Here is a 251,952-nt window from a genome sequence, read left to right on the forward strand (position 1 = left end):
ATAAGAAAAGAAGTCCCTACTGTTTTTCTTTGCCAAAGATTTCTCGTAATCTGCCTTTGCTTGCCTAACCTCCTTTGTGATTGGATTACAGACTATCTTATAACTACCATAGGCATCTGTGTATCCTGATAATTATATGCATCCCATGCATTTTTATTCTCTGCCACAAGTCTTTTTAGTCCATCTGACGTCCATTTCGGCCAAAACCTTGAACAGTATTTCTTATTTGGAACAAAAAGTCTAGTAGCTTCTGAGATTACTTCCTTGACTGCTTCTCATTTAGAATTTGCTGTTGGTCCCACAGTTTAGAATTTAAAAACTGTCTGAGTCTACTATAGCACCTTTACGAAAGCAAAAATCGTTTCCTTTACCCTTGATGGTAGTTTGGTAGTTACATCTCTGAGTAAATCCCACATCAGTACATTGTGATCATTGCCATCTAGTGGCTCCTTTATCTACAGATTTTAAATGAATGAATAATCACTGCTGATAATCAGATCAAGAGTATTTCTCCCTCTGGTTGCCTCTCGAACATGCTGCTGTAGAAAACAATGATCTAATTAATCCACAAAAGTCTTGCTAGTGTGAGAATGACCCACAAGTTCCAGTCTATATCCGGGAAATTAAAATCTGCCAATTTAAGACAATTTAATTTACTGGCCCACCCATTTCTTTGTACAGTTGATTGTACTCATCAGATTGAATAGGCTTAAAACACACTCCCACTCTCAACATTGCTTTCCCCGTGCTTATTTCACACCAAATTGACTCAACACTACACTGTCCACCCATGTCAACTCGATGCACTTCCTTAGATTTCGTGTTTTTTCACTAACAGCACAACCTCTTTTCCCTTTCTATCCTGTCTATCCTTTCTGTACACATTGTACTCTCCAAATTCCAATTTTCATTCCTTATATCTTTGTCACGCCACGTTTCTGATATCCCAGCAATATCTACCTTTGATGCCTTGACCAGAACCTCAAATTCATCAAATTTATTTATATTACTTCTAGCACTGGTGTACATGCAAGTATACATACACCTATTCTTAGTCTTAGTTACCATAACACAGCCCATGTATTTATTCTTAGTTACCATAACACAGCCCATGTATTTATTCTTAGTTACCATAACACAGCCCATGTATTTATTCCCAACAATCCAACAATAGAAGTGCAAGAATCACTTTCACCTCTGCCTGAGGCTAACATTAATCTATTAGTCTGTGAATCCCCCCTCCGCTAGTTTTCCAACCCACCTAATGCTGCCTCAATACTGTCAGCAAATATTCTTGCACCCTTTCTATTTAAGTGTATCAAATCCCTGTAGAAACTCTACAGTTAACAAGCACAGACCATACTGAGAAAAATTGTACCCAATGAGCCTTGTACAATATCTCCAGGGCAGATTTGATTGACAAGGCTCTCTTTATACACTTTCAAATTTAACCCTAAATCACAACTTTTTTTCAACATTGACCTTTTTTAAGTAAATCTGCAGATCTCCTACTCTTAATGTCATTAGTGTTAACGTGTACAACAATATCACCCTTTTTGGCCTTAAAAGATGATATCTGCTCTACAGCATCATCATCATCAACTTTTGCCCCCAATATAAAACTATCTTTCATAAAATGTTCTTATTTTATTTTTATATAAAAAAGAATAAAATAAAAATCAACAAATGATAAAAACATGGAATAACAAAATGACTGAAAATATGTGACTTTTGTCTATTGAAACTTCATTCTCTATGTAACTGATGCACATTTAAAAAAATTATTCACACATGAATGAATCATATGAGGGAGTATCAAAAAGTTTGCACCCTTACTTGGAAATAATAGCCCTAGAAAGCTCAAACTTCACAGGAACTTTAATCCTTTTCTATGTACTCTCCATTTATAGTAAACACATTTCTCCCATCTATGGATCAGTTGTTTAATGCCTTGATCATAAAACTGCACTTTTTTTTTTTGCCTGAAACCACGATTCCACTTCATTGATGACTTCCTGAGATGAATCAAAGTGGTGTGCATGCAATGGTTTCTTCATTTCTCGAAACAAGAAGTCTGACAATGCTAGGTCAGGAGAATAGGTGCTGCAGTAGCCGCATTGGGTAACAAAGTTGGTGGTGGCAATGGCCGTGTGACCGGTGCATTATCTGACAGAAGACAGACACCATCTGCGAAGAAGGTAATTACATCACCTTCTTCGCAGATGGAGTAGTCTACAGAAATCCACTGCGAAGAAGGTGATGTAATTACCTTCTTCGCAGTGGAGTGGTCTTTGCCTTTTTGGGAGGTGAGGAGGAGGAGGTGTGCTTCCAATGCTTTGGCATGTCTTTAGTCTCCAGATCATACTGGTACACCCAGCACTCATCATTTATCACCAACAGATCAAAAAAGTTCTCAACATCTGCATCACACAAATTGAACAGTTGGTGAGAACATTGCATTCAATATTGCTTCTGCAAAGGCGTCAGCAACCTTGGAACTCATCGTGCGAAGACTTTAGATATGCGCAGATGGTCAGGTAAAATGCTGCGGGTAGACCCATAACTAATTCCCACTCTATTAGCAATGAAATGAATTGTCACACATCTGTCACCAGCACCACTTTGTACAGCTGCGCAACCTTTGCAACCATCTCACTGTCTGTGGATGTTGATGGCCTTCCTTCTCTTGGCTCGTCAAAAATACTTGTACTACCACACTGGAACTCTTGTTTTCACTTTTTTACAGTGTCATAGGATGGACAATTCTGCCCATACACAGCTTTCATTTCTTCGTGAATTTCCTGAGCTTTCTTGCCCTGCAAATGCAGGAACTTGATCACTACTTGATACTCCACTTTGTCAACCATAGCGTTCTTCCTCAGATTCTGGGTTCCACCTCTACTGTACAATCACCTACGGGAATGAAATTTCACATATTAGTTATTGAATATGTAGACAACTTATATTAAAAACAGCATCTTCCTATTGATGTTTTATCTATTATTATTATTATTAGCCATAATGTGCAAGGAAGCCTGAGGCTTATGCTGCACCAGCCAAAAAAAATTTTCTGAGAGAGAGAGAGAGAGAGAGAGAGCGAGGTAGAAAGGAATCACCAAGAAAGAGAAGAATAATGATATCCAGCTCAGGACCCTGGGTGTACCAAGGCCATACTCATCAGATGTGAGCCCCTATCTAGGTCAGGGTATGAACTTTTTGATACCCCCTTGTACACCATACATGAATAAATATATATACATAACTATATATCACTGTTAACACTTATAATTTGCATTACTTATTATTTTCAGTTTGAGAAACTTGTCCTACATAAACAGCCTCATCTTCTTAAATATCCACTACCAATTCCTTAAAAATGCTGACTTCCAAGTAATTCTCCAGCAGGGCAAAGATAACTTAGTTAATTACAATCCATCTGAAACTCAATCCAGCAAAATTAATTGAATAAGGATGAAATTTGCACAGTTATAAATGACTGGGCCATAATTTCAAGTTATGGGGGAAGATGTTTAGACTGGATTGCAGGAAATTTTATTTTACCAGCAAGTTTTAATTACTGGAATAAGTTACCTACATGAGTGGTAGAGGCTGACAGGTTGGGGAAATTCAAAGGTCAGCTGGATAATTATTATTATTATTATTATTAGCCATATGGTGCAAGGAAGCCTGAGGCTTATGCTGCACCAGCCAAAAAAAAATTCCGGGTTACCCTGAGAGTGAGAAAGAGACAGACAGAAGTAGAAAGGAATCACCAAGAAAGAGAAGAATGATGATATCCAGCTCAAGACCCTCGGTGTGCCAAGCCCATACTCACCAGATGTGAGCCCCTGGGGTTACAGGAGGAGGGAAATGCATAGGTTATCTATTTCCTTTTCTCTTATTATTAATATTATTATTGTATTTTATTTATTTTTTGTTATTTTATTTTATTATTATTTTTTTGGCTGGTACAGCATAAGCCATAGGTTTCCTTGCACCATGTGGTCACTTTTCACATTTCAATTTTCTAGTTTCAATAAGGATTTTTGGATTGCTACACAACCATGAAGTCCTCTTGTTTAATGAAATTTTACAGTGGATGCAGAAACAGAAGTTTATCTGTTTCGACTGAACTCAGCTCAGATTTCAGGTGCAGTAAAATCGATTGTGTTTAGAAATATTTTTTTGTTTTCTTTTTTTTTTTTTTGTGGTCAAATCCCACATAAGTAACGCTTCTTGATTTTTGTAACATGTTACTATGTTTTAGTATTCTCTGCACAAATTGAAACTCTACTACTATTTAATATACATACGCATTCACACAAAACTGAATTTTATGATAATCAATGCAACTAAAAGCATGAATAACACTGTTGTTGTGGGAACTGAACTTTGTACAGCTATAGCTTATATTCTTCTTGGTAAGTTAAAGTTACGTGTGTCAGATGGCTAAAAGTGGTAAAAGATTGCTGGAACAAACTATTGGAGGGAATGAATAGGTAAAATGGGAAGTGGTTTTTTTTTTTTTTTTCTTTTGGCTGATGCCATATAAGCTTGCTTTATTGCATCATTTGTCACTGCTAATGATAAAAGACATATGTCATTCATATATGGCGTCTCCGTAGCCAGGTGGGCAGGAGCAGCAGTGCATAGCACACGCTTCTTGATTACACCGGTATTCGAGCCCGTGACCACCAAATACGGAGGATGCGGAAAGGTCAGGGAATGACCACTGCATATCCCCGGAGCAATATGGCCTTAGTTGCTAATGCTCCTAAAAACCAAAAATAACATAACATTCATATATAAAACTTGGAAATTCAGTTAAAATATGTATAATTAAAATGGCATTGTGGTCCTCATTGTGGTAGGAGGGATCATCCACCCTCAGCAGAAAATAACGCGTAAGGTGATTATCCTATGCAGAGGCAAGCAAGAACAGCTTCCTTAATATGGTTCCTGCGCAGACTAGCTGACATAATCTGATACAACTTGTTTGTGACCTATCATTATTGTTGCCATTGGAATTGTACTATAATTCGTATTACTTGCCTGTTGTTTGTATAGGGGACCAGCAGGCTGTAAGTCCTCGGGGATCGTGCTGATCTAGATCAGTGTTTCTCAACCTTTTTTAAATTATCGCCCCCTAAAGGGCTGTTTTAGACAATTTTTTTTTCCGAATCGTACCCCCCCATGAAATTTTAAACAGAAAACACTTTATAGTTACTCTTTTTTATTCAATGAGATCTCCGAGCCTGATGCTTCTTAGTTCTTCAAATAGGCCTCTGGGGTTGGGTATACTCATACTGTGATTTTTTTTTAGTGTTTTCCACCAACCATGGAATAAAACGAAAGAAGAAACCAAAATTTTTTAAAATATTTAATATTTACAATAAATTATTTACAAACAATATTACTAATAGTAATTTTAAAATAAATTAAAACAACTGTGATATACAGGATAATAATAAAATGCCGAATTTAAAATGCAATAAAATATACTGGTTAAAATCGCTAAAATACTAACTGAAGCTTTCAAAGGCTTCTGCCTTCTTTCTCAACACTGTTGAGAAAGAAGCCTTCTGCCTTCTTTCTCAACACTGTTGAGAAAGAAGGCAGAAGCCTTTGAAAGCTTCAGTTAGTATTTTAGCGATTTTAACCAGTATATTTTATTGCATTTTAAATTCGGCATTTTATTATTATCCTGTATATCACAGTTGTTTTAATTTATTTTAAAATTACTATTAGTAATATTGTTTGTAAATAATTTATTGTAAATATTAAATATTTTAAAAAATTTTGGTTTCTTCTTTCGTTTTATTCCATGGTTGGTGGAAAACACTAAAAAAAAAAAATCACTGATGCTTCTTAGCTAAAAGTTCAATGTTCGGTATGTTTAATTCTAATGTCTCCCTCTTGAACTGATGTCAATTCTGTTCATTTCCTTTGTTAATATTTTATTTACTGAACTAAAACCACTTTCAACCATTTTGGAAAACAAAGAAGCACTTTGGCTATTTCAGACCACATCGTTGGATAAAGAAGTTCAGTTGTTTCTGAATTTATGTTTGCATTCTTCGTTACATTTTAATTCAACAAGTTCTTGAATTTATTCACTAGCAGACCCAGTATTGCATCCAATTGGATCTAACATCCATGGCTTCACTTCAAAAGAAAATAAATCTAAAAATCAATTTTTAATTTTAAATTTAAAGAACACAAATGACCTTGAATAATCCTTAAGACCTCGGTGAGAGATTCACTGATTTCAGCTAACTCTTGCATACCATGAAATTGTTTTCAAATATTTCAGTATTTCAGTGAAGGCTTTTAATATGCATTTGCACTCTATCATCATAATTAATTTCCCTTGAATTTGAAGTCATACCTCATTAAGTTTTCAAAAAATCCAAGCCATAAAGTATAAGTTGTTTTTGTGTTTGCTGATCTCCTTTGCTTTCTAAAAAACTAATTATCGTATCAAAAAAGGTTTTACAAATCTTGTTAAACAGTTTCCTTTAGAAAGCCACCTGACTTCTGTATGTAAAAGAAGCCTCACATACTATTCTTCATTATCAAGACAAAAATTTCTGAAAAGACGATCATATCTGCTATGTGACTTTATTTTATTGATGGTTTTAATAATTATACTGAGAGATTGATAAAGAACTGGACTAATATTTTTTGCAACCAGATAATGTCGGTGCACAATGCAGTGTGTTGCAAGAACTTTGGGACATATTTCCTTTAGGTGGGCTATAAAACCTTTATGCCTTCCAACCATGGAGGTTACACCATCAGTGGCACAGGATACCAAATTTTCCAATGGTACTTGTTTTTCATCAAACCATGTTTTTACAGCAGCAAAAATGGATGTGCCAGTACAGTCAGTTTCTATACATTTTACAAACAACATCTCTTCTTACAATTTACAATTATCATCAAAATAACGGCTTGCCATTAGAAGGGCATTATTGTCAGTAACTGTGGATTCATCAATCTGAATAGAAAATTTTCTTGTTTTTAGTTTGTCAATTAGCTGCTCTTCAATCTCACTGACATCTCATCGATTTGTCTTCGAATTGAATCATTGCTCAATGGCAATGCTTTTAAAATACTGGAAGGCTTTTGATGCATCACTGTTGAAATTACAGTCTCTAATGCAGGTTGTGTAACAGTCTCAGCAATTGTATGAGCTACTAGTTTTAGCAATTATTTCTGCAATTTTATAAGATGCAATCATTTCATCATCATATGTTTCTGTGTTCTTCTTAAATAAGGAAGTAACAATGCTATGTTATTCAAAATGCTGTTTTAAATTTTTAAAATATTCTATGTTTACCCTCTTTATCAGGATGTTTGCTTTTTAAGTGATTTAAAAGTCTTGATGGTTTCATAGCCTCATTTGAAAAAGAACTATTACACATAAAACACATTAGGTTGTCTTGAATTGAATGGGCTTTCAAAATCATAAGCTAGATATTCATCCAGATACTACTGACATTTTTTCTTTTCAGTACTTGACATTATTGATGGGTTGAATAATGACAAAGAATTAAATAATAAAATATAAACTATTTTTATTTAACTCTCATGGCGCATGTCACTCACAAAAGCACTGTGGATCAAAAATAAACAACTTCCACAAGGAAACATTAGCATTAGCATTAGCATTAGTAGAGGCATTTGATGCATTCATGATGCATTTGATGCATTCATTTGATGCAATAAATCAATACTAATTGTCGCTTAGAAAGAGAAACAATAGACTGAAACATTTCCTCATCCCATCCATGCCTCATATATTGACCAATGAAACAAAAGAATGAATAAATAAACCATGAATAAATACCACCAAGCCACTGCTAAAGTTGCAGCTATCGGAAAAGGCAAGGAGTGCGGAGGCATTACCTCTGAAAGCACTGAAAACCCAAAGAGAGAAATTAAATATTAAGGAACCCAGAGTCCTGAGCTAGATATCATCATTCTTTTCTGTCTTGGTGATTCCTCTCTACTTTTGACTCTCTCTCTCTCTCTCTCTCTCTCTCTCTCTCTCTCTCAGGGTAACTCAGAGAATTTTCTTTTTTTTTTTTTTTTTTTTGGCTGGAGCAGCACAAGCCTCAGGCTTCCTTGCACCATGTAGCTAATAATAATAATAACAAAATAAGATGTCATTGGATAGGACTGAACTTTGGAGGGCCACAAACCATTGTAATATCCATGATTTTTGCCCCCTTGGGGACGTTATCACTCCTGATCTAGGTGGGAGAATATAAACTTTGGGGGTAACGGGGGGGGGATAATATAAACTTCAGGGGTACATGTAGTATATGTGTACAGCAATATCCCGCATAGCACTGATAATTGGTACCGAAACTGTTCCATGTTATGTGAAACTGTGCTGATTGAGGTATAATTATAATGGGTTTTAATTGAATGCGTACCAGAGAAACAGTCTATAAACAAATTATAATAAATCTATAAACAATTTGCACTTGATAGCCAATTAAAAGGATTTGAAATAAAAAATATTGCAAAAATTTTATTAATGAAAAGGTAACATAAGAGATGAGAAAACAGCTTTATTGTTTATTTAGGTATTTCATGAAGTCATCTCTTCTTTTTCTCAGAGTACAATTCTTTGTAGCATTGAATTCCATCTTGTAAAATTGCCATTTCTTGATGCTATGTTCAACATCCAGACCTCCATTCATAATTGCCTCACAGGCCATGTCAACCCCCCAAAAAACTTTATTCAATTCTTCTGTTAAATTTTTTGGTACCACGTCAGTGTTATCCACTTCAGAATTGTTTTCCTTTTCCTCATATGCAATTTGCTCATCAATTTCAAGGAGATTTGCATCATCTAAGTCATTTGCATGTGAGTCAATGCAGTCACATACACTGGCAGTGTCCAAAGTTTCGAATCTCAAGTCTTTTCTGATCTTCACAATGTCTTCGGTAATTGTCTGAATTTGGGATTCAAAACCAGTGAAATCATTTGCCAAATGGGGCAAAACATGCTACCAAACAGAACGCGTGTTGTCAGCGATTTCTAGCCAAGATGCAAATATATTTGAAATCATATTTAAAGGAGTAAAAAAATAAATTGTGAAATGAAAAGTCTGAAAAGCTATCATGTCATCTCGCCAGGATGGAATTAAGAATACTGAACACTTGCAGGTTGCTATTGGCACATGTGCATGTGAGACAACAGAGTTGGCACTGCAGCATATATGTATTCATAACTAGGCTATGACAAAGCAGCATATATGTACACATACCTAAGCTACGACAACGTAGCATATATATGTAAAGTACGTGTCTAGGCTATTGAATGAGTTTTAATATACAGTAAATTTATGACTTAAACTTAATTGAAAACTGTGTTATAGTGAAACCCGTGCTGTTTGAAGCCATGCTAGGCGAGGTATTGCTGTATATTTTTTTAATATTATTTAATATTTACAACATCTGTATATGTTACAATCAAAGAAATCTGTATATTTTAAAATTCTCTTATAATAAGAGAATATGAGAAAACAAAATAGGAAATTTTTTTTTTTTTTTTTTTTTTTTTGATTTGGTAGTTGTTGGCACATCGGCTTCTGTGGCCATATTGCACCTCCCAAGGTTTTTGCAGTACTTTGATCCAAGCCCGAGGCGGGAATCGAACCCGCGACCTTTGGGTTGCCGGGCAGGTACTTTACCCACTCGGCTAAAATGGGAAATAAGAGGAAATATTCACTATTTAACATCTAAATAATAATAGTCAGTTCAAAAAAACCACATTACTGACAATAATCATAGTTTAATAATATGAAAATAACCAATTAAAATTCCCCAAAAAACATACAAATTATAATCAAACATGCAAGTATTATAATAATCTTTTTTGCTTTTACTTTTCATATGTATCAATCATTTCATTTATTAATTTTTCAGGTAATAGTAGTAGTAGTGGCATGTGATGCAAGAAAGCAAGTGTATGAGCTTATGCAGCATCAGCCAAAAAAAAAAAAAAAAAACACACCATTCCCTCCAAATGCCTGTCCAGTTCCTCCTTAAATTTATTTTCCCTATCAACTTCACAGCGACAGATGGAAGTTTGTTCCAGCAATCAACCACCCACTGGCTAAAAGCAAATTTCCGCACATCTATTCTACATCTGTCTTTCCTTAATTTGATTTATGCCCCCTTAGGTTCATAATATGAACAAGTGGAAGGATCCCATCAGAATTCAGTATGCTCAACCCATTCAAGGCCTTATACACCTCAATCAGACCACCTCGCAGGTGCCTACTCTCCAGGCACTGCAATTTGCAGAACTTAAGCCTTTCTTCATAAGAACACCCCTTTGTTCCCTCACCAGTCTTGTTGCTCTTCTCTGTACTCGTTCCAGCAACTCTATATCCTTCCTAAAATGAGGCTTCCAGACCTGTACGCAATACTCAAGGTGTGGCCTGAACATTGTTTTATACATGGGGATAATCACCTTATCCCTGCTGGAAAAATTCCTGTATATCATTGACAAAATCCCATGACCTACTCTGGCAGCCTGTCTGCACTGCTCAGAAAACTTCATATCTGACTCTCTCCTATTTTCAAACAGTGGATTTATCTTTCGCTTCCATACTTGAAAAGCTTAGGATTATTAGTTTAATATTTATACAGTAAGCCCCCGCAATTCGTGGGGGTTACGTTCCTGAGAAATGCCGCGAATACCGAAAACACGAATACTGAGTTATGACTCCCATAGTAATAAAGGGGTTCAGTTCCAAAGTATGAAATATATAAGAAAAACTAGTCTAGAATTTTGTCTATGTATGTATTTAACCCCAGGGGCTCACATCTGGTGAGTATGGGTTTGGCACACCCAGGGTCCTCAGCTGGATATCATTATTCTTCTCTTTCTTGGTGATTCCCTTCTCTCTCTCTCTCTCTCTCTCTCTCTCTGGGTAATTCAGAATTTTTTTTTTTTTTTTTTTGCCTGGTGTAGCATAAGCCTCAGGCTTCCTTGCACCATAAGGCTAATAATAATAAAATAATAATAATAATAAAATTTATACGTACCTTCATAATATGACTATGTACATAGACAGTACATAGTGAAATGCAAGCATATGACATTGAAATGAAAATAAGAAACAATTTAATATTAAATGTAATATTTATTAGAAATTTCAAACAAATCTTTCAATCTAGCGCTTTTGCTTTAGCTAAAAAACTTATTCCGCCAGTTCTATCACCAGTTTCGCTAAAGTGTTGATAAAGGAGTTTTGCCTTTTCATGAATGATGAAAAGGGGAATTTTATTTTGAGTTCGGTCTTCTATCCACAGATTTAAAGCCTTTTCCATTTTTTTCTAATTTAACATCACGAGTTACAGAGCAAATTTTTGAAGCAATTAGCGCGTTTTCACAGGCGCTACGGCGGATTTTTTCTTCCGATTTTTTGATTGATCGTACCATTGACTCATTGATTTTATATTGTTTTGCCACTGAGGAGACACTTTCACCATTAGAAATTTTGTCTAATAACTCAATTTTATTCACCAATGTCATCACCTTCTTTGATATTTTCACATTTCCCTTGTTATTCGTAGCCATATTTTTGTACGAGTTAAAAAGAACTTGTCCAAATAAAGTCACTTTCTTCCGTTAACACACTCGAAAAAGTCTGTTTTACACTGCAAAATGGTAGATTTATCACTTTTGTAAGCATATCAGTTATTAAATTGATAAATTTATTCAATTTATAAGAATATAAATTAAAAGCAAACGACGAAACCTTCCATGGCAAGCGCATAACACACACTGAACAAGGATTAGCGAGAAACATACAAACTCGCGATTTTGTCACCCCTCTCCCCCACCCACTGAGCACTGTTTTGACCGGGAAAGATAATTTTAGCCACGTCCATGTTTTTTTATGGCGGAAAATGTTCATGGCACTTTAAAATTCGCATTTTTTAGGTTACATTTTATATGAAATCAGCAACCGCGAATACAGATACCGCGAATAGCGGGGTTTACTGTATTTAAATTTGTACTTGCAGTCCTCTCAGTTAGTTACAAATTATAATTATTCAGTTACAAAGTTTTTATTTGACATTTGAATAGAAATCTGGGCTTCATTAAATGGTGGAACATTTGTGGTAACAGGAAATCTAACAGTCTGAACTGAATATAAATCAGTTAGATTTTCTGTTACCACAAATGTTCCACCACAAAATAATAATAAATATGTCTTTCATTATAATAAATATTAAACACAAAATAAATTCACCTGAGGTAGTAAATCCTCCAATTTTAACATAGGTCCGGGTGGACGAGAACTACCAGTTACAACTCTCAATGTTTCTTTTAATTCTTCCTCATGGAAAGGTTCACCTATAATGAAATTTAAAAAACAAACTTTTTTTAAAACTGATAATATGTTTGAATATATTAGTATTAATATTAGCACTAGCCATATCAAGCAATGAAGCCTGAGGCTTTTGCTGTAATATCCAAAAAAATGAAAAAAAAAGAAAAAAAAGAACAATAAAATGAACTACCCATTTGACTCCCTCCTCATGTGGGTGTTTTATCTAGCTGACTGAATTGAATAAGAATGCAAGTATGTATTTGTATCCACTAGCTAACTATAAATAGCATAACTATTGATGATCATGTTCAGATTGCAAAAATTAAATAAATATTTTGCATTGACATTTACCTGTGAAGAAATTTTTAGGATGGGAATGCTAGGAGTAAACCAGATTATAAGTGGGAGTTAAATGATTTTGTGATAACTGAAAAGAAAGTGGAAGAGGAAATTATTAAATTTAAAAGTACAAGGCACATAGGATTTATTCAATTATATTAAAAGAAGCAGCAAAAGAGGTAAGCAGGCTTTCGGCCATAATTACAAGAGTATCCTTGGATTCAGGAGAGGGGGGGTCTCAACAGATTATGTATGTGTGTGCATATTTCTCTCCTATTCACAAAAAGAGAGATATCCTATTCACAAAAGTGAAGTGAATAATTATAGATGTTTAAGCTTGAACTCTTTTCCAGGGAAAATAATGAGATCAGTGTATTGCAGGATCATCTAGAGAGGAATATTTATTAATGATAGCCGTAGCCTAGTGGTCAGGCGCGCGGGTGCATAAGTACAAGTGCCTTGAATGACCGGGGTTCAAGCCCGTGACTGCTGAATACAGTGCTGTTTCTTGTATTCTGTCTATCTTGTGAACTCCTCTGACCGTTTGGTTGTCCCGGAGTATAAACAGAAAATTTATTTATTTATTTATTTATTTATATTGATGAAGGTACAGTATATCAAGTTTAATGTCTAATTTTGCATATGATACAAAGGTTGGCAAGGTTGTTAACGACAGTAAAGACAGTATGCTACTCCAACTGGATCTAGATAAGTTGGGCAAATGAGCTGAAAGGTAGCAACTGAAGTTTAACATTGAAAAATGCAAAGTATTGCATATGGGTAGCAATAACTGAAGAGAAACGTACCAACTGCGTGGTACTACACTAAGAGAAGTGGAAAGTGAAAAAACCTGGGGATAATTGTGCAGTCAAATATGAAATTTGCTGAGCAGTGCAGAGGGGCTGCCAGGGTAGGTCATGGAGTCTTGTCAATGATATATAGGAATTCTGCTAGTAGACACAGGATGGTGATTATCCCATTATACAAGGCAATGGTGAGGCCACACCTAGAGTACTGTGTACAGGTCTGGAGGCCTCATTTTAGGAAGGATGTAGAGTTGCTAGAACGAGTACAAAGAAGGGAAACAAGATTGGTGAGGGGAACAAAGGGGTGGTTTTACCAAGAAAGGTTTAAGTTTTGCGGTGCCTGGAAAGTAGGCAACTGCGAGGTGATCTAATTGCGGTGTATAAGGCCTTGAATGGGTTGAGAAAGCTGAATGCTGATGGAATCCTTCCTCTTGCTCAGATTAAGAACCTGAGGGGGCAGATTCAAATTGAAGAAAGACAGTTGTAGAATAGATGTGTGAAAATTTGCCTTTAGCCAGTGGTAGTTGATTGGTGAAACAGACTTCCATCTTTTGTGGTAGAAGATAGGCTAAATAAATTTAAGGCTGAGCTGGACAGGCATTTGGAATGAATGGAGGGGTGAAATGGGAGCGTTTTTTTTTTTTTTTTTTTTTTTTGGGGATGATGCTGCATAAGCTTGCTTTCTTGCATCATATTTCTCTATTAATGCTAATATACCGTCATCAATATCATTGATGAATACACAAAACAACAATGGGCCCAGCACCAAAGCCTGGGGAACTCCACTAATAACATTTGTCCATGAAGAGCAGTGTCCACTGATTACAACTCTCTGTCGTCTCCCATTCAACCATCCCTTTATCCATCTCTTAATGCCACACCTCCCAATTTGTACAGCAGACTTCCATGTGCAATAGTATCAAAAGCTTTCCTGAAATCCAAGTATATGATATCAAAATTGTTTTTGGCATTCAGTTCCTTTGTGACCACATCATAATATGCAATCAAACTGGTCAGACAAGACCTCCCTTTAACAAACCCATGCTGTGTCTTAACTACTAATGCTAATGCTATTACTGCAGTCTTGTCTAGATGATCCTGCAATGCTTCTCTAACTAGTGACTCCATTATTTTCCCCAAACACAAGTTAAACTAACAGTTATCTAGTTATGTGTGTCACCTTTTGAACCACCTTTGTGAATTGGTGATACATTTGCACACCTCCAGTCCTTGGTGACTTCACCTGAGTCCGAGGAAGCTCTCATAATTATGGCCAAGGGTTTGCTTACTTCCTTTGCTTCCTCTTTTAATATAACTCTATAGATCCCGTCCACCCCATGTGCCTAACTTCAACAATTTCTCCTCCACTTTGCTCTCAGTTATTACAAAATCACTTAGCTCCCTGTTAGAGTTTGATAGATTTCTGGCATTCCCCTCATTGAATAGCTCATTGTGTGCGAATATAGATGCAAAATACTCACTCAGTTTATCAGCTATCTGAGCATGATGATCAATAGTCAATCCATCTATGTTAAGTGGTCCAATCTGATTCATCCCTTTCCTTCTAGAGTTCACATAAGTGAAGAACTCTTTGCTGTTTTTCTTTGATATCCTTTGCCAAAGATTCTCGTAATGTGCCTTTGCCTGCCTAACCTCCTTTGTCACTTAATTACAGACTCGTTTATATCTGCCATAGGCTTCTGTGTCACCTGATACTTTATATGCATCCCATTAATTCATCTGACATCCATTTAGGCCTGAACCTTGAACAGTATTTCTTAGCTGGAATGAAAAGCCTAGTAGCCTCCAAGTTTAAGTCCCTGAAGGTTTCCCATTTAGAATTCAACGTTGGTAACATCATCAGTTGATCCCACTGTACAGAATTTAAAAACTGTTTGAGACCCCCTGTAGTCACCTTTAAGAAAGCAAAAGCCCTTCCCTTTAGCCTTGATGGTAGTTACATCTTTAAGTAATTCCTATATATCAGTACATTTTGATCACTGTCACCCAGTGTTCCCTTTATCTGCAAATTCTTAATGCAGGAATAATCACAGCTGATAATCAGATCAAGAATATTACTCCCTCTGGTTGTCTCTCAAACATGCTGCTGTAGAAAACAGTCATCCAATAAATCCAAAAAAGTCTTGTTAGTGTGAAAGTGACAAATGCACAAGTTCCAGTCAATATCTGGAAAGTTAAAATCCCCCATTATATAAGACATTCTGATTTAATCCCTCAGTATAAGACATTCTGATTAGCATTAGTTGAGGCATATGATGCAAGAAAGCAAGCTTATACAGCATCAGCCAAACAAAAACCCCCTCCTGTTTCACCTATCCGGTCACTCCAAATGTTTGTCTCATTCAGCCTTAAATTTATTTAAGCTATCAACTTCCACAAAGACAGATGAAAGTCTGTTACAGCAATCCACTACACTCTGGCTAAAAGTAAACTTCTGCACATTTATTCTACAACTGTCTTTGTGTGATTCCCTTCTCTTTCTGACTGCTCTCTCTCTCTATCTCTCTCTCTATCTCTCAGGGTAACTCAGAATTTTTTTTTTTTTTTTTTTTGGCTGATGCAGCAAAAGCTTCAAGCTTCTTGCACTATATGGCTAATGATAATAATAATGCAGTACTGTCAAATAATAATAATTATAATAATATACCTTCATCGATATCATTGATAAATACAGAAAATAAGAATGGGCCCAGCACTGAACCCTGGGGGACTCCGCTAGTAACATTAGTCCACGTAAAACAGTGTCCATTTATTACCAATCTCTGCCGTCTCCCACTCAACCATCCCTTTATCCATTGCAGTAACTTACCCTCAATGCCATACCACTCCAATTTGTACAGCAGTTTCCCATGTGCAATGGTATCAAAAGGATATTACACAAAAAGAGAGAAGTGGTAGAATAGCCACTTCCTACAGATTTCTGTTCTCTTCTGATCTGGGATTATACTTGAATCCCAGATTTCTGTTTTTTCTTTTCGCAACAAATGAACTGCAGATGCGTTTGTTGGTCTGTGTGTGTGTGCACGTGCACACACACACACACACACACACACACACACACACACACACACACACACACACACACACACACACACACACACACACACACACACACACACACAAAAAAGAATAAGTGAGGAAATTTAAGCAATAATTGATAAAATTTCTACCTAATTCAAGGAGTGACTTTACTAAGAATTGCCTGTGTATGCTGATTTCTTTCCCTTCATCCTGCTTGATACCAAGGGCTTTGAATGCTGATGTCAACTCTGCGAGACTAGTTCCAAACACAGGTCTGTGATTTATGTACACTGGAAATAAAAAAAGTAAATAATGATAGTATAAATTAAATTGGCACATCTACTGCCGTAATATTTCACAAAAAATTAAACAAAAGAAATAAGTAGATTTATTAGACTTTCAGATAAGAAAAGAAAACACCATAAAAACACACTGCAGTTACAAAATAAATCATGTTCTTTATCACTAAGTTAATACTGTAATTGCTAAGTTAATATTATAGCTAGATGTGGGATTAGCATTAGCATTAGTAGAGGCATTTGATGCAAGAAAGCAAGCTTATGCAGCATCAGCCAAAAAAAAAAAAAAAAAAAACCCACTTCCACTTCACCCCTCTGTTCGTTCAAAATACCTGTCCAGCTGAGCCTTAAACTTATTTAGGCTATCAACCTCCACCACAAGGGATGGAAGTCTGTTCCACCAACCAACCACCCGCTGGCTAAAGGCAAATTTCCACACGTCTATCCTACATCTGTCTTTCCTCAATTTGAATTTATGCCCTCTCAGGTGATTTTTCTGAGCTAGAGGAAGAATCCCATCAGCATTGAGCATGCTTAAACCATTCAAGGCTTTATACACCTCTATCAGATCACCTCGCTGGTGCCTAGTCTCCAGACACTGTAATTTGCAAAACTTAAGCCTTTCTTCGTAAGAGCACCCTTTTGTTCCATTCACTAATCTTGTTGCCCTTCTCTGTACTCGTTCCAGCAGCTCTACATCCTTCTTGAAATGAGGCCTCCAGACCTGTATACAGTACTCTAGGTGTGGCCTGACCATTGCCTTATACAATGGAATAATCACCTCCTTATCCCTGCTGGAAAAATTCCTGTATATCATTGACAATACTCCATGAGCTACTCTTGCAGCCCGTCTGCACTGCTCAGAGAACTTCATTTCTCTGAGCAGTGAAACTTACAAAACTTACACATAAACTAATTCAGAGAATTAGTTTATGTGTAAGTTTTTGAAGCAAAATCCTTTAGCTTATTAGAGAAGAAAGTTCTAACGTGTCTCTTAAGACAGTTTACCATCAAAGAAAGCATACTACTATTGTTAGATTATGAATTCTAAGAAATGTAACTTTCATAAATACATTTAATCCACTAATAATGGCACATGAGTAAAATTTTCACCCCACACACCCTCTAAAAATATTTTGTATAAAAATGCTTTTTGTATTTTTTGTATAAAAATTCATGCTTTGAAATATCTCTTTAAGGATATTCCAAAGCATAGAACAGTAGTAATAAACTCCATTTAAGTTTGGTGACTGTGATCTCAGGAGCATTTTGACCATGGTTGAGAGAGTCAAAGTCAAAATGCCCCAAGTACATCTTCACTCCATTCTTCACTTACATAATTGTTTTTGAATAGGCTTAGTTAGATATTCACTGCTTCCCAGGATGATGGAGGGGGGGCACTTGTGGGCACAAAAAAATATAAAACCATGGCAATTTCAGATAAATATAAAACCATGGGGATATCAGATATTTCTCACAGCAGTGAAATGCTAAACTTTGTTTCCAGAAAGATATGATTTTCCTTTTGATTTCTGCTAGAGAGGGCTGTCTGCCATATGTTAGCATTAGCATTAGTTGAAGCATATGATGCAGAAAGCAAGCTTATATAGCATCAGCCAACACACACACACACACACACACACACACACACACACACACACACACACACACACACACACACACACTCATCATTTCACTCATCCACCCGCTCCAAATGTTTGTCTAGTTCTGCCTTGAATCTGTTTAAGCTATCAACTTCTACGATGACAGATGGAAGTTTGTTCCAGCAATCAACCATCCACTGGCTAAAGGCAAACTTCCGCACATCTATCCTACAATTGTCTTTCCTCAATTTGAATTTATGCCTCCTCAGGTTCTTAATTGGAGCAAGTGGAAGTATCCCATCAGCATTGAGCCTGCTCAAACTATTCAAGGCCTTATACAAATCAATCAGATCACCTTGCAGGTGCCCAGGGCCGCTGGGACCCTATGGGCCACCAGTAAGCGAAATCAAATTTTCCGCCCAAAAATACTTGGATTAAAAAAAAAAAATGAGTAAATAAAATTGTATTCATTTATTGAAAAAGAAAAGAATTACAACTTATCTCACATATAATATAATGAAACAACAAACAAAAATAACAAAATCATTCTGAAATTCTGGAAATAAACTTTAAATTCTAAATCACAGTAATTGTACTCTATCACAATAATGAAATAAAAGGAAATAATGTTAAAAAATAATGTTAAAAAAATTATACAAATTTATGTTTCCTTGCTTTAAGAGATGTTTATTATTTCATTTATGTTTATTTGTTCCAAATGATCATTTTCCATTGAAATTATTGTCAAATTAGAAATTCATTGTTGAGACATCGTCGATTGTAAACAATTTTTGATTAATTTTAATTTTGAAAAACTCCGTTCACCTGAGGTAACTGAAACTGGAAAAGTTAGAAAAATTCTTAGTGCAACTGCTACATTTGAAAAAGTATCTATAAAATCGTTTTTAAAAATATATTATAACACTTCAAATGGAGTAATATCATCTTTAATATAAACCTGAAGTACTATGAGTTCTTCAGATAACACTAAACCATCAATATCAAACTCATTACAATCGATGTCACTTAATTTAATATGCAAATCTTTGTATAAATATAGTGCAAGTGCATTATAAATACATAGCTATATCTGAATAAATCAGAATATTAGTAAAACGGCATCGTTTTAAGTTATATCTCATATTGTGAATACCTTCACGAGTTACCATGATATTGCACTACTTTGAATAAGTAACGCTTTACTTAAGGAGAAGACTAATGTTACTTATTCTCAGATGGGTACCACCACCCAGACAGCACCGTTTCAGGGCTTATGCCCTAAATGCTTTAGAGTATGCAAATCTTTGCAATGATTTAATCAATCATCATCTGACCATTTTTTTTTTTTTTTTTTAAATTCATAAATATTATAAAAGATTTTAAATATTTCTACATGTTCTTTCATATTTGTAAACCTTTCAGTTAACAAGAAAATTACTGTGTCCATAATTTGAAAGAAAAAATTAATTTTGAAATTTTGTTGTGGATCCTGAATAGCTTCATCTCTACTTTCATAATCAAAATGACGTTTTTGCAATCTTTTCCTTACAGTGCTTACTTCTGGAAATGAAGCTTCAATGCCAATGATAGTAGTTATATTATTAGCTGAATAGAGAATTTTCTGGAATGCTTTCTCTGTTCTATTTAATTTAAAATATTCCGTGATATTTTGTAAACATTCAAGAATTCATGTACAGGAACTCCCTGATTTACGTAAGAGTTGCGTTCCGCGGAATGCTACGTAAGTCAGAATTTTCCTCATGCTTGTGCAGCACTCGCAACTGTGCTCACTGAATTGACTGAATCAAAAAAGAAATGTTCGATGAACATGTAAAGAGAATTATTTATTGTATTTATTCAATTTTTTATCTCATGCACAGGAAAAATTATATAAAAGTGTGCAATTTAAAAATATTTCAAATTTATAATATTATAAAAAAAGAGAGGAGACAGGAATAACATCAGTAAGTTTTACTTCTTGAGCATCATGCCAGAATCGACATCTTCAGCTGATAAGTATGGTGCTGCGGAGGTTGAGGGCTGTGGAGATTTAGAAGTGGTCGGCGGCTGAACCTTACGAAATAGCATATTAATGGATGACTGGACGGTGGCTTTTTTCTTTTCATCGTAGATTTTTTTGTAGCAAGCAAGCATATCATTCACACCTCTGTTAACTTTTAAGAATCGTTTGCTGTCAGGATCCACCTTCTCAAACCTCGCCATTGGCGATGCAATTTCACAAAATGCCATTGCCATCTCTCTCTGGTCATGAAGTGTCTCAGCTCCTCATTTAGTCCATCTCGAGCTTTGTCAAATTCGAAATAACACCCTGATCCATAAGTTGGATGAGTGAAGTTGTGTTTAGCGGTAGAAATATGACTCTCACATTCGAATTGAAATCATCTAGATGCATAGGATGTCCAGGAGCATTATCTAATAGAAGCAAAGTCTTGAAAAGAATGTCATTGTCTTTACAATATTTTTCAACCTTGGGAATGAAGCAGCATTTAAACCAATCCTCAAAGAGAGATATTGTTATCCATGATTTCTGGTTTGATCGGAAAAGCACGAGTAGGGTGGCTTTATTGATGACTTTAAATGCACGAGGATTTCCAGAATGGTAAACAAGCAGTGGTTTTAATCTGTAATCTCTCACTGCATTAGCCCCAAGCAAGAGAGTGGATCTATCTTTTGACACCTTGAAACCTGGCATTGTATTTTCCTCTTTGGCAATGTTTGTTAGATCTGGCATTTTTTTTTACCAATACAGAGCAGTCTCGTCAACGTTAAAAATTTGCTGCGTTGAATAGCCGCCTTCATCAATAATTTTTTCCAACACACCACAGAATTTCTCTGCAGCTGCAGAATCGGCACTGGCGACTTCACTGCTTACTTTAACGTAGTGGAAACCAGCGCGATGCTTGAATCTATTAAACCATCTGTTTCTTGCCACTAACTTGGTTTGGGATTCGCCTTACTTATCCTTAATATCTTCATAAATACTTGTTGCTTTTGCTTGAATGGTCATTAGACTCAGGGGCGCTCGCTTCTGAATCTGATTTTCCATCCATATTATTAACAGCTGATATAGCACTGGAACGCTGTTTTGTGATCACTGTAGATTTTAAGTGCGTTGATCCTTTGACATGTTCTTTTAAACGCGCACTGTCCATTAAAATAGTATTCACTGTTAAAGCAGCGAGACCTTATTCCCTTGCAATAGATGACAAACTTTGTCCTGCTTTGTACTTCATTTTCATATCATTTTCATCTTCATTTCTAAATCAATTTTGTTTCGTTTCTTGGCACTGTCAGCACTTGCACTTTCCGTTGGCCCCTTTCCCTTCACCATTGTAATAAATAAATAGGAATGAAGAGACGTTTCCGAAATTTTGATTTTCATATGATTGAAGATTTTGGTGAAGGGGAACATATTTCACCATAATACCGTAACATAAAAACCCACAGAATTCGAGTTATCGGGATTATCGCAAATGCAATAAGATCGAGTTTATTACCCGTTTATAATTAGATGCATTAACAGAAAAACCCAATAAACCGGAAAGTGCAAATTGTTTTTTGGTCGTGACCTCCAGAAACGTGCTTTAGAAAAATATCGGAAAGGCATTCAAAATTGATTCTTATAACGGGAACATATGATAATGATGAAAGGATAGTGCAATTTCCATTATAAATATGACCTTTTAGAGAGTTAAATAGCTTAGTAATATGGTGAAATTTTCAACTTCCAAGGACTTGGAACGAAGTAAAAAAAAAAAAAAAGTGTTATTGAGTTCACATTACCTCCATTTATTCCACGGAATGCAAAATACGTTTCCATGATTTTTTTAAAGTTTGCACCGGCCGGCAAAAACTTATGTAAAGTCGAATGAATTTCCATAAGTCTAATATTACGTAAGCCGGGGAGTTTCTGTATATTGAAATTCATTTTTTGGAGCATTTTACTTACCAGATTAATTGTATTTAAAATATCATGACAAATTATAATTGAACAAAGAAATTTATAAGATTTTATTTTTAAGGCTATTGATTTAGCATGATTCCCTAATGCACTGGTAGTATTACCGCCAAATTTGAATACACTACATCAAATAACAGAGGTTATATCACCAAACCAGCCTTCATGCTAATTATTCAGCCACAGAACTCAGTCAACATTCGCATTCACACATTTATAACACTAAAACAGATTCTGCAATAATATTAACAAAACTGAATTCCAGTTATAAACTATTATTAATACACAAAGCTTTAGCCATTGAATGATTTTCCTACTGAACCTCACAGGATAACATGTAAAATTTCTGGCGCGCATGCTAACCATGCACCACGGGAGCTAGAGTTAATCTTTATAACACTCAGAATTTCTTTCCCAATTAAATGAACCAACTGATGCCAGAACTGCAAAACTCCAATGTTAGGACTCTTGGTTCTTCTCTTTCTTCCCCTCAGGGAATTTTTTTATATTTTTTAATTTCCCATTTTAATTTCTTCATTATATTTTAACTATACAGATTAGGAGGTAAGTTTCATGATATTTATAAGCAATGCTAAAAAATTGAAATCGTATAAAGAATCAAAGCTATAAACATATGCTAACAAATAAGTTGCACGTGGTAACACAAAAAATACCCTGAGAAAAAATTAAAATACAGTATATAGTATGATCAGTCTTCATATAACACGTGTTTACACTACACAAATTTGATAATACACAATTTATAAATAGGGGAACGATGTCGTATATAATACGAACCGAATTCGCTTATGCACGTTTCACCTTCGTGTTTACAAGAAATGGCAGTTGAACTAGGGAATCATTCGAACTGAATGAAGAAAAGTTTCTGAAAATGTATTTATGTTTTTCATATGATTGAAGATTTCAGTGAAGGGGAAACACATTTCACCATAATAACATAAACACCCACAGTTACAGTTATCGGTATTAACACAAATGCAATTAGATAGAGTTTACTACCTGTCTGTAACAGATTCCACTAGCAGGAACACAACTGGAAATTGTTTTTATTGTTTTATGGTAGTGACCTCCAGAAATTGGAAATTATAGACCAATTAGCTTGTTATCCCATATCTACAATTTGTTCACAAGGGTCATTACTAACAGATTAGAAAGAATACTTGATGAGAATCAACCGAAAGAGCAAGCTGGCTTTAGGACAGGATTCTCAACTATGGATCACCTTCACGTAATATCACAGCTAATGGAGAAAGCAAATGAATATAAAACACCATTATGCCTAGCATTTGTGGATTATGAAAAGGCATTTGACTCCATACAGCATAAGGCAATGTTTCGAGCACTGGAAAGACAAGGCATAGATACTCCATATATTATGATTTTGAAGAAAATATATGAGAGTGCTACATCCTTTATTAGACTAGACAAAGACAGTAGCAAATTTAAAATCGAGAAAGGAGTTCGACAAGGAGACACAATATCTCCGAAGCTGTTTACTGCTGCCCTTGAGGAAGCTTTCAGAAGATTAGACTGGTCGCAGAAAGGAGTCAATGTGAACGGAGAGTACCTAAACCATTTACGATTTGCAGATGACATTGTGGTCATAAGCCACGATCCCAAAGAATTAGAGGAAAATCTTAATCAGTTATGCACAGTTAGTAAGGATTTTGGACTAAAGATGAATATGGCTAAAACAAAAGTAATGATGAACAAGTATGCCACAGAAAGGGAAATAATGATTGAAGGAGCAGTAATTGAAAAGGTGGAGTCATATACTTATCTGGGACAAGTTATTAGCTGTAATAATGATAAATGGCTGGAAGTCAAGAGAAGAATAAATTTTGGATGGATAGCATTCAGGAAATATAGTCACATACTGAAGAGCAATATCCCAGTTTGTCTGAAACGTAAAATAATGAATCAATGTATACTCCACACCATGACTTATGGAAGTGAAACTTGGGCACTCACCAAAAGAATGGAAGAGAAGCTAAGAACTACACAGCGAAGAATGGAACGAATTATATTGGGAATCAGACTGTTAGATAAGAAGAGAAACACATGGATTAGGCAGCAAACTCAAGTAAAGGACATTCTTATCAAAACTAAAGAACTAAAATGGTCTTGGGCAGGACACATAGCTCGAAGACATGATGACAGATGGACTAAGAAAATAACAGAATGGTACCCAAGAGGAGCTAGAAGAAAACCTGGAAGACAAAGGCGGAGGTGGATAGATGAAATTCATGAGTTTTTGAGTAGTAAATGGATGGCCAGTGCTCAAAACAGAAGGAACTGGAAAGTTGCGGGAGAGGCCTTCATCCTGCAGTGGATTGAAAATGGCTGATGATGATGATGGTAGTGACCTCCAGAAATGTGTTTTAGTAAAATGTAAACTAGCACGAGGGGATAACAGTGTGTTTCTGTCTTCACTGCTTTGTTTATTCAGACACTACACGCAGCTTTGTTTATGTGTATCAAGCATGCCTCCTGATTTTTGTCCTTTTTATACTGTAATTGTGTTTTATTCCCTAAAAATGAGTAAAATGCTTGAGAAATGTGTAAAAAGGAAGCGTGCTGGTGAAGATACTACAGATTCAGAGAGAAAAAGAAAAGTAATATCCATAGACTGTCAAATTCTTACTGGGGAAAACTTGTAACAGCCTCATACTAGTGTTTATGGCCAAAATCACACAAAATCCGGGGTTTCTCCAGTAAGGCTTATGGCCAGTCTGCCTCTGTCGATATAAGAAAAAATTAAATTGTGAAACGCTTTGAGCTAAATGAAAGAACATGTGATATTGCACTTATCGTATTGAAAGAAGTTTGTTAAGAATGAAATATGCGTTTGCACTAACGCATTTAAAAACTTAACGTTTAAGTTTTTAAATGCATGGCAGACACGTTGAATACTGCATGTTCGTGTCAAACAGCACATGGGATTTCTCCCAACTCCGCTGCTGTACACTGCAACAAGACACTCCTAAGACAGAGGCAATGGCATGTGTGCTGGTAGTAGGATTATTCTGGATGGCATTCAACACACTTTCTTCCATGGCGGGAGTTTGCGTCAAACGTGGTCTGCTCGCACTACTCCTGTTACCTCTAAATGACCCATAATTGCACAAATTTTGATGCACACGTGCAAACAAACGGTGGTCCGGTACATGTCTGTCTGGGAAGCGTTCTCCATAAATTCTTTGAGCAGCTCATCCATTGCCCTCTGCTAATCCATACACTAGGTGCATGTCTACCAGCTCACAGTTCGTATATCGATGCATGCTCTTCGTGCAACAACTACTGCTTGAATGAGTAAACCAGAAATTTTCTCTCTCGCGAACTGATGAACAGCGCTGTCTACTGACTTACGATGACGTTTCCGGTTATGAGTTCCTATGTGATTCACATTCCTTTAGATGTTACGTACCTCCCCTAAACGTTTGTACCAATATTTTTGAGACACCCTGTATATATATATCATCATCATGAACTTGGTCTGCCTTAGGTCTTTTAAGACTTGTTCCGTTGTAGCTCTTGGAGGTGGTCTTGATCTCGGCATCGTTGTCTTGGTTGATCCACATCTCTCTTGCCTGTAGGTTTGTACTTAAAGGCTAATTTTGGGATCTGGTCTGGGTTCATTCTTTCTATGTGGCTGATCCATTTTTTCTGATACCGTTTTATGTCATTAATATGTTATCTACTTTTAATTTCTCACAAATATCAAAATTTGTTTGGTAGTCTAGTCTTGTAAAGTCTAATAATGGTCTTAAAAATCTCATTTATGCTGCTTGTAGTTTGTGTTCATCTTTCTTATTTATGACCCAAGTCTCGGCTGTAGAAGAGGGCTGATTTTGAAGTGATGTTGTGCAGTCGTAATTTTGTTTCAGTTGTCATTTGTTTTCCGAAGTGGCGTTTAATCATTCCATTCATTTTATTATATTTTTGTAGTTTAGTTTGGATGTCTTTCCCTTCATTTGATATTAAATTTCCAAAATAGGTTAAATCAGATATTTGTTCTATTATTTTGTCATCAATAACAATTTTGACCCTTCGTATGTTTTTTCCACATAATCTCTTTGATTTTCATCTCATACTTTTCATCTATTTTATTCAGTTCATTTGCTGCTATCTGTAGTTCACCTTCAGATTTTGCAATTATAACTTGATCATCAGCATATAATATAATGTACTTTTAACTAAATACATATAACGACTTAGATTACAAATATAACATAATTAATTAATACATAACTGATACGGCAGTTATATAAAGGGAACTTGTAGATAATTAATACTTGACACTGAAAAATATATATACCGTTATAATTGTGTTGGGATACAAGTTTAGGGTTATAATTTTGAACTGAAATTGAAATTTTATTGAAATTAATAGAAATCATGACTCAGACCAGAGCAGCAAAGCAAAAGGCTCAAGCTAATGGAAGTGCTGTGGCTCAGAGGAGAACTGAGGGGGGCAGTTGCCTTCTGAATCACAGCTTTTTAAAATGCACTGCTTGCATGATGTTTGTGGAGCATTCAAGTACGGGACATGATATTGCCATGGGGGATGTCTTTGTGTGTGCGAGGAGTGTATCGAAATCAGGCAACAACTCAGCGTTGTTATGGGCCTATATGAGAGCTTGAAGGACAGGGTGGATGCCCTCGAAGGAACTAAATTGAGGGGCCCCCATTAAGCTCTCAGCTGCCCACATCAATGCCAGAGCTTGCACTTGGTCATCACACAACACAGCGGCAACCCCCATGGCAGAATGCGCTGGTCCCACAGGAACTAGTAGTTGTTGGTGACTCTATTGTCAGGGAAACGGGGAACATGCTTTGTAAAAAGGATAGGTGGAACAGGACCAGGGTATGTCTGTCAGGGGCAAAGGTTGATGACATTGTAGAGCGAATATCATCTTTTAAGGGCACAAAACGTGATATAGTTTTACACGTTGGCACTAATGATATCAAGAGTAGGAGACCGGCAGAATTACATAACAAGTACGGGTCACTGTAGGAAAAAAGCTGTGAATTAGGGTTGAATTTGAAAGTGTCACAATTCTGCCAAGACACGATAGGAGGGAGTATATGATGAGAGCCTTGTCGATCAATTCGGCCCTGGAAAGATTGTGCAAGGCTCAAGGGGTAGCATTTTTTTTAGCCTGGACTGTACTTGTTAACAGGAGACACTGCTTCTACAGGGATGGGATACACTTAAATAGAAAGGGTGCAAGAATATTTGCTAATGCTATCGAGGCAGTGTTAGGTGGGTCGGAAAACTGCCAGCTTGGGGGGAGGAAACAAAGACTAATAGATTAACAGTAGCCACTGGCAGAGGTGAAAGAGATTCTTGCACTGCTTCTATTGGAATGAGCAGAAGCATGAAAAACAAGATGCAGGATATTTCAGAGACTGCTGGGAGTCATTGCGACACAAGTAAACACATGGGTTGTGTTAGGGTAGCTAAGAAAAAGAACAAGTGCAAGTATATACTTAAGTGTATACTTGCGTGTGCATGTATACTTGCATGTGATCAAAACTGAGAGTAGGAGTGTGCTACAGGCCTAATGACTCTGATGAGTATAATAAGAAACTGTACAGAGAAATAGAGTGGGCCAGTAAATCAGAGAGTCTTATAATGGGGGATTTCAATTTCCCAGATATTAACTGGAATTTGTGGGTTGGTCACTCACACACAAGCAAGGCTTTTGTGAATTTATTGGATGATTGTTTTCTACATCAGCATGTTCGGGAGGCAACTAGAGGGAGTAATACTCTTGATATGATAATCAGTAGTGATTCTTCATGCATTAAGAATCTGCAGATAAATGAACCACTAGGTTGCAGTGATCACAGTGTGCTGAAGTGGGATTTACTCAAAGAGGTAACTACCATTAGGGGTAAAGGGAAGGGTTATTGCTTCCGTAAAGGCGACTACGATGGACTGAGACAGTTTTTAAATTATATACAGTGGGATCAACTGATTATGTTACCAACAGCAAATTCAAAATAGGAAGCATTCAAAGAACTTATCTTGGAAGCTACTAGGCTTTACATACTAACTAAGGAATATGGTTCAAGGTTTAGGCCTAAATGGATGTCAGATGAAGTAATGAGACATATGGCAGAGAAGAAAAATGCATGGGATACATATAAATTAACACGTGACACAGAAGCCTATGATAGATATAAGTTGATCTGTAACCAAGTTACAAAGGAGGAAGTTGATGGTTCAACTGTTTATGATCCCGCTTGTTGCTCAGGTGGCTAACAAACTAAATGAATATTTTGCATCGACATTCACACATGAGGAGTTATTCAGCGAGCGGAATGCCAGACTCTGGCAGTAAGCTAGATAATCTTGTAATAACTGAGAATAAAGTGGAGGAGAAATTGTTGCAGATAATCACAAGAAAGGCACCTGGGGTGGATGGGATCTATCCAGTTATATTAAAGGAGGCGGCAAAGGAAGTAAGCAAACCCTTAACCATAATTATGAGAGTTTCCTTGGACTCAGGGGAGGTACCCATAGACTGGAGATATGCAAATGTGACCCCAATTCACAAAGGAGGATCAAAGGCTGACATAAGTAATTATAGACCTGTGAGTTTAACTTCTGTTCCAGGAAAATTAATGGAGGCACTCGTTAAAGAAGCACCGCAGGATCATCTAGACAAGACTACAGTTACAGCTCGGACACAGCATGGTTTTGTTAAGGGGAAGACTTGACCAATTTGATTAGATACTATGATGCAGTCACAAAAGAACTGGATGTAGGGAATAACTTTGATGTTATATACTTGGATCTTAGAAAGGCTTTTGATACTGTTGTGCATGGAAGACTGCTGCACAAATCGGAGCAGTGTGGCAATGGAGGCAAATTGCTGCTATGGATAAAGGGGTGGGTGAGGCGAAAAAGACAGAGTGGTAATCAATGGACACTACTCATTGTGGACTAATGTTATTAGTGGATTCCCTCAGGGTTCAGTGTTGGGTCCATTACTGTTTTGTGTAATTATAAATAATATTAATGATGGAATATCAAGCTTAATGTCCAAGTTTGCAGACGATACTAAGGTTGGCAGGGTTGTTAAGGCCACTACTGATGCTATGCTGCTCCAACAGGATCTGGAAAGGTTGAGCAGATGGGCTGAGAGGTGGCAAATGAAGTTTAACATTGACAAATGTAAAGAAATACATATGGGAAACAGCAACCCCAGAGCAATATATCAACTCTGTGGTACTACACTGACAGTGGTAGAGAATGAAAAAGACCTGGGGGTAATTGTGCAGGCAGATATGAAGTTCTCTGAGCAGTGCAGACGAGCTTCAAGAGTAGCTCATGGTGTCTTATCAACGATATACAGGAATTTTTCTAGCAGGGATAAGGAGGTGATTATTCCCTTGTATAAGGCAATTGTATAAGGTTTGCCTTGTATAAGGCAAAGGATGTAGAGCTGCTGGAACGAGTACAGAGAAGGGCAACAAGATTAGTGAATGGAACAAAGAGTTGCTCTTACGAAGAAAGGCTTAAGTTTTGCAAATTACAGTGTCTGGAGACTAGGCACTGGCGAGGTGATCTGATAGAGGTGTATAAAGCCTTGAATGGTTTGAGCATGCTCAATGCTGATGGGATTCTGCCTCTTGCTCAGAATAATCACCTGAGAGGGCATAAATTCAAATTGAGGAAAGACAGATGTAGGATAGATGTGCGGAAATTTGCCTTTAGCCAGCGGGTAGTTGGTTGGTGGAACAGACTTCCATCCCTTGTTGTGGAAGTTGATAGCTAAAATAAATTTAAGGCTCAGCTGGACAGGTATTTTGAACGAACGGAGGGGTGAAGGGAAGGGTTTTTTTTTTTTTTTTTTGGTTTATGTTGCATAAGCTTGATTTCTTGCATCATATGCCTCTACTATAATGCTAATGCTAAAAAGAATGTAAGAGAAGCTGAGAACTACACAGTGAAGAATCGAACAAATTATATTGGGAATCCGACTGTCAGATAAGAAGAGAAACACATGGATTAACCAACAAACTCAAGTAAGGGACATTCTTATCAAAATTAAAGACAGAAAACTGGCAAGACTCTTCACAAAATGCATTAGAAAAGGTGTGATGTCTAAGGAGTGGAATAATGCAATCACAGTTTAGCTGCATAAGAAAGGAGATAAATCAGAAATTGGAAATTATAGACCAATTAGCTTGTTATACCACATCTACAAGTTGTTCACAAGGGTCATGACTAACAAATTAGAAAGAATACTTGATGAGAATCAACTGAAAGAATAAGCTGGCTTTAGGAGAGGATTCTCAACTATGGATCACCTTCATATAATGGAGAAAGCAAATGAACATAAAACACCATTATGTCTGGCATTTGTGGATTATGAAAATTCATTTGACTCTATACAGCATAAGGCAATGTTTCGGGCACTGGAAAGACAAGGCATAGATACCCCATATATTATGATTTTGAAGAAAATATATGAGAATGCTACCTCCTTTATTAGACTACACAAAGACAGTAGTAAATTTAGATTTAAGAAAGGAGTTCGACAAGGAGACACAATATCTCCAAAGTTGTTTACTGCTGCCGTTGAGGAAGCTTTCAGAAGATTAGACTGGTCACAGAAAGGAGTCAAACCATTTACGATTTGCAGATGACATTGTGGCCATAAGCCACGATCCCAAAGAATTAGAGGAAAATCTTAATCAATTATGCAGAGTCAGTAAAGATTTTGGACTAAAGATGAATATGGCTAAAACAAAAAGTAATAATGAACAAGTATGCCACAGGAAGGGATATAATGATTGAAGGAGCACTGATTGAAAAGGTGGAGTCATATACTTATCTGGGACAAGTCATTAGCTGTAATAATGATAAATGACTGGAAACCAAGAGAAGAATAAATTTTGGATGGATAGCATTCAGGAAATATAGTCACATACTAAGGAGCAATATCCCAATTTGTCTGAAATGTAAAATAATGATCCAATGTATACTCCCCACCATGACTTATGGAAGTGAAACTTGGGCACTCACCAAAAGAATGGAAGAGAAGCTGAGAATTACACAATGAAGAATGGAACAAATTATATTGGGAATCAGACTGTTAGATAAGAGAAACACATGGATTAAGAGCAAACTCAAGTAAAGGGCATTCTTATCAAAACTAAAGAACTAAAATGGTATTGGGCAGAACACAACTCAAAGTCATGATGACAGATGGACAGAGAAAATAACAGAATGGTACCTAAGAGGAGCTAGAATAAAATCTGGAAGACCACGACGGAGGTGGACAGATGAAATTCATGAGTTTGTGGGTAGTAAATGGATGGCCATTGCACAAAACAGAAGGAACTGAGAGGCATTCATTCTGCAGTGGATTGAAAATGGCTGATGACACACACACACACACACACACACACACACACACACACACACACACACACACACACACACACACACACACACACACACACACACACACACACACACACACACACAATGACGTATGACTATTATGATTCTTGACTACACAATGTATGTCTTCACTCATTATTAGTTTATTATTATCCCTACTTTCACATTATTTTAAATTTGTGATTCGTACTCTCAGAACTCAGTTCAAGGTCCTTTCTACAGAAACAGAATTTACGACCCTGGACTATCTAAGCCTTGCTTTTTTACTTTTCTGTATCCTTCCTCTTATTTCTTGTGAGCCAGAGGTTTTATGAACGCATATTGAGAAACTATTTTCTTCCTATATTAATTCTTTTTTGCTTTCACAAAGTTTCCAGCACCTTTCCTTGCTGCTTTGTTTGTTAGTTAATTACTTTCTTATCTATGCTGAGTTGTGTCTATCATGAATTCAATTTTTAATTTTTTTTCACTAGAGGTCACTAGCCACACTGTATATATTAAACCATTTCCAGATTTGCTTTCTTTTTTAGCACCTGTTTTGCTGATGTTTATGAGTTCTTCATCTATTTCTGTAGTCCAAAATTACTCCAAATTTTCATTATTTATTTACTTTTCTTTTGACTTTACTTTTTGGCATATATTTTGAATTTAAAACAGAGACACAATATTTTTATCTTTTCCTACAGTCATGATGGTTGCCACTTTGAAGAGGACAACAAGATTGTAAGTTATACAACAATATTCTTTTCTAGTGCAGGACTATCCTTTTTTTATACTATTATATATTTTTATATTGTGATTTAATAATCATTAGAGATTATAATAAAAATAATAATCAACAATATTGTTGTGTGTGCATGAGGCACACAGAGAGAAAGAGACCCGTTTCATATCTTCTGAACAACCTGAGATTCTTTAAAAAACAATTAATATATTGAGAACACATTATGTCACAAAAAGGAAATCACAATTTGAAAAATAGATATTTTTATTCCTTAACATTAACCGTACACAAAAGTGCATACTTACATTTAATAATATCATTAACACCAATCTCATTTTTTCCTTTTCTATCAGCAAGCAAAATGCTGAATTTAGCATCATTGAGAAGAAGTTCAGCCTGAAAAGGAAACACTCCTTAAAATAAAAATTCTGCAGCGAAGTGGAGGCTTTAAGTTTATAAAACTCTAACAGGGAGTTAAATGATTTTGTAATAACTGAGAGCAAAGTGGAGGAGAAATTGCTGAAGTCAAACATAAGGACCTGGGGTGAATGGGATCTATCCAATTATATTAAAGGAGGCAGAAAGGAAGTAAGCAGGCCATTAGCCATGATTATGAGGGCATCCATGGACTCAGTGAAGTTCCCCAAAGCCTGGAGATGTGCAAATGTATCCACAATTCACAAAGGGGACACGAATAATTACAGACCTATTAGTCTAACTTCTGTTCCAGGGACAATAATGGAGTCATTGGTTAAAGAAGCACTACAGGATCATATAGACAAGACTTAAGTTATAGCTCGGACACAGGATGGGTTTGTTAAGGGGAAGTCTTGTCCGACCAATCTGATTGGATACTATGATGTGGTCACAAAGGAATTGGATGCAGGGAATAAGTTTTAATATCATATATTTGGATCTTAGAAAGGCTTTTGATACTGTTGCACAAAAAGCCGTGAAATAGGGTTGAATTTGAAAGTGTCTGCAATTCTGCCCAGACACAATAGGAGGGAGTATATGATGAGAGCCTTGTCGAGCAATTCGGCCCTGGAAAGATTGTGCAAGGCTCAAGGGGTAGAATTTTTTTCAGCCTGGACTGTACTTGTTAACAGGAGAGATTGCTTCTACAGGAATGGGATACAATTAAATAGAAAGGGTGCAAGAATATTTGCTGATGCTATCGAGGCAGTGTTAGGTGGGTCGGAAAACTGCTAGCTTTGGGGGAGACAAAGACGAATAGATTAACAGTAGCCACTAACAGAGGTGAAAGAGATTCTTGCACTGCTTCTGTTGGAATGAGCAGAAGTCTGAAAACCAAGATGCAGGATATTTCAGAGACTGCTGGGAGTCATTGCGGTACAAGTAAACACATGGGTTGTGTTAGCGTAGCTAAGAATAGAAATAGGTGCATGTATAGTTGCGTGTACACCAATGCTAGGAGTTTAGTAAATAAATTTGATGAATTTGAGGTATTGCTCAAAACATCAAAGGCAGATATTGTTGGGATATCAGAGACGTGGTGTCACACAGATATAAGGAATGCAGAACTGGAATTTGGGGAGTACAATGTCTACAGAAAGGATAGACTGGATAGGAAGGGAGGAGGGGTTATGCTATTAGTTAAGAAATACATAAAGTCCAAGGAAGTGAAGCCAGTGGACATCGCTGGACAGTGCAGTGTTGAGTCAGTTTGGTGTGACATAAGCATTGGGAGATCAAAATTGAGAGTAGGAGTGTGCTATAGGTCTAATGACTCTGATGAGTATAATAAGAAACTGTACAGGGAAATAGAGTGGGCCAGTAAATCAGAGTCTTATAATAGGAGATTTTAATTTCCCAGATATTGACTGGAATTTGTGGGTTGGTCACTCACACACTAGCAAGGCTTTTGTGGAATTATTGGATGATTGTTTTCTACATCAGCATGTTCGGGAGGCAACTAGAGGGAGGAATACTCTTGATTTGATTATCAACAGTGATTCTTCATGCATTAAGAATCTGCAGATAAATGAACCACTAGGTGGCAGTGATCACAGTGTGCTGAAGTGGGATTTACTCAAAGAGGTAACTACCATTAGGGGTAAAGGGAAGGGTTATTGCTTTCGTAAAGGTGACTACGATGGACTGAGACAGTATTTAAATTCTATACAGTGGGACCAACTGATGATGTTACCAACAGCAAATGCAAAATGGGAAGCATTTAAAGAACTTATCTTGGAAGCTACTAGGCTTTACATACCAACTAAGAAATATTGTTCAAGGTTTAGGCCTAAATGGATGTCAGATGAACTAATGAGGCATATGGCAGAGAAGAAAAATGCATGGGATACATACAAATTAACACGTGACACAGAAGCCTATGATAGATACAAGTTGATCTGTAACCAAGTTACCAAGGAGGTTAGGCAGGCAAAAGCAGATTACGAGAAATCTTTGGCAAGGGATGCAAAGAAAAACAGCAAAGTGTTCTTTACTTATGTAAACTCGAGAAGGAAGGGGATGAATCAGATTGGTCCACTTGATATCGATGGGTCAACTGTTGATGATCCAGCTCAGGTAGCTAACAAACTAAATGAATATTTTGCATCGACATTCACACATGAGGAGTTATTTAGGGAGGGGAAAGCCAGAGGTGTATTCAACTCTAGCAGTAAGCTAGAGAATCTTGTAATAACTGAGAGTAAAGTGGAGGAGAAATTGTTGAAGATAAACACAAGAAAGGCACCTGGGGTGGATGGAATCTATCCAGTTATATTAAAGGAGGCAGCAAAGGAAGTAAACAAACCCTTAGCCATAATTATGAGAGCTTCCTTGGACTCAGGGGAGGTACCCACAGACTGGAAATGTGCAAATGTGACCCCAATTCACAAAGGAGGATCAAAGGCTGACACATGTAATTATAGACCTGTGAGTTTAACTTCTGTTCCTGGAAAATTAATGGAGGCACTGGTTAAAGAAGCACTGCAGGATCATCTAGACAAGACTTCAGTTATAGCTCAGACACAGCATGGTTTTGTTAAGGGGAAATCTTGCCTGACCAATTTGATTGGATACTATGATGCAGTCACAAAGGAACTGGATGCAGGGAATAACTTTGATATTATACACTTGGATCTTAGAAAGGCTTTTGATACTGTTGCACATGGAAGACTGCTGCACAAGTTGGAGCAGTGTGGCACTGGAGGCAAATTGCTGCTGTGGATAAAGGGGTGGCTGAGGGGGAGAAGACAGAGAGTGGTAATCAATGGACACTGCTCGTCGTAGACTAATGTTATTAGTGGAGTCCCTCAGGGCTCAGTATTGGGTCCATTATTGTTTTCTGTATTTATAAATGATATTGATGATGGTATATCAAGCTTAATGTCGAAGTCTGCAGACGATACAAAGGTAGGCAGGGTTGTCAAGGACACTACTGACACTATGCTGCTGCAACAGGATCTGGAAAGGTTGAGCAGATGGGCTGAGAGGTGGCAAATGAAGTTTAACATTGACAAATGTAAAGTACTACATATGGAAAACAGCAACCCCAGAGCAACGTATCAACTCTGTGGTACTACACTGACAGTGGTAGAGAATGAAAAGGACCTGGGAGTAATTGTGCAGGCAGATATGAAGTTCTCTGAGCAGTGCAGATGGGCTGCAAGAGTAGCTCATGGTGTATTGTCAATGATATATAGGAATTTTTCTAGCAGGGATAAGGAGGTGATTATTCCCTTGTATAAGGCAATGGTCAGGCCACACCTAGATTACTGTATACAGGTCTGGAGGCCTCATTTCAAGAAGGATGTAGAGCTGCTGGAACGAGTACAGAGAAGGGCAACAAGATTAGTGAATGGAACAAAGGGGTGCTCTTACGAAGAAAGGCTTAAGTTTTGCAAATTACAGTGTCTGGAGACTAGGCACCAGCGAGGTGATCTGATAGAGGTGTATAAAGCCTTGAATGGTTTGAGCATGCTCAATGCTGATGGGATTCTTCCTCTTGCTCAGAATAATCACCTGAGAGGACATAAATTCAATTTGAGGAAAGACAGATGTAGGATAGACGTGCGGAAATTTGCCTTTAGCCAGCAGGTGGTTGGTTGGTGGAACAGACTTCCATCCCTTGTCGTGGAAGTTGATAGCCTAAATAAGTTTAAGGCTCAGCTGGACAGGTATTTTGAACGAACAGAGGGGTGACGTGGAAGTGGTTATTTTTATTTATTTATGTTACTTTTTTTTTTTTTTTTTTTTTGGCTGATGCTGCATAAGCTTGCTTTCTTGCATCAAATGCCTCTACTAATGCTAATGCTAATGGAAGGCTACTCTACAAATGGGAGCAGTATGGCATTAAGGGCAATTTACTGCAATGGATAAAAGGATGGTTGAGTGGAGGAAGACAGAGAGTGGTAACCAATGGACACTGCTCTTCATGGAATTATGTTATTAGTGTAATTCCCCAGTTTCGTGTTAAGCTCACTGTTGTTTTCTGCATTTATGAATGATATTGTTGAAGTCAAACAATATCGTATAACTGGCTTAATGTCCAAGTTTGCTGACAATATGAAGGTTGTAGACTTATTAATGGCAGTAAGGATGGTATACTACTGCAAAGGATCTAGAAAAGTTGAGCAGTTGGGCTGAGACGTGGAAACTGAAGTTTAACATTGACAAATGCAAAGTACTGTATACAGGTAGTGGTTGTTGTTGTTATTTGGTGTTTAGGAGCATTAGCAACTAAGGGCATATTTCTCCGGGGATATGTGGTGGTCATTCCCTGACCTTTCCGCATTCTCTGTATTTAGTGGTCATGGGCTCGAACCCTGGTCTAATCAAGAAGTGTGTGCTATGCACACACTTCTTGATTAGACCACCTGGCTACGGTGGTGCCATAGGTAGAGGTAACCCCAGAGTAATGTACCAACTGTATGGTACTATATTCAGGGTAGTGGAGAATGAAAAAGACTTGGGGATAATTGTGCAGTCAGATATGAAGTTTCCTGAGTAGTACAAACAGTTTGCAAGAGTAGCTCATGAGATCTTGTCACTGATATATAGGAATTTTCCAAGCAGGCATAAAGAGGTGATTGTCCCCTTGTAAAAGGTAATGGTCAGGCCACACCTTGATTACTGCATACAGGTCTGGAGGCCTCATTTTAGGAAAGATGTTGAGCAACTAGAATGAGTACAGAGAAGGGCAACAAGATTAGTGAGTGGAACAAAGGGTTGCTGTTACCAAGAAAGGCTTAAATTCTGCAAAATGCAGCATCTGGAGACTAGGTACCTGCAGGGTGATCTGATTGAGATGTATAAAGCCTTGAATGATTTGAGCAAGCTCAATGCTAATGGGATTCTTCCTCTTGCTCAGATTCCATTTTTATTCCTTAACATTAACCCTACACAACTGGCTGATGCTTTTCAGCTGATGCTATATAAACTTGCTTTCTTGCATCATATGCCTCTACTAATGTAATGCTAATGCTAAATGAAATCAAAACTTATCATTACATTCTCAATGAAGCAAATAAATAAATCAAAAAATAAATTATTATATCATAGAATTTCTCTATATAAAGTGAAATTGAATTGAAGTGAACTAAACTGAAGTTTGACTTCTTTGGTTACCACAGCACTTCTGTGATGACCAGATTATGGTGAGATGCATGTTGCAATTTCTTTTATAATACAGCCTGATATAATATTTAAATATTCTTTCTTTAAATCAATTCTTATGGCTATTAACTTTTTTTGTTGTTGTTTCAGACCATTTTTTTCATCAATTTTAAATTTTTTTACATTCCCTGCAGTCTTTAACAGATGGGACTTTATTTTTATAGAGACACTGTAGAAGGGGTACAAGAATATTTGCTGATACTACCGAGGCATATCAGGTTATTTGAGAAATTGTTAGTTTGTTAGTTTGTAATTGTTAGTTTTGAGAAACTGTTATCTGTAACCGGGGAAGCGGAATGGGGAAGGCCAGATTGGAAACCATTTTTAAAATGGGACTACGAATTAAATGAGCAGATCACTGGAACGGGTGCAGAGAAGGGCAATGATATTGGTTAAGGGAATGAAACAGTGGTTTTACCAAGAAAGACTTCAGTTCTGCAAATTGCAGCATCTTCTAGAGACTAGGTGCCTGTGAGGTGATAAGATGAGGTGTTTAAGGCTTTGAATGGATTGAGAAAACTCAATGCTGATGGCATTCTTCCTCTTGTTCAGTCCACACACGAGGGGATATAAATTCAAATTAAGGAAGTATGGTTGTAGGATAGATGTGTGAAGGTTTGCCTACCCACTTCCACAACAAACTTTCATTTGTTGTGGAAGTGGGTAGTTTGAATAAATTCAAAGAAGAACCAGGCAAATTAATTCAGGGGATGGACAGGTGATGTGGGAGGATTTTTTTCCCTGATGTTTTACAAGTTTGCCTTTTTGCATCAAATGCCACTACTATTGATACTACTAATATGAACTGATGGGTTTTAGGGGATAGGCTTGCTAGGGAGATTGTGATAACTGTTTGGCTAAGAGTGCAAAGAGAATTAGCATGGAATTCTTTGTTTATGCTACCACTAGAAGAAAAGGGATGAATCATATTGGTTCACTTGATAGAAATGGCATAATTAATTACATCGAACAGACTGCTGACAAGCTGAATATATATTTGCATCTACATTCATAAAGAATGTTTTTTGGCATACTTCTGCAGCTACAATTGTATTAAAAGTAGCAGCAACAAAAGAGATAGTTAAGCCATTAGCTAAAGTACTGAGAGCATCCTTGGATTCAGAGTAATACTGGAGATGTGAAAATGTCTCTTCTATTCACAAGGGCAATTCAAAGAGTGGAGTGGGTAACTACAAGAAGTTTGACTTCGGTGTCAAGGAAATTAATGGAGTCAGTAGTTATAAAAGCAATACCAGATCATTTTGTTAGGTATGGAGCTATAAGGCAATCACAGCATGGATCTGATTAGCTACAATGAGATCACCACAAAAGAATGAGAGAGGTAAAGGATAATTTTGACATGATATGCTTAGCTTTCATAAAAGCTATAGCTACTGTTCTACATGAATGATTATTGCATAAAATAAAGCAATGTGGCATTAAAAACAAGTTTCTACTATGGATAAAGGGCAGGTTAAGTAGTAGTGGATAAAGAGTGGTTATAAATGGCTACTGCACTTCGTAGACTAATATTTTGAATGGGATACCATTGGGTTTGGTTTGGGACTCTACTGTTTTAAATTCACTCACTGGCCAAAAAATTAGAAACCTTTTGCAATTGGCATCAAAAGATAATTACACATATGGTATACAAACATAAATTGTCACATAGTATGATTAAGTTCCTTCATATCAGGTGCCTCCGTAGCCACGTGGGCAGGAACAACAGTGCGTAGCACACGCTTCTTGATTAGACCGGGGTTCGGGCCCGTGAACACCAAATACGGAGGATGCAGAAAGGTCAGGGAATGACCACTGCATATCCCTGGAGCAATATGGCCTTAGTTGCTAATGCTCCAAATAACAACATCTGACCTTTCCTTCATATCAGATAAATACTGTATACTTTTCTGCAGCATCTTAATCGAACCAGTCATGGTGATGACTGATAATCTTTCCGATTTGCTGAAATGATTGTTGGAGCATGTTTAGTAGGGGCCAAAATTGAGAAAACAAAGAAACTATTGGTGTCAAAGCAATCTTCTCAAAAGTATGCAACAGGTGGAAGACAAAAGGAAAATTCAGTTCTAAAAGGAAGAGATATGGCAGAAATCTGGTTATCCAAGAACAAGACTGCAGGAATTTAAAGAAAATTATGTCCCAGAATAGGTCTAGTGAGAAACAAATGACTAATAAAGTTAAATTCGTGAAAAAAAAGATGCATTTTCAACTGAACTACATGGTGGGAGGTAAAGAGACTGGGATCCGATAGCTTCATGCTTATTAGCATCAGAATTTTAGAATTAGTATAGGCATATGATGCATGCAAGAAAGCAAGCTTATGCAGCATCAGCCAAAAAAAAAAAAAAAAAACCTGCTCCCATTTCACCCCTCCGTTTGTTCAAAATACCTGTCCAGCTCAGCCTTAAATTTATTTAAGTTATCAACTTCCACAACAAAAGATGGGTCTGTTCCACCAATCAACTACCTGCTGGCTAAAGGCAAACTTCCACACATCTATCCTACAACTGTCTTTCCTCAATTTGAATTTATGCTCTCTCAGGTGATTATTCTGGGCAAGAGGAAGAATCCCATCAGCATTGAGCATGCTCAAACCATTCAAGGCTTTATACACCTCAATCAGATCACCTCGCAGGTGCCTAATCTCCAGACACTATAATCTGCAAAACTTAAGCCTTTCTTTGTAAGAGCAACCCTCCATTCCATTCACTAATCTTGTTGCCCTTCTCTATACTTGTTCAAATGAGGCCTACAGACCTGTACACAGTACTCAAGGTGCAGCCTGACCATTGGCTTATAAAATTTTATACAAAAACCACTTATGGCGAATGTTGTAGTAGTGGCATGTGATGCAAGAAAGCAAGTGTATGAACTTATGCAGCATCAGCCAAAAAAAAAAAAAAAAAAAAAAAAACACACCATTTGGAGGGAATGGTGTGATTTTTTTTTTTTTTTTTAATGTAAAGAATGGCAACACAGGAACCACAGAAAACTATGGGAAACCCACCGCACAAACTGGTTTGCAGCTACTGCAGTTTCTCCCGACATTCTTGGAAAACAAATGGTGCATGTCATCAGTATCAGTGGTAGAAAAATTAAGGACGATGTATCAATTGACACATAGGCATGACAGACTATAATGTCATAGTGTTAAGTGATTTATTGATGTTATGTTCTTATATATATATATATATATATATATATATATATAAGAATCTTTCTTTCTTTTCCTATTATTTCCTAATCTAAATTTTAAGGTTAGGTTAATGAAAAATAAACCTTTTTCTTTTTTCCTTTAAGGTTAGGTTAGGAAACCAAACTTTAAAAACACTGGTTTTTTAAACAGTGAAAACACTCATGAACTCCAATAATCTCTTTTAATGATGAGAAAAACTAATCAATACATTGTCTGCCATGCATACATGTCAATCAATATAGTTCTCAACTTCTACTGTCGCTACTGATAACACGCATAGTCAGTTTACTGAGAATGTAGGGAGAATCTGCAGTAGCAGATTCTCCCTACATTCTCAGTAGCAGCAAACCAGTTTGTCTAGTAAGTTTCTTGAAGTTTGCTGTGGTTCTCGTGTTGGCTTTCTTTAACTTAGTCCCACTTATTTCTGTAAAAAATCAAAAGATTTAACTGGAGTGATACCACCAACACCAAGATTGGACTGTGGAACAGTGGCAAAAGCTATGTATATTGCCCAATCAGCTGGATGTATGACCTGTTATTAGTAAGAACTTGGTGTGGTCATACTGTTAGAAGGCCATGTTGCTTCCCATTAATATCCTTCTGTCGTACTAGGCCAACTTCACCTTGCAAAGCTTCCTTTTTACCCAGATTGTGATGGATTCTTTAAAGATGGCAACTCAACTCTCCATCATGCAAAAATGGTATCTGAGTAGTTCTAGGAACATTCCCAACATCTATCTTATCAACATCTACCTACTAATTTTCCAATAGCTGAATCCAATTGAGAATGTCTGGGATATGTTGGAAAAGGGCAGTTTGGCTTTGCAGTTGTCTACTGACCACAGCAGAGCAACTGAAAAATATCCCAAATGGTCAAATCTTGAGTCTTGAGCTAGACTCCTCAGACACCTAGTGGAATTCATGTCACAGCATGTAAGCGATGTAATTTGGACAAAAGTTGACTCTACTTGATACTGAATATTGAGGTTTCCAATTTTTTGGCTACTGAGTGTATTTATTAATGATATTTCAAGTTTGATGTTTGCTGATAATACAAAGGTGGGCAGGCAGTGATGAGCTGCCAAAATCTTAACAACTGGTTCCCTATAAAAAGTCCTGATTTAAGGAATATTTTTTGCACCTTTCTCCATAAGTGGCAATGCATTCAGCCATTCAGAATCATACTTAAAGATATAAATGTAAAAAAAACATTTTTACATGTTAATAGAAAATAAGTATTGATTAATGAAACAAATTTAAACAAAAAAGAAAGAAAGAAAGAAAGATGTATGAGTAAGGAAACCATAACAATGTTTAAGAAAGAAATGCCTATCATTCTTGTATTATAAAATATTGCAAATGAGCTATATAGATTACTAAAAATAAAAAAAATGTAATTTAATTGTGTTGAAGTATACAATGCAATGAACAATATTTTAAAGAATACTAGCAGCTCATATTAGTGAAATAATAAAGTTGACGTTTGTCTAGTGTCAGGATGAACTTGAATGTGCATTGTAGCCTGTGACAAATAAGAAGCGCACATGCATAGTAACATAATTCTTGACCTACTTATAGAAATAGTAAGAAATAATAGAAATGGCACTTTAACTACTAGAAATTCGCAAATTTGTGTTACTTTGAATTTTAAGTTTATTTTCTACACTGTTTTATAAGATTAAGATTATTCGGTTTTTAGATCATGTTATAACATTTGTTGGCATAAAAAATTTTTTAACAAATCGGTTTGCACGAACCAGCACAAAACTAGCTCCAGCTCATCACTGTGGGCAGGGTGGTTAATGACATTAATTAGAGTATGTTACTCCAAGCAGATCTGGATAAACTAGGCAGATGGGCTGCAAAATGGCAGGTTTAGTATTGATTACTGCATTTAGGTTGCAGTAATCCTAGAAGACTATACCATTCATGTAGTATGGGAGCCTCCGTAGCCAGGTGGGCAGGAGTGGCAGTGCGCAGCATACGCTTCTTGATTAGACCGGGGTTCGAGCTCGTGACCACCAAATGCAGAGGATGCGGAAAGGTCAGGGAATGACCACCGCATATCCCTGGAGAAATATGGCCTTAGTTGCTAATGCTCCTAACAAAAAATAAAATAAAAAAAACCCAAAAAATAACAAAATCATGTAGTATCAAACTCAAGGTAGTTGGATAAGGAAAAAGACTTAGGGATAATCGTGTGATTGAACACAAAATTCTCTAAACTGTGCAGACAGGCTGCTAGAACAGCTCATGGGGTTTCTGTCAATGATATGCAGGAACTTTGCCAGCAGGAACAGAGTATTGGTTATCATATTGTATAAAGCAATGTTTAAGCCACATCTGGAAATCAATACTGCAAACAAGCTTAAAAATTTAATTTTGGAAGGATGTAGACCTGTTGGAAAGGGAGCATTAAGTTTAGTTGGAGATACAAAAAGATATTTTTACTAAGTATTTCTTAGGTTCTGTAACTGCAGTATCAGGAAACTAAGCACCTGAATGATGATGATCTATGTGAAGTATTTAAAGCTTTACAAGAGTTGAATAAACTAAATGCTGATGGTATCTTCACATTTCCTCTGGCAATGTATGTAGGATCATAAATGTAAATTGAGAAAGGATGGCTGCAGAACAGATGTGCAGAAATTTGTTTTCAGCCAGAGTATAAATGATTGTTGGAATAAACTTCCACCTAGTGTTTTTGAGGTAGGAAGTCTGGATAAATTTAAGGAAGGATTGTATAAATTATTAGAAGGGATGAGTAACAATTGGAATTTCTTTTTTTTCTTTTGGCTAATGCTATAAGCTTGCTTCCTTGCATCATTTTGCCAACTGAAAATCACAGAAGCTGTCAGAAAGTTCATAAAAAGAAGTGTAGATGTAATAATAATAAAAAGATATTAAAGAATTTACTGAAATACACTTCTCTCATGAAAATTATTTAGTTGTAACTGATGGCAGGTATGTAAGAAATTCTTACCTCATAACGTGAAGGATAAAACCCAAGTGCTGGCATTAGATTAAGTAGCTCGTCTACAGGAATTTTATCAGACATATGTAATGTATCCATGTAGTTATCCCCATATCTGAAAAATTTTAAACCATAATTTTTTCTAATTTTTCTATTAAATAAAAAAACAGATATTTGTATTAAAATGAATGCCTCAATTTCATCTGCTGTACATGTATGTTTTCAACATATTTTTGTACAATTGCCATATATGAAGTCTGCATATTTGTGTGTGTGTGTGTGTGTGTGTGTGTGTGTGTGTGTGTGTGTGTGTGTGTGTGTGTGTGTGTGTGTGTTAGATAGTTTAGTACCAGAGCTGATCCATATAATTTACTTTAGTATTAGAGCTCTACTTTCACCTTGTGATCAGCCATACAAGGTAGAGCAATAAAGTTCCTGTACTGGTGCTGCTGTGGTCATGTACAACGATTTCAAAATAAATAGAAGTGGTATGTTGTAGTTCACATTTCCCCCAACAGACGGTGGGACAAAGATTGTCCAGTAGGCTAACAGGTTCCAAGTAACAACTGGTTTGTTAGTAGCATTACAATTTTGTTTCATAATTTTGCAATGATGCAAGAATATTTGCTAATGCCATCGAGGCAGTATTGGGTCGGAAAACTGCTAGTTTGAGGGAATTTGCAGACTAAAAGATTAAAAGTAGCCGCAGACAGAGGTGAAAGTGATTCTCGCATTGCTTCTATTGGAATGAGCAGCAGCCTGCAAAGCAAGGTCCTGGGGATTTCAAAGTTCATTGGGAGTCATCATGGAACAAGTAAATACATGGGCTGTGTTAGGTTAACTAAGAGTAAGAATAGGTGCATGTATACTTGCATGTACACCAATGCTAGTCAAGACATCAAAGGTGGCTATTGTTCTGATATCAGAATTGTGGTATCACACAGATATAAAGAATGCAGAATTGGAATTTGGGGGAGTACAATGTGTACAGAAAGGATAGACAGGGCAGGAAGGGAGGAAGGGGGTTATCCTGTTACTTAAGAAACATGAAATCTAAGGCAGTTCATCAAAATGACATGGGTGGGCAGTGCAATGTTGAGTCAATTTGTTGTGGCATAAGCACTGGGAAAGCAAAAATGAGAGTAGGAGTGTGCTATAGGCTTAATGACTCTGATGAGTAAAATGAACAACAGTACAGAGAAATGGTGTGGGCCAGTAAAGTAGAATGTCTTATAATAGGGGATTTTAACTTCCGAAATATTGACTGAAACTCTTGTGGGTTGGTCACTCGCACACTAACAAGATTTTTTTGTGGACTTAATAGATGATTGTTTTCTATAGCAGGATGTTTGAGAGGCAACCAGAGGGAGTGATACCCTTGATCGGATTATCAGCAGTGATTATTCATACATTAAGAATCTGCAGATAAAGTAACCACTAGGTGGCAGTAATCACAGTGTACTGATGTGGGATTTACTCAAAGATGTAACTACAATCTAGGATAGAGAGAAGGGTTTTTGCTTTTGTAAAGGTGATGATGTTACCAACAGCAAATTCTAAATGGGAAGCATTCAAGGAATTAATCTTGGAAGCTACTGGGATTTTTATACCTACTAAGAAATACTGTTCAAGGTTTAAGCCTAAATGGATGTCAGATGAAATAATGAGACTTGTGGATGAGAAGAAAAATGCATGGGATGCATATAAATTATCAGACAACACAGAAGATTATGGTAGATATAAGCTATTCTGTAATCAAGTAACAAAGGCGGTTTGGCAAGCAAAGACAAATTATGAAAAATCTTTGGCAAAAGATGCAAAAAGAAAATCAGCAAATACCTCTTTATTTATACATATTCTATACGAAAGGGGATGAATTATACTGGTCCACTTAATATCAATGGTTCAACTGTTAATAATCCTGCTCAGGTAACTGACAAACTGAATGAGTATTCTGCATCTACATTCACACATGAAGAAATCTGTAGGGAAATGGATTCCAGAACCTATCAAACTCTAACAGGGAGCTAAATGATTTTGTAATAACTGAGAGGAAAGTGGAGGGAACAGTTTTCCGAAGTTGAACATAAGAAAGGCACCTGGGGTGGATGGGATCTATCCAGTTATATTAAAGGAGGCAGCAAAGGAAGTAAGCAATCCCTTAGCCATAATTATGAGAGAGAGCATCCCTGCACTCAGAGGAGATCCCACTGGACTGGAGATGTGAATGTATCCCCAATTCACAAAGGGGGATCAAAGGGTGACTCCTGTCACCCTTTGAAATAGTAAGGTGGTTTTTTTTCTGGATGATGTTGCATACGTTTTCTTTCTTGCATCATTTGCCACTATTAATACTAATACTAAATAGCATTTTGAAGGACACACAACATGGTTTTGTTAAGGGAAAAATGTTTAAACAACATGGCAAGCTCTTTTAACATAATTACTCATGAACTGGATGTAGGGAGCAATTTCATTTCCCATATCTGGTTAGATTATTTAAATTTTAGCAAGACATTTGATGCAGTCTCTCATAAGAAGTTACTGTATGAGCTGGAACATGTTGGGATTACTGGAAAGATTCTAAGTTGGATTGTAGGCTAAGTGTCAGGCAGAAAGTAGAGGGTTGTGCTTAATGGACATTCTTTAAACTTGTGTAAAGTCGAGAATTGGGATCTCCCAAGGACCAGTTCTTGGACCGTTGTTGTTATTTCTGATATTCATAATTTACATCAACGAAGGGATAGGGGTGTGCTGTGAAAATTTGTAGATGACTTGAAGATTGGGAGAGTCAGTGATCAGTATCAAGCAGCACTCCTTCAGCATGAGCTGAACAAGCTTCAAGAATGTTCAGAAAAGTGGCAGCTATGTTTTAATGCAGCAAAATGTAAGACCTTGCATTTGTAAAATGTAAATTAAAAACAGTAGAGGAAGAAAGGGATCTGGGAGTTATGATATAGGCATATATGAAGTTGTCTGAGAATATGATATAGGTGCAGTTGTCTGAGAATATGATATAGGTGCAGTTGTCTGAGAATATGATATAGGTGCTGAGCAATGTAAATAGATGGCAAAAAAGGCCCATGATGTCCTATTGATGATTTATCGAAAAATATCCTGTAGAGATAGGGAGGTCATAATCCTACTCTATAAGGTAATTACATGTCGGCATTTGGAATACTGTGTCCAATACTATGTTTAAAAAAAATGCAAGATCGACAAAAGGGAAACTGTGCTTCAATTTTGTGGGCAACAGAGCTTGGCAACCAGGCACCTTAGATGGGATCTGATTAAGGTTTACCAGAGGGATTAAAATGAATGAAGGCAGAAATTTCAGTTATAAAGAATTTCAGAACTAGGGCATAAATTATAGGGTTTAGACAAGATGCTGGCAAGTTTTCTTTCAGCTAGTGATTTGTTGATTATTGGAACAAGTTGCCTCCGCAGGTAGGCGAGGCTGACAATTTGAAGAAATTCAAAGGTCAACTGGTTACCTACATAATTTACATTTTCTTGTCTACCTTTTACTTTTTTTTTTTTTTTTTTTTTTGTTTCAGTAAAACAAAAGTCTGTGCCTTCCTTGCACTATTTAGCTAATACTAATATTAATAACTTAGTTATTAGATGTCAAAACAGTCTGAAAAGAGCATATTAGCAAAATAGTAACCTTTTAATCTGTATATAATAGATGTAATCCTTCAATGAATTCATTATTTTTCCATCTTCCTGTGACTGTAGGATTCTGTTAAATGGCAACATATCATCCCCTCCATTTTTTGCTGCAATATGAACTGCTCTATAAAACATTAAAATCAAAAGTACATAAAAAATTAAAATTAAAAATCAAATATGGCAATGAGGTTTTAATGGGATTTTTTGAAGATAAAATAATTTGGAATCATTTGGATTTTGATAAGAGCAAATAGCTCATTTACCTAAATTAAGTAAAGTGCATTATTATTTACTTCTAAGATTGAGTAAATATGTCAATTGCTTATTTGCTTAATAATTCTTTAAAATTATATTACTTTGTACTGGGATTATTTACTATTGGTCTTTCTATATATACACAAGGTGAGTTTTTAATTGATTGTACTATTTCTTTTCTTTGCAGTTTTGCAAGCTTGAAACTTTTCATACCAACAACATCATTACTTGATAGAGAAAGGTTTGGAGATTTGGTTGACAATATTGAATACTCTCCAGCTGACGTGAAGAAAATGGCAGCATTACTGACATTTCTGCATGGTTGATGGACCAATCAACCAAATGGTGACGAGATTAGTAGATCGATTCAAGAGAACTCGCAGGAAATGTCATGCAAGCCAACTGTCGTTAAGACTGCCAGACAGGGTTAAAAGATCAGTAAATCTTGTTGCAAAACCCACAAAAGAGTTTCGGTAAATTTTCAGAATAGATGAAGATGTTTAACAGCACAATAAGGAAGATTTACAGAATTGACTGATCTGCATATCCTTACAAAATTCAGCTCAGCCAGCCACTAACACCAAATGCAAAAAAAAAAAAAAAACAGCACATTCAGTTTGCTATGGAATTCAGTGTACTATTAGATTGAAAACCTGATATTAAAAACAAAGTTTAGTTTTCTGATGAAATTATTTTCATTTAGATGGGTATGTGAATAAGCAAAATGCAAGATTTAGGCTCTGCTAAATCCACATATTATTAATAATAAAACAGGCCTACGTGCTCTGGATTCATAATGCGAAAATTTATTTTTATTTTGTTACACAGAGCATTAATAAAACTACAATAAATAAATTAGCTTTCGGCTGGGTGGCAGCCTTCATCGGATTAAAATACTTGAATGGCAGTTGGAATAGAGATGCACTGCCAGGATGGTGCGTGAGGCACGTGGTTAATTGTTTGTTGATGTTTGTGGCTGTGACGTATGGTGGTGACGTGGCCAGCGTTTGTCTATGGATAGAATTACTGACTCTGTGATGGGGTTAACTTGACAACCACTGTTCCTGTTCAAAGTGGTGTCCGAGCATTTTATATTTAGCGATTCCAACCAGGTACGCCTCAGGTAATGGTGGGACCTGTCCACAACCACGACATCGCGGTGTGGGTCGATGTCGTGGTGGGTTGTCCAGACATGCTCGGCGATAGCTGAGTGTTCTACATCTGCCAAACGGATCGCCCTTTTATGTTCTGAGAGACGTTTCTCGAGTCGACGTCCAGTCTCTCCAAAGTAGCAGCTCGTGCAGTCACGGCAAGAGATGCGATAGACCAAACCACTCTGTAGAAGGGTGGGGACAGGTGTTTTTATGTTGGAAAGGAGAGAACGCAGTTTCTTGCCTGGGAGTTGGAAGCACTTTATCCCATGCGATTTTAGGATTCTACCGATCTGCTGTGACAGGTTGGGATAGTATGGGATGAATGCCCTCGTGGATGACTCGTCACTGTTGGCGTTGCTGTTGGTCGTCACGTTGTCGCGTGCTTGTAGATCACACCTGTCAAGGACATCGATGGGGTAGCCACACCTCGTAAGGTCTACTTTGACTCTGGTGATCTCTTTGCGTCTTTCATCTGCGGAGCTGGAGTGTGTCCAGGCGCGAGTTAGCAAGGTTCGGGCAGTTGAGAGGAGGTGGCCCCGTGCGTGTGCTGACTGGAAGTTGGTAAATTGGCCAGCACACATAGGCTTACGATAAACTGTCGTCTTCAAGCATGTGTCTTCGCGCCGGACAAGTGTATCTAGGTATGGTATAGAGTTGTTCGACTCCAGCTCAATCGTGAATTTTATGAAGGGCGATAGTGAGTTGAGGTGGGTTAGGAGTCACTGACCTGAGTCTCTAGGGATGACTACGAACACATAGCGACACCAAAAGGCGCTGTGATCTGGTGCGTGTGTAAATGCACGTCCCTCTAACTCCTCCATCACGATGTTTGCTGTGACCGAGCTGACAGGGGAACCCATGGCTGTGCCATGTATCTGCTGGTAGATCGAGTCATTAAACATGATTGCACCCCCTGTTAAGCACAGTCTGAGGGCGGCGGAAATGTCATCGGGCGTCAGTCTAGTTCTGTCGCTAAGGGTTCCATCATTATCCAAGAGTTGTTTTGCACAAGAGATGGCAAGTTCCACTGGGATGGAGGTAAAGAGTGATATGACATCGAACGATGCCATGACTTGATCTTGCGAGATGGATATAGTGCGGATCCTTTCTATGAACTCAACACTGTTGGAGATGGTGTAGGTGGTCTTGCCAACTAGAGGAGAAAGAAGTCTCGAGACAAATTTAGACAGCTCGTAAGTTGGTGATCCACAGCAGGATACAATAGGTCTTAGTGGTGTGCCTTCTTTGTGCACCTTCGGCAGGCCGTAAAACCACATATTATTGTTGACACTTGATTACATGCATAATGGGTCACTGTGTGGCATGCACTCTCTGCATTTGGCATTTTTGAGCCAGTGTTTGTAGATGGAAACATTTGATGTCTCTTTCAGTGTCATTAGGGATAAATTGCCTTTTTTTTTATGACTATGGTACCGTTGATAATGATGACTGGTTTCAATAGGATGGTGTGAGGGCCCCATACGACAGGAGTTATCTTGGAGTTCCTGGATAAAATTTTTGACAACAAGGTGGTTTCTAATCGCTATCCTGAGGTATGGCAAAGGACTGCTGTGGTCTCCATTGTAGCCTGATTTAAATCCATATGATTTTCATCTCTTGACATTTTCTCAAGTGGTGTTTTCAGAAGAATCCATGAACCATTCTTATGCTGAAGATGAAACTAATTTTGTGTCATAGGAAAGTTTGAAGCATGTTCCTCACAACGGCAGTCCAACTGCGACACATTATTCATAAACAATGAGACATATGGCAGAGAAGAAAAATGCATGGGATACATACAAATTAACACGTGACACAGAAGCCTATGATAGATACAAGTTGATCTGTAACCAAGTTACAAAGGAGGTTAGGCAGGCGAAGGCAGATTACGAGAAATCTTTGGCAAGGGATGCAAAGAAAAACAGCAAAGAGATCTTTACTTATGTAAACTCTAGCAGGAAGGGGATGAATCAGATTGGCCCACTTGATATCGATGGGTCAACTGTTGATGATCCTGCTGAGGTAGCTAACAAACTGAATGAATATTTTGCATCAACATTCACACATTAGGAGTTATTCAGCGAGGGGAATGCCAGTGGTGTATTCAACTCGGGCAGTAAGCTAGAGAATCTTGTAATAACTGAGAGTAAAGTGGAGAAGAAATTGTTGAAGATAAATACAAGAAAGGCACCTGAGGTGGATGGGATCTATCCAGTTATATTAAAGGAGGCAGCAAAGGAAGTAAGCAAACCCTTAGCCATAATTATGAGAGCTTTCTTGGACTCAGGGGAAGTACCCATGGACTGGAGATGTGCAAATGTGACCCCAATTCACAAAGGAGGATCAAAGGGCGACACAAGTAATTATAGACCTGTTAGTTCAACTTCTGTTCCTGGGAAATAAATGGAGGCACTGGTTAAAGAAGCACTGCAGGATCATCTAGACAAGACTTCAGTTATAGCTCAGACACAGCATGGTTTTGTTAAGGGGAAGTCTTGCCTGACCAATTTGATTGGATACTATGATGCAGTCACAAAGGAACTGGATGCAGGAAATAACTTTGATGTTGTATACTTGGATCTTAGAAAGGTTTTTGATACTGTTGCACATGGAAGACTGCTGCACAAATTGGAGCAGTGTGGCATTGGAGGCAAATTGCTGTTATGGATAAAGGGGTGGTTGAGGGGCAGAAGACAGAGAGTAGTAATCAATGGACACTGCTCATCGGGGACTAATATTATTAGTGGAGTCCCTCAGGGTTCAGTATTGGGTCCATTACTGTTTTCTGTATTTATAAATGATATTGATGATGGTATATCAAGCTTAATGTCCAAGTTTGCAGACGATACGAAGGTTGGCAGGGTTGTCAAGGACAATACTGACACTATGCTACTGCAACAGGATCTGGAAAGGTTGAGCAGATGGGCTGAGAGGTGGCAAATGAAGTTTAACATCGACAAATGTAAAGTACTACATATGGGAAGCAGCAACCCCAGAGCAACATATCAACTCTATGGTACTACACTGACAGTGGTAGAGAATGAAAGGGACCTGGGGGTGGTTGTGCAGGCAGATATGAAGTTCTCTGAGCAGTGCAGACGGGCTGCAAGAGTAGCTCATGGTGTATTGTCGATGATATATAGGAATTTTTCTAGCAGGGATAAGGAGGTGATTATTCCATTGTATAAGGCAATGGTCAGACCAAACCTAGAGTACTGTATACAGGTCTGGAGGCCTCATTTCAAGAAGGATGTAGAGATGCTGGAACGAGTACAGAGAAGGGCAACAAGATTAGTGAATGGAACAAAGGGGTGCTCTTACGAAAAAAGGCTTAAGTTTTGCAAATTACAGTGTCTGGAGACTAGGCACTGGCGAGGTGATCTGATAGAGGTGTATAAAGCCTTGAATGGTTTGAGCATGCTCAATGCCGATGGGATTCTTCATCTTTCTCAGAATAATCACCTGAGAGGGCATAAATTCAAATTGAGGAAGGACGGATGTCGGATAGATGTGCGGAAATTTGCCTTTGGCCAGCGGGTGGTTGGTTGGTGGAACCGACTTCCATCACTTGTTGTTGAAGTTGATAGCCTAAACAAATTTAAAGCTCAACTGGACAGGTATTTCGAACGAACGGAGGGGTGAAATGGGAGTGGTTTTTTTTTTTTTTTTTTTTGGCTGATGCTGAATAAGCTTGCTTTCTTGCATCATATGCCTCTGCTAATGCTAATTCTAATAGACGGGAGGAAATTTGCTTTTAGCCAGCGGGTGGTTGGTTGCTGGAATAGACTTCCATCCCTTGTCGTGGAAGTTGATAGCCTAAATAAGTTTAAGGCTCAGCTGGACAGGTATTTTGAACGAACAGAGTGGTGAAGTGAAAGTGGTTATTTTTTATTTATTTATATATTTGTTATTTTTTTTTTTGGCTGATGCTGCATAAGCTTGCTTTCTTGCATCAAATGCCTCTACTAATGCTAATGCTAAAAACAAGGACACCCTGTTTGTGAAAAAATTTGTGACACAAATTTTCCAACAGTGTTAAATATAGTTAATCTGTTAATTTTTTTTTCTAAACAATATTCTGTGTTTTTCAGATGAATGAAAAATTATCCTGTATATAGCTACATGATATTTGAATAGTTTCTGGACTACTGCACATTTCATTATTAGAAAATAAATATTTTCTAAAAATAAAAATGTAATACTAAGTGACAAATATATGTATCTAACCTAATTTTTAGAGTAATATCATAAAATAATTTTTTTTTTTTTTTAATCGTATCCAACAAAACCAATAATTTCACAAAAGAAGATGGCCATGAAGTAATGAAATAACTTTTTTTTAAGGACTTTCAGGGGAAGCAAATCCACAAAGATATGAAGACATTACATGATAACTGTCCACCACAGAATACTATCAAAAACTGGGTTGTTGAATTCAAAAGGATTGAATTGTCACCAAAGTTAAACCAAGTTCTGAATGACTCATGACTGTGTAAACCACTGTAAACATTAATGCTGTTCTTTACCTGGTCTTAAAAGTTATTGGATTGGATTACAATAAATAGAAAATACACTAAAATATCCTGTGGACAAGTCCACCATACTGCTCACAAAACTAAGCATAAAATTTTTTTGGAGAAAAAGATAGGAACATAGACCAGAAAAGTGAGCAGTGAATTGTGCAAAGACAGTTCATAAAATTATTTAGCAGGACTCAACTTTTGCAAGCCACTTTATAGCTATAGAGGATATGATTCAGATCCCAAAAAAGCAATTTATGGAGTATCGTGAAGCAGCTCCTTGCCACAACAAATTTCAAAGTGTGCTATCAGCTAACAAGGTGTTGGCATCAGCTTTTTGAGACAAAGGTAATATTCACTGATTATATTCAAATGGATAAATCCATTATGGGTGACATTTTGCTACTGAAAATTAGCAATTAGTATTAGTAGAGCCATATGATGCAATACAGAAAGCCTATATATCAGCCAAAAAAACCCCTTCCCTTTTAGTCTATCCATTCCCTTCAAAAGTCTATCTAGTCCATTCTTGAATTTATCTAGCTATTAACTTCCACAATGACAGATGGAGGTTTGTTCCAGCAATCAACCACTTGCTGGCTAAAGGCATACTTCTGCACATCTATTCTACAACTGGCTTTCCTCAGTTTGAATCTATGCTCCCCCCCCTCAGGTTCTTAATCTGAGCAAGCGGAAGTATCCCATTAGCATTGGGCCTGCTCAAACCATTTAAGACCCTACACACCTCGATCAGATCACCTCGCAGGTGCCTAGTCTCTAGATGCAGCAATTTGCAGGACTTAAGCCTCTCTTGGTAAGAGCACCCCTTCGTTCCCCTCACCAATCTCGTTGTCCTCTGTATTCATTCCAGCAGCCTTCCTAAAATGATGCCCCCAGACTTGTATGCAGTACCCAAGGTATGGCTTGACTACTGCTTTATACAAAGGGATAATCACTTCCTTATCCTTGCTAGCAAAATTCCTGTATAACAATGTCAAGACATGAGCTGCTATGGCACCTTATTGCACAGCCCAGAAAACTTCATATCTGACTGCACAATTACCCCAGTTTATTTGCACTCTCCACTGACCTGAATGTAGTACTACACAATTGTAACGTTACTCTGGGGTTAATGATCCCCATATACAATACTTTGCATTTGTCAATGTTAAACTTGAGTTGCCACCTCTCAGCCCATCTGCCCAATTTTTCTAGATCTTGTTGCAGTAGTGTACTGTCATTACTGTCATTAACAACCCTGCTAACCTTCATATTATCTGCAGACTTTGACATTAATTCTGATATACATTCATCAATGTCATTGATAAATATAGAAAACAACAATGGGCCCAACACTGAACCCTGAGAAACTGAACTAATAACATTAGTCCATGAAGAATAGTGTCCATTGATTACCACTACAGCAGCAAATTGCCCCTAATGCCATACTAATCCAATTTGTACAGCAGTCCATGTGCAAAAGTATCAAAAGCTTTCCTGAAATCCAAGTATATCACATCAAAATAATTTTTTTCCATCCAGTTCCTTTGTGACCACATCATAGTATGCAATCAAATCGGTCAAGTAATTAGACAAGGCTTCCCTTTAACAAACCCATGATGTGTCTGAACTATAACTGCAGTCTTGTCCAGGTGATCCTGCAATGCTTCTTTAACCAATGACTTCATTATTCTCCCCAGAACAGAAGTTAAACTAACAGGTCTGTAATTACTTGTGTCACCTTTTGATTCCCCTTTGTGAACTGGGGATACATTTGCACATCTCCAGTCCATGGGGACCACCTCTGAGTGCAAGGATGCTCTAATAATTATAGCTAAGGGTTTCTTACTTCCTTTGTTGTCTACCTTAATATAACTGGATAGATTTCATCTACCCCAGGTGCCTTCTGATGTTTAACTTCAACAGTTTCGCCTCCATTTTCCTCTATTTTATTACCAAGTCATTTAGTTTCCTATTAGAGTTTGAAAATTTCTGGCCTCCACTTCTCTACAGATTTCCTCATGTGAATGCAGATGCAAAATATTCATTCAGATTGTCAGTTACCCAAGCAGGATCATCAACAGTAGAACCTTCAATATTAAGTGGACCAATCTGATTCATCCCCTTCCTTCTAGAGTTTACATAAGTAAAGATGTTTTTGCTGTTTTTATTTCCATCCTTTGCCAAAGATTTCTTGTAATCTGCCTTTGCCTATCTAACCTACTTTTTGACTTGATTACAGACTAGTTTATATCTACCATAGGCTTCTGTGTCACCTGATAATTTACATGCATCCCATGCATTTTTGTTCTTTACCATGAATCTCATTAGTTCATCTGACATCCATTTAGACCTAAACCTTGAACAGCATTTCTTATTTGGTATGAAAAGTCTAGTAGCTTCCAAATTTAATTCAATGAATTTAGCATTAGCATTAGCATTAGTAGAGGCATTTGATGCAAGAAAGCAAGCTTATGCAGCATCAGCCAAAAAAAAAAAAAAAAACCACTTCCACTTCACCCCTCTGTTCGTTCAAAATACCTGTCCAGCTGAGCCTTAAACTTATTTAGGCTATCAACCTCCACCACAAGGGATGGAAGTCTGTTCCACCATCCAACCACCCGCTGGCTAAAGGCAAATTTCCGCACGTCTATCCTACATCTGTCTTTCCTCAATTTGAATTTATGCCCTCTCAGGTGATTATTCTGAGCTAGAGGAAGAATCCCATCAGCATTGAGCATGCTTAAACCATTCAAGGCTTTATACACCTCTATCAGATCACCTCGCTGGTGCCTAGTCTCCAGACACTGTAATTTGCAAAACTTAAGCCTTTCTTCGTAAGAGCACCCCTTTGTTCCATTCACTAATCTTGTTGCCCTTCTCTGTACTCGTTCCAGCAGCTCTACATCCTTCTTGAAATGAGGCTTCCAGACCTGTATACAGTACTCTAGGTGTGGCCTGACCATCGCCTTATACAATGGAATAATCACCTCCTTATCCCTGCTGGAAAAATTCCTGTATATCATTGACAATACTCCATGAGCTACTCTTGCAGCCTGTCTGCACTGCTCAGAGAACTTCATATCTGCCTGCACAACCACCCCCAAGTCCCTTTCATTCTCTACCACTGTCAGTGTTGTACCATAGAGTTGATACGTTGCTCTGGGGTTGCTGTTTCCCATGTTTGGAAGCTTCCCAATTCAGAATTTGCTTGGTAATGTCATCAGTTGGTCCTATTGTATGGAATTTACAAATTGTCTGAGAGTTACATCTCTAAGTAAATCCCACATCAGTATATACTCTGATCACTGCAGGTGCCTCCGTAGCCAGGTGGGAAAGAGCAGCAGTGTGTAGCACACACTTCTTGATTAGACCGGGGTTTGAGCCCATTACCACCAAATACAGAGGATGCGGAAAGGTCAGGGAATGACCACCGCATGAGACCCATATGCAGTACATCGGTGTGATGGCTGCCTAATCTTGAGCTCCTCAAGTTTTCAGTGTTTAATGTATTTTTTTTAGCGAGTCTGAGTAATATGTTCGTATAGTGACTTCCTAAGTTATCCTGCATCCTTGGTGAAGATGAATACCATGAATCTTTAGGTAATTATTGTTTTTTTACGTGATTTTTTCTTGCCTGTACTGTATTCATATTTGCCGCCTTTGCTTGTCTCAATGCCCGGATGTTAACACCTTGGTTACTAGCCTTCACTGCTCACTAACTCTTGCCCACTACTGTATCACAAGGTCAAGCAGTTGCATTGTGTTGGGAGTTATTCGCCAGTCGACCCCCTGTATTGCAGGACTTTACAACTCCGACCTATTTACGCTCCCACTCTACTTATGAGACTGCCTTCGGCAACAAGCTGGAAGAAACTTGGCAATCAAGCATTTGGTTATTTGTCTGCTTTTTGCCTGGCTACGAAGTTTTGGAAATTGTCAGCTTTTGCCTGGACAACGCTCTCAACAGACCACTTTTACTTTGACCACTAAACACAATTGTAAACTCTTTTCCAACCCACTCGTAATCCTTTATCTGCGCCTAAAATCTGAAAATGCCTTTAATGCAAGATCACCCAAATAATGAAAGCTGCGTAATTTGTGGCATTGTTCCGGATGTAGCTATAGAATGTATTTCCTGTCTCAAGACATACGGAAGTGAATGTCTCGTGTTGGACCTAAAGAGGCTCGGGAAGCAGCGATGGAAAGTATGGCAGTGTCCCCCCTGTAAAGGAGAAAATTATATACAGTCACTAGGAACAACTGGTGAAACTTTTAACAATGACGTTAACCAAATTTCGGATTCACTTGAGCACAGGACCCAACCCGCACCTGAAGTACACACGGAAAAACTGAGATCGTCAGATTCACATGTGGAATTGACCCCTAACTCATTACTGGCAGAACAAAATCTCATCATGCAAAAATCAAGTAGTTCCCAACACGATAACATCCTATCAACAGAGATCTCCAAAATAGTTAATCAAGCATCACTCGAACACAGTCCACTCTTTGTCTCGCTCCTCACAAATATCGAGACAACTCTATGTAAGAAGCTATCCCCAATTAATAATATCCTCGCAGACCTACTGCTTGAAAACAAGCGACTACAAGAACAAAATGAATGCATGCACAAAACATTGGAGGTGTTGGGAAAAAACTTTGATGATCTGAAGCATTCTGTTTGTGATCTTGCTGTTCAAACTAACCATCATGAGCAGCATCCTCCGGACGGACACGTTCATGCGAAACCAAGAGCTCCTACCCAAGCCACCCCATCTTTATTATCACATGACTCCTCTCCATCCCCCATTCTTACAAGATGTGAGTCTGAAGTTGTGTGCCCTGAAATCACAGCAGATGCCAACGGATACTCTGGAAATACTGCCTCCCAGAAGATCCAAAGAAGTCATCAGGAGCAAAACCTGCCAAATTGCACCTTTTCGCAATCACAAAACTCACATATGGGGTCCTCGCGCTCGAGACCGGATAATGCTCTGGCTGCGGAAGTACATCGCAATTGTGGCTCCACTTCAAACAACGTGAGAGGTAACCATTATACAGGGACTACGATTGTATCTAATGTAAAGACCCATAGAGACACTACAACGTATGCAATGATTGCAAGCCAATGAACAAAAAAACAAACACTGACCCGTAATCCAACTCTTAAGGAACTGAGCCCCAATCTTAAAGTTATTGGAACCAATTTGCACTTCAGCAAGATGCAAATTGCGAACACTCGAATGATGGACAAGCGGATGCGTAATGTCTTAATTAGTAGGCTCTCCCCTGCTACCACAGCTGATGATGTGGAAAACCTTCTTGCTGCATTCAAAATGAATGGTAGAGTCACTAAGCTGTCCACGAAATATCCCACCTATGCCTCCTTTAAGATTGATGTAGCTGATGCAGATTTTGAAGCACTCTTCAATCCTGAAATCTGGCCTGCTGGAGCTCTTGTTATGCCATATCTCGGGCAGCGATATAGAAGTAATGGAAAGGACTCCCACCAATGGTACCCTGATTCATAGCAATCCCAGATCTTGTTACTGCAACCAGAACCACAGACACAGAACACCAATATGCCGATCCCTGTGCTCGTCAATCCAAGACACACCCCGCTGAATCGAGTAGTGCCATGTCAGAGACCACCCGTCCGTATCAAAGTACCCAGAGTACCTGCCTGCACCATCTTTTATCAGAATGTGCGTAGTCTTAGGAACAAGCTTGACACTATGGAGCAAATTCTGCTCCCCGGACATTTTGACCTGCTCGCCATCACCGAAACCTGGCTGAATGATGACGAAGAATTCCTAGTGGCAGCTGCCCCAGCTAATTATGGGGTCGTATTCACATCTCGGATTGCACGCAAGGGTGGAGGCGTTGCAATATTCTACAAGAAATCCGCTTTCAAGCTATTGGATAATAAATCCAGTAACTCTCCTAACTAAGAAGCAATCCTTGTTACGTTAGGATACAACTTCGTGACGTTTGACGTCTGTGTGCTGTATATACCCCCAAAGCCATCTCAGCAAATCATCCTTGAAGTTTCCAACTGGTTAATCAATCAGCTGCATCCCACAGCTTCTCACTTAGTTTGTGGTGATTTCAATTTACCTCCTCAACTATCTAATCTGAAAAAGGATCTTCTGGCACACTTGAAATGTGCTGACCTACAACTTATTAATGAAACTCCAACCAGGAGGAATAACCTCTTAGATCTAGTTCTAGCCTCTTTCCCCTTGCACCCTTGATTACATTGCAGAAACGTCATTTGATTCCGATCATGTCCCGATACATGTGACCGCATATCTGCCAGCCCCCAAATTAGAAGCCAGAAGGACAACAACAAAGGTTGACATCACTAGCCCCAACTTACTTGACGTAGATAAGTGCATCAGAGCCGCCTCTCTCATTCCCTGGGTGGCCTTAGAGACTTGTGACCCAGAACTAGCTGTGAACATTCTCACAAATTGGATCAACACGGTTGCCAAATATGCTGCCTCTAAAAAGATCACAATCAGTCCATATACAAGACTTTGGTGGAATTCTGAACTCAAAATGAGTTTCCAGCTGAAGCAACAGCTCCATCGCACATGGAAACAGTCGCAAAATGTCAATGATTGTATCGTTTATTCAAGGGCACGGGCTCAATTTAATCACCTGAAATCTGAGGCAATCAAATTATACATTAACCGTGAGCTGGCTAAAGGAAAAATTCCATACAAGAAAGTGAACCCTCATTTTCCTTTGCAGCTTGATCCTGAATTGTGGCTCGATTTCGTCACAAGATTTAACCGTAATCCTATGCCAAACTCAGATCTAGCTCTACTAATAGAGCCCATCCAGCAAGAAGTGTTGAACAACATTCAGATTACAAAACAACAGCTGATCATAGCTATCAATTCTCTACCTGCCTCGTCAACCACCAGTGATGATGGAGTTCCCCAATTCATGCTCAAATGCCTAAGTCCGTACATTATTTGGCCACTTTTAATAATCTTCAACCAGTTACTCTCGAACAAAATTTTCCCACAGCAGTGGGAAAACTATCTCATCAAACCTTTAGCCAAAGCTCAGTCACCATCGAAACCTAAACACTTCCGACCCATCTCCAACTCCTCCAGCCTGCTGAAGCTCCTGGAGAAGACCTTACTCCCCTTCCTCACTAAGCAGATCTTGCCCAGTAATCCAGCCCAAATTCAGTACTCCCTTCCAAACAGATCAACGATCACCAATCTGCTAGCCACCACGAATACTATCTTGTCAGCATTGGAGAATAGGCAGGAACTAGCTGTGACTTACTTTGACATTGAGGCTGCATTTGATGCCGTCCAAGTAAACCAACTTCTCACTCTCCTGGAATGCCACTTCCAGATCACAGGGAACATATTATGCTTTCTCTCCTCTCTTCTGAATAACAGAGTTATAAAGCTTCATACAGGAGATCGCACCCTTACTAGATCTGTCACTGCAGGAGTCCCACAAGGAGGGGTCCTTTCGGGCCTTCTGTTTTCATCCATTATCTTCCCACTGGTTGCACATTCTCGATGTCTACTGAGCTATGCGGATGATATCAAGATACTCACTCCCATCATCCCCGGTCAAGACCTAGATCTGGTAAAAGTGGAAATTAACAACACTCTCACCACAGTCACATCTTACCTCTGCCAGTTTAGGCTCAAGATCAATCCTGGTAAGTCCGAATTCATGGTGTATTCATTGAAGCAAACTCCTTCTTCTCTCCAGCCTTCGGTCAGCAACACCCTCATCCCAATTGTATCCAGCCATCGTGATCTGGGCGTTGTATTCGACCCAAAACTTCGATTCAACGCCCACATGGATATGCTCCTCACACGTGCTTCAAGACTCCGGTGGATAGCAAAACAAAATCTCCTTCATATCACAGATAAAAAGATAACTGTGAGGTACATAAGAACAGTTATCTTTCCACCTTTACTCTATGCTGCTGAAATTTTGGCGTCAGCGGCACCATCAATAAAGAAAGCACTCTTTGCCACAGAATTCTGGCTCCTAAAGTGGGCCAACAGGAAGCACAACCTTCCAGCTCTGATTCGTACCAAACAGCTTGCCAACTCTCTCGGAATTCCATGGCTTCCCACCTTAGTTGACGACCAACGCCTCCTAGCAACAGTCAAGATGATAACAGGCATAATGGCAACACCTTCATTCTGGGATACCTGTGGCTGGAGGATCCCCCCTGCTGCCCTTAGGGCCAATCCTGAGCTCTACTCGCATTCAGCACGACGACTCCATCTCTCGGACAGGTTCCTTCCTCAGCAGATGCTCAAGCAAACCCAGGTACTGGACACCGACCTGAACAAATTCGCTGCTGACTGGACTTACAGGAAAAAAATTATGACGAGTAAGACTAATCAGCAATGAGTAATGTGTACCTTGCATCTGTTCCTGTCTGATTGAGCTGGTGATCTTATCTCAATGTTAAGCCAGCTCAATCAGACTTAACACTCGTAAGGAGTTCTCTCCTTTGTATTATGATATGTTTTCTTTGTAAAATTACCTCTTTGTAAATAATTGTTCAATTTTCCCGGAAGTTTGGGAAACTGTAAACCCCTGGCTTTATGGCCGTGAAGGGTAATAAAGATTATCTCTCTCTCTCTCTCTCTCTCTCTCTCTCACATATCCCGGAGCAATATGGCCTTAGTTGCTAATGCTCCTAAAAACCAAATAAACAAACAAACAACTGATCACTGCCACCTAGGGTTACTATATACCGCAGATGCTTAACACATGAATTAAAAGACAAAGATTGTGGGTATCTGTTTCTTATACCAACAAAACATTTGAAGAATTTGAGACAGATAATTATGTAATCGATGCAGTCAAGGAGTTGGTTAGAGGATCAGGAGAGCAAGTGGGGGTTGAGGTCCAAGCAATTTAGTTTACTGTGAGTTATATAAGATCTTTATTGCAAAAATCTAATTGCAATATTAATAGTCATAATAAGAGTATAGTGCAAGGAAGCCAGAGGCTTCTGCTGCACTGCCAAAAAAACAAACAAAAAACAAGTAGATAAGAAAATACAAATTATATGCTTCCTTCCTCATACAGGTAACTATCCAGTTGACCTTTGAATTTATTCAAACTGTCAGCTTCAACTATCTGCAAGGGCAACTTGTTCCAGGATTCAACTGTTTCAGTAATCAGTAACTCATCAAATCCACAAGACAGCTTTAGCAATGTATTAGATCTAAATATAGACAGAGCAAGGCCTGATTTTGGGGGGGAAAGTTCAGCTCTGTCATAGATCATTTTAAGTCAATGGTTGCTGGCTATAAGCAACTCTCTCTCTCTCCTATAGACTTTATCCCTAGGAAATCTATAAAAGTTGCAGTCGAGAGCTTGGACTGCAGGTAGCATTTGTGGAGAAATCTTCTGAAGAACTGAAAGTATTGCTTGCTTACTTGCTTGGAGGGCAGGTTTCAACCAAAGAGCTGGTTAGGGTATCTCCACTCAGTGGTTTCCCAAGCATCACCAATGATCATTTTAATGGTTTTGACCACCTCTAATAGTCTCTTGCTAAGAGACTATCAGAGGTGGTCATTAAGAGCTCTTGCTATTAATATTAATCATAATATTATATGACAGCACGACGAAACAAATGGCCCTCAGTCCCCAGCAGCTTTCACTCCCCCTCTTACGGCAGCGAGAGGATCAGAGTGGAAGCAGAGGGTGCTAAGAATCTCTGGGTACGACCAGAACCCATGCACGGAAACTGAATTTGGCCTGTTACAACGTACAATCGCTCATCGGTGAAGAGAGGATATTAGAGTTGGAAAAGGAATTAGAAAATGAATTGGAATATCATCGGTTTGGCTGAAACAAGAAGAAGAAATGAATCACTTATAAGTTTATCAAGTGAAAATCTACTATACACAAATGGAAACAGTGAAAGGAGTGAAAGTGGAGTTGGGTTTCTGGTCCATAAAGATTTAAAAAACAACATTTTGGAATTCAAAAGTACATCGCCAAGGGCGTCAAGACTAATACTCAAGATTTCTAAGAGGTACAAGCCAAAGGTTATAATGATTTAGGTTATAATTATAATGATTGAGCCATGACGATGAAGAGGTTGAAGAAATGTACACCGAAATTGAGAGTCTTCTAAATGAGCAGAAAACCCACTATACTATTATTATGGGGGACTTCAATGCTAAGGTTGGAAAAAGACAAAACAGCACAGAAAGGGGAACTATAGGAAATTTTGGAATTGGTGAAAGAAATGAAAGTGAAAGACTTGTGGAATTTGCAGAATCTCAAGGATTGTCAGTAATGAACACTTTTTTCAAGAAAAGGGTGAACAGAAAGTGGACATGGAAGAGTCCAAATGGATTAACAACTAATGAAATTGACTTCATCTAAACTAACAGAAGATATATCATGAATGATGTTACCGTCCTGAATAAGGTAAATGTTGGAAGTGGTCACAGAATGGAAAGATGTACACTTGATATAGATGTAGGAAAGGAAAGGAAAAACTGCAATCGAGTAAATAATACAAAGGTCTTTGAAATAACAGAAGAGGAGAAAAAGCAGTATGTATTGGAACTTAAGAACAAGTTTGAGCTTCTGCAGACTGCTCAGGACCAAGATATCTACGAGGAATATTACAACTTTCTGAAAGTGATAAAGCCCAAGAAACCTATAGGGAAAACGAAATCCAAAGAAGAAAAAATTAGTCAAGAAACACTTATGATGAACCGAAAGCGACAAATGAAGAGCAAGGTAAACACTGACAAGGAGAAAATTGAGTATACTGAGTTAGTAAAGCCATTAGAAAGAGACTCAGAGAGGACATAAGAAGATTTAACACAAGAAAAGTAGCATAAGCATTAAGGGAATACAAAGGACCTAAATCAGCAGCCATGAGCAGTAATACAGAAAGACAAATGATACTGAAACTGAAGAATAGCGATGTTGTATTTATTAACAGCAGAGAAGGCATAATTCAAATAGCAGAACACTACTATAGAGAATTATACAAGGAGAGAGGGCATGACGGATCCATTTTCCCCAGCAGTGGGGAAGATGGATCACAAGCAACACAAATTAGCAACACATATGACATACCCGATATTCTTCCTGATGAGGTAGAACATGCATTGAAGAAGAATCAGAAAGCCTCGGGGGAAGATGAAATTACTGTAGAGTTGTTAAAATTGGGAAGAAGAGACATAATACAAAAACTGGCAAGGCTCTTCACAAAGTGCATTAGAAAAGGTGTGACACCTAAGCAGTGGAATAATGCAATCATAGTTTTGCTGCATAAGAAAGGAGATAAATCAGAAATTGAAAATTATAGACCAATTAGCTTGTTATCCCACATCTACAAGTTGTTTACAAGGGTCATTACTAACAGATTAGAAAGAATACTTGATTAGAATCAACCGAAAGAGCAAGCTGGCTTTAGAACAGGATTTTCAACTATGGATCACCTTCACATAATGTCACAGCTAATGGAGAAAGAAAATGAATATAAAACACCATTATGCCTGGCATTTGTGGATTATGAAAAGGCATATGACTCCATACAGCATAAGGCAATGTTTCAGGCACTGGAAAGACAAGGCATAGATACCCCATATATTATGATTTTGAAGAAAATATATGAGAACACTACTTCCTTTATTAGACTAGACAGAGACAGTAGGAAATTTAAAATTGAGAAAGGAGTTCGAGAAGGAAACACAACATCTCCGAAGCTGTTTACTGCTGCCCTTGAGAAAGCTTTCAGAAGATTAGACTGGTCGCAGAAAGGAGTCAATGTGAATGGAGAGTACCTAAACCATTTATGATTTGCAGATGATATTGTGGTCATAAGCCACGATTCCAAAGAATTAGAGGAAAATCTTAATCTGTTATGCACAGTTAGTACGGATTTTGGACTAAAGACAAATATGGCTAAAACAAAAGTAATGATGAACAAGTATGCCACAGAAAGGGAAATAATGATTGAAGGAGCAGTAATTGAAAAGGTGGAGTCATATACTTATCTTGGACAAGTTATTAGCTGTAATAATGATAAATGGCTGGAAGTCAAGAGAAGAATAAATTTTGGATGGATAGCATTCAGGAAATATAGTCACATACTGAAGAGTCACATATCCCAGTTTGTCTGAAACATAAAATAATGAACCAATGTATACTCCCCACCATGACTTATGGAAGTGAAACTTGGGCACTCACCAAAAGAATGGAAGAGAAGCTGAGAACTACACAGCAAAGAGTGGAACGAATTATATTGGGAATCAGACTGTTAGATAAGAAGAGAAACACATGGATTAGGCAGCAAACTCAAGTAAAGGACATTCTTATCAAAACTAAAGAACTAAAATGGTCTTGGGCACGACACGTAGCTCGAAGACATGATGACAGATGAACTAAGAAAATAACAGAATGGTATCCAAGAGGAGCTAGAAGAAGACCTGGAAGACAAAGGCAGAGATGGATAGATGAAATTGATGAGTTTGTGGGTAGTAAATGGATGGCCATTGCACAAAATAGAAGGAACTGGAAAGTTGCTGGAGAGGCCTTCACCCTGCAGTGGATTGAAAATGGCTTATGAAGATGAATATTATGAAATTATTATTATGTCTTTACAAGCATGTTCATGTTCTTTACATTCATGGGCCAATCTTTATATTGTATGAGCTGAAAACTCATGGGGAGAACCGTACTTCCTTTGTCTGATAGCAGCTCTACAGCTGCCTAATTGAAATAAAGCATACAGTCTAAAATGGAACTGAAATACAGACCAAATCAAATGAGTCAAAACCATCATACTGATGGACAGCAAACAGAAGACAAAAAAAGATGAGGGAACACTTTATCAAATAGAGCTGAATTTGTTAAATAAAAGTTGATTCATTTTGAGATTATTTCATCCCTTCTATGGTAGGAAAGAAATTTTTCAAACACCCATATATTAACAAATATCTCATACATACATAGGATTTATCTTCCAGAAGTGAACACAGCTGTCACTGGTACCAACTGTAACCACATAATTCCCATCAAAACTAGCATGTAAATCATGTACCTATATAGAAAAATTTGAGGTTTAAGATTAATATTATTGCAATTTTCTTGGCAGTTATTTGTTTACATTATAAATCTACTGTGAACAAATAAGCTAAATAATTAAAAAGGAAAAAAATTATTAAAATGGAGAAGCTTACATTACCAACAACCAACTTGAATATATTGTCTGAATTTGTATGTCAAAGTTTAATATTTGTATTTAAATGTAGCAAATCAAATGTATGTTATAGAGTGTAATTTCTAAGTAGTAAACTGAGAATGATTGAACACCATTGCAAATACACTTTGATCAAGCTAAAGGATTAGAATCATGGCTCTCTTTATTTCAGTTGAATGTGGCAACCAGAATTGTTTTGCTGTCTTAGTGGAAGCAAAAATACTTGTATATTCATGTTTGAAGAATGAACCTTTATATCACATCAAACAGAATGTATATAAAAGTTTAAATGTAACACATGCATGAAAATAGGAGTATCATAGCAATATGATGCTCCATGATGATGGAGGGGCTTCTCCATTTATCACTTCTTTGAAAACATTTCGGTTTAAATCCTTTAGAAAATGGAAAAGTTTCTTAAATACTTTTTTATATGGGGACTGTAGTTAGTCTATACTGGAAGTTTAGAGTTTATTTCCCCTCCACTCCCACAAAATACTGATCTACATGGTCTCAGCTGCCTTGATATTTATTATAAATAGTTAAAACTAATCACAGCCTTGCTAGCAAGTAAGAAGCATTATTAGTAGAGATAAATGAATATGAGGAAGCAAGTTTATACAGAATCAACGACCTCATCTGCTATTCATTCCAATAATTTTTCTAGTCTTTCTTTAAACTTATTCAAACTACCCTTACATACACTAAATGTTTTTGTCAACAATCAATTATTCTCTGGCTGAAAGCAAATTTTCACACATCTATCTATTCCCGCATCCATCCTTTTTCAATTTAACCCCAAACACGAGAGGTATTAGAACCTATAGTACTTAGTACCGTGCTTGGGTTGGAGGTTGAGAAGACGAAAGAAGATATTTGTTGACATAAGACTTGAACTTCTGTAGACTAATTTTCAAGAAATACTATGAAGTAAAATTGTTCCAGAAAACGGCAGTTGAATGAATAAACGAGGAAGATGAAAAGTGGTTCTGTGAGTTTGAAGTTGGACAGTAAATGGATGTTGGCTGGTGTCAGCACGTGTTCCGATGGTTTTGAAAGATAGAGTGGGAATTATATAAACCGATTCAGAAGATTGTTGTTATTTGGTTTTTAGGAGCATTAGCAACTAAGGCCATATTGCTCCAGGATATGCGGTGGTCATTCCCTGACCTTTCCGCATCCTCCATATTTGGTGGTGATGGGCTCGAACCCCGGTCTAATCAAGAAGCATACTGCTGTTTCTTCCCATCTGGCTAAGGAGGCACCCGATTCAGAAGAACACTACCCATGGAAGTATCTGTAGAAAAGGCATGCATCAGAAACAGTATGTCTATGAGACAGCGAGTGGAGAGACACTGTTAGAGATGAGTCATTAATTAACCTCACTGTCCTCTTTGGAATGGAATCTAGAAGCCTGAGAGAGGTTTTGAGGGCACCACCCCAGATGTGAAAACAATCGCAAATCCCCCCACTTACCATACAGGTAATAGGGGATTTGCGATTTGTACAGAGTGAACTGTTGTTTGGAAGAAAAGTACCGTTGAGAGCGAAAGAGAAAACCAAATTTTTTAGATGCAGAGGAAGCAATATTTGTAATGTGCTTGTGCCAAGAGAACTTAGAAGTCAGGATAATCCCCAAAAGAGATATATCATCTTTCTAGGTAAGATGATATATCATCTTACCTAGAAATCAGAGTTTCACCAAAGATAAGCATAGGAGCAGAAGAATCCTTTTTGTGAGATATAAGACAAGACTGAGTTTTAGAAGGATTGAAATCAACTAAGTTATCTTTGCCCCACTGGAGAATTACCTGGAGATTGGCATTTAAGGAATTGGTAGCGGATATTTGAGAAGTTGAAGCTGATTGAGCAGGGCAAGATTTCTCAAACTGGAAAGTGGAATACAAATGTGCTGTCATTGGGAAAACTATGGATAGGATTTCCAGTCAATGGAAGAGGGTCATTAATATACAAGAGGAAAAGAGTGGGGGAAAGAATTGAACCTTGGGAGATACCAGCATTATTGGAGAAGTCAGAAGACAGAGAGGCATCTACCATCACCCTCAGCGAGCGATCAGAGAGAAAACTGGATAACTAATTACAAAAAAGAACTGGCAAACCATAAATGGAAGCTTGTTTAGAAGATCTTTATGCCAAACACGATGAAAACCCTTTGAGATGTCATGATTTGTTGTTGTTGTTGTTATTCGGTTTCTAGGAGCATTAGCAACTAAGGCCATATTGCTCCGGGGATATGCGGTGGTCATCACCTGACCTCTCCGCATCCTCCGTATTTGGTGGTCACGGGCTCGAACCCCAGTCTAATCAAGAAGCACACGCTTCTTGATTAGACTGGGTGCTTCTTGATTAGACTTGATTAGACACTGCTGCTCCTGCCCACCTGGCTACAGTGGCGCCACAGATGTCAAGAGCAACTGCTTGAGTTACAGCGAACTTTTCCATTGAATTTGTCCATAAGTGGGAAAATAAGACAGAATATTACCAGTGGATCGACACTGGCGATTGTTGGTCAGAAGAAAGGTTTCTAGGTAGTTTAAGAGTTGGCAGTTAATTGATTTCTCCATTACTTAATTATTTCTCCATTAATTGCAATGGGACGATAATTAGATGGGTGGGATTTTCACCCTTTTTAGGAACTGGCTGAATATGAGCAAATTTCCAAACAGAAGGAAAAATAACTTTGGAATAAGAAAGTGAAAGAAGGTAGCAAAGAACAGGAGTAAGTTCTGGTGCATAGGTTTTGAGAACAAGTGGAGAAATACCATCAGGACCTCGAGCTTTCTTAGCATCAAGATTCCTCAAAATCCTTCTGATATTCTTTTCGTGGAAGACCACAGGAGACATTAAATGGAGCATGTTGAGAATGGTGGAAGGTTTTTACCAAGATCAATAATACATGAGTTGGAAGGAAAATAGGATGCTAGCAGGTCAGCTTTATCCTTGGCTGAAGTGACAACAGTATCATCTGGTTTGGACAGAGGTGGGAGCAGAGATGGGCAAAAGTTGTGGCCAATAGCTTTGTCAAGAGACCAGAATGCTCGGCTACCATTAGGGCAAGAAGCAAGTTTTCTACTCTTAGCCTGTTCAAAATCTAGTTTGGACTGATTAATAACTGCTTTACAATTGTTACAAGCTTTGGTGTAGGCAGAAAATGAAACTGAAGAATTGGAAACAAGCCAATTACAATATGCAACATTCTTCTCTTGAACAGCCTTAGCACATATTTTTGGAAAACCAAGGTTTAGATAAAGGATGAGATTTTAAAGTGGAGTATGGAATAAAGGATTCCATTCCTACAAGAATAATTTCACTGACACGATTTGAGCAAATGTTGACATCAGAAGTTTTGAAACAGTAATCTGACCAAGGAAAAGAAGAAAAGAAATCTTGCAGGTCATCCCATTTTGCATTCTTGTAATGCCAAACAACATGAGGTTTGGAATAGCCACGAGATAAAGGCTCCATTGGAGAAGAGACAAACACCAAGTTGTGATCTGAGCTGCCTAAAGGACCACTCACTTTGACCGTGTACTTAGAAGGAGTGTTTGTGAGAAAAAGATCAAGCGTGGTGGCTGTATGGTTAGGATTGTCCAGTATTCTGGTAGGTAAATGAACAGTCTGTGGAAGATCATTAGTAATTACAAAAGCTTCAGCATTTTGACCAGCTGGGTTGGTGTGACTAGAAAACGGAAGCCAGCTGGAGTTGTGAACATTAAAATCACCAAGGAAAATTACCTCACTGTTAGGAAAGTTGGACTGGAGAAAGTCAAGTTGCAGAGAGAGGAAGGCAAAGAGCTACAAGTGATTAGTGGAGTTGGGAAAGCGGTGGAGACAACAGATGAATTTGACACAATGAGATAGAGAGATTTTAAGCCAGAGAAGATGAAAAAGAGGAGATTCCAAATTACCAAGTCTCTAACAGGGAATATTGGAACAGACATGTGCACAAGTACCACCTTTGAGGAGAAAGGAATCATACAGTGAATAATTTGGGCAACTGAGATGAGCAGTAGTTGAATTAACAGATAACTGAGATTCTGTCAGAAAAAGTACATGGTGTTTGGCAGACTGCAAGTGGAAATGGACATCGTTGAGATTAGAAATGAGACCAAGTATATTTGTGAAATGAACTAGGAAGTGTTTGGGAGGTTTAGATCTTTTCGCAGATAAGCTTACTCTATTAGTTTGACAATTGATTGTGTATTTAATAGTAAGAAAAAGTGGGAGGGTTAGTTTGGTTCTTGGTTTTTTTTTTAGGAGCATTAGCAACTAAGGCCATATTGCTCTGGGCATATGTGGTGGTCATTTCCCAACCTTTCCGCATCCTCCGTATTTGGTGGTCATGGGCTTAACTCCAGTTTAATCAAGAAGCATGTGCTATGCACTGCTGCTCCTGTCCACCTCGCTATGGAGGCGCCCCCAAGTGGGAGGGACATGCAGTATGAAGTAATGAAATTTTTCGATATGGTGTACACATTGTAAGAATATACCCAGATCCTTGACATAATGTGGCCTCGACAATGCCCCCCCCCCCCGCATACACACTACTTGGGCTCCCTCCAGTCACTATCTGGCAGAGTAAAGGTAGCAAGATTATACACTAGCTGATCTGAAATCCTCCTAGAACGTTACCAATAGGTTCGGTCAGGTGCACTCACTAGTGGCTGGCCTGCAAACACCGTTTTAGAGCTGTACCCTCTAAATGTAAGGAAGATTGGATCTCACCATGATGTCTATCATAATCTCAAAAGTCATCAGTCATACTGCATGATAGAAGTGTGACTTCCATCTGTAAATATCCCATCAATGTTTACATAAGATGGGGAAGGGCTAACCGGAACTTAGCTCTGGAGACTAAACATGGGTTTCACCACTTCAAGCCTCCAATAAGCAAAGTGGTGCTATTCATAAGAGTCATCTACCACCTAGTATTGCCTGGTAACACAGAGGGGTGGCATTCCTCCATGTGGTGTGCGAGCCACACCTTGACCCCTGCTTACGTTGGTTCACACCTGGGTGTCGCACAGGGGTTATACCCAGGATTACTAACAGTCCCACCATTGTGAAAGTGCAAGCAGAGGATTTGGCTGTCACAGACCATCCAGACTTTGCTGAAATTGGGTTCACTTGACTTGAGTGTCACCTGAATATCAGTTCCATCAGCATTTTAGACTCCCAGGTAACATGTACAGCTTGTCTAGCATATCTGAGAGAATGTCTGTGACAACCTCAAGGACCAGAAAGAGTAAGAATACCATAAGAAGTTAGTTTACTTAAAGCCTTAAAGATTGGTAACTTTAATTACCAATCTTTGATTGGTAATTGATGTTAGGTGTTTCCCTTTTGTATCCATGATTGATCTTGTTGCACTTCATTGCACCCATTCCAACAGATCCAAATCCTTCTTAAAATGCTTCCAGACCTGAACACAGTATTAAAGATGAGCTCTAACTGTTGCCTTATACAATGGAAATGGGATAATCACCTCATTGTCCCTGCTGGAAAAATTCCTGTATATCAATGTTTCCCAATTTAATCTGGCCATGGAACCTATTCGTAATCTTTAAAAAATTACAGGACCCTGTGACCAATGTTCCTCCCACCGTTCTGGTAACAGCATTGCCAAAAGTTTATATCTTCTCTTATTTAAACAATTCCAAGTTAGATGAATAATAAAGTTGCCAAATTACTTGAGAAGAAAAAGACGGCATGGAAAAGTTACAGAGCAATAAAAAGTATTGAAGCCTATATGAACTGATCTGTAATAATGCCACTGAAAAGGTTAGGCTGGCAAAGGCAGATTATGAGAAATCGCTGACAAAGAGAGCAAAGAGGGGGGGGGAATAAGGAATTCTTCACATATATAAATGCAAAGAAGAGAAGAAGGCCAAACCAGATCGGACCCTTATGTAATGGATGTGGGATAGTATTAGACACGACAGGCCTCCGTAGCCGAGTGGTCAGGAGCGGGAGTGCAGTAGCACACGCTCTTTGAGTAGACCGGGGTTCAAGCCCCTGACTGCTGAATACGGTCGATCTGCCAACCCGCACTGGACCAGCATGGCAGATTATGGTCCATTTCCCTCAGCATGAATTGTTGAGGAGGCTTCCATCCTGCAGTGGCTTGATAATGGCTGCACTTTACCTTTACCCCAGCTGAAGTTGCAGATGAACTCAACAGTTACTTTTCATTGATATTTACAGAAGAAAAACCCGTCACGTCAATGAGAAATTCTGGGAGTGAAGTTGAAAAAAATGTAATAAAAATGTAATTAAAAATGTAAATGTAAATGAAATTTCACATGTTTATTTAATGAAAAAACATTTGGGCCTACAGGGCAGTAAGGCTCCTGGGGTTGATAGCATTTACCCTATATTCTTAAGGGAGGCAGCAAGTGAGTGAATTGAACCATTGAGGCTAATTATGAGAGCATCACTGGACTTGGGAGTGATTCCATTGGATTGGAAAAGTGCCACTGCATCTCCAATACATAAGGGCGGTTCTAAGAGGGAAGTGGGAAATTACCGGCTGGTTAGCCTGACTTCAGTAGTAGGGAAAATCATGGAATCTACGATCACGGGTGGAATTCAGGATCACTTAGACAGAAATGGAATTCTGAAGGATACTCACCATGGTTTTGTAAAGGGAAAATCATGTTTACCTAATCTGGGTAGCTATTTTTACAGGGTCACTGAAAAGCTGGATTTGAGGAATAATTTCGACATTCATTTGGATTTCAGCAAAGCATTTGACTCAGTCCCACATGAGTGGCTACTTTATAAGCTGGAACAGGTTGGAATCACAGGGAAAATCCTTAGATGGACAGCAGGGTGGCTTCAGGGCAGGAGGCAGAGGACTGTGATAAATGGTTATTCCTCAGAGTGGGTTGATGTAAGAAGTGGGGTTCCCCAAGGATCAGTATTAGCATTAGCATTAGTAGAGGCATTTGATGCAAGAAAGCAAGCTTATGCAGCATCAGCCAAAAAAAAAAAGAAAAAAAGAAAAACCCACTTCCACTTCACCCCTCTGTTCGTTCAAAATACCTGTCCAACTGAGCCCTAAACTTATTTAGGCTATCAACCTCCACCACAAGGGATGGAAGTCTGTTCCACCAACCAACCACCTGCTGGCTAAAGGCAAATTTCCGCACGTCTATCCTACATCTGTCTTTCCTCAATTTGAATTTATGCCCTCTCAGGTGATTTTTCTGAGCTAGAGGAAGAATCCCATCAGCATTGAGCATGCTTAAACCATTCAAGGCTTTATACACCTCTATCAGATCACCTCGCTGGTGCCTAGTCTCCAGACACTGTAATTTGCAAAACTTAAGCCTTTCTTCGTAAGAGCACCCCTTTGTTCCATTCACTAATCTTGTTGCCCTTCTCTGTACTCGTTCCAGCAGCTCTACATCCTTCTTGAAATGAGGCCTCCAGACCTGTATACAGTACTATAGGTGTGGCCTGACCATTGCCTTATACAATGGAATAATCACCTCCTTATCCCTGCTGGAAAAATTCCTGTAATCATTGACAATACTCCATGAGCTACTCTTGCAGCCCGTCTGCACTGCTCTGAGAACTTCATATCTGCCTGCACAACCACCCCCAAGTCCCTTTCATTCTCTACCACTGTCAGTGTAGTACCACAGAGTTGATACGTTGCTCTGGGGTTGCTGTTTCCCATGAGTAGTACTTTACATTTGTCAATGTTAAACTTCATTTGCCACCTCTCAGCCCATCTGCTCAACCTTTCCAGATCCTGTTGCAGCAGCATAGTGTCAGTAGTCTCCTTGACAACCCTGCCGATCTTTGTATCGTCTGCAAACTTGGACATTAAGCTTGATATACCATCATCAATATCATTTATAAATACAGAAAACAATAATGGACCCAACACTGAGCCCTGAGGGACTCCACTAATAACATTAGTCGACGATGAGCAGTGTCCATCGATTACCACTCTCTGTCTTCTCCCCCTCAACCACCCCTTTATCCATAGCAGCAATTTGCCTCCAATGTCACACTGCTCCAATTTGTGTAGCAGCCTTCCATGTGCAACAGTATCAAAAGCCTTTCTAAGATCCAAGTATATAATATCAAAATTATTCCCTGGATCCAGTTCTTTTGTGACTGCATCATAGTATCCAATCAAGTTGGTCAGGCAAGACTTCCCCTTAACAAAACCATGCTGTGTCTGAGCTATAACTGAAGTCTTGTCTAAATGATCCTGCAGTGCTTCTTTAACCAGTGCCTCCATTAATTTTCCTGGAACAGAAGTTAAGCTCACAGGTCTATAATTACTTGTGTCAGCCTTTGATCCTCCTTTGTGAATTGGGATCACATTTGCACATTTCCAGTCTATGGGTACCTCCCCTGAGTCCAAGGAAGCTCTCATAATTATGGCTAAGGGTTTGCTTACTTCCTTTGCTCCCTCCTTTAATATAACTGGATAGATCCCATCCACCCCGAGTGCCTTTCTTGTGTTTATCTTCAACAGTTTCTCCTCCACTTTACTCCCAGTTATTTCAAGATTCTGTAGCTTACTGCTAGAGTTGAATACACCTCTGGCATTCCTCTTGCTGAATAACTCCTCATGTGTGAATGTCGATGCAAAATATTCATTTAGTTTGTTAGCTACCTGAGCAGGATCATCAACAGTTGACCCATCAATATCAAGTGGACCAATCTGATTCATCCCCTTCCTTCTAGAGTTTACATAAGTAAAGAACTCTTTGCTGTTTTTATTTCCATCCCTTGCCAAGGATTTCTCGTAATCTGCCTTCGCCTGCCTAACCTCCTTTGTAACTTGGTTGCATATTAACTTGTATCTATCATAGGCTTCTGTGTCATGTGTTAATTTGTAAGTATCCCATGCATTTTTCTTCTCTGCCATATGCCTCATTAGTTCATCTGACATCCATTTTGGCCTAAACCTTGAACAATATTTCTTAGTTGGTATGTAAAGCCTAGTAGCTTCCAAGATAAGTTCTTTGAATGCTTCCCATTTTGAATTTGCTGTTGGTAACATCATCAGTTGGTCCCACTGTATAGAATTTAAATACTGTCTCAGTCCATCGTAGTCGCCTTTACGGAAGCAATAACCCTTCCCTTTACCCCTAATGGTAGTTACCTCTTTGAGTAAATCCCACTTTAGCACACTGTGATCACTGCCACCTAGTGGTTCATTTATCTGCAGATTCCTAATGCATGAAGAATCTCTGCTGATAATCAAATCAAGAGTATTACTCCCTCTAATTGCCTCCTGAACATGCTGATGTAGAAAACAATCATCCAATAAATCCACAAAAGCCCTGCTAGTGCGTGAGTAACCAGCCCCCAAATTCCAGTCAATATCTGGGAAATTAAAATCTCCCATTATAAGACACTCTGATTTACTGGCCCACTCTATTTCCCTGTACAGTTCCTTATTATACTCATCAGAGTCATTAGGCCTATAGCACACTCCTACTCTCAATTTTGATCTCCCAATGTTTATGTCACACCAAACTGACTCCACACTGCACTGTCCAGCGATGTCGACTGGCTTCACTTCCTTGGTTTTTATGTGTTTCTTAACTAATAGCATAACCCCTTCCCCCTTCCTATCCTGTATATCCTTTCTGTAGACGTTGTACTCCCCAAATTGCAGTTCTGCATCCCTTATATCTGTGTGACACAACGTCTCTGATATCCCAACAATATCTGCCTTCGATGTTTTGAGCAATACCTCAAATTCATCAAATTTATTTACTAAACTCCTAGCTTGGTGTACACGCAAGTATACCTGCACCTGTTTCTATTCTTAGCTACCCTAACACAACCCATGTGTTTACTTGTACCGCAATGGCTCCCAGCAGTCTCTGAAATACCATGCATCTTGTTTTTCAGGCTTCTGCTCATTCTAATAGAAGCAGTGCAAGAATCTCTTTCACCTCTGCCAGTGGCTACTGTCAATCTATTGGTCTTTGTCTCCCCCCAAGCTAGCAGTTTTCCGACCCACCTAACACTGCCTCGATAGCATCAGCAAATATTCTTGCACCCTTTCTATTTAAGTGTATCCCATCCCTGTAGAAGCAATCTCTCCTGTTAACAAGTACAGTCCAGGCTGAAAAAAATTCTACCCCTTGAGCCTTGCACAATCTTTCCAGGGCCGAATTGATCGACAAGGCTCTCATCATATACTCCCTCCTATCGTGTCTGGGCAGAATTGCAGACACTTTCAAATTCAACCCTAATTCTCGGCTTTTGTTCAACAGTGACCTGTACTTGTTAAGTAATTCTGCCGGTCTCCTACTCTTAATATTATTAGTGCCAACGTGTACAACTATATCACCTTTTGTGCCCTTAAAAGATGATATTCGCTCTACAACGTCATCAACCTTTGCCCCTGGCAGACATACCCTGGCCCTGTTCCACCTATCTTTTTTTACAAAGCATGTTCCCCGTTTCCCTGACAATAGAGTCACCAACAACTACTAGTTCCTTCGGGACCAGCGTATTCTGCCTTAGGGGTTGTCTCTGTGTCACGCGATGCCCAAGTGCAAGCTCTGGCGTTGATGTGGGCAGCTGAGAGCTTGATGGGCCCCTCAATTTAGTTTCTTCGAGGGCATCCACCCTGTCCTTCAAGCTCTCATATAGGCCCACAAGAACGCCGAGTTGTTGCTTGATATCGATACACATCCTTGCATCGCGCACACACAAAGACATCCCCCTTGGCAGTATCATGTCCCGTACCCGATTGCTCTGCAAACATCAAGCAAACAGTGCATTTTATAAGGCTGTCAGTCAGAGGACAACTGCCCCCCCCCCCTCAGTTCTGCTCTGAGCCACAGCACTTACATTAGCTTGAGCCTTTTGCTTTGCTGCTCTGGTCTGAGTCATGATTCTATTAATTTATTAATTAATTATGTTATGTTATTAATTATATTACGTTTGTAATCTAAGTCGTTATATGTATTTATTTAAATGTACAATTTAACTGCTAACGAAGTTCAACTAACGCTATCTAGTACGGTATATAACCTACGATATATCTAGTACGGTATCACAATGGCGGATAAGTTACTAACGGTAGCGGTAGTTACGAACGTTAGTTACGAACACGTGGAAACCCTTACCGATACTTTTACAAGGCCAAGTAAAGAATAAATACACCAAATTAATCAAAAAATCACAAAATAATGTTATACTACTAAATTTAAATCAAAAGTTTTAGAAAAACAATAATTTCAAATCAATAAATAAGAAAAATCCACTTAGCGGCTTTGAACACGACCGTCACCGTCACTTTTCTCTTATTAACTTTTATTATTATTATTATTTAAATTTTCTTATTATTATTAATTTGTTTTTATTCTTATTATTTTATGTATTTTATTATTATTTTATTTATTTATTTTTTTTTTTGGCTGTGTAGCATAAGCCATAGGCTTCCTTCACCATGTGCCATTACTAATACTAATACAGTGAGGCCCCAACATCCAATGGTAATTCTTTCCACAAAACCCATTGTATGTTGAAAATATTGTAAGTTGAAACCAATAATACACTGATTTCCTGTAATTCGTTCCCCAACAACACATAAAATAGGTATTTCTTACATGTTAAAAATTAGTGATAAAAACAGTCATAAAACATCTTAAAATAAAAGAGAAACAATAAATTATTTACCTTCGACTCGAAGGGCAGAGCTGATGATATCAATGGTGGCGTAGTAGTGGTGGAACTCTGTATCAAGCGTCAGGTGTCTTTTCAGTCTTTTGTTGCTACTGGTAAAGAAACTGTCCAAAGTGGACTGTTTTTTATGACTTTTTTGTAGCTTTCTGAAGTAATAAATGACTTCGTTCTGAAGGAGCAGCAGTGCGTAGCACACGCTTTCTTGATTAGACTGGGGTTCGAGCCCGTCACCACCAACTATGGAGGATGAGGAAAGGTAAGGGAATGAGCACCGCATATTCCCGGAGCAATATGACCTTAGTTGCTAATGCTCCTAAAAACCAAATAACAACAACAACAACGACTTCATCCTCCATTTTGCACATCATGAGTTCAGTGTTTTCAATGTCGGGGTGTTTTTATCATTGCTCTTAAATGCTCACAACAAGAAATGAAAGTCTTCAGAAAAAGACATTTTTTGGATGTCTTTTCTTCCTCTTCCTCTCCAGTGTCACTCTCCATAATTTTCTCCAACTCTTGTAGCTCCTCTGTTGTTAGCTCATGCCCACGAGTATCAATCACATCCTCCACATCCTCTTCGCCAACTCCCAGACCCATTGATTTTTCAAGAGTGGCAATATCATTTGTCAAAGCACCATTGTCTTCAAATCCATCAACATTATTATTATTATTATTATTATTATCCATATGGTGCAAGGAAGCCTGAGGCTAATGCTGCACTTCCCAAGTTACTGAGAGAGAGAGAGAGAGAGAGAGAGAGAGAGAGAGAGAGAGAGAGAGAGAGAGAGAGAGAGAGAGAGAGAGAGAGAGAAGAGAAAGGAATCACCAAGATAGAGAAGTATGATGATATCCAAATCAGGACCCCGGGTGTGCCAAGCCCATACTCACCACATGTTTTTCAAGGCTGAATTTAAGCACCTGGTGGAAACATCATTGCAAGAACTTACAATCACCCTCACAAAATCCACATGTTGAACTTCAACCTCCAAAATTTTTGAGGGTGACAGCATTTTCACCAGAGGTCGGTGCAAGGCAACTTGCAAACATTTTCATGGTGTAGGTTTTCGTGAAGTTTGCAACTTGCTGGTCCATTGGTTGAAGAAGAAGAGTGGTGTTGGGTGGCAAAAATTTGACTTGAACAAAGTCAAATTGTGCCTCAAGAGATTGAATGAGGTTGGGATCATAGCCTGGCACATTATCCAGCAGGAGCAGTGCCTTCATAGGAAGCTTATTTTTCTCAAGATAACTCTTCACTGAAGGACAGAAAACTTCAAGCTCCCATTCATTGAAGACATATCATGTAACCCAGGCCTTCTTGTTACTGCACCAAAATGCTCCCAACATGCCTTTGTCAACTTTTTGTTGTTTAAATACTCTGGGGGTATTAGAGTGATACACAAGCAAAGACTTCCGCATAAAATCCAAGAGGCATTGGCACCCAACAGGAGAGTGAGCCTATCTTTCATAGGCTTATTCCCAAGTAAACTAGCCTCATCCTCAGTGATGTACATTCTCCTGGGCATTCACTTCCAAAAGAGCCGGTTTCATCAATGTTAAAAACTTGGTGGGTAAGATAACCCCTCTGATTAACAAACTCTTGTAATTCAATTTTAAAGGTCTCAGCTGTTTTTTTATCACTACTGGATGCCTTTCAACATTTTTGACATTCGCCCTTTTTTGAAGCTCTCAAACCAGCCTCTGCTAGCTTTAAAGTCTTCAAAGCACTGCCACTGGTTGATGGAGCTTTAAGTTTCAGATTGTCATAGATCTGAAATAATCGTACAAGTGATGTTCCGCATGCCACATGTCGAACAATAATGTTGTTGAACAATAAAAAAGATGCTAATTGGTTGAGAACAATTGTAAGAGTGATGTTCCATGTGCCAGGTGTCTAAAAATTTCCACCCATGTATCATTCCAGCTATATCAGAAAGCTATCAGTACCTGCAAATATCATCAGTCCTTAAAATAAACAATCATATGGAAGGTACATTGGTTCCTGAGAATATTGGATGTTGATGTCATTGCAAGTCGAGCCCTCACCGTACTAATATCATGTTTATCATTTCAAATCACATGCATATAATTCATTTTATTAACATATGAACATGCAGTGATTTCTTAAATTAAAATTATTATAAAAAAAATATTTAATTCTTTTTGAGAAACATTATTAGAATTTTTTAAAGTCTGGTGGCTTTATTATTTTTTTTCTTATTTTCTGGTGCAACCCACACTTTCACTTCTTGGGAAACAAGAAGTGAAAGTGTGGTGAAAGTGAATATGCACCAGTGTTTCCCCATTTGGGAAACACTGGTGCATATTGTTCAAATAGCCCCCATGAGCTGTCCTAGCAGAATCTTTGCATTGCTCAGAGAACTCTGTCAGACTTTACAATTATCCTTAAGTCTCTTTCATTTTCCACCATCTCAGCATGGTACTACCCAACTGGTATGTTATTCTAGAATTACTAGCAGAACCTTGCATTTATTAAATCCTAATTGCCACCTCTCAGTCCATCTACCTAATTTTTCTAGGTCTTTGCCTTGATTCATAATATTAACCACTCTGCCAACCTTCATATCATCTGCAAACTTAGACATTAGGCCTCACATGCATTCTTCACTATCACTAATAAATATTGTAGACAGTAAGGAGCCAGCACCGAATGCTGAGGAAATCTGCTAATAAGATTAGTCTAAGAGCAATGCCCATTTATAATCCCTCTCTACTTTTTGCAACTCAACAATCACTTTATCCATAACAGTAACTTGTCCCTAATGGCACACTGCTCCAATTTGTAGTATTGGTATTAGCAGTTACAGATGATGCAAGAAAGGAAGTTTATAAAGCATCAGACATAAAAAAAAAAAAAAAAAAAAACTTCCCACATCACCTGTGCATCCTCTCCAACAATTTGAGGAGTTCTTCCTTGAATTTATTCAAAATGCCCACCTCCACTCAACAACAGACGGAAGTTCGTTCCAGCAATCAACCATTCGCTGGCTAAAGGCAAACTTCCACACGACTATGCTGCACCCATCCTTTCTTAATTTGAATTTACGCCTCTCCTTACTGTGTAGTTTGAGCAAGAGGAAGAATGTCATAAGCATTGAGCTTACTCAATCCATTCAAAGCCTTAAACATCTCAATCAGATCACCTTGCAGGTATCTAGTCTCCAGATGCTGCAATTTGCAGAACCAAAGCTTTTCTTCGTAGGGCCACCCTTTTGTCCCCTTCACTAACCTCATTGCCAGCAGATCTAGAGCCTTCCTAAAATGAGGTGTCCAGACCTTTATGTAGTACTCAAGATGCAGCCTAACTGTTGCCTTGTACAACAATAGGATAATCACCTCCTTACCTATGCTAGAAAAGTTCATGTATATCATTGACAAAACCCCATGAGCTGTCCTGGCAGCCTATCTGCAGTGCTTAGTAACTGTGTAGTCATATCTGACTACATAATTACACTCCAGGTCTTTTTCACTTTCCACCACCTTGAGTGTAGTATCACACAGTTGGTACAGTAATCTGGGAATACTGCTACTATCCATACCAGTAACTTGCATATGTCAAAATTAAACTTCAACTTCATTTCCCAGACCACCTTCCTAGTTATTTTTTTAGATCTTGTTGCAGTAGCTTACCCTGATTACTGTCATTAGCTACAATGCCACACTTTGTGGAGAATCTTTCATGTAAAACACTAAAATTCTTTACTTAAATCTAAATATATGAAGACAAAATGCTTTTACATCAAGCTCTTTTTTACTGCATTAAGTGGTTGTGATACACTTAGCCTTGGTTGCTTTTACAGCAGTAAAACAGAAATCCCCCCCCACTGCATTACAATACCTAATGACATTGTTGAGATAAGATTTCACAGTTAAATCCATACTGTAATTGCTGTATAATGGCATTATTGACAAAATGATCCTGCTTTACTTGTTTAACTAATTCTATTTCTTCACGTGGACAGAAATCAACAGGGTCTGCAATTACTCACACCACCCTTTAATCCCCACCATTGTAAAGAGCGGGGGGGGGGGGAGACATTTGCACATCTCCAATCTGTAGGGATTGCCCCTGAATTTGGATATCCTGTAATTATGGACAGTCTCCTTGCCTCTTTTTCTGATCCTTTTAATATAATTGTAAAGGTTCTATACAGGGTGTCAAAATATTGGTACAAAAATATTGGTAGGAACGTGGTACAAACGTTTAGGGAAGGTAGGTAACATCTAAAGGAACGTGAATCGCATACCAGCTGGAAACGTCACGGGAAAGTAGTAGCAGAGGCACAAGAAGCAGAAATGACACAAGACAGTAATTAGTGGCAAACATTTATTTGACATAATATTAACAATGGAGTACGAGATGGATGCATTTCATGATGTTATGACAGATGCTCAAAGGTTCCACCATGATACGCGATGCATGCGTGACACCGACGCAGCATGGATTGGCGGACACGGTCGAACACACCTGGTGTTTCTTTGACAGTAGCAGCAGCGCAGACGAGTCTCGCCACGAGATCCATTTCCGTCTCCACAGGCGATTCATACACGAAAGATTTGAGGGCCCCCCCCCAGAAAGAAATCAAGGCTCGATAAATCAGGTGAGCATGAGGGGCCAGGCAATGGGTCCACCACGGCCAATCCATCGACACCCGAAACGCCTGTTCAAATGGTCGCGAACACACTTTCCATAATGGGCAGGTGCCCCATCATGTTGAAACCAAATTTTGTGTGTCACATTTGCTGGAACATTGTCAAGTAACTCTGGTAGAACTTGTTCAAGAAAGATCCGATATTTAGCGGAGTTCATGCGGGATGGTAACAGGTATGGGCCAACTAAGCAGTCACCGACCATACCTGCCCACACATTTATTGCGAAGCGATGTTGTGCCGCATGGGGGTGCACACTGTGTGGGTTGTCGTGAGCCAACACATGAGCATTGTGCCGATTGAATAAGCCTTTCCGAGCGAAATAAGCCTCATCCATGACCAAAACATAGGCTGGAAAATTCAAGTCTTGAACACTTTCTTGGAGAAACCACTGCGCAAAAGCCACATGTACAGGATGATCTTGGGGGAGCAGTAATTGAACCCTTTGGAGATGAAAGGGGTGTAAGGAATCGTCGTGCCAGACACGCTGTACACTGCAATGAGACACTCCTAAGGCAGAGGCAATGGCACGTGTGCTGGTAGTAGGATTATTCTGGACGGCATTCAACACACTTTCTTCCATGGCAGGAGTTCCCGTCGAACGTGGTCTGCCCACACTACTCTTGTTACCTCTAAATGACCCATAATCGCACAAATTTTGATGCACACGTGCAAACAAACGGTGGTCCGGTACATGTCTGTCTGGGAAGCGTTCTCCATAAATTCGTTGAGCGGCTCGTCCATTGCTCTCTGCTAATCCATACACTAGGTGCATGTCTGTCAGTTCACAGTTTGTATGTCGATGCATGCTCTTCATGCGGAGACTACTGCTTGAATGAGTAAACCAGAAATTTTCCCTCTCGCGAACTGATGAACAGCGCTGTGTACCGACTTACGGTGACGTTTCCGGTTATGGTTTCCTATGTGATTCATATTCCTTTAGATGTCACCTACCTCCCCTAAACATTTGTATCAATATTTTTGAGACACCCTGTATATCAAAATTATTTAGCTCCTAGTTATTATTTGGTATAATTCTGGTATTCCTAGCTCTAAAAATTTCTTCATGTGCAAATGTAGATGCAAAATATTTATTTATTTCGTGAGCATCCTGAAAGGGAACATCAATAGTAATGTCATTATATCTGGTGAATTAACATGGTTCATTATTTTGCTTCTAATTTTAACATAAGCAAAGAATTCTTTCTAGTTTTCTTTGAAATTTTAGCTCAAGGCTTCTCATAATCAGCCTTAGCTTGCTTACACAGACTAACAGATTAACAATAGCCACAGGCAGAGGTGAAAGTGATTCTTGCACTGCTTCCAAAGGAATGAGCAGTAGCCTGGAAAGCAAGGTGCTGGAGATTTCTAGAACTACTTGGAGTCATAATGAAACAAGTTAATACTGTGCTGTGGTCAGTGGTGTATTCGGGCCGGAACGCAACGGAACGACATTCCGGTACTTTTTTCTAAATATCATAATAGAAAATCATTAAATTTATTATTATTAGCCATATGGTGCAAGGAAGCCTGATGCTGCACCAGTTAAAAAAAAATTCCCGAGTTACCCTGAGGGAGAGAGAGTCAAAAGTAGAAAGGAATCACCAAGAAAGAGAAGAATGATGATATCCAGCTTAGGACCCTGGGTGTGCCAAGCCCATACTCACCAGATATGAGCCCCCGGTGTTAAACCTAATATTATGAAACAATGCCATAATAAAAGGGGAGGGAGAAATAATATCTATTTTACCCATTGCTACTAAAAATATATATTAATAGTAATCTTTAAAATTAATAGATTCCTTTAAAAATTTATTTAAAAACAAAATTATAAATTTTGCAATAAAACTTGAACGTACAATGTGTTAGATAAAGAGATCCAATGAATGAGATATACTGTGATGCGTGCGAATGCTCCATTTTGATTTTCCATGAGCTGAATGCTAGAACTGGTTGTTCTATGAACCATGAGTCTGAAGTCTGATTCAGTTACTGTACAGTCGATGTGGCGTGATCATTATTATAGTCTTCTGGAGAACGACGTACAGGATTTTTTTTTGTAATTCATATATGTATTATATATATAATACGAGTATGTACATGTGAGTTTATGACCAATCTCTACTATTCAGATTAATTAATTTATTTATTACTGTTTCTTCTAAGGTATAAATTAATTTTTACGGGATTAAATATATAAATTTAAATTTATGTAATTTCAGTATTTAAAAATTAAAAGAAGAAATTTTCATCAAATACAAAATCAGTGAAAAATGCAAGCAAACAAAATTAAATAGATCCATTAAAGGAAAAAGAAATTTTTATTTTTTTTGAGTACATTTAACATTTTAACAAAACTTACTCCACTTGGATGTCCAATAATGGCTAATGATTTATATGGATTTCCATCAGCTGGAAGGATACTGAGACCAACAAGTTCATGTGTAGAATAGACAAGATAAGGAGTGTATATCTCTTCTCCTTCTAGTACTTCAATAATTTTTATCCTAGATATGGAATAAATGAAATAAAAGCATATAAAAACAAAAATATGACGTTCAGATTATGAAGTATTCTGCTGGTGTGTTTATCACTGTGAGCAAAGAAAGATTGTAATTTAATTACGTTAGAAATATACAACCTCATAAAATTTATGATAAGCTTGAAATGAATGTGTTTTGTGTGAATGTTCACAACAGAAAGGTAACACTTTCCTCGTACTTGATTAATATAGATACAGTTATTCAATAAGTTGAGAACTGATTAATTGACTGTCTATTGATGATGTACACTCATTTAATTTAATTTTGAGTTGAATTTTATTTCTAAAGTCACTAAAGGAGGTTGTTGTTGTGATTTGGTTTTTAGGAGCATTAGCAACTAAGGCCATATTGCTCCAGGGATATGCGGTGGTCATTCCCTGACCTTTCCGCATCCTCCATATTTGGTGGGCACGGGCTCAAACCCCGGTCTTATCAAGAAGCATGTGTTACGCCCTGGTGCTCCTGCCCACCTGGCTACGGAGGCACCCACTAAAGGAGGAAAACAACATGACACAGTTAGAGGATTTTAAGATCAGTGATTATTTTCTTGTTATGATCTTACATTAGACTGTGCCATATAATTATATCAAGGAATTAAATATTATTTTTACTCCACGTTATATCACAATGCACAATCCATGAGCAATTACAATCACAAGGAAGAGACTAGAATAGAACTTGTTTATAAATTCCACTTCCCAGGGTTTATTTCTACAAAAATAGGATGTGCAACTTTAACAGAACATAATGGATACAGGCTAAATGAACACTCAAAAAAAAAAAAAAAAAAGTGCAACTATCAGGTACTTTACCATGTTAAATCTAAATTAACATTACAGTATACAGAATCAATTGGGATCAAAATTTGAAAATTACTACAGGACATTAAACACAAGTGAATACTATAAGACTGCAATGGGTTTTACTATGTCCAAGTATAAGAGACTGTACTTAAAAAAAAAAAAAAAAAAAAAAAAAAAAAAAGACATCAGCTTCTTAAATGAGTCCAAAGATGGGTAACCTGCTCCCTTATGATTTTTTTTTTTTTTTTTTTTGATTTGGTAGTTGTCGGCGCATCGGCTTCTGTGGCCATATTGCACCTCCCAAGGTTTTTGCAGTACTTTGATCCAAGCCCGAGGCGGGAATCGAACCCGCGACTTTTGGGTTGCCGGGCAGGTACTTTACCCACTCGGCTAGCCCGGTCGGCCTGCTCCCTTATGAGAAGGAATTTGTTCAAATACATGGGCTACAGAAAATATAAGGTACATTTCAAATATATAGGAAATACAGGAAATAATTCGACAGTAGAAACACCGTACATCTGTAATTGTTGCTTTCTGTTTCCATAACTGAAGAAGAATGGCAGTTTTACTAAGAGGTTATAAATAAAGTAGCAATCTTCCACTGACCATATTGATAAAATGTAATGATAATAAAATGTAAAGTGATGATAAAATATAATAGAAGACTTAAAAGGCATATAGGATCTATTGAAATGGTTCCCATTTATTTAAATAACTCAGTAAATATAAGCACTGCGAAAGCAAAAATTAGAGTAGGAGTGTGTTATACGCTTAATGACTCGAATGAGTACAATGAACAATTGTAGAGAGAAATAGAGTGGGCTAGTAAATCGGAATGTCTTATAATGGGGGATTTTAACTACCCAGATATTGACTGGAACTTGTGGGTTGGGCACTCACACACTAGTCAGACTTTTGTGGATTTATTGGATGATTGTTTTCTGCAGCAGCATGTTCGAGAGGCAACCAGAGAAAGTAATACTCTTGATCTGGTTATCAGCAGTGATCATTCTTGTATTAGGAATTTGCAGATAAAAGAACCACTAGGTGGCAGTGATCACAGTGTACTGACGTGGGATTTACTTAAAGATTTAATTACCATCAGGGGTAAAGGAAAGGGTTTTTGCTTCCGTAAAGGCGAGTATAGTGGTCTCCGACAGTTTTTAAATTCTGTACAGTGGGATCAACTGACGATGTTACCAACACTAAATTCTAAGTGGGAAGCATTCAAGGAATTAATCGTGGAAGCTACTAAAAGTTTCATACCTATTAAGAAATATTGTTCAAGGTTTAGGCCTAAATGGTTGTCAAATTAACTAATGAGACTCGTAACAGAGAAGAAAAATGCATGGGATGCATATAAATTATCAAGCGACTCAGAAGCCTATGGCAGATATAAGTTAATCTGTAATCAGGTCACAAAGGAGGTTCGGCAGGCGAAGGCAGGTTACGAGAAATCCTTGGCAAAAGAAAAACAGCAAGGATTTCTTTACTTATATAAACTCTAACAGGAAGGGGATGAATCTGATTGGTCCACTTGATATCGATGGGTCAACTGTTGATGATCCTGCTCAGGTAGCAAACAAACTGAATGAGTATTTTGCATCTACATTCACACATGAGGAGCTATTAAGGTTTGAAAATGGCAGAAGGTTATCAAATTGTAGCAGGGTGCTTAATGATCTTGTAATAACTGAGAGCAAAGTGGAAGAGAAATTGTTGAAGTTAAACGTAAGAAAAGCACCTGGGGTGGATGGGATCTATCAGGTTATATTAAAGGAGGCGGCAAAGCAACTAAGCAAACCCTTAGCCATAATTATGAGAGCATCCTTGGACTCAGGGGAGGTTCCCACGGACTGGAGATGTGAAAATGTATCCCCAATTCACAAAGGGGGATCGAAGGGTGACACGAGTAATTACAGACCAGTTAGTTTAACTTCTGTTCCGGGTAAAATAATGGAGTCGCTGGTTAAAGATGCATTGCAGGATCATCTAGACAAGACTGCAGCAATAATTCAGACACAGCATGGGTTTGTTAAGGGAAAGTCTTGTCTGACAAATTTGATAAGATATTATGATGTGGTTACAAAGGAACTGGATGCAAAAAATAATTTTGATATCATATATTTGGATTTCAGGAAAACTTTTGACACTGTTGCGCATGGAAGACTATTGTACAAATTGGAGCAGAATGGTATTAAGGGTAAGTTGCTATAATGGATAAAAGGATGGTTAAGTGCGAGGAGACAGAGGGTGGTAATCAATGGGTGCTGCTCTTCTTGGACTAATGTTATTAGTGGAGTCCCACAGGGTTCAGTGTTAGGTCCACTGTTGTTTTGTATATTTATCAATGATATTGATGAAGGTATATCAGGCTTAGTGTCGAAGTTTGCAGATGATACAAAGGTTGGCAGGGTTGTTAATGACCGTAATGGCAGTCTGCTACTGCAAAAGGATCTAGATAATTTGGGCAGATGGGCTAAGACGTGGCAACTGAAGTTTAACCTTGACAAATGCAAAGTACTGCATATGGGTAGAAGTAACCCCAGAGAAACGTACCAACTGTGTGGTACTACACTTAAGGTGGTAGAAAATGAAAAAGACCTGGGAGTAATTGTGCAGTCAGATATGAAGTTCTCTGAGCAATGCAGACAGGCTGCCAGGGCAGGTCATGGGGTTTTGTCAATGATATATAGGAATTTTGCTAGCAGGGAAAAGGAGGTGATTATCCCTCTGTATAAGGCAATGGTCAGGCCACGCCTTGAGTACTGCGTACAGGTCTGGAGGCCTCATTTTAGGAAGGATGTAGATTTACTTGAGCATGTACAGAGAAGGGCAACAAGATTGGTGAGGGGAATGAAGGGATTCTCTTACCAAGAGAGGCTTAAGTTCTGCAAATTGCAGTGGCTGGAGACTAGGCATCTGCGCGGTGATCTGATTGAGGTATATAAGGCCTTGAATGGGTTGAGCACGCTGAATTCTGATGGGATCCTTCCACTTGTTCAGATTACGAACCTAAGGGGGCATAAATTCAAATTAAGAAAAGACAGATGTAGAATAGATGTGCGGAAATTTGCCTTTAGCCAGCGGGTGGTTAATTGCTGGAACAAACTTCCATCTGTCGTTGTGGAAGTTGATAGGTTGAATAAATTTAAGGAGGAACTGGACAGGCATTTGGAGGGAATGGTGTGATTTTTTTTTTTTTTTTTTTGGCTGATGCTGCATAAGCTCATACACTTGCTTTCTTGCATCACATGCCACTACTACTACTACTACTACCTGGCAACTGAAAATATCATCATGTCAGTAACTTCTGATATACCAACAACAGTGTAGATAATGTTATGATCTCTTGATGTAAACAAAGGGCTACATTCATCAGTTTAACATCAGGATATATATATATATCTGACTCTCTCTCAAGAGTGATAGAGTGATAGAAAGGGGATAGAAGACAATTAAATATGCATTATAAAAAATAAATAAATGACTGCACAAGACTACTTCCCCATTTTCTACCTTCTTATTCCCACAATCTTGTTATTCTATTCAATATATATATATATACACAGTGGTGTTCAAAGAAAGTGTATCACCTAGAAATTTCACATTTTTAACCCTTTTTTGAGATAGTTTGCTACATTAATGACTGGCATGACAAATAGAAATATAAACAAAAGATATTACTATGATGTATTAAGGGCGTATGCCTCAGGCTGCAAGAGAATTAGACTATGTACAAGTTAGTGGAAATGCATCATATTAGTACACAGCTAAACTCTGAATTAACAAATTTTTCCAAAAGTGGCATCGTTAAAGTTATATTATATCTCATAATTCTCTTGCAGCCTGAGGCATAAGCCCTTAATGCATCCTAGTCTTAATTCATCTTATACACCATCAGGCATCTCTCATATTGTGGAGTTATACTTAAACGTTTTCCATCATTACATCACTAGGGTACCTGACCACCCACCGAAGAAAGGTCAAATAGCCCTGAAACGGTGCCATATGGGTGGTGGTATCTGCTGAGAATAAGTAACAACAGTCTTCTCCTTTGGTGAAGCGTTACTTATTCGAAGTAGTGCAAAATCATGGCAACTCATTGTGAAGGTATTCACAATATGAGATATAACTTAAACAATGCCGTTTTTGCAAAATTTGCTAATTCAGTGTTTAGCTTATACTAATATGATGCATTTGCACTAACTTGTATGTAAATAAAAGATATTTATTAATAGTTAAGGCAAAGCTAAGTAATATTTAACAGGTGCTCTCAAAATATTCCAAAATCAGAATTTGCAACCTTTATACAACAGTTTTGGTAAGCACGACAATTATGGTTGAAATGATATCAGAAGCCCTCGATTTGCTTCAGTTTATCATTTTAAATGGAAAACAAAATGAAGAGTTCACCAGGTGCAAACTAATATTTAGTTCAACTGCCTCCAGTCCTGATGACAGCAGCACACCGTCGAGGCATTCTCAAGAACAATTTCTGAAGATAATCAACTGATAATTCATGGTTCCAAATATGAATTATGAAGTTCATGAAGGGTCTGGCAACTGCAGATTCCACACGATGCCAACAGTTCTCTATAGGATTCAGGTCCAGCTGTTTCCTGGCCAGATAACAATTGTAATTGACCATTTTTTCACCTGTAACAAATGTAAACACATTACTATCAAACACTAATGCAGAAATGAAGCTAAAGCAACTAAGAAGTGCCTACTTAATGACAAGAAGCAGAGTCCTCCTGAAAGATGCAGTTACTTGGCAGGTTGAAATGGTCCCTAATGGTTGGCAGTAATTTGCCTTCCAGTATAGCCAGGTATCAATTGGCATTTACGGAACCTTTTTATAAAATGCAGGTGACCTACTCCGTGATAAGAAATGCACCCCCATATCATTTGGCTGGTAGGGGAATTTCACTATAGACACCATACAGCCTGGATGGTATTCTTCACCACATCTACAGCAAATTATTTGTCTCCCATCAAAGCCATGCAGGTTGAATTTCTTCTCATCTGAGAAAATAACTGACTTCCACTGCTCAGGGATCCATTTGACATGCTCCTTACACCAAAGTAATCAGGCCTTTTTCATTTTTTGTGTGAGGAGGGACTTCTTCTTAGGACAACGGGCTACAAGTCCATTTTTGAAGAGGCATCTTCTGACTGTTACTTCACTTGCTACCACCCCTGTATGTTCATCCCATTCTCTTTTCAGCTCATACAAAGAAGCTTTACGGTTTTTAAGGCATAAGAACTTAAAAATACGGTTCTGTTTTGCTGTAGAGACATGTTTGCATGCAGTTCTTTTTTTCCTATCAGCAGAATCACTATCCTTGAGTTTGCAAAGAAATCTACTCACTGTCGACTGATTACAAGACACTCTATACTAGTCATTCCAACTAAGAAATACTGTTGAAGGTTTAGGCCTAAATGGATGTCAGATGAATTAATGAAGCTTGTGGCAGGGAAGAAGAATGTATGGGATGCATATAAAGTATCAGGTGACACAGAAGCCTATGGCAGATATAAACTAGTCTGTAATCAAGTCACAAAGGAGGTTTTTTTTTTTTTTTTTTTATGACAACCCCAAACACGAGAGGTATTAGAACCTATAGTACTTGGTACCATGCTTGGGTTGGAGGTTGAGAAGACGAAAGAAGATATTTGTTGATATTGGACTTGAACTTCTGTAGATTGTAATTTTCAGGAAATACGTATGAAGGAAGGTTGTTCCAGAAAACGGCAGTTGAATGAATAAATGAGGAAGATGAAAAGTTGGTTCTGTGCGTTTGAAGTTGGACAGTAAATGGATGTTGGCTGGTGGCGGCACGTGTTCGGACTGTTTTGAAAGAGAGAGCGGGAATTATAGAAGCCAATTCAGAAGAACAGTGCCCATGGAAGTATCTGTAGAAGAGGCATGCAGCAGAAAGGTTAGGCAGGCGAAGGCAGATTATGAGAAATCTTTGGCAAAGGATGCAAAGAAAAACAGCAAAAAGTTCTTTACTTATGTAAACTCTAGAAGAAAAGGGATGAATCAGATTAGACCACTTAACATAGATGGGTTGACTATTGTTGATCATGCTCAGATAACAGATAAACTGAATGAGCATTTTGCATCTACATTCACACATGAGGAGTTATTCAATGAGGGGAGTGCCAGACGTTTATCAAACATTAACAGGGAACTAAGTGATTTTGTAATAACTGAGAGCAAAGTGGAGGAGAAATTGTTGAAGTTAAACATAAGGAAGGCATCTAGGGTGGATGGGATCTATCCAGTTATATTAAAGGAGGCAGCAAAGGAAGTAAGAAAACCCTTAGCCATAATTATGAGAGCTTCCTTGGACTCAGGGGAAGTTCCCATGGACTGGAGGTGTGCAAATGTATCACCAATTCACAAAGCGGGTTCCAAAAGTGATACAAGTAACTATCATTTAACTTGTTAGTTTAACTTGTGTTCCAGGGAAAATAATGGAATCACTGGTTAAAGAAGCATTGCAGGATCATCTAGACAAGACTGCAGTAATAGTTAAGACACAGCATGGGTTTGTTAAAGGGAGGTCTTGTCTGACCAGTTTGATTGGATACTATGATGTGGTCACAAAGAAACTGGATGCCAAAAAAAATTTTGATATCATATACTTGGATTTCAGGAAGGTTTTTGATACTGTTGCACCTGGAAAACTGCTGTACAAATTGGAGAGGTATGGCATTAAGGGTAAGTTGCTATGATGGATAAAGGAATGTTGAGTGGGAGATGACAAAGAGTGGTAATCAGTGGACACTGTTCTTCGTGGACAAATGTTATTAGTAGAGTTCCCCAGGGTTCGGTATTGGGCCCATTGTTGTTTTGTATATTTATCAATGATATTAACTAAGGTATATCAGGTTTAATGTTGATGTTTGAGATGATGCAAAGATTGGCAGGGTTGTTAATGACAGTAAAGACAGTATGCTACTGTCTTTACTGTCTTTACTGTCAAGACAGTATGCTACTCCAACTGGATGTAAATAAGGTGGAAAAATAGGCTGAGAAGTGGCAACAGAAGTTTAACATTGACAAATGAATGAGGGGAGTGCCAGAAGTTTATCAAACATTAACAGGGAGCTAAGTGATTTTGTAATAACTGAGAGCAAAGTGCAGGAGAAATTATTGAAGTTAAACATAAGGAAGGCATCTAGGGTGGATGGGATCGAATCCAGTTATATTAAAGGAGGCAGCAAAGGAAGAAAGAAAACCCTTAGCCATAATTATGAGAGCTTCCTTGGACTCAGGGGAAGTTCCCATACTGTATACAGGTCTGGAGGTTCATTTCAAGAAGGATGTAGAGATGCTGGAACAAGTACAGAGAAGGGCAACAAGATTAGTGAATGGAACAAAGGGGTGCTCTTACGAAGAAAGGCTTAAGTTTTGCAAATTACAGTGTCTGGAGACTAGGCACCAGCGAGGTGATCTGATAGAGGTGTATAGGGCCTTGAATGGTTTGAGCATGCTCAATGCTGATGGGATTCTTCCTCTTGCTCAGAATAATCACCTGAGAGGGCATAAATTCAAATTGAGGAAAGAGAGATGTAGGATAGACATGAGGAAATTTGCCTTTAGCCAGCGGATGGTTGGTTGATGGAACAGACTTCCATCCCTTGTCGTGGAAGTTGAGAGCATAAATAAGTTTAAGGCTCAGCTGGACAGGTATTTCGAATGAACAGAGGGGTGAAGTGGAAGTGGTTATTTTTATTTATTTATTTATTATTTTATTTTATTTATTTTTTTTTTTTGGCTGATGTGGCATAAGCTTGCTTTCTTGCATCAAATGCCTCTACTAATGCTAAATGTAAAGTACTGCATATGGGTAGCAATAACCAAAGAGAAACGTACCAACTGTGTGGTACTACACTCAGGGAAGTGGAAAATGAAAAAGATCTGGAGGTAATTGGGCAGTTAAATATGAAGTTCGCTGAGCAGTGCAGATGGACTGCTGGGGAAGATCATGGAGTCTTGTCAATGATATACAGGAATTTTGCTAGCAGGGACTGGGAGGTGATTATCCTGTTATACAAGGCAATGGTCAGGTCAAACCTAGAGTATTGTGTACAGGTCTGGAGGCCTCATTTTAAGAAGGATGTAAAGGTGCTAGAACAAGTATAAAGAAGGGCAACAAGATTGGTAAGGGGAATAAAGGGGTGCTCTTACCAAGAAAGGTTTAAGTTCTGCAAATTGCAGTGCCTGGAGAGTAGGCACCTGCGACATGATCTGATTGAGGTGCATAAGGCCTTGAATGGGTTGAGCAAGCTGAATGCTGATGGGATTCTTCCTCTTGCTCAGACTAAGAACCTGAGGGGGCACAGTTTCAAATTGAGAAAAGATAGTTGTAGAATAGATGTGTGGAAATTTGCCTTTAGCTAGCAGGTAATTGATTGGTGGAACAGCCTTCCATCTGTTTGAAATTAATAGTAATCTTCAAAATTAGAGAACTGAGCATTAGCATTAGTAGAGGCATTTGATGCAAGGAAGCAAGCTTATGCAGCATCAACCAAAAAAAAAAAAAAAAACAAATAAATAAAAAATAACCACTTCCACTTCACCCCTCTGTTCGTTCGAAATACCTGTCCAGCTGAGCCTTAAACTTATTTAGGCTATCAACTTCCACGACAAGGGATGGAAGTCTATTCCAGCAACCAACCACCCGCTGGCTAAAGGCAAATTTCCTCACGTCTATCCTACATCTGTCTTTCCTCAATTTGAATTTATGCCCTCTCAGGTGATTATTCTGAGCAAGGGGAAGAATCCCATCAGCATTGAGCATGCTCAAACCATTCAAGGCTTTATACACCTCTATCAGATCACCTCGCCGGTGCCTAGTCTCCAGACACTGTAATTTGCAAAACGTAAGCCTTTCTTCGTAAGAGCACCCCTTTGTTCCATTCACTAATCTTGTTGCCCTTCTCTGTACTCGTTCCAGCATCTCCACATCCTTCTTGAAATGAGGCCTCCAGACCTGTATACAGTACTCTATGTGCGGTCTGACCATTGCCTTATACAAGGGAATAATCACCTCCTTATCCCTGCTAGAAAAATTCCTATATATCATCAACAATACACCATGAGCTGCTCTTGCAGCCTGTCTACACTGCTCAGAAAACTTCATTTCTGCCTGCACAACCACCCCCAGGTCCCTTTCATTCTCTAACACTGCCAGTGTAGTACCACAGAGTTGATATGTTGCTCTGGGGTTGCTGTTTCGCATATGTAGTACTTTACATTTGTCAATGTTAAACTTCATTTGCCACCTCTCAGCCCATCTGCTCAACCTTTCCAGATCCTGTTGCAGCAGCATAGTGTCAGTAGTGTCCTTGACAACCCTGCCTACCTTTGTATCGTCTGCAGACTTCGACATTAAGCTTGATATACCATCATCAATATCATTTATAAATACAGAAAACAATAATGGACCCAATACTGAGCCCTGAGGGACTCCACTAATAACATTAGTCTACGACGAGCAGTGTCCATTGATTACCACTCTCTGTCTTCTCCCCCTCAACCACCCCTTTATCCATAGAAGCAATTTGCCTCCAATGCCACACTGCTCCAATTTGTGCAGCAGTCTTCCATGTGCAACAGTATCAAAAGCCTTTCTAAGATCCAAGTATATAATATCAAAGTTATTCCCTGCATCCAGTTCTTTTGTGACTGCATCATAGTATCCAATCAAACTGGTCAGGCAAGACTTCCCCTTAACAAAATCATGCTGTGTCTGAGCTATAACTGAAGTCTTGTCTAGATGATCCTGCAGTGCTTCTTTAACCAGTGCCTCCATTAATTTTCCAGGAACAGAAGTTAAACTAACAGGTCTATAATTACTTGTGTTGTCCTTTGATCCTCCTTTGTGAATTGGGATCACATTTGTACATCTCCAGCCCATGGGTACTTCCCCTGAGTCCAAGGAAGCTCTCATAATTATGGCTAAGGGTTTGCTTACTTCCTTTGCTGCTTCCTTTAATATAACTGGATAGATCCCATCCATCCCAGGTGCCTTTCTTGTATTTATCTTCAACAATTTCTCCTCCACTTTACTCTCAGTTATTACAAGATTCTCTAGCTTACTGCCAGAGTTGAATACACCTCTGGCATTCTCCTTGCTGAATAACTCCTCATGTGTGAATGTCGATGCAAAATATTCATTCAGTTTGTTAGCTATCTGAGCAGGATCATCAACAGTTGACCAATCTGATTCATCCCCTTCCTTCTAGAGTTTACATAAGTAAAGAACTCTTTGCTGTTTTTCTTTGCATCCCTTGCCACAGATTTCTTGTAATCTGCCTTCGCCTGCCTAACCTCCTTTGTAACTTGGTTACAGATCAACTTGTATCTATCATAGGCTTCTGTGTCACGTGTTAATTTGTATGTATCTCATGCATGTTTCTTCTCTGCCATATGTCTCCTTAGTTCATCTGACATCCACTTAGGCCTAAACCTTGAACAATATTTCTTAGTTGGTATGTAAAGCCTAGTAGCTTCCAAGATAGGTTCTTTGAATGCTTCCCATTTTGAATTTGCTGTTGGTAACATCATCAGTTGGTCCCACTGTATAGAATTTAAATACTGTCTCAGACCATCGTGGTCGCCTTTACGAAAGCAATAACCCTTCCCTTTACCCCTAATTGTAGTTACCTCTTTGAGTAAATCCCACTTCAGCACACTGTGATCACTGCCACCTAGTGGTTCATTTACCTGCAGATTCTTAATGCATGAAGAACCACTACTGATAATCAAATCAAGAGTATTACTCCCTCTAGTTGCCTCCTGAACATGCTGATGTAGAAAACAATCATCCAATAAATCCACAAAAGCCCTGCTAGTGTGTGTGACCAGCCCCCAAATTCCAGTCAATATCTGGGAAATTAAAATCCCCCATTATAAGACTCTCTGATTTACTGGCCCACTCTATTTCCCCATACAGTTTCGTATTATACTGATCAGAGTCATTAAGCCTATAGCACACTTCTACTCTCAATTTTGATCTCCCAATGCTTATGTCACACCAAACTGACTTGACTTGACAGTGCACGGTCCAGCAATGTCGACTGGCTTCGCTTCCTTGGATTTTATGTATTTCTTAACTAATAGCATAACCCCTCCTCCCTTCTTTCCTGTCTATCCTTTCTGTAGACATTGTACTCCCCAAATTCCAGTTCTGCATTCCTTATATCTGTGTGACACCACGTCTCTGAAATCCCCACAATATCTGCCTTTGATGTTTTGAGCAATACCTCAAATTCATCAAATTTATTTACTAAACTCCTAGCATTGGTGTACACACAAGTATACATGCACCTGTTCTTTTTCTTAGCTACCCTAACACAACTTATGTGTTTATTTGTACCCCAATGATTCCCAGCAGTCTCAGAGATATCCTGCATGTTATTTTCCAGGCTGCCGCTCATTCCAATAGAAGCTAGTTAGTTTAACTAACAGGTCTGTAATTACAGTCAGTCCTCGTATAACACGTGTTTGCATTACACGAATTCGATCATACACGATTTATAAATAGGGGAACGTTATCTTATATAACACGAACCGAATTCGCTTATGCACGATTCGCCTTTGTGTTTACAAGAAATGGCAGTCGAATGCGGAATGACCCCAACTGAACGCAACACAATAGGAACGAAGAAGATTCTGAAAATGTATTTATGTGTTTTATATCAGTGAAAGGGAAACACATTTCACCATAATAACGTAAAAACCAACACAATTCCAGCTATCGATATAATCGCAAATGCAATTAGATGGAGTTTACTACCAGTTTATAACAGATTCCACTAGCAGAAACGTAACTGGAAATTGTTTTTATTGTTTTATGGTAGTAACCCCCAGAAATGTGCTTTAATAAATGTGAGGTGTTAATAGTGTATCTCGGCCTTTACGGTGTTGTTTATTCATTTGCTACACGCGCGCAGCTTTGTTTCTGTGTATCAAGCGTGCCACCTCGTTTGTAATTGTGCTTTATTCCCTAAAAATTAGTAAAATATTTAAAAGGTGTGAAAAGGAAGCGTCCTGGCTAAGACACTGCAGATTCAGAGAGAAAAAAAAAAGAAGCAATATCGATAAACAGAGGCGGACTGGGTCAAAAATTCTTACCCGGGAAAATTTGTAGTGGCCTCATACTACGGTTTATGACCAAAATGACACCAGCCTCCCGCCCACCGTGGTTTCCCCCGTAAGGCTTATGGCCAGTCCGCTTCTGTCGATAGAGAAAAAATATGAAATTGTGAAACGCTTTGAGCGAAATGAAAGACCATGTGATATTGCACGTGCTACAGACCTAAATGAGGCAACGCGGAGAATTACAAAGAATGCAGAGAAAATAAAAACAACTTTCATAGCGGGAACAACTCAAAGTGTAATTAATTAAAATCCATTAGATTAAGACACAAAGAATTGGAAGAGATGGAACGGCTGTGATCTGTTTGGATAGAAAATCAAACAAAAAGCAAGTTTGCTTACGATAGAAGCAAAAGCATTAGCAATATTTTATTACGACTTACGTATTATAATTTATACTTACGTATTATAAAATACGTAAGTATTTTATTACGACTATTTTATTTAATATAATAATTTTTTACGAATAAAATACGTATTTTATCCGTAAAAAATACTTTTTTAGTATTAAAAAATACTAAAAATACTTTATTATAATATAATATTATTTTTATTACGTATTTTAATCGTCATAAAATACGTAAGTATTTTATAACGATTAAAATTACCCGATTATTTATTGTGTTTGGTAATGTTTTGGTTCCAAATGTTCAATCTTGGGTGGTCGGCACCTAACCCTACTTTTCCCATAGGGCCTGTTGTTTATATTGCACGATTTTGCATTGCACGAGAGTTTCTAGGAACGCAACTATCGTGCTATACGAGGACAGACTGTACTTGTGTCACTGGGTAATTTAATGGAGTCCCTAGTTACAGAAGTAATGCAGGATCAGCTAGACAACACTGCAGTTGCAGTTCAATCATACCCTAGGTTTTTTTTTTAAGGAAAAGCCTTGTCTGACCAATTTGATTGGATACTATGATGCAGTCACAAAGGAACTGGATGCAAAAAATAATTTTGATATCATATACTTGGATTTTAGGAAAGCTTTTGATATTGTTACCCATGGAAGACTACTGTACAAATTGGAGCAGTATGGCATTAAGGGCAAATTTCTGCTAGGGATAAATGGATGGTTGAGTGGGAAAAGACAGAGAGTGGTAATCAATGGACACTGCTCTTTGTGGACTAATGTTATTAGTGGAGTCCCCCCCCCATGGTTCGGTGTTGGGCCCATTGTTTTCTGTATTTATTAATGATATTGATGAAGGTATATCAGGTTTAAAAATTGAGTATATAGGCTGAGAGGTGGCAATTAAATTTTAACTATCAGTGTGAATTTTATATATACATTGGACAAATTGGACAAATGCATATGGATAGCTGCATATGTAACCCCAGAGTGACATTTCAACTGTGTGGTACTACACTCAGGGTAGTGGAGAATCAAAAAGACCTGGGGTAATTGTGCAGTCAGATATGAAGTTTTCTGAGAGTGCAGACAATCTAAAAGAATAACTCATGGTGTCTTGTCAATGATACAGGAATTTTTCTTGCAGGGATAAGGAGGTGATTATCCTGTTGTATAAGGCAATGGTCAGGTCACACCACTGAGTACTGTATACAGGTCTGGAGGCCTGATTTTAGGAAGGATGTAGAGATGCTGGAATGAGTACAGAGATGGGCAACGAGATTGGTGCCAGACTTAAACAAGAGACTCTAAAAGGGGAAAGTTAAATAAATGAAGGAAAAATTTTCACTGTCATAAATGATTCTAGAAAGACACCATAAATTTGAATTTATGGCCCTCTTTTTTTTCTCGCCTAAAAATTTATTAATTACTGTTTTTTTTTTTTTTTTCAAAGGACATTTGGATAGGGAAACACACATGAGTTATTTTATTTTCATTTTCATTATTACTTTATTATTTATTATATATATATTTTTTTTTTGTTTTATTTGGCTATTTTTTTCATTTTTATAATAATTTTTTTTGGCCAGTGGAGTAAAAGCCCATGGCTTCTGTTGTACTATATGGCTAACACTAACATTAAAGAGCATAAAGTTACTTTTTAATCATATCAAAGGGTTACATCTTATTCATAATCAACATAAGTTTATTTAATATAATATTACTATTAATTTTTATCTGTGTGTGTGTGTGTGTGTGTGTGTGTGTGTGTGTGTGTGTGTGTGTGTGTGTGTGTGTGTGTGTGTGTGTGTGTGTGTGACTGTGACTGTGTGACTGTGAGAGTATGACTGTGAGTGTGTGACTGTGAGTGTGTGTGTGACTGTGAAGTGTGTGTGTGTTAAAAGTAGCATTTATAAAGTAACATTCAATAATAAAGCAAATGAGATTATCATACATAAAGTGAAGGTAAAATTAAGAAAAAATACCTACTTTTTAAATGGAGATCCTCCATGAATTGGTTGGAGAACAGTTTTGATACAACTTGAAGTTTTCAGATCATGGATTTTTAATTTAAACTTAAAAAAAATAAATAATAAATAATTTGTATACAAATTTCAATATTATCTTCATGTTATTATTTTATTATTATATATTTTTTTATCTATTTGGGGTGTAGTGGACTTACTGGATAAGTTACTATGCATGTATTAGAATGTACCCATTGAATTCAAATAGGCAAACGGATTCTAACATTTTTTAATGTAATACTATTCAGTAGATAAACAGTGTGAATGGGTAATGTGTGAAAAATATTTGTGTTATATAATTTGAAGTAAAGGAATTGTTTAATTTAAATTTATTTTTATGAAAGAATATGCTGTAATACTTCTCTCCCCCCCCCCCCAACCACCGACTGCTATATTTTTACTCCCTGAACTTGAAACTAGTACTGAACCTGAATTTGTGAAGTTAGCTTATTTATGGTGGACATAGTGGGTTAATTTTGATGTATTGTACCTGCTGTAAAATATAAGAAAACTAATATAGATATATACAGGTGCATACTGTACAAAATAAGAAAAATAAATAAATTTCTGTTTATACTCCAGGATGACCACACAGTTGGGAGTATTTTTGATTTGATTTTGACATTAAAATGTCAAAATCAAATCAAAAATACTATATGCATATAAAACTGTTTTTGATACACAAATATAAAATTTAATATTATAAATGGTAAGATACCTGAAACGTTACCTTAATGTACAGGCGAATAGATTAATAAACTATATTATTAATTTCACGTGGTATAAGAGTGATATTATATTTAGTAATAATCTTAAGGGATTACATCCTTCCCTAGCTATATTACATAAACAAAGAATTATGTTGTTTTGGCTATGGCGATTCAAGATTCAACCATTAGTGTGTTTAATTTTGATTTTTAGCTATTAAAATTCTGATAATAGCAAAAAATAAAATATATTATGTAAAGTGAGTGGTTCTGATAATAAGAGAGTTTAGAAAAGTTCAGAATTACTATACACTAAACCATGCTACAAAAAAAGTTACAAATACAGCAAATTCCTGATGTTTTTTGGTATGGTGCAATTCTACATATATGTACTTACCAAGCCAACCTTAGTAAGTAAATAAAGTAAAGTAAACTGAAATAAACTAAGAAGACAAAAAAAAAAAGCAAAGAAAAACAAGCACAAATGCATAACCAGTGGCTCAAGGAGACAGACACACACCCACACCCTTCAAAGAATCAGCACTCTCTTTGTAAATGAATAATAAAATAAAAATTTAAAAAAAACCTAGCACACAAGTACGACCTCTTCACAGGGTTATATCAGTGTTTCCAAAAAAGGAAACACTGATATCCCTGAACTTCAAAAAAGGATCATATTTCAGTCATTCACTACTATCTAGCAGTACCAATGGATGGTTCTATACAAACTGGATTGATAATGAATAGAACACAAACTTAAGAAATAAAACATGCCATGGTCACTGCATTCTGTAGGTTAAATAAGCAAACATAACAAACCAAAATGCAAATTTAAATGTCAACTACAAGATAAACCAAATGCAAATATGCAAATTAACATTGAATTAAATCATAGTAAGCAGAATGAACATAAATAACCAAATAAAAATCAAATCATTAATTAATCAATTAACATAAAGCAAATGACAGAATACATTAAAACACAGTGAAGAATGTGATTCAAAAGTAGTGGTCATCAACATTCAAAATAATTGAATAGAAGATGGAAGAGAAGAAAAGGTAAATCAAAGAAGGGGGTGGGGGAATAACATAATGGACCACGTTATGTTCAACAATGTCTTCACCCATATTGCACTTGTTGTGAAGACATTTCGGAACACATAGCATTGTACAGACCAGCCATCCACCCTACTCTACTGATCTAGAACCAGCAGACTTCTTTCTATTTCCCAAAAAAGGTGAAAACTGCCCTCACACAAAGAGACTTTAGGATTCGAGTACATAACAGGCCTGACGTAGCCTAGTGGTCAGGAGTGCAAGTGCAGTAGCACATGCTCTTTGAGTGGCCCGGGGTTCAAGCCCATGACTGCTAAATACGATTAACATTTTTATTGATTGATTTATCTAAACTCCACTGACCTGGTGGTTGTGCTAAGTATAAACAAGAACATTATAAAGAAAAACATCATTGCCGAACTGATCATCATCTCTATGGATGCCTTCGCTGAGTCTTTTCAGAAACTTTTAGAATGGTATAAGTGCATTTAATCAGGCAGTGATTACTTTTAATCATGGTTTTGAAAAATGGTTTTATTAAAAATAAAACCATTTTTGAGCTCCTTCACTTTTTCTTTTTATTGTACCAGTCTTGAAACTTTATTTCCACACCTTGTATAAGAAATTCCTGCTGTCTCCTTCGGGTGGGAGAGGGGGGGGGTCATGTGCTCATACTGCCAAGAGTGTATGTTGCTCTGTTTTGATTTTTTTTTTTAAATAGAAGTTTAGATGGAAAAAAATTACATTTTTTCAGAGACTGCAGCACTGGAGATTACTCAACCATTCTCTTCGACTGTACCACGTGGTTCGGTCAGATTTCTGGAGGTCACAACCATAAAACAATAAAAACAATTAGCAGTCACCTGTTCATTGGGCTTTTCTGTTAGTGCAATCTATCATAAACGGATAGTAAACTCAACCTTATTGAATTTGCGATAATACCGACAGCTGGAATTGTGTGGGTTATTATGGTGAAATGTATTTACACTTCCATGGAATCTTCAATCATATAAAAAAATTAATTTTCAGAATCTTCTCTTCATTCCTATTTTTAAAGCTTCGTAACTTGTTACTTTGTTCTCACTTGCACGTATCATGTTACTTGCAATTTGTGTTTGCCGTGTTCTTTGTTATTGATTGCTTATCTTTTTACTGGTTTAAATTTTAGCCCCCACCCACAAATGTCAGTGAACAGAAATGTCAACTAGTTAGTATGTACATATTACAGTACTTGAAAATTAAATGCACTAGGCATAATCCTTATGGGTTTTGATAATTAACTATATAATATCGGTGTAAATACACCATAGTTAACCCATATATTTGAGCTACGATTGTAGCGTAGAAGGCATCGTTTAAATTGTATCTCATAATGTGGTTGCCTTCACAACAAGATAGCTATTATTGAATTACTTCAAATAAATAACGCTTCTCTAGTAGAGAAGACTACTGTTATTTATTTTCAGCGTACCACCACCCAGACGATCGTTTCGAAGCTTTTTGGCTTCGTCATCAGTGGGCGGGTAGGTAATACAATATACCATCTCAGTTGCGAAGTTATATCCACATTATGAGAGATGCCAGATGGGTGTGGTGGTAATGTATTTGAAAATTAAATGCACTAGGCATAATCCTTATGGGTTTTGATAATTAACTATATAATATCGGTGTAAATACACCATAGTTAACCCATATATTTGAGCTACGATTGTAGCGTAGAGGCATCGTTTAAATTGTATCTCATAATGTGGTTGCCTTCACAACAAGATAGCTCAAATATATGGGTTAACTATGGTGTATTTACACCGATATTATATAGTTAATTATCAAAACCCATAAGGATTATGCCTAGTGCATTTAATTTTCAAATACATTACCACCACACCCATCTGGCATCTCTCATAATGTGGATATAACTTCGCAACTGAGATGGTATATTGTATTACCTACCCGCCCACTGATGACGAAGCCAAAAAGCTTCGAAACGATCGTCTGGGTGGTGGTACGCTGAAAATAAATAACAGTAGTCTTCTCTACTAGAGAAGCGTTATTTATTTGAAGTAATTCAATAATAGCTATCTTGTTGTGAAGGCAACCACATTATGAGATACAATTTAAACGATGCCTTCTACGCTACAATCGTAGCTCAAATATATGGGTTAACTATGGTGTATTTACACCGATATTATATAGTTAATTATCAAAACCTATAAGGATTATGCCTAGTGCATTTAATTTTCAAATACATTACCACCACACCCATCTGGCATCTCTCATAATGTGGATATAACTTCGCAACTGAGATGGTATATTGTATTACCTACCCGCCCACTGATGACGAAGCCAAAAAGCTTCGAAACGATCGTCTGGGTGGTGGTATGCTGAAAATAAATAACAGTAGTCTTCTCTACTAGAGAAGCGTTATTTATTTGAAGTAATTCAATAATAGCTATCTTGTTGTGAAGGCAACCACATTATGAGATACAATTTAAACGATGCCTTCTACGCTACAATCGTAGCTCAAATATATGGGTTAACTATGGTGTATTTACACCGATATTATATAGTTAATTATCAAAACCCATAAGGATTATGCCTAGTGCATTTAATTTTCAAATACATTACCACCACACCCATCTGGCATCTCTCATAATGTGGATATAACTTCGCAACTGAGATGGTATATTGTATTACCTACCCGCCCACTGATGACGAAGCCAAAAAGCTTCGAAACGATCGTCTGGGTGGTGGTACGCTGAAAATAAATAACAGTAGTCTTCTCTACTAGAGAAGCGTTATTTATTTGAAGTAATTCAATAATAGCTATCTTGTTGTGAAGGCAACCACATTATGAGATACAATTTAAACGATGCCTTCTACGCTACAATCGTAGCTCAAATATATGGGTTAACTATGGTGTATTTACACCGATATTATATAGTTAATTATCAAAACCCATAAGGATTATGCCTAGTGCATTTAATTTTCAAATACATTACCACCACACCCATCTGGCATCTCTCATAATGTGGATATAACTTCGCAACTGAGATGGTATATTGTATTACCTACCCGCCCACTGATGACGAAGCCAAAAAGCTTCGAAACGATCGTCTGGGTGGTGGTACGCTGAAAATAAATAACAGTAGTCTTCTCTACTAGAGAAGCGTTATTTATTTGAAGTAATTCAATAATAGCTATCTTGTTGTGAAGGCAACCACATTATGAGATACAATTTAAACGATGCCTTCTACGCTACAATCGTAGCTTAAATATATGGGTTAACTATGGTGTATTTACACCGATATTATATAGTTAATTATCAAAACCCATAAGGATTATGCCTAGTGCATTTAATTTTCAAATACATTACCACCACACCCATCTGGCATCTCTCATAATGTGGATATAACTTCGCAACTGAGATGGTATATTGTATTACCTACCCGCCCACTGATGACGAAGCCAAAAAGCTTCGAAACGATCGTCTGGGTGGTGGTACGCTGAAAATAAATAACAGTAGTCTTCTCTACTAGAGAAGCGTTATTTATTTGAAGTAATTCAATAATAGCTATCTTGTTGTGAAGGCAACCACATTATGAGATACAATTTAAACGATGCCTTCTACGCTACAATCGTAGCTCAAATATATGGGTTAACTATGGTGTATTTACACCGATATTATATATTACAGTACGTATTAATTATTCCGATTATCACGTATCATTTAATTTTTTAATTGGTAAGGAAATAAAGGGTAAATTTGTGCTTAATATATCTTTACTTTTATAGCCTGTGGATAATATTCCTCGTATTTTCGCTAATTAGAATTGCTGTTTAATAGAATTAAAATTCAATTCACAAACATGATCACAATGACTGGCACTTATTACACATCGTATAGTGAATGATAATTTACTATGGTAAGTCCATCATAACATGATTTGATTGTACAGTGAACCAACTGTAAAGCGGGGATCCATTGTATTTTTAACTATTTATGTGAAACTTCGGTTAATTGGGGCAGCCACTTAATCGGGCCAAAATGCATTAGTCCCGATGTTTCCCAAATAACCGGAATTGACTGTATTTTCATTTTGTAGCACACAGTGGAATGGAAAGTAAAATAACGAGTTTTAGTTAAACTAGGTTTAATGTTAAATACATACGATAAACAGTAAAAACAGAATATGTAGATACATATAGTAACCAGTAATACAAAAGCTTTCAGGCTTTATGTTACCCTTCATCAATTAACTGTTGGATTGAAAGTTTTGAGAATATAGAACTTAAGAGGATGCGATGGCAGTCATGCACAGTGAACTGCTTGATGCAACAACTAACTGTTGGAAGTTGAAGTCTGTGGTTGTGATGTATGGTAACATTGCCACCGTTTGTCAGTCATGAGAATGGTTGCTTCAATAATAGGATTAACACGACATCCTCTGTTTCTGTTGACGGAAGTATTAGAGTGTAGTGACTCCAACCAGGCGGGACCAATCGACAACCATGACATCGCGGCATGGGTCAATGTCGTGTCAGGTTGACCAGAAGAGCTCAGCAATGGCCAAGTGGTCTATGTCCACTAAGCGAATGGCTCTTTCTTGTTCTGAAATACATTTTCCGAGTCTTCTGCCAGTTTCCCCGACATAGCAGCTAGCACAATCACAGCAAGAAATGCAGTAGATTAGTCCACTCTATAATAGGGTAGGAACTGGTGTTTTCACTCTGGAGATGAGGAATCGTAGTTTCCTGCCTGGGAGTTGTACGCACTTTATCCCATGAGATTTCAGGACCCTAAAAACCTGATTTGAAAGGTTTGGGTAGTATGGGATAAAGGCACTCATAGCGGAGTCATTATCTTGAACGGTCCTGTCAGTCACTACGTGGTCATGAGCCTGTAGGTCGCACCTATCTAGGGTACTGGTGGGATAGCGACATCTCATAAGATCTGTCTTGACCCTAGCAATCTCGGTGCATCTCTCATCTGCAGAACTAGAGTGGGTCCAGGCATGAGTCAACAAGGTCGTTGCAGTACCAAGATGGCTGTGTGTGTGCATGCTAACTGATAGTTAGCATTAGCATTAGTAGAGGCATTTGATGCAAGAAAGCAAGCTTATGCAGCATCAGCCAAAAAAAAAAAAAAAAACTACTTCCACTTCACCCCTCTATTCGTTCAAAATACCTGTCCAGCTGAGCCTTAAACTTATTTAGGCTATCAACTTCCACGACAAGGGATGGAAGTCTGTTTCACCAACCAACCACCCGCTGGCTAAAGGCAAATTTCCGCACGTCTATCCTACATCTGTCTTTCCTCAATTTGAATTTATGCCCTCTCAGGTGATTATTCTGAGCAAGAGGAAGAATTCCATCAGCATTGAGCATGCTCAAACCATTCAAGGCTTTATACACCTCTATCAGATCACCTCGCTGGTGCCTGGTCTCCAGACACTGTAATTTGCAAAACTTAAGCCTTTCTTCGTAAGAGCACCCCTTTGTTCAATTCACTAATCTTGTTGCCCTTCTCTGTACTCGTTCCAGCAGCTCTACATCCTTCTTGAAATGAGGCCTCCAGACCTGTATACAGTACTTTAGGTGTGGTCTGACCATTGCCTTATACAATGGAATAATCTCCTCCTTATCCCTGCTAGAAAAATTCCTATATATCATTGACAATACACCATGAGCTACTCTTGCAGCCCGTCTGCACTGCTCAGAGAACTTCATATCTGCCTGCACAACCACCCCCAGGTCCCTTTCATTCTCTACCACTGTCAGTGTAGTACCACAGAGTTGATACGTTGCTCTGGGGTTGCTGTTTCCCATGTGTAGTACTTTACATTTGTCAATGTTAAACTTCATTTGCCACCTCTCAGCCCATCTGCTCAACCTTTCCAGATCCTGTTGCAGCAGCATAGTGTCAGTAGTGTCCTTGACAACCCCTGCCTACCTTTGTATCATCTGCAAACTTCGACATTAAGCTTGATATACCATCATCAATATCATTTAAGAATACAGAAAACAATAATGGACCCAACACTGAGCCTGAGGGACTCCACTAATAGCATTAGTCCACGATGAGCAGTGTCCATTGATTAGCACTCTCTGTCTTCTCCCCCTCAGCCACCTCTTTATCCACAGCAGCAATTTGCCTCCAATGCCACACTGCTCCAATTTGCGCAGCAGTCTTCCATGTGCAACAGTATCAAAAGCCTTTCTAAAATCCAAGTATATAATATCAAAGTTATTCCCTGCATTCAGTTCCTTTGTGACTGCATCATAGTATCCAATCAAACTAGTCAGGCAAGACTTCCCCTTAACAAAATCATGCTGTGTCCGAGCTATAGCTGAAGTCTTGTCTAAATGATCCTGCAGTGCTTCTTTAACTAGTGCCTCCATTAATTTTCCTGGAACAGAAGTTAAACTCACAGGTCTATAATTACTTGTGTCAGCCTTTGATCCTCCTTTGTGAATTGGGGTGACATATGCACATCTCCAGTCTGTGGGTACCTCCCTTGAGTCCAAGGAAGCTCTCATAATTATGGCTAAGGGTTTGCTTACTTCCTTTGCTGCCTCCTTTAATATAACTGGATAGATCCCATCCACCCCGGCTGCCTTTCTTGTGTTTATCTTCAACAATTTCTCCTCCACTTTACTCTCATTTATTACAAGATTCTCTAGCTTACTGCTAGAGTTGAATACACCTCTGGCTTTCCCCTCGCTAAATAACTCCTCATGTGTGAATGTCGATGCAAAATATTCATTTAGTTTGTTAGCTACCTGAGTAGGATCATCAACAGTTGACCCATCGATATCAAGTGGACCAATCTGATTCATCCCCTTCCTTCGAGAGTGTACATAAGTAAAGAACTCTTTGCTGTTTTTCTTTGCATCCTTTGCCAAGGATTTCTCGTAATCTGCCTTCGCCTGCCTAACCTCCTTTGTAACTTGGTTACAGATCAACTTGTATCTATCATAGGCTTCTGTGTCATGTGTTAATTTGTATGTATCCCATGCATGTTTCTTCTCTGCCATATGCCTCATCAGTTCATCTGACATCCATTTAGGCCTAAACCTTGAACAATATTTCTTAGTTGGTATGTAAAGCCTAGTAGCTTCCAAGATAAGTTCTTTGAATGCTTCCCATTTTGCATTTGCTGTTGGTAACATCATCTGTTGGTCCCACAATGCTGTAGATTAGTCCACTCTATAATAGGGTGGGAATTGGTGTTTTCACTCTGGAGATAAGGGGTTTCCTGCCTGGGAATTGTACACACTTTATCCCCTGAGATTTCAGGAACCTAGAAACCTGATGTGAAAGGTTAGATACCCTAGACCTACAGGCTCGTGACCACATAGCGACTGACAGGACAGTTTAAGATAATGACTCCGCTACGAGTGCCTTTATCCCATACTACCCAAACCTTTCACATCAGGTTTCTAGGGTCCTGAAATCTCATGGGATAAAGTGCGTACAACTCCCAGGCAGGAAACTACGATTCCTCATCTCCAGAGTGAAAACACCAGTTCCCACCATATTATAGAGCGGACTAATCTACTGTATTTCTTGCTGTGACTGCACTAGCTGCTATGTCGGGGAAACTGGCAGAAGACTCGGAAAATGTATTTCAGAACAAGAAAGAGCCATTCGCTTAGTTTACATAGAACACTTGGCCATTGCTGAGCTCTTCTGGTCAACCTGACACAACACTGACCCATGCCGCGATGTCATGGTTGTCAATTGGTTCCGCCTTTACCAGCAGTGCGCCTGGTTGGAGTCACTATACATCACATGCTCTAATGTTGTTGTTAGGTTTTTAGGAGCATTAGCAACTAAGGCCATATTGTTCCGGGGATATGAGGTGGTCATTCCCATGACCACAAAATACGCATCCTCCGTATTTGGTGGTCATGGGCTCAACATGCTCTAATACTTCCGTCAACAGAAACAGAGGATGTCGTGTTCATCCTATTATTGAAGCAACCATTCTTGTGACTGGCAAACAGTGGCAACATTACCATAAGTCACAACCACAGACTTTGACTTCCAACAGTTAGTTGTTGCATCACACAGTTCACAGTGCATGACTGCCATCACAGCTTTTAAGTTCTACGTTCCCAAAACTTTCAATCCAATGGTTAACTGATTAAGGGCAACATGAATCCCAAAAGCTTTTGTATTACTGGTTACTGTATGTATCTAGAACCATATTCTGTTTTTACTGTTTATCGTATATATTTAACATTAAACCTAGTTTAACTAAAACTTCTTATTTTACTTTTTGTTCCCATCTGTGCTACATAATGAAAATAGTATAGAGATATACTTAAATAGAAAGGTTGCAAGAATATTTGCTGATGCTACTATCAAGGCATTTTAGGTGGGTAGGAAAACTGCTAATTTGGGGAAATTTGCAGATTAATAGAGTGACAGTAGCTGCAGGCAGAGGTGAAAGTGACTCTTGCATTGCTTCAATTGTAACGAGCAGCAGCACTGAATCCTGGAGTTGCCCAGAATTCAGTGTTGGGCACATTGTTGTTTTCAATATTTATTATTGATAAAGGCATATCAATATCAGGCTTAATGTCCAAGTTTGCAGATGATACAGAGGTTCGCAGGGTGGTTAATAACAGAAATGACAGTATGCAACTGCAACAGGATCTAGAAAATTTAGGCAGATGGGCTGAGAAATGCAATTGAAGTTTAACATTAACAAATGCAAAGTACTGCTCTAAGGCTCAGCTGGACAGGTATTTTAAACGAACAGAGGGGTGAAGTGGAAGTGGGTTTTTTTTTTGGCTGATGCTGCATAAGCTTGCTTTCTTGCATCAAATGCCTCTACTAATGCTAATGCATATGGGTAAAAGTAATCCCAGAGTAATTTACTACACTCAGGGTAGTGGAAAATGAAAAAGACCTGGGGGTAATTGTGCAGTCAGTTATGATGTTCTCTAATGCAAACAGGCTGCATGACAGCTCATGGAGTTTTGTCAATGATATACAGGAATTTTGCTAGTAAAGATAAGGAGGTAATTATCCCATTATATAAGGCAATGGTCAGGCCACACCTTGAGTACTGTATTCAGGCCCAATTTAGGAGGAATAGAGCTGCTGGAACAAGTGTAGAGAAGGGCAACAAGTTTGGTGAGGGGAACAAAGCAGTGCTCTTACCAAGAAAGGCTTCAGTTCTGCAAACTGCAGTGCTTGATGACTACACACATGCAAAGTGATCTGATTGAAGTGTTAAAGACTTGGAATAGATTGAGCAAGCTCAATGTTGATGGGATTATTCCTCTTGCTCAGACTACACATGAGGGGGCACAAATTTGAATTGAGGAAGGACAGTTGCAGAATAGATGTTGGGAAGTTTGCCTTAGCCAATGGGTGGTTGATTGCTGGAACAAACTTCCATCTGTTGTTGTGAAAGTTGATAGCTTAAATAAATTCAAGGAAGAACTAGACAAACTAAGTGGAGGGAATGAATAGGTGAAATGAGAAGTGTCTTTTCCCCCCCTTTTGGCTGATGCCGTATAAGCTACTTTCTTGCATCATTTGCCCCTACTGATTCTAATGCCAATTTGATTCTCAATGGATGGATTTTCATGAAATTTTATATTTAGGTCTTTTAGAAAGATTTGTCACACTATTACACATTTCACTAAAACCAGACAAATAGAAATCCAGCAATTATTATTTTTGTATTTCTGTTTTTTTCATACATCTCACATAAGTTATCTATATACAGTACAGGCCCTCTTAACTGACCTCTGTTCAACCAATTCACCAGTTTAACCAACACTCTCCCTTTCCTCTTTAAAACAAACTGTCTGAAGGCCACCACACTAAAGTGTGCTGTGGGCACTGGTCCAGTATGCCTGCAGCTCGTAAAACTCCCAGGCCTATCTGTTGGGGTGTGTGTGTGTTCCAAACTATGCTTACATGTAAAATTATTTGTTATTGTAATCAGTAAGAAATGTAATTAAATACTGTATTATGTAAATTAGCAAAATATGGTGAGATAAGAAAGCAAATTCTTGTTTCTATAAAAACAAAGTTGAATACTCTGGAAAGGCTCAACAAAAGTGAGTCTTTAAAAAAATGCTGTTTATTAGGCACAGGTAAGACAAATGTAAAAGATCTGAAAAAAATCTATAAGGCTTTTGCACTCATTTTATTTCACAAGGATTGTAAATTTCTTGCTCCACTTTAATGAAACCAAAATTAGAGATAGTAGCCCAATGCATTATGGCTGTGATTTATGCAATAATGACAATCAGCAGACCCATAAACGTATTAAAGAAAAGGCCTTGATCTTAAATCAAAAGATTGCTGGTGCAAAAAAAGTTTTATAGCAAGTAACAGAATTTGGTGTTAGAAAAATGTCATGATATTCACATATTAAATATTTGAAGGGAGAGATTATCTACTGATCAGCTGCTTTTAGTTGTTGGCAAATGAACTAATCCTAGAAATTTTAAAAATATAAATTGTTTATCTTTACCAGTTTACTACCATTCACAAAAATCAGCATAAATGGACTCTGAATTATTCAAAGAACAGGTTTTTTCATGAATTTTAATTCTGTAAAGAAACACTAATAGAAAATAAAACTGAAAAGGCTATTTGTTTTCTGGATAATGCTCCTTTATATATCAATTCTGAGGAACTGAAAGAAGTGGATATAAAACCATGTTTTTACCACCAAATGTAACATCTTTGATCCAGTTTATGCATCAAGGGGTTCTAGAATGTCTATAGAGACAACATGGGCAAAAGTTTTGGGTTAAAATTTAGAAAAAAGAGGAGCCATAAATATAGGTCTTACTGAATTGTGAAAAGTTATCGACATCAAAGATGCATTTACAATGTTGCATTAGTAAGGAACAAAATTCCAAACTCAACATTTACTAAACCTTGGAGGGAAAACTCTAGTCCAAAGTTAACAATGCCTGTAAGTCTTGAACCACAAAAGATAATATTCCATAATTCTAATGAATTCGTTCTCCTTATGCAATCCTCCCAATTAATAGATGTTATGTAGCACCTTAAACTGCCATAGTCCCCTTTTTTGAAATTAAAACTTTGCTTTTACCTATATTAATGAAGAACATAGTTTATTAAGCAAGAAGCCATACAGCAATGGGTTCAGTGTTTTCCATAAAACTGGTGATCAGTGGCATAGCCATGGTAGGGTCAGCAAGTATATTATACCCCCCTGACACTGAAATCTGGTATCGTGGCACTTTTTAGCATTAGGAAATTGGCACCTTTTTTTGTGAATGTATCTGCTTACAAAAAATCCTGGCCATGCCACTGGTGGTGATTGTTGAAGACAAATTTAAATATGAAGAAGAAACTGAATCAAATTCAGAGCCAAAAATTTCTCATAGGACTAAAAATGTCCAAGATAGAACTTTAAATTATACTGAACAGCAGACAGAAAAACCTGAGTAAACAACCAATGGTGTGATTGTTATAAAAAAGAAATGAAGGGACTATGCTGCAAACATCACATTTCACACCTAAACAGCTGAAAATTACTGATTTTATATAAATGAATGTACATGTGAATGTTTGAATGTTTTAAGTGCGAATAAAATTCTCAAGGTACATATGTATACTTTATTTTATGATTTTCTGTTTTAACCATTTTTTTGATTCTGTACATTGTGTACTTTGTGTACATTGTGTACATTGTGTACATTGTTTACTTCTGTACATTGTAGCAAAAACACTAGATATGGTTGTTGCCATGTGCTGAGAGGAATGAATAAGCAAAATGCCAGTTGATAGCCTAAATAAATTTAAGGCTGAGCTGGACAGGTACTTGGAACAAATGAAGGGGTGAAATGGGAGTATGTTTTTTTTTTTTTTTTTTTGGCAGATGCTGCATAAGCTTGCTTTCTTGTATCATATGCCTCTACTAATGATAATGCTAAGGGATGATTAACCCTTAACCAAGCCATGTTCTGTGTCCTTTCAGAATGCCATATCTGTCTAAATGTCCCTGGATTGCACTCTTAATCACTGCCTCTAAGATTTTTCCTACTGCTGAAGTTAGATTAACCGGTCTGCAGTTACCAACTTCACTCCTAGAACTGCTTTTATGTATTGTCGATGCACTGACACTTCTCCAATCCAAAAGAATATTGTATAAATACAAAATTTATTGTAAAAAAGAAAACTAGAATTTCAATTGAATATATTAAAAATCAAAAAATGTAAAATTCTGAATATAAATTTTAAATGCTCTCACTAACCTCATCATTAGCAACAGCCAAAAGCATATCCTGATCATAAAATGGATACCATGACATGCATTGTGGTGTAGCTGTAAGGTCCATTTTTATACAGGTATATACCTTCATATCATCTTTATTACTATTAATAACATCATATGCTACCTAATAAAACAATATTTTAGTCACACTTATAAAAACAAATGTGCTGTTGTTTAGTTATGTATACATCAAACAAAACAGTTTATTTTCATCACACAAGAATACTGAAAACAAATGCTAATGCTAACAAATGCTGAGTGGCCAGTTTATTAGGAATGTCCCATCATCCACAGAATTGACTTCTCAATCCAAGAAAATATAACATGTCCATACCAGGCTACATCAAGGAGTCAGCAGTAGTCAGACTGGCCCACTCTATTTCCCCGTACAGTTTCTTATTATACTCATCAGAGTCATTAGGCCTATAGCACACTTCTACTCTCAATTTTGATCTCCCAATGCTTATGTCACACCAAACTGACTCGACACTGCACTGTCCCGCGATGTCGACTGGCTTCACTTCCTTGGATTTTATGTATTTCTTAACTAATAGCATAACCCCTCCTCCCTTCCTACCCTGTCTATCCTTTCTGTAGACATTGTACTCCCCAAATTCCATTTCTGCATTCCTTATATCTGTGTGACACCACATCTCTGAAATCCCCACAATATCTGCCTTTGATGTTTTGAGCAATACCTCAAATTCATCAAATTTATTTACTAAACTCCTAGCATTGGTGTACACGCAAGTATGCATTCTTCAACCTCTTCATCATCATGGCTCGATGTTGGTGCATAAATCATTATAACCTTTAGCTTGTACCTCTTAGAAACCTTGAGTATTAGTCTTGACACCCTTGGTGATGTACTTTTGAATTCCAAAATGTTTTTTAAATCTTTATGGACCAGAAACCCAACTCTACCTTCATTCCTTTCACTGTTTCCATTGGTGTACAGCAGATTTCCACTTGATAAAGTAATAAGTGATTCATTTCTTCTTCTTGTTTCAGCCAAACCGATGATATTCCAATTCACATTTTCTAATTCCTTTTCCAGCTCTAATATCCTATCTTCACCGATGAGTGATCTTACGTTATAACAGGCCAAGTTCAGTTTCTATGCATGGCAGCCTGGTCGTACCCAGAGATTCTTAGCACCCTCTGCTTCCACTCTCATCCTCTCGCTGACGTAAGAGGGGGAGTGAAAGCTTCTGGGGACTGTGGGCCATTTGTTTTGTTGTGCTGCCATATGCTGGAGGGTTTGGTCTTTTCCTCTTCATGCTGACCAGGCATCTTGAAGAGAACCACTCTACACGTTCGTTGCCACCTAAGTGACGTAACCGGGCTTACCATCGAGAAGGTGTGCATGAGTGGATTGTAGGGAGGCAGGTCAACCGGACGCTTCTCCTAAATCTTTGGTAATAGAGAGATATTGGATCCGTCAGTGTTTTAGGCTGAGTGTCTTATAACACACAGGATACCTGTTCCCCTCTAAGCCCCCTTGCATATTTTCAAGTATATCTGGTGCCAACTACGATACTGTGTTCCTGAATTGCACTACTTTTTCATTCTCTTACTAAATTGCCACACGTTATTCGATAACTACCATTAGGGGTAAAGTGAAGGGTTATTGCTTTCGTAAAGGCGACTATGATGGACTGAGACAGTATTTAAATTCTATACAGTGGGACCAACTGATGATGTTACCAACAGCAAATTCAAAATGGGAAGCATTCAAAGAATTTATCTAGGAAGCTACTAGGCTTTCATACCAACTAAGAGATATTGTTCAAGGTTTAGGCCTAAGTGGATGTCAGATGAACTAATGAGACATATGGCAGAGAAGAAAAATGCATGGGATACATACAACTTAACACATGACACAGAAGCCTATGATAGATACAAGTTGATCTGTAACCAAGTTACAAAGGAGGTTAGGCAGGCGAAGGCAGATTACGAGAAATCTTTGGCAAGGGATGCAAAGAAAAACAGCAAAGAGTTCTTTACTTATGTAAATTCTAGAAGGAAGGGGATGAATCAGATTGGTTCACTTGATATCGATGGGTCAACTGTTGATAATCCTGCTCAGGTAGCTAACAAACTGAATGAATATTTTGCATCGACATTCCCACATGAGGAGTTATTCAGCGAGGGGAATGCCAGAGGTGTATTCAACTCTGGCAGTAAGCTAGAGAATCTTGTAATAACTGAGAGTAAAGTGGAGGAGAAACTGTTGAAGATAAATACAAGAAACGCACCTGGGGTGGATGGGATCTATCCAGTTATATTAAAGGAGGCAGCAAAGGAATTAAGAAAACCCTTAGCCATAATTACGAGAGCTTCCTTGGACTCAGGGGAAGTACCCATGGACTGGAGATGTGCAAATGTGGCCCCAATTCACAAAGGAGGATCAAAGGGTGACACAAGTAATTATAGACCTGTTAGTTTAACTTCTGTTCCTGGAAAATTAATGGAGGCACTGGTTAAAGAAGCACTGCAGGATCATTTAGACAAGACTTCAGTTATAGCTCAGACACAGCATGGTTTTGTTAAGGGGAAGTCTTGCCTGACCGATTTGATTGGATACTATGATGCAGTCACAAAAGAACTGGATGCAGGGAATAACTTCGATATTATATACTTGGATCTTAGAAAGGCTTTTGATACTTTTGCTCATGGAAGACTGCTGCACAAATTGGAGCAGTGTGGCATTGGAGGCAAATTGCTGCTATGGATAAAGGGGTGGTTGAGGGGGAGAAGACAGAGAGTGGTAATCAATGGACACTGCTCATCGTGGACTAATTTTATTAGTGGAGTCCCTCAGTGTTCAGTATTGGGTCCATTATTGTTTTCTGTATTTATAAATGATATTGATGATGGTATATCAAGCTTAATGTCGAAGTCTGCAGACGATACGAAGGTTGGCAGGGTTGTCAAGGACACTACTGACACTATGCTACTGCAACAGGATCTGGAAAGGTTGAGCAGATGGGCTGAGAGGTGGCAAATGAAGTTTAACATTGACAAATGTAAAGTCCTACATATGGGAAACAGCAACCCCAGAGCAACGTATCAACTCTGTGGTACTATACTAACAGTGGTAGAGAATGAAAGGGATCTGGGGGTGGTTGTGCAGGCAGATATGAAGTTTTCTGAGCAGTGCAGACGGGCTGCAAGAGTAGCTAATGGTGTATTGTCGATGATATATAGGAATTTTTGTAGCAGGGATAAGGAGGTGATTATTCCCTTGTATAAGGCAATGGTCAGACCACACCTAGAGTACTGTATACAGGTCTGGAGGCCTGATTTCAAGAAGGATGTAGAGATGCTGGAACGAGTACAGAGAAGGGCAACAAGATTAGTGAATGGAACAAAGGGGTGCTCTTACGAAGAAAGGCTTAAGTTTTGCAAATTACAGTGTCTGGAGACTAGGCACCGGCGAGGTGATCTGATAGAGGTGTATAAAGCCTTGAATGGTTTGAGCATGCTGAATGCTGATGGGATTCTTCCTCTTGCTCAGAATAATGACCTGAGAGGGCATAAATTCAAATTGAGAAAAGACAGATATAGGATAGACGTGAGGAAATTTGCCTTGAATGGTTTGAGCATGCTGAATGCTGATGGGATTCTTCCTCTTGCTCAGAATAATGACCTGAGAGGGCATAAATTCAAATTGAGAAAAGACAGATATAGGATAGACGTGAGGAAATTTGCCTTGAATGGTTTGAGCATGCTGAATGCTGATGGGATTCTTCCTCTTGCTCAGAATAATGACCTGAGAGGGCATAAATTCAAATTGAGAAAAGACAGATATAGGATAGACGTGAGGAAATTTGCCTTTAGCCAGCGGGTGGTTGGTTGGTGGAATAGACTTCCATCCCTTGTCGTGGAAGTTGATAGCCTAAATAAGTTTAAGGCTCAGCTGGACAGGTAATTCGAATGAACAGAGGGGTGAAGTGGAAGTGGTTATTTTTTATTTATTTATTTATTTGGGTTTTTTTTTTTTTTTTGGCTGATGGTGCATAAGCTTGCTTTCTTGCATCAAATGCCTCTACTAATGCTAAGAAATGTACACCGAAATTGAGAGTCTTCTAGATGAGCAGAAAACCCACTACACTATTATTATGGGGGACTTCAATGCTAAGGTTGGAAAAAGACAAAACAGTGCAGAAAGGGGAACTATAGGAAATTTTGGAATTGGTGAAAGAAATGAAAGAGGTGAAATTTGCAGAAACTTGTGGAATTTGAAGAATCTCAAGTATTGTCAGTAATGAACACTTTTTTCAAGAAAAGGGTGAACAGAAAGTGGACATGGAAGAGTCCAAATGGATTAACAACTAATGAAATTGACTTCATCCTCACTAACAGAAGATATATTGTGAATGATGTTACTATCCTGAATTAAGGTAAATGTTGGAAGTGATCACAGAATGGTAAGATGTACACTAGATATAGATGTAGGAAAGGAAAGGAAAAAACAGACTCGAGTAAATAATAACAAAGGTCTTTGAGATAACAGAAGAGGAGAAAAAGCAGTATGTACTAGAACTTAAGAACAAGTTTGAATTTCTGCAGACTGCTCAGGACCAAGATATCGACGAGGAATATTACAACTTTCTGAAAGTGGTAAAGCCCAAGAAACCTATAGGGAAAAAGAAATCCAAAGAAGAAAAAATTAGTCAAGAAACACTTATTATGATGAACCGAAGGTGAAAAATGAAGAGCAAGATAAACACTGACAAGGAAAAAATTGAGTATACTGAGTTATGCAAAGCCATTAGAAAATGACTCAGAGAGGACATAAGAAGATTTAACACAAGAAAAGTAGAACAGGCATTAAGGGAAAACAAAGGATTTAAATCAGCAGCCACGAGCAGTAATACAGAAAGACAAATGATACTGAAACTGAAGAATAGCGATGTTGTGCTTATATATAGCAAAGAAAACATAATTCAAATAGCAGAAGACTACTATAGAGAAGGAGTGAGGGAACGATGCCAGCAGTGGGGAAGATGGTTTGCAAATTAGCAACACATACGACATGCCTGATATTCTTCCTGATGAGGTAGAACATGCATTGAAGAAAATGAAGAATCAGAAAGCCCGGGGGGAAGATGAAGTTACTGGAGAGTTGTTAAAATTGGGAGGAAGAGACATAACACAAAAACTGGCAAGGCTCTTCACAAAGCGCATTAGAAAAGGTGTGACGCCTAAGCAGTGAAATAATGCAATCATAGTTTTGCTGCATAAGAAAGGAGATAAATCAGAAATTGGAAATTATAGACCAATTAGCTTGTTATCCCACATCTACAAGTTGTTCACAATGGTCATTACTAACAGATTAGAAAGAATACTTGATGAGAATCAACTGAAAGAGCAAGCTGGCTTTAGGACAGGATCCTCAACTATGGATCACCTTCTCCTTCACGTAAGGTGAAGGTGAAGGTGATCCATAGTTGAAAATGAATATAAAAATATAAAACACCGTTATGCCTGGCATTTGTGGATTATGAAAAGGCATATGACTCCATACAGCATAAGGCAATGTTTTGGGCACTGGAAAGACAAGGCATAGATACCCCACATATTATGATTTTGAAGAAAAATAAGAGAGTGTTACCTCCTTTATTAGACTAGACAAAGACAGTAACAAATTTAAAATCGAGAAAGGAGTTCAACAAGGAAACACAATATCTCCGAAGCTGTCTACTGCTGCCCTTGAGGAAGCTTTCAGAAGATTAGACTGGTCGCAGAAAGGAGTCAATGTGAACGGAGAGTACCTAAACCATTTATGATTTGCAGATGACATTGTGGTCATAAGTTTCGATTCCAAAGAATTAGAGGAAAATCTTAATCAGTTATGCACAGTTAGTAAGGATTTGGACTAAAGATGAATATGGCTAAAACAAAAGTAATGATGAACAAGTATGCCACAGAAAGGGAAATAATGATTGGAGGAGCAGTAATTGAAAAGGTGGAGTCATATACTTATCTGGGACAAGTTATTAGCTGTAATAATGATAAATGGCTGGAAGTCAAGAGAAGAATAAAATTTGGATGGATAGCATTCAGGAAATATAGTCACATACTGAAGAGCAATATCCCAGTTTGTCTGAAACGTAAAATAATGAACCAATGTATACTCCCCCACCATGACTTATGGAAGTGAAACTTGGGCACTCACCAAAAGAATGGAAGAGAAGGTGAGAACTACACAGCGAAGAATGGAACGAATTATATTTGGAATCAGACTGTTAGATAAGAAGAGATACACATGGATTAAGCAGCAAACTCAACTAAAGGACATTCTTATCAAAACTAAAGAACTAAAATGGTCTTGGGCAGGACACATAGCTCGAAGACATGATGACAGATGGACTAAGAAAATAACAGAATGGTACCCAAGAGAAGCTAGAAGAAAATCTGGAAGACAAAGGCGGAGATGGATAGATGAAATTCATGAGTTAGTGGGTAATAAATGGATGGCTAGTGCTCAAAATAGAAGGAACTGGAAAGTTGCTGGAGAGGCCTTCATGCTGCAGTGGATTGAAAATGGCTGATGATGATGATGCTAGTGCAAGCTTGTTTGTTTGTTATTTTGTTTTTAGGAGCATTAGGAACTAAGGCCATATTGCTCCAGGGATATGCAGTGGTCATTCCCTAACCTTTCCGCATCCTCCGTATGTGGTGGTCACAGGCTCGAACCCCGGTTTAATCAAGAAGCGTCTGCTATGCCCTGCTGCTCCTGCCTACCTGGCTACGGAGGCGCCTACACTAGTGCAAGCATCACAGACACTGACATTCTTCTTGAATATTCACATAAAACATTGTTTAGGGTGTACCAAGAATGATAAATAAAGTTACCATTGGCTAGAAAACATCTAGCCAATGACAGTCTTGTGGGCAGAAACAGCCTGTTGATGTGTGTATGAGAGAGAGAGAGAGAGAGAGAGAGAGAGAGAGAGAGAGAAATCAGGAGACAGATAAATCACAATCAGCTAGATTGTGACTTATCAGTTAGTTATTATACCAGTGGTGTGCAAAGGGGTATATCATAATGCACTGGGCTCTATCACAGATGACCTTACCAGGTTCCAAACTTGTCAGCTAAAAACAAGCACCTACAGGTCCTATAGCATACATCAGTTCTTCTGATGGTATTGAACAACTCTGGCATTTCCATTTTTTTTTTCCATTTATTAATACACACAGTTTACATACATTCATGTATATACAAAACTTACATAGATTTCTATACATTTTCATCATCCAGGGCTTGTGTGCTTGTGTACATGCATCATAGTAACTCCAAGGCAGTAGCCCATCTCCACCTTTGTTCTCTGTGTTGGTGTAGAAACTCTAGGCCACTTCACTACCAGGGAGCAGCGAACACCTGGGCAGCTGCCACCTGGCGCCCATCTCCAGGCACGATGAAACCGACCTGGGTCTACTGTCCTATATGTACACAAAATCCCACACTGGCAGAAGGACTTTTCTTTTATTTTTTATATATTATTTTTATTTTTAGTTATTTTTTTTTATTTTAATTTTTGGCTAGTGTAGCAAAAGCCTGTGGCTTCACTGCACTATATGGTTAATATTAATACTGATACTTATGATAACTCTAACGAGGATCCGTCAGACCAGATGCCAATGGATCTATTGTGCTAGGTATCAACACTGCAGGCCAATGATAGAAGTTTGATAGGTTCTTGATATTGGTAAATCAATGTCTGATTGCCACAGTCTATTTGATAGATGCCAACCAGATGCATCCCCTTCATGTTCATAACATATTAATCTGGTAATGGTTTCTCTAGCAGGATAACACAAAATATCAAGGAATGAATCTTTATGATGGTTCCAGAAGAATAACAGTGACTTTACTATTCTTCACCGGCCTGCTCAGCTACTGGCTCTCAACCTGACTGAGCATCTGTGGGATGAGGTGGAATGTTCACAGCACAGCTCCACTGCTGTCAAACCTAAGACAACTGCTGAATATGATTAAGTTTGCATGCACTAATCATCACTGCAATGCTTTCAACACCTCAGAGAGTCTATGCTCCTATGACTTTGGCTGTTACAAGGGCTAAAGCAGGTGCTACTTATTCTTAGATCAATGTGTCGAATAAACTGACCACTCAGTGTACAAAAGAATAAAATGCAAATAAAATACTTTATGTAACGATATTACATTATATGTTATATAATACAGCATAAATTAAGAATGGATACAATGCCAAATATTAATTAATTTATTTCTTAAGTATTTTTGATAGTAAAAAACTAGATCCAAACTAGCATGCACAATCCATATTCTAAAAATTCCAAGAAATCTCTGATCTCTGCAGGATAACACAAATGCAAGATTTGTGTTATTCTCTGCAAGATTTATTATGGGTGCTTTAATCACTTTTCTGGAAGTAGTATACAATTCTGATATATTCAGAAGTTGGTGGTAGGTGGCTTGCAATCATAGTGCATGTTCATGTATGCATCATTTTCACATGTGGCACAAGTAACATGCCAGCAATTAAGTAGAGGTGATCCAATGTCAAACTCACTGTGCTATTAAAACTTCCTTCTCATTTACATTGAAACTTCCTTCTCATTTACATTGTTATACTCATTTACAAGGATATACTAAAACATTAAATAACAAAATGTATGAACTAATGATTTGTAATGGTCTCCAGAAGACTAGAGGAATGTTGGCACTCGTGAGGAAAAGCATCAACTGGAGACTTCGTCAAATCTCAAGTAATTATTGTAAGCCTCAAAAAGAGAATCAAAAATCATAATTATAGAAAGCAGTAAACATGTTACTACTATATAAAGATTTAAAGTGTGATGTGAAAGCATTAGCTGGAATAATGGAATTGGGGATAGGTTTTCAATTTAAGTTTAAGAAAATAATTTTACAATCAGTAGAAAATCTAGGTTGACAAATTTCCAAAAAAAAAAAAACCTCCTATTATTACAATATTTAGTTGATGAACCTTAGCAGAGTTAATAGACCTGTCATAAAGTTTGTTAATAATATGTCTAATTTTCTTTCTGGGTGAACAATAAAGAGAAATAACAAAAATAAAAATTGTTTTTTCTGAATTTAAAATATTCATATCATTCATTTTATTTCATTTGGCCTGCAGCTCACTTCTTTATAGATTAAATAAAGAGGATAATATCAATATATTCCTTTGTGTAATTAAATTACATACCATAAAGAAAATACCAATTGAGAGCTTATATATAAATATCTAGTGATATGAACATATTTCTCCTATTTGTATTGCTCAAGATGAGATTATTTATTTATGGTCACTATATCAGGAATGATATTCCTGATATAGTGACTAAAAAAAAATCATATAAATGTTGCAATGCCAACAAGAATCAGAGCAAAATCCATATAGTTTGTCAATTAATACTAACAGTTCAGTTAGTCAAAATCCATTCACAACTGAACTGCAAATTTAGCAAATTAACACTTCTGCCTCATTTATCCCTTCAATTTATGTTCTTGAAACAAAATTTTCACATATTTTTAAAACTACAATTTACAGAAATTCAAGTACAATGCTAACAAGTCTTTTCAATCTTCGAAGCATACATTTGTGTAAAATATAGGGATTTTACATAAACATTTTACATTCACGTGTAAAATATAGGGATTTACTGGATAACTGTTTACTACAGCAAGTTAGACAGACAAAAAGAGGAAAATCTGATTATCAGCAGCAATTCTTCATGCATTAAGAATCTGCAGGTAAAAGACCCACTTGGTGGCAGTGATCACAGTGTACTGAGGTGGGATATACTTAAAGACAACTATTATCAAGGGTAAAGGGAAGGGCTATCACTTTAGAAAGGGTTACTACAGTGGTCTCAGACAGTTTCTAAATTCTATACAGTGGGACCAACTGATGATGTTACCAACAGCAAATTCTAAATGGGAATCATTCAGGGAAGTAAAGCAGAAGCTACTAGGCTTTTCATACCAATTAAAAAATACCATTCAAAGCTTACACCTAAAGGAATGTTAAATGAATTGATAAGACAGAGAAGTAAAATGAATGGTTGCTTATAAAACTGAATAGGTATTTTGCACCTGAATTGACAAGTGGAATATTTTGGGGAAGGGGATACTAGTAGTTTATCAAATTCGAACAGGGAGTAAAAGGATTTTGTGATAACTAAAACAAAAGTTGAAGTGAAATTGATTAAGATAAACAAAAAAGACACCTGTAGTGGATGGGTTCTATCCAATTATATTAAAGGAGGCAGCATAGATGTAAACAAAACCTTAGCCATAATTATGAGAACATCCTTGGATTCAGGGGAGGTTTCCATGGACTGCAGATATGTGAGAGAATCCCCAATTCACAAAGAGGGATAAAAATGTGACACGAATAATTAGAGATCTATTAGCTTAAGGTCTGTTTCAGGAAAAATAATGGTGTCACTGGTAAAAAAAAAAGTAACAGGAATCCAAATATACTGCAGTCACAGCAAGTAACTGTTAAGGAGAGTCTTGTCTGATCAATTTGATTGGATATTAAGATGACATAACAAAAGAATGGGAGGCAGAAAACAATTTATATCACATACATAATGGATTTCAGGAAGGCTTTTGATACTGTTTCACATAAAAGACTGATGTAAAAACTGGAGAAATTCAACATTATGGGCAAGTTACTGTTATGAATGAAGGGATGAGTAGAAGAAGGCAGAGCTTCGTTATCAATGGGCACTGCTCTTCGTGGACTAATATTATTAGTGGAATCCCCCACAGTTCAGTGCTGGGCCCCTCACTGTTTTCAATATTAATTAATGATATTGATGAAGGTATATCAGGCTCAATTCTGATGTGATTCTTCCACTTGCTCAGATTACAAACCTGAGGGGACAAACTGAAATTGAGGAAACCCAGTTGTCGAACAGATATGCAGAAATTTGTCTTTAGCCAGCAGGTAGTTGATTGCTGAAACAAACTTCCATCTGTCATTATGGTCAGACACTGCTGGGAGTCATTGCAGTACAAGTAAACACATGGGTTGTGTTAGGGTCAGTCAGTCAGAGACTGCTGGAAGTCATTGCGGTACAAGTAAACAGATAGGTTGTGTTAGGGTAGTTAAGAATACAAACAGGCATGTATACTTGCGTGTACACCAATGCTAGGAGTTTGGTAAATAAATTTGATGAATTTGAGGTATTGCTCAAAACATCAAAGGCAGATACTATTGGGATATCAGAGACATGGTGTCACACAGATATAAGGAATGCAGAACTGGAATTTGAGGAGTACAATGTGTACAGAAAGGATAGACAGGATAGGAAGGGAGGAGGGGTTATGCTATTAGTTAAGAAACACATAAAATCCAAGGAAGTGAAGCCAGTCGAAATTGCTATACAGTACAGTGTCGAGTCAGTTTGGTGTGACATAAGCATTGGGAGATCAAAATTGACAGTAGGAGTGTGCTATAGGCCTGATGAGTATAATAAGAAACTGTACAGTGAAATAGAGTGGGCCAGTAAATCAGAGAGTCTTATAATGGAGGATTTTAATTTCCCAGATATTGACTGGAATTTGTGGGTTGGTCCCTCACACACTAGCACAGCTTTTGTGGAATTATTGGATGACTGTTTTCTACATCAGCATGTTCAGGAGGCAACTAGAGGGAGTAATACCCTTGATCTGATTATCAGTAGTGATTCTTCATGCATTAAGAATCTGCAGATAAATGAACCACTAGGTGGCAGTGATCAGTGTGCTGAAGTGGGATTTACTCAAAGAAGTAACTACCATCAGGGGATAAAGGGAAGGGTTTTTGCTTTTGTAAAGGCGATTACGATGGTCTGAGACAGTATTTAAATTCTATACAGTGAGACCAACTAATGATGTTACGAACAGCAAATTCAAAATGGGAAGCATTCAAAGAACATATCTTGGAAGCTACTAGGCTTTACATACTAACTAAGAAATATTGTTCAAGGTTTAGGCCTAAATGGATGTCAGATGAACTAATGAGACATATGGCAGAGAAGAAAAATGCATGGGATACATATAAATTAACATGTGACACAGAAGCCTATGATAGATACAAGTTGATCTGTAACCAAGTTACAAAGGAGGTTAGGCAGATCACAAGAAATCTTTGAAAAAGGATGCAAAGAAAAAGAGCAAAGAGTTCTTTACTTATGTAAACTCTAGAAGGAAGGGGATGAATCAGATTGGTCCACTTGATATCGATGGTTCAACTGTTGATGATCCTGCTCAGGTAGCTAACAAACTAAATGAATATTTTGAATTGACATTCACACATGAGAAGTTATTCAGCCAGGGGAATGCAAGAGGTGTATTCAACTCTGGCAGTAAGCTAGATAATCTTGTAATAACTGAGTGTAAAGTGAAGGAGAAATTGTTGAAGATAAACACAAGAAAGGCACCTGGGGGGTGGATGGGATCTATCCAGTTATATTAAAGGAGGCAGCAAAGGAAGTAAGCAAACCCTTAGCCATAATTATGATAGCTTCCTTGGACACAGGGGAGGTACCCATAGACTGGAGATGTGCAAATTTGACCCCAATTCACAAAGGAGGATCAAAAGCTGACACAAGTAATTATAGACCTGTGAGTTTAACTTCTGTTCCAGGAAAATTAATGGAGGCACTGGTTAAAGAAGCACTGCAGGATCATCTAGACAAGACTTCAGTTATAGCTCGGGCACAGCATGGTTTTGTTAAGGGGAAGTCTTGCCTGACCAATTTGATTGGATACTATGATGCAGTCACAAAAGAACTGGATGCAGGGAATAACTTTGATATTATATATTTGGATCTGAGAAAGGCTTTTGATACTGTTGCACATGGAAGACTGCTGCACAAATTGGAGCAGTGTGGCATTGGAGGCAAATTGCTGCTATGGATAAAGGGATGGTTTAGGGGGAGAAGACGGAGAGTGGTAATCAATGGACACTGCTTGTCGTGGACTAATGTTATTAGTGGAGTCCCTCAGGGTTCAGTATTAGGTCCATTATTGTTTTCTGTATTTATAAATGATATTGATGATGGTATATCAAGCTTAATGTCCATGTTTGCAGACGATACAAAGGTTGGCAGGTTTGTTAAGGACACTACTGATGCTATGCTGCTTCAACAGGATCTGGAAAGGCTGAGCAGATGGGTTGAGAGGTGGCAAATGAAGTTTAACACTGACAAATATAAAGTACTACATATGGGAAAGAGCAACCTCAGAGCAACGTATCAACTCTGTGGTACTACACTGACAGTGGTAGAGAATGAAAAGGACCTGGGGGTAATTGTGTAGGCAGATATGAAGTTCTCTGAGAAGTGCAGATGGGCTGGAAGAGTAGCTCATGGTGTCTTGTCAATGATATACAGGAATTTTTCTAGCAGGGATAAGGAGGTGTTATTCCCTTGTGTAAGGCAATGGCCAGGCCACACCATAAGTTGTATTCAGGTCTGGAGGCTTCATTTCAAGAAGGTTGTAGAGCTGCTGGAACAAGTATAGAGAAGGGCAACAAGATTAGTGAATGGAAAAAAGGGTTGCTCTTACGAAGAAAGGCTTAAGTTTTGTAAATTACAGTGTCTGGAGACTAGGCACCGGCGAGGTGATCTGATTGAGGTGTATAAAGTCTTGAATGGTTTGAGCATGCTCAATGCCGGTGGGATTCTTCCTCTTGCTCAGAATAAACACCTGAGAGGGCATAAATTCAGATTTAGGATAGATGTGCGGAAATTTGCCTTTAGCCAGCGGGTAGTTGGTTGGTGGAACAGAATTCCATCCCTTGTGGAAGTTGATAGCCTAAATAAATTTAAGGCTCAACTGGACAGGTATTTCGAATGAACGGAGGGGTGAAATGGAAGTGTTTTTTTTTTTTTTTTTTTGAGTGAAATGACCAGATGAGTGAAATGAGTAGGGTTTTTTTGGATGATGCTGTGTAAGCTTGCTTTGTTGAATCATATGCCTCTACTAATGTTAATGCTGATGGGATTGTTCCTCTTGCCCAGATTAATAGCCCAAGGGAACATAAAATCAAATTTAGAAAGACAGATGTAGAATATATGTGTGGAAATTTGCCTTCAGCAAGCAGGTGCTTGATTGCTGGAACAAACTTCCATCTGCTGTAGAAATTCACAGCTTAAATGAATTTAAAGCAGAACTAGACAAACATTTGGTGTGAATAGATGGGTGAAATGGGAAGGTTTTTTTTTTTTTTTTTTGGTTGATGCTGTATGTTTTCTTTTTTGCATCACATATCTCTACTAATTATACTAATGCTAATGCTTGCAGATGATACCAAGCTTGGCAGGGTGGTAATGACAATAATCACGGTAAGCAACTGAAGAAAGTGCTCGAGCAATTAGCCTGATAGGCTGTGAAATGGCAATTGAAGATTAACATTGACAACTGTTGTTTGGTTTTTTTTAGGAGCATTAGCAACTAAGGCCATATTGCTCCAGGATATGCGGTGGTCATTCCCTAACCTTTCTGCATCCTCCGTATTTGGTGGTGACGGACTTGAATCCTGGTCTAATCAAGAAGTGTGTGCTACGCACTGCTGCTCCTTCCCACCTGGCTATGGAGGCACCTATTGACAACTGCAAGGTACTACATAATGGATAGCAGTAATATCAGATTAATGTACCAACTGTGTAGTATTACACTCAGCATAGTAAGAATGAAAAAGACCTGGGAATAATTGTGCTGTCGGATATGAAGTTCTCTGAGCAGCACAGACAGGCTGCAAGGACAGCTCATGGTGGGCTTTATCAATGACATACTGGAATTTTGTTAGGAGGGATAAGGAAGTGATTATCCCTTTGTACAAGGCCATGGTTAAACCACATCTTGAGTACCGTATGGTGGTCTGGAAGCCTCATTTTAGGAAGGATGTGGATTTGCTGGATCTGCAGGGAACAAAGTGGTGTTCTCACCTAGAAAGGCTTCAGTTCTGCAAATTGCAGCATCTAGAGACTAGGCACTGTGAGGAGATCTGATTTTTGGTGTTTAAGGCCTTGAATGAATGGCAGTTTTCCTCTTACTGAGATTACAAATCAAGAGGGGACATAAATTCAAAATCAGTAAGGATGTTTGTGGGATACACAATCAACTGCCCACTGGCTGAAGTCTGCCTTCAGCCAGTGAGCAGTTGATTGCCAGAACAAACTTTGTTCTGTTGTTGTTGTAGAAGTGAGTGGTTTCAATAAATTCAAGGATGAACTAGACATATTCTTGGGGTGGATGAATGGGTGAGGTGGTTAGGTTTTGTTTTTTCTTTGGCGGATGCTCTATAAGCTTACTTTCTTGCATTATTTGCCACTATTAATACTAATAAAAATATAAATGTTAATGGTCAAAAAATTCAAATTGGCAACATCGCCAGGCTTTATATTGTAATGCCTTTTTCCTGCCTAGTTTTGACACTGCAGAGAATAACAATGAATGCATTCAGATTGTTGATGTTTGACAAAATTTTGGGAAAATATATAGTAATATTGGCAACAGAAGTTTAACAATGACAAATGAAAAGTACTCCATATGATTAGCAGTAACCCAAGAGAAACGTACGAACTGTGTTGTACTACACTCAGGAAGGTGGAAAATGAAAAAGACCGGGGGGGAAATTGTGCAGTCAGATATGAAGCTCTCTAAACAGTGCAGACGGGCTGCCAGAACAGGTCATGGAGTTTTGTCAATGATATATAGGAATTTTGCTAGCAGAGACAAGGAGATGATTATCCTTTTGTATAAGGCAATGGTCAGGCCACACCTTGAGTACTGTATACAAGAGGCCTCATTTTAGGAAGGATGTAGAGTTGCTAGAACGAGTACAGAGAAGAGCAACAAGATTGGTGAGAAGAACAAAGGGGGCTGCTACGAAGAAAGGGTTAAGTTCTGCAAGTTGTAGCAGCTGGAGACTGGGCACCTGCGAGGTGATCTGATCGAGGTGTATAAGGTCTTGAATGGTTTGAGCAGGCTCAATGCTGATGGGATACTTCCGCTTGCTCAGATTAAGAACTTGAGGGGGCATAGATTCAAATTGAGGAAAGCCAGTTGTAGAATAGATGTGCAGAAGTTTGCCTTTAGCCAGTGGGTAGTTGATTGCTGGAAGAGACTTCCATCTGTTGGTGTGGAAGTTGATAGCTTAGATAAATTTAAGGCTGAACCAGACAAATGTTTGGAGTGACCGGATGGGTGAAATGGGACGGTTCCCCCCCCCCCTCCTTGGCTGATGCTGTATAAGCTTGCTTTCTTGCATCATATGCCTGAACTAATGCTAATGCTAATTTTGTAGTAATTCCAGGTAGCACTCAAAATTTTTACTTAATAACAAAGAACTAAACAAATGTAACATAATACACGAATGTAAATATTGTACTTGCCAAGTTTTTGTCCTTTCCAAGAGACCACAAAAACATTCTGGTGTTGTCTGTAGGTGAATTAAACATAAGATCTACAATTGGCATATAATGTTGGCGTCGCCGATTGATAAATTCCCAACATGGTTCAACTATTGGAGATTTTCCTCTGGCAGTTTTGACAGGAGCTGGATACAATTTGAATAATGTTACTGCATGACTCTCATCCTAGGAAAAACAAAATACAGCAGTTTTTTTATATATCTTTACATGTATTTGCTTACAAACATAAACAATCTGAAGCAATTGAGGCATTATGTGAGTGGAGGACCTAATAGTTTGGGAGAGGAGAGTACACATACTAGCACTTTAACGACAGCCGAAATCAGAGGTGAAATCGTTTGTGCTCCTTTTACTGGGGCATCAAGCAGCCGCTAAAGCAAGGTGTTTGAAGGGATATTAGTGGTCTTCATGGGACAAATAAATAGAAGCAGGTATACTTTCCTGTAATATTAATGCTAGGAGTATAGTAAATAAATCTTATGAATTTCAGTATTGATTAAGGATCAAATATGGAAATTTTAGGGATATCACAAACATGGTGCTACTCGATATAAGGAATGCAGAATTTGAATATGGTAAGTACATTACATATAAGGCCAGATGGGTCAGGGAGGGTGGAGGAGTTATACTTTTAGCATTAGCATTAGTAGAGGCATTTGATGCAAGAAAGCAAGCTTATGCAGCATCAGCCAAAAAAAAAAAAAAAAAAAAAAAAAACCCACTTCCACTTCACCCCTCTGTTCGTTCAAAATACCTGTCCAGCTGAGCCTTAAACTTATTTAGGCTATCAACCTCCACTACAAGGGATAGAAGTCTGTTCCACCAACCAACCACCCGCTGGCTAAAGGCAAATTTCCGCACATCTATCCTACATCTGTCTTTCCTCAATTTGAATTTATGCCCTCTCAGGTGATTATTCTGAGCTAGAGGAAGAATCCCATCAGCATTGAGCATACTCAAACCATTCAAGGCTTTATACACCTCTATCAGATCACCTCGGTGGTGCCTAGTCTCCAGACACTTTAATTTGCAAAACTTAAGCCTTTCTTCGTAAGAGCACCCCTTTGTTCCATTCACTAATCTTGTTGCCCTTCTCTGTACTTGTTCCAGCAGCTCTACAACCATCTTGAAATGAGGCCTCCAGACCTGTATACAGTACTCTAGGTGTGGCCTGACCATTGCCTTATACAAGGGAATAATCACCTCCTTATCCCTGCTGGAAAAATTCCTGTATATCATTGACAATACTCCATGAGCTACTCTTGCAACCCGTCTGCCCTGCTCAGAGAATTTCATATCTGCCTGCACAACCACCCTCAAGTCCCTTTCATTCTCTACCACTGTCAGTGTAGTACCACAGAGTTGATACGTTGCTCTGGGGTTGCTGTTTCCCATGTGTAGTACTTTACATTTGTCAATGTTAAACTTTATTTGCCACCTCTCAGCCCATCTGCTCAACCTTTCCAGATCCTGTTGCAGCAGCATAGTATCAGTAGTGTCCTTGACAACCCTGCCAACCTTTGTATCGTCTGCAAACTTGGACATTAAGCTTGATATACCATCATCAATATCATTTATAAATACAGAAAACAATAATGGACTCAACACTGAGCCCTGAGGGACTCCACTAATAACATTAGTCCACGATGAGCGGTGTCCATTGATTACCACTCTCTGTCTTCTCCCCCTCAACCACCCCTTTATCCATAGCAGCAATTTGCCTCCAATGTCACACTGCTCCAATTTGTGTAGCAGTCTTCTATGTGCAACAGTATCAAAAGCCTTTCTAAGATCCAAGTATATAATATCAAAGCTATTCCCTGCATCCAGTTCTTTTGTGACTGCATCATAGTATCCAATCAAATTGGTCAGGCAAGACTTCCCCTTAACAAAACCATGCTGTGTCCGAGCTATAACTGAAGTCTTGTCTAAATGATCCTGCAGTGCTTCTTTAACCAGTGCCTCCATTAATTTTCCTGGAACAGAAGTTAAGCTCACAGGTCTATAATTACTTGTGTCAGCCTTTGATCCTCCTTTGTGAATTGGGGTCACATTTGCACATTTCCAGTCTATGGGTACCTCCCCTGAGTCCAAGGAAGCTCTCATAATTATGGCTAAGGGTTTGCTTACTTCATTTGCTGCCTCCTTTAATATAACTGGATAGATCCCATCCACCCCGGGTGCCTTTCTTGTGTTTATCTTCAACAGTTTCTCCTCCACTTTACTCCCAGTTATTTCAAGATTCTGTAGCTTACTGCTAGAGTTGAATACACCTCTGGCATTCCCCTCGCTGAATAACTCCTCATGTGTGAATGTCGATGCAAAATATTCATTTAGTTTGTTAGCTACCTGAGCAGGATCATCAACAGTTGACCCATCAATATCAAGTGGACCAATCTGATTCATCCCCTTCCTTCTAGAGTTTACATAAGTAAAGAACTCTTTGCTGTTTTTCTTTGCATCCCTTGCCAAGGATTTCTCGTAATCTGCCTTCGCCTGCCTAACCTCCTTTGTAACTTGGTTGCATATCAACTTGTATCTATCATAGGCCTCTGTGTCATGTGTTAATTTGTAAGTATCCCATGCATTTTTCTTCTCTGCCATATGCCTCATTAGTTCATCTGACATCCATTTTGGCCTAAACCTTGAACAATATTTCTTAGTTAGTATGTAAAGCCTAGTAGCTTCCAAGATAAGTTCTTTGAATGCTTCCCATTTTGAATTTGCTGTTGGTAACATCATCAGTTGGTCCCACTGTATAGAATTTAAATACTGTCTCAGTCCATCGTAGTTGCCTTTACAGAAGCAATAACCCTTCCCTTTACCCCTAATGGTAGTTACCTCTTTGAGTAAATCCCACTTCAGCACACTGTGATCACTGCAACCTAGTGGTTCATTTATCTGCAGATTCTTAATGCATGAAGAATCACTGCTGATAATCAAATCAAGAGTATTACTCCCTCTAATTGTCTCACGAACATGCTGATGTAGAAAACAATCATCCAATAAATCCACAAAAGCCCTGCTAGTGTGTGAGTGACCAGCCCCCAAATTCCAGTCAATATCTGGGAAATTAAAATCTCCCATTATAAGACTCTCTGATTTACTGGCCCACTCTATTTCCCTGTACAGTTTCTTATTATACTCATCAGAGTCATTAGGCCTATAGCACACTCCTACTCTCAATTTTGATCTCCCAATGCTTATGTCACACCAAACTGACTCAACACTGCACTGTCCAGCGATGTCGACTGGCTTCACTTCCTTGGTTTTTATGTGTTTCTTAACTAACAGCATAACCCCTCCCCCCTTCCTATCCTGTCTATCCTTTCTGTAGACGTTGTACTCCCCAAATTCCAGTTCTGCATCCCTTATATTTGTGTGACACCACGTCTCTGATATCCCAACAATATCTGCCTTTGATGTTTTGAGCAATACCTCAAATTCATCAAATTTATTTACCAAACTCCTAGCATTAGTGTACACGCAAGTATACCTGCACCTGTTTCTATTCTTAGCTACCCTAACACAACCCATGTGTTTACTTGTACCGCAATGGCTCCCAGCAGTCTCTGAAATATCATGCATCTTGTTTTTCAGGCTTCTGCTCATTCTAATAGAAGCAGTGCAAGAATCTCTTTCACCTCTGCCAGTGGCTACTGTCAATCTATTGGTCTTTGTCTCCCCCCAAGCTAGCAGTTTTCCGACCCACCTAACACTGCCTTGATAGCATGAGCAAATATTCTTGCACCCTTTCTATTTAAGTGTATCCCATCCCTGTAGAAGCAATCTCTCCTGTTAACAAGTACAGTCCAGGCTGAAAAAAAATTCTACCCCTTGAACCTTGCACAATCTTTCCAGGGCCGAATTGATCGACAAGGCTCTCATCATATACTCCCTCCTATCGTGTCTGGGCAGAATTGCAGACACTTTCAAATTCAACCCTAATTCACGGCTTTTTTTCATCAGTGACCTGTACTTGTTAAGTAATTCTGCCGGTCTCCTACTCTTGATATCATTAGTGCCAATGTGTACAACTATATCACCTTTTGTGCCCTTAAAAGATGATATCTGCTCTACAACGTCATCAACCTTTGTCCCTGGCAGACATACCCTGGTCCTGTTCCACCTATCCTTTTTACAAAGGATGTTTCCCATTTCCTGGACAATAGAGTCACCAACAACTACTAGTTCCTGAGGGACCAGCGCATTCTGCCTTGGGGGTTGCCGTTGTGTTGCGTGATGACCAAGTGCAAGCTCTGGCCTTGATGTGGGCAGCTGAGAGCCTGATGGGCCCCTCATAGATCTTTCGAGGGCATCCACCCTGTCCTTCAAACTCTCATATAGGCCCATAACAACGCTGAGTTGTTGCCTGATTTCCTTACACTCCTTACATCGCGCACACACAAAGACATCCCCCATGGCAATATCATGTTCCTTTCCAGATAGTTCGGCAAACATTTCACAAGTTGCACATTTTTTTAGGCTGTGATGCGTTGGAGAATCGCTCCCCCCCTCAGTTCTCCCCCGAGTCACAGCACTCCTGCCACTTTGTGCCCGTTGCTTTGCTGCTCTAGTTTGGGGCATGATACTTTAAATTAATAAAATCAATAAATTAAATTAATTAAATGTCAATACTATGCTATCTAATAGAAAGAGTGAAGCATATTACTGTTTGTAACCCCCTAAATAATGTTATCAACTTGAAAAAAAAAGTCTTAAAACTTAATTGATTTTAAGAAATCACAGAAAACTAAGGAAAGTTTTTCAAGGAACCTTAAAAATTCAGTGAATAAAGTAGAGTATATATACTTAGTAGTTAATATAATAACAAAAATATAAAAAAAGAAAATCAATTAATATAATAACAAAAAAGTTAATTGAAGAATTAATATAATAACAAAATGAGAAAATCAATAACAGAAGTGATTTATTGTTTCCATTTTCATGTTTTCATTTTGGCAACTTTATTGAAAACCTCATCAAATAATTTTACTGGCATATTCATTTTCAATAGATAATATAGACAGATTTGATAATCTAGTCCAACCCAGTGATGAGCAAAATTAATTTTTAATTAATTTTAATTTCGAAAAGCTTCTTTCGCAAGAAGCTATAGATACACATACTGTTAAAGACAATCTTAAACATAATAATAAATTTGGTAGAGATTCCGAAAAATCCCCCCTTATTAATAAACTCTACAAACTGCAATGCTGTCCACTGTTTTGCCTGCTCAACAATCATTTTTACGGCTTGTAAGGTACGTCTTAGTCGGCGAATTTCTAATACAATTTCTTCATGACAAAATTGGTCGAAAATTTCGATCAGTTTTGAAATATGCATTTCAAAACTTCATATTATTCTTTCTTCACAACAATCAAATTATACAGTTGAATAATGGCAAACATTGAAAGAATTTCATCCATCACTTTCGAACGAACCTCTAATTGTTGACGAAACCTATCCAGGCATTCATACATCACTCTTTTTAATTCTTCTTGGAGCAACAGCCCAGCATCCTTCGTCATTTCTCCTGGCATTTGTTTTTTTATCCTTATGCTTTCTCTTTTTCCTATTGAAATGCCCATTTCCTCAAAAGTTGTATTTGTGAATTGAAATGCCCTTTCTACAATTTTATTTCTTTCTTCATTAATAAATAATTTTAAGGTCCGTAACTTTACAACACATTTTTCCAGGCTTATTCTGACTGTATATATTTTTGTGTAAGGTTAACTTCTTGTAGAATTTTGTAACAGAAAGAAAGATAACTTAGAAAAGAAAAATCACATGTGGATGGTAATAAAATTTCAGCAGTCCCTCTCGTATCTATATTCTCTTGAGGTTCACACAATGTTTGTAGAGTGAAAGTTAAATTTTAAAAATTCATTTTGACCATAATAACAGATTCATAATGTGCACTCCATCTTGTCTGGGTAAGTCTTTTGACTGTCATTCCTGTATGTCTGCACAAGTAGCACATTGGTATCGTCACCGTCCTCCTCATACCAAGTGGAAAAGGCCCAGGTTTGAATCCTATCAATGATGTGGGGCACTTTTATGGGTTTTTTCCCCCCAGTGGATGAGTTAGTCAGTCCCAGGCATAGATAGTAAGGTTCCCCCACCAGAAACTGGGATTTTCATTCAGTAAAACATGCAAATCGACCAGAGAAACATGCAATTTACAGACACAATACAGATGGGTATATGTAATAACTTATGGGGTGATCCTAATATAATAGTTTGGTTTTGATTTTTGTCATTCCTGTATATTTTTTCATTATTTCCCAATGGTGTGGAGAGACCGCACAATAAAGGTTTCCCAAAGTTCCTAAGAAGGCTACGCATGACGAAACACTTGCAAATGAATGCACTCTGCATAAATTTAACGAGTGGTTTGCATAGGGCATAAACAATGCATTGGGATTAAGTTCCTTGATTTTAGATTGGACTCCACCATGAATTCCTGCCATGGTTGGTGCATTTTGTTGGTGAATAACTCCTCACACATGAGGAGTTATTCAGCGAGGGGAATGCCAGAGGTGTATTCAACTCTAGCAGTAAGCTACAGAATCTTGAAATAACTGGGAGTAAAGTGGAGGAGAAACTGTTGAAGATAAACACAAGAAAGGCAGCCGGGGTGGATGGGATCTATCCAGTTATATTAAAGGAGGCAGCAAAGGAAGCAAGCAAACCCTTAGCCATAATTATGAGAGCTTCCTTGGACTCAGGGGAGGTACCCATAGACTGGAAATGTGCAAATGTGACCCCAATTCACAAAGGAGGATCAAAGGCTGACACAAGTAATTATAGACCTGTGAGCTTAACTTCTGTTCCAGGAAAATTAATGGAGGCACTGGTTAAAGAAGCACTGCAGGATCATTTAGACAAGACTTCAGTTATAGCTCGGACACAGCATGGTTTTGTTAAGGGGAAGTCTTGCCTGACCAATTTGATTGGATATTATGATGCAGTCACAAAAGAACTGGATGCAGGGAATAGCTTTGATATTATATACTTGGATCTTAGAAAGGCTTTTGATACTGTTGCACATGGAAGACTGCTACACAAATTGGAGCAGTGTGACATTGGAGGCAAACTGCTGCAATGGATAAAGGGGTGGTTGAGGGGGAGAAGACGGAGAGTGGTAATCAATGGACACTGCTCATCGTGGACTAATGTTATTAGTGGAGTCCCTCAGGGCTCAGTGTTGGGTCCATTATTTTTTTCTGTATTTATAAATGATATTGATGATGGTATATCAAGCTTAATGTCCAAGTTTGCAGACGATACAAAGGTTGGCAGGGTTGTCAAGGACACTACTGACACTATGCTGCTGCAACAGGATCTGGAAAGGTTGAGCTGATGGGCTGAGAGGTGGCAAATGAAGTTTAACATTGACAAATGTAAAGTACTACACATGGGAAACAGCAACCCCAGAGCAACGTATCAACTCTGTGGTACTACACTGACAGTGGTAGAGAATGAAAGGGACTTGAGGGTGGTTGTGCAGGCAGATATGAAGTTCTCTGAGCAGTGCAGATGGGCTGCAAGAGTAGCTCATGGAGTATTGTCAATGATATACAGGAATTTTTCCAGCAGGGATAAGGAGGTGATTATTCCCTTGTATAAGGCGATGGTCAGGCCACACCTAGAGTACTGTATACAGGTCTGGAGGCCTCATTTCAAGAAGGATGTAGAGCCGCTGGAACGAGTACAGAGAAGGGCAACAAGATTAGTGAATGGAACAAAGGGGTGCTCTTACGAAGAAAGGCTTAAGTTTTGCAAATTACAGTGTCTGGAGACTAGGCACCAGCGAGGTGATCTGATAGAGGTGTATAAAGCCTTGAATGGTTTAAGCATGCTCAATGCTGATGGGATTCTTCCTCTAGCTCAGAATAATCACCTGAGAGGGCATAAATTCAAATTGAGGAAAGACAGATGTAGGATAGACGTGCGGAAATTTGCCTTTAGCCAGCTGGTGGTTGGTTGGTGGAACAGACTTCCATCCCTTGTAGTCGAGGTTGATAGCCTAAATAAGTTTAAGGCTCAGCTGGACAGGTATTTTGAACGAACAGAGGGGTGAAGTGGAAGTGGGTTTTTTTTTTTTTTTTTTTTGGCTGATGCTGTATAAGCTTGCTTTCTTGCATCAAATGCCTCTACTAATGCTAATGCTAATGCATTGTTGTAGCCTTGACCACAGAACAGATTTATATCCAGTCCATCCTTTTCCAAATTATTCAAAATTTCTTTTGTATGTTCGGCAGTGGTCTTTCCAACAATGGGAAAGAAGCCTAAAAATGACTTCTTCACTTCAACCTGATCACCAACAATGTGAACATATCTAATTACTTCACACATTTGGTCAGTGTGGGATATGCTGGGTGTACTGTCAAATACAATTCAAAATATTTAGCTTGTTTTATATTATTGGCTACTATTTTTTCTCTCACATAATTTCCTAAAATGTTAATAAACTCATTTTGAATCTCTGGCAATAAATATGAAGGTTCTTTCCTATCGGATGAACATTCAATTCTTAAAATATGTTATTTAAAAACGGGGTCATACTTTGATAGAAACTGTACTATTTCTATAAAATTTCCTTTTTTTGTAGAAAATATGGATTCATCATGTCCATGAAAAGGAAGATCCTGACAAGCCAGAAATAAGATTACAACTAAAAGCCAAGATTACAAATAAGATTTACAACTAAAAGCCATCTCTCCATTTTTTCTTTCTTTATCCAGTACTGTCTGATGAATGAGGTCAATAGTTTGTTGAAACTTCAACTCTGCACTTAAGGTTTTCCACTTCTCTAAGCACGAGAGATGCTGTTCACTATTTTCATGGTCAAAAACCTTTGGGTTTAATTTCCACCAAGGTTTCAATCCCAGGATAAAGTTGGATGTTTTGATTTCTTTATTCTCCAATGAAAATAGTTTGCAGCAAAAACAAAATAAATTTCCTGATGATGGTGAATAAGCCATCCATGTCTTAAAATCTTTTCTGAGTTCGGCAGTGTCTTATAAAACCAGGAAGTTGTTAGCTGTTGATTTTTCCCTTTAATTTTTTCTCTTGCTCTTTCAACAGTGTCAAAAGGTCCATTCTTATTTTAAAATATTCACTGCCTTTCTTAATAAAATAAATTCTCAAGTTATCTGGTACTGGAATATGCCAAAAAGTGACATTATTCTTTAAAAATATGTTTATTTCCTCTTCCTTTTCAGAATCTTCTCTCTGCTCATGTATATTTTCACCAGATTCTTTTCCACTAATGGATAAAAAACTTTCTCTGTTAGATCCTCTTGAGAAGATGACTCTTATACTTGCACTTCTGATTTATAATGCTGAATATTTATTGCACTAAATGTTGAAGGTGTAACATACTTCAACAATGATCATTGTTGAATGACATTGTTTTAAAAATTTCTTCTATTGCTCTCTTTGCTTTTCTCTGTTGAAAACTGCTGGGTCGATTTCGCTTCATTTTGTACTTATATGTAGGGACCTATATAATGAAGGTCATTAAAAAGCAGAAAATATCTGTAAAATGTAAAATAAGTATAAATAAAAACGAAAAACGAGTTTTCAGGAAATACAAAGGCTCACCTGTATACTTCATATAAATCCACTTACCAAAAATGTGGTGCTAACTTAACGACTTGTAAGATGAACTTTGTAAAAAAAAAATATAGTTAAACTAAATGCATTTGTTAAGGCTAAATATTGTTTTGATCCCCAGTTTTATGTGCCTTAATAACATACCAAAAATTTAAATGCAAGTATTAAAGTTGCAGTCGGTTAATATCAAAATCAAGGTATCTTGTTGTTAATTAAATTGTGTCAAATCGCAATTTCAACTAACAACTGTAAATTTAAGTGGAGAAAGATAAATTTTTAAAAAAGTTGAAATTATTTTGTTAAAGTTAATTCTTTCCTTCTTGTTCAAGTGATGGCACCCCTTTCTGGCCGGCACCCGGAGCAGACCATCTCATCACCAGGTGCCAGCCAGAAAGTGGACCATCCCACCACCAGGTGTCTTCCTTGCTACGCCACTGCTGGTAAGACTTATTCTGGATTGCAGGCCAGCTAAAAGATAGAGGATATTGACATTCCCTCTTATTTCTAATTTTCATCAATGATATTGACAAGGGTATGCAAAGTAAGCTGTCCAAGTTTCCTCATGATTTGAAGATGAGAAGGGTGATTAACAATCCAAATCTGGATTTATATATATATGTGTTTAGGACAAAGAGTGTGACAAAAATGTGTGAACTCAGCATTCCGATGGGCATTTATCAGAACTTGAAGAATAGGGTGAATGTCCTGAAGGAATTAAAATGGAAAACCATGAAGTTCTCAGCTGTACAACTTAACACCAAAGCATTACACTTGTGCATCGGGCAACACAGCAGCAAATTCCACGGCAAAATGAGTTGGTCCAATAGTGTTATTGACATTGTTATTGTCAATAACACTATTATCTACATCAGTGGTGTCTAACCTATGGCCCGCAGGCCGGATCCGGCCTTCAAATAATTTTTATAAGGCCCACGTGGAAAGTGAACTAAAACAACATCGATCGCCACTGCGTGCGCCACTGCAAGCGTCCAGCTCGACCGTATCAAACATGTACATGTGGTTCAGTGCAGTCATATATACAGTTATGTATTTTGATATAACTTGTTCATTGTATTGAATTAATTATTAATTTGAAGTGAATTAAAAAAAAAATCATTCTTAAAAATGTTCCAAAAAGGGAAAATCGATTTCGAGTGTCGTGTTTTTGATCCAAGGTGGACTGAAGACTATTTATTCATTGATTACCATGAAAAAGCAGTGTGTTTGGTGTGTCAGGAGACTGTGTGAGTTTTTAAAGAATATAATTTAAAACAACTCTGATTCCAATCATAAATCTTATGATCAACATAAAGGAGTGCTGCGAAAAGAAGTGTTCAAAGTTACAAAACGAATTAAGAAAAACAACAAAACATACTGAAAATGTATCAGTCGAGAAATTTATCTGTTGTACATGCCAGTTATCAAGTTGCACATTTGATCACTTTTAAAAGTAAACCATTCAATGATGGTGAATTTGTTAAGCATTGTTTGTTAAAAGTTGTGGAAGAATTTGTCCAGAGAAACGAACAATAATACAAGATATTAGTTTGTCTCGACAAACAATTATGCGAAGAGTAGAAGATATTGGAAAGAATTTGTTCGAACAACTTTTGTAAAACATAAAACAAATGAAATATTTTAGCATGGCACTGGATGACAATACTGATGTAAAAGACACAGCCGAACTCCTCATCTTCATACATGGAATTAATGATAACTTTGTACCAGTTGAAGACTTAGCTTATCTACAGAGTATGCGCGGAACAACTGCAGGTGAAAATCTTTTTAAAAATTTTTGCTAATCTATCGAAAAGTTAGGATTAAATATTAAAAACCTGGTAGGAGTCACAACTGGTGGTGCAAAAAGTATGATTGGTAAAAACATTGTGCTTATGGGAAGAATAACCAAGAAAATGATAGATATCAGAGCTGAAACTCCTATTCAAATTCACAGCATTGTACATCAAGAAACTCTTTATGGGAAAGAATTGGATCTCCAACACATTATGAATGTGGTTATTTCAACTGTAAATTTTACAAGATCATATGTCCTTAAATGGCTGTTGAAACATCACCAAATGTTACAACCGAATGAACACGGAAAAAGGGAAACCAATAAAACAACTATCAAATATGGAGTGGCTGTTTGATCTTGCAATTCATACATACATTTCTAGTCATTTAAATGCTCTTAATTTAAAACTACAAGGGAAAGGAAAATTGGTCTGATTTGTTTGGTGACATCAAATCATATCAGAATAAGTTGTTATTATTTAAATCCCAGTTCAGCAAGACAATTTATTTCATTTTGAATGTTGTACTGAGCTAAGGGAGAAACACATTTCCAAAGAATCGTTGCCTTTCGATATTACAAGTTTAAAAGTTGATTTTCTGATATAAAATCCCATGAAAAAACAACATTTTGTTTGAGAACCCATTTACTTCTATGACTGAAAACTACAATCCCAGATTGTAACTTTTAGATTATTGATCTTCAAGCAAAATATGATTCAAAAATAAGTATATAGACTGCAAAAATAAACTATTTGAATTCTACGAGGCTTTCCCATCTGAATATTTTCTGCTAATAAAAGAAAATGAAAATGGCTACTTTATTCAGATCAAGGTATGTTTACAAGGAGATTTTTTCACTCGTAAAATCAAATAAATATTTAAAAAGAAACAGAATAAGAGATGACCATTTTTTTTTTATGAAAACCCCAAATACGAGAGGTATTAGAACCTATAGTACCATGCATGGGTTGGAGGTTGAGAAGACGAAAGAAGATATTTGTTGACATTATGAAGGAAGGTTGTTCCGAAAAACAGAAGTTGAATGAATAAACGAGGAAGATAAAAAGTTGGTTCTGAGAGTTTCAAGTTGGACAGTAAATGGATGTTGGTTAGTAGCGGCACGTGTTTGGACTGTTTTGAAAGAGAGAGAGAGTGGGAATTATAGAAGGCAATTCAGAAGAACAGTGCCCATGCAAGTATCTGTAGAAAAGGCATGCAGCAGAAACATCTGTAGAAAGGCATGCAGCATTAATGACTCATCTCTAACTCTGTTAAAGATGAGTCATTAATTAATTTTGGCACTAATGATATTAAGAGTAGGAGACCAGCGGAATTACTTAACAAGTACAGGTCACTGTTGAAAAAAAGCCGTGAAGTAGGGTTGAATTTGAAAGTGTCTGCAATTCTGCCCAGACACGATAGGAGGGAGTATATGATGAGAGCCTTGTCGATCAATTCGGCCCTGGAAAGATTGTGCAAGGCTCAAGGGGTAGAATTTTTTTCAGCCTGGACTGTACTTGTTAACAGGAGAGATTGCTTCTACAGGGATGGGATACACTTAAATAGAAAGGGTGCAAGAATATTTGCTGATGCTATCGAGGCAGTGTTAGGTGGGTCAGAAAACTGCTAGCTTGGGGGGAGACAAAGACCAATAGATTGACAGTAGCCACTGGCAGAGGTGAAAGAGATTCTTGCACTGCTTCTATTAGAATGAGCAGAAGCCTGAAAAACAAGATGCATGGTATTTCAGAGACTGCTGGGAGCCATTGCGGTACAAGTAAACACATGGGTTGTGTTAGGGTAGCTAAGAATAGAAACAGGTGCAGGTATACTTGCGTGTACACCAATGCTAGGAGTTTAGTAAATAAATTTGATGAATTTGAGGTATTGCTCAAAACATCGAAGGCAGATATTGTTGGGATATCAGAGACGTGGTGTCACACAGATATAAGGGATGCGGAACTGCAATTTGGGGAGTACAACGTCTACAGAAAGGATAGACAGGATAGGAAGGGGGGAGGTGTTATGCTATTAGTTAAGAAACACATAAAAACCAAGGAAGTGAAGCCAGTCGACATCGCTGGACAGTGCAGTGTGGAGTCAGTTTGGTGTGACAAACATTGGGAGATCAAAATTGAGAGTAGGAGTGTGCTATAGGCCTAATGACTCTGATGAGTATAATAAGGAACTGTACAGGGAAATAGAGTGGGCCAGTAAATCAGAGTGTCTTATAATGGGAGATTTTAATTTCCCAGATATTGACTGGATTTTGGGGGCTGGTTACTCACACACTAGCAGGGCTTTTGTGGATTTATTGGATGATTGTTTTCTACATCAGCATGTTCGGGAGGCAACTAGAGGGAGTAATACTCTTGATTTGATTATCAGCAGTGATTCTTCATGCATTAAGAATCTGCAGATAAATGAACCACTAGGTGGCAGTGATCACAGTGTGCTGAAGTGGGATTTACTCAAAGAGGTAACTACCATTAGGAGTAAAGGGAAGGGTTATTGCTTCCGTAAAGGCGACTACGATGGACTGAGACATATTTAAATTCTATACAGTGGGACCAACTGATGATGTTACCAACAGCAAATTCAAAATGGGAAGCATTCAAAGAACTTATCTTGGAAGCTACTAGGCTTTACATACCAACTAAGAAATATTGTTCAAGGTTTAGGCCAAAATGGATGTCAGATGAACTAATGAGGCATATGGCAGAGAAGAAAAATGCATGGGATACATACAAATTAACACATGACACAGAAGCCTATGATAGATACAAGTTGATATGCAACCAAGTTACAAAGGAGGTTAGGCAGGCGAAGGCAGATTACGAGAAATCCTTGGCAAGGGATGCAAAGAAAAACAGCAAAGAGTTCTTTACTTATGTAAACTCTAGAAGGAAGGGGATGAATCAGATTGGTCCACTTGATATTGATGGGTCAACTGTTGATGATCCTGCTCAGGTAGCTAACAAACTAAATGAATATTTTGCATCGACATTCACACATGAGGAGTTATTCAGCGAGGGGAATGCCAGAAGTGTATTCAACTCTAGCAGTAAGCTACAGAATCTTGAAATAACTGGGAGTAAAGTGGAGGAGAAACTGTTGAAGATAAACACAAGAAAGGCACCCGGGGTGGATGGGATCTATCCAGTTATATTAAAGGAGGCAGCAAAGGAAGTAAGCAAACCCTTAGCCATAATTATGAGAGCTTCCTTGGACTCAGGGGAGGTACCCATAGACTGGAAATGTGCAAATGTGACCCCAATTCACAAAGGAGGATCAAAGGCTGACACAAGTAATTATAGACCTGTGAGCTTAACTTCTGTTCCAGGAAAATTAATGGAGGCACTGGTGAAAGAAGCACTGCAGGATCATTTAGACAAGACTTCAGTTATAGCTCAGACACAGCATGGTTTTGTTAAGGGGAAGTCTTGCCTGAGCAACTTGATTGGATACTATGATGCAGTCACAAAAGAACTGAATGCAGGGAATAACTTTGATATTATATACTTGGATCTTAGAAAGGCTTTTGATACTGTTGCACATGGAAGACTGCTACACAAATTGGAGCAGTGTGACATTGGAGGCAAATTGCTGCTATGGATAAAGGGGTGGTTGAGGGGGAGAAGACAGAGAGTGGTAATCAATGGACACCGCTCATCGTGGACTGATGTTATTAGTGGAGTCCCTCAGGGCTCAGTGTTGGGTCCATTATTGTTTTCTGTATTTATAAATGATATTGATGATGGTATATCGGGCTTAATGTCCAAGTTTGCAGACGATACAAAGGTTGGCAGGGTTGTCAAGGACACTACTGATACTATGCTGCTGCAACAGGATCTGGAAAGGTTGAGCAGATGGGCTGAGAGGTGGCAAATGAAGTTTAACATTGACAAATGTAAAGTACTACACATGGGAAACAGCAACCCCAGAGCAACGTATCAACTCTGTGGTACAACACTGACAGTGGTAGAGAATGAAAGGGACTTGGGGGTGGTTGTGCAGGCAGATATGAAGTTCTCTGAGCAGTGCAGACGGGCTGCAAGAGTAGCTCATGGAGTATTGTCAATGATATACAGGAATTTTTCCAGCAGGGATGAGGAGGTGATTATTCCATTGTATAAGGCGATGGTCAGGCCACACCTAGAGTACTGTATACAGGTCTGGAGGCCTCATTTCAAGAAGGATGTAGAGCTGCTGGAACGAGTACAGAGAAGGGCAACAAGATTAGTGAATGGAACAAAGGGGTGCTCTTACGAAGAAAGGCTTAAGTTTTGCAAATTACAGTGTCTGGAGACTAGGCACCAGCGAGGTGATCTGATAGAGGTGTATAAAGCCTTGAATGGTTTAAGCATGCTCAATGCTGATGGGATTCTTCCTCTAGCTCAGAAAAATCACCTGAGAGGGCATAAATTCAAATTGAGGAAAGACAGATGTAGGATAGACGCGAGGAAATTTGCCTTTAGCCAGCGGGTGGTTGGTTGGTGGAACAGACTTCCATCCCTTGTGGTGGTGGTTGATAGCCTAAATAAGTTTAAGGCTCAGCTGGACAGGTATTTTGAACGAACAGAGGGGTGAAGTGGAAGTAGTTTTTTTTTTTTTTTTTTGGCTGATGCTGCATAAGCTTGCTTTCTTGCATCAAATGCCTCTACTAATGCTAATGCTATCCAGTTCTTTTATGACTGCATCATAGTAATCAAATTGGTCAGACAAGACTTCCCCTAACAAACCCATGCTGTGTCCAAGCTATAACTGAAGTCTTGTCTAGATGAATGCTTCTTTAACCAGTGCCTCCATTAATTTCCTAGGTCTGTAATTACTTGTGTCGCCCCGTGATCCTCCTTTGGGAATTGGGGTCACATTTGCACATCTCCAGTCCATGGGTACCTCCCCTCTCTCCAGGGAAGCTCTCATAATTAAGGCTAAGGGTTTGCTTACTTCCTTTGCTGCCTCCTTTAATATAACTGGATAGATTCCATTCACCCCAAGTACCTTTCTTATGTTTATCTTCAACAATTTTTCCTCCACTTTACTCCCAGTTATTACAAGATTATCTAGCTTACAGCCAGAGTTTAATACACCTCTGGAACTCCTCTCATTAAACAACTCCTCATGTGTGAATGTAGATGCAAAATACTCATTCAGTTTATCAGCTACCTGAGCATGATCATCAACAGTTCAACCATCGATATCAAGTGGACCAATCTGATTCACCCCCTTCCTTCTAGAGTTTACATAAGTAAAGAATGCTTTGCTGTTTTTCTTTGAATCCTTTGCCAAGTATTTCTCGTAAACTGCCTTCGCCTGTCTAACCTCCTTTCTGACTTGATTACAGACAAGCTTATACCTGCCTTAGGCTTCTACGTCACCTGATAATGTATATGGTACATATGGCATCCCATACATTTTTCTTCTCTGCTAAGAGCCTCATTAATTCATCTGACATCCATTTAGGCCTGAACCTTCAACAGTATTTCTTAGATGGAATGAAAAGCCTAGTAGCCTCCATGATTAAGTCCCTGAATGCTTCCCATTTACAATTAAACATTGGTAGTAACATCAGTTGATCTCACTGTACAGAATTTAAAAGCTCTGAGACCACTGTAGACACCTTTATGAAAGCAAAGCCCTTTAGCCTTGGTCGTAGTTACATCTTTAAGTAATTCCCATATCAGTACATTGTGATCACTGCCATCCAGTGGTTCCTTTATCTGCAAATTCTTAATGCATGAATAATCACTGCTAATAATCAGATCAAGAGTATTACTCCCTCTGGTTTCCTTTCGAACATGCTGCAGTAGAAAACAGTCATCCAATAAATCCAAAAAAGTTACTCGCATGCTAGCTTGCTAATGTGAGAGTGACAAATGCACAAGTTCCAGTCAATATCTGGAAAGTTAAAATCCCCCATTATAAGACATTCTGATTTACTGGCCCACTCTATTTCTCAGCACAACTAATCATTATGGTCATTATATTCATTAGGCCTATAACACACAGCTACTCTCATTTTTACTTTCCCAGTGCTTATGTCACACCAAACAGACTCAACATTGCATTACCCACCAACATCAATTGGATGCACTTCCTTAGATTATATGTGTTTCTTAACAAAGAGCATAACCCCTCCTCCCTTCCTCTCCTGTCTATCCTTTCTGTACACATTGTACTCCCCAAATTCCTATTTTGTACTGCTTATATCTCTGTGATGCCACGTCTCTGTTATCTCAACAATATCTGCCTTTGATGTCTTGACTAGCACTTCAAGCTCGTCAAATTTTATTAACCATACTTCTAGCATTGGTGTACATGCAAGTTACATTAGTTACCCTAACACAACCTATGTATTTACTCGTTCCACGATGACTCCCAGCAGTCCTGCAAATTCCCACCATCTTGCTTTCAAGATTGCTGCACATTGTAACAGAAGCATGGCAAGAATCACTTTTGCCTCTGCCCTGGCAAATGTTAATGTTTAATCTGATAATCTCCCCAAGCTAGCAGTTTTCTGACCACCTAACACTGTCTCAATAGCATCAGCAAATATTCTTGCACTCTTTCTATTTAAGTGTATCCCATCCCTGTAGAAGCAGTCTCTTATGTCATCAAGCACAGACCAGGCTGAAAAAAAATTCTACTCCTTGAGCCTTCTACAATCTCTCTATGGCCGAATTGATCAACAAATCAGTCTTACGTAAGTTAGTCTACAAATTAGTCTACTTGGACTAATGTTATTAGTGGTGTCCCTCAGGGTTCTGTGTTGGGCCCATTGTTGTTTTGTATATTTATTAATGATATTGATGAAGATATATCAAGCTTAATGTCAAAGTTTGCAGATTATACAAAGGGTGGCACGGTTTCTAATAACAGTAATGAACAGTATGCTGCTGCAACAGGATCTGGAAAAGTATGGTAGATGGGCTGGGAAGTGGCAACTGAAGTTTAACGTTGACAAATGCAAAGTACTACATATGCGTAGCAGTAACCCCAGAGAAATGTACCAACTATGTGGTGTTACACTCAGGGTAGTGGAGAATGAAAGAGACCTTGGGGTAATTGTGCAGTCAGATATGAAGTTTTCTGAACAGTGCAGACAGGCTGCCAGAGTAGGTTTTGTTAATGATATACAGGAATTTTGTGAGCAGGGATAAGGAGATGATTATCCCCTTGTATAAGGCAATGGTCAGGCCACACCTTTAGACTGTGTACAGGTCTGGAAGCCTCATTTTAGGAAGGATGTAAAGTTGCTAGAACACAAGTATAGATAAGGGCTAGAAGACTGGTGAAAGGAACAAAGGGGTGCTCTTATGAGGAAAGGCTTAAGTTCTGCAAATTGAAGCTTCTAGAGACTAGACACCTGCGAGGCAATCTGATTGAGGTGTATAAGGCCTTGAATGAATTGAGCAGGCTTAATACTGATGAGATTCATCTTGCTCAGATTATAAACCTGAGGGGGGGACACAGATTCAAACTGAGGAAAGATGGTTGTAGTATAGATGTGCGGAAGTTTGCCTTTAGCTAGCGGGTAGTTGACTGCTGGAACAAACTTCCATCTGTAATGGAAGTTAATAGTTTAAATAAATTGAAGGCAGAACTAAACAAACATTTGGATCAGTAAAATGGGAAGGTTTTTTTTTTTTTTTAGCTGATGCTGTATAAGCTTGCTTTCTTGCATCATGTGCCTCTACTAATGCTAATCCAATATAATATTATATTATGTGCTATTTTTGTATAAAATTTATTTCAATAAAAAGGGCAAAAAATAAAAAGAGGAGTTGTCAAATTACTACAACAAACAAAAAATTCCAAATAAAAACCAATGAATAAATGAATATAAGTCCCTGCAGAAACTGAAATTTTTTTTTAACATTTAACAAAAGTATTAATACATACGGCAGTGGCAAAATACTGGGAGTCTGTAGAAAATACACACAAAGTAATTGCTGAGTTTGTAACTTTAAAGTGAAATCCTGGTGTGTTGTACATTGTGGGAACATCTTTAATGATTATATCACCATTTGAAAGGCCAATTGCTGAAATAAACAATAGTTTTTACTTTACAGAAATGATATTATACAATATAAATAAAAAAAAAAAATTGATAGAGAAATAAACAGATAAATGGGTGCAACAAAATAGATTTGAAAAAGAAAATAAAGTTAAATTATTAAGATTATATACTCATTTTGTGTAGCTATTGTGTGTTGTGCAATAATATAGCAATTTAGCTAACAGGAGACAAAATTAGTAAGGAATTAGAAGAGAAATAGACACTATTAGTATAGAAATAGGACTATCATATACCATTAGGATAGAAATAGCCCAGAGTGAGGAAAACAACTGGTTGGATGAAAGTGAACAATATATGAATGAAGAATATATAGTTAGTGCCTGGGTTATCTAGGAGTACAATTTCCTGTCTGTAGCATTGCCTGTGACCACAACACAAAACATGTACATGAAATGAGTATACAAGTAAAACTACCAAGCTCTGTCTATAGTGCTCTGTAAAAATTAATAATTAAGTGAAACTATAAACTAATAAATAATAAATAAAAGGAGTAAACTGGCAGCCATGCACTTTGGGATAAATCTTGAAATCCTCTCCCAAAATTGGCAGGTGAGGGGTAGACCTCTTTAATTGGGTATATAAAATATATACCCATTTACACTACAAAGATCCATTTTCACAAGGAAATAACATAAAATATAATTGAACAAAAACTCATTTAATTCTGTTTTTGTGTTTTTATGTAAAATTAAATTGAAGACAATGGGTGTGTAATATTTAAATTTTTTTAAAATTAAATTTAAAAAAATTCATTATATATGGATAATGCAATGAATCTACTAGTCACTCTTTTTATAAAGAAGATAAGTTGCAAAAGGTACTTTTTTTTTTTTTTCTTCACCATCGTTAATTTTATAAGCATTATATGGCAACACTGTTAGGTCATTATAAAAATAGGAGCATATTATCTCAAGGCCCATTACTATTAAGTAGGTCATGAGTTAATTGAAGCTTATGCTTAGATTTTAGTGTTAGAGGTATATATGATATCAACTAGTTTTCGCTTAGCTAACTGTCATTACTTGCTATGTAATCACACTGTCAATTCACAAGTCAGCTGGTTTTTTAACAGTACATTATCATAAAGTAGTGTGTAATAACTTTTAGAATAAGTGTAACTGAAACTTTTTTTTTTTTGTTAATTTTTTAAAATTTTATTTTTCTATCAAACAGATTTTTGTTACATCCTGTAAGGTCCAGTTCATGACAATAACAAAAAGGAACAAACCCATTTAAATTTTAAAAATATTAATAAAAGAAAATAGTTGGAAAATTTAATTTAAACTGAAGAGCTCTAGTATCAGAAAAGACTTAAGAGTACAAGTTATGTTTATGATAAAACAAACAGCAATTGTTATATTATAAAAATGACTATTTGCCAAAGCTTTTATGATTCTCTATTTCTCTCTATGATAAAACAAACAGCAATTGTTATATTATAAAATTGACTATTTGCCTCTACTTATTTGCCAAAGCTTTATGATTCTCTATTTCTCTCTTCTAACTCCAACTCTACTAATAATACAGGGTGAGCAATAAGTCATGCAATCCCATAGTAAAATATTTATTGGTGGCTGTAACTGAAGGCAGTTTGACTGGTATCATAAATATATACACAGCCATCACTAAACCAGCACAGAAGAAACTGCACAGGTCATGTGATTTTGTATCAAACTCATTACAGTCATCTTTCAACAGATGAAGTGCAAACATGCATTTTTTGCAAGTGCAATGAGTATTCATTGCCAACTCATTCTTATTTAACTTGCTAGAATGAGTTTTGTGATGCATTTCCCAGTTCTTCTGGGAAATGCATCACAAAACTTTACATGTAATGTGATGTAATGCATCACATTACATGACATCATATAATTGCTGATGCTATTATTGCTTTATAAATGTTGGTGTGCTGTCTCTCTCGACAGAGAGCTACTAGTCCCATTTTCTTTAGTAATAATGCTGAATGTTACCTGGTTTTAATAATGGATTTCATATCATTATTGGAATGCAATGAGCAATGCTGCTGGTTTCAGCAAGATGGGGCTATGGCTCATACAGCAAATTCAACAATGCAGATGTTGCATGAATTCTTTGGTGATTGCATAATTTCTTCAAATTTGTGGCCCCCCCCCCCCCCAACTCAATCTCCAGACCTATCACCACTGGATTTCTATCTTTAGGATTTCTGAAGGAGAATGTGTACAAAAGAAGAGACTAGAGAACACACACTAGATCTTAAAATACTGAGCTGTGTATTTCAAGCATCACTGAAGAAACTCTTCACAGGGTTGCACCCAACATGAGTAAAAGAGAAAATACATGCATCTGAACAGGGTGCATATTTCTAGCACTTATTATAATATAATTTTTTATTTCTCAATTTCATGCATTTTTTCACATATTGTTTTTACAAATATAACATGGGTTGTGTAAATTTTCACTCTCCATGTATAAATCTAATCACTCTGTTATAAGCTGGGATAATAAAAAAATACATTATAAAAGACATAATAAACTCTTTATTAGGTAGATAAAATTAGATAATGCCACACTTTGTTAAGCACACTTTTATAAAGAAGAGATGATACAAAATATTTTAAGACAAATTTTGGAAAGAGAAATAAAAAAACAGAAGTTGAGACAGTAAAACGAAACAATAAGAAACAAAATCGCAGCTGATTATTAACATTATATAAACACTTTTTCATCTCACAAAATCACAGTTCACTGGAACAGTAAAGTGAAAAATTTTTTACAAATTTCCTAACCACGTACAGTACACAAATAAACTAATATGATAATATTTCCAAATTTGTTTATGGAATGAAAGCTTTCCAGTCTTTCATTCCATAAACAAATTTGGAAAAACAAACATTTCATTAAAATGTTTGTTTTTAAATTTTAATGAAATGTTTATGAAACATAAATATTTCATTAAAATTTATATAGTTTCCTATTTAAATTTTAATAAAATCCTACAATTACTTACAAAGTAATTAAAGACTTTAATGAACTTCTTAAAAATTCAATGTAGCAATTTCTAAAAACATTTAAAAAATATAGCAAAACAAAATTATTAAAATTATTTTTAAATTAACTACCATCACATGAAAAAAAAATAAAGGCAAATCTTACCCCATTAATTGAAGAACACCTCTGAGCAACTTATTGGCTGAATAGGCTTATCTGTCATTGAGCCCATGATGGGTGATATGACATCATTAGTCAAAATCTATCTCTAAATCTGGGGAGAGTTAGACCAATGTTTCTTTACTGTATGTTGCTTTTGCTTCTGAAAAATATCGGTTTCTGCATATTTGTGCTGTGGATATCCTGTTCTTCTGCTTGAGTAGAAGTGATGGAATCTGTATGATATTGCTCAGGATTCCAGCAATTAGACATGTTAGACTGTTGGATTTTTTGCTGCATGAAATGGTTGTTTCATATAGGTATACTGGATCTGTGATCCTGATGTGCATGGAGCTGCACTGCCTCTTCCAAAATGGAAAAAGTTCTTCCAGAGATGTCCAAGCTTTCAGTAACATCTTCCTGATGAAGAGGAACTTTAAAAGAAGTCAAAATATGTTCCATGAACAAATCTAGATAAAACAAGTTAAAATTCATTCCCTTTTCCTACTGATGTGTGCATGAATGTGTGTGTGTTTGTGCATACATGCACGTGCGTGTGTGTGTGTGTGTGCATGCGTGTGTATGTGTGGGGGGAGCACACCTGATTCATCAACTCTTCCTGAAGTTCCAAAATGTTCATTAAAATATTCCTGAATGGGATTAGAAAGCTTTCTATAAGATTGCCTGATATATGTAACCTTTGTAACTTTTATAAACAGTAGTAAATGGGATTTCTGGTAGTTATATGATCCTTTTACAGGATTTCTTACATTTTCTTTTAGGGTCATTGAATTTGTGTAGAGGCCCCATTTATCATCAGATAAAAAAAGTATAGAATAAAACCTAATTACTTCAAAGAAATGGAAGAAATACATCCATTTTAATTTAAACAGGTTCAAAGTATCTGAACAGATACTATCATGACAGTATTAATCAAGAGATAAATTTAAGGTATAAAGAATTTCCACAGTTCTCTAATTTTAAATTTAAAGAATCATTTAGTTTTGTTTAGTATTAGCATTAGTAGAGGCATACAATGCAAGAAAGGGGGGGGGGGGGGTACATGGACTAATAGATTAACAGTAGCTGCTGTCAGAGGTGAAAATGATTCTTGATGTTATGTTATTTTAGTTTTTAGGAGCATTAGCAACTAAGGCCATATTGCTCCGAGATATGCGGTGGTTATTCCCTGACCTTTCCGCATCCTCCCTCGAACCCCGGTCTAATCAAGAAGCGTGTGCTAAGCACTACTGCTCCTTCCCACCTGGCTACGGAGGCGCCATGATTCTTGAACTGCTTCTACTGAAATGCAATTGAGCATCAGCCTGAAAAGCAAGGCAATGGGGATTTCCAGGACTGCTGGGAGTCACAGTGGAACAAGTAAATACATGGGCTGTGTTAGGGAAACTAAGAGTAGAAACAGGTACATGTATACTTGCATGTAAACCAATACTAGGAGTATAGTTAATAAATTTGATGAGCTTGAAGTGATATGTTTATATATATATATATATATATATATATATATATATTTAAAAGTTCTTATTCAACAAGAGTATCTTATTAATAGAATGGACACACTGAAAGAACTTCCAAGAATTTCATAGACCTTATCTCCATTTTGGAAATGTAGCAGTGCAGTTTCAGGACCATTCATCCAGTATACTTATACTGGACAACTACCTCTCCATGCAAAAAAATTCAACAATCTAACAGACCAACCTGGAATCCTGGCCTATTTAGTGCAAGGTCCAGACAACTTAACAGAACAATCATCTAGCTTTTCAGTTTTCCTTGATCCAGCCAGAATAATGCAACACAGATGTACAGGATTACAGATACTTCTATCAATTCAGAAGAACTGGACACTGATAGAAAAAGAACGAGTCAATAAGCTTCAAGAAATATCAGTCTAACCTAGCCCCAATTTAGAAAAGATCTGGTTGGTTAGATGGCTCATCAGATGTCATCACCCATATATTATATCACTTAATCTCATTTGTAGAAGTGCTCTGTCTTGAGAGTAAGCTTACTGCAATCAGTACTGAGGAGGCACATAACTAATTGTTTGTGCTTGTTTAGCATGGTTGAAAAAGAGAGTGCTCTTAAATTAAATGAGGTAAGATTTCAGTTTAATTTTTCAATTTTAATGTATTTACTCTAAAAATCAATTTCTTAATTTCATTCTTATAATAAATTATAAGAAACTTATAACAAAAAAATTTTATAAGAAAACTTATAAAAAAATTTATAAGAAAATATAAAATAATAAATTATTATATTATAAATTATTATAAATTATATTAAATGAAAAGTAGGAGACCGGCGGAATTACTTAACAAGTACAGGTCACTGTTGAAAAAAAGTTGTGAATTAGGGTTGAATTTGAAAGTGTCTGCAATTCTGCCCAGACACGATAGGAGGGAGTATATGATGAGAGCCCTATCGATCAATTCGGCCCTGGAAAGATTGTGCAAGGCTAAAGGGGTAGAATTTTTTCCAGCCTGGTCTATACTTGTTAACAGGAGAGACTGCTTCTACAGGGATGGGATACACTTAAATAGCAAGTGTGCAAGAATGTTTGCTGATGCTATCGAGGCAGTGTTAGGTGGGTTGGAAAACTGCTAGATTGGGGGGGATATAAGGACTAATAGATTAACAGTAGCCACTGGCAGGGGTGAAAGTGATTCTTGCACTGCTTCTATTTGAATGAGCAGCAGCCTGGAAAATAAGATGCAGGATATTTCAGAGACTGCTGGGAATCATTGGGGTACAAGTAAACACATGGGTTGTGTTAGGGTAGCTAAGAAAAAGAACAGGTGCATGTATACTTGCGTGTACACCAATGCTAGGAGTTTAGTAAATAAATTTGATGAATTTGAGGTATTGCTCAAAACATCAGAGGCAGATATTGTTGGGATTTCAGAGACGTGGTGTCACACAGATATAAGGAATGTAGAACTGGAATTTGGGGAGTAAAATGCCTACAGAAAGGATAGACAGGATAGGAAGGGAGGAGGGGTTATGCTATTAGTTAAGAAATACATAAAATCCAAGGAAGTGAAGCCAGTCGACATCGCTGGACAGTGCAGTGTCGAGTCAGTGTGGTGTGACATAAGCATTGGGAGATCAAAATTGAGAGTAGGAGTGTGCTATAGGCCTAATGACTCTGATGAGTATAATAAGAAACTGTACAGGGAAATAGAGTGGGCCAGTAAATCAGAGAGTCTTATAATGGGGGATTTTAATTTCCCAGATATTGCCTGCAATTTGGGGGCTGGTCACTCACACACTAGCAAGGCTTTTGGGGATTTATTGGATGATTGTTTTCTACATCAGCATGTTCGGGAGGCAACTAGAGGGAGTAATACTCTTGATTTGATTATCAGTAGTGATTCTTCATGCATTAAGAATCTGCAGATAAATGAACCACTAGGTGGCAGTGATCACAGTGTGCTGTGATCACTGGAACTTCCAACTTCCAACTTATCTTGGAAGCTACTAGGCTTTACATACCAACTAAGAAATATTGTTCAAGGTTTAGGCCTAAATGGATGTCAGATAAACTAATGAGACATATGGCAGAGAAGAAAAATGCATGGGATACATACAAATTAACATGTGACACAGAAGCCTATGATAGATACAAGTTGTACTGTAACCAAGTTACAAAGGAGGTTAGGCAGGCGAAGGCAGATTACGAGAAATCTTTGGCAAGGGATGCAAAGAAAAACAGCAAAGAGTTCTTTACTTATGTAAACTCTAGAAGAAAGGGGTTATATTAAAGTTATATTAAAGGAGGCAGCAAAAGAAGTAAGCAAACCCTTAGCCATAATTATGAGAGTTTCCTTGGACTCAGGGGAGGTACCCATGGACTGGAGATGTGGAAATGTGACCCCAATTCACAGAGGAGGATCAAAGGCTGACACAAGTAATTATAGACCTGTGAGTTTAACTTCTGTTCCCGGAAAATTAATGGAGGCACTGGTTAAAGAAGCACTGCAGGATCATCTAGAGAAGACTTCAGTTATAGCTCGGACACAGCATGATTTTGTTAAGGGGAAGTCTTGCCTGACCAATTTGATTGGATACTACGATGCAGTCACAAAAGAACTGGATGCAGGGAATAACTTTGATATTATATACTTGGATCTTAGAAAGGCTTTTGATACTGTTGCACATGGAAGACTGCTGCACAAATTGGAGCAGTGTGGCATTGCAGGCAAATTGCTGCTATGGATAAAGGGGTGGTTGAGGGGGAGAAGACAGAGAGTGGTAATCAATGGACACTGCTCATTGTGGACAAATGTTATTAGTGGAGTCCCTCAGGGTTCAGTATTGGGTCCATTATTGTTTTCTGTATTTATAAATGATATTGATGATGGTATATCAAGCTTAATGTCCAAGTTTGCAGACGATACAAAGGTTGGCAGGGTTGTCAAGGACACTACTGACACTATGCTACTGCAACAGGATCTGGAAAGGTTGAGCAGATGGACTGAGAGGTGGCAAATGAAGTTTAACATTGACAAATGTAAAGTACTATATATGGGAAACAGCAACCCCAGAGCAACGTATCAACTCTGTGGTACTACACTGACAGTGGTAGAGAATGAAAGGGACCTGGGGGTGGTTGTGCAGGCAGATATGAAGTTTTCTGAGAAGTGTAGATGGGCTGCAAGAGTAGCTCATGGTGTATTGTCGATGATATATAGGAATTTTTCTAGCAGGGATAAGGAGGTGATTATTCCCTTGTATAAGGCAATGGTCAGGCCTGGAGGCCTCATTTCAAGAAAGATGTAGAGCTGCTGGAACGAGTACAGAGAAGGGCAAGAAGATTAGTGAATGGAACAAAGGGGGTGCTCTTACGAAGAAAGGCTTAAGTTTTGCAAATTACAGTGTCTGGAGACTAGGCACCAGCGAGGTGATCTGATAGAGGTGTATAAAGCCTTGAATGGTTTGAACATGCTCAATGCTGATGGGATTCTTCCTCTTGCTCAGAATAATCACCTGAGAGGGCATAAATTCAAATTGAGTAAAGACAGATGTAGGATAGACGTGTGGAAATTTGCCTTTAGGCAACTGGTGGTTGGTTGGTGGAACAGACTTCCATCCCTTGTCATGGAAGTTGATAGCCTAAATAAGTTTAAGGTTCAGCTGGACAGGTATTTCGAACGAACAGAGGGGTAAAGTGGTGGAAGTGGTTATTTTTTATTTATTTTTATTTATTTATTTTTTTTTTTGGCTGATGCTGCAGTTTGTTATAGACTTTTTGTTACTTTTTAAATTATTTTAGCATTTCATTAAAACTTAAGCAGGATCCTCTCCCCATCCTAGCCCCAAAGACAAAATTCTACAGAAGAGTTCAGAAATTTCCTCATATCAGTTTATTTTGGTACTGCACAAGTTAGGAAATGCATAACATTTTTCTAAACTATATTTTTGTCAGCTGGAGGGGAAAAAAAAAAAAGTGTCATATTTACAGTTATTTTCTTAATTTCTCTTAATTTACTTACTTACCTAAATATACTCCATTAGCATCAAATTTCATGCATTGAATTTCTTTACATTGGTTGTTTATCTGGCACCTGGATTCCACTACCCTATTTCCATATTAAAATAATAATATTCTCCATATTATAAACTACTTCCACAATGTCAAATTTATACTTTATTGGATTTGTGCACAATATAATTAATTAAAATAACCATCATAATTAACAATAATTAAATAGTTAAAAGTAAAATAAATAATCATTTGAAAAATTTGACGTGATTTAACATTAATGCAATATCCATGAAGCATTTAAATAATGAACTGCAATTACTATATGATTACCGAAGAAATGCTGCATCCTCTTGACTTGGATAACTAGATTGGTAAATAGATCTAAAGCTTATGAAAATGAAAACACTAAACCATAAAACAAATACAGAAAATTTCTTCTGCAGTTAAGACTGAACTTGGCAAGGTACTATTCTGTTCCCATGTACCAAGCCACCTAAAATGAAATATTTAAATAGTGTACAGAGGTGCATGGGTTTTGAGTGACTGTGGTTGAAGCCTGCATGATTACTAAATACACATTTCCATATTTATTAGTCAATCTCTGTATCTTTTGAACTCCTCTGACACATATAGTTATCCCAGAGAAAAGTTATTTATTTAAACTTTGTGAATGAACTATTTACCTTTAGTATAGAGATCAAATATCACTAAGTCATGTAACAAATACAGCAAAGTTATATTAAAGGAGGCAGCAAAGGAAGTAAGCAAACCCTTAGCCATAATTATGAGAGCTTCCTTGGACTCAGGGGAGGTACCCATAGACTGGAAATGTGAAAATGTGACCCCAATTCACAAAGGAGGATCAAAGGCTGACACAAGTAATTATAGACCTGTGAGCTTAACGTCTGTTCCAGGAAAATTAATGGAGGCAATGGTTAAAGAAGCACTGCAGGATCATTTAGACAAGACTTCAGTTATAGCTCAGACACAGCATGGTTTTGTTAAGGGGAAGTCTTGCCTGACCAACTTGATTGGATACTATGATGCAGTCACAAAAGAACTGGATGCAGGGAATAACTTTGATATTATATACTTGGAACTTAGAAAGGCTTTTGATACTGTGGCACATGGAAGACTGCTACACAAATTGGAGCAGTGTGACATTGGAGGCAAATTGCTGCTATGGATAAAAGGGGTGGTTGAGGGGGAGAAGACAGAGAGTGGTAATCAATGGACACTACTCATTGTGGACTAATGTTATTAGTGGAGTCCCTCAGAGTTCAGTATTGGGTCCATTATTGTTTTCTGTATTTATAAATGATATTGATTATGGTATATCAAGCTTAATGTCCAAGTTTGCAGACGATACGAAGGTTGGCAGGGTTGTCAAGGACACTACTGACACTATGCTGCTGCAACAGGATCTGGAAAGGTTGAGCAGATGGGCTGAGAGGTGGCAAATGAAGTTTAACATTGACAAATGTAAAGTACTACACATGGGAAACAGCAACCCCAGAGTAATGTATCAACTCTGTGGTACTACACTGACAGTGGTAGAGAATGAAAGGGACTTGGGGGTGGTTGTGCAGGCAGATATGAAGTTCTCTGAACAGTGCAGACGGGCTGCAAGAGTAGTTCATGGAGTATTGTCAATGATATACAGGAATTTTTCCAGCAGGGATAAGGAGGTGATTATTCCATTGTATAAGGCAATGGTCAGGCCACACCTAGAGTACTGTTGTTGTTGTTGTGGGGGTTTTCTGGCGCATGAGCTGCTTTGGCTATAATGCGCCTATTCCTTTATTGTAATAAAATATTAGAATTTCTTGTCACGTCAGAAAAGGAGAAATCAGTAATGAGTAAAAAGTCCAATTTTCTTCAGAAAATTTAAAAATTCAGGAATATTTGCATTGTCACCAATGACATTCTCTAGGGTTATTGGTTTCCGAAGGTTAACCAAAGATAGTAGGGTTGTATTTCTGTCTTGATTATAGTGTGGGCATTCAATGGGAATGTGTTTCACAGTCAAATTTAGAGAACAATGTGGACACTGTGGTGGATCATCTCCTGTGAGTAAATGAAGGTGAGTCAAATGTGTATGGACTATTCTTGATCTTGAAAGAAGTACTTCTTCTCGTCTTGATGAACGGACACTGGAACGCCAAATTCTAGGATCGTGTTTAAATTGAAAAAGTTTGTTATTTGTTTGAGAGTGCCAGAGTGCTGTCCATTCTGTTAGGCATGCACCACGAATGATTTGTGGATAGTCTGATGCTGGAACAGGTATATTGGTTAAATTTAAGGTAGATGGATTTTTTGCAGCTTTATCGGCCAGTTCATTACCAGAAATTCCAGAATGTGCCGGAATCCAGCAGAAGGTGATCAGTTGGTGGCGCTCTTCAATCTGCAGTAATAATCTTCTAATTTCATTTAGAAAAAGGGTGATCTTTATCTGCGGAGTTAGATAATGCCATAATTGAGCTGAGGGAGTCAGTGTAAATAACAAATTTTAATGAGCAGTCAGAACAGAGATTTTCTAAGGCTAGTTTAATTGCATATAATTCTGCTGAGAAGATGCTGAATTCAGGTGGAAGGGATGCTGAAATAGTGGTATTTAGGAACACTGCTGCTGCTCCAACATTTGAGTTAGATTTAGAGCCATCTGTATAAATTGGAGAAAAGTCAAAATATCTGTGAGTATGAATTGCATGAAGTGGTTTCACATTTGATTCTTGAAGAACATTTTTTCCCCACTGGCAAAGGTAAGTGTCACAGATGGGTAGAGGAGTACACGTCCATGGTGGTTGAGCGCATGTTACTACTTCTTGTACAGAATGAATGGGGACATTCCAAACCTGCATCAGTTCAAGAAGGTGAAGACCAGCTGGTTTTACTATGCTAGGCTTAATTCTGTAGAGGTTTTCTAATGGTGGATTGAATAAGTATGACTGAATTGGATGCGAGGCACAACTATGTATTTTAATGGCATACTTCAGTAGCAATGTTTTCCTACGTAGAGTTAAAGGGGGCTCATGTGCATCGATGTAGAGGCTGTGCTGGTGATGTTCTGAAAGCCCCAAGTGCAGTCCTCAAGGCACTGTGCTGAACTGGATCAAGCCAGCGCAAAGCACTTGCTCTGGCAGAATCATAGTCAGGTGCACCATAATCGAGACAGGATCGGATTAATGCCCTGTATAACCGAAGTAAGGAGGTGCGATCTGCACCCCATGTTAGGGCGGATAAAGTTCTGAGTATATTTAACTTTTTTAAACAGGAAGTACGTACATTTTTAATATGGTCTAAGAAATTTAATTTGTTGTCAAGGATTAATCCTAGAAATCTGATGTTAGTAGTGATTGGGATGGAGACATTGGAAATTTGAAGTTCAGGATCCAGATGGAGTTTGCGTTGTCGACAAAAATGGATAGCAACTGTTTTCTGTTGTGAGAGTCGATAGCCGTTAAGGCTGGCCCATTGTTGTATTTTATTCAGTGATATCTGAAGCTGCCTTTCAATAGATCTCATGCTTTGGGAATGACAGGAAATGGAAAGGTCATCCGCGTAAAGATATGATTCAACTGTGTTTGGAAGCTGTTTAGTGATGGAATCGATTCTAAGAGCAAAGAGAGTGGCACTCAGTACAGATCCCTGAGGAACACCTTCCTGAATGAAAGTTGTAGAGAGGTCGTTTTGGTATTTTACTTGAAACGATCTAGTGTATAAAAAGTTCTGAACAAATATGGGAAGATTGCCCCGTAGACCGAGAGAATAAAGATCACTAAGTATGCCATGTCGCCAGGTGGTGTCAGAAGCCTTCTGTATATCTATAGAAACCATTACCAGATGCTCATGTTTAACGAAAGCATTGCGAATGGCAAATTCAGCCTTGATCATGAGATCTAAACATGATCTGTTTTGTCGAAAGCCATGCTGACTATTGCTCATTAGATGTTGTGACTCTATTATCCATACAAGTCTACTGTGGACAATTTTTTCAAGGATTTTGCTGAGGCAGCTGGACAGAGATATTGGTCTATAGTAATGGGGATTGGTTGGATCTTTTCCAGGCTTCAGGAAAGCCAAAACAATTGAGTGGTGCCAAGAAGCTGGATAAACATTTTCTAAAAAAATACTGTTGTAAAAGACCACGAGGAGGCGCAAAGCTTTGTCATCAAGATGTTGCAGCATGATATAATAGATGCCATCTGGTCCTGCGGCACCATTACGAGCTGTTTTAATGGCATCCAATAGTTCAGAATATTCCAGGAGAGGACTGGAGAAGGTATGGTTGGAAACTTACCAGAAAGCTGTCTAATTTTTTTCCAAATTAATTTGCTGTCAGTGTTTCTGTTAATTGTTGATGCAAAACGGGTCCAGGATTCTTTTTTGGCTTGCCTCTGTATGTAACGTGCTTTTGCCCTTTCTTTCTTATAATTTATCAGATTGGCTGTGATTGGATATTGCCGAAACAAATTCCACGCTTTATTTTTTGCCTTTTTTACTTTGGTGCACTCCTCGTTCCACCAATAATTATAGTGTTTACTGCCCGGTGGATTTGATAATGGTATTGTATCTTTAGCCACGTTTAGGAGATGCGACGTGATGTAATCTGTCACATCATCAATACGCTGGAGACGGATTTTTTTCTCATCAAAACAGATTGATGACTGAAATTTTGCCCAGTTTGCTCTTGTAAATTTCCATTTCCTGCAGGGTTTAGTTAAAGGAGCCTGTGCTATCAATACCTTGCATACGATTGGGAAGTGATCACTGCCCATAGGATCGTTTATAACATACCACTCTATGGTCGGGACCAGTACTGGAGAACAAATGGAAAGATCTATTGCTGAAGTATGTCCAGTTGGGAGCTGAATGTGAGTGTGCGTGCCAGTATTCAGTATGGCTAGGTTTAGTGCCTCTAATAGGCTTTCAATGAGTCGACCTCGTCTATCTAATTTAGTAGCGCCCCATAGTGGGTGGTGACATTAAAGTCCCCTAAAATACAGAAAGGTGGAGGTATCTGTATGACGAGGTCTTCAAGTTCTTTTATACAGTATGTATGGTTTGGCTGCAAGTAGATTGACACAAGTGTTAATGAAATATGGAGCGTTATATGAACAGCAACAGCTTCTATTTCAGTTTGCAGTGGGATATGCTTTGTTGGGATCTTTGAATTTATCAGAATTGCAACACCACCATGGGCAGCATTTGCTGTATTACGGTCTCTTCGATAAAGACAATAGTTCTTTATCGAAGGAGAAATTTGTGAAGTTAAGTAAGTTTCTTGGAGACAAAGAGCAACTGGCGAATACCGATTTATCAGATCATGAATATCGTCTGTATTGCAACGAAAGCCTCTGCAATTCCATTGTAAAATACAAGGCATTATTTGTGTTTAACTGATGGAGCTGTATCTGACTGCTTTTTGAAGGTGACTGGCTTATGACGTTCTAATTTTGATTTATCTTTTTTGGAGAAAACTGGCCGACCAGTGTCCATTTCTTTTTCTTCAGCGTGAATTTCTAAAATTGGATCTTCCTGTATAGATGTGCTATCTGTATCCATGGTTGTGTTCTGGGTATTTTTCATTGCATTTGAGTTTGTAATATCGGACGAAGTAGTACTCATTGGAGGAGGAGATGCTGCTGGTATTGTCAGAGGAGTATTATTTGCCTGGTCTGAGACTTTGGGCTGTTGTTTGCGTACACTTGGTTGTTTCTCAGAGAGGACAGTTCTAGCCCAATCAGAAATTGATTTATTAGTGGAAACGGTGACATCTGTTTGAGTGGAGACTGTTTCATATTTTTTTACTGCATTGGCATAGGTTAAATTTTTGTTTATAGTAGGTGTAACTTGTTTTCTTGCTTCTTGGTAGCTGACTTTATTCTCAACCTTGTATTTTATGATTTTTTTCTCTGTTTTCCATTTTTCACAAGTTTTGGAATATGCAGGGTGGTCACCTTTGCAGTTAGCGCACGTCATTTTTGTAGCCAAACAGTCACTTTGATTGTGTTCAGAGGACCCACAATTGGGGCAGACTGGAACTCCTCTGCACACAGTTTGCAAATGGCCATACTTTTGGCATTTGTAACATCGTAAAGGATTGGGAATATATGGGCGAATGCGGCATAGCAAATAACCTGCTTTTACAGAGGTGGGTAAGTCAGGGGTATTAAACGTGAGAATAATGTTTCTGGTAGGTGTAAGTTGATTGTCTTTTTTAGTCATTATGTGCTTTGCTTCAATGACATTTTGTCCCTGCAGCTCTTGGGTTATTTCTTCCTCACTGACATTTAGAAGATCCCAACTGGATATCACACCCTTTGATGAATTTAGGGTTGCGTGAGGAGATATTTTTACTGGGATACCAGCAAAATTACTTAGTTGTAAAAGTTTCTCCGAAAGTCTGTGGTTATTGGTTTCCACTAATAGGTCTCCTGATTGCAGTCTCTTAACAGTCTTAGGACATCCTGCAATACCTTCCAGATGTTTCTGAATCACAAAGGGAGACAGTTTACTCATAGGTTGACTAGAGAGGGAATGGAAAATTAGAAAAGATGGGCAGGGTTGCTCCATCCTATCAGTTTTCAGTCTTTTGGTGTTGTTACCTAAATCGTGATTTGTGTCATGGTCATTGTAATTTTCTTCCCTGGAGCTCGAAGGCTCTAATGGTGGATAAGTATTTTTATCCATGTTGGCTCCTTTTGGCCCTGGGGGTTTTTCTTTACCTCCCAGGTTACCGGCCCCGCCATGGGGAGGCAGGAGCAGTGCCACGAGGTGACCAAGCGGCTGTTAGTTGAGTTAGTACTAAAGGAAAAAGAAACAGAAAGGTGTCTTTCCTTTCTGGGCCTTTGCCTACTACTTGTAGAACGAAAGAGCTACTGAAATATAAAATGAAATGAAGAAAACACTATTCAGAAATAAACAGAATATGTATTGGCAAATGCTCTTTAGATAGTTCACTTGTATAAACGCACTGAAATCGCTTGGCCACGGAACGCTTGGCACCCGGGGCCACCTAGAGTACTGTATACAGGTCTGGAGGCCTCATTTCAAGAAGGATGTAGAGCTGCTGGAACGAGTACAGAGAAGGGCAACAAGATTAGTGAATGGAACAAAGGGGTGCTCTTACGAAGAAAGGCTTAAGTTTTGCAAATTACAGTGTCTGGAGACTAGGCACCAGCAAGGTGATCTGATAGAGGTGTATAAAGCCTTGAATGGTTTAAGCATGCTCAATGCTGATGGGATTCTTCCTCTAGCTCAGAAAAATCACCTGAGAGGGCATAAATTCAAATTGAGGAAAGACAGATGTAGGATAGACGTGCGGAAATTTGCCTTTAGCCAGCGGGTGGTTGGTTGGTGGAACAGACTTCCATCCCTTGTGGTGGAGGTTGATAGCCTAAATAAGTTTAAGGCTCAGCTGGACAGGTATTTTGAACGAACAGAGGGGTGAAGTGGAAGTGGGTTTTTTTTTTTTTTTTTTTTGGCTGATGCTGCATAAGCTTGCTTTCTTGCATCAAATGCCTCTACTAATGCTAATGCTAATGCTAAATTCCTCTGTGAATGAAATCCAATAAAAAGACTCCACCTGACATACCTAATTGCCAAAAATATCTTCCCAAAGGGTAAAATGCATAATTAATGGAAATATGAGAAATCATGAAAATGGCAATCATGACAACCAAACATACATTTTTATTGCATTTACGCGTACAAACTGAAATGAAAAGTTAACATAATAGTATTATGTACTGTAAATCAGAAAAATATGTCCTCAATATTTTATTTTACCTCCTCAAGCTGCAATTACAGCCTTGCAACGATCTGGCATAGAGTTAATCAACTTCTGGATATATGAAGTTTTTTAGAAATTTTGTGGTAAAAGGTAAAGTGCAGCCATTATCAATGCACTGCAGGATGGAAGCCTCCTCAACAATTCATGATGAGGGAAATGGACCATAATCTGCCACGCTGGTCCAGTGTGGGTTGGCAGATCAACCATATTTAGCAGTCAGGGGCTTGAACCCCGGTCTACTCAAAGAGCGTGTGCTACTGCACTCCCGCTCCTGACCACTCGGGTACCACACCCTTACAATGCTCTCCTCCAGCTGAATCTTACTTGTTGGCTTCTTCTGAGCAATTTTAGATGACATTATGTACCAGCAATTTTCAATAGGGTTCAAATGTGGCCTGTAGCCGGGCCAGTCCAACATGTAATGCCAGCATTTCTAAGGTATGACTGCACCTTAAGGGAGAAAAACGAGGGAAAACATTGGTGCAAGTATGTTTTAAGACTTGTGAGACAAGGAGACAAAATCATTATTAAATCTAAATAGCATAAAACTTACCAATTTTGCTGTGTGCCAAGGTGCTAAGTCCTGTTGAAAAATGCAGTTTTGGACATCTGTGTGATGATCCCTAATAACAGGTTTCAGGCATTCCTCAAAGATAGCAGTGTAGGTTTCTGCATTCACCGTTCATTAATAAACTTAATTCACCCCACCCCTTTGCTTGTTATGCATCCCCAGACCATCTGACCAGCCAGCGGGAAACTCTACAATCAGTGTTATACAGTCAGGATGGTATGCCTCCAATTTTTGTCATCTGACATATAGCTTTCCATCCAAGCTATGCAGGTTGAATTTCGATTTGTTAGAAAAGATGATGGTGTCCCATTGCTGAAACATGCATTTTAGCCCAACAAAAACCTTTTTTGGGTCAACAAAAGTTTCTTCTTGGGCTGATAGCATGCAGACCACATTCCGAAAGCTGTCTTTGGATAGTTCTTGCACTTGTTTCAACACTAGAGGCCATCTCAAAGTCCAGTTTTAGATCAGGAGCACTAGTATGGCAATTACGAAGGCATAGCCATTTCAAATATTGACCTTGGGAAGGTGTAGTCACTCTCTTATGGCCTGTTCCAGGTCTTCTCTTCACATCACTGGTTTCACGCTTTAATTTCAAAACCCGGGATAATGTTGACTGGTGGCAGCCTATTTTATCAGCAATAGCACATGTAGAAAGCCTTTCCTTGGACAGAGCAACAGCTACACTCTTTTTTCTTGGTGTCAACTGAACATATGGAGCCATGCTTACACCTCCACAAAACAGGATACTAATGAGCGTGCATACCCTTCCAACGCTATATTTATAGAAACGGCTGATGCAATATAAGTGTTATTTGATGCAATACCTTTGCTTTGTGACAAACAAAATGACTGTAATCAAACAATATCTTATATGTTTCGCTACATATGTTACCTTTTTTAAGGAGTTTTTTTGTCTGCCACTGTAGAACTAGGAGCCATAAATTCAAGCTATGGGGGGTCATGTTTAGACTGGGTTGTAGAAAGTTTTATTTTAGTCAGCGAGTTATAAATTGCTGGAATAAATTACCCATGTGCGTGGTTGAGGCTAACAGTTTGGAAAAATTCAAAGGTCAGCTGGATATTTACTTATGGGAGGAGGGAAATTCATAGGTTGTCTTTTTCCTTTTCTTTAATTATTTATTAAGTATTTATTTTATTATTATAATTTTACACTTTTTTTTTTTTTTTTTTTCTTGTCTGGTGCAGTATAAGCTTTAGGCTTCTTTTGGCCATTACTAATACTACCACTAATACTAACTCCTTTATCAATTTTAAATTTTCTACTGTCTTTGTCTAGTCTAATAAAGGAGGAAGTGTTCTCATATATTTTCTTCAAAATCATAATGTGTGCACATTCAGTTTACTCAAACCATTCAATCCTTAAAAACAATTGGATCACCCCACAGGTGCTTAGTTACCAGATGCTGCAATTTGCAGAACTGAAGTCTTTCTGGGTAAGAGCACCCTTTGTTCTCTTCATCAATCTGGTTGTCCTTCTCTGCACCTCTTGCAGCAGATCTAGATCCTTCCTAAAGTGAGGCCTCCAGAACTGTATACAATACTTTAGATGTGGCCTAACCATGGCCATGTACAAAGGGGTATTCACTTACTTATCCCTACTTGCAAAGTTTCTATATATCATTGACAAAATCTCATGGGCTATCATGGCAGCACGACTGCAATGCTCAGAGAATTTCATATCTGACTGAACAATTTCCCCCAGGTTTTTTCCTTTTCTATTAAGTGAGTGTAATTCCACACAGTTTTTAGTTACACTGAGATTCATGCTATCCCTAAGCAGAACCTTGTAATTATCAATATTAAACTTCAACTGCCATTTCTCAGGTCAGTGACCTAATTTTTCTAAATCTGGTTGCAGTAGCATACTGTCATAAACCATCCTGCCAACCTTTGTGCCGCAAACTTTGACATTTGCTCTGATATATATCTTCAACAATATCATTAATAAATATTGAAAGCAATAATGGATCCATCACTGAACCATAGGAATCTCGACTGATAAAATTAGTCCTCGCAATGATCAATGCCTATTCCTTTATCCACAGCAGTAACTTGCTGTTAATGCCCCACTGCTCTAGTTTGTACAGCAGCCTTTTATGTGCAACAGAATCGAAAGCCTTTCTCAAATCCAAGTATATAACATCAAAATTATTTTTTGCATCCAGTTCCTTGATCATTGCATTAATTAACCTATCAGATTGGTTAGATAACATACCTTAACAAATTCATGCTGTGGCTGCAGTATAATTGCATTCCTGTCCAGAGGGTCCTGGATTAATTCTTTAAACGGTGAATCCATTATTTTCCCAGAAACAGATATTAAGCTAACGGGTCTATAATTACTCGTGTCACCTTTTGATCCCTCTTTAGGAACTGGGGGATACATTTGCACATCTGACATCCATAAATTCCTCCCTTGAATCCAAGGATGCTCTTATAATTATTATTATTTGGTTTTTAGGACCATTAGCACTAAGGCCATATTGCTCCGGGGATGTGTGGTGGTCATTCCCTGACCTTTCCGCATCCTCCGTATTTGGTGGTCACGGGCTCAAACCCCGGTCTAATCAAGAAACATGTGCTATGCACTGCTGCTCCTGCCCACCTGGCTATGGAGGCGCCCCCTTATAATTATGGTTAAGGGTTTGCTCACCTCCTTCGCTCCTCCCTTAATATGATTTGATAGATCCCATCCACCCTAGGTGCCTTTTTTATGTTCAGCTTCAGAAATATCTCTTCCATTTTCCTTTTGATTATCGCAACATCACTTAGCTCCACATTGGAGTTTGATAAATTTCTGACATCCACTTCTGTAAAGAATTCCTCATGTGTAAATGTATATGCAAAATATCAATTCAATTTATCAGCAACCTGAGCAGGTTGCTGATTCAATCAACAATTAATCTATTGACTCATCAACAATTAATCCATTGACATCAGGTGGCCCAATGTGATTCAACCTCTTCTTTCTACTGTTAATGTAAGCATAGAAGTCTTTGCTGCTTTTTCTTGGTATTCTTCGCCAGAGATTTCTCATGCTGCTGTCTTAGTTTGCCTAACCTCCTCTGTGACTTGAGTACACACTAATTTTTATCCCACAGGCACTTTTCATCTCTGTCATGTGTCTCAATAATTCATCTGACATCCACTTAGGTCTAAGCCTTCAACAGTATTTCTTTGTTGGTATAAAAATTATAGAAGTTTTGATTATTTTTCTGAATGCTTCCCATTTAGAATTTGCATCAGTTGGTTCCCCTGCACAGAATTTAAAAACTGTCTGAGACCACTGTAATCACAATTATGAAAGAAAAAGCCTTTCTCTGTATCCTTGACAGTAGTTATTTCTTTAATTAAATTCCATATTAGTACACTGGGATCACTGCCACCTAGTGGGTCTTTTACTGGCAGATTCTTAATGCACATAGAATCACTGCTGATAATCAAATCTAATAATCAAATTATTAGATTTCTTTCCATAAGTGATAATTTTCTCATGTCAAAGAAAATATCCATTGTTTTGTCATCTCAGTGTGCCACACGAGTGTTTAATTAGTATTAAAATTAGTAATGGCCATATGGTGCAAGGAAGCCTAAGGCTTATGCTGCGACAGCCAAAAAAAAAAAAAAAAAAGAAAAAAGTAAAATAATAATAACTAGAGGGCATCTAATGCTTTTAATGCTTTCTGTTCGTGCCTCTCTAACATGCTGCTATAGAAAACAGTCATCCACGAAATCTACGAAAGTCTTGCCAGTGTATAGTGATCAACACACAAATTCCAGTCAATATTTGGAAAGATAAAATCTCCAAATATAAGACATTTGCTCTGATTTACCGTTTGCTCTGATTTACTTGTGACCCATTCTATTTCTATGTATAGCTGTTTGGTATACTTATCACTATAGTCATTTCTTCTCTCGATTTTGTTTTCCCAGCAACTACAGTGGTCTCAGATAATTTTTAAATTCTATACACCAGACTGACTCGACGCACTGGTAACCCACCCCTCTTGACTGGATGCCACAGATTTAATATGCTTCTTAACTAAGAACATAACCCCTGCACCTCTTCTGTCCTGTCTATCCTTCCTCAATTGGAAGGAGCAGCAGCCTAGAAAGAAAGGTACTCAGGAATTCAAGAACTGCTGAGAGTAATCATGGAACATGTATGGGCACTGTTACGGTAACTAAGAGTAAGAACAGGTACGTGTATATGTGCATGCACCAGCGGTTCCCAACTGGAGGTTTGTGAAAGTGTTCCAGGGAGTTTGCACTAAATATTCTGTAATGGCGTCTGCTTAGATTTACATAGGTATATTATTATAAACTATAAAATATAACTAATAACAAACAATAAAGTAAAATAAAATTAAATAAAAAGTAAAGAATTGGCAAAGAAAGAAACCACATCTCCCACAATTCCTTATAATTAGTTTACTATCTTACAGTATATCATGTTAAATAAATATTATTATTATTATTAGTAGTATTATCATTAGCCATATGGTGCAAGGAAGCCTGAGGCTTATGCTGCACCAGCCAAAAAAAAATTTCTGAATTACCTTGAGAGAGAGAGAGAGAGAGAGAGGTTGGTCCTTGAGGTTGTCATCGACATTCTCTCAGATATGCCAGACAAGCTGTTCTTGCTACCTGGGAGTCTAAAACGCTGATGGAACTGATATTCGGGTGACACTTAAGTCAAGTGGACCCAATTTCGGTGAAGTCCGGACGGTCTATGACAGCCAAATCCTCTGCTTGCACCTTCACGATGGTGGGACTGTTAGTAATCCTGGGTATAACCTCCATGCACAAGTACATGGTGGGTGACCACCCAGGTGTGAACCAACGTAAGCAGGGGTCGAGGTGTGGCGCCCACACCACATGGAGGAATGCCGCCCCTCTATGTTACCAGGCAGTACTAGGTGGTAGATGACTCTCATCAACTGGTGAAATACCACCACTTTGCTTATTGGAGGCTTGAAGTGGTGGAACCCATGTTTAGTCTCTAGAGCTAAGTTCCGGCCAACCCTTCCCTATCTCTTCCATCATGCAGTATGATTGATGACTTTTGAGGTTATGATGAACGTCGTGGCAGATCCAATATTCCTTACATTTCGAGGGTACAGCCCTAAAACGGTTTTCGCAGGCCGGCCGCTAGTTAGTACACCGGACCGGACCTATTGGTAACTCTCTAGGAGGCTTCCGGATCAGCTAGTGTATAATCTTGCTACCTCTACTCTGCCAGATAGTGACTGGAGGGAGTCCGAGTAGTGTGTATGTGGGGAGCATTGTCGAGGCCACGTTATGTCAAGGATCTGGGTATATTCTTACCACATGTACGCCATATCCAAAAATTTCATTACTTCATACAGCATGTCCCACCCACTTTTTCTTACTATTGAATACACCATGAATTGTCAAAATAATAGAGCAAGCTTATCTGCGAAAAGATCTAAACCTCCCAAGGACTTCCTAATTCATTTCACAAATATACGTGGTCTTAATTCCAATCTCAACGATGTCCATTTCCACTTGCAGTCTTCCAAACCCCATGTACTTTTTCTGACTGAGTCTCAGTTATCAGTTGATTCAACTACTTCTCATCTCAGATGTCCAAATTATTTGCTGTATGATTCCTTTCGCCTCAAAGGTGGTACTTGTGCATATGTCCGTTCTGATATTCCCTGTCAGAGACTTGGCAATTTGGAATCTCCTCTCTTTGATCTTCTCTGGCTTAAAATCTCTCTACCTCATTGTGTCAAATTCATCTGTTGTCTCTACCGTTCTCCCAACTCCACTAATCACTTGGAGCTCTTTGACTTCCTCTCTTTGCAACTTGACTTTCTCCAGTCTAACTTTCCTAACAGTGAGGTAATTTTCCTTGGTGATTTTAACGTTCACAACTCCAGCTGGCTTCCATTTTCTAGTCACACCGACCCAGCAGGTCGAGATGCTGAGGCTTTTGCAATTACTAATGACCTAGCACAGATTGTTCATTTGCCTACAAGAATACCGGACAATCCTAATCATACAGCCAATACGCTTGATCTTTTTCTCACGAACAACCCTTCTATGTACAAGGTCGAAGTGAGAGGTCCTTTAGGCACTTCAGATCACAACTTGGTGATTGTCTCTTCTCCAATGGAACCTTTATCTCATGGCTATTCCCAACCTCGTATTGTTTGGCATTACAAGAATGCAAAATGGGATGACCTGCGAGACTTCTTTTCTTCTTTTCCTTGGTCTGATTACTGTTTCAAAACTTCTGATGTCAACGTTTGCTCAGATCGTGTCAGTGAAATTATTCTTGCAGGAATGGAATCCTTTATCCCACACTCCACTTTAAAATCTCGTCCTTTATCTAAACCTTGGTTTTCCAATAAATGTGCTAAGGCTGTCCAAGAGAAGAATGTTGCATATCGTAATTGGCTTGTTTCTAATTCTTCGGTTTCATTTTCTGCCTACACCAAAGCTCGCAACAATTGTAAAGCAGTTATTAATCAGTCCAAACTAGAGTTTGAACAGGCTAAGAGTAGAAAACTTGCTTCTTGCCCTAATGGTAGCCGAGCATTCTGGTCTCTTGCCAAAGCTATTGGCCGCAACTTTTGCCCATCTCTGCTCCCACCTCTGTCCAAACCAGATGGTTCTGTTGTCACTTCAGCCAAGGATAAAGCTGACCTGCTAGCATCCCATTTTTCTTTGAGCTCATGTATTAATGACCTTGGTAAAACACCTCCCACCATTCCTAACACGCTCCATTCAATGCCTCCTGTGGTCTTCCGTCAAAAGGATATCAGAAGGATTTTGATGAATCTTGATGCTAAGAAAGCTCCAGGTCCTGATGGTATTTCTCCACTTGTTCTCAAAACTTGTGCTCCTGAACTTACTCCTATTCTTTGCCGCCTTTTTTCACTTTCTTATTCCAAAGGTGTTTTTCCTTCTGCTTGGAAATTTGCTCATATCCAGCCAGTTCCTAAAAAGGGTGACAAATCCCTCCCATCCAATTATCGTCCCATTGCAATTACTTCTACTCTTTCTAAAGTAATGGAGAAATCAATTAACCGCCAACTCTTAAACTACCTAGAAACCTTCCGTCTGATCAACGATCGCCAGTATGGATTCCGTCAGTGTCGATCCACTGGTGATATTCTGGCTTATGTTACCCATTTATGGACTAAATCAATGGAAAGGTTCGGTGAAACACAAGTAGTTGCTCTTGACATCTCAAGGGCTTTTGATCGTGTTTGGCATAAAGGTCTTCTAAACAAGCTTCTATCTTATGGTTTGCCAACTGTTTTTAGTAATTGGTTATCCAGTTTTCTCTCTGATCGCTCACTGAGGGTGATGGTAGATGGCTCTCTGTCTTCTAACTTCTCCACTAATGCCGGTGTCCCCCAAGGTTCAGTTCTTTCCCCCACTCTTTTCCTCTTGTATATCAATGACCTTCTTCCATTGACCGGAAATCCTATCCATAGTTTTGCTGATGATAGCACATTGCATTCAACTTTCCATTTTGAGAAACCTTGTCCTGCTCAATCAGCTTCAAGTTCTCGAAAATCTGCTACCAATTCCTTAAATGCCGATCTTCAGGTAATTCTCCAGTGGGGCAAAGACAACTTAGTTGATTTCAACCCTTCTAAAACTCAGTCTTGTCTTATATCTCGCAAAAAGGATTCTTCTGCTCCTATGCTTATCTTTAGTGACACTCCGATTTCTAGGCAAAATGATATATCTCTTTTGGGGATTACCCTGACTCCTAATCTCTCTTGGCACAAGCACATTACAAATATTGCTTCCTCTGCATCTAAAAAACTTGGTTTTCTCTTTCGCTCTCGGCGTTACTTTTCTTCCAAACAGCTGCTCACTCTGTATAAATCGCAAATCCGTCCCGCCATGGAATATTGTTCCCACATCTGGGGTGGTGCCCCCAAAACCTCTCTCAGGCTTCTTGATTCCATTCAGAAGAGGGCAGTTAGGTTAATTAATGATTCATCTCTAACAGAGTCTCTCCACTCCCTTTCACATAGACGTACTGTTTCTGCTGCATGCCTCTTCTACAGATACTTTCATGGGCACTGTTCTTCTGAATTGGCTTCTATAATTCCCGCTCTCTCTTTCAAAACAGTCCGAACACGTGCCGCCACCAGCCAACATCCATTTACTGTCCAACTTCAAACCCACAGAACCAACTTTTCGTCTTCCTCATTTATTCATTCAACTGCCGTTTTCTGGAACAACCTTCCTTCATACGTATTTCCTGAAAATTACAATCTACAGAAGTTCAAGTCCAATGTCAACAAATATCTTCTTTCGTCTTCTCAACCTCCAACCCAAGCACGGTACTAAGTACTATAGGTTCTAATACCTCTCGTGTTTGGGGTTCTCATAAAAAAAAAAAAAAAAAAAAGAGAGAGAGAGTCAGAAGTAGAGGGGGATTCATCAAGAAAGAGAAGTATGGTAATATCCAGCTCAAGACCCTGGGTGTGCCAAGCCCATACTCACCAGATATGAGCCTCTGGGGGCTCATATCTGGTGAGTATGGGACCATATATGTTGCCAGCGATGTTCCTGGTGGCAAGGATAACATCAATCGTTGCTTCCCACCAGAAGTTTCAATAGGTTGGTAGTTGGTTAGGTTTGTTTAACACTGGTGTTGTTGATGTTGCTAGAAATGTGGATTGTAATTTTCAGGAAATACGTACAAAGGAAGGTTGTTCCAGAAGTTGAATGAATAAATAAGGAAGAAGAAAAGACGGTTCTGTGAAATTGAACCTCGACAGTAAAAGGGTGTTGACTGGTTGGCACATGTTCGGACTGCTTTGAAAGAGAGAGCGACAATTATAGAAACCAATTCAGAAGAACAGTGCCAATGCAAGTAACTACAGAAAAGGCATGCAACAGAAACAACGTCTATGAGACAGAGAGTGGAGAGACTGTTACAGATAAGACATTAATTAACCAAACAGTCCTCTTTTGAATGGAATCTAGAAGCCTGCAAGAGGTTTTGGGGACACTGTCCCAGATGTAGGAACAATATTCCATGGTAGGCCAGATTTTCGATTTCTAGAGTAAGCAACTGTTTGTATGAAAAGTAATGCCAAGGGCGAAAGAGAAAACCCAGTTTTTTAGATGCAGAGGAAGCAATATTTGTAATGTGCTTTATGCCAAGAGAGATTAGAAGTCAGGGTAATCCCCAAGATCTTGCCTATAAATTGGAGTGTCATTGAAGATAAGCATAGGAGCAGACGAATCCTTTTTTTGCAAGATATAAGACAGGACTGAGTTTTAGAAGGATTGAAATTAAGTTTTCTTTGCCCGACCGGATAATTACCTGGAGATTGGCATTTAAGGATTTGGCAGTGGAAGTTGAAGCCGTTTGAGCAGGGCAGAGTTTCTCAAACTGGAAGGTGGGAAGCAATGTGCTATCATCAGCAAAACTATAGATAAGATTTCCGGTCAATGGAAGAATGCCATTAATATACCAGTGGAAAAGGGTGGGAGAAAGAACTGAACTTTGTAGAATTCCAGCATTAATGGAGAAGTCAGAAGACAGCAAGCCATCTACCATCGCCCGCAGTGAGTGGTCAGAGAGCCGATCGGGCTAGCCGGTTGTTATTTGGTTTTTAGGAGCATTAGCAACTAAGGCCTTATTGCTCTGGAGATATGCGGTGGTCATTCCCTGACCTTTCCGCATCCTCCGTATTTGGTGGTCATGGGCTTGAACCCCGGTCTAATCAAGAAACATGTGCTGTTATTGTTATTTGGTTTTTAGGAGCATTAGCAACTAAGGCCATATTGCTCCGGGATATGCGGTGGTCATTCCCTGAATGACCTTTCCGCATCCTCCGTATTTGGTGGTGACGGGCTCGAACCCCGGTCTAATCAAGAAGCGTGTGCTACGCACTGCTGCTCCTTCCCACCTGGCTACGGAGGCGCCGGAGAAACATGTGCTACGAACTGCTGCTCCTGCCCACCTGGCAACGGAGGTGCCTGGGCTAGCCGGGTGTGTAAAGTGCCTGCCTGGCAACCCAAAGGTCGCGGATTCGAATCCTGCCTCGGGCATGGATATCATGATGGCTCTGCACTTCCGGTTGGATCTCACGGCCACGATACACGAAGGAAACAGGAAAAAACTGGTTCCTTCATGTATTGCTCACATCATACGGAAAAAAAAAAAAAAAAAAAAAAGTGGTCAGAGAGAAAACTGGATACCCAATTACAAAGAACAGCTGGCAAACCATAGGATGGAAGCTTATTTAGAAGACTTTTAAGCCAAACATGATCAAAAGCCTTTGAAATGTCAAGAGCAATGGCTTGAGTTTCGCCAAACATTTTCATTTAATTTGTCCATAGATGGGTAACATGAGCCAGAATATCACCAGTGGGGCGCCTCCATAGCCAGGCAGGCAGGAGCAGCAGTGTGTAGCACACGCTTCTTGATTAGACCGGGGTTCAAGCCTGTGATCACCAAATACAGAGGATGCAGAAAGATCAGGGAATGCCACCGCATATCCCCAGAGCAATATGGCCTTAGTTGCCAATGCTCCTAAAAACCAAATAACAACATCACCAGTGGATACTGACGGAATCTATACTGGCGATTGTTGATCAGATGAAAGATTTCCAGATAGTTTAAGAGTTGGCAGTTAACTTATTTCTCTATTACTTTGGAAAGAGTAGAAGTAATCACAATGGGACGATAATTGAATGGAAGGGAATTGTCATCCTTTTTAGGAACTGGCTGGATATGAGCAAATTTCCAAGCAGAAAAAAAAAATACCTTTGGAATAAGAAAGCAAAACAAGACGACACAAAACAGGAGAAAGTTCAGGGGCACAGGTTTTGAGAGCAAGTCGAGAAATATCATCAGGATCTGGAGCTTTCATAGCATCAGATTTATCAAAACAATCAAAATCCTTTTGATGGAAAACCACAGGATTCATGGAATGGAGTATACTGGAAACGGTTTGAGGAGGTTTACCAAGATCATCAATACATGAGTTGGAAGAAAAATAGGATGCTAGCAGGTCAGCTTTATCTTTGGCTGATGTGACAACAGAACCGTATGGTTTTGACAGAGGTGAACAGAGATGGGCAAAAATTGTGACCAATAGCTTTGGCAAGAGAGCAGAATGCTCGGCTACCATTTGGATAAGGAGCAAGTTTTCTACTCTTAGCCTGTTCAAAATCTAGTTTGGACTGATTAATAACTGCTTTACAAAGTATAAATAATACTTAATAATAATTTTTATTATTGTGCAATGTTGCTTATAAAAATGTAGTACTGGAAATATTTTATAATAAAAATTCAGAACTATTATATGATTTCAGAGAATATAGGCTTAGGGGTTCATGTTAAAAATATTACACTGAAAGGGGATTCGCGAGTCAAAAATGATTGTAAACCGCTGATGTACACCAATGCTAGACCAACCACAGTTATTAATGCTAGACTTATATAGTAAAAATTCAATGAATTTGAAGTGGTGGTTAGGACATTAAAGGCAGATACTGTTGCCTTTAATGTCATGACCGGATGGGTTATGCTGTTAGTTAGGAAATAGATAATATCTAAGGCAGTTTGTCCAGTTGACATGAGTGGCTAGTACAATGTTCAGTCAGTTTACTGTGACATAAGCACTGGGATAGCAAAATGAGAGTAGGAGTGTATAACAGGCTTAATGACTCTGATGAGTACAGTGAACAACTGTACAGAGAAACGGAGTGGGCCAGTAAACCATGATGTCTTATAATGGGGGATTTTAATTTTCCAGGTATTGACAGTATTTGTGAGTTGGTCACTCACACTCTAGAAAGAATTTTGTGGATTTATTTGATGGCTGTTTTCTATAGCAGCATGTTCGAGAGGCAACCAGAGGGAGTACTACTCTTCATCTGATCATCCACAGTTATTATTATTCACGTATTAAGAATCTGCATATAAAGCAACCACTAGGTGGCAGTGATCATAGTGTACTGATGTGGGAGGGATTTACTTAGAGATGTAACTAGTATTAGGGTTAAAGGGAAGGGAATTTGCTTTAGAAAAGGTGACTATGGTGGTCTCAGACAATTTTTTAATTCTATACAGTGGGCCCAACTGATGATGTTAACAACAGCAAATTCTAAATGGGAAGCATTAAAAGGATGTAATCTTGGGAGCCTAGGTTTTCTTACCAACTAAGAAATACTGTTTATGCCTAAATGGAGTCAGATGAACTAATGAGACTTGTGGCAGAGATGAAAAATGCATGGGATACATATAGATTATCAGGTGACACAGAAGACTATGGTAGATATAAGCTAGTCTGTAACCAAGTCACAAAGGTGGTTAGGCAAGCAAAGGCAGATATGTTTATGAGAAATCTATGCAAAAAAAACAGAAAAGACTTCTTTGCTTATGTAAACTCCAGAGCGAAGGGGATGAATCAGATTGGTCCACTTGATATTGATGTTTATATCGACTGTTGATGATCCTACTCAGGTAGCTGACAAACTCAATGAGTGTTTTGCCTCTACATTCACACATGAGGAATTCTATATGGGAAGTGGAAGCCAAATATTTATCATACTCTAATAGAGAGCAAAATTATTTTGTAATAGCTGAGAGCAAAGTGAAGGAGAAATTGTTGAAGCTAAACATAAGAAAGGCACCTGGGATGGATGGGATCTAGCTGGTTATATTAAGGAAGGCAGAAAGGAAGTAAGTAAATGCTTACTCACTCATAATGATGAAAGCATCCTTGAATTCAGGGGATGTCCCAAAGGACTGGAGGTGCACAGATCTGTTATTTTAATTCTGTTCCAGAGAAAATAATGGAGCTATTGGTTAAGGAAGAACTGCAGGATCATCTAAACAAGATGGCAGTTATAGTTCAGGCACAGCATGGGTTTGCTAAGGGGAAATCTTGTTTGACCAATTTGATTGGATACTTTGATGCAGACACAAAGGAACTGGAATCAAAAAATAGTTCTGATATCATATACTTGGATTTCTGGTAACCTTTTGATACTGTTGCACATTAAAATCTGATGTACAGGGTTGTTAAAATTAAAGTATCCCTATGTAGAGGGCTCTGGAGCAAGTTCTAAGGCTCGTACTGAAGAGAAATTTGGACAACAGGTACAATAAAGAATGTGCTCACCATTTATTGAAAAAAAAAAAAAATTTGTTACAAAATTTGTCACTATATGGCGCTGTGGCAATACAAATCACTTTAACAGCAGTACAACTGTTCAATGTGACCTCCATTTTGGTCAATTACACATTTTTCATTCGAAGAACAGCATTTTCTCAGAATGTAACACGTCAACTGGAAAAGGCAGCACATGACGTCTAATGCTGTCCTTCAGATCTGCCAGAGTTTGACATCCTTCCCGATACATCTGGTTCTTCAAAAAACCCAACAACCAGGTCACATGGGGGTGAGGTCCGGTGATCAGGGTGGCCAAGATGTCTGGAAACAATGGCTGATGAACCATTCATCTGTAAAGTGTTGCCTTAGCAATCTTTGGACACAACGGTGGATGTCGGATGGCGGACAATCTTGCATGAATATGGAATCCTGAAGGCACCCACGTTGCTGCAGCTCTGGTATTGCAAAATTTGCCAACATTTCATAATATCGCTGCCCAGTGACGGGATCCGGTGCGGGATCCAGTCGGTGTTACCTGTTCAAAAAAATATGGCCCAATCATGAATGTGGCCATAAATCCACATCACACTGCACTTTTGGAGAATGGAATGGGACCTCTTGGATAACTCGAGGGTTTTCTGTTGCCCAAATGCGACAGTTGTGTGTATTCACTCGTCCATTTAAGCTTCATCACTCCAAAAGATGTTCCATGGCCAAGTGATATCTACTGTCATTCGCGCCAGAAACTGAAGTGCGTATGTGAAACAAATATCTGCATAACCATGCTTTAGCATGTGCATCTTGTAAAGATAGTAGCACAACACCTGATGCATTACTAGGCTTACAGCGGAATATGGCATGTCCACTTCACGAGAACCAGCTGGCACACTTGTGCTACCACATGGAGATTGACTTGATAAATCCATGACAGCCATAGCCACATCTTCAACACGAGAGCAGTCCACTTGTTTTCGACCTCCACCTGGTTGAACACCAAGATGTCCTGTCGCTTCAAATTTTGCAACCATTTTGATGACAGTACAAACAGTCATAGGTCCAAGCCTTATGCGCTTCTGATGCCAGAATTCTCTGATTGCTGCAGCTGCATTGTTGCTGTTATGATATTACAGCTTCACTAATAGTGCTTTTTCCTGCAACGTTGTTGGCATTGCTGCTGTAGTGCAGGCAAACATCTACTGTATGATTTTGAAGACTGCTTTGCTTTTATACAGTACAGTACAGTAGAGCTGAGTAGTGGCGCTGTACCAATAACTTACGATTATGCAAATAAAATAAGTTATTTCAATAACTGTAACTAAGATAGTTACGAACTATACAGTGACAAATTTTGTAACTAATTTTTTTTTCAAATAAATGGCGAGCGCATTCTTTATTGTGCCTGTTGTCTAAATTTCTCTTCAGTACGAGCTTTAGAACTAGCTCCAGAGCTCTCTACATAGGGATACTTTAATTTTAACAAATTGCAGCAGTATGGCATTGAGGGTAAATTGCTGCTTTTGATAAAGGGATGGTTGAGTGGGAGAAGGCAGAAAGTGGTAAACGAGGGACACTGATCTTTGTGGACTAATGTTATTAGTGGAGTACCCCAGGGTTTGGTGTGGGCCCATTGTTGTTTGCTATATTTATTAATGATATTGATGAAAATATATCAGCCTTTGTCCAAGTTTCCATTTGATACAAAGGTTGGCAGGGTGTTGTTACGACAGTGTAAGAAAAGTTGAGAAATGGGAAATGAAGTTTCATATCTGTAAATGCCAAGTACTGCATACGGGTAGTAGCCTCAGAGTAAGGTACCAAATGTGCAGTACTACACACAGGGTACTGGAGAATGGTAAATATCTGGGGGTAATTGTGCAGTTATACATGGCATTTTCTGAACAGTGCAGAGAGGCTACCAGAGTAGTCGATGGGATCTTATCAATGATATACAGAAACTTTGCTAGCAGGAATAAGAAGATGATTATCACTTTTTATAAGGCATTGGTCAGGCCATACCTTGAGTACTGCATACAGGTTTGGAGACCTCATTTTAGGAAGGATGTAGAGATTCTGGAAGAAGTCTTATAATGGGGGATTTTAATTTCCCAGATATTGACTGGAATTTGTGGGTTGGTCACTCACACACTAGCAAGGCTTTTGTGGATTTATTGGATGATTGTTTTCTACACAGGCATGTTCGGGAGGCAACTAGAGGGAGTAATACTCTTGATCTGATTATCAATAGTGATTCTTCATGCATTAGGAATCCGCAGATAAAGGAACCACTGGGTGGCAGTGATCACAGTGTGCTGAAGTGGGATTTACTCAAGGAGGTAACTACCATCAGAGGTAAAGGGAAGGGTTTTTGCTTTTGTAAAGGCGACTATGATGGTCTGAGACAGTATTTAAATTCTATACAGTGGGACCAACTGATGATGTTACCAACAGCAAATTCAAAATGGGAAGCATTCAAGGAACTAATCTTGGAAGCTACCAAGCTTTACATACCAACCAAGAAATATTGTTCAAGGTTCAGGCCTAAATGGTTGTCAGATGAACTAATGAGACATATGGCAGAGAAGAAAAATGCATGGGATACATACAAATTAATGGGTGACATGGAGGCCTATGATAGATATAAGTTGGTCTGTAACCAAGTCACAAAGGAGATTAGGCAGGCAAAGGCAGATGATGAGAAATCCTAGGCAAAGAATGCAAAGAAAAACAGAAAAGAGTTCTTTACCTATTTAAACTCAAGAAGGAAAGGGATGAATCAGATTGGTCCACTGGATGTTGATGGTTCAACAGTTGAGGATCCAGCTCAGGTGGCTAACAATCTAAACGAGTATTTTGCATCTACATTCACACATGAGGAGTTATTCAGGAAGGGGAATGTCGTAGGTGAAGTAAACACTGGCAGTGAGCTAGATTATTTTCTAATAACTGAGAGGAAAATGGAGGAGAAATTGTTGAGGATAAACATAAAAAAGGCACCCGGGGTGGATGGGATCTATCCAGTTATATTAAAGGAGGCAGCAAAGGAAGTAAGCAAACCCCTAGCCATAATTATGAGAGCTTCTTTGGACTCAGGGGAGGTACCCATGGACTGGAAATGTGCAAATGTAACCCCAATTCACAAAGGAGGATCAATGGCTGACACAAGTAATTATAGACTTGTTAGTTTAACTTCGGTTCCAGGAAAAGTAATGGAGGTACTGGTTAAAGAAGCACTGCAGGATCATCTGGACAAGACTTCAGTTATAGCTCGGACACAGCATGGTTTTGTTAAGGGGAAGTCTTGCCTGACCAATTTGATTGGATACTATGATGTAGTCACAAAAGAACTGGATGCAGGGAATAACTTTGATATTATATATTTGGATCTTAGAAAGGCTTTTGATACTGTTACGCATGGAAGACTGCTGCACAAATTGGAGAAGTGTGGCATTGGAGGCAAATTTGTGCTATGGATAAAGGGGTGGTTGAGTGGCAGAAGACAGAGAGTGGTAATCAATGGACACTGCTCTACGTGGACTAATGTTATTAGTGGAGTTCCTCAGGGTTCAGTGTTGGGTCCATTGTTGTTTTCTGTATTTATAAATGATATTGATGATGGTGTATCAGGCTTAATGTCCAAGTTTGCAGACGATACCAAGGTTGGCAGGGTTGTAAAGGACACTACTGATACTATGCTGCTGCAACAGGATCTGGAAAGGTTGAGCAGATGGGCTGAGAGGTGGCAAATGAAGTTTAACATTGACAAATGTAAAGTACTACATATGGGAAACAGTAACCCCAGAGCAACGTATCAACTCTGTGGTACTACGCTGACAGTGGTAGAGAATGAAAAAGACCTGGGGGTAATTGTGCAGGCAGATATGAAGTTCTCTGAGCAGTGCAGACGAGCTGCAAGAGTAGCTCATGGTGTCTTGTTAATGATATACAGGAATTTTTCTAGCAGGGACAGGGATGTGATTATTCCCTTGTATAAGGCATTGGTCAGGCCACACTGAGAACTGTATACAGGTCTGGAGGCCTCATTTCAAGAAGGATGTAGAGCTGCTGGAACGAGTACACAGAAGGGCAACAAGATTAGTCAATGGAACAAAGGGTTGCTCTTACGAAGAAAGGCTTAAGTTTTGCAAATTACAGAGCTGGAGACTAGGCATCGGCGAGGTGATCTGATAGAGGTGTATAAGGCTTTGAATGGCTTGAGCATGCTCAATGCCGATGGGATTCTTCCCCTTGCTCAGAATAATCACCTGAGAGGTCATAAATTCAAATTGAGGAAGGACGGATGTCGGATAGATGTGCGGAAATTTGCCTTTAGCCAGCGGGCAGCTGGTTTGTGGAATAGACTCCCATCGCTTGTTGTTGAAGTTGATAGCCTAAACAAATTTAAGGCTCAGCTGGACAGGTATTTCGAACGAACGGAGGGGTGAAATGGGAGTAGTGGTTGTTTTTTTTTTTTTTTTTGGCTGATGCTGAATAAGCTTGCTTTCTTGCATCATATGCCTCTACTAATGCTAATGCTAATATAAACAGGTGAGGAATTATTCAGGGAAGGGAATGCGAGAGGTTAATTAAACTTTGGCAGCGAGCTAGATGATTCTGTAATAATTGAGAGCAAAGTGGAGGAGAAATTGTTGAGGATAAACATATGAAAGGCACTTGGGGTGGATGGGAACGATCCAGTTATATTAAAGGAGGCAGCAAAGGTAGTAAACAAACCCTTCCCAGAAGTAATTACAGACCTGTTAGTTTAACTCGGTGGTTTTGAACTGGGGTGTTGCGGCACCTTAGGGTGCTGCACCAACATTCCACGGGTGCCATGTAATTTCGGTTTAACTTATTTAAACTTATGTGTTTATTTCATTATAAAAAGATGTACAGTATCTTTTTAATTTTGTTGTGAACTACAATTAATGTTTACTGACTACCTCCTTATAAAGAATAAAATTATTATTATTCATTATTTTTTTTTATGTAAACCCCAAACACAAGAGGTATTAGAACCTATAGTACTTAGTACTGTGCTTGGGTGGAGATTGAAAAGACGAAAGAAGATATTTCTTGACATTGGACTTGAACTTCTGTAGACTGTAATTTTCAGGAAATACGTATCAAGGAAGGTTGTATCAGAAAACGGCAGCTGAATGAATAAACGAGGAAGATGAAAAGTTGGTTCTGTGAGTTTGAAGTTGGACAGTAAATGGATGTGGGCTGGTGGCAGCACGTGTTCAGGCTGTTTTGAAAGAGAGACACCGGGAATTATAGAAGCCAATTCAGAAGAACAGTGCCAATTGAAGTATCTGTAGAATAGGCATGCAGCAGAAACAGTACGTCTATGAGAGAGCGAGTGGAGAGACTCTGTTAGAGATGGATCATTAATTAACCTAACTGCCCTCTTCTGAATGGAATCAAGAAGCCTGAGAGAGGTTTTGGGGACACCACCCCACATGTAGGAACAATATTCCATGGCAGGGCAGATTTGCAATTTATACAGAGTGAGAAGGCGCCTCCATAGGCAGGTGGGAAAGAGCAGCAGTGCGTAGCACACGCTTCTTGATTAGACCGGGGTTCGAGCCCGTCACCACCAAATACGGAGAATGCGGAAATGTCAGGGAATGACCACCGCATATTCCCGGAGTAATATGGCCTTAGTTGCTAATGCTCATAAGGCCATACAAATAAATAAAATATAAAGAATGAGCAGTTGTTTGGAAGAAAAGTAACACCGAGAGCGAAAGAGAAAACCAAGTTTTTTAGATGCAGAGGAAGCAATATTTGTAATGTGCTTGTGCCAAGAGAGAGATTAGAAGTAAGGGTAATCCCCAAAAGATATATATCATTTTGCCTAGAAATCGGAGTGCCACTAAAGATGAGCACAATCCTTTTTGAGAGATATAATACAAGACTGAGTTTTAGAAGGGTTGAAATCAACTAAGTTGTCTTTGCCCCACTGGAGCATTACCTGAAGATCGGCGTTTAAGGAATTGGTAGCAGATTTTCAAGAAATTGAAGCTGATTGAGCAGGACAAGGTTTCTCAAAATGGAAAGTGGAATGCAATGTGCTATCATCGGCAAAACTGTGGATAGGATTTCCAGTCAATGGAAGGAGGTCATTAATATACAAGAGGAAAAGAGTGGGGGAAAGAACTGAACCTTGGGGGACACCGGCATTAGTGGAGGAGTAAGAAGACAGAGAGCCATTTACCATCACCCTCAGTGAGCGATCAGAGAAAAAACTGGATAACCAATTACTAAAAACAGTTGGTAAACCATGAGACGGAAGCTTGTTTAGAAGACCTTTATGCCAAACACGATCGAAAGCCTTTGAGATGTCAAGAGCAACTACTTGTATTTCACTGAACCTTTCCATTGAATTAGTCCATAAATGGATACCATAAGCCAGATTATCACCAGTGGATCAACACTGACGGAATCCATACTGGTGATCGTTGATCAGATGGAAGGTTTCCAGGTGGTTAAAGAGTTGGCGGTTAATTGATTTCTCCATTACTTTAGAAAGAGTAGAAGTAATTGCAATGGGACGACAACTGGATGAGAGGGATTTGTCACCCTTTTGAGGAACTGGCTGGATATGAGAAAATTTTCAAGCAGAAGGAAAAACACCTTTGGAATAAGAAAGTGAAAAAAGCAGCAAAGAATAGGAGAAAGTTCAGGAGCACAGGTTTTGAGAACAAGTGGAATAATACCATCGGGACCTGGAGCTTTCTTAGCATCAAGATTTGCAAAATCCTTCTGACATCCTTTTGACGGAAGACCACAGGAGGCACTGAATGGAGCGTATTGGGAATGGTGGGAGGTGTTTTACCAAGATCATTAATAAATGAGTTGGAAGAAAGATGGGATGCTAGCAGGTCAGCTTTATCCTTGGCTGAAGTGACAACAGAACCATCTGGTTTGGATGGAGGTGGGAGCAGAGAGGGGAAAAATTTGCGGCGCCAATAGCTTTGGCAAGAGACTAGAATGCTCGGCTACCATTAGGGCAAGAAGCAAGTTTTCTACACTTAGCCTGTTCAAACTCTAGTTTGGACTGATTAATAACTGCTTTACAATTGTTGTGAGCTTTGGTGTAGGCAGAAAATCAAACTGGAGAATTAGAAACAAGTCAATTATGATATGCAACATTCTTCTCTTGAACAGCCTTAGTACATTTATTGGAAAACCAAGGTTTAGATAAAGGACGAGATTTTAAAGTGGAGCGTCGGATAAAGGATTCCATTCCTGCAAGAATAATTTCACTGACATGATCTGAGCAAACACTGACATCACAAGTTTTGAAACAGTAATCCGACCAAGGAAAAGAAGAAAAGAAGTCTTCCAGGTCATCCCATTTTCCATTCTTGTAATGCCAAACAACACGAGGTTGGGAATAGCCATGAGATAAAGGTTCCATTGGAGAAGAGACAATCACCAAGTTGTGATCTGTAGTGCCTAAAGGACATCTCATTTCGACCGTGAACTTAGAAGGGTTGTTTGTGAGAAAAAGATCAAGCATATTGGCTGTATGATTAGGATTGTCTGGTATTCTTGTAGGTAAATGAACAATCTGTGCAAGGTCATTAGTAATTGCAAAAGCCTCAGCATCTCGACCAGCCGGGTCAGTGTGACTAGAAAACGGAAGCCAGCTGGAGTTGTGAACATTAAAATCACCAAGGAAAATTTCCTCACTGTTAGGAAAGTTGGACTGGAGAAAGTCAAGTTACAAAGAGAGGAAGTCAAAGAGCTCCAAGTGATTAGTGGAACTGGCAGAACAGTAGAGACAACAGATGAATTTGCCACAATGAGGTAGAGAGATTTTAAGCCAGAGAAGATCAAAGAGAGGCGATTCCAAATTGCCAAGTCTCTGACAGGGAATATCAGAATGGACATATGCACAAGTACCACCTTTGAGGTGAAAGGAATCATACAGCGAATAATTTGGGCATCTGAGATGAGCAGTAGTTGAATCAACCGATAACTGAGATTCTGTCAGAAAAAGTACATGGGGTTTGGCAGACTGCAAATGGAAATGGACATCGTTGAGATTAGAATTCAGACCACGTATATTTGTGAAATGTATTAGGAAGTCCTTGGGAGGTTTAGATCTTTTCGCAGATAAGCTTGCTCTATTAGTTTGACAATTCATGGTGTATTCAATAGTAAGAAAAAGTGGATGGGACATGCTGCATGATGTAATGAAGTTTTTGGATATGGCGTACATATGGTAAGAATATACCCAGATCCTTGACATAACGTAGCCTCGACAATGCTCCCCGCATACATACTACTCGGATTCCCTCCAGTCACTATCTGGCAGAGTAGAAGTAGCAAGATTATACACTAGCTGATCCGGAAGCCTCCTAGAGAGTTACCAAAAGGTTTGGTCCGGTGTACTAACTAGGGGCCAGCCTGCGAACACTGGTTTAGAGCTGTACCCTCGAAATGTAAGGAATATTAGATCTCACCACGATGTTCATCATAATCTCAAAAGTCATCAATCATACTGCATGATGGAAGAGATATGGAAGGGTTGATTGGAACTTAGCTCTGGAGACTAAACATGGGTTCCACCAGTTGATGAGAGTCATCTGCCACCTAGTATTGCCTGGTAACATAGAGGGGCGGCATTCCTCCATGTGGTGTGGGTGCCACACCTCGACCCCTGCTTACGTTGGTTCACACCTGGGTGATCACCCACCATGTGCTTGTGCATGGAGGTTATACCCAGGATTACTAAATAGTCCCACCATCGTGAAGGTGCAAGCAGAGGATTTGGCTGTCACAGACCATCCGGACTTCGCCAAAATTGGGTCCACTTGACTTGAGTGTCACCCGAATATCAGTTCCATCAGCGTTTTAGACTCCCAGGTAGCAAGTACAGCTTGTCTGGCATATCTGAAAGAATGTCTGTGACAACCTCAAGGACTATTATATACTGTATATATGTAATTTATATTATGAAATGTAATTTTTATAATTATATTATTATAATAACTATCATATAACATATATATATATATATATATATATCGGATCTAACAGGTAGAAAATTGAGTAGGGGTGCCCGAAAACAAAATAAATTACTTAGGGGTGCCGTTATTAAAAAAAAGGTTGAAAACCACTGGTTAACTTCTGTTCCAGGAAAATTAATGGAGGAACTGGCTAAAGAAGCATTCATCTAGACAAGACTTCAGTTATAACTCGCACACAGCATGGGTTTATTAAGGGGAAGTCTTGTCTGACCAATTTGATTGGATACTATGATGTGGTCACAAACGAACTAATGCAAAAAATAATTTTGATATCATATATTTGGATCTTAGAAAGGCTTTTGATACTGCTGCACAAATTGGAGCAGTGTGGCACTGGAGGCAAATTGCCGCTATGGATAAAGGGATAGTTGAGTGGTAGAAGACAAGAGAGTGGTACTTTTCACTAATAATACTCCACTAATAATATTAGTCCATGAAGAGCAGTGTCAATGGACAGTGCTGTCAATGGACCAATATTATTAGTGGAGTCCCCCAGGGTTCAGTGTTGGGTCTATTGTTTTCTGTATTTATTAATGATATTGATGATGGTATATCAGGCTTAATGTCTAAGTTTTCAGACGATACGAAGGTCGGCAGGGTTGTTAATGACATTAATGGCAGTACGGTCAGTTCTGCTATAATGCGGTACATGTGTTCCTAAAAATCTCTGGGTTATGGCATTTCACGCATTAAAAATAACAGGGCTTAGGGGCAAAGCACTCAAAAAATGTGCAGTGTGGTAAGTAAAACACTAAAAAAGGTTAGAAAGCCAATAAAATTTTCTAACACAGATTTAAACATTTTCAATAAAAAAAAATAAATAATACAGTAAATATAACACTGTAATATATACATACTAATTGATATTTCTTTTCAATGACCATTTTTTTTTATTGTAAAATTTAAAATAGTAAAAAAGATAAGCAATCAATAACAACGAACACAGCATGCACAAATTTCACAAGTGAGATACGGAGTAACAAGTTTATAAAACTTAAAAAATAGGAATGAAGAGAAGATTCTGAAAATTTATTAATGTCTTTTATTAGACTGAAGATTTCCTGCAAGGGTAACAGGTTTCAATATAATAACGTAAAATCCCACTGAATTCCAGCTATCGGTATTATTGCAAATGTAAAAAGATTGAGTTTACTATAAGTTTTATAATTAGATTGCACTAACAGAAAAGCCCAATAAACTGGAACTGCAAATTAGTTTTACTGTTTCACAAAATTTCCGTTTGAACAAAAAAATGTAAGTTCCTGAAAATGTGTTGGTCTACAATATCACCTGTTATCTTGTGAATACAGCAAATAACAAGTGTGTCTCCGACCAATACAACTACAGTAAACGGGAAATATAGCTCTCACACACACATTTGACATTTTTTAATCTTTGTAAACTTGTATGAATTGCTGCGCAGGTCACTACTTTCAGCTTGGTGCTGGGTTTTGCGTTCATCTGGTGTTACTTGCAGACGAAATCACGTATAAGCTAACACTAAAATCGCGTTATACTCGCATTATTCCTTAATATATCAGTCGCGTTGGAGCAAATTCACATTGCAAAAATGCACATTATAGCAGAACTAACTGTATACTGCTGCAACAGGATCTAGAAAAGTTGAGCAGATGGGCAGAGATGTGGCAACTGAAGTTTAACATTGACAAATGTAAAGTACTGGATATGGGATTTTTGGTTTTTTTTTTTTTTTTAGGAGCATTAGCAACTAAGGCCATATTGCTCCGGGGATATGCGGTGGTCATTCCCTGACCTTTCCGCATCCTTCGTATTTGGTGGTGACGGGCTCGAACCACGGTCTAATCAAGAAGCGTGTGCTACGCACTGCTACTCCTTCCCACCTGGCTACGGAGGCGCCACTGGATATGGGAAGCAGTAACCCCAGAGTAACATATCAACTGTGTGGTACTACACTGACAGTGGTAGAGAATGAGGACCTGGGTGTAACTGTGCAGTTAGATATGATGTTTATTGAGCAGTGCAGATAGTCTGCAAGAGTAGCTCATGGTGTCTTCTCAATGATATACAGGAATTTTTCTAGCAGGGATAAGGAGGTGATTATCCCCTTGTTTAAGGCAATGGTCAGGCCACACCTTGAGTACTGTATACAGGTCTGGAGGCCTCATTTTAAGAAGGATGTAGAGCTGCTGGAACAAGTACAGAGAAGGGCAATGAGATTGGTGAATGGAACAAAGGGTTGCTCTTAGGAAGAAAGGCTTAATTTTTGCAAAATACAGTGTCTGGAGACTAGGCACCTGCAAGGTGATCTGATTGAGGTGTATAAAGCCTTGAATGGCTTGAGCATGCTGAATGCTAATGGGATTATGCCTCTTGCTCAGAATAATTTCCTGAGGGGGCATAAATTCAAATTGAGGAAAGACAGTTGTAGAATAGATGTGTGAAAGTTTGCCTTTAGGCAGCGGGTGGTTGATTGCTGGAACAAATTTCCATCTGTTATTGTAGAAGTTGATAGCTTAAATAGATTCAAGGCAGAACTACAAAAACATTTGGAACAAGTGGATGGGTGAAATGAGAAGGGTTTTTTTTTTTTTTTTTGGCTGATGCTGTATAAGCCTGCTTTCTTGCATCATATGCCTTTGCTAATGCTAAGTACAATGAAGGACAACAAGACTGGTGAGGGGGAACAATGGATTGCTCTTACCAAGAAAGGCTAAGTTCTGCAAATTGCAGCATCCGAATACTAGGCACCTGTGAGGTGATCTGCCTGAGGTATATAAGTCTTTGAATGGTTTGAGCAAGCTCTTTGCTAACGGGATTCTACTTTTGCTCGGATTATGTACTTGAGGGAGTATAAATTCAAATTGAGGAATAACAGTTGCAGAATAGATTTGTGGATATTTGCCTTTAATCAGAGAGTGGTTGATTGCTGGAACAGAATTCCATCTGTCATTGTGAAAGTTTATAGCTTAAATAAATACAAGGAAGCACTCGATAAACTTCCTTTTTTTGACTGATGCTGTAAAAGCTTGTTGTCTTGCATCATATTCTATTACTAATGCTATAACAGTGCACTCCCTATACCCAAATCCAGCATCACTTATGTCTAAGTGACACCGTGTTTCTGCTATCCCGACAATGTCTGCATTTGATGAGTACAGGCAACCCCCCATATAACACAGTACTTCTACAACACAGTTTCACTCTAACATGACTGATAAATTGCAGCAATCCTCGCAGAACATGGTACTTATATAACACGGTTTTTCTCTAACACAGTTAGAGAATTTCGATAAATCCAGCATAACAGAGTATTTTTGAGCTTTTGTGCATGAGAAACCTGCTATTGTGTGGATGTAATTTTTCAATGATTCCACTCTGTTTGAATCCCCACTGTTGACTCGCTAGTCAAAAAAAAATTATTGAAAAACCCCTGTATTTTATTTTGTTCGGAAATTCCAGTTTTATATTCTGTGCTATTGAACTTGTACTTGTTGAACTTGTGGAAAATTCAAGATTTCAAAGTTTTATTACTATTAGATAGCACACCAGGCAATCCAAAAAATTTAAGTCATCCAAACATTGAAATTATGTTTCTACCACCACGGTTGTACTGTGGTTAATACAACTTGTTTCATTCAGCTGTAAGATTAAGGCATTATATCCACCTTTAAAACTCATTTCATCAGAAAATCGTTACAATGGATTTTTAATAAAATTGATCCCGAATCTATTGAAGAAATGGAGTTATGGAAACATTTCTCAATTGTGGACTAAATCAGAATCATAGCTTTATTGCTGAAATAAGTAAAACCGTCAACATTAAATGAGGGTGGAAAAATGTATGACCAGAGTCAGTTCATTCAAGAAATATGGTCGAACTGGCAGAAACCGGAATCGGTGCAAAAGGAGAACTTGCTACATCGGTAGGAGGGAAAGGTTTTGGTTGATATGACTACTGAAGCGCTTGTGGGTAGCATAATTGATAGAATCGCCCTCCTCCCCAACACCGGCTGGAAAAAGACCAGAGTTTGAATCCTGTTGAAGAAGGGAGGAATTTTTATGGGTCTTTTTCATAATGTGCCTGAGTTAGTCAGGCTTGGACGAGGGTAGCAATATTCTTTTTCTCCCAGAAACTCGGGCTTTTTGTTGAGCAAAACAGAAAATCAACCTCAGGACACACGCAATTTATAGACAATATACACAGAGTAACATGACCTTAGTCGTGGATGCTCCTAAAAAAATAAAAAAGATATGATTATTGAAGATGATAAAAGAAGCCGGCATAGCGGATTTGGTGCAAATGGCATCGGAGGTAAAATCAAATCAATTCAGATGATGAAATCGCAGATGAAAATTCTAAACTTCCAAATTTTACACTAAAAAGCATGTGGGAAGGAAGGCATAAAGTTATCCAAGCAATCAGAATCTTATTTTTTGAATGCAGATTCTCGAATAAGTTCAAAATAAGCCCTGAAACAACTGAAGTTTAACATCGACAAATACAAAGTACTCCATATGGGTAGCAGTAACCCCAGATAAACGTACAGTGTGGTACTACACTTAAAGTGGTAGAAAATGAAAAAGACCTGGGAGTAATTGTGCAGTCATATTATGAAATTTTCAGAGCAGTGCAGACAGGCTGCCAGAGCAGGTCATGATATACAGGAATTTTGTTAGTAAGGAAAAGGAGGTGATTATCCCTTTGATAAGAAAATGGTCAGACCACGCAAATGGACTGAGAAGTGGCAACTGAAGTTTAACATTGACAAATGCAAAGTACCGCATATGGGTAACAATAACCGAAGAGAAATGTACCAACTGTGTGCTACTACACTCAGGGAAGTGGAAAGTGAAAAAGACCTGGTGGTAATTGTGCAGTGGAATATGAAGTTCACTGAGCAGTACAGATGAGCTGCTGGGGAAGGTCACGGAGTCTTTTCAATGATATATAGGAATTTTGCTAGCAGGAACAGGGAGGTGATTATCCCATTATACAAGACAATGGTCAGGCCACACCTAGAGTACTGTGTACAAGTCTGAAGGCCTCATTTTAGGAAGGATGTAGAATTGCTTGAGCAAGTACAGAGGACGGCAACAAGACTGGTGAGGGGAATGGGGTGGTCTTACCAAGAAAGGCTCAGGTTCTGCAAATTGCAGTGTGTGGAAACTAGGCACCCACAAAGCATTAGCATTAGTAGAGGCATACGATGCAAGAAAGCAAGCTTATGTGGCATCAGCCAAAAAAAAAAAAAACCCTCCCATATCACCCCTCCATTCATTCCAAATGCATGTCCAGCTCAGCCTTAAATTTATTTAGGCTATCAACTTCCACAACAAAAGATACAAATCTGTTCCACCAATCAACTATCGGCTGGCTAAAGGCAAATTTCCACACATCTATTCTACAACTCAATTTGAATCTATGCCCCCTCAGGTTCTTAATCTGGGCAAGAGGAAGAATCACAACAGCATTCAGCTTGCTCAAGCCATTCAAGGCCTTATAAACCTCAATGAGATCACCTCATAGGTGCCTACTCTCCAGGTGCTGCAATTTGCAGAACTTAACCCTTTCTTGGTAAGAGCGTCCCTTTGTTCCCCTCACCAATCTTATTGCCCTTCTTTGTACTCGTTCTAGCAACTCCACATCTTTCCTAAAATGAGGCCTCCAGACCTGTACACAGTACTCTAGGTGTGGCCTGCCCATTGCCTTGTATAATGGGATAATCACCTCCCTGTTCCTGCTAGCAAAATTCCTATATATATCATTGAAAAGACTCCATGACCTTCCCCAGCAGCCCATCTGCACTGCTCAGTGAACTTCATATTTGACTGCACAATTACCCCCAGGTCGTTTTCACATTCCACTTCCCTGAGTGTAGTAGCACACAGTTGGTACATTTCTCTTCGGTTATTGCTACCCATATGCAGTACTTTGCATTTGTCAATGTTAAACTTCAGTTGCCACTTCTCAGTCCATTTGCTCAACTTATCTAGATCCAGTTGGAGTAGCATACTGTCATTAACAACCCTGCCAAAGTGAGCTGATTGAGGTGTATAAAGCCTTGAATGGGTTGAGAAGGCTCAATTGTGATGAGATTCTTCATCTTTCTCAGATTATGAACCTGAGAAGGCATAAATTCAAATTGAGGAACGATAATTGTAGAATAGATGTGTGGAAAATTGTCTTTAGAGAGCGGATCATTGTTTGCTGGATCAAACTTCCATCAGTCGTTGTGGAAGTTGATAGCTTAAATAAATTCAAGGAGGAACTGTACAAATGTTTAGAGGGAATGGATGTGTGAAATTTTTTTTTTTTTGGGTGATGCTACATAAGCTTGCTTCCTTGCATCACATGCCTCTACTGTTACTATGATGTGGATATTTGTTTTTTTTTTGCTGATATTACTTTTGGATCCTTTAGCACAATTAATACTAATATTAATATAAATACACATTCAAATCTAAACATTTATGGAGCTATGGCTGTTTGAATTTTAAAAATGGCTATATGGTTTTCAATGGTAAAAAAATAAATCACATGTACCCCGTACACATAACACGAAAGATGTGTTGTGTTAACATCTTTGATGACACCTACTAAATTTTGGACAGCTAGAACTGAAATCATGAATGATGCAATTTATGCTCACGCCCGCTACTGACTCTACTTAATCAATGTTAGTGATTAAGACACACGCCCACTGTTTACTCCACTGAATCAACATTTGGAAGGGGTTTGGCCAATAGCCTAATTACCCATTTGATTGTAGCCATTTGTTGAATAGTATGATTGCAACAATACAAGTATATGTATGCTAGTAACAATACAAGTATTTGTATTGTTACTAGCATACTATCATGTTGGATCATGTTACTCTGTCATGCTTTGTCACGAATTACACATGCAGCACTAACACAATCTGCAAGAAATGAGAGTATCCATGCATAATACACTATCAAAACTATGACTTGGTCTCAGGATCTCAACAAGAACAAGCACGAGATGGTAATGTTGCACATTCCATTTCGCAATAAGGAAACAGAGATGAAATATGTCAAGATCTACAACGACAATAAAGAGCTCATACTAGATCATAAATTATATGAATCGGACTTGGGCATTTGCAAAACGATTGAAATATGTAAGACGATGTATCAAGACAACGGTGACCCTGACAAAACATGCAAATGACCTGCATAGCCTTGTAACACAACTGCGGGAAAAAGCCCCCATTCGAAACTTTTACAATCATCCAAACAGTGGGATGAATGAGGATCTAAAGCTCACCATGCTCAACTGACTCAGCGCAATTGTAAAGAAATGCAAAAACTTGATGACCAACGAGGACTTCTGCAATGTAATGAAAATGGCCAATGACAAGCAAAAGATTCTACTCATGCATGTAATTTGGAGTCATTAGCATTAGCATTAGCATTAGTAGAGGAATTTGATGCAAGAAAGCAAGCTTATGCAGCATCAGCCAAAAAAAAAAAAAAAAACCACTTCCACTTCACCCCTCTGTTCGATCAAAATACCTGTCCAGCTGAGCCTTAAACTTATTTAGGCTATCAACCTCCACCACAAGGGATGGAATTCTGTTCCACCAACCAACCACCCGCTGGCTAAAAGCAAATTTCCGCACGTCTATCCTACATCTGTCTTTCCTCAATTTGAATTTATGCCCTCTCAGGTAGGCGCCTCCGTAGCCAGGTGGGAAGAGCAGCAGTGCGTAGCACACGCTTCTTGATTAGACCGGGGTTCGAGCCCGTCACCACCAAATACGGAGGATGCGGAAAGGTCATTCAGGGAATGACCACCGCATATCCCGGAGCAATATGGCCTTAGTTGCTAATGCTCCTAAAAACCAAATAACAACAACAACAACAGCCCTCTCAGGTGATTTTTCTGAGCTAGAGGAAGAATCCCATCAGCATTGAGCATGCTTAAACCATTCAAGGCTTTATACACCTCTATCAGATCACCTCGCTGGTGCCTAGTCTCCAGACACTGTAATTTGCAAAACTTAAGCCTTTCTTCGTAAGAGCACCCCTGTGTACCATTCACTAATCTTGTTGCCCTTCTCTGTACTCGTTCCAGCAGCTCTACATCCTTCTTGAAATGAGGCCTCCAGACCTGTATACAGTACTCTAGGTGTGGCCTGACCATTGCCTTATACAATGGAATAATCACCTCCTTATCCCTGCTGGAAAAATTCCTGTATATCATTGACAATACTCCATGAGCTACCCTTGCAGCCCGTCTGCACTGCTCAGAGAACTTCATATCTGCCTGCACAACCACCCTCAAGTCCCTTTCGTTCTCTACCACTGTCAGTGTAGTACCACAGAGTTGATACGTTGCTCTGGGGTTGCTGGTTCCCATGTGTAGTACTTTACATTTGTCAATGTTAAACTTCATTTGCCACCTCTCAGCCCATCTGCTCAACCTTTCCAGATCCTGTTGCAGCAGCATAGTGTCAGTAGTGTCCTTGACAACCCTGCCAACCTTTGTATCATCTGCAAACTTGGACATTAAGCTTGATATACCATCATCAATATCATTTATAAATACAGAAAACAATAATGGACCCAACACTGAGCCCTGAGGGACTCCACTAATAACATTAGTCCACGATGAGCAGTGTCCATTGATTACCACTCTCTGTCTTCTCCCCCTCAACCACCCCTTTATCCATAGCAGCAATTTGCCTCCAATGTCACACTGCTCCAATTTGTGTAGCAGTCTTCCATGTGCAACAGTATCAAAAAGCCTTTCTAAGATCCAAGTATATAATATCAAAGTTATTCCCTGCATCCAGTTCTTTTGTGACTACATCATAGTATCCAATCAAGTTGGTCAGGCAAGACTTCCCCTTAACAAAACCACGTTGTGTCTGAGCTATAACTGAAGTCTTGTCTAAATGATCCTGCAGTGCTTCTTTAACCAGTGCCTCCAATTAATTTTCCTGGAAAAGAAGTTAAGCTCACAGGTCTATAATTACTTGTGTCAGCCTTTGATCCTCCTTTGTAAATTGGGGTCACATTTGCATATTTCCAGTCTATGGATACCTCCCCTGAGTCCAAGGAAGCTCCCATAATTATGGCTAAGGGTTTGCTTATTTCCTTTGCTGCCTCCTTTAATATAACTGGATAGATCCCATCCACCCAGGGTGCCTTTCTTGTGTTTATCGTCAACAGTTTCTCCTCAACTTTACTCTCAGTTATTTCAAGATTCTGTAGCTTACTGCTAGAGTTGAATACACCTCTGGCATTCCCCTTGCTGAATAACTCCTCATGTGTGAATGTCAATGCAAAATATTCATTTAGTTTGTTAGCTACCTGAGCAGGATCATCAACAGTTGACCCATCAATATCAAGTGGACCAATCTGATTCATCCCCTTCCTTCTAGAGTTTACATAAGTAAAGAACTCTTTGCTGTTTTTCTTTGCATCCCTTGCCAAGGATTTCTCGTAATCTGCCTTCGCCTGCCTAACCTCCTTTGTAACTTGGTTGCATATCAACTTGTATCTATCATAGGCTTTCTGTGTCATGTGTTAATTTGTAAGTATCCCATGCATTTTTCTTCTCTGCCATATGTCTCATTAGTTCATCTGACATCCATTTTGGCCTAAACCTTGAACAATATTTCTTAGTTGGTATGTAAAGTCTAGTAGCTTCCAAGATAAGTTCTTTGAATGCTTCCCATTTTGAATTTGCTGTTGGTAACATCATCAGTTGGTCCCACTGTATAGAATTTAAATACTGTCTCAGTCCATCGTAGTTGCCTTTACGGAAGCAATAACCCTTCCCTTTACCCCTAATGGTAGTTACCTCTTTGAGTAAATCCCACTTCAGCACACTGTGATCACTGCCACCTAGTGGTTCATTTATCTGTAGATTCTTAATGCATGAAGAATCACTGCTGATAATCAAATCAAGAGTATTACTCCCTCTAGTTGCCTCCCGAACATGCTGATGTAGAAAACAATCAACCAATAAATCCACAAAAGCCCTGCTAGTGTGTGAGTAACCAGCCCCCAAATTCTAGTCAATATCTGGGAAATTAAAATCTCCCATTATAAGACTCTCTGATTTACTGGCCCACTCTATTTCCCTGTACGGTTCCTTATTATACTCATCAGAGTCATTAGGCCTATAGCACACTCCTACCCTCAATTTTAATCTCCCAATGCTTATGTCACACCAAACTGACTCAACACTGCACTGTCCAGCGATGTTGACTGGCTTCACTTCCTTGGTTTTTATGTGTTCCTTAACTAATAGCACAACCCCTCCCCCCTTCCTATCCTTTCTGTAGACGTTGTACTCCCCAAATTGCAGTTCTGCATCCCTTATATCTGTGTGACACCACATCTCTGATATCCCAACAATATCTGCCTTTGATGTTTTGAGCAATACCTCAAATTCATCAAATTTATTTACTAAACTCCTAGCATTGGTGTACACGCAAGTATACCTGCACCTGTTTCTATTCTTAGCTACCCTAACACAACCCATGTGTTTACTTGTACTGCAATGACTCCCAGCAGTCTCTGAAATATCCTGCATCTTGTTTTTCAGGCTTCTGCTCATTTCAATAGAAGCAGTGCAAGAATCTCTTTCACCTCTGCCAGTGGCTACTGTCAATCTATTGGTCTTTGTCTCCCCCCAAGCTAGCAGTTTTCCGACCCACCTAACACTGCCTCGATAGCATCAGCAAATATTCTTGCACCCTTTCTATTTAAGTGTATCCCATCCCTGTAGAAGCAATCTCTCCTGTTAACAAGTACAGTCCAGGCTGAAAAAAATTCTACCCCTTGAGCCTTGCACAATCTTTCCAGGGCCGAATTGATCGACAAGGCTCTCATCATATACTCCCTCCTATCGTGTCTGGGCAGAATTGCAGACACTTTCAAATTCAACCCTAATTCTCAGCTTTTGTTCAACAGTGACCTGTACTTGTTAAGTAATTCTGCCGGTCTCCTACTCTTAATATTATTAGTGCCAACGTGTACAACTATATCACCTTTTGTGCCCTTAAAAGGTGGTATTCGCTCTACAACGTCATCAACCTTTGCCCCTGGCAGACATACCCTGGTCCTGTTCCACCTATCTTATTTACAAAGCATGTTCCCCGTTTCCCTAACAATAGAGTCACCAACAACTACTAGTTCCTTCGGGACCAGCGCATTCTGCCTTGGGGGTTGTCTCTGTGTCACGCGATGCCTAAGTGCAAGCTCTGCCGTTGATGTGGGCAGCTGAGAGCTTGATGGGCCCCTCAATTTAGTTTCTTCGAGGGCATCCACCCTGTCCTTCAAGCTCTCATATAGGCTCACAAGAACGCCGAGTTGTTGCCTGATATCGATACACTCCTTGCATCGCGCACACACAAAGACATCCCCCTTGGCATTATCATGTCCCGTACCCGATTGCTCTGCAAACATCAAGCAAACAGTGCATTTTATAAGGCTGTGAGTCAGAGGACAACTACCCCCCTCAGTTGTGCTCTGAGCCACAGCACTTCCATTAGCTTGAGCCTTTTGCTTTGCTGCTCTGGTCTGAGTCATGATTCTATTAATTTATTAATTAATTATAATTAATTATGTTATGTTATTAATTATGTTAAATATAATTAATTATATTACATTTGTAATCTAAGTCGTTATATGTATTTATTTAAACGTACAATTTAACTGCTAACGAAGTTCAACCAACGCTCGTATCACAAAGTACTATCGTATCACAAAGGTGGGAAAATTACGAACGGTAGCGGAGTTGAAACACGTGGAAACCCTTACCGATATTTTTATGCAATTACAAGGCCGAGTAAAGAATAAATACACCAAATTAATCAGAAAATCACAAAATAATGTTATACTACTAAATTTAAATCAAAAGTTTTAGAAAAACAATAATTTCAAATCAATAAATAAGAAAAATCCACTTAGCGGCTTTGAATACGACCGTCTCTAGTAGCCTCATCAGTATCCCAATCAAGACCTGATTCAAATATTCTTGACCGGCCCAGCTGGTTGTGGAAAGCTTTTATGATTCGTCTCCTGATGAAAATATACAGCCACTTCAGTAATAGAGTTATGTGCGGAAATTTGCCTTTAGTCAGTGGGTGGTTAATTGCTGGAACAAACTTCCATCTGTCGTTGTGGAAGTTGATAGGCTAAATAAATTTAAGGAGGAACTGGACAGGCATTTGGAGGGAATGGTGTGATTTTTTTTTTTTTTTTTTTTGGCTGATGCTGCATGAGCTCATACACACTTGCTTTCTTGCATCACATGCCACTACTACTACTACTACTACTACTACTACTACTAGAGATGGGTACTGTAATGCCTATGTTAATGCACTTCAACTGGTAAGGCTGAAGCACATGAAATGTAATGACCTTGGATGTGCTGAGATCTGGTTTATGCCAGCTCTGAGCACATCCAAGATCACTGCCCACAAGATATCCATTTCTCTGGTTACCAAAAGGTTTCTGCCACAGTTGGCAATGGTTAGCAAAGTTACCTAAGTGGTATGCCCCGAATCATAAACCTTTTTTTTTCCACAACCAGAGCTGGTTTATGCCAGCTCTGAGCTCATCAAAGATTGCCTCCAATAATCCTTTGTGCGATTTCCTCTCCTGACTCCGTTTTTCTTTGTTATAAAACAGAAATAACATCAAATGACGTCATTTCTGCATTGCAAAATCGTGATAGATTGATTTTACTAACCGTCCAAAATTTAGTAGGTGCTGCCAAAGATGTTTACACATCAAAAATAATAAAACAATAAAATTATAAATAAGATTAGGCAGATACATACATAGTAAAATGTTTATTCATAATAGGTACATGTTTGCTTATTTTTATTTATTTTTTACAAACCTGAATAAACCCTGAAAGTACAATTCATATATTAAGAAACACTATATATATATAGTGTTTCTTTATATCTATCCTCTTGCCTTAATTTTTCATATCTCACGAACTTATATATCTATCCTCTTGCCTTAATTTTTCATATCTCACGAACTATTAGAGTAATTCGAGGGGGAGTGAGGTACTATTGCTTTAACTACTCTGCTTTCCGTTCGCCTTTAGTTAGCTAAATTAACTATTTTTCTGCAAATCGTCCAGCAAATATTAATAATTTCTCAGTTGTGCTTATAATGTTGCAGCTATCGGTCGGGCTAAATATCATCCAGCCTGTATTCTTACAAATTTTGGTTAGACTTTCCCCCATATTGGACGGCTAGATTTATACTGATTTATAGCTTCACTATAATTTTAAATTATCCATTATTATGGATATTGGATTTGGTATACAGGCAGATGATAACAGAAACCGATGGCTCAGTCTAACAAGGGTATCTATTTTGTAGGGGTTTAGCCCTCGACAAAGTCTCTTGCAAAATGGGTTCCCATGTAAGGCCTATTATGTTAATTAACCTAATATTTTATATATTTTTCATGTAATTTTTCATGTATACTGGAGGTACGGTTGGTCATGGGTTACATCGATTTTCAAACTATGGAGGTACTTACATTACACTATAACTTATATAATTTGGACATACCTAACGTCCGATGTAATGTTCTATCGTTTGATGGCATTAATCGGTTAGTTCTATATGTAACACTTAATAATTTTTTATATATTTGTAGCACTTAATAATTTTATATATATTTTTTTACAATTTAACTCTGGAATATTTGGATGCTATATATATATATATATATATATATATATATGAAAGAAACAAATGAGTCTAATACATAAACAAAAAAAAAAAATATATATATATATATATATTTTTTTTTTTTTTTTTTTTTTTTTCTTTGCTGTGCTGGCCTTATTTATCAAGAATTAAATTAAACATCAACAACACACATTTATTTATTTTCTTCTAGAATTAATTGATTCTACCTATTTTTACCACTTGAGGTTGTTATAGTCTTCTTCCTAGTTTAGGCTTTAATAAGTAATAAGTAATTCACATTTCATGCTGGTTGTCAACAGAAAATAATATAGAGCAAGTACAAGAAGCCAGGGATGTTCATCGTCAGCAGGGAGTTATAGCTTTCGGTTGAATAGGACAGTTGAGTAAATCACATTGCAGTCAGTGATATGAGATGGTTTTTGCAGTAGTGCTATTATGAATATCAATGGACACAAAAAAAAAGTTGCAGAAGGTACTGTGGAGATTAGAAGTTACTTGTCACCCACTTTAGGAACTAGCTGGATATAAGAAAATTTCCAAGCAGAAGGAAAAAACACCAGTGGAATAAGAAAGCATAACAAGGCAACAAACAAAGAAGAGGAATAAGGCTCAGGAGCACATATTCTGAGAACAAATGGAGAAATACCACCAGGACCTGGATTTTCTTGGCATCAAGGATGTCCAAAATTCTGACATTCTTCATTTTTTTGATGGAAGGTCACAGGAGGCATTGAGTGGAGTGGTGGGACATGGTTTACCAAGATCATCAATACAAGAGTTAGAAGAAAAGTAGGATGCTAGCAAGTCAGCTTTAATAGAATCATCAGGTGGAAATAGAATCATCAGGTTTTAACAGAGGTTGAAGTACAGATGGCCAAACATTGTAACCAATAGCTTGGCAAGAGACCAGAGTGCTTCACTGCTGCCATTTGGACAAGAAGTTTTCTACTTTCAGCCAGTTCAAAATCTAGTTTGAACAGATTAATAACTGCTTTACAATTGTTGTGAACTTAGGTGTAGGCAGAAAATGAACTGGAGATTTGGATGTAGGTCAGATGTGATATGTAACTTCTTATCTTGAACAGTCTTAGCCCATTTATTTGAAAACTAAGGTTAAGATAAAGGATGAAATTTTAAGGTGTGAATGTGGAATAAAGGATTCATCCCTACAAGAATAATTTAACTGACATGAGCTGCAGAAACATTTACATCACAAGACTTGAAACTCTAACCAAAGAAAATAAGAATAGAAATCTCACATATCATCCCATTTTGCATTCTTGTAATGCCAAACAAAAGGGCTGGGAATGGCCATGAGAGAAATGCTCCAGCGGAGAAGAGATGCTCACCAAGTTCTGATCTGAGGTGTCTAGAGGACCACTCACCTCAACTATATACTTGGAAAGGTTGTTCACGAGTAAAAGATCAAGAGTGTTGGCTAATTAGTTAGAACTGGCTGGTACTGTGGCAGGTAAATAAACAATGTGTCATGTTGTTAGCAATTGCAAAAGCTTCAGCATCTCAACCAGCTGGGTCTGTGTGACTAGAAAACTGGTCAGCTGCAGTTGTGAACTTTAATTTGACAAGGAAAATTACCTCACTGTTAGGAACATTGGACTGGAGAGAATGAACTTCAAAGAAAGGAAGTCAAAGAGTTCCAAGTGATTTGTGGAATTTGTAAATCGACAGAGGCAACAGATGAATTCAATAGACTGGGGAGGACTGATTAACCAAAGAAGATCAAAAAGAGGAGAGTCCAAGTTCTGACTTGGACTCTCCTCCAAGTCCAGGGTATATCAGAGCAGATATATGCACAAGTACCACATTTGAAGCAAAAGGAATTCTACAGCAAATAATTAGGATAACTCAGATGAAAAGAGGTTGAATCAACCTATAATTGGGGATCATCACAAAGAGTAAGTGGGGCTTGGTAGACTAAGTGGAAATAGGAAATTTATGGAAAATGAATCAAAAAAGCAGAAGTGGTTAGCTAGAGTTAGTGACATTGAGTATTGACTCAACACCACTGAACACCTATGGAATGAACTGAGCACTGGATTCAGTTGCAGCCAAACTGGATCCGGCAACTAGACACAAATGGAGATAAACTCTGGCTAGCACCTACTGAAGTTAGTAGAAGTATGGCAGGAGAGGTGAGGCTGTTATACATGCCAAGATTGACACTGCTTTGTAAACCTACACAAACACACTTTGTATTACATTTTTAAATTAAAGCCCTTTTTGAAACCAACTGACTGTTCATGTGTATGCATACATGTGTGTGTGTATTCAAATACTTTTGGTCACATAGCGTATATATACAACATATATAAATTAAGGCATAAATTGGAATTTATACAGTGTACACACACAGATCTCTCTCTCTCTCTCTCTCTCTCTCTCTCTCTCCTCTCTCTCTCTCTCTCTCTCTCTCTCTTCTCTCTCTCTCTCTCTCTCTCTCTCTCATTTAATAGACAAAATGGTTAACTAATTCAGAGTTTCCTTTTAAGTTTTCTTTAGTAAAACAAGAGTTCTCTCCCTGATAAAATTTTCCTTATTTCTTTACTATAGTTGTTTTATAGATTCTCCATATTATAAGAGAATATGAAAAAAAGTAGAATACTAATGAAATAAATTTACTCACTTTTATTTGGACCAAAATACTATATTTAAGAATTAACCACAATTTAATATATAACCACTTACATACAACTGTAATCCCAGAGTGTTATAACTCCTGCATAATCACCAATGCAAAGATAAGGTCTAGAAAAAAAAAAGTTTAGCTGTAATCCAAAAATTATATATAAAGCGCTTTATTTATAAAGTTTGATCCATAAATTAAAATACATTTAAATTTATTATATATTTAAATTATTATTCTTTAAGAATAATCACATAGATTTTAAAACATGCACATGGAGGAATGCTGCCCTTCTGTGTTATCAGGCAGTACTAGGTGGTAGATGAATCTCAACAACAAGTGCAATACCACCACTTTGCTTATTGGAGTCTTGAAGTGGTGGAACCCATGTTTAGTCTCTAGAGCTAAGTTCCGGTCAACCCTATCATCATGCAGTATGACTGATGACTTTTGAGGTCATCACAGATATTTTCTCAGATATGCCAGACAAACTGTACTTGCTACCTGGGAGTCTAAAACACTGATGGACCTGATATTCGGGTGACAATGAAGTCAAGTAGACCCAATTTCGGCAAAGTGCGGTCGGTCGGTAACAGCCAAATCCTCTGCTTGCACCTTCATGATGGTGAGATTGTTAGGAATCCTGGGTATGTACCCCATGCACAAGCACACTGTGAGTGACCACCCAGGTGTCAACCAACATAAGCAGGGGTTGAGGTGTGGTGCCCCTCTGTGCTACTTGGCAATACTAGGTGGTAGATGACTCTCATCAACTGGTGAAATATCACCACTTTGCTTATTGGAGGCTTGAAGTGGTGGAACCCATGTTTAGCCTCTACAGCTAAGTTCCAGCCAACCCTTTCCCATCTCTTCCATCATGCAGTATGACGTCTTTTGAAGCTACGATGGACATCATGGCGAGATCCAATCTTCTTTACATTTTGAGGGTACAGCTCTAAAATGGTGTTCACAGACCGACCGCTAGTTAGTACAACGGACCGAACTTATTGGTAACTCTTTAGGAAGCTTCTGGATCAGCTAGTGTATAATTTTGCTACCTCTACTCTGCCAGATAGTGACTGGTAGGAGTCCAAGTAGTGTGTGGGGGGGGTGCATTATTGAGGCCATGTTATGTCTAGGATATGGGTATATTTTTACCATGTGTACGCTATATCCAAAAATTTCATTACATCTTACAGCATGTCCCTCGCACTTTTTCTAACTATTGAATACACCATGAATTGTCAAAATAATAGAGCAAGCTTATCTGCGAAAAGATCTAAACCTCCCCAAACACTTCCTAGTTCATTTCACAAATATACGTGCTCTCAATTCTAATTTCAACAATGTCCATTTCCACTTGCAGTCTGCCAAACCCCATGTACTTTTTCTGACAGAATCTCAGTTATCAATTGATTCAACTACTGCTCATCTCAGTTGTCCAAATTATTTGCTGTATGATTCCTTTCACCTCAAAGGTGGTACTTGTGCATATGTCCATTCCGATATTTCCTGTCAGTGATTTGGTAATTTGGAATTTCCTCTTTTCAATCTTCTCTAGCTTAAAATCTCTCTACCTCATTGTGGCAAATTCATCTGTTTTCTCTACCATTCTCCCAACTCCACTAATTACTTGGAGCTCTTTGACTTCCTCTCTTTGCAACTTGACTTTCTCCAGTCCAACTTTCCTAACAGTGAGGTAATTTTCCTTGGTGATTTTAATGTTCACAACTCCAGCTGGCTTCCGTTTTCTAGTTACACTGACCTAGCTGGTCGAGATGCTGAGGCTTTTGCAATTACTAATGACTTTGCACAGATTGTTCATTTACCTACAAGAATACCAGACAATCCGAACCATACAGCCAACACATTTGATCTTTTCTCACAAACAACCCTGTACACGATCAAAGTGAGTGGTCATTTAGGCACCTCAGATCCCAACTTGGTGATTGTCTCTTCTCCGATGGAGCCTTTATCTCATGGCTATTCCCAACCTCGTGTTGTTTGGCATTACAAGAATGCAAATTGGGATGACCTGCGAGATTTCTTTTCTTCTTTTCCTTGGTCGGATTATTGTTTTGAAATTTCTGATGTCAACGTTGGTTTTCCAATGAATCTAAACCTTGGTTTTCCAATGAATATGTTCAAGAAAAGAATGTTGCATATCGCAGTTAGCTTGTTTCCAATTCTTTAGTTTCATTTTCTGCCTATACCAAAGCTCGCAACAATTGTAAAGCAGTTATTAATCAGTCCAAACTAGATTTCGAACAGGCTAACAGTAGAAAATTGCTTCTTGTCCTAATGGTAGCCGAGCATTCTGGTCTCTTGCCAAAGCTATTGCCCATAACTTTTACCCATCTCTGCTCCAACCTCGTCAAAATCAGATGGTTATGTTGTCACTTCAGCCAAGGATGAAACTGATCTGCAAGCATCCCATTTTTCTTCCAACTCATGTATTAATTATCTTGTAATACACCTCCCACCATTCCAAACACGCTCCATTCAATGCCTCCTGTGGTCTTCCATCAAAAGGATGCCAGAAGGATTTTGACAAATCTTGATGCTAAGAAAGCTCTGGGTCCTGATGGTATTTCTCCACTTGTTCTCAAAACGTATGCTCCTGAATTTACTCCTGTTCTTTGCTGCCTTTTTTCACTTTCTTATTCCAAAGGTGTTTTTTCGTCTGCTTGGAAATTTGCTCATATCCAGCCAGTTCCTAAAAAGGGTGACAAATCCCTCCCATCCAATTATCGTCCCATTGCAATTACTTCTACTCTTGCTAAAGTAATGGAGAAATCAATTAACTGCCAACTCTTAAACTACATAGAAACCTTCCATCTGATCAACGATCATCAGTATGGATTCCATCAGTGTCAATCCAGTGGTGATATTCTGGCTCATGTTACCATTTATGGACAAATTCAATGAAAAAGTCTGGTGAAACACAAGCAGTTGCTCTTGATGTCTCAAAGGCTTTTGATCATGTTTGGCATAAAGGTCTTCTAAAAAGCTTCCATCTTATGGTTAGCCAACTGTTTTTTGTAATTGGTTATCCAGTTTTCTCTCTGATCACTCACTGAGGGTGATGGCAGATGGCTTTGTCTTCTAACTTCTCCACTGATGCTGGTTTCCCCCAAGGTTCAGTTCTTTCCCCCCATTCTTTTCCTCTTGTATATTAATGATCTTCTTCCATTGACTGGAAATTCTATCCATAGTTTTTCCGATGATAGCACATTGCATTCCACTTTGAGAAACCTTGCCCCACTCAATCAGCTTCAACTTCTCGAATATCCACTATCAATTCCATAAATGCCGATCTCCAGGTAATTTTCCAGTGGAGCAAAGACAGTTGATTTCAATCCTTCTAAACCTCAGTCTTGTCTTATACCTCGCAAAAAGGATTCTTCTGCTCCTATGCTTATCTTTGGTGATACTCCGATCTCTAGGCAAGATGATATATCTCTTTTGGGGATTACCCTTACTTCTAATCTCTCTCTTGGCACAAGCACATTACAAATATTGATTTTTCTCTTTTGTTATCTGTTCTCTTTTGTTACTTTTCTTCCAAACAGCTGTTCAATCTGTACAAATTGCAAATCCGCTCATCATGGAATTTTGTTCCCACATCTGGAACAGTGCCCCCAAAACCTCTCTCAGGCTTCTAGATTCCATTCAGAAGAGGGCAGTTAGGTTAATTAATGACTCCTCTCTAACAGAGTCTCTCCACTTGCTGTCTCATAGATGTACTGTTTCTGCTGCATGCCTTTTCTACAGATACTTCCGTGGGCACTGTTCTTCTGAATTGGCTTCTATAATTTCCTCTCTCTCTCTCTCTCTCTCTCTCTCACTTTCAAAACAGTCTGAACACATGCCGCCACTAGCCAACATCCATTTACTGTCCAACTTCAAACTCACAGAACCAACTTTTCATCTTCCTCGTTTATTCATTCAACTGCCGTTTTCTGGAACAACCTTCCTTCATACGTATTTCCTGAAAATTACAGTCTACAGAAGTTCAAGTTTGATGTCAACAAATATCTTCTTTCATCTTCTCAACCTTCAGCCCAAGCATGGTACTAAGTACTATAGGTTCTAATACCCCTCGCGTTTGGGGTTTTCATAAAAAAAAAAAAAAAAAATTGTAAATTATGATTTTGAAGTTGTGTGCACTAGTCTTTGATTTTGTCCATCAAAACGATTACCATATACTACATATGACACTGCTATCCACAAGTTTATCTAAGTTGCTAATATAATTTTAATATAAACAGTTTTAAACTGTTTATATTAAAATTATGTGTTCACCAAAAAGGCAAATCTACTGTTTATTTAAAACTCAAGGTACTGACAGCTTTTGTAACTGACAGCTGTTACAAAATTTAATATGTCAATTGGCAATTTATGGCAACCAGTGAATAATGTATTAAGTCTAAATGAGCAGCAAAGTGTGTTCGGAAGAAAAATTTCTAATTAAACAAAAGAAAAAATTTATGTAACTTCAACCCCTGGGTCACATTTGCTCCAATCAGCAGAGAAAAATAAGCCCAAGCCTTAAAACTTGAAAGTCAATTTCTGTTGCTAGAGTGAACAAAGTATCCAAAACTAAATGATCTACGATGGTGCCTTTTAAATATGTAGCAGATTCACATTTCTGTTGTGCTATTTATATATTAAAATTATTTAATATTTATATTTTAATATATTTATTTTAAAATGATATCAGCAATTCATCAACTCATGGATAGCAGTGTTATCTCAAAAGCCCAAGACTTGAAGGCTGCAAGTTGCCTCTAATCACTAGAAGAAATTAGAATTATCACTTGATCAAACTGACATCAACAAAGAAACTAAATGAAAAATGTGAACAACACTCAAATTATTTCAGTGCCTGCATTGGACCCTGCAGCCTTTACTAAATTATGTAAAGATAAAACTGATAAGAAACAGTGTAATTACAATGATAGAAATATATTCATTAAATTAGTAAGCTAATTTATAACATTTTATTAAACTTTCAAAACAGCGATTTAGTGACTAACTTTACACTTGATTGACTTTTTATTTTATACCCAAGTTAAAATCAAATTAAAAAATTTTCAATCTCTGCCTGACTTTCTCATAAATTACTCTCAATCTGAGAATAATTCAAGGAATTTGTTTACTATACTCCTAGCATTGGTGTACATGCAAGTATACTTCTTCCATGATGACTACCAGCAGTTCTTGAAAATCCCCAGCACCTTGCTTTCCAGGCTGCTGCTCATTCCAATATAACCAGTGCAAGAATCATTTTCACTTCTGCTGTGGCTACTGTAAATCTATTTGTCTGTGTATCCCCCAAGCTAGCAGTTTTCAGACCCACCTAACACTGCCCCGATAGCATCAGCAAATATTCTTGCATTTCTATTTAAGTATATCTCATCCCTTTAGAAGCAGTCTCTCCTGTTATCAAGCACAGACCATGCTGATAAAAATTGACAAGGCTCTCATCATATACTCCTCCTATTGTGTCTGGGCAGAATTGTAGAAACTTTCAAATTTTACCCTAACTCGCAACTTTATTCAACATTGACCTGTACTTGTTAAGTAAGTCTGCAGATCATCTACTGTTAATGTCATTAGTGACAACTTTTGTGCCATTAAAAGATGATATCTGCTCTACAACATCATTAACTTTTACCCCTGGCAGACATACCCTGGTCCTATTCCACCAATCCTTTTTGCATAATATATTTCTTGTTTCCCCTGAGAATAAAGTTGCTGACAACAACAACTAGCTCCTATGGGATCAAGTGATTGGAAACAAGTCACCCACTGTGGGGAACTCTAGTCTGGTTACAAGCAACTGGTCACTACTGAAGGGCAGAAAGTTTGCATTGAAATCAAATCACTCCAGTAAGAAAATATTACCGCAAACAAATTTTGAACCAGCTACAGTAACAAAGCTATGAATAATTTAAATATAATATGCTCAGAAATGAAGTTCTTTGGCTAGAAAAAAGGCCTTGAGCTTCAGGCTTCTTTAATGATTTGTTGAACACTGCCTAAAGGTATATTCTTCTGTTGAGTGAATTTTCACAGTGATTGACAGTGATAATATCTAATTAGAACAGAACATTTCTTATTAAGATTTCAGTTAGTTAATGTTATCAGTTTCAAAAAAAAGTTTCATTAAGAGATGTATAATTGATTTGCTTTGTACTATCTCTTTAGGAAATGCTTCTTGAAAAGCTTTTTGGCGTGCATTGTATCAACTGAGAAATAATTCTCAGTTATTATTTATCTAACAGTTCACAGGTCTAACATTTGCTTGACATTTATGCATGCACCTCAAGGTTAATCCAGTATATCTGTGCTTTAAACAGTCCAACAAATATAGGAAGGCTGCCCCATTTGTAAGAGTGTTTTACCCCACATATGGAATCTATAAGAGTGCTAAAATGCAGGTTGTATTTTATAATTAACACCTTTTTGGTATTTGAGAATTCAGATGATAGCAACTAAACTATTAGTATTAGTAGTGGCAAATGATGCAAGAAAGCAAGCTTATACAGCAACAAAAATAATACTTCCCATATTGAACCAGCACAGTCAATACATTAATCAGAGTTGATGTGTCCTTAATGTTCATCAATGAAAAAACAGCAATAGAAAACGTTGAGATGGGGGTGAGACACTTTCTTACTATAACTTTTTGTTAGCATTCATATTCACGTCCAGTTGGTAGCTAATGGTTACTCTTCAAAAAGCAGTGAATGTGTTTTTTGAAGAGTAGACATGCAGTGCTTATTACTGCAAAAATTTTTATTTTCTGCACATCTGCTGCACTCCACATATCATTCCTCCAATCAGAGTAATGTGGCAAATGTGTTAAATGGCATTACCTACTGATAATCCAGAAATATGATTATGAAATGAAATGTACTTCAGGGGTTAAAAACTCCTATACTAAATTCAAGAAGTATTTTCCAAAACTTTTACAAAAATCCTATCGCCCTTTCAGAGGAAAGTGGGATAGCATTAGTAGAGGCACTCTTACACAGCATCAGCCAAAAAAAAAAAAAAAATCCACTCTACCCATTTCACTGATCCATTCATTCCAAATGTTTGTCTAGTTCTGCCTTGAATTTATTTAAGCTATCAACTTCCACAATACAGGCGGGCCTCGATTAACGCGATTAATTCATCCCGCGAGCGCATCGCGCAAAACGGAAACGCGTTAATCGAATATCATAACCAATAGGAAAAATTATAATTGGTACTTGACCTTCTGGAATGTCCATAAAGAATTTTAAATAACTTTTAAATAATACCTTTTAAATAACTTTTTAACTGCATGCCATGTAAAAGATAATAAAAATTATAGAATTAAATGTTTATTGTTCAAAATATATAATGGAGAAACTAACTATTTGCTACAGAAATATTTGAACACAGTCGTTTGAACAGTTTTGGCTTTCGTTTTTTCATCATACAATTTCCGATAGCCGATAACAAGCTTCTCTAGGCCCTGGCGAAATAACATGCTTCTTTCGATGTTAGGATCAACATCCATTACCTTTTGTTTAAGGTTCTCTGCGATACCAAAGATTTCGCCTAGTTCTTTTACCGTTATCTCTCCTTTGAGGTAACATTTTTATCTGGTTCACACTCTTTTTCTTCAGCTTCTTCGTGCGCACACTGTTGCTCTATTTGAAGGAGATCATTGACACTTAGCTGTTCTAAATGCGAATTCAGTGATTCTCGAACGTTAGCCGCATCCAAGCCTTTGAAACCAAGTTCATTACCAATATTAGTTATGTCTTCAATAACTTTTTGAACTGCATCTTTGAAGCAAGTAAAATCGTTTGCGCGGGGTAAAAGATGCTTCCAAACTGCTCTCATATTGCTGGCTGTCACTTCTTCCCATGCTGCATGAATGTTTTCAATGGCCAATCGTATGTTATATTTTTTCCAAAATTCTGGTACAGAAATTGCATTATCTCCTGTTATAGCTTCAAGTGCCTGTGCAAAGGTTCTGCGGAGATAGTAAGCCTTGAAAGTTGCAATCGTCCCCTGGTCCATGGGTTGCAATAACGAAGTCGTATTCGCCGGTAAAAAAATAACTTTCACATTTTCATTTAAGTCACCAAGTGCAGAAGGATGTCCAGGTGCATTATCTAAAAGCAACAGAGCTTTAAAAGTAAGATTATTTTTCTTGCAATAGGCTTCAACTGTTGGACAGAAATAAGATGTAAACCAGTCTTCAAATAGGGCTTTGGTCATCCATGCTTTTTTATTTGAACTAAAAATGACTGGAAGAGTGCGATGGCTGTATCCTTTTAAAGCCCTAGGATTTTGTGCACGGTACACAAGCATGGGTTTCAATTTAAAATCACCTTCAGTGTTACCTCCTAATAAAAGTGTTAGTCGATCTTTTGAGACTTTATACCCAGGTTGTGATGCTTCATTTGCAGCCAAATAAGTTTTAGTTGGCATCCGTTTCCAAAATACGCCCATTTCGTCTACATTAAATATTTGCCGATCGTCGTATTCAGCATCCTGAATTATTTTTTGCAATTCTGCAGGAAATTTGGCTGCAGCATCTTCATCAGCACTAGCAGCTTCCCCTGTTACTTTAACATTATGCAGTTGTGCTCGATTTTTGAAACGTCCAAACCACCCTGAACTAGCAACAAACATTTCAGTCTCCCCTTGATATTTTGTTTCTTTGAGCTTAGTAAAAAGGTTAATAGCTTTGCTCTGAATATTGTCCTTAGATAATGGAATTCTTTTTTTGATTGCAATCTTCTATCTTAATTGATAAAAGACTTTCCATTTCAATCATTAGCATTAGCATTAGCATTAGCATTAGCATTAGTAGAGGCATTTGATGCAAGAAAGCAAGCTTATGCAGCATCAGCCAAAAAAAAAAAAAAAAAAAAAAGTAACATAAATAAATAAAAATAACCACTTCCACTTCACCCCTCTGTTCGTTCGAAATACCTGTCCAGCTGAGCCTTAAACTTATTTAGGCTATCAACTTCCACGACAAGGGATGGAAGTCTGTTCCACCCACCAACCAGCCGCTGGCTAAAGGCAAATTTCCGCACATCTATCCTACATCTGTCTTTCCTCAATTTGAATTTATGCCCTCTCAGGTGATTTTTCTGAGCTAGAGGAAGAATCCCATCAGCATTGAGCATGCTCAAACCATTCAAGGCTTTGTACACCTCTATCAGATCACCCCGCTGGTGCCTAGTTTCCAGACACTGTAATTTGCAAAACTTAAGCCTTTCTTCGTAAGAGAACCCCTTTGTCCCATTCACCAATCTAGTTGCCCTTCTCTGTACTCGTTCCAGCAGCTCTACATCCTTCCTGAAATGAGGCCTCCAGGCCTGTATACAGTACTCTAAGTGTGGCCTGACCATTGCCTTATACAAGGGAATAATCACCTCCTTATCCCTGCTAGAAAAATTCCTATATATCATTGACAATACACCATGAGCTACTCTTGCAGCTCGTCTGCACTGCTCAGAGAACTTCATATCTGCCTGCACCACCACCCCCAGGTCCCTTTCATTCTCTACCACTGTCAGTGTAGTACCACAGAGTTGATACGCTGCTCTGGGGTTGCTGTTTCCCATATGTAGTACTTTACATTTGTCAATGTTAAACTTCATTTGCCACCTCGAAGCCCATCTGCTCAACCTTTCCAAATCCTGTTGCAGCAGCATAGTGTCAGTAGTGTCCTTGACAACCCTGCCAACCTTCGTATCGTCTGCAAACTTGGACATTAAGCCTGATATACCATCATCAATATCATTTATAAATACAGAAAACAATAAAGGCCCCAATACTGAACCCTGAGGGACTCCACTAATAACATTAGTCCACGATGAGCAGTGTCCATTGATTACCACTCTCTGTCTTCTCCCCCTCAACCACCCCTTTATCCATAGCAGCAACTTGCCTCCAATGCCACACTGCTCCAATTTGTGCAGCAGTCTTCCATGTGCAACAGTATCAAAAGCCTTTCTAAGATCCAAGTATATAATATCAAAGTTATTCCCTGCATCCAGTTCCTTTGTGACTGCATCATAGTATCCAATCAAGTTGGTCAGGCAAGACTTCCCCTTAACAAAACCATGCTGTGTCCGAGCCATAGCTGAAGTCTTGTCTAAATTATCCTGCAGTGCTTTTTTAACTAGTGACTCCATTAATTTTCCTGGAACAGAAGTTAAACTCACAGGTCTATAATTACTTGTGTCAGCCTTTGATCCTCCTTTGTGAATTGGGGTCACATTTGCACATCTCCGGTCTGTGGGTACCTCCCCTGAGTCCAAGGAAGCTCTCATAATTATGGCTAAGGGTTTGTTTACCTCCTTTGCTGCCTCCTTTAATATAACTGGATAGATCCCATCCACCCCAGGTGCCTTTCTTGTGTTTATCTTCAACAATTTCTCCTCCACTTTGCTCTCAGTTATTACAAGATTCTCTAGCTTACTGCTAGAATTGAATACACCTCTGGCATTCCCCTCGCTGAATAACTCCTCATGTGTGAATGTCGATGCAAAATATTCATTTAGTTTGTTAGCTACCCGAGCAGGGTCATCAACAGTTGACCCATCGATCTCAAGTGGACCAATCTGATTCATCCCCTTCCTTCTAGAGTTTACATAAGTAAAGAACTCTTTGCTGTTTTTCTTCGCATCCCTTGCCAAGGATCTCTCGTAATCTGCCTTCGCCTGCCTAACCTCCTTTGTAACTTGGTTACAGATCAACTTGTATCTATCATAGGCGTCCGTGTCACGTGTTAATTTGTATGTATCCCATGCATTTTTCTTCTCTGCCATATGCCTCATTAGTTCATCTGACAACCATTTAGGCCTAAACCTTGAACAATATTTCTTAGTTGGTATGTAAAGCCTAGTAGCTTCCACAATAAGTTCTTTGAATGCTTCCCATTTTGAATTTGCTGTTGGCAATATCATCAGTTGATCCCACTGTATAGAATTTAAATACTGTCTCAGTCCATTGTAGTCGCCTTTACGAAAGCAATACCCCTTCCCTTTACCCCTAATGGTAGTTACCTCTTTGAGTAACTCCCACTTCAGCACACTGTGATCACTGCCACCAAGTGGTTCATTTATCTGCAGATTCTTAATGCATGAAGAATCACTACTGATAATCAAATCAAGAGTATTACTCCCTCTAGTTGCCTCCCGAACATGCTGATGTAGAAAACAATCATCCAATAAATCCACAAAAGCCTTGCTACTGTGTGAGTGACCAGCCCCCAAATTCCAGTCAATATCTGGGAAATTAAAATCCCCCATTATAAGACTCTCTGATTTACTGGCCCACTCTATTTCTCCGAACAGTTTCTTATTATACTCATCAGAGTCATTAGGCCTATAGCACACTCCTACTCTCAATTTTGATCTCCCAATGCTTATGTCACACCAAACTGACTCGACACTGCACTGTCCAGCGATGTCGACTGGCTTCACTTCCTTGGATTTTATGTGTTTTTTAACTAATAGCATAACCCCTCCTCCCTTCCTATCCTGTCTATCCTTTCTGTGGACATTGTACTCCCCAAATTCCAGTTCTGCATTTCTTATATCTGTGTGACACCACGTCTCTGAAATCCCCACAATATCTGCCTTTGATGTTTTGAGCAATACCTCAAATTCATCAAATTTATTTACTAAACTCCTAGCATTGGTGTACACACAAGTATACATGCACCTGTTCTTTTTCTTAGCTACCCTAACACAAACCATCCCCGGGGGCTCACATCTGGTGAGTATGGGCTTGGCACACCCAGGGTCCTGAGCTGGATATCATCATTCTTCTCTTTCTTGGTGATTCCCTTCTACTTTTGACTCTCTCTCTCTCTCTCTCTCTCTCTCTCTCTCTCTCTCTCTCAGGGTTACTCGGGAAATTTTTTTTTTTTTTTCCTGGTGCAGCATAAGCCCCAGGCTTCCTTGCATCATGTGGATATTAATAATAATAATAATAATAATAATAACCCATGTGTTTACTTGTACCCCAATGATTCCCAGCAGTCTCTGAAATATCCTGCATCTTATTTTCCAGGCTGCGGCTCATTCCAATAGAAGCAGTGCAAGAATCACTTTCACCTCTGCCAGTGGCTACTGTTAATCTATTAGTCCTTGTATCCCCCCAATCTAGCAGTTTTCCGACCCACCTAACATTGCCTCGATAGCATCAGCAAACATTCTTGCACCCTTTCTATTTAAGTGTATCCCATCCCTGTAGAAGCAGTCTCTCCTGTTAACAAGTACAGACCAGGCTGAAAAAAATTCTACCCCTTGAGCCCTGCACAATCTTTCCAGGGCCGAATTGATTGACAGGGCTCTCATCATATACTCCCTCCTATCGTGTCTGGGCAGAATTGCAGACACATTATTAGAGTTCTGTTTCTGGTATTTTGTAAGACAAAAGAAGATGATGAAACTTTACCTTTCTCTTTATATTCGTTCTTACGGCTCAAGATAGTTCGTACGGTAGACTCACTGTATCCTAGATCTCTTACGATTTTCGCATGGTTTGCACCACGTTCATGTTTTTTAATAACTTCAAGTTTATCAGCTAAAGTAATAACTTTTCGTTTTTTTTTATTACAATCACGTTGTTTTTCACTCTTTCTTTTATCCATAATTAACAGGGGTAGAAAATTAGAATTTTTAAATACGTCTGCACGTGAATTTATTAGGTGGAGACAAACAAGTAACACGTCTACTTAGTTGATGGAACACACTGAGGCGGGAAGCGGACAAACGCTTGTTTATTGGCAGTCAGACATTTAGTGCGCGATTCGAATCTTTTTCAACTATCAGAAATAAAAGATCGCGTTAACTGGAAATTTGAATCGCGTAAAGTAAAAAGTGGTATCATTTTTTCCGATCGCGGTAACTGAAAACCATGTTAATCGAACTCGCGTTAAGCGAGGCCTGCCTGTATATTGATTACTGGATACAGGTTTGGAGGCAGCATTTTAGGAAGTATGTAGAGCTGCTGGAATGAGTACAGAGAAGGGCAATGAGATTGGTGAGGGGAACAAAGGGGTGCACTTGCCAAGAAAGGCTTGAATTCTGTAAATTGCAGTGTCTGGAGACTAGGCACCTGTGTGGTGATATGACTGAGTTGTTTAAGAAGGCGCTGAATGGATTGAGCAAGCTCATTGCTGATGGGATTCTTCCTCTTGCTCAGACTACACATGAGGGGGCAAAAATTCAAATTAAGGAAGGACGGTTGCAGAACAGATGTGCTTGCCTTTAGCCAGAAGAACAAACTTTCATTTGTTGTTATGGGAGTTGATAGCTTAAAATAAATTCAGAACTAGACAAACTATTGGAGGGAACGAATAAGTGAAATGGGAGTGTTGGTTTTTTTTCTTTTTTTTCTTGGCTGATGCTGTATAAGCTTGCTTTCTTGCATCATTTGTCGCTACTAATGCTAATGTTAATGACAAAAAGAGATGGAAGTTTGTTCCAGCAATTAACTAGAACAAACTTCCATCTGTTGTTGTTGAAGTTGATAGCTTAAATAAATTGAAGGCAGAACTAGACAAACATTTGGAACAAATGGATCAGTGAAATGAGGGGGATTTTTTTTTTGGCTGATGCTGTATAAGCTTGCTTTCTTGCATCACGTGCCTCTACTAATGCTAATGCTATCCTACATTCAAAGGGAGATAGGATTTTTGTAAAAGTTTTGGAAAATACTTCTTGAGTTTAGTATAGGAGTTCTTAACCCCTGATGTACTATGATTATGAAATACCTGAGGTATTTCATAATCATAGGATTTATGTAGAGATTACTAAGTACATTCTAAATAAGTCCAGAAATTTTGATCGGATCAAATCTATCATTCCAAATTTATGGCAAATATTTCTGTGTGGTAGTGGGGACTGCAGATTTGGAATTGGATTTAAAATATAAGGACCAACTGAACATTCAAAACATATCTACATTATATGTGTGTGTGTGTGTGTGTGTGTGTGTGTGTGTGTGTGTGTGTGTGTGTGTGTGTGTGTGTGTGTGGAAAAAAAAAAACATTTGCTGAATTTCTATTTCTTTACTTTTGAGAAAAGTTGGTATGGCTTGACAAATCTTTCTAGAAGATGCAAATATAAAATTTCATGAACATCTGTTCATTTCAGAGTTGAATTATTACATATGTATGGGCAGACAGATGGATACGGTTAAGTTAATAGGTGCTTTATGCATTTGCAAATACACCTAAAAATTAAATTTTAGAACCAAAAATTTACGATAACCAAAATATCTCCCAGCTTTGTGGTACTCCTCTGTAAGGTTAAAAAAAAAATTGTATTGAACAATTATTTCAGAAAAGAAACTGGCTGTATATTCTAGAAAAACATGCAATATCCAGTTAAAAGGCATCTTTATTTTCTTAACATAGTATTAAAATTCTGTGTATAAAGTTTATAACAAGCTTTAAAACAACAGTTTATCAGAATTTAGAAAATTTAAAGGATACGATATTAGTTTAGTCTGATGTTTCAGAGATTACTTTATTTCCTTCTAAGATAATTTTTTCCCCTAAACAAAAGTCAATTCATTTACCCCATTATATAAAATTCATTTGAAAGGGATACCAGCCAATGCACTAACAAATTCATCCATTGTTACTGATATAAGTACTTTTAACTTATCCAATTTACAGCAAAATTAATATTAGTATTAATAGTGGCAAATGATGCTAGAAAGCAAACCTTATACAGCATCAGCCAAAAAAAAAAAAAATCCCATTTCACCTATCCATCCCATCCAATAGTGTGTCTAGTTCTTCCTTGAATTTATTCAAACTATCCACTTCCACAACAATGGATGGTTTGTTCCAGCAACCAATCACTCATTGGCTGCTGCACATCTATTCTGCAACCATCCATCCTTCCACAATTTGAATTTATGCACATGAGAGGGCCTAAATTCAAATTGAGAAGGGATGGTTGCAGAATAGATGTGCAGAAGTGTTCCTTCAACCAATGGGTGGTTTATTGCTGGAACAAGCTTCTATTTGTCGTTGTAGAAATGGACAGCTTGTAGTTTAATTAACAAGTAGCTCAATTGTTTAGCAATTTGCTTCAGAAGATAATCTAATTTTCAAAATGTCACCCTTTAACTAACATTGAAATATCAAAATTTTCCAAATTGTAATACATAAATTTTCTAAATATTCCGATTGTATACACAGAGTTAATTCTAAAAATAATATACAATTGCCAATATATAATACAATACTGACTTAACAGAAATTCAGTTTTGCAGAATACTTACTTACTTAGAACTATGAGTGCAAACTGCTCGAAGTGTGTAAGGACGACTGTGATGCACAACCAACATTTCTGACTTTGGAACTGATAGATATCCGCACAAGCCAGAACTAGTACCAACTAAGAATGATGGAACTGCAAGTGAACTGCACAAAAAAATTAAGTTAAAAGAATGGCTTATAATTTATTATATGAATATAAATATTGTTTTATGGATTATGCATTCCTTACATGTTTATATAAGTTTAAATAATCTGTGGCATAGAAGTTAAGCCAAAAGTCAAGTCAGGACATGCTTTTATTTCAAGTTCCCTGGAAATTTATAGAAACATGATAGCTTTTCCTTAATCATGCTTTTAATGAGTTATTGTCTTCATGGGGTTATTTTCATCAAGAAAAATTGAATACAGAGACAAGGAATTAAATATAACTGCACCACCACTATAAACAAATTGCATAAATACATTTCAACAGGGTACTAACTAAAATATTTGCCCTGTGGCAACACAAATATTTAGCCTATAGGAACTGCACATGTAAAATGATTATAAGGTCCAATTAGGTACAATCAAATATCTTCAATACCGCTACTATTTTTTCTATTTATTGTGTGATTATTAAATTTTCTAATGGTCTCTTTTATATTTCTTTTGGTAAAATTCCTTTCATTCTCATGGTAGCAGAATTACTTTTAATAAGAACACTTTTATATAGATATATGCATGTTCTACAATTTCAGTAGTTTTATTCTTACCTTTTCAATATGATTTAGTTGTTCCCCTGTTTAAGAAATATTTCAGCGATATATAAGATGAGGCAATAAAGTTCCCAGACTAGTGCTGTTGCTGTAATGTTTGACGAGTTTGAAAATAAGCAGAAGTGGAATGTTGTAGTTCGAAATACCACCTTCCAACAGAAGGTGGTAGAGAGATTGTTCAGTAGGCTGACAGGTTGCAAGTAACAACAGTTTCATTAGTAGCGTTAACATTTTGTGTCGTGATTTTGTAATGGAGCAATGAATGAATATCAAATATTGTTTCTGCTGCAGATTTTCCCAAACTGGAAAGATCAGCAACAGAAACATAAATTCATGTAATAATTTATAAATATTAAAAACTTTTATGGTGATGAAACATTAAGTTGTACCACTGTGTTTGAATGGTATGAGCAGCTCAAAGATAGATGTGACGATGTTTGTGATGACAAAGAAGTGGGTGTCTGTCAACCTCTCGAAATGAGGACAGAGATTTTAGCATTAGCATTAGTAGAGGCATATGAAGCAAGAAAGCAAGCTTATGCAGCATTAACTAAAAAAAAAAAACACGCTCCCATTTCACCCCTCCATTCATTCCAAGTACCTGTCCAGCTCAGCCTTAAATTTATTTAGGCTATCAACTTCCACAACAAAGGATGGAAGTCTGTTCCATCAACCAACCACCCGCTGGCTAAAAGCAAACTTCCGCACATCTATCCTACATCAGTCTTTCCTCAATTTGAATTTATGCCCTTTCAAATGATTATTCTGAGCAAGAGGAAGAATTCCATCAGCCCTGAGCATGCTCAAACCATTCAAGGCTTTAGCATTAGCATTAGTAGAGGCATATGATGCAAGAAAGCAAGCTTATTCAGCATCAGCCAAAAAAAAAAAAAAAAAAACCCCACTCCCATTTCACCCCTCCGTTCGTTCGAAATACCTATCCAGTTGAGCTTTAAATTTGTTTAGGCTATCAACTTCAACAACAAGTGATGGAAGTCGGTTCCACCAACCAACCACCCGCTGGCCAAAGGCAAATTTCCGCACATCTATCCGACATCCGTCCTTCCTCAATTTGAATTTATGCCCTCTGAGGTGATTATTCTGAGCAAGATGAAGAATCCCATTGGCATTGAGCATGCTCAAACCATTCAAAGCCTTATACACCTCTATCAGATCACCTCGCCGGTGCCTAGTCTCCAGACTCTGTAATTTGCAAAACTTAAGCCTTTCTTCGTAAGAGCAACACTTTGTTCCATTTACTAATCTTGTTGCCCTTCTCTGTACCCGTTCCAGCAGCTCTACATCCTTCTTGAAATGAGGCCTCCAGACCTGTATACAGTACTCAAGATGTGGCCTAACCATTGCCTTATACAAGGGAATAATCACCTCCTTATCCCTGCTAGAAAAATTCCTGTATATCATTGACAAGACACCATGAGCTACTCTTGCAGCTCGTCTGCACTGCTCAGAGAACTTCATATCTGCCTGCACAATTACCCCCAGGTCCTTTTCATTCTCCACCACTGTCAGTGTAGTACCGCAGAGTTGATACGTTGCTCTGGGGTTACTGTATCCAATATGTAGTACTTTACATTTCTCAATGTTAAACTTCATTTGCCACCTCTCAGCCCATCTGTTCAACCTTTCCAGATCCTGTTGCAGCAGCATAGCGTCAGTAGTGTCCTTAACGACCCTGCCAACCTTTGTATCATCTCCAAACTTGGACATTAAACTTGATATCCCATCATCAATATCATTCATAAACACCGAAAACAACAACGGACCCAACACTGAACCTTGAGGAACTCCACTAATAACATTAGTCCACGTTGAGCAGTGTCCATTGATTACCACTCTCTGTCTTCTGCCACTCAACCATCCCCTTATCCATAGCAGCAATTTGCCTCCAATGCCACACTGCTCCAATTTGTGCAGCAGTCTTCCATGTGCAACAGTATCAAAAGCTTTTCTAAGATCCAAATATATAATATCAAAGTTATTCCCTGCATCCAGTTCTTTTGTGACTACATTATAGTATCCAATCAAATTGGTCAGGCAAGACCTGCCCTTAACAAAACCATGCTGCGTCTGAGCTATAACGGAATTCTTGTCTAGATGATCCTGCAGTGCTTCTTTAACCAGTGCCTCCATTAATTTACCTGGAACAGAAGTTAAACTAACAGGTCTATAATTACTTGTGTCAGCCTTTGATCCTCCTTTGTGAATTGGGGTTACATTTGCACATCTCCAGTCTATGGGTACCTCCCCTGAGTCCAAAGAAGCTCTCATAATTATGGCTAGGGGTTTGCATACTTCCTTTGCTGCCTCCTTTAATATAACTGGATAGATCCCATCCACCCCAGGTGCCTTTTTTATGTTTATCCTCAACAATCTCTCCTCCACTTTCCTCTCAGTTATTACAAAATCATCCAGCTCACTGCCAATGTTTACTTTACCTACATCATTCTCCTTCCTGAATAACTCCTCATGCGTGAATGTAGATGCAAAATACTCGTTTACATTGTTAGCCACCTGAGCAGGATCCTCAACTGTTGAACCATCAATATCCAGTGGACCAATCTGATTCATCAGTTTCCTTCTCAAGTTCAAGTATGTAAAGAACTCTTTTCTGTTTTTCTTTGCATCCTTTGCCAATGATTTTTCGTAGTCTGCCTTTGCCTGCCTAATCTCCTTTGTGACTTGGTTACAGACCAACTTATATCTATCATAGGCTTCCATGTCACCCATTAATTTGTATGTATCCCATGCATTTTTCTTCTCTGCCACATGTCTCATTAGTTCATCTGACAACCATTTAGGCCTAAACCTTGAACAATATTTCTTAGTTGGTATGTAAAGCCTGGTAGCCTCCAAGATTAGTTCCTTGAATGCTTCCCATTTTGAGTTTGCTGTTGGTAACATCATCAGTTGGTCCCACTGCACAGAATTTAAATACTGTCTCAGACCATCACAGTCTCCTTTACGAAAACAAAAACCCTTCCCTTTACCTCTGATGGTAGTTACCTCCTTGAGTAAATCCCACTTCAACACACTGTGATCACTGCCACCTAGTGGTCCATTTATCTGCAGGTTCTTAATGCATGAAGAATCACTACTGATAATCAGATCAAGAGTATTGCTCCCTCTTGTTGCCTCACGAACATGCTGATGTAGAAAACAATCATCCAATAAATCCACAAAAGCCTTGCTAGTGTGCGAGTGACCAACCCACAAATTCCAGTCAATATCTGGGAAATTAAAATCCCCCATTATAAGACTCTCTGATTTACTGGCCCACTCTATTTCCCTGTACAATATCTTATTATACTCATCAGAGTCATTAGGCCTATAACACACTCCTACTCTCAATTTTGATTTCCCTATGCTTATGTCACACCAAACTGACTCGACACTGCCCTGTCCATCGATGTCGACTGGCTTCACTTCCTTGGACTTTATGTGTTTCTTAATTAATAGCATAACCCCTCCTCCCCTCCTGTCCTGTCTATCCTTTCTATACACATTGTATTCCCCAAATTCCAGTTCCGCATTACTTATATCTGTGTGACACCACGTCTCTGATATCCCAACAATATCTGCGTTTGATGTTTTGAGCAATACCTCAAATTCATCAAATTTATTTACCAAACTCCTAGCATTGGTGTACACGCAGGTATACATGCACGTGTTTCTATTCTTAGCTACCCTAACACAACCCATGTGTTTACTTGTACCGAAATGACTACCAGCAGTCTCTGAAATATCCTGCATCTTGTTTTTCACACCTCTTTATACACCTCTATCAGATCACCTCGCTGGTGCCTAGTCTCAAGACACTGTAATTTTCAAAACTTAAGCCTTTCTTCGTAAGAGCACCCCTTTGTTCCATTCAGTAATCTCACTGCCCTTCTCTGTACTTGTTCCAACAGCTCTACATCCTTCTTAAAATGAGGCCTCCAGACCTGTATACAGTACTCAAGGTGTGGCCTGACCATTGCCTTATATAAGGGGATAATCACTTCCATATCCCTGCTAGAAAAATTCCTGTATATCATTGACAAGACGCTATGAGCTACTCTTGCAGACCGTCTGCAAAGGTTTGAGAAATTGTAGCAAGAGGGCATGATTTGATCCTCAGAATAATGGCTGATGAGTTGGATATGAATAAGGAGATGATTTATCAAATTCTGCTTGAATATTCAGACAAAAAATAAGCAGCACAGCCTCAGCCTCATGGATGAGCAGAAGCAACAAAGAATGTCATCATGTGAAGAATTCATTTGTCAAGACAATCTTAATTTCTTTCACTGGAGATGAGGGCTGGGTGTTTCAGTACAACCGAAATACAAAGCATCAGAGCATGAAGTGGACTTCAAAATCATCACCTAGGCCAGTGGTTCCCAAACTGTGCACTGCTGCAAACTCACAACTGCACTGCAGGATATTTTAAATTTTTGGTGGAAACACAGCGATACTCAAAATCAATCGGACACCACACGAACTACTAGCTTGAGGTAGTTCTCAGTTTTAACATTACTTATTAATTTGCTTGGACCTAATTACTGAATGGATGGAACTCTTAGATATTTCATTTGGCTTAGGGTCACGTTGAAAATATTACAGAGACACTAAGGGTGCCATGAACTGAGAAAGTTTGGGAACCTCGGACCTAGGTACAAAAAGTTTATTTCCAGAAGTTCAAGACCAAGATGATGCTGATCATGTTTTTCAACAAACAGGGTGTAATTTACAAGGAATTTGTATCTGGAGGGGAGAAAGTCAATGCTGCAATCTTAGTATACAGGTGCTTCAAAGATAATTGAAGTGCATTAGCAAAGGCACATGATGCAAGAAAGCAAGCTTATATAGAAGTAGCCAAAATAAAAAAAAAACATTTTATTTCACCCATCCACTCACTCCAAATGTTTGTCTAGTTCTGCCTTGAATCTATTTAAGCTATCAACTTCTACAACAGATAGAAGTTTGTTCCAGCAATCAACAACCCACTGGCTAGCATTAGCATTAGTAGAGGCATATGATGCAAGAAAGCAAGCTTATTCAGCATCAGCCAAAAAAAAAAAAACACACACACACCACTCCCATTTCAACCCTCCGTTCATTCGAAATACCTGTCCAGTTGAGCTTTAAATTTGTTTAGGCTATCAACTTCAACAACAAGTGATGGACGTCGGTTCCACCAACCAACCATCCGCTGGCCAAAGGCAAATTTCCACACATCTATCCGACATCCGTCCTTCCTCAATTTGAATTTATGCCCTCTGAGGTGATTATTCTGAGCAAGATGAAGAATCCCATTGGCATTGAGCATGCTCAAACCATTCAAAGCCTTATACACCTCTATCAGATCACCTCGCCGGTGCCTAGTCTCCAGACTCTGTAACTTGAAATGAGGCCTCCAGACCTGTATACAGTACTCAAGATGTGGCCTAACCATTGCCTTATACAAGGGAATAATCACCTCCTTATCCCTGCTAGAAAAATTCCTGTATATCATTGACAAGACACCATGAGCTACTCTTGCAGCTCATCTGCACTGCTCAGAGAACTTCATATCTGAAGTTATTGTGCAGGCATAGCTGCCTGCACAATTACCCCCAGGTCCTTTTCATTCTCCACCACTGTCAGTGTAGTACCGCAGAGTTGATACATTGCTCGGGGGTTACTGTTTCCCATATGTAGTACTTTGCATTTGTCAATGTTAAACTTCATTTGCCACCTCTCAGCCCATCTGTTCAACCTTTCCAACCCATCTGTTCAACAGGTTCTGGGATTCCCCAGATCCTGTTGCAGCAGCATAGCGTCAGTAGTGTCCTTAACAACCCTGCCAACCTTTGTATCATCTGCAAACTTGGACATTAAACTTGATATCCCATCATCAATATCATTCATAAACACCGAAAACAACAACGGACCCAACACTGAACCCTGAGGAACTCCACTAATAACATTAGTCCACGTTGAGCAGTGTCCATTGATTACCACTCTCTGTCTTCTGCCACTCAACCATCCCCTTATCCATAGCAGCAATTTGCCTTAAATGCCACACTGCTCCAATTTGTGCAGCAGTCTTCCATGTGCAACAGTATCAAAAGCCTTTCTAAGATCCAAATATATAATACCAAAGTTATTCCCTGCATCCAGTTCTTTTGTGACTACATCATAGTATCCAATCAAATTGGTCAGACAAGACCTGCCCTTAACAAAACCATGCTGCGTCTGAGCTATAACTGAATTCTTGTCCAGATGATCCTGCAGTGCTTCTTTAACCAGTGCCTTCATTAATTTACCTGGAACAGAAGTTAAACTAACAGGTCTATAATTACTTGTGTCAGCCTTTGATCCTCCTTTGCGAATTGGGGTTACATTTGCACATCTCCAGTCTATGGGTACCTCCCCTGAGTCCAAAGAAGCTCTCATAATTATGGCTAGGGGTTTGCTTACTTCCTTTGCTGCCTCCTTTAATATAACTGGATAGATCCCATCCACCCCAGGTGCCTTTTTTATGTTTATCCTCAACAATCTCTCCTCCACTTTCCTCTCAGTTATTACAAAATCATCCAGCTCACTGCCAATGTTTACTTTACCTACATCATTCTCCTTCCTGAATAACTCCTCATGCGTGAATGTAGATGCAAAATACTCGTTTAGATTGTTAGCCACCTGACCAGGATCCTCAACTGTTGAACCATCAATATCCAGTGGACCAATCTGAGTTTAAATATGTAAAGAACTCTTTTCTGTTTTTCTTTGCATCCTTTGCCAAGGATTTTTCGTAGTCTGCCTTTGCCTGCCTAATCTCCTTTGTGACTTGGTTACAGACCAACTTATATCTATCATAGGCTTCCATGTCATCCATTAATTTGTATGTATCCCATGCATTTTTCTTCTCTGCCACATGTCTCATTAGTTCATCTGACAACCATTTAGGCCTAAACCTTGAACAATATTTCTTAGTTGGTATGTAGAGCCTGGTAGCCTCCAAGATTAGTTCCTTGAATGCTTCCCATTTTGAGTTTGCTGTTCGTAACATCATCAGTTGGTCCCACTGTATAGAATTTAAATACTGTCTCAGACCATCATAGTCGCCTTTACGAAAACAAAAACCCTTCCCTTTACCTCTGATGGTAGTTACCTCCTTGAGAAAATCCCACTTCAACACACTGTGATCACTGCCACCTAGTGGTTCATTTATCTGCAGATTCTTAATGCATGAAGAATCACGACTGATAATCAGATCAAGAGTATTGCTCCCTCTTGTTGCCTCACGAACATGCTGATGTAGAAAACAATCATCCAATAAATCCACAAAAGCCTTGCTAGTGTGCGAGTGACCAACCCACAAATTCCAGTCAATATCTGGGAAATTAAAATCCCTCATTATAAGACTCTCTGATTTACTGGCCCACACTATTTCCCTGTACAATATCTTATTATACTCATCAGAGTCATTAGGCCTATAGCACACTCCTACTCTCAATTTTGATTTCCCTATGCTTATGTCACACCAAACTGACTCGACACTGCCCTGTCCATCGATGTCGACTGGCTTCACTTCCTTGGACTTTATGTGTTTCTTAATTAATAGCATAACCCCTCCTCCCCTCCTGTCCTGTCTATCCTTTCTATACACATTGTATTCCCCAAATTCCAGTTCCGCATTACTTATATCTGTGTGACACCACGTCTCTGATATCCCAACAATATCTGCCTTTGATGTGTTTTGAGCAATACCTCAAATTCATCAAATTTATTTACCAAACTCCTAGCATTGGTGTACACGCAGGTATACATGCACCTGTTTCTATTCTTAGCGACCCTAACACAACCCATGTGTTTACTTGTACTGCAATGACTCCCAGCAGTCTCTGAAATATCCTGCATCTTGTTTTTCAGGCTTCTGCTCATTTCAATAGAAGCAGTGCAAGAATCACTTCCACCTCTGCCAATGGCTACTGTTAATCTATTAGTCCTTGTATCCCCCCCCAACTAGCAGTTTTCCGACCCACCTAACACTGCATCGACAGCATCAGCAAAAATTCTTGCACCCTTTCTATTTAAGTGTATCCCATCCCTGTAGAAGCAATCTCTCCTGTTAACAAGTACTGTCCAGGCTGAAAAAATTTCTACCCCTTGAGCCTTGCACAATCCCTCCAGGGCCGAATTGATCGACAAGGCTGTCATCATATACTCCCTCCTATCGTGTCTGGGCAGAATTGCAGACACTTTCAAATTCAACCCTAATTCACGGCTTTTTTTCAACAGTGACCTGTACTTGCTAAGTAATTCCGCCGGTCTCCTACTCTTAATATCATTTGTGCCAACGTGTACAACTATATCACCTTTTGTGCCCTTAAAAGATGATATCCGCTCTACAACGTCATCAACCTTTGCCCCTGGCAGACATACCCTGGTCCTATTCCACCTATCCTTTTTACAAAGCATGTTCCCCGTTTCCCTGACAATAGGGTCACCAACAACTACTAGTTCCTGTGGGACCAGCGCATTCTGCCTAGGGGGCTGCCTCTGTGTTGCCTGATGACCAAGTGCAAGCTCTGGCGTTGATGTGGGCAGCTGAGAGCTTGATGGGCCCCTCAATTTAGTTTCTTCGAGGGCATCCACCCTGTCCTTCAAGCTCTCATATAGGCCCACAAGAACGCCGAGTTGTTGCCTGATATCGATACACTCCTTGCATCGCGCACACAGAAAGACACCCCCCTGGGCAGTATCATGTCCCGTACCGGATTGCTCTGCAAACATCAAGCAAACAGTGCATTTTATAAGGCTGTGACTCAGAGGACAACTGCCCCCCTCAGTTCTGCTCTGAGCCACAGCACTTCCATTAGCTTGAGCCTTTTGCTTTGCTGCTCTGGTCAGAGTCATGATTCCGATTTAATTCAATAAAATTTCAAAACAAAAATTAAATCCTTAAGCTATATCCCAAAACAGTTATGTTATATTTTTTTTTTTCGGTATCTAGTGTTTTCTACGAGTTCCCTTTATACAACTTCCGTATCACGTGTACCACTATAGTTATGTATTAATTATTTGTTACGATTAAGTCGTTATATATATATAGAGTTAAAAATACAATTTAATTGACGATAAAGTTTATCAAGATTAATAGATTTACTGATTAATTGACAATATTATATTATGCCCTATACTACACTAAGCTTATGCTATCGTGTAAAAATGGCGGGAATTCTCGAACGGTACTTCTACGGACTCGTAAGTATTGATTAGCTTCCAAATCTCGCTATCTCAATTTAGAATAAACTAAGGATCCTGACTAGGTCTATAATCTACTTATAGAAGATAATTTGATATAACAATTGGTTAATAAATCGACTAAATTTGGTTAAAAAAAAAAAGACCTCTCGTTCAATTTGTAACACGTGTATTTGATACCGTTACCGATACTAAGTAATACCTACAAAATCTCTGTCTAAGTTAAACTTTAAACTAAGTATCGTAACTAGGAATATAAAGCTACTCTAGAAAATAAGTTAATATGACAATTTAAGCTAATAAATCAGAAAATAAATCAGGCTAACCTCGCACCCAGACTCCCCCAGGCTAAAGGAACACTTCCGCATATCTATCCTACAACTGTCTTTCCTCAATTTGAATCTCTATCAGTACACCTCTATCAGATCAGCGGGGTGATCTGATAGAGGTGTACAAAGCCTTGAATGGTTTGAGCATGCTCAATGCTGATGGGATTCTTCCTCTAGCTCAGAAAAATCACCTGAGAGGGCATAAATTCAAATTGAGGAAAGACAGATGTAGGATAGATGTGCGGAAATTTGCCTTTAGCCAGCGGGTGGTTGGTGGGTGGAACAGACTTCCATCCCTTGTCGTGGAAGTTGATAGCCTAAATAAGTTTAAGGCTCAGCTGGACAGGTATTTCGAACGAACAGAGGGGTGAAGTGGAAGTGGTTATTTTTATTTATTTATGTTACTTTTTTTTTTTTTTTTTTTTGGCTGATGCTGCATAAGCTTGCTTTCTTGCATCAAATGCCTCTACTAATGCTAATGCTAATGCTAATGCTAATCTACGCCCCTCTCAGATTCTTGATCTGAGCAAGAGAAAGAATCTCATCAGCATTGAGCATGCTCAAACCATTCAAGCCTTTATACACCTCAATCAGATCACCTCACAGGTGCCTAGTCTCCAGACATTGTAATTTGCAAAACTTAAGCCTTTCTTCGTAAGAGCAACCCTTTGTTCCATTCATTGTTGTTGCCCTTCTCTGTACCCCTTTCCAGCAGCTCTACATCCTTCTTAAAATAAAGCCTCTACACCTGTATACAGTATTCAAGGTGCGGCCTGACTATTGCTTTATACAAAGGGATAATCACATCCTTATCCATGCTAAAAATATTCCTGTATATCATTAACAAGAAACCATGAGCTATTTTGCAGACCATCTGCACTACTCAGAAAACTTCATATCTGCCTGCACAATTACCCCAGGTCCTTTTCATTCTCTACCACTGTCAGTGTATTACGACACGGTTCATACGTTACTTACCATATGCAGTACTTTAAATTTGTCAATGTTAAACATCAGTTGCCACATCTCAGCACATCTGCTCAACTTTTCGAGATCCTGTGCAGCAGCGTGCTGTCATTAGTGTCATTAACAACCCTGCTAACCTTTGTATCATCTACAAACTTGGACAGTAAGCCTGATATACGATCCGACTTACTGTCCAAGTAAGAAAACAACAATGGACCCAACACTGAACCCTGGGGGACTCGACTAATAACATTAGTACACGAAAATCAGTGTCCATTGTTTACTCCTCTCCGTCTTCTCCCACTCAACCATCACTTTATCCCTAGCAACAATTTGCCTCCAATGCGTCACTGCTCCAATTTCTGCAGCAGTCTTCCACGTGCAACAGTATAAAAAGCCTTTCTAAGATACAAATATATAATATCAAAATTATTCTTTGCATTAGGTTCCTTTGTGACCACATCACAGTATCCAATCAAATTGGTCAGACAAGACTTCCCCTTAACAAACCCAAGGCATATCCGAGCTATAACTGAAGTCATGTCTAGATGAGTGCTTCTTTAACCAGTGCTTCCATTAATTTCCCTTGGAACAGAAGTGAAACTAACAGGTCTGTCATTACTGTGTTACCCTTTGATCCTCCTTTGTCAATTGGAGTCACATTTGCACATTTTCAGCAGTCCTTGGGTACCTCTCCTTAGTCCGAGGAAGCTCTCATACTTAGGGCTAAGGGTTTGCTTACTTCCTTTGTTGCCTTCTTTAATATAACTGGATAGATCCCATCTACCCTAGGTGCCTTTCTTATGTTTATCTTCAACAATTTCTCTTCCACTGTGGTGCCTTCGTAGCCAGGTGGGCAGGAGCAGCAGTGCGTAGCACACACTTCTTGATTAGACTGGGGTTCGAGCCCGTGACCACCAAATACAGAGGATGCAAAAAGGTCAAGGAATGATCTCTGCATATAGTTGCTAATGCTCCTACAAACCAAATAGCAAACAATCTCCTCCACTTTGCTCTTAATCATTACAAAATCATCTAGCTCACTATCAGAGTTTAATTCACCTTTGGCATTCCCTTCTCTGAATAACTCTTCACGTGTGAATGTAGAGGCAAAATACTCATTTAGTTTGTTAGCTACCTGAGCAAGATCATCAACAAATGAACCATTGATATTGAGTTGACCAATCTGATTCATCCCCCCATTCCTTCTAGAGTTTATTAAGTGAAGAACTCTTTGCTGTTTTTCTTTACATCCTTTGCCAAATATTTTTCATAATCTGCCTTTGCCTGCCTTACCTGCTTTGTGACTTGGTTACAGACCAGCTTATATCTATCTTTGGCTTCCATGTCACCTGTTAATTTATATATAGTATTGGTGTAAATACACCATAGTTAACCCATAAATTTGAACTATGTAAGTAGCGTAGAAGGCATCGTTTTAATTGTATCTCATATTGTGGTTGCCTTCACAACGAGATAGCGGTATTGCACTACTTCAAATAAATAACACTTCTCTAGTATAGAAGACTATTGTTATTTATTTTCAGACGATACCACAACCCAGACGATCGTTTCGAAGCTATTGGGCTTCATCATCAGTGGGCAGGCAGGTACCCTGGTAATACAACATGCCATCACGGTTGCAAAGTTATATCAACAATATGAGAGATGCCAAAGGGTGTTGGTATAAATGTAATTTGAAAATGAAATCCACAATTCTTATGGATTTTGGTAATTAACTATATAGTATCGGTGTAAATACACCATAGTTAACCTATAAATTTGAACTACATAAGTAGCGTAGAAGGCATCGTTTTAATTGTATCTCATATTGTGGTTGCCTTCACAACGAGATAGCCGTATTGCACTATTTCAAATAAATAACTAACAGTAATAACAGTAAATAACAGTAGTCTTCTCTAGTAGAGAAGACTACTGTTATTTATTTTCAGAGGATACCACCACCCAAATAATCGTTTCGAAGCTATTGTGAATTTAATGTGGGGAAAAAACCCACTGGACCAGATATATTAAACCAAACAAATGAATTATAAAATCCAAACTAAAATTATGAAAAATATTTGTGAATTTAATGTGAAAAATAACCCATTGTACCAGATCTATTAAACCAAACAAATGAGTTATAAAATTCAAACCTATATCATGGAACTGTTTTGATGAGAGCCTAAGAGATCTAGATTTTTATCGAGAAAACTGAATTTTGTAATAAACGAAAAAAAAACCAGGTGCTTTTTTTTTTTTTTTTTTTTTTTTTTTTTTATTTCAAATAAGTTGTTTGTTTGGTTTTTAGGAGCATTAGCAACTAAGGCCATATTGCTCCGGGGATATGCGGTGGTCATTCCCTGACCTTTCCGCATCCTCCGTATTTGGTGGTGACGGGCTCGAACCCCGGTCTAATCAAGAAGTGTGTGCTACGCACTGCTGCTCTTTCCCACCTGGCTAAAAAGGCACCATTTTTTTCAAATAAGTAAAACCAGTATTTTAGATGAACCTCATCTCCAACCAAACTGCACAGAAGAGGTGGCTCTCTCCACCTTTTCAGAAAGTTATCAGACCCTAAACGCCATTTTTCCAACTGTAAAAACCTTTGCATGGAAGCAGACATTGTTTGTTTCAAGTCCCAAAGAGATCCCCTAAAGGTCCCAAACCTTTTCCGTTTTTGAAGCTTCCATACATGATATTTTGCCTCTGTAATTAAAAATATCGTGAACATTTTTTTCTTGCCCAAGGGATGATCGAATTGCAAGTAAATTACCTCCTCCAGTGTGAACTGCCTTATCCTCAAAAATCTACAAATTCTCTTCCAAACTTCCTGCGCGAATCAACAGTAATAAAATAAATGGTACACTGTTTCAATTTCGGTACAAAATTGGCATAATCTGTTGCCTGTCTGACTAAATCTATATGTGATATCGTTCACTGGTACGTTTCTGTAACCAACCCTCCATGAAAAGTCAATACGTGATGGATAGTTTCCGGCAATTTTTAGATTTTTAAAAAACAACTGCGCATTATGGTTTCCTAAATTTGGCTTTTCTGGATTTTCTGAGTTAAACAGTGTCCAGTAGAGTCGTTTTAAAGGATCTATATCTTTCTCCCTTAACTGCGTGCACATATCCCGAATTTTTTTGTAATATATAGGAATTGTCTCTTATTTTGGCCCTAGATAATTGCCGCCTTTAATTAAGGTTCTATTAAATCCCATAAAATATTTTATCAATACCGCTACTAAATAGTTAGATTGCACCATATTAGCCACATCCAGCAGTCTTTTACAGCTACACCTCAAATTAATTTTTGGAATACTTATTCCCCCGTCTTCCCACAGTAAAAATAAAAATTTCTGCGCTATCTCTTGCCGTTTTCCTCCCCATAGAAATTGAAATGTTGGAACGTAAAATTGTCTCATTGTCCTAGCTGTGTAAAAAAAAAAAAAAAAAGTAAAGTGCAGCCATTATCAACCCACTGCAGGGTGGAAGCCTCCTCAACAATTCATGCTGACGGAAATGGACCATAATCTGCCACGCTGGTCCAGTGCAGGTTGGCAGATCGACCGTATTCAGCAGTCAGGGGCTTGAACCCCAGTCTACTCAAAGAGCGTGTGCTACTGCACTCCCGCTCCTGCCCACTCAGCTACGGAGGCCTTTATCTGTGATTCCCGTTATAAACACCATGTATAAGATTATAGGAAGAATTACGGTTCTAACAATGATGGATTTGTCTAACAAAGTCTCAAAAGAAAATTGTCCCACTTCCCACTCTTTTAAACTTTCCCGTATTTTAGTGGTGAGCCCTACTACAGGTAGCATGGGACTCTCTCTCTAAACGGAACTCCCAATATTTGAATTGATTTATCTGACTCCACTTCTCTTTGTGGTAAAGGCTGATGTACCCATTCCCCTAACAATTTGATCCTAGTTTTATCTTCGTTTATGTTTAACCCCGACTTCTTACCAAATGATCTAATGAGTGACATAAATTCTTCCACCGCATAATGCATAGTGAGAGTGGCGGTAACATCACCGCATACACTATACATTTACACTGCTCTGTCGGCTTTGGCAATGGTATCCCTTGAATGGCCTTAGTTCTGCCTATTCTTCCCAGTAGTGGTTCTAGTGCTAATGTAAATAACAAAGGACTAAGCGGACATCCTGGTTTTACTTCCCTATCAATTTTAATGTTTTTCGAAATTTCTCCATTTATCAAAAGTCATGTGCTACTACGTGTATATAGATTTCTCAGGATTGTAAACAACTGCAATCCTATGTTCATATCTTTAACTATAGAGAAAAGGTAGTCGTGGTCAATTCTATCAAAAGCTTTTTCTAGATCAATTGCTACTAACGCTAAATTGTAAGATGCCTCCGTAGCCAGGTGGGAAGGAGCAACAGTGTGTAGCACACGCTTCTTGATTAGACCGAGGTTCGAGCCCGTCACCACCAAATACGGAGGACGCGGAAAGGTCAGGGAATGACCACCGCATATTCCTGGAGCAATATGGCCTTAGTTGCTAATGCTCCTAAAAAACCAAAAAAAAAAAAAAAAAAAAAGCTAAATTATAACTCTTTCATTTCTGATATTCTAATATATCTTTTAATAGCCAATGGTTATATTCTATCTGCCTCCCCGGTATACCGCAGCACTGTGTGCTTCTAACTACCTGGGTTACGTCGCGTTTTAACTTATTTATCAAAATCTTTGCAAATATTTTGTAGTCACAATTAGCCAATGTTATAAGTCCCCAGTTACCAATTTTCATTAAATCCCATCCATGCTTTGGAATGAAAGTAGTATAAGCATTTAAAAAGCCTTCGGGTACAACCCCTTCCTGAAAATATTTGTTAAAGACAGCCACAAGAATGGCGCTAACAAGTTTCAAAATTTCTTATAAAGTTCAACCCCCAAACCATCCGGTTCCGGCACGCATCGTATTTACATGATTTTAGAGCCACAGTTAGATCCCCCATAATTATCTCCCTGTCCTGTAATGCTTTTTGCTCTGGTGTGAATTGTCCAATCGTCCAAATGGAGTTGTCTCTCTCTTTTTTCTGCAAAGCAAGCTCTTTTTCATAGTAATTTACAAAACGATTGATAATAGTGAGCGTTATTGAATGTGTGTTGTCATCATCTTTAATTTCCTGAACTGTTTTGGCTAAATTATTTAGCCTTAGTCTTCTTTTGGTAAAACGCAGCTGAAGGACTATCAGCCTCCCTAAATTTCAGCTGTATTTTTTGTGCCTTTTCTTTCTCTTCTTCCAATATTATAACGTTACCCTGCTGTTGCCCTTTCATCCCCGCACCGTTGGTAAATTCTTTTTTCTTGTAAGAGATCTTTCACTCTGTTTCTGCATTGTTTGTTTTTTTCCTTAATTTTTGAGTAATAAAATGATTTAGCACTTTAATTTTCACCCACATTTCCCACTCATTTCCACCTTGCTCTACTATCTTTTTTTTTTTTTAATAACTGTTGTAAAGTCCCAGTCCTCTCTCTCCAGAACTGCTGGGTTGAGCTTCCAATAGCCTTTCCCCAGACTAACGTTCGTAAATAAATCTCCCTTCCACATTACTGCCATGTGATCTGAAACTAGGCGACCTCCCGCAAATTTCACATGCCGTATCATAGTTATCTTATCCTTCAACTGACTCCTTGCATAAGTGCGATCTATCCTAGTTCCTATATTATTGGCTATTCTGGTGGCCGCTCGTTTCCCCGGATTTTTTTCCCTCCAGACGTCTACCAAGTCCCATTTAGTACAAACCTCGATTAATTCACGAAACTCCCCTCCGCGTACCATGATGGGGTACCCCCCAGAATTTTGTCTATGATGGGGTCAGGAATGCAGTTCCAGTCCTCTACCATTACAACCCACTGCACCCCCCCTCATATAGTTGCCCAGTCCCTGAAACAGTTTTCCTTTCTAAAGTGGAATTTGGACTATAGACACAGATTAGTCCAATTGTGCGCCCCCCCATAACTCCAATCCACTGCCACAACCCGACCTTCTGTATCCCTACCCGCCAGTCATATAGTCCCTGAAATTGGAGGAACCACTACTATTCCTACCCCTGCAGATTGATTTGTCCCAAAGCTCCAAAATCCTTACAACCGGTATCTGTTTTGAAACTGCTGGATGTCTGCTACACTTGCGAAGTGGGTTTCTTGTAGAAACCAAATTTTCACCCCCATGTTCATCATAATTTTCCATATCATCCTTTGTTTGTTAACCGCTCTCAGACCCTGTACATTTAACAACATAAATGTTATTCCAGACATTATGAGCAGAACTTTACTAGAACTTCTGCTAGAACTTCTGCTAAGTTCAGCATTTTACTTTAATTTGTTAGTGGTGAGCAACACAGTGAGATCTCCAACAGTCTTGTTTCTAATATTGTAAATAACGAAATCTCCCCAAGCAAACTGTATATTTACTACTTCACCCTCCTCATTTTCATTCCAAAGAAAAACCGGTTCGCCTTGAGTTTTAACAATTTCCTCCAAGCTTCGCCTATATTCCCTGTATTCTTTTGTGTTTCCTACTACATTTAGCCATGCTATTCCTTCGTATTCCCTTGTTTGTATGCCATCTGAATCTGACCCCGAAAGTGTTTTGCAATCTTTCTTACCGCCTGCCTGACAAAATTGATACCTCTTTCCCCTCTATTTGTTTTGTTTTAGTCTCTTCTTGAATTTCCTCTGTTCCCCCTTTTACTCTTTTAGTTTTACCGCTTATTTCTTCCTTCTCCCCCAGCTTATGTACATTTCGTACTGTATTTTCTGCTTCCATGTCCTCAGTTAGTTCCGCATGTTCCGATTGTGTTGCTGACATCTTGTACGCTATTGTAAATGTTGGTGTGATTTCTTTAATCTGCGTCTCACCCCTCTGCGCTACTATGGTTTCCGCGCTCTCAGCATTAGGCATATCTTTTGGCGGCTTGCTCGCTTTCTGCTGTCCTCTCCCACCAGCAACTCTTTCGGCAAGCGTGCGTTCCAGGCATTTAATGAATTTATGCATGGAAGCTCCACATTTTTTACAATTATTAAGGCAATTGGCCATAATATGACCTGTGCCATTACAATTAAAACGTGATTTTTGACATTCTGCTCCCAAACGGTCTCTACCTCCACACCTCAAACAAACTTTCTGAACTCCTGGGTAATTTATTAATAACCTGTGACCCATCAAATCGATGATGTTTGGCATGGGCGTTTTCATGTCAATATGAATTTGCACCATACCTGTTTCTACGCCTGGCCATTCCTCATATTCTTTCATGTGAATCTTAACAACCTTACAAAACTTGTTAAAAAGCTCTATCGGAATTAGGCATTTCTACCGGAAACCTGTCAATAGTAACCACTTTGCATATGTTACCAATTTGCACAGGTTTGATCATGACATTTCTAATAGAAAACCCTTTCAAAACCTTTTCTCTTGCCTCTACTGTTTTCAAGACCAACTGATATTTCTGCCTCGGTAATGGAGTAAATCCTTTTATCTTGTGAACCGAAACAACCTGAGTCACTCCCGACATTACCTCTCTAATTGGAAAAACCTCTGTAGTCTGAAACTCCACTGTCCTTTCTCTAAAAAAGAACTGTGCCATAATTAATCTCCGTTCTTTAAGGAAAATGAATAGCTAAAAATCCTGTGTCCTGCCTGACAGCAGCAAAACGAAAAGAGAAAATACCTAACTTGGCAGAAATAAATTTCAAAGAAATGTAAAACAAAAAGAAAATCAATCACTTACTACCCTCCTAAAGGAGGTTCCCCACAAGGGGGGTTACCTCAGCTGAAAGGACTGCCGCTAACCTCTTGATACAATCGGACACTCTGGTGGAAAAAAATAGTGGAAAAAATTTATTTTGATAATCAGGTGTTGAGGGGACTTGAAGCAGAGCTGTTCCAAGGGTGAGGCAAATGAGGCTCTTGCCTCAGGTTAAAAGCTGAAAGGTGGGTCAAAAGAAAGATTAAATAATTTTCAGCATTTTCAATTTTATGTTTTTATTATTTCAATCCATTTATCATCTTGCTTTTGCAAGAAGAAAATCTTTGTTGTGCCACTGTACAGATACCGAGCTCTGCACAGCAGCACTATTTGGGGCACCACCATGATTGTCACCCAACTGGTTGTCATTTTTATAACCTCAATTACTTGTGTTGTTGTTGTTGTTGTTATTTGGTTTTTAGGAGCATTAGCAACTAAGGCCATATTGCTCCGGGGATATGCGGTGGTCATTCCCTGACCTTTCTGCATCCTCCGTATTTGGTGGGCATGGGCTTGAACTCCGGTCTAATCAAGAAGCGTGTGCTAAGCACTGCTGCTCCTGCCCACCTGGCTACGGAGGCACCAATTACTTGTGTCCCAGCAGAGTTATCATCGACTCATCTGATCTGCTTCCCAAATCTGAAAGCGATTATTCAGTGACTACTGACCTTGCCTCGTAGCAATGCTGACTGTGAAAGATCTTTCTCCATGATAAAGAAAATCCACAATGACAGTAGGAGGTCCATGAATGCAGACACACTGACTTCTTTTTTACAGTGAAAAATAAATACTGACACCAGTTGTGCAGGCTTTAAGCCCCCTGACAGTATTTTGAAAAGTTCAAAAGGTGCCTGTGTTGCTTATAATACAGAGCACTGTAAACCAAAAGAGGAAAACAAAGTTTCAGAAATGTAAAAATTGTCTCTATATACGTTTAATTAATATGAATATGTCAATTTGTTGTTTACAAACTACTGATTTTTTATAATTTATGAAAAAATTTTTCACATAAGGTTTTTTGGGTATTTGTAAGGTTTTAATTGATCCAGTGTACGGGTTTTCATCTCAAGAGATTGACAGGTATGTAAAACAACACGAGTAAATTAAGATAACTAATTTACAAAAAAAATAAACAGCAAGAAGACTGCAATTTAGTATCAAAAAGTCTGTCATCTGTGGTCCACTTCATAACCCATAAAAAGTGACCACAGCACATCCTAGGAAGACAACAGTATATATTCAATATATGACACCACAACATCTTTATGAAATTAAGATTTTTTTCTTATTTTGTATCTATCTCTTTTTAGCAAAGTAATGTTCAATTGTAATGTCAATGTCTTTAGTTGGAAATCTGTTGTTCATTAGCATTAGTAGAGGCATATGATGCAAGAAAGCAAGCTTTCTTGCATCATATTGCAGCATCAGCCAAAAAAAAAAAAACATTTCCATTTCACCCCTCCATTTGTTTGAAATACCTATCCAGCTGAGCCTTAAATTTATTTAGGCTATCAACTTCCACCAAGATGTGCGGAAATTTGGCTAAAGGAAAATTTCCGCACATCTATCCTACATCTGTCTTTCCTCAATTTCCATTCATGCCCTCTCAGGTGATTATTCTGTGCAAGAGGAAGAATCCCATCGGCATTGAGCATGCTCAAACCATTCAAGGCTTTATACACCTCTATCAGATCACCTCGCCGGTGCCTAGTCTCCAGACACTGTAATTTGCAAATTACATAAGGCTATCATAAGGCTACATACTCTAAAGAACAATGGATAGCCTGATATACTTGCTCATACTCCAGCATGACTACTAAGTCAAAGGAGTTGGATTATTTTAACAACAAATACAATCATTAACCATATTTAGAAGTCATGGAGCTTGAACCACAGCCCATTCAAAGTGTGCGTATGTGCTTCGGCATCCTTTTGCCTGACCACTTGGCTATGTCGGGCCATTCATCAGGGTGTATACCCACAAACAACTAATGACATCATTCTCGGCGAATGACATTTGCAATACAACTTTTGCCAATGTTATTTGAAAAATAGTCATACTATCACTATTTTTCCAGATAGAGATAGATACAAAATAAGGAAAAATCAAAAGTGGTTGCAGTGTTGCATATTAACAGTACAAATGAAAAAAAAAGAAAATAATAATTTGCAAAAAACGTGGGTTGGGGATTGTTTTCAAACCAATGAATAAGTAACTGTTTCAAAGAACACTAATATTTTGGTATAAGAATGCTATTCGTAAAAATCAGTGTTTATGTAGGAAAAATACATATATCAGGGAAACATTTTGTAGATTAGACACAAACAACAGGAGAAAAACTAAAATATTAAGAAAAAGGTAGAAATGAAACTACTGAAATTGCAGAACTTGTATATATATGTAAAAAAATTATTTTAATAGAAGTAATTTCACCTATCACGAGGAATGAAATAGATTATTTTTCAAATGAAAAATAAAAGAAGCCATTTACACTGGAAAACAGTACAGATATTACTGAGATATTCAGAAACTAGTTATAATAATTTTACACATGCAGTTCCTATATATGAAATATTTGTACTAACACAGAGTGATAATTAGCTCAGTTGGTAACATGATTATCAATCCTTGTTGAAATGTACTTAAGAAGTTTATTGTATTGAGTTATATTTTATCCTTTGTCTTTGTGTGGATTATAACTGCATGTGATCAAAGAATTGAAAAAGGTTGTGTAACATAATGCTAAAAATAAACAAGTTTTAATATTGAAGGTTATTGTTTGCTTGGATTTTTTGGTGCATTAGCAACTAAGGCTACAATGTGCCAAATATTGAAGGAGTTTACTTATACATGGGTAATGCACATACTTCATTTGTACTACCAAAGTAGCATTAATGTTAGATCAAACCATGCAGCCCATCGGGAGGCATCTCTCATATTGTGGAGTTATACTTCATAACTGGGTGGTCAATATTGCAACAACAGGGTATTGGCTCAGTTGGTAGCATGATTATCAATCCTTGTTGAAATGTACTTAAGAAGTTTATTGTATTGAGTTATATTTTATCCTTTGTCTTTGTGTGGATTATAACTGCATGTGATCAAAGAATTGAAAAAGGTTGTGTAACATAATGCTAAAAATAAACAAGTTTTAATATTGAAGGAGTTTACTTATACATGGGTAATGCACATACTTCATTTGTACTACCAAAGTAGCATTAATGTTAGATCAAACCATGCAGCCCATCAGGAGGCATCTCTCATATTGTGGAGTTATACTTCATAACTGGGTTGTCAATATTGCAACAACAGGGTATCTGCCCGCCTGCCCACCCACCCACCGATGAGAAGTCAATAAGCTTCAAAACGGTGCTGCCTGGGTGGTGGTAGCCGCTAAGAATAAGTAACATTAGTCTTCTCCATAGGTGAAGCGTTACTTATTTGAGGTAGTGCAATACCATGGCAACTTGTGAAGTATTCACAATATGAGATATAATTAAAACAATGCATTAATACTACCTTGGTAGTAGGAATGATGTGTGTGCATTACCCATGCATAAGTAAACTCCTTCATACTCTTAGGCATTTAGCCAAGAAATATCTTTTAGATTAAGTTTTAATATTGTGGTGTAATTGTATGAATAATTCATTCTCTCTTCATCATAACTTTTATTTAACAGACCCAAAATTTTTTTATGGCAATATAGAAAGGTTTGTTAAACTTCAAAATTACATCCATTACAACCTGAGAATTACTTATTCGTTAGGAGGAGCTGGGCTTATATAAGCATGTAAACGTGGACAGAAAGAGAGAGAGAGAGAGAGGTGTTGTTATACAATCAACATGAAGGTTGTTACAATATAAGCAGGTGCATAGAAAGGCACATGGTGTCTTATTAATGATTTAACATATATCTAGGGAGAAGAAAGTTATTACATCTCGAAACACTGAAACATTGACCTGTACAAAAAAAAAAAAGACTGAGCTTTTTGTACAGGTCCAAGGAGAGCAAACTTATTTGGTAAGAAAAGCAAAGGGCATCCATATGAGGATAGACTACAGTAATGTGGATAATGGAGTTTGGAAACTAGGCATCTTGGTGGGTGGAAAGATCTATTTGAGCTATATATTTCTTGTTTCCCTTCTACTAAAGAGAGAGAAGAGAAAACAGATGATGAAATTTTCACATTGAAATGTGATCCATTTAGAAAAATTATGCACTCTAATTAAAAAAAATTAGAGTGAATAATTTACAAACTATTGGAGACAAGTAATAAACTGGATCTCAGGAAGTTTACATGTTTACCACGACTACAATAAACTGCCTCCCTTGGGTGGTCAAAGCTGAAGGAATGGTGAATTTAAGGGGCAGCTCGATTAGTGCTTTCTAGTAGTAAGAATAGTAGTAGTAGTAGTAGTAGTAATGACAAATGATAGAGGTGTATAAGGTGTAAATGATAGATCTGATAGAGGTGTATAAGGCTTTGAATGGCTTGAGCATGCTCAATGCCGATGGGATTCTTCCTCTTGCTCAGAATAATCACCTGAGAGGGCATAAATTCAAATTGAGGAAGGACAGATGTCGGATAGATGTGCGGAAATTTGCCTTTAGCCAGCGGGCAGTTGGTTTGTGGAACAGACTCCCATTGCTTGTTGTTGAAGTTGATAGCCTAAATAAATTTAAGGCTCAGCTGGACAGGTATTTCGAACGAACGGAGGGGTGAAATGGGATCTTGCATCATATGCCTCTGCTAATGCTAATGATGCAAGAAAGCAAGCTTACATAGCATCGGCCAAAAAAAAAAAAAAAAAAAAAAGGTTCATCCATCCGTACACTCCAAGCATGTGTCTAATTCAACCCATCCACTTCCGCAACAACAGATGGAAGCCTGTTCCAATGATTAACCATTCGCAAACTTCTGCATACTCTCTGTGCACTAATTCACAGAAAGAGACAGCTGATAAAGCTGCAAGGCTCTTAAAAGATTCTTATCCAGAACTGAAGAGCTAATCAGGTATGTCCATTTCCTCATACCAACGCCCCTTGAGTCAGCAGGTACGTTATGTTGATATCAAGCCTAATCCAGATTGCTATACTAGCGTATACAGTAGAACCTCACTAAACAGTCACCCGCTAAGTGGTCTCCCTCTGTAATTGGTCACCTTTGGAGGACCAGTTTTTTTTTTTTTTTTTTTTTTTCGGAATTGTCTTGATATCTTTTTGATTCCCAAATCTAATGCATATTTGTGATAGAGTAGGAAGCGGGCAGGAAAGAAAAAACAGGGAACAAAGTCATTACCGTGTTCCTCAGAACTCAATTGAAAGATACTGATTCAAACACATATCTTGGTAAAACCGTCCTTTCCCGAATAGTAAACAGAAAACAAGAGTGATCGTTTCCTAGCTGGCTGTTTAGAGCTAATTCGTAGAAGTTCTTTCTCCCCTTCCACCATGACTTAGTTTTTAGTCAGTATGTATTCCATTAGAGCTGTTCACAGTCATATAGTCCTCCTTAATTTCAAGTTTCTAAGTGTGTTCGAGTGACTTAAGTCATGTCTGCTAAACGTACTCATAAAAGTCTGGATTTGCTGAAAAAATATGAAATTTTACGTCTTTGTAAAGGTGAAAGTGCATCAAAACTCTTGAAAATGTATGGTGTCCCACATACCACGATTAACAATATAAAAAAGAATGGGGACAAAATTGAAGAATTTATGTGCAAAACAGAGGCTGCTGATGTAAACGCTTCGAAAAGAAAAAGGCTGACTACAGCGACACTCGACAAATTGGACGAAGCCATGTTTATATGGTTCACACAGCAGCGCTCCCAAGGGATTCCATTAAGTGGACCAATTATCATCGAAAAGGTGTTCCAAATGAATCAAAAATTGAATGGTGACCCAAATTTTAAAGCAAGTCAAGGTTGGCTCCATAGGTTTAAGGAGTGGCACGGTATTTGGCAACTACAGATTGAAGGAGAGAAGATGAGTGCTAACAGTGAAATCCTAGTGTGTTATCGCAAAAAACTAAGTACCCGTATTAGTGATCTTGGATTGTGCGCGGAACAGGTGTATAATTGTGATGAGTCAGGATTATACTGGAAAGCACTTCTTCAAAAAACACTGGCATCTGGGTCAGAATCTTCAGCCTCAGGATTTAAGGTAAGGAAAGAGCGTTGAACAATTCTTGTTCGTTCCAATGCTAGTGAGGGCCACAAAATGACATTAGCAGTAATCGGCAAGGCAAAAAAACCATGTGCTTTTAAGAACATGAATTATAATTTACTGCCTGTAAAATATTATGCCCAAAATAATGTCTGGATGAACAAAGAAATTTTTAAACAATTGTTTACAGAAGAATTTTATCCTCGAGTTCTTTCTTATCTTAAAACAAAATACCTCCCAGAAAAAGCCCTTTTGATAATGGAAAATGCTCCTGCTCATCCCCTTGACAATTTAGAAGAATTTTCATCCCATAATAACATTCATTGCATATTTCTTCCAGCTAATACAACTAGCCTATTACAGCCAATGGACCAGGGCATTATAGAGAGTTTTAAGAGGTGGCAAAGAAAATTATTTTTACAGAACTTGGCAGTATGTGAAAATGATTTAGAGGTAGAACAATCCTGGAAGGAATATACTATAAAGGATGCTATCTATAATGCAGCTGATGCGTGGCAAAGTGTCCCTGAAAAGATGCTAAAATCTGCCTGGAATAAGCTCTGGCCATCTCAAACAGTACAACCTGACTCTGCAGAACAAGAAGATTCTGGTCTCACACCACCAGTTTTAATAGAAATTTGCAGATCCTTGCCAATATTCAAAAACTTAAATGAAGACGATGTCAAAAATTTGTGCGATATAGACGCAACGGATGTAGGTTACGGAATTTTTATGGATGATGATGCTATCGAGGCAGTGTTAGGTGGGTCGGAAAACTGCTAGCTTGGGGGGATACAAAGACAAATAGATTAACAGTAGCCACTGGCAGAGGTGAAAGAGATTCTTGCACTGCTTCTATTGGAATGAGCAGAAGCCTGAAACACAAGATTCAGGATATTTCAGAGACTGCTGGGAGTCATTGTGGTACAAGTAGACATATGGGTTGTGTTAGGGTAGCTAAGAATAGAAATAGGTGCATGTATACTTGCATGTACACCAATGCTAGGAGTTTAGTAAATAAATTTGATGAATTTGAGGTATTGCTCAAAACATCAAAGGCAGATATTGTTGGGATATCAGAGACTTGGTGTCACACAGACATAAGGAATACAGAACTGGAATTTGGGGAGTACAACGTCTACAGAAAAGATAGACTGGATAGGAAGGGAGGAGGGGTTATGCTATTAGTTAAGAAATACATAAAATCCAAGGAAGTGAAGCCAGTGGACATCGCTGGACAGTGCAGGGTCGAGTCAGTTTGGTGTGACATAAGCATTGGGAGATCAAAATTGAGAGTAGGAGTGTGCTATAGGCCTAATGACTCTGATGAGTATAATAAGAAACTGTACAGGGAAATAGAGTGGGCCAGTAAATCAGAGAGTCTTATAATGGGAGATTTTAATTTCCCAGATATTGACTGGAATTTGGGGGCTGGTCACTCACACACTAGCAAGGCTTTTGTGGATTTATTGGATGATTGTTTTCTACATCAGCATGTTCGGGAGGCAACTAGAGGGAGAAATACTCTTGATTTGATTATCAGCAGTGATTCTTCATGCATTAAGAATCTGCAGATAAATGAACCACTAGGTAGCAGTGATCACAGTGTGCTGAAGTGGGATTTACTCAAAGAGGTAACTACCATTAGGGGTAAAGGGAAGGGTTATTGCTTTCATAAAGGCGACTACGATGGACTGAGACAGTATTTAAATTCTATACAGTAGGACCATCTGATGATGTTACCAACAGTAAATGCAAAATGGGAAGCATTCAAAGAACTTATCTTGGAAGCTTCTAGACTTTACATACCAACTAAGAAATATTGTTCAAGGTTTAGGCCTAAATGGATGTCAGATGAACTGATGAGGCATATGGCAGAGAAGAAACATGCATGGGACACATACAAATTAACATATGACACAGAAGCCTATGATAGATACAAGTTGATCTGTAACCAAGTTACAAAGGAGGTTAGGCAGGCGAAGGCAGATTACGAGAAATCTTTGGCAAGGGATGCAAAGAAAAACAGCAAAGAGTTCTTTACTTATGTAAACTCTAGAAGGAAGGGGATGAATCAGATTGGTCCACTTGATATCGATGGGTCAACTGTTGATGATCCTGCTCAGGTAGCTAACAAACTAAATGAATATTTTGCATCGACATTCACACATGAGGAGCTATTTAGTGAGGGGAAAGCCAGAGGTGTATTCAACTCTAGCAGTAAGCTAGAGAATCTTGTAATAACTGAGAGTAAAGTGGAGGAGAAATTGTTGAAGATAAACACAAGAAAGGGACCTGGGGTGGATGGGATCTATCCAGTTATATTAAAGGAGGCAGCAAAGGAAGTAAGCAAACCCTTAGCCATAATTATGAGAGATTCCTTGGACTCAGGGGAGGTACCCATAGATTGGAGATGTGCAAATGTGACCCCAATTCACAAAGGAGGATCAAAAGCTGACACAAGCAATTATAGACCTGTGAGTTTAACTTCTGTTCCAGGAAAATTAATGGAGGCACTAGTTAAAGAAGCACTGCAGGATCATTTAGACAAGACTTCAGTTATAGCTCGGACACAGCATGGTTTTGTTAAGGGGAAGTCTTGCCTGACAAATTTGATTGGATACTATGATGCAATCACAAAGGAACTGGATGCAGGGAATAACTTTGATATTATATACTTGGATCTTAGAAAGGCTTTTGATACTGTTGCACATGGAAGACTGCTGCACAAATTGGAGCAGTGTAACACTGGAGGCAAATTGCTGCTGTGGGTAAAGGGGTGGCTGAGGGGGAGAAGACAGAGAGTGGTAATCAATGGCCACTGCTCGTCGTGGACTAATGTTATTAGTGGAGTCCCTCAGGGCTCAGTGTTGGGTCCATTATTGTTTTCTGTATTCATAAATGATATTGATGATGGTATATCAAGCTTAATGTCGAAGTTTGCAGACGATACAAAGGTAGGCAGGGTTGTCAAAGACACTACTGACACTATGCTGCTGCAACAGGATCTGGAAAGGTTGAGCAGATGGGCTGAGAGGTGGCAAATGAAGTTTAACATTGACAAATGTAAAGTACTACACATGGGAAACAGCAACCCCAGAGCAACGTATCAACTCTGTGGTATTGCACTGACAGTGGTAGAGAATGAAAGGGACCTGGGGGTGGTTGTGCAGGCAGATATGAAGTTCTCTGAGCAGTGCAGACGGGCTGCAAGAGTAGCTCATGGTGTATTGTCAATGATATATAGGAATTTTTCTAGCAGGGATAAGGAGGTGATTATTCCCTTGTATAAGGCAATGGTCAGGCCACACCTAGAGTACTGTATACAGGCCTGGAGGCCTCATTTCAAGAAGGATGTAGAGCTGCTGGAACGAGTACAGAGAAGGGCAACAAGATTAGTGAATGGAACAAAGGGGTGCTCTTACGAAGAAAGGCTTAAGATTTGCAAATTACAGTGTCTGGAGACTAGGCACCAGCGAGGTGATCTGATAGAGGTGTATAAAGCATTGAATGGTTTGAGCATGCTCAATGCTGATGGGATTCTTCCTCTCGCTCAGAATAATCACCTGAGAGGGCATAAATTCAAATTGAGGAAGGACAGATGTAGGATAGATGTGCGGAAATATGCCTTTAGCCAGCAAGTGGTTGGTTGGTGGAACAGACTTCCATCCCTTATCGTGGAAGTTGATAGCCTAAATAAGTTTAAGGCTCAGCTGGACAGGTATTTTGAGCGAACAGAGGGGTGAAGTGGGAGTGGTTTTTTTTTGGCTGATGCTGCATAAGCTTGCTTTCTTGCATCAAATGCCTCTACTAATGCTAATGCTAATGCTAATGAAATTGTCTACTATGTTTCTGCGGGATCTACTGAAGTAGTAGATGAAGAAGATGACAGGACCACAAAATCTACCATTTCCCATAAGGAAGCCAGTCAATCCCTAACAGATATAATCAATTGGTATGAATACCAAGAAGAAACAGAAATGCCAAAAATAATTTTACTACAACAAATTTATAACTTGGCTACTGAAAAACACTGACAATACCAAAAACAAACAAAAATAACAGATTTTTTTAAACATAAATTATGTATGTACAACTTCAAATTACTGTAATGTAAATAAGTTTTCTTCTTTTTTTTTTTATTAAGTTAAAAGTGTTCTTAAATATACATGTATTTTAAATTACTGTATATGTATTAAAATTTAATCTAAATAAATAATTCCTAGTTTTTTACGGTTACAAATTGAATTTTTATTTACTCCCTCACTAAATGGTC

The 251,952-nt window shown here is 38.4% G+C and overlaps 1 protein-coding gene and 1 long non-coding RNA gene across 2 annotated transcripts; one reads left to right on the forward strand and one right to left on the reverse strand.

Moving 5' to 3' along the window:
* Nucleotides 1-4,040: 4,040 nt before the first annotated feature.
* Nucleotides 4,041-38,479, forward strand: LOC150085134 (uncharacterized). Its single transcript, XR_016546965.1, has 3 exons — nucleotides 4,041-4,150; nucleotides 32,569-32,605; nucleotides 38,417-38,479. It is a non-coding gene; the product is annotated as an uncharacterized LOC150085134 (long non-coding RNA).
* A 4,111-nt stretch (nucleotides 38,480-42,590) lies between these two features.
* LOC150085135 (cilia- and flagella-associated protein 251-like) lies at nucleotides 42,591-240,797 on the reverse strand. The gene is made up of 11 exons (XM_090373840.1): nucleotides 240,467-240,797; nucleotides 222,426-222,552; nucleotides 160,206-160,288; nucleotides 151,379-151,518; nucleotides 132,017-132,220; nucleotides 115,584-115,727; nucleotides 101,522-101,607; nucleotides 86,015-86,159; nucleotides 67,037-67,128; nucleotides 44,453-44,558; nucleotides 42,591-42,653 (listed from the first exon to the last, which is right to left on the reverse strand). Exons 1-11 carry the CDS (start codon nucleotides 240,795-240,797, stop codon nucleotides 42,591-42,593), a joined length of 1,521 nt encoding a protein of 506 aa, XP_090229966.1.
* Between the last annotated feature and the right edge of the window lie 11,155 nt (nucleotides 240,798-251,952).

Source organism: Mastigoproctus giganteus, chromosome 5 (assembly GCF_048544385.1).
Source record: "Mastigoproctus giganteus isolate SK-2022 chromosome 5, ASM4854438v1, whole genome shotgun sequence".
NCBI classification, from domain to species: domain Eukaryota; kingdom Metazoa; phylum Arthropoda; class Arachnida; order Uropygi; family Thelyphonidae; genus Mastigoproctus; species Mastigoproctus giganteus.

Excerpts from the sequence above, each read along its gene's own strand:
- LOC150085135 (XM_090373840.1), bottom strand. The coding sequence starts at position 240,797 with ATGGCCAATTGCCTTAATAATTGTAAAAAATGTGGAGCTTCCATGCAT. Across the intron at positions 222,553-240,466 it reads GGAGAAGGAAGAAATAAGCG|TTCCATCATTCTTAGTTGGT; the intron begins GTAAAACTAAAA and ends GTTCACTTGCAG. Across the intron at positions 132,221-151,378 it reads CCCAGTATTTTGCCACTGCC|GATGAGAGTCATGCAGTAAC; the intron begins GTATGTATTAAT and ends TGTTTTTCCTAG.